This window comes from Tamandua tetradactyla, chromosome 2 (assembly GCF_023851605.1).
Source record: "Tamandua tetradactyla isolate mTamTet1 chromosome 2, mTamTet1.pri, whole genome shotgun sequence".
NCBI classification, from domain to species: domain Eukaryota; kingdom Metazoa; phylum Chordata; class Mammalia; order Pilosa; family Myrmecophagidae; genus Tamandua; species Tamandua tetradactyla.
The window spans coordinates 100104645-100312741 of record NC_135328.1 but is presented as its reverse complement, the minus strand read 5'-3'; the positions used below and the strand labels follow the sequence as shown (position 1 = coordinate 100312741).

At 39.6% G+C, this 208097-nt stretch overlaps 1 protein-coding gene across 2 annotated transcripts; it reads right to left on the bottom strand.

Annotated features, from left to right (window-relative positions):
- Positions 1-20867: 20867 nt before the first annotated feature.
- On the bottom strand, positions 20868-202130 carry MAMDC2 (MAM domain containing 2). Of its 2 annotated transcripts, XM_077148409.1 has the most exons (14): positions 201647-202127; positions 201204-201317; positions 115191-115462; positions 113626-113710; positions 111246-111383; positions 97683-97939; positions 93358-93451; positions 86114-86257; positions 84891-85156; positions 57666-57759; positions 55382-55534; positions 31804-32063; positions 26696-26780; positions 20868-26560 (listed from the first exon to the last, which is right to left on the bottom strand). In XM_077148409.1, the coding sequence occupies exons 1-14, from the start codon at positions 201678-201680 to the stop codon at positions 26496-26498; spliced, it is 2061 nt and encodes a 686-aa protein (XP_077004524.1). In that variant the 5' UTR covers positions 201681-202127; the 3' UTR covers positions 20868-26495. The 2 variants fall into 2 exon arrangements, with proteins under 2 accessions (XP_077004524.1, XP_077004525.1); XM_077148410.1 differs by lacking the exons at positions 20868-26560; positions 26696-26780 and having other exon boundaries at positions 31855-32063; positions 55386-55534; positions 201647-202130.
- Positions 202131-208097: the final 5967 nt, after the last annotated feature.

Here is a 208097-nt window from a genome sequence, read left to right as displayed (position 1 = left end):
TTTCAAAAATTAGTTTCAAACATCATACAAAAGCTTAAAACAATCGAAACATTTGCTTCTTCTTACTATAGTAGTAGTGAGATAGTACTGGGATTGGTTATATTAATAGCTATAATGTTAGTAGCCATTTTAATACTAAGCATTTACCGTACACCAGTTACAATTCTAAGCACTTTTCCATATTTCATTTTATATTCTGGATCACTGTCTCAATGGATTTGCCTGTCTTAAAAATTTCCATCTCTTGGATACAAAAACCAAATGAAAGACAAAAAAAAAAAAACCCCACCAACAAGTAATACAACTTAAAGTGTTCTTTGTTATGTGTCATGATGGAAAGCCTAGAGATAAACCAGCTTTCATCTCTTTCTAGGACATAAAGTGAGAAAGCAGTATTAAGTTGGTATTTCCCTTCCATTTCAGAAAGATCACAAACAAAGGTACCAGAATACTGTGTGAAATCTTCTCTGCAAGTCTTTGCAAATTGGACTGAAAATCTTGCTCACTCAGGCTTGGTCAGAAGCATAAGCTGAGGCCTGGGAGATCTAGGGTGAGAGTGTTTTCCCTCACATCCTGTTACTTCCCAGAGGAAAGAAAGTTGGTAATTGTCAGAACTGCAGTAAAACTGACCGTATAGGTCACATAAATTATAAAATAAATGAGCTCTTTGGCATCAGTCACCAAGAGTGACACTTTGTCTCAGCATCTCTAACAAACTAGGATGCTGTTGAGCCCCCTATAAACTCATTGGTTTCAAGTTCTCACTTGCGCAACTTCAGTTGGTAGCCATAAATTTTGTTTTATAATTAAAATTGCATTTGCATTTTTATTATTATTTTAGGAAATTTGAAGAGTACAAAAAAAAAAAAAGCAGAAACAAACAACTATTAGTCCATATTCCAACAGTCAAGAATTAATATTGTCCCCAATCTGGGACGATTTCTTCCAGTCTTTTTATCTATTAGCTACTTCTTAAAAAATTACACATGAAACTTATGGCTACATTCTCCTCTTTAAAAATAGAATATAAAAAAAATAGTGTCCATTTGACAATTTTTTCCTCAATCTTGTTCCTGTATCACATATCCCCCTTAGAGTTGATCACTCTTACACACTTGTTCAGTATGTAATGCAATGTCCTTTTACAGCATTTTAATATTTTTACATGTATTTCATTTACAGAATGTATGTAATGCTATTTTGAGTGTGACTATATTACATAAATATATGTATTATATTCATGCATATATAAGCATATTACATAAAAAAACTGTGGTAAGAAGAGATATGTAGCTTGGTTTTTCATTCAAAGATATATTTTTGAAATGTATTTATGTTGATATGTGTCAGTCTGGTTCCCCTTTAATTGCTTTAAAGCTTTTGTATAAATATATTGCACTTTATCCGTTATTCTATTGATGGACATATAGATTGTTTCTGATTTTTCATTTTTATAAACAAGGCTTCAGTGAACATCCTTGGGCATGTCTTTATGTATATGTGCAAGCATTTATCTAGGATAGATACCAAAAAAAAAAAAAGAATTGCTAAATCATAGACTGTTCTTCCATTTCTTGTTATTTTGGCTGTTGTTCACTGTGGCTAATTTCTTGGTAACTGTGATTATTTGAATATTATGTCAAACAAAATCTCTCTTTTCAGGACACGTTGGCTCAGCAGGCAAGGACGCTTGTCTGCCATGCCAGAGGACCCAGGTTCGATTCCCGGTGCCTGCCCATGTAAAAAAAAAAAAAAAATCTCTCTTTTCTTCTTTCTCTTTGGCATTTTTTCACAGACTGCTTCTTTCCCTCCCTCCGACCCACATGCACACATACTTGCATATGCACACACGCATATGCACAGAACATCCTTCTCCTCTACACGCATATGCACAGAACATCCTTCTCCTCTACATAGCGCCCTCCTATTTCACCACCAGATCCAAGTTCTGTGAGACCTGAAACTTTTGAAGTCCTTCTAAAAAATACAAAATTACAAACACAAAAGTAGGAAAATGAATATTTATTCAGAATGAGAAAGAAATCACAACCTTAGCACTATTGACATGTGAGTTTAGATAAAATTCTTTATTGGGGTGTGGGAGCGCAGACATCTTGTGCGTTTAGGATTATAAATATCCTAGCGCAGCATCTCTGGCCTACATGCCACTAGCATCCCTTACCCCCTCCACACACCCAGTTGTGACAACTAAAAATATCTACAGACATTGACCCCCTAAGGGTGGAAATTGCCCCTGGCAGAGAACCACCACCTATATCCTACTCACCGTTTCAGAAAAAGAAGAAACACTCTCCAGCTCCTCTTAGGAGTCTAATTTTGACTAAAATCAAAGACATTAACAGAAATGAAAATTTCTTATCTATCTCACTCAGAAACATATATTCAAATGTCTAAAAATGTTCAAAAAAGCAAATACATTATGATCAAGTAGGGTTTATTACAGGATTCAATTTTGATTAGGTATCAGTGGATCAAATCAGTGTGATTCTTCGTATTAAAAGATTAAAGGAGAAAGCTGGAAGCAGAAAAAATTTCAATAATTTTCAACACACACTCATGTTTAAAAATTTCCAGGAAGTTGGCAATGGTGCTCAGTGGCAGAGTTCTTGCATGCCATGCTGGAGACCTGGATTCATTCCCCAGTGCCTGCCTGTTCTAGTTTGCTGGCTGCCAGAATGCAATATACCAGAAACAGAATGGCTTTTAAAAGGGAGAATTTAATGAGTTGCAAGTTTACAGTTCTAAGGCCAAGAAAATGTCCCAATTACAACAAGTCTATAGAAATGTCCAGACACAGGCATCCAGGGAAAGATACCTTGGTTCAAGAAGGCCGATGAAGTTCAGGGTTTCTCTCTCAAGTGAGAAGGCACATGGCGAACACAGTCAGGCCTTCTCTCTCAGCTGGAAGGGCACATGGAGAATACGGCATCATCATCTGCTAGTTTTCTCTCCTGGCTTCTGGTTTCATGAAGCTCCCCAGGAGGCGTTTTCCTTCTTCATCTCCAAAGGTTGCTGGCTCGTGCACTCTCTGCATCTCATGGCTACATCGTTCTGCTCTCTCTGAATCTCCCTCTCCAAAATGTTCCCTCTTTTATAGGACTTCAGAAACTAATCAAGACCCACCCAAATTGGTGGAGACATGTCGTCCCTTAATCCAGTTTAACAACCATTCTTGACTAAATCACATCATCCAGGGAGATGATCTCATTACAGTTTCAAACATACAGTATTGAATAGAGATTATTCTACCTTTATGAAATGGGATTTATATTAAAACATGACTTTTCTTAGGGGACATACTTCCTTTCAAACCAGCACACTGCCCATGTAAAAAAAAAAAAAATTCCAGGAAGATATGAGTAGAAGAAAACTTCCTTTAACAAATAGGCAACTCCAGAAATTTTCAGCAAGCTCAAATTTAGTGGCAAATGTTTAAAAATATTCTCTTGAGTTCAGGAACAAGTCAAGGATGAAATTATCACTCCTATTAAGAATTGTATTGCACATCTTAGCCTGATCAAAAGATAAGGAAATAGAAGAGGTAGAAGGGTTGAGAAGGAAAAAACAAAAACTGACCCTACTAAGAAATCTGACCTAATAGCAAAAGAACATTGTGAATAATGACCCCTCTCCCAAGATGTTCACCTCCTAATTCCCAGAATTTGTGAATATGTCATCTCACATGGCAAAAGGGACTTTACGGATGTGTTTAAGTTGAGGATCTTGAGATGGGAGATTATCCTGGATCATCCATTTGGCACAATGCAATCACAGGGGGTTCAATAACAGGGACGCAGGTGGGTCAGAGTTAGAGAAGGAGATGTAATAAAGAAGCAGAGGTTGGAGTGATACTGCTCCTGACAGTGGGCCATGAGCCAAGGGATGTGGACAGCTTCTAGAGAATGGAAAAGCAAGGGATGGAGTGTCCCTTATATCCTCCAGAAGGAACACAGCCTTCCCAAAACCTTGATTTTAACCTCATGAGATATGTTTTCAGACTTCTGACCTCTAGAACTATAAGATAACAAATTTATGTTGTTTTACGCCACAAAATTTGTGATGATTTGTTACAGCAGTAATAAGAAACTAATACCAATCTAGCATCTGTTTCAAGAAGTGATAGGAGCTGAACAAATTTTCTGGCTAAGCATAATTCCAGATGATTTGAGGGCTTAAATTAACAGGCAAAGGTTAATATTTTTAGAAGAAACCATATAAGAATATCTTCAAAATGACGGGCTAGGGAAGAATTTCTTAAATAAGACCAAAAAAAAAAAACCCCCAAAAACCCAAAACAACATAAGCCATAAAGAAAAACAATTTATAAATTTATATACATTAAAAATGAAGACTCTTTCTCCGCCGGCCCGCCGCGCGGCGCCCACGCCCCGCAGCAGCCGAGCCGCCCGCCCTCCTCCTCCCCTCTCTTTCTCCGCCGGCCCGCCGCGCGGCGCCCACGCCCCGCAGCAGCCGAGCCGCCCGCCCTCCTCCTCCCCTCTCTTTCTCCGCCGGCCCGCCGCGCGGCGCCCACGCCCCGCAGCAGCCGAGCCGCCCGCCCTCCTCCTCCCCTCTCCTCCCCCTCCCGCTCTGGCTGCTCTCCAACCACCACGGTGCCCTCTTCCCCCGCCTTCACCGTGCTCCGCCGCCACCACCCTCGACAGCCTTGCCGCCCTCACCTTTCCTCCTCCAGAACAGCTACTGGGGGAGTGGAGAGAATACAGAGCAGCTCCTGGAACCACGAGGGAGATCAACGGGACAGCGTACCCCATCCTGGAACGGCTGACTATCTGGGAGAACCAGCTCCGGTGAGATCACCAAGGGGCACGGGCTTTCCTGGGTGGGACGGCAAGAGACCGGAGTCCCTCCCTTCCACCTTCCCGGGCCAGCTGGTAGAATTGGACAGGCGGTCCCCTTAGGCCGCGGCGGCTGGTGCCCCCACCACACGAGGCCCCCCGGAACAACTGAGATAGTTGGGTCGGAAATCCCCAGACTGCGGAGAACAGTGACCGGGGGATCCCTTCCAAACACGTGACTCCCCTGTCGGCTGGGAACAGTGTACTCTCCCGGGCTGCGACAGCTGGCGCCTTCCCGCCACGCTTGGTGCCCCGGGCTGACTGGCTAATTTGGCCGGACGCTCTCCTGTGCTGTGACGGCCGGCGACCCTCCCCGCGTTTGGAACCCCGGGCCGGCTGGCATTCTTCCAAGACGCTTCGGTTGCCGAACCTCCCCTACGGCGAGAGTTTTCCAGAGTTGAGGGACCCAAAGCAACTTTCGCTGGTGGAACCCACAGACAGGCGTGTGCCACGAGCGCCACCTACTGGGCAGGATAGGAAGAACAGAACCCAGAGATTGCGCAGAAAAATCTTTCAACCTGTGGGGTCGAACACCCGGGGAAATCTGACTAAATGCCCAGACGCCAGCAGAAGATAACGGATCACGCTCAGAAAATTGAACATATGGCCCAGTCAAACGAAGAAACCAATAGTTCAAATGAGATACAGGAGCTGAAACAACTAATGCTGAATATACGAACAGAAATGGAAAACCTCTTCAAAAACGAAATCGATAAATTGAGGGAGGACATGAAGAAGACATGGGCTGAACATAAAGAAGAAATAGAAAAACTGAAAAAACAAATCACAGAACTTATGGAAGTGAAAGATAAACTAGAAAAGATGGAAAAAACAATGGATACCTACAATGACAGATTTAAAGAAACAGAAGATAGAATTAGTGATTTGGAGGATGAAACATCTGAATTCCAAAAAGAAACAGAAACTATCCGGAAAAGAATGGAAAAATTTGAACAAGGTATCAGGGAACTCAAGGACAATGTGAACCGTACAAATATACGTGTAGTGGGTATCCCAGAAGGAGAAGAGAAGGGAAAAGGAGGAGAAAAACTAATGGAAGAAATTATCACTGAAAATTTCCCAACTCTTATGAAAGACCTAAAATTACAGATCCAAGAAGTGCAGCGCACCCCAAAGAGATTAGACACAAATAGGCGTTCCCCAAGACACTTACTAGTTAGAATGTCAGAGGTCAAAGAGAAAGAGAGGATCTTGAAGGCAGCGAGAGAAAAACAATCCGTCACATACAAGATAAACCCAATAAGACTATGTGTAGATTTCTCAGCAGAAACCATGGAAGCTAGAAGACAGTGGGATGATATATTTAAGTTACTAAAAGAGAAAAACTGCCAGCCAAGACTCCTATATCCAGCAAAATTGTCCTTCAAAAATGAGGGAGAAATTAAAACATTCTCAGACAAAAAGTCACTAAGAGAATTTGTGACCAAGAGACCAGCTCTGCAAGAAATACTAAAGGAAGCACTAGAGTCAGATACAAAAAGACAGAAGAGAGAGACATGGAGAAAAGTGTAGAAAGAAGGAAAGTCAGATATGATATATATAATACAAAAGGCAAAATGGTAGAGGAAAATATTATCCAAACAGTAATAACTCTAAATGTCAATGGACTGAATTCCCCAATTAAAAGACATAGACTGGCAGAATGGATTAAAAAACAGGATCCTTCTATATGCTGTCTACAGGAAACACATCTTAGACCCAAAGATAAATATAGGTTGAAAGTGAAAGGTTGGGAAAGATATTTCATGCAAACAACCAGAAAAGAGCAGGAGTGGCTATACTAATATCCAACAAATTAGACTTCAAATGTAAAACAGTTAAAAGAGACAAAGAAGGACACTATATACTATTAAAAGGAACAATTAAGCAAGAAGACATAACAATCATAAATATTTATGCACCGAACCAGAATGCCCCAAAATACGTGAGGAATACACTGCAAACACTGAAGAGGGAAATAGACACATATACCATAATAGTTGGAGACTTCAATTCACCACTCTCATCAATGGACAGAACATCTACACAGAGGATCAATAAAGAAATAGAGAACCTGAATATTACTATAAATGAACTTGACTTAACAGACATTTATAGGACATTACATCTCACAACAGCAGGATACACCTTTTTTTCAAGTGCTCATGGATCATTCTCAAAGATAGACCATATGCTGGGTCACAAAGCAAGTCTTAACAAATTTAAAAATATTGAAATCATACACAACACTTTCTCGGATCATAAAGGAATGAAGTTGGAAATCAGTAATAGGCGGAGGGCCAGAAAATTCATGAATACATGGAGGCTCAACAACACACTCTTAAACAACAAGTGGGTCAAAGAAGAAATTGCAAGAGAAATTAGTAAATACCTAGAGGCAAATGAAAATGAAGACACAACATATCAAAACTTATGGGACGCAGCAAAGGCAGTGCTAAGAGGGAAATTTATTGCCCTAAATGCCTTTATCAGAAAAGAAGAAAAGGCAAAAATGCAGGAATTAACTGTCCACTTGGAAGAACTGGAGAAAGAACAGCAAACTAATCCCAAAGCAAGCAAAAGGAAAGAAATAACAAAGATTAGAGCAGAAATAAATGAAATTGAAAACATGAAAACAATAGAGAAAATCAATAAGACCAGAAGTTGGTTCTATGAGAAAATCAACAAGATTGATGGGCCCTTAGCAAGATTGACAAAAAGAAGAAGAGAGAGGATGCAAATAAATAAGATTAGAAATGAAAGAGGAGACATAACTACTGACCTCACAGAAATAAAGGAGGTAATAACAGGATACTATGAACAACTTTACGCTAATAAATACAACAATTTAGAAGAAATGGACAGGTTCCTGGAAAGACATGAACAACCAACTTTGACTCAAGAAGAAATAGACGACCTCAACAAACCAATCACAAGTAAAGAGATTGAATTAGTCATTCAAAAGCTCCCTAAAAAGAAAAGTCCAGGACCAGACGGCTTCACATGTGAATTCTATCAAACATTCCAGAAAGAATTAGTACCTACTCTCCTCAAACTCTTCAACATAATCGAAGTGGAGGGAAAACTACCTAATTCATTCTATGAAGCCAACATCACCCTCATACCAAAACCAGGCAAAGATATTACAAAAAAAGAAAACTACAGACCAATCTCTCTAATGAATACAGATGCAAAAATCCTCCATAAAATTCTAGCAAATCGTATCCAACAACACATTAAAAGAATTATACATCCTGACCAAGTAGGATTCATCCCAGGTATGCAAGGATGGTTCAACATAAGAAAATCAATTAATGTAATACACCATATCAACAAATCAAAGCAGAAAAATCACATGATCATCTCAATTGATGCAGAGAAGGCATTTGACAAGATTCAACATCCTTTCCTGCTGAAAACACGTCAAAAGATAGGAATACAAGGGAACTTCCTTAAAATGATAGAGGGAATATATGAAAAACCCACAGCTAATATCATCCTCAATGGGGAAAAATTGAAAACTTTCCCCCTAAGATCAGGAACAAGACAAGGATGTCCACTATCACCTCTATTATTCAACATTGTGTTGGAAGTTCTAGCCAGAGCAATTAGGCAAGAAAAAGAAATAGAAGGCATCAAAATTGGAAAGGAAGAAGTAAAACTATCACTGTTTGCAGACGATATGATACTATATGTAGAAAACCCAGAAAAATCCACAACAAAATTACTAGAGCTAATAAATGAGTACAGCAAAGTAGCAGGCTACAAGATCAACATTCAAAAATCTGTAGCTTTTCTATACACTAGTAATGAACAAGCTGAGGCGGAAATCAAGAAACGAATCCCATTTACAATCGCAACTAAAAGAATAAAATACCTAGGAATAAATTTAACCAAAGAGACAAAAAACCTATATAAAGAAAACTACAAAAAACTGTAAAAAGAAATCACAGAAGACCTAAATAGATGGAAGGGCATACCGTGTTCATGGATTGGAAGACTAAATATAGTTAAGATGTCAATCCTACCTAAATTGATTTACAGATTCAATGCAATACCAATCAAAATCCCAACAACTTATTTTTCAGAAATAGAAAAACCAATAAGCAAATTTATCTGGAAGGGCAGGGTGCCCCGAATTGCTAAAAACATCTTGAGGAAAAAAAACGAAGCTGGAGGTCTCGCGCTGCCTGACTTTAAGGCATATTATGAAGCCACAGTGGTCAAAACAGCATGGTATTGGCATAAAGATAGATATATCGACCAATGGAATCGAATAGAGTGCTCAGATATAGACCCTCTCATCTATGGACATTTGATCTTTGATAAGGCAGTCAAGCCAACTCACCTGGGACAGAGCAGTCTCTTCAATAAATGGTGCCTAGAGAACTGGATATCCATATGCAAAAGAATGAAAAAAGACCCATCTCTCACACCCTATACAAAAGTTAACTCAAAATGGATCAAAGATCTAAACATTAGGTCTAAGACCATAAAACAGATAGAGGAAAATGTTGGGAGATATCTTATGGATCTTACAACTGGAGGTGGTTTTATGGACCTTAAACCTAAAGCAAGAACACTGAAGAAGGAAATAAATAAATGGGAGTTCCTCAAAATTAAACACTTTTGTGCATCAGAGAACTTCATCAAGAAAGTAGAAAGACAGCTTACACAATGGGAGACAATATTTGGAAACGACATATCAGATAAAGGTCTAGTATCCAAAATTTATAAAGAGATTATTCAACTCAACAACAAAAAGACAGCCAACCCAATTACAAAATGGGAAAAAGACTTAAACAGACACCTCTCAGAAGAAGAAATACGGATGGCCAAGAGGCACATGAAGAGATGCTCAATGTCCCTTGCCATTAGAGAAATGCAAATCAAAACCACAATGACATATCATCTCACACCCACCAGAATGGCCATTATCAACAAAACAGAAAATGACAAGTGCTGGAGAGGATGCGGAGAAAGAGGCACACTTATCCACTGTTGGTGGGAATGTCAAAGGGTGCAATCACTGTGGAAGGCAGTTTGGCGGTTCCTCAAAAAGCTGAATATAGAATTGCCATACGACCCAGCAATACCATTGCTAGGTATCTACTCAAAGGACTTAAGGGCAAAGACACAAACGGACATTTGCACACCAATGTTTATAGCAGCGTTATTTACAATTGCAAAGAGATGGAAACAGCCAAAATCTCCATCAACAGAAGAGTGGCTAAACAAACTGTGGTATATACATACGATGGAATATTATGCAGCTTTAAGACAAGATAAACTTATGAACCATGTAATAACATGGATGGACCTAGAGAATATTATGCTGAGTGAATCCAGCCAAAAACTAAAGGACAAATACTGTATGGTCCCACTGATGTGAACGGACATTCGAGAATAAACTTGAAATATGTCATTGGTAACAGAGTTCAGCAGGAGTTAGAAACAGGGTAAGACAATGGGTAATTGAAGCTGAAGGGATACAGACTGTGCAACAGGACTAGATACAAAAACTCAAAAATGGACAGCACAATAATACCTAATTGTAAAGTAATCATGTTAAAATACTGAATGAAGCTGCATCTGAGCTATAGGGTTTTTTTTTGTTTTTGTTTGCTTGTTGGTTTGTTTGTTGTTGTTGTTTTTTACTATTACTACTACTTTTATTTCTTTTCTTTATATTAACATTTTATATCTTTTTCTGTTGTGTTGCTAGTTCCTCTAAACTGATGCAAATGTACTAAGAAACAATGATCATGCATCTATGTGATGATGTTAAGAATTACTGAGTGCATATGTAGAATGGTATGATTTCTAAATGTTGTGTTAATTTCTTTTTTTTTTCTTTCCGTTAATAAAAAAAAAAAAAAAATGAAGACCTTTATTAATCAAATTCACTTTAATAGTGAAAAAAGCCATAAACTAAAGAAGGTATTTGCAATATTTAAAGCAAACAGAAACTTAGTAGCTAAAATATTAGAGAATTCCTGTGAATCTGTAAAAAAAAAAACAAATGACTTTCTGGGAGAAATAAACAGGCATTTTGCACAAGGTAAGGCATGAATGGTCATAAGACATACAAAAAGATGCTCGATTTTATTCATCATTAGAAAAATTCAACCTCAAGATAATTTCACAATTATCTGACCTGCAAAACTTAAAATGTCTGACACAAATTTGATCACTAATATATACTTGTAGGGGTAGTGTAGCTACATGTAGCCACTTTGAAAACCACTTTTCATCATTAGTGAAGTACAAATATCCTATAAACCAGCAATTCATATACAAAGTATATAACCAAAAGAATTATTTCACTTGGGTACATGGGTATCCATGTAAGAGTATTCTAGGAGCATTGTTTCCAATAGCAAAAAGCTAGAAACAACCTAAATATTCATCAACAATAGAATGGATTCATCAATTGTGGCATAACTATTTAATGGAATACCATAGTGAAAATAAATTAACTCTAGTTAGAAATTCAACATGGCTGAATCTTAAAAACATAATTTTGGACAAAAAAGGCAAGTTACAGAAGAATACATATAAAATGATTGCATCAGTATGATTTTTTAAAGTCAGCAAAACTAAACCATATATTATTAGGATGCATATATAGGTGTTATGATGACAAAAGAAAACATCAAGAAATGATGAACATCAATTTTGAGGAATGGCTCCTTCTCTGGGAGAGGGAAGGATATTTGATTGGAGTGGTGTACCCTGAGTACTACAAAGTCATTGATAATGTTCAATTTCTTATGCTGTATCAATGATATACGAGTGTTCATTTTATTATTATTCCTTAATATTTATACACTTGCTATCTGCACTCTTTTACATGTGTACATTTTGAATGTGAAACATGACATAAAAAGTAGACCATTTTTAAATGAAAAAAAAGAAAGAAAAAAGGAAATCTATACTGTATCGATATAATTCACCATGTTAGTGGATCAAAGGGAAAAATCATGCTATTATCCTAGCATATGCAAAGAAACAACTGAACATTTCAACATCTATTTGTAATAAACTCTTAGAAAACAAGGAATGGAACTGAAATTTCCTAACTTGTTAAATGCTATATGTCAAAAACCTAGTGCATACAGCATAATTTGGGAGAAACTTCCAATCCATTCTCATTAAGATTAAAAGAAAGATGCCACATCCTCACTCTTGAAGATCCTAGATAATGCTCTAAGATGAGAAAAAGCATTAAGAGATTTAAGGATTCTGACTAGTTTTTCTCAGCATGTACCTCTATATCTTATGTTGGGCTCTCTTCTCTCTGGTCTGTTTCCTGGGAGACTGATTTCTATGGCCTGCATCATCTAGGCTCACTTACCCTGTGACTTTTGATCAGGGTTCAGCCACAAAGGGGACAAGCAGAAGACTGGAGCATGGTCATGCTCCCGCAGCTATGATCCCAGCCTCCATCAGACAGTCCTTTTCCCATGCTGGGCTTGGTCTCAGCTCCCTTCAAGCCTAGAGCAGGAATGGCTTCCCACAGCAGCTAATTCCTGGGTGCCTCACCATCCTTTGTTGGTGCCCTTCAACTGCTCACATCTAAAGAAAAAGTCCATTTATTAAACTCTCTTCAATTACCCCTTTAAATGTTTTATCTGTTACCTGCTGAGACCAGTTACTGGTTGCAACTCCAGTGAAATAATTGGTACCAAATGGCCCAAGGAAAGCTGAAAACTCAAAACAGTTTTGGGGACTGGATTGTTCATTTATTTAATGTGTGCATGTGTAACTTCCATGCCTGAGGGTGAGAGTGGCAGATGGGTGGCATGGAACACTGGTAATTTAGTGCATGCAGTGATATTATGATGACTCAATTTGTCACTGGTGGTGGCATGGAATAGACCACTTGCAGAGGGCAAAATACTGAGAGATAAAAAGGGTGCTGCACTTAATTATTATGGCCAAATGGAGATTACAAATCTTGTTAGAGATACTGGCTACTTCTAACTCTCCTTAGAAAATATAAATAAACACAAGACAAAACAGTCTGGTATTCTTACCTCACATTAGAATCTGAGAACATTTGTGGAATGTTTTAAGCTATACAGTAAAGAATTAACCTTACTCAAAGGCCTTTTCCTTTAGCCCCAGGAAGATGATCATTAGGCCCTTGGAAAATCTGCCTAATGAGTGTCCTGGAGGCCTTGGACTACACCAGATAGGCTAACGTGTTATTTATAATGGGGGCTTTGGGCCATATGATATCGACTTGATCTCCTAAGTGGCCTAGACTGAAAATCGGACATGGACAGTAATCCATGTCTAGGTATTTGAACCTAAATTAAAAAACTGGACACCAAGGCTCAGATGAACTTCCCTGGTTGGCAATACTCCATGCATATCATCACATGTAGTTTTCTGGGAGAAGTTAAGCTAACCATGAATCCACTAGGAAAAGGCAACTGGAAGCTCTGTGTTTGGAAACCTCCTGGACTCTGCCCCCATATCTCTTCCATTGGTTAATTTTAATCTATGTCCTTTCATTTTAATAAACCATAACTGTGAATATTACAGCTTTCTGTGGGTCCTTCTAGTGAATTATTGAAACTCAGAGTAATCTCGGGGACCGGCAAACTCTGCGGTGGGCATCAGAAATGAGGACAATTTTCTACACTTTGCATCACAACACAGGCTCTCAGATTAGGGGCTCTCTTTTGCCCAGGTCAAAGGGTGGAACTATTGTTTGGTTGTAATTAGCTAGACTAATTCCTTGAGAGATTGCATATATTATTAATTTGTTCTCTATTAGATGCTTATTATTTTATTAATATAACTCTTAATAATTCTTTTCTTCTTACTTTCTGTTTTAGGATTCTAGGCTGCTTGAGGAAACACCATGAAATGGGTCTGGTTAAAAATGGTAATTTATAGGACTTCCAGGAAGATGGCCTGATAGAGTAGCTCAAGATTAGCCCTGCTCCACAGAAAAGTTAGAGAAGGGACAGGAAGGTGACTGAGGTGGCAAATTGGGAGTGCAGCTGACCTCGGAGAGATATCTGCACCACATACAGCAGCCCTGGTTGAAGAGGCCAAGGAACTGTGAGTCAGAAAGATGGAGCCTGGCTTGGAAGCACAGAGGTGTGGAGCCCTCAGGAGCACACAGACAGGAGACCAGGACTAGGAAGTAAGCCAGGCTGTGTTCCTTGGGTACACGACCCTTACAAGTGCAGCCCCATGATGGGCGATTCACCCCACACCCCACACACCAGAACTCTGTCACCCAGTCCCATTCCCCATGCTCCAGCACCCCCACCTCATCAGACCCCAGTGCACACCCTGCTCCACACCCCTACCCCAAATGCAGCCCAACCCACCTCTCTTGCACCCCTCCCAATCACTACCTCCCCCTCCTTGTTCCCTACAGGTTATTGCCAGCACATAAAGTCTGCAGGCACTTCTCCAATTCCCTGCCCATGGTGTTGCAGAGCCTTACTCCACCCCGCCTGAGCTCTGAGCATCAGTTTACAGCACTCCCAAGCCCATGCATGCACATGGACCACATTCAGCTCTGGGAACCACACTTTATTTTTTTTATTTTTATTTTTTTTTTAACATGGGCAGGCACCGGGAATCAAACCCGGGTCCTCTGGCATGGCAGGCAAGCATTCTTGCCGCTGAGCCACTGTGGCCCACCCTGGGAACCACACTTTATAGCAGTCCTAGAACCATGCATGCACACAGCCCTCAGCCATATCTTCCCAGCTCTGAGAAAGTGCTGACTGCACAGCCAGATCACATCTGCCCCCAATCCACAAAGGCTTAACACCAACCTGCTGCCACAGCTCTATGTGTGCACACAAACAGCCCTGTGCTTTAGACCAGTGCACACCAGGATTATGCCCCCCAGACCAGTGCACCGCACAGCTACATCCTCCCTGGCTACTACATGCCCACATTCACAAGCATCAGCGTAGCATTCCCATCCTGCACCTATACCTGCCCTATAAAAATCACCACACTGAGTGCCCTACCCCATGCCCTGCTCCATGCTGTAAAACCATACCACAAACACAAGGCCTTAGATTACTGAAAGAAATCAACCCACAAAGTAAACCAATCAAGATATTTACATGCAGAAGATCACTGAGCATATCACAATGCAGACAAATATAGCCCTGGCTAATGACTAAATTAAAACATCAGAGGAGACACAGATGCTGGAACAACTAATCAAAGATGTTCATACAACTCTACTTAATAAAATAAGTGGGATAGCAAATGACATAAAGGAGATCAAGATGACAGTAAAAGAGCATAAAGAGAAATTTGAAAGAATCAATAGAAAAATAGTGGATATCACAGAGATTAAAGATTTGACCAAATTAAAAACATACTACAGGCACACAACACCAGATTTGAAGAGACAGAAGAAAGAATAAGTGATATAGAGGGCAGGATAGATGACTTTGAAGACTCAAAACAGCAAATGGCAAAAAGGATGGAAAAAATTGAATGGGAACTCAGGGAAATGATAGACAAAACAAAGTGCACAAATATAAGAATCACCGGTATCCCAGAAGGAGAAGAGAGGAGCAAAAGGCTAGGAAAAATAGTCGAGGATATAATGGGGGAAAACTTCCAAATCCTCATAAAGGACATAAATATACAAGTCAAAGAAGCCCAAAGAACTCCAAACAGAATAAATTCAAATATGCCTTCCCCAAAGGACATACAAATCAGTCTGTCAAATGTTGAAGAGAAGCAGAAAATCCTGAAAGTGGCAAGACAAAAACAATCTACTGCATACAACAGAAATCAAATAACACTGAGATCAGACTATTCAACTAGCTCCCTGGAGGTGAGAAGGCACTGGTATGATATATTCAAGATCCTGAAAGAGGAAGACTTCCAACCAAGAATTCTGTACCCAGCCAAATTGTCCTTCAAAATGGAGGGAGAGATTAAGTTTTCACAGACAAAGAAGTCCTGAAAGAATTTGTCAACAAGAGACTGGCCCTACAAGAAATACTAAAAGGAGTTCTGCCAGCTGAAAAAAAAAAGACAGGAGAGGGAGGTCTGCAGGAGGGCACAGAATTGAAGAGTATCACTAAGGGTAATTTAAAGAATACAAAGAGAAAGAGGGAAAAGAATATATAGATTTGACAAATAAAATAAAACAGATAAGATGGTAGAATCAAGAAACGCATTTTCAGTAATAACTTTGAATGTTAATGGACTAAACTTACCAAGTAAAAGATACAGATTTGCAGAATGGATTGAGAAACATAATCCAGCTAAATGCTGCTTGCAAGAGACTCATCTTAGGCACAAGGATAAAAATAGATTGAAAGTGAAAGGATGGAAAAAGATTTTCCATGCACGTTGTAACCAAAAGAAAGCAGGAGTAGCTATACTAATACCAGACAAAATAGACTCTAAATGTAAAGACATCAAAGAGACAAAGAAGGACACTATGTACTAATTAAAGGGTCAATTCACCAAGAAGATATAACAATCATAAATGTTTATGCTCCCAATCAAAGAGCTCCAAAGTACATGAAACAGACGTTGGCAAAACTGAAGGAAGTGATAGATGTTTCAACAATAATAGTAGAAGACTTCAATACACCACTCTCCTTTATAGATAGAACCAGACAGAAGATCAACAATGAAATACAGAAGTAAAATAACTTGATAAATGAATTAGACCTAACAGACATATATAGGTCATTACACCCCAAAGCACAAGGTTATACATTTTTCTCTAGTGCTCATGGAACATTCTCCAGGATAGATCATATGCTGGGGCACAAAACAAGTTTTTAGAAATCTAAAAACATTGAAATTTTTCAAAGCAATTTCTCTGATCACAATGGGATGAAGCTGGATCTCAAAAACCACCAAAGAATGAGAACATTCACAAATATATGGAGATTAAATAACACACTCTTAAATAACCAGTGGGTCAAAGAAGAAATTGCTAGAGAAATCAGTACCTATCTGATTCATCTGGAGATGAATAAAAATGAGAATACAATTTATTAGAACTTATGGGATGCAGCAAAGGCTGTGCTGAGAGGAAAATTTATTGCCATAAATGCCTATATTACAAAACAAGAAAGAGCAAATTTCAAGGACTTAACACCTCACCTGGAGGAACTCGAGAAAGAACAGCAAACTAACCCCAAAACAAATAGAAGAAGAGAAATAATAAATATTAAAGCAGAGATAAATGAATGGGAGAACAAAAGAACAATAAAAAGAATTAAAAAACCCAAAAGTTTTTCATTCAGAAAACTAATAAAATTGATAAGCCACTAGCAAGACTGACAAAGAAAAAAAGAGAGAGGATGCAAATCAAATCAGAAACGAGAAGGGGTGTGTTACCACAGACCCTGAAGAAATAAAAGAAATCATAAGAGGATACTATGAACAGCTATATGCCAACAAACTAGACAACTTAGATGAAACGGACAAGTTCCTGGAGACACGCAAACAAGACTGACAAAGGAAGTAAAGAAGATCTCAACAATACAATCACAAGTAAAGAGATTCAATGAGTCATCAAAAATCTTCCTACAAAGAAAAGCCCAGATCCAGATGGCTTCACAGGGGAATTTTATCAAACATTCCATAAAGAACTAATACCAATCCTGTTCAAACCTTTCCAAAAAAAGAAAAAAAATGAGGAAAAAAGAACTCTACCTAACTTATTTTATGAAACTAATTTCATTTTAATACCAAAACCAGGTGCCAGGTAAAGATGCTATAAGAAAGGAAAACTACAGGCCAATCTCACTAATGAACATAGATGCAAAAATTCTCAATAAAATATTAGCAAATCAAATCCAACAGCACATCAAAAGAATTATACACCATGACCAAGTGGGGTTTATACCAGGAATGCAAGGATGGTTCAACACAAGAAAATCAATTAATGTAATACAACACATTAACAAATCGAAAGGGAAAAATCACATGATCATCTCAATTGATGCTGAAAAAGCATTTGACAAAATTCAGCATCCTTTTCTGATAAAAATACTCCAAAAGGTACGAATCAAAGGTAACTACCTCAATATGATAAAGGGAATATATGAAAAACCGATAGCCAGTATCATACTCAATAGAGAGAGACTGAAAGCTTTCCCTCTTGATAAATGATTAGGTGCAAGATAAGGATGCCCACTGTCACCACTATTATTCAACATTGTGCTAGAAATTCTAGCTATAGCAATCAGGCAGGACAAAGAAATAAAAGGCATTCAAATTGGGAAGGAAGAAGTAAAACTCTCATTATTTGCAGATGATATATTATACTTGGGAGATCCTGAGAAATGTACAGCAAAGTTACCTAAGCTAATAAACAAATTCAACAAGGTGGCAGGATATAAAATTAATGTGCAAAAATCAGTAATGTTTCTATACACAAGCAATGACCTAGCTGAGGAGTCAGTTAAGGAAAAAATTCCATCCAAAATAGCAACTAAAATAATCAAATACTTAGGAATGAACTTAACTAGGGATGTAAAGGATTTGTACACAGAAAACTACATAACATGGCTAAAAGAAATCAAAAGAGATCTAAATAGGTGGAAGGACATTTCCCGCTCATGGATAGGAAGGCTAAATATGGTTAAGATGTCAGTTCTCCCCAAATTGATGTACAGATTCAACACAATACCAATCAAAATTCCAAAAACCTACTTTGAAGATTTGGAAATGCTAACTACCAAATTCATCTGAAAGGGAAAGAGACCCGAATAGCTAAAAGCATCCTAAAAAAAATTAAGAAGGAAGTGGAAGGATTAACACTCCCTGACTTTAAAACCTATTATAAAGCCATGGTGGTCACAACAGCATAGTACTAGCACAAAGATAGAAGCATTGACCAATGGAATTGAACTGAGAGTGCAGAAATAGACCACAAAATCTATGGACAACTGATTTTTGACAAGGCCTCTAAATCCCCTGTACTGCAGCAAAATAGTCTTTTCAATAATTGGGTATGGAAGAACTGGATATCAATAGCCAAGAGAATGAAAGAGGACCCCTATCTTGCACCCTTTACAAAAATTAACTCAAAGTGGATCAAACACCTAAATATAAGAACTAGCACCATAAAGCTTCTAGAAGAAAATGTAGGGAAACATCTTCAATACTTAGTAATAGGAGGGAGCTTCCTAAACTTTACACCCAAAGCACAAGCAACAAAAGAAAAAAATTGATAAATGGAACTCCTCAAAATCAAATGCTTCTGCACCTTAGAAGACTTTTTCAAAAAGGTGAAGAGGCAGTCAACTCAATGGGAGAAAATATTTGGAAAGCACATATCAGACAAAGGTTTGATTTCTTGTATATATAAAGAAATCATATAACTCAACAACAAAAGAACAAACGATCCAATTACAAAATGGGCTAAAGATATGAACAGGCATTTTTTCTGAAGAGCAAATACAGATGGCTCAAAAGCACGTGAAGAGATGCTCATTTTCATTGGCTGTAAGGGAAATACAGATCAAGACTACAATGCAATACCACCTCAAACCTATAAGAATGGCTACTACTAAACAAACAAGAAACTATAAATGTTGGAGAGGATATGGAGAAACTGGGACACTTATCCACTGCTGGTGGGAATGTACAACGGTGCAGCCATTATGGAAGACTGTTTGGGGGTTCCTTAGGAAACTAAGTATCGAGTTGCCCTATGACCCAGCAATAGCACTACTTGGTATATACCCAGAAGAACTGAAAGCAACGACACAGACAGACATTTGCACACCGATGTTCTTAGCAGCATTATTCACAATCACCAAAAGATGGAAACAAACCAAATGCCCATCAACTGACGAGTGGATTAACAAAATGTGATATATATATATATACAATGGACTATTATGTAGCAGTAAGACAAAATGATGTCCTGAAGCACATGACAAGATGATGAGCCTTGAGGACATAATGCTGAGCAAAATTAGCCAGACACAAAAGGATAGATACTGTATCTATCATTCCACTTTTATGACCAGCATAAAGGTATAATTAGAGGCTTATAATATAGAATATATGGGACTTAGAGATACATAGAACCTAGAGATGGGTGAACTATTAGCTAATGAGGTTGAACTCCAATATAAAGGAGTAGATAGGAGTGAAGATGGTTCTCTACTGGATCTGTAAGTAATATTAGCATATTGAAGATGAACAAGAGTGAAAGGGGAAGTATAGACCTACATGTTCCACTGATCAACATGAGAAATATGAATTAGTTCTCTCAAAAATTACTTCAAAGATATGATTCTTATACAAACAGTGTTTAAATCCAGGGTACGGGGGAAAACTGCTATTGCAGACTATAAGCTATGTTCAAAAGGAAACCATCAGCACTACCACAGCAACAACAGAGGTAAGTAATGGGGGGAGGGACAAGAGTTAAGAGGAGGTTTAGATTTCCTATTTGGCGAGGTACGTTTATTGGTTTTCTTTCTCATGCAAACAATGAAATTATCTAAAATTGAGAATGTTGGATGGACTGTGGACTTTGGCCCTTCTATATGATCCCTGATAAATGCAGGTGGCTGAAGGATATACTGATGGAGAAATAGGTTGGCCAATGATGATGTATACTTATGAACAAAGTCTGTGCTGCTACAAAAAGGAACAAAGTCGTGAGGCATGCAATGATGTGAATGAACATGTGGGACATTAGGTAAGACAAAATAAGCCAGAAACAAAAGAACAAGAATGGTATGGTCACCTTTAGAAAATGCTTATAAGAAAACAGGGGTCTAGATTGTAAGCTTTTAGAGCAGACATATTAAGTCCAGAGTGGTGATTATTATTTCTGGATTTTGAGAGGCTGTTATATATATATATATGTATGTATGTATATATATATATATACATACATATATATACAAACTGATATTTAGAGATAAGAACAAATACATATATACACAAACTGATATTTAGAGATAAGAACAAATACATATATACACAAACTGATATTTAGAGATAAGAACAAAGCCAAACAGGTTAGGTTTAAAGTAATTCAGACCACAGGGGTAAGGGAGACAGTTTCTATATTTTAGAACCACACATACTCTTTGAGACCAATGGAAGAAAGGTTTATTTGATCTGGAACTGAAATTTTCTGTAGTGCATAATCTAATTCAGCCTATCTGTATAGCTCATTTGAATAACTAAAACACAGAGAGCACAGAATAAGAAAGGGGTCCTTTAATACTATATAGATTATTGTAATGCCTGGAAATATCCTAGACTATATTAAGCAGATAATCAAAAGTATTGGCAAAGTCCCCTGAGGGAGGGGAGAAAGAATATGGAACTATTAAACCTTACCATCAGGGAATCCCATGATACTGTGTCACACTTTGGGGACACCCAAATCAATAGGCCATGCCCTCAATCAGGAGGCTTACTCAGGTGAAGCTTATGTAGGTAGTGGAGAAGCTTAGGCTACCTATAGGCATGCCTAAGAGTTACTTCTGGATGACCTCTTTTGTTGCTCAGATGTGGACTCAGTCTCTCTAAGCCCAACTCTGCAAGTGAAATCATTGCCCTTCCTCATACATGGGACAAGACATCCAGGGGTGAAAGTCTGTCTCCCTGGCAACGTGGGAGATGACTCCCAGGGGTGAATCCAGACCTGGCACCGTGGGATCAACAATTCCATCCTTACCAAAAAGGGGAAAAGAAGTGTAATTAATAAAGCATCAGTGGAAGAGAGAGTTCAAATCGAGTCGAGAGGTTACTCTGGGGGTTGCTCTTACTTAATCTTCAGTTAGACCTTGCTACCTATCATACCTGCCAACCCACAACCAGAATCATTCCAGCCAATCCTAAAGAACACCTAGGGCAATATATAAGATTCCACAAGGGTTCCATGCACTAGAATAACTTTCCAGAAACCTACAACCGCCAGTTGGGTCCCTGGTTCAGATAAGCTCTGAAACCTAGCCCAGCCTCTCTAGAACATCTGATAGTTCCATTTTCCTACCCAATATTAGTGACAGACCCTTCCAATATAAAAAATTTAGAATTGCCATAGCCCAAACACCCCTAAAGAGAGGGATGGAAGAACCAAAGATAATGGTGGAGTTATACAGAGAAGGTCAGATTTAACAAATGAATATGAATGCTGAATCATTAAATTGATATCTCTTTTAGTCTCCAGTATTTTAGAGCAGCTAGAAGTAAAAACCTAAAATTGTGAAATTGTAACCTATATCAAAGTCTGAAATATATCTTACAACTAATTGTGGTGCTGTACTTTGAAATTTATAGCTTTTTTGTATATATGTTATTTTTCACAAAAAAAAGAAGGAAAAAAGTCAATTGTGATGATAAGAAAGTATTTAAGCCCTCTAGCCTCCTATATTCTGGAGCAGCTAGAAGGAAAAATATGAGAGGATCATATGGTAGCCCATGACAAACTCTGGGATCTGTCTTGTAGCCACTTGTTGAAGAGGGCTTTGAAAAATATTGCTTTTTTTAATTTCTTTGGTTTGTATATATGTTATACTATACAATTAAACAGTTAAAATTCTAAAAAAAAAAGTGGTAATTTATTCACTCACAGTTTGAAGCTGAGAAATCAAGTCCAAACCAAGGTGTCATCAAGATTCCGCTCTCATCCTGAAGACTAGGATTGGCTACTGGCAATTCTTGGTTCCTCTGTCACATGTCAAGGCACATGGCAGCATCTCCTGGTCTCCCCCTTCTCTTCCTGGTTCTGTGGCTATAGCTTCTTGAGATTTGCTTATTTAATCCAGAAATATTTGTTATGTATACTAGGCAGTGAGGGAACAAAACTGACCATTCTGAAGGGGATGGATATAGCACTTAGAATGATATAATTTTCTGGGGGTATGGATACAGAAAGGGAAGGCAGCACAGAAGAACTACTAATCATTGCTGGAGTGGAAAGAGACAAGCAGAAGGCATGGTCCAGGTGTGGTTAAAGTGTGCGTTATACTGCTTGTAATAAAGAAAAGAAGACGATAAAATGATGAGGTTATATGGCTGCTTTATCCTTAAGATGGCACTAGAAACTCACAATTCCTTTGTAAAGAAGAATACATAAAAATAATGGGAATTTATCAAGAGTTTTACTTAGCTCCTTAAATAAGCCTAAATGTTTTCTCTATTTGTCTGACCATGTTCTAAGTGCTTATAGGTTTTATTCTCATCTAATCTTTTTAACAATGTTATAAAGTAGGGACTAGTATTTGTCTCATTTTATAGGATGAGGAAAAGGAGTCAGAGAGGGTGTAACTTACCCTCAACACATAATGTCCAAGCCAGGATTTAAACTAAGACTTAAATTAAGCCTTAATCCAGAAACCGTGCACTTGATCAGTATACCGTGTACCTCCTTATAGCAATCCACATGTTAAAAACACAGCAGCATTAGAATTTTAAATTATAAAATCTCATTTATTTTCCAGTTCAGGTTAAGTCATATGAGAAAACACGTCATTTGCATGGGTATGGGAAGTCAAGAAGCCAGGTCTTAGCCGTCAGAGTGACAGGACATTGGGGGCATGCATTAACAGGTCTTGGTGGTTTCTGCCTCCGTGCTGCATCTAACTACTTTTCCTGAACTCTGGCCAGGATGCTACCTCTGCCGTCCCAGACTAGATGGCCCTTCTTGGCCCTCCTGTAGCTCCCTGGGCATGTGACCTTCCCATGTTTAGCACTCTGAATTGTGTTAACTGGTTAGTATTTCCCTGACTAATCTGTGAGCATCTTGTATCCTCCATGCCTGGTATAATGCCTCAAGAAATCTTTGCTGAATCTTTCTGCTTTGTTATTGAATCAGACCTCACATCAGAGCCATGACCCTGTCAGTAACCTCTCCACCCACTTCTATATATTAACAATCTCCACTTCACATTATAGGACAGGAGATAGTCTGCACGGGAAAGCAGTTGCTGTTTGAAGCATTTGTGTGTTTAAGTGCTACTGAGAATTAGAAAAAATGCAAATGCAGGGTTAAATTATTAAGCAATACTTAATTAGCTAGTATGTCTTTCCCTAGGGCATTTCTAAGCCTTAGAAAACTATACTGTGTTTACTGTTTCATCCAGGTGAAATATAGTTAAATGAATGCCAACGGCAACCTGGAAAGGGCAAAGAAGCATCAAAAAGGCAAATCCTGCAAAAGAAATATGAGAGAGGGAGAGTTCATCTATTCACCTTCTACCTCCCCTCTTCTCTTGTATGAGCTTCAGGGTTGTTTTGTTTCCTTTGGTGATTTTTTTGCAATAACTGGTAACAATTACTTCACCTTTTTTTCTACCTTAAGTCAATATTTAGTCCCCCTCCTCCAGCTTCCTTACTAAAGAATGGCTTCCCCAAGCCAGTGTCCCAAGTACTATTCCTGGTTTGTTAATTTGCTGGTCAATTTTGATAGTCAATATGTCCTTTTGAGATGGGGAAACTTGGAACCTCTACTTAGAGTTAAAATCTACATGGGCGATGGAGTGGATAGGAAGGCTGTTGCGTAGTTGTGTAGAGATTAAGAGCACAGGTTTAGGAGTGAAACAGACCCAGGTTCAAACCCAGGCTCTGCACTAGCTGCTGAACTTGGACAGATTTAGTTTGTCTGTTTATAAAATGGACTTATTTCTGGGATCTATTTTGTGGGTTGTTGTCAGGATTAAATAAAGGGAATTCATGTAAAGCTCTTTGAACAATGTCTGTAAATAGTAAGCATTAAGTAATGTTAGTTATGTTTGTTAGTATGGATTTATGTCATTCAAGGAAGCCAGTGAATGACTTCATTCATTCACCATATATCATACCCCTATACACTACACACTGTGTTAGGTATTGGTGATACCAATAAAGGAATGAATCTCACTCCTTTATTCAGCAAATATAATTGTAGCAAAAATAATTGCTGCAAATATAATTGACTGGAATGGTGCTTAGAAGAAATGATAATGCCTAATATACTGTTGAATTGGTCAACATCTTGAAATATTCCTCCCCAAAGTTTCAAATCTATTTAGGGATTGCTCCTCTATGGGCATTTAATCATCATGAATAGAAAGGATTTGATTTACAAATTTTTTTTATTATATAATTTTGCTTTATTGTCTCCATAAACCTCAGGATACTTATTTTGTATTGTTGAGTGTTTTTTTCCCATAAGTTATGTGGCATTTAGAGAGGTGTAATGATCTTTGAAGATTAATTTACAAGTTTTTGACACTCATGAGTGGGAAAACCTCACATTTCCATAAGAACAATAAATTTGACCATAAAAGCAATCTCAAAGTTGCCCCACTGAACAGGTGTGGAATCTGGAACAATTTCTTCACTCCTTTGACTTTTGATTTCCTTATCTAGGAAAAGGGATAATAATATCTCCATTTTAGAGAATGTTGTCAGGGTTACATTCATTCATTCAAGCGTTTATTTGTTGAGCATCTACTATATACCCAATATTCTTCTGGGGACCAAAAATTCAGAAGTGAATAAGACAGACAAGAATCCTTGTCCTCATGGAGTTTGCATTCTAATAAGATAAAGAAACATTTAATTATGGCAGAGGAGATATTCAAATTAGAATCTGCAATTATGTAATGATGATATTTTGATAAAGAAAAATAATGTAAGATTAGTTGATTGCTAGTAAAAAGATTTTCAACTTATCTTTTATTAGGTAATCCTGTAATTTCATAACAGCTATTTTGATATGCAAAAATGTATGTATAATTTTCTAAACATGTAAATAGAAAGCAGTAGTTTAGTATATCTGCTTGAATTCATATTGCCCAAAACTTTACCAAAACATATATTATAAAAATCAGTAAAATTGTTTAACATGTTTATAAAAATTGCTGGATGTGTGCACATAAACATTTTCAAGCTTGCTTTGCAAAAGAAGTGCAATTCCTATCCATGCATTCAAAGTGACTCTCAAAAGTAGTTCAAAGAGGAAAGAAGTAGATAGCATTGCCTTGTAATGCAGTATTAATCAATACTGACTTACCCTGTGACATTCATGAAAGATCCTTTATCACATATAGTAAAAATATTAACAATTAATATTCCATTTTTATAATAAAAAACACATAACCAACCTGTAAGACTATTTTTCTCAGACTACTTGTGACATGAAAAACTGCATTCAATCTGCAGATGTTATTGACACTGCACATTATTTACTTTACAAATAATTAAGACCATTGAAATTCAAAAGGAAACCCACAAGAACTATTCTCCTCCCAACACATTCACTGAATGCAGATTTAAGTGAGCACATCTCATTCTGATTGTGCCCTTTATTTGTGTACTTTAAAGTGACTACAATATACCACATTTGTATTTTTAATTGATATTAACGTTAAGATGAATAATCTATGCAAAACCCAAAACCAGCAGCCTGTACTTCTAGTAACAGTTGTCATATGCAAACAGGAAAAAAACAAAAAAAAGCCCTGAGTCGGTATTTCTTGCAAAAGTAATGAAAAAGGTTGCTCTGAAGTCCTTTCATAACTTATGAAATGGTTAAGACTGTCCAGTATTCATTTATTTTGTTTTCATTTTGATTGAAGAGAGGTATGTACAGCTTCTGTTTATTTAGTTAATCCAATTCAGATTGTCTTAATACTCAATTTCATTTAAGTCCTCAGAATATCCCGATGATTGTTGAGTTATAACTTCCATTTCTGTTAGGAAAGGCAAAGAGACAATAGTTTTCTCTACTTTTATTACAGAAATATACACAATTTGCATTGTTGTAGTTTGAGACTGTTTTGCAAAATTCATTTTCAACAAAGGTAAATAATAAGAAAAAATATTACCTTCACAGGGTCCAGCCTGAAATTTAACATCATCAATAGCAATATCACTTCTTATTGACATTCCCCGAACAGCTTCAAAAATTATCTGAAAAATAATTAAAAATATAATCATTTTAAAGTATACAAATAAAGGCACAATCAGAATGAGATGTGCTCACTTAAATCTGCATTCAGTGAATGTGTTGGGGGGAGAATAGTTCTTGTGGATTTCCTTTTGAATTTCAAGTGTCTAAATATTTGTAAAGTAAATAAAGTGAGATGTCAGTAATATTGGCAAACTGAATGCAATTTTTCATGGTCACAAGTAGTCTTTGAATTTAGAAATATAATCATCCTGACAAAATAATATCTATCGGGGGTATATGTAAGCTTTGTGGAATTGAAAGCTTAGATTGTTCTTGAGACTCCTTTTATGGAAAAGAATACAAAATTACAAACTCAGATTTAGGTACAAAAGTGACTCTTAATTCATAATTGAAAAATTAAATTTATAATGAATTATCGGAGCCTTGGAGATATGAATCCTTTTCTTCTGTGATCTCTTTAGGAAATTTCCCAGAAATCTTTACCATGAAATGTTTCCTGGAATTGACCAGATTTCCTCTCATCTAGGACAGTCTACTCCCAAAATCCGCAAGCTCTCACATGACCTGTGAAACCAAAGGGCTCTGAAGCTTAAAGTTCCTTAGGCTCCAGATAGCCCTACCTCTGATACTGGTACTAGGTGGAAAACTTTAATATGATTGCTCATACCTGTGTATGTATAGGAAAGCATAATAATTAAATTTACCAAGTATTGATTAATACATCATATTTAATACTATAATATCAAAGGTATAAGTCTTGGGAAAAGAGGGCATCATTTTAATGAGTTCAGGTTCTCAGAAGAAAATAACTGATCAAATATTCAGGTTCTAGAAAAATAGATTATTTGGCCAATTCTATGGCTGCATCAACAATGGTTAGTGAACCACTGAATACTTTACGAGGGCCTGAAGTAATGACAATCGTCCAGATGACACATTTGCCCCACTCATTTTATGTGCAAATGACTCCCCTTTGGATTAGCTGATAATTTTAATTAAATCAAATATTAAAAATTGGATAATTAGTAAGTTTATGTAACTATTTTGAAATTAATGACCAAAGGAAGCTTCAGTGACAGACTGGCAAAATATAAAAATTCTAAGAATACAACCCTAAACAAGAATCCAAATAAATGACAGAGGAGAAACTGTTCTAACATGCCTAGATAGGAGGGCAATGAGTAAAGTTACGTGTTTTGGCTCTCTAGACAACAATAAAATCTTTTGACCTCCAAGTACATAATAGAAAATGTAATAGATACATTACCTGATGGGATTATATTCTGATAGTCTGTATGAGAGCCATGCATTTGATTTCATATGACCTTCTCCTCTGAATTCCCTTAATGCTTTGATGATAACAATTTTATAGCACTATAATTTCTCCATTATATTATAGATACTGAGTAGTATCTCTTCTCCTGCTACATTGGCCATTGGATTCATCTGATTTACCTTTGCACACGAGGACTTACCAAATGTCTGATGCAGTAGCTGTTGAATATTTTTTTAAATTTCCAGAGTAAATATAATAAACATAAGATTAAATAATAAATGTCCTTTGTTCCTAAACTTGGGAGTGAACTCACAGGGGTGTTGCAGGATATTTTAAATATCAAGGGAAACAGTGATGCTCAATATCTAGCAGATGCCTTGTGAACCACCAGCTTGAGGTTATTCAAAGTTTCAACCTTAAATTGCCCCACATTCCTTTTGATGACATCATATCTTTAAAAGGTGGTTTTTCAGTAGTTGCTGTGATAAAAAGCAAGCACAAGTGAAAATCGGTGTTGGACATGAAACAAGAGTGGTAGTGTTTAATCTGATCCCAAGGTATGAGAAGCTGTGTAGTGTCCAACAGTTATACACATCCTCCTAATAAATCATTTCAGTTATTGAAGAATTTTTAAAAATATTATGTTTTCATTCAATTTAAGTGTATTATTTTTCCAAACGGCTTCTAAGTTTTTAGGATAAAAGTATTTATTAGATTAGTTAGTTCTAACTACTTAATAAATGAAACGATTAGGTATTTCTTTTGAACGAGGGTCACCAAGAAAAAATTTTGGAGACTAAGGATACCATAAACTGAAAATTTGGAAATCTGGATCTCTAAAGGTCTTAGGCAGGTACCTAGCACATAGTAATTTCTAATAAATGCTGCATGTTATTGTTAACAATGTGAATGACGTAAACATTCCACTTTCTTTCAAAGGCATCAAAACATCGGAAACCAAGGAGAAAAACACCCAAAAGTAGAAGAGAAAGGGTAAGTACAGAATCCAAAGGAAACAGAATGATCTTGTGTTTTTGATCATTAGTGATTTAGGGTCTGCTTGGCTCTTTAATCAGTCTGTTTGGAAGGAGCATGATTAAAATTTTGCCACCTGGTGCGTTTCCCCTATATGGGTAATCTGATGATTGACTTCAGGAGGCCATCCACAGGATCAGTCCCAAAGGGCAACCATACTACAGCACTTTGAAAGTCATCTCCACCCCCACCCAATGATGAGGTAGAAGTTAACTCTGGCGCCATTCTCTTCCCTGCAGTCCAGTCTCATATCCTACAGTTTACTTGAATCCCCGAATGTACATCAAAAACAACATGCCCAAAACACACATCTGTTAATTTCCCTGGTGCACACGCTGCCCTCACCCCTCCAGATCTGCTCCACCTCAAAGTTTCCTGATCTCAGTAAGTGGCAACTCCATTCTCCCTGTTGCTCAGGTCAAAAATTTTTAAGTCATTTGGACTCCTCTTTTACATAGTATACTTTACGTAAGGAAGACCTCTTGGCTTGACTTGAAATACATACAAAAGCTGGTAAGTACTTGTCACTTCTTACAGCATAGTCCAAGCTATTCCTCCTTTTCCTCCAGGACTATTACAGGAGCTTCCAGTGCCTCCTTGCCCCACTACAGTCTACTCTCCACAGAGCAGCTGGAGTAATCTTTTAAAAAACAGAAGTCAGATTATATTACCTTCAAGCCATCTACTGGCTTTTTGTTGCTTTTGAAATAAATTTCACTCTTGACCATGCCCTACAAAGCCCTTCCTGATTACTACCTGATACTTCTTTGACCTAATCAGCTTTATTCATTTTTCTTCATAGCACTTATGAAGAAAATATACATATTGATATTACATATTTTTGTATATATTTTTATTTACATTCCTTATCTGTCCCTTACTAAAAGGTTAACTCCAAAAGATTATGACCTTTATTTATTTGCTGTGTTCATCACAGTACCCCCAGCACCTAGAATAGAAAATGGACAACAAATATTTATTAAATGAGCTATTTTGGCTTCATACTATAGGAGCTCAGCCTGGATGCCTAAAGTAACTGTTGAGAATCCCACATCTTCCATGGTGACATGAAGTATAGAGACAAGAGAGATTAGGAAGGAATCTATTTTTAGATACATGATAATACTTTATAATTTGGTACTTTAAGGTTTCAAAAACACTTTCACATACATAATCTCATTTGATCCTCTCTCTAACCCTGGTAATGTCAGCAGGGCAGGAATTATTACCCCAATTGGTGAACATATAAGTAATCTCGGTGAAGATAAGATTTCTCTAAGATTACTCAGTGCTTTTGTGACTGCTACCCCCTCCCCCTGGGGAAATGAGGACAGTTTGGCACTTCTCAGGTGGGGAGGCAGTGTAGAATAGTGCATTAAGTATAGCCTTTGGGAGCAGGCAGACTTGGATTGGAATTCTCAGGGACATTTACTTTTCCCATCTGTAAATGGAGCGATAAGATTAATCAAATCAATTGAGAGAATTTATGCACAACTCTTGGTACTGTAAGTGCTTGGTATGTAGGAGATGGCCAATCTATGTGTATATGAGTATGTCTGTGTTTTACTAGAATTCTAGGATGTTCTGGAGCACGTAGTTCAGCACAGTCTCCCTGCAGTTTGGGATTCCTGAGGGAATTGCTGAGAAGTCCTCATGAGAGATTCACATTTGTTCCATTCTAAGACAAAGGGAAAGATCTAAAGTCTTCTTCCAAGATTGTGAGATTAAATCTCCAGGGCCATTCTGTATTCAATATGCCACCTCAGATACATCATACCCCTGAACCCAAAACAAACATTTCAAACGACCAGCCACCCAGCAAGCCTAGGTTGCAGAAGGGACTGCATCTGACACCAGGCTTACATGCTTGGAAGTTGTCTGTTCCACCAGTTCTCAGAGCACTTGAACATCAGCATCATTAGGAGTTTTAAAGAATATGAACACCCAGGTCCCACCACCAAAGAGTCAGATTCAATTGGTCTAAGGAGATTCTTCATCTTTAGTGTGACTCAGAATGACCTAGAGGGCTTTGTAAACACATTGCTGGGCCCCTTCTCCAGAAGTTCTGAGTTCAGGCCTGAAAATGAGCATTTCGGGTGAATCTGTCTTTCAGGTGACTGTATTTCAGGTGGTGCTGCTGCTGCTGGTCTGTGAGCCACACTTTGGGTACTACTTGAATTGGGTAGAAATAGGAGTGCCCTGCTAGGCTAACAAACTAAATCCATCATCTCTGAATGACGATCAGTTATATTGGTTAGTTCCTGAGTGACCCACTTTCTTTCTGTAAAGAGATATTAAATCACTGTCAAAATCACTCCCAGGCCTATATCAGTTATTCTTTCCCAAATCTCTGGACAGTTTTATCCACATTGAGATAATGGGTCCCTCCTGGATAACAGCATATTGTCCTGCTGCCATTTGTTCATTAAAAATGCAGCACCATGGTTAGCCCTGCAAGCTGGCCACCTGTGTGTCTGCCAATTCTTTCCTTTTAGGTCCATAGAATATTTTTTTCCTACTTCAATTGCCTACTCACTGCTCAGATTTAATTAATATATAGATGAGTTATGTTTACCCCTCAACTAATCCTGCATTTAGACCGTGACCCCAGAGAAGTACAAAATATCTCTTTGTTAGCAAGAAAAAGAAAGAACATTGAGAGATCAGGTGAGCGTTTTCCATCACTTGATTTTCGTCTGGTTTTGGCTTACCTGGTGTTGCCTTGCACAGCTGTATTCAATCGGTGCCCGAAGCCAGGAGATGCTCTGCTCACCCCTTCTTCTCCATAAGAGGTGCTCTTCACTCAAGTCTTCCATTTTCAAGTAAACGCTCAATAGGCCAGTCCCTGCTCCATACATGTGGTAGAAAAACGTCAAACAGTGTTTTCCGGCAACCCCTCGCAGAGGCATGGAAAAGAGCTGTGCTTTTTGTCCATAAACCATGTTGGAGGCTTCGATGTACATGTAATAGCCTTGAGAGGAATGTAAAAGCAGGGTTCGTTAGAAAGGACTCATATTCTCTTTTTTCACAGTGTCTATGGAAACAAATTAGGGCAAACGGATGACTAGACAATAGTACTGAAAGAGGGTTTTATAGTTTTGGAGAATATGTATAATTCATTATAAATAAATGCTACAAAAATTAGACCATCCAAATAATTCTTTCAATTTAATAATTTATAATTCAGTTTAATATACAAGAGGTGATTAATATACCAGTAGTATGCCATCGACGAGGTGATCAACACATCAAAATTTCTCCTACTAACTTCACGAATGATATTTTGTACCTTTCAGATCCTGGTTTAGGGGATTGACCATAGGTTTTGCAGTCAGGCAGATCTGAGTTCAAGCTTTGGCTCTAATATTTGCCATCTATGCAATCCTGGTTTAATTAATTATTCTCTCTGAACCGATATTCATCACTTTAAAATAAGGGCTACCAATACTTGTCCTACAGAGTTTTGAGAATTAATTAACATGCATAGCATGCCCACATGTGACACATTTCAAGATCAGTTTCCAGTCCTGCCTCTTGCCCTGACATTTTTTGTGTCATTCGTTTATTCTTGAAAATATATTTATATGACATTTAAAAATTGCCTTTCCCTTTCTGTTTTTTATTTTAAAGTTTTCTTCTCTTTCTTATTTTATTTTGCTATTTTCAGGTAAAACAGGATTAGCCTGCATGGAAATTAGGCAGCGTATTCCCAGGCCCCAAACCTGGGAGTTGTCTACCCTCCTCTCCTCTTCTCACTCTCCAATCCAGGTTGTCAGGAATTGCCATTGAATCTTCTTTCAAAATATCTCCAGAATCCAGTCACTTCTTTTCTCCCTATCTCCATTGCTTCTACCCTTGTCCACGTCACTGTCTTTTCTCACTTAGATTAATGCAGTAGCTTTCCAACTAGTGTTTCGGCTTCTACTCTACAACTAACCTTTGTACAACCACAGTGATCCTTCTAAAATGAAAGCTAATGTTTAGCACTCCTCTTTTCAAAACCTTTGACTGGTTTAGCATTTTTCTCAGTGTCAAAGCTGCAGTCCTTACAATTGCTTTAAGGCTCTATATAATCTCCCTCCCATTCTCTTACTTCTCTGACTTCTACTTCTTCCTTCTCCTATTACCTTTCTCTTTACTCATTCTATGCTAGTTCTGGAATATGGTAAGTATGCTGCCACCTCAAGGGCTTTGCACAGGCTGATCCTTCTTCCCCCCCACATTCTCAGGTCTCACTGTTTCACCTCCTTCAGGTCTTTGCTCATACGTCACCTTTTTTGTTATGTCTATACTATTTCACATTGTAATTCACCTCTTGGGCACCTTTGCCTTCCACATGCAATTTTATTATGTTGCCCATAATATTTAATTAGCTGTTAATATGCTATATAATTTTCTTATTTATTATGTGTGTGGTGGTTTAGAGCTGTGGATATCCCAGAAAAACATAATCTTAAATTTAATCTGTTCTTGTGGGTGTGAGCGCATTATAAGTAGTATCTTGTGATTAGACTACTTAGAATGAGGTGTGATGCACCTCATTCAGGATGGGTCCTAATCCTCTTACTGGAATCTTTTATAAATGGGATGAATACAGAGAGACAGAAAGTCATGAAAGTAAGAAGCTGAAATCAAGAAAACCCGAAGAGAAGGAAGAAGCCAGCAGACACCGCCATGTGCCTTTCCATGTGGCAGAGGAACCAAGGATTGCCAGCAGCTAGTCTTCAGGAAGAAAGCATCACCTTGATGATGCCTTGATTTGGACATTTTCAGAGCCTCAAACTGTAGACTAACAAATTCCCATTGTTGAAGCCAATACATTTCATGGTGTCTGCTTTCAGCAGCCTAGGAAACTAAAACATTGTGCTTCTCTCCTTTTCTCCTATAGAATGTTCAAGGGTGGAGATTTTTCCTTGTCTAGTTCACTGCTATTTTCCCAGTTCCTAGAACAGAGTACGGTACATAGTAGTTGGCCAATAAATATTTGTTGAATGCATGCAGGCATTCTCTTCCATACCTCCAAAGCACAAACCAGCTTGACCATTTCCAGAGCACATGGCTCCACCCAGGCCACTCCAATTCTGTGAGGTTCTTGGGCAATGAGATACACACTTGACTAGGAAGACCCAAGGCAAAACTAGAACAAACCCAGGTTTTGATAAAATTAAAATCTTATCAAAGCAAATAGTTCTCAAACTAGGTCCACATCATTCGATGTATTTTTTAAGTGGACTTTTTCATAAGATATTCCTTATACTTTGTTACCCTTCATGCTTTTACTGATAAGAAAACTGTTACACCAGAAACACTGGGGTTTCTGCACATTCGGCAATGAAAGGAACCCTTTATTGTACTTTCTTTTATTTAATATTATCCTATTTCTGAAATGACGATAATTGTGCATTCCAAGTGATAACCAGTATGAATCCTGGCCAGAATTAGTATGTGGCCCTGGAAGAAGAGAAAACCCTCAATCACCTCCAGGATAATTCAGCCTAATTTTTTCTCTTACTATGTGCTAGTTCATTTAGCCTAGAAAGGGTGAAGCATTGGTTGACAGGCTCTTCCTGATGGGGCGGTGCTCTGATTAAACTAGTGATGGCCTGCATGACCTCCTCCACCCCACCGCCTTGTTCTTTGGACCACACATCCCTCCCCGGATGTGACTCCTGAAGATTACTGTGCCTTCAGCTCATGCACCTTTGAGTTCCAGGATTCAGGTTGAAGCTATTACCTAAGGCTTCTAATTCCAGAGATGTTTGTGTTTAGCACTGTGAAATGTGGAAGAAAATCTCCTAAGCTATTTGACCTACATAACTGTAATGTTTTAGAAGAGAGGAATAACATCCTGGGGAAGGTGAGTACAATTGTGCTCACGAGTCTACTTTTCATGAATAATTTTGGCCTTTCCCAAAATCCTTCAGGATACGATCTTTAGTTTAAGCACAGACACACACACACACATTCCTAAGGCAATACGAATCTAGCCTTACATCTACAGATACCTAAAATCAATTTTAGTGACTTTGTCAAGGGATCAGAAATTGCCCTTCTGGTGTACAGACCAATTATTCCTCATTTCTAAATATGTTTTTTTTCCCCCTTGATTGGTATGTTACACTTACTTGCCCCAGAAAAAAATCAGAGCTTCATGGAGAGCTGGCTCTGCCTGACATGTATTTGGAAAGCAGAGAAAAGCCCCTTGTACTGTCAAGCTTTGCAACATTACAGCTCTGTCTATCTCAGCAAACAAAAGCTCTGGATTTGAGCCAGGAAGCCCCTGCAGTGAAACCCCAGACCCTCTCATGTGTTCCTGCACATGAAGGATTCCAGTCTGTGGAAAGGATTATGAACTGGAGAAAACAAATTACTTTCCCTCTGTGGGTCATTGTTTAACATTGAAGACGGGGGACAGGGCCCCATCTGTTCTTTGCACAGCAACTGTGATGTGTGGAGACCCACAGCATTTTCATGATTTTGAACTGTGGAGCAGCCGTCCCTCCTGCCTCATGATCCCCTTTCAACCAGGGCTGGGAAGTAGCTGACTGGCCTGGGCAGGGATTTGAGCTGTGTTCATTAAGCTAGAAGAGGGTCCTTTACAATCAGGGGAAACAAGATCAATGTTTTGGGAAGTATTACTAAATGGGTCTCTCTAAAAATGCTTTTTGCTTTCTTTTAAAATGACGTTATAAGGATGGATGCCTCCTCTGTGTAAGTAGAAGCTGACAGTATCAGAGACTTGGGTGAGAAGTCATGGAAAGATTTAAGGACTTTAGTGATTTTATCATCTAGAACTAATTCCTCAGATGGCTACAGTCTGGTTAGGTGGCATTGTTGCATGTCTGAATATCAGCTACCAAGTTTCTTGAAAGACAAGGACTTTAAAGTATAGACTGCTATTAAATTCCAGCTATGAAATAAACACATTAAACATATAGTTCTGATTTTATTTTGTCTAAGAGCAGTTTCATAAATAAATTTCATTATTTAGTATTTTAATATATTGTTGATATTTCTATCACACAAGAAGGAACAGTTCTTAGAAATGAAGAAGACTCAAGGCCCCCAAATCCACTGAATTAGGACAAAATAGTATTTTCAATAAATGGGCATGGGAGAACTGGATATCAATAGCCAAAAGAATGAAAGAGGACCTTTACCTTTCACCCTAAACAAAAATTAACTCAGGGGGTGCAAGGGTAGTTCAGTGGTAGAATTCTCACCTTCCATGTGGGAGACCCAGGTTCAATTCCCAGTCCATTCACTTCCCCCAAAATAAAGAAAAAACAAACAAAACAAATTCAACAAATGGTGCTGCAATAACGGGATACTCATGTGGAAAAATAATGAAATGTGACCCTGCCATACAGCATAGAAAAAAATAATTAACTCAAAGTGGATCAAACATCTGAATATAAGAACCAGTACCATAAAGCTTCTAGAAGAAAATGTAGGGAAACATCTTCAAGACCTAGTAACAGGAGTTACCTTTGCAAACCTTATGCCCAAAGCATAAGCAACAAAAGAAAAAAAATAGATAAATGGGAACTCCTCAAAATCAAATGCTTCTGTACCTCAAAAGACTGTCCAAAGGGTGAAGAAACAGCCAGCTCAGTGGGAGAAAATATTTGGAAATCACACATTGGATAAAGGTTTGGTATCCTGAATACATGGAGAAATCATACAACACAACAAAAGAGCAAACAACCCAGTTATAAAATGGGCTAAAGATATGAATAGGCATATTTCTGAAGAGAAATACAGATGGCTAAAAAACACATGAAGAGATGCCCATTTTCATTAGCTATAAGGGAAATGCAGATCAAGACTTTAATGAGATACCACTTCATACCTATAAGAATGGCTATTATTAAACAAACAGGAAACTACAAATATCAGAGAGGATGTGGATAAATTGGGACAGCTATGCACTGCTGGTGGGAATGTATAATGGTACAGCTGTGTGCTGGTTTGAATCTATGGTGGACCCCAGAAAAGCCATGTCCTTTAATTCTCATTCAATATTGCTGGGTGGGAGTTTTTTATTATCCATGGAGATGTGACTCATCCAATTGTGGGTGGTAACTTTTGATTAGATGATTTCCATGGAAGTGTGACTCTACCCATTCAAGGTGGGGTTGCTTACTGGAGCCTTTGGAAAGAACCACAGAGCCCACACAGCCAGAGACCTTTGGAGATGAAGAAGGAAAATGGCCCCAGAGGAGCTTCATGAAAAAAGAAGCCTGCAGAGAAAGCTAGCAGATGCCACCATATTCACCATGTGCCTTTCTAGGTGAGAATGAACATCATCGGTCTTCTTGATTCAAGGTATCTTTCCCTGGATACCTTAGATTGGACATTTCTATAGCCTTGCTTTGGTTGGGACAAAACTTAAGCCTTAGAACTGTGGAACTGCAACTTCATAAATTCTCCCATTTAAAAGGCATTCTGTTTCTGGTATATTGCATTCGGCAACTAGCAAACTAAAACAAGCCGCTACGGAAGAGAGTTTGGCAGTTCCTTGGGAAACTGAATATGGAGTTGCCCTATGAGCTGGCAATACCACTACTTTCCAGAACAGCTAAAAGTAGTGGCACAAACAGACGTTTGCACACTGATGTACATAGCAGCATTATTCACAATCGCCAAAAGATGAAAACAATCCAAGCACCTATCAACAGACAACTGGATAAACAAAATGTGGCATAAACATATGATGGAATATTATGCAGCAGTAAGATGAAATGATGTCCTGAAATACATGACAAGATGGATGAGCCTTGAGGACATAATGCTGAGTGAAATAAGCCAGACACAAAAGGACAGATACTGTATGATACCACTTTTATGACCATAGTAAAGGTAAAATCAGAGGCTTACAATACAGAATATAGACATACACTAAAGGTAGAGATGGGTGAATGGTTAGCTAATGAGGGTGAACTTAAATGTAAAGGAATAGATAGAAGTGAAGGTGATTCATTAGCGGATTTATAAGTAATATTACCATATTGAAGGTAATATTGATGAACATGATAGAAAGGGTGTTCTAGTTTGCTAGCTGCCAGAATGCAATATACCAGAAATGGAACTGCTTTTCAAAAGGGGACTTTAATAAGTTGCTAGTTTATAGTTGCTAGTTTACAGTTCCAAGGCCAAGAAAATGTCCCAATTAAAACAAGTCTACAGAAATGTCCAATTTAAGGCAAAAGATACCTTTCCCTGGAAAGGCCAACGACGTTCAACATTTCTCTCTCAGCTAGAAGGGCACGTGGTGAATATGGCAGCATCTGCTGGCTTTCTCGTGGCTCTACCAAAAAGGGACTCTCTCCAAAATGTTTCCTCTTTTAAAGGATTCCAGTAAGCAACTCCACCTTCAGTGGGTGGAGACACACCTCCATGGAAATCATCTAATCAAAAGTTACCACCCACAATTGGGTGGGTCACATCTTCATGGAAACAATCGAAATGCTCCCACCCAGCAATACTGAATGAGGATGAAAGGGCATGGCTTTTCTGGGGTCCACCACAGATTTAGACCGGCATAAAGGGGTTGCACAAACCCACATGTCCCACTGATTAACACCACAAACATAAATAAGTTCTTGCATGAACTACTGCAAAGGCATAAACCTTATACAAAGAGTATATAAGTTCAGAGGATAGGGAGAAAACTGCTAATGCATGCTATGGGCTATATTTAACAGGAAAACATCAACAGTACCACAGCAATACCAGGGGTAAATAATGAGGGGAGGGACAAAAGTCAAGGGGAGGTTTGGATTTTCTATTTGGTGAGGGGGTGTTTATTGGTTATCTTTCTCCTGGGAACAATGAAATTATTTAAAATTGAGAGTGTTGATAGACTGTGGACTTTGGGCATTATACATGATGCCCAATGAATGGAGGGAGCTAAAGGATGCACTGACTGACAGGTAGGTTGGCAAACAATGGTGTGGACATATGATCAAATATTGTGCTGATGCAAAAAGGAAAGAAGAGGTGAGGCACACAACATTGTGAATGAACCTGTGGGACACTTGGGAGGCAAAATAAGCCAGAAAAAAAGCACAAATAGGTATGGTCTTATTTAGAAAACATTTATAAGAAAACAGGGACCTTAAATTGTAAGCTTTTCTAGCAAACTAGAAAAGTCTCTAAGGCATTTTACAGTGAAAGGCAGCAGAAATTTAAATTTTAATAGTTTCTCATGACTACCCCCCACTGAAGAACAGAACACTATGCAATAACATAATCTCAAACACAGCAAGACCTTGTCTAGAACAGCCAGGGAATAGCAACAAAAGATCACAGTTGAAGGAGGCCTGAGACACAAAAATCTTATCCACAATTTTATGATTGGTTGGTCTGTAGTATGTAAGAACAAATGCCTTCAAATTTTGAGTACAATAATCATATTTTTAAATAAATGATACTAAAAAGTGAAATACTAGAGACCTCAACTTCTGACTATGTTGGAGTAACTTGCAGCAGACCTATATTGCTGTTGAAAAAACTGAGAAAGAATAGATTAATTTTTTTAAGACACCTGTTTTGAAGTTATTTGAGTGCTTTCTAAGCAGCAAGGTCTTGAAGGGTTAAGATTGCAGAGAAAAGGGAAATTCAACACTCTTCAATCTGCTTCCCCTTTGGGGCATTTGCCTATTCTGCTTAGAAGCTAAACAGAGAGCAGAGAAGCCATCAGATCTCACTGGGTCAGAGAGATAATAGCTGGGATTCAAGGCAGTCAAAGTAGCTAGGACCTGAGAACGAAGGCTGTGAGAAAGGAAGGTACAGAAAGTGAGTCCAACACTTGGCGATTTTCTCTTGAGTCATTTGCCAAATTCTTAAGCTGCAGAGGTCACGAGGCCAAGAAACTAAGTATAAGACAAACTGGAGTTTTCAGTGTCTCACCATAGCAATTTATGACATACCAAGAAGGAGGGCCCCTAATAAAGCACCTAGAATTTTCCCTAGGTGTAGGAGAGAGCCAGCAAAACAGAGACTGCAACACTGTCTCAAGTTAGCTCAGTTCTGACTGGACTAAGGTAATGTGCCTCACTCTAGTTGTCTATTTGAGAATAGGGTGAATCCTCTCTGGAGGAAAATATCATCACACAAAGGTTCTATAATTTTTCATTTACAATGTATAGCATTCAATCAAAATTATTATATCTATCAGGAAATAGGATTAAAGAGGGAGTAAAGCAGACAACAGAAAGAGAACCATAGGTGACTCAGTATGCAGTTATTACACAAGGTCCATAAAATATCTATGCTTAATAATTTAATCATATGAACATTAATATGAATTTGAACATTTAATATATGTGCAAGAATATTGATTATAAGATGAAAACTTTCACCAGATAAATCAAATCTATTTAAAAGCAAAAATTGGGGGATGGAGTAAGGACCTCTGAAAATCTGCTATTCCATAAAAGCAATGAGAACAGGAGCAAAAATTATCAAAATCAACTTTTTCAAAACTTGGGAAATTAATTAAAGACTTACAACAATCTGAGAATGCTTATTCAAGAAAAATAGTAAGCTCTGTGGCATTTAACTTGCTCTAATTCCATGCCCATCTCTCCTACTACAAAGTTGACTCAAAAACCAAGAGCCCCCCAACTAAGAGCTCTATGAAAACCAGTAACAAAGTATTCTCTGGAAGGGGAACAGGTTCAAAGCCCTCCAAAAGATCCATCCCCAGAGAACTATCATTATTTCACTTGTCATTCAGCTTACTGAAAAAGCTCCATTTTCAGGATTTGTCTTTATTTAACCTGACCAAGGTGAAACTGACTCTGTGTGAATAGTTCTATTCCTGAGTCAATTGTCTGTAACAATTAGTTGTAACTGTTTAACACTGGAATCATCTGAAGCGGCAATCACAGTTGAGACTAACTAAAGGCTGACCAAAAAACTTAAAAGCAAAATATTGGAGGGCAGTGCGACAGTGACTCAGCGGCAGAATTCTCACCTGCCATGCCAGAGACCTGGGTTCGATTCCCTGGGCTTGGCCATGTTAAAAAAAAAAATACACACACACACAGAATGGAATACTGTAGGGGCATTCAAAAGCTCCAACATATTCTTGGGAATCTGGAAAGGCTATGCATACGTACAGAGCTGTGTACATACTCAGGAAAGACTTGAGAAGATCCTAATCTCTCATCTCTGGCTGACTGTGAGTCTCTGCAGAGTAAGTAGTGAAGGCTAAGGCGGGGTTGTAAACTACCTGCCAGCAGCACATTGAAAACATGCCCCAAGTTTCATGGGCATGGACTGAGAGACATACTGGGCGAGGTATTTAAGGAAAATCTCTCTCCAATTATTAGTTGACTGTTAAGCACACTGAGAAGAGTCTTAAGTGATTGTGCAAGGCCGAGAATATTGACTTTACAGAACTAGTCCAGGAAAGTCACTAAATAAACAACAATGAGCAACAGCAACAAAATCTGTGGATGGGGGAAATCTGATTTCCAGAGCCACCACATTATATTATTTAAAATAAAAATTACAAGACACACAAAGGAAAAGGAAAGTAAAAAAATCAGTCAATAGAAATGGTCCTTGAAGAAATCCAGACATTGGACTTACTAGACAAAGACACTCAATCAACAATTATAAATATGTTCAAAGGACTAAAATAAATCATATCTAAAGAATTAAAGGAAAGTATAAGGATAATGCCTCATCAAATTGAGAATATCATTAAAAAGATAGAGTGTAAAAAAAAGAACAAGTTGAAAATTCTAGATTTAAAAAATACAAATGAAATAAAAAATTCACTAGAGGGCTCCAGCAGCACATTTGAGTTAGCAGAGAAAAGAATCATTAAACTTGAAGATAGGTCAATTGAGATTATTCAATCTAAAGAACAGAAAGAAAAAAGAAAGAAGGAAAATGAACAGAGCCTCAGAGACCCATGCAACACTATCAAGTGTATCAATATATGCATAATGGGAGTTTCATGAGGAGAGGAAAGAGATAAAGGTGCAGAAAGAATATTTGAAGAAATAATGGCCAAAACCTTTTCAAACTTGCTTAAAAACATTAATCTACACAACCAAGTAGCTAAATGAACTCTAAGTAGATCAACTCAAAGAGATTCACACTTAGAAACATCATTGTTAGCTGTTTGAAGACAAAGACAAATAACTAATCTTGAAAGCAGCAAGAAAAAAGAGACTCATCAAGTAAAAGTGATCCTCCACAAGATTGACAAAGGACTTCTAAAAATTTATAGAGGCCAGAAGGCAGTCAGATGACATATTCAAAGCACTGAAAGAAAACCAAGAATTCTATATTCAGCAAAATAATCTTTCAAAAATGAAGGAGAGTTGAAGACATTCCCAGACAAATAAAAACTGAAAGCATCACCATCAGACCCACCCATGAGGAATACTAAAGGGAATCCTCCAGGTTGAAATGAAAGGATACTAGTCAGTAACTCAAATACACATAAAGAAATAAAAAAACAACGGCAAAGATAGGAAAATACAAAAAACAGTATAAATGTATTTTTGTTTATAACTCTTTTCTCTTATTTTATTTAAAAGACAACTTCATAAAGCAATAATTATACAACTGTCTAGAGACATAATGCATCTGTATGACAATAATGGTACAAAGAAGAGAGAAGGGAACAAAGCAAAGTTTTTGTATATTATTGACATTAAGCTAGTTTTAATCTGAACTAGATTGTTTTAAATTCAGTAGTTAATTGCAACCCCCAAGGCAACCACTACAAGAAAAATATAATAAAATAAACAAGAGAATTAAAATGGTATAAGAGAAAATAATTATTGAACACAACAAAAGGCGGTAGGGGGAATAAAGGAACAAAAAACACACAAGACCTACAGAAAACAAATGGCAGACATATATTCTACCTTATCAGTATTAGCATTAAGTGCAAATGAACTAAACACTCCAACTGAAAAGCAGAAATTGGTAGAACAGATTTTAATAGTAAAATATGATCCAACTATATCTCCTCTAAGGCACTTTAGATTAAAAAACACAAATAGGTTGAAAGTTAAAGGTTGGAAAAAGATATACCATTCACACAGTACCCCAAATAGAACTCAAGCGATTATAAAAAAACTTACAAAATAGATAGACTTTAAACAATACAATATCACTTTACACACTCAAGGATGACTATAAATAAAAACACTGAAAATCACAGGTGTTGAAGAGGATATGGGTAAACTGGAACCCTCTTACACTGCTGGTGGGATTGTAAAATGGTGCATGTAATTTGGAAAACAGTTTGACAGTTCTTCAAATGGTTAAACCTAGAGTTACCCTATGAACCAAGATTTGTACTTCTAGGTACGTACCCAAGAAAAATGAAAACTTATGTCCACTCAAAATTTATATTTTGCATTATTCGGAATTGCACAAGTTAAAAAGCTCAAACGTCAGGCAACTGATGAATGAATGTGGTATATATATATATACCACATTTTATTTATATATATATATAATGAAATATAATTTTTTTTATTATTAAATAAATAAATATATATTTATATATATATAATGAAATATTATTCAGCCATAAAAAAGAAAGAAGTACTTATACATACTACAGCATGCGTAAACCTTGAAGACATTATGCCCAGAGAAAACAGGCAGATATAAAAGGCCACATATTGTATGATTCCTTTTATATGAAATATCCCAAATAGGCAAAATCACAGAGACAGAAAGTAGATACATGGCTGCCAGGGTCTGAGGAGAGGGGAGATTGGGGAGCCACTGCTAATGTTTGGGGTCATAAAAATTATCTGAAATTATATATGGTGATGGTTGCACAACTTACTTAAAAGCCACGGAATTGTACACTTTAGAAGGGAGAAGTGTATGGTATATTAATTGTATCTCAATAAAGCTATTTAAAAATAAACAAACAAAAATTCTAGAATTGAAAAACAGAATTTTTGAAATTAAGAACTCAATTGATAGGTTTAATAGCACATGACACAATTGTAAAGAGGATTAGTGAACTGAAAAAATTGGTCAAGAGAAAAGATCCGAACTGAAGAATAAAGAGCACAGAGAAAGGAAATACTTTTAAAGAGCATAAAGAATATATGATACATGATGAAAACTTTTAACATACATTAAATTGGGGTCCAGAAGAGAGAAAGAATGGGACAAGAGCAATATCTGACAAGACATAGGTCAAGGATTTTTTGAAAACTGATAAAAGACATCAACCCACAGATTGAAGAATTTTAGCAAACTCCAACCAGGATAACTACAAAGATTTTTTACACACATGCATATCATACTAAAACAGACAACAGTCAAACATGAAGAGAAAATATTAAAAGCATCCAGAGAAAAAAAGGCAGACTTTCAAAGGAACAACTATATGATTGACACCTGAATTCTCAATAGAAATGATGGAAGCAGATGATGACAGGATGACATATCTATATGGCTGATAAAAAATAATTCTCAAACTAGAATTCTATTTCCAGCAAAAAATCCTTCAAATTAAAGGTAAAATAAAGATATTCACAGACAAATAAAAACCCTCAAGAATTCAGGAGCAGCATACTTGCATCAAAAACAAAAGCAAACAGAAAACCAGATGCAGAATAAAAATACTGCAGAAGAAATTAACTCATGGGAGAAACAGACATTCAAAAAGAAATGAAGACATTTGGAACAGCTCATATGTGAATAAATATAAAATAATAACAACTCAGTAATGGCTTCTGGGCTTTAAAATATGAAAAAAACAAATGCTAGACAAACATTAGGATAACCATTAAAAGAATAAGAATATAAAGGAATGTAAATAATAAACAAGCTAATAGAGTGGAAACAAGAATAATAAAAAGTATATATAAATCCAAATATATCAGTAACTACATTAAATATTAATAATTCAAATACATCAGCTAAAAGATAATACTGTCAGACTGGATAAAATATAAAACCCAACTATTACTGCATACAAGAGACACACTTTAAATAAAAACACAGAAAGGCTGAAAGTAAAAGAATGGAGAAAGAAACTTCTCAAACACTAATCAACAGAACTGGTGATTTATATTAATAACAGACAAAGCAGACTTAGAGATAAGAAGCATTAAGAGAGGTGAAGGCGGACACTTTATAAGGATAGAATAAAAGGTTTATCCAGCAGGAATGGATAACATTTATAAATTTGTATATGACTAATAACATAAATTCAAAAAAAATACAAACAACTAACAGAATGTGCTAGTTTGAAAGGCTGTATGTACCCTAGAAAAGCCATGTTTTAATCTTAATCCCATTTTGTAAAGGCAGCCGTTTCTTCTAATCCCTATTCAGTACTGCATGTCTGAAACTATAATTAGGTCATCTCCCTGGGGATGAAATTCAGTCAAGAGTGATTATTAAACTGGATTAGGTGGAGACGTGTCTCCACCCATTTGGGTGGGTCTTGATTAGTTTACTGGAATCCTATAATAGAGGAAACATTTTGGACAATGAGGGAGGTTCTAAGAGAGCAGAACGACATAGCCATGAGAAGCAGAGAGTCCAAGATACTCTATTAGTTCTCTACTTTGTAAAACAAGCATACAATGGATTGGCTTCCCAAAAGGAATTTATTGGCTCACAGTTTTAGAGGCTAGAAGGCTTGCTTCCATCTGGGACCAGTATCTTCTGGCTGGCTACCAATCTTTGGGGTTTCTTGGCTTTTCTGTCACACGGCAGCATCTCTTCCTTTCTCTTTCAGATTCCATTCACTTCCAGTTTCCGGCTGCTTCCCACGGCTTCATTTTCTGTGTCCAATTTTCTTGACTTATAAGGACTTTGGCCATATTGGATTAAGGCCACTTTCAGTTTGGGCACACCTTAACTAATAACGTCTTCAAAGGTCCACTTTACAAATGGGTTCACACCCACAGGGCACAGGACCTGGGACCTGAACATGCCTTTGGTTGGACATTTAATCCAATTCTCAATACCCTTCTAGATCAGACAGCTCCCAATTTACCCAGTAGTTGACTTCAGATGCAGGAAGTGAGGCCAGGCAAGAAGAAAACTGCCTTTTCAAGCTGGAAAGCCAGACAGGATTTCCAGCTTGACGAATAGCTAAATAAATGGTTGTTATCTTGAGCCACTGAATTTTAGGGATGGTTTGTTATGTAGCAAAAGTTACCTGATACCTAAGTAATTCTCAAATCTTATAAAGGAGCTAGATGTGATGATAATCTCCTACATTTTAATGTTGTAGACATGTAAACTAAAAGATTTATAAAGCAGAGACTCTTCATTTCACATACTGCACAGCACTCAGCAATAATTATCCATGGTTTTAGTCTGTTTCTTGTCAAACGGATCTGAATATCAATGTACAGACCATACCTCACAAATCACCTCAACTGAAGGTGGAATTAGGAGATGTAGGTTTGAGCATTGGTTCTTTCCCCAAATTTGCTTCTGTCCACCTTGTCTTTTTCATGGAGAGACTAGAGAAAGGTTGTGAGACTTTTTCCGTAGAGAAATTGCTTTTCATTTTCTAGACCTTTGTGACCACTTAGGTGGATATCAAGTAGAGCATTTAAAGTAAAGCCCACATGCAGGATGACCAAGTAAATTATGACTGTTTTGTATCTAGCCTGGAAAATTATCAGGTAAAGTATACCATTTTGCTTTGGGATCACAGGTTTAAAGTCTTTCAGTGGATACTTATTCTGTTTAGGGTACAAGTCTAAACTCCTTAGCACAGTGAATGGAGCTCTCTGTTATCTAGTTCCCATATGACTGTCTGGTCTCATCTCCAACCACTTTTTTAGCTGGATCTACATCTACAAACTACCACAGATCTTCTCATCCTCATCTGTCTCTTATTCTAGTTGCTGCTACTACTACTACTAGTTGTACTCAGTCTTGTCCAGCTTTACTCCATGCAACCTAGTAGTACTGGGCCTCAGGACCACACCAAGTGCCTGTTCCTCTTGGTTTCTATGCTGAGGCTTCCAGGATTGGTTCTTCGCTGAATTACTGAGCACCTATGTAGATGTAACCCAGAAATGAAGGATGAATGGGTAGAAAATGTCCAATAGGCACATATCTTTGACCATTTGGGGATGAAAGCCTATGGATAAATGCTTCTCCTTATTAGACAATGGTCTTGAGACATATTTCCCAGGTCTTCTCAAGCACATGGATCAAGCAACCAGTAGAATCAAGTAACCACTTGGACACAGCAGTGGCCAAGTCAGAGATGCATTCTTGTATTGGTTCTCCCTTCCTCCCTGCTTTACCGACTTTGCTCCTGAGGACTGTATCCCAAAATATACTATCTTCATCCAAGCTTATATCTTGGACTCCATTTTCTTGGGAAACCAAGCCAAGATAGTATCCTGCATTCCAGACAAGTGAAATTACTTATAGTTCCCAGAAGTTACCATACTCCTTACTCCATACTTTGTACTTGCAAAGTTCCTTCCTCCTGAAATGCTGCCACACTCCCTGTAATTCTTTTCCATAATTCCCACTTGTCCTTTAAAACCCTTTCAAGCAGAGCTAGTAGCTCCCTTCTGTGTTGTTTCATGATCTCTAGAACGTAACCCTCACTCCTTCACTTACTATAATTTTGGTGGCAATTATTTGGTTCATAATTACATAGAGCATAGTGGATTCCCAGAAAATGAAATAAATCAAAATCTTAGGGATCCTGGGTTATATAACATTTATGATGGCTCCAAGTTCTAAGATATTTGAATCTTCTGACAATGATGGCTTTAACAAATAAATGAATGGTTTAAAGGGCCCTTTACTTGATCTTGCTTTAGTTTTCGAATTGCTACATTGTGATCTGAGAGTCATTACATCAGTCCACATATAACTCAAGCCATTCTAGGCTAGGAGAAGAGAAAGACACTCTTTGTGGAGTGTAGGATATACAATAGTTACATGGGCTGCAGTCCTCGAGTTAAACATATAATATTGGTTCACAGACTCTAGAATTAGCTCAGAAATAATTAAGATACTTTCTGTTGGGTGCATTTCTAGGGATATCTAAAAATGCCATTTATTTGTATATATCATTTCCAAGAGAAGTAACCTCTCTCTTGGACGTGAAGGGTGTAAAGTGTTAGATTATACTGCTTTGTGGGGAATTGTACTTTTCACTTGCAAGCTGTCATAGCTGTTCCAGGTTATATGGAGTCTCTCAGTATCCTGCAGGCTGGGAAACTCTGGTGAGGCAGTGTGGACAAAGTATGGCCGGCAGGGGCTGACAGACTTGCCACACACTTCCCCTCTACCAGTTATCACTGGTAGAGAGGAACTCAACCTCTCTCAGCTTTGGTTTCCTTATCTGAAAGATGGGAACTTTCACTTTCTTTTCAGGTTATGGTAAGGATATTAAGCCCCCAACATAGGGCCCATATGTAGTAAATGTTCAATACATGATCACTAGCTATTCTTATTTCTCAAGCAAAACAATTATTAAAGTAATTTAAAGACCAAAAACAAAGCAACTTCAACCCATTGTTATATCTAAGGTACCCTGAGCATAGCATTGCAAAATTTCCTTCCTTATTTGCATTGATGTGCATAGTAATAAAAATATACAACCTGTAAAAGATTTTATTTGGTATAGAAAACTGGAAAATGTCTTGAGAACCTTTAATAATTTGTACTGAAGGAAGTGAAATAAAGAATGGTGAGCAAGGCAGCCTGTGCAAGCAATTTCCTGGGAAAAAATCAGTATTCTCCATGTTGTGCACCTGAGAATTTCACTTGCTATATCAAGTATTCATTCAGGGTAAATATTGAGAACTTCAAGAAGTTTTGCATTACAAGTTTGGCTATGAAGTTTCACCTTAACCAGATGAAACTCCTTTCTACATTTTCAGAGACAAAGCAAATGCAATCAGATCATTTTCTTTAAGCAAGGCCACATGCAGTTATCTAACAAATGCCCCCCAGAACCCAGGAATAATGTACATAAAGGAGCAAAATTATGAGTAATTTAGTATCTACCTATGTCTTTTTGTTATATTTTCATAGATTTTGTGTATACGGGGAAAAGCTGGAACATGTTCTGCAAATCAAACAAGCTTAGACATTAAAGTTATTTCAGCATAAAGATGTAAGGAACAATAAGTGTTTACTCCACTCCTTCAATGTTCTGCAGGCTGCTCTAAATCCCGGGAGGAAGTCCAAAACCAACCTCTCAAGTTGTTTATAGTCCACTTGGGAAGATAAGATATAAACATGGGAAGGTTAAGTAACTATGACCAGACTTGCACAGGAGTGACAGAGACAGCAGAGTAGCCACTGCCACTAGTGATAAGAAAGCCAAGGAAGGGGAGGTCATGGAAATAAGGGAGTGAGGAGAAGGGAATATTTTTATTGAGCTTCTATTTCCTACAAGCACTGTAAGAGTGGCTTTTAAAATAATATCATTAGAATTACTGGCTACTCAAGCCATTGATCTTGAGGCTTACTCTCATGAAGCTTATGTAAGTAGCACAGGTAGCATACCTACCTATAGGTATGCCTAAGAGTTACTTCTGGAGGACCTCTTTTGTTGCTCAGATGTGGCCTCTCTCTCTCTAAGCCCAACTCTGCAAGTGAAATTATTGCCCTCCCCACTCCGTGGAACAGGACACCCAGGGGTGAAAATCTCCCTAGCGGTGTGGGAGATGACTCCCAGGGATGAGTACGGCCCTGACACCGAGGGATAAACAATTCCATCCTGACCAAAAGGGGGAAAAGAAGTGTAACTAGTCAAGTATCAGTGGTTGAGAGAGTTCAAATAGAGTTGAGAGGCTACTCTGGAGGTCACTCTTAGGCAAGCTTCAATTAGACATTGCTATCTATCATAACCTATGAACCCCCAATCAAAACTATTCCAGCCAATCCAAAAGAACACCTAGGGCAATATATAAGATTCTACAAAGGTTCCATGCACTTGGGTAACTCTCCAGAAATCTGCAACCTCAAGATGGGTCACTGGACTAGATAAGTATTGAAATCTAGAGGGTGCAGCCTCTCCAGAATATCAGCTAGTTCCATCTCCCTATTCCTCCATATTATTGACAGACTCTTTCAACATGAAAAAGTTAGAATGGCCATAGCCCAAATACCCCTAAAGAAAGGGATAGAAAGATCAAATACGATGGTGGAGTTATACAGAGAAGGTAGGATTTAACAAATGAATATGATTGCTGAATCATTAAATTGATGCTTCTTTTAGTCTATAGTATCTCAGAGCAGCTAGAAGTAAAAAACTAAAATTTGTGGAATTGTAACCAGTTCGAAACTCTGAAATCTATTCTACAACTAATTGTTGTGCTGTGGCTTTGAAATTTATTGCTTTTTTGTATATATGCTATTTTTCACAAAAAAGAAAAAAAGTGATTATAAAAAATATTTATTCCTTCTAACCTCCTATGTTCTGGAGCAGCTAGAAGGAAAAATCTGAGAGGGTGGTATGGTAGCCCATGACAAACTCTGGGATCTGTCCTGTAACTACTTGTTGAAGAGTGTTTTGAAAACTACTGGTTTTTTCTTTCTTTTCTTTGTATGTATGTTATATTATACACAAAAAAAGTTAAAAAGTAAAAGGAATTACTGGCTACTCTTCTCTGTCTTCTTTCCAAGTTTTTCCTCTTCTCTCTGACATCTTAATTTTGGGGTATCCCAAAGCCCAGTCCTTGTTCCACTTGGGGGTCTATAGGCACTCTTAGATCTCATTTACTCACATGATTTTAAATACCATCAGTATGCCAACAATTTCCATCCTTAGACATCTTTCCTCAACTCCAGCCTGCCTACTCAACATCTACACTTGGATGCCTAATAGATATCTCAACTATAATGTTCAAAACTGAGCTCCTGACCTTCCCAACAAACCTCTTCCACTCAAATAATCTTTGACTCTTCTCTTTCTCTCATACTCTACTCATATTTAATCCATTAATAAATTATTCTGCCACCTCCATTGCTACCACCTGGTCCAACCCACCATGATTGGTCAAGTCTACCATTCCGCTTTGTCTGAATTAGTTGCCTTATCCTTTCAGATTTCACCCTTGCTCCATCTCTGCCTCCAGTCTTTTCTTAACACAGTAGTCACAGTGATTCTTTTAAAACTGGGTCAGATCACTTCTCTTCTAAGCTCACCATTCACAAAGAATCATAAAAGTGTCCTCTTATTTCCGGTAAAGTAAAATATACCGTCCTTGGACTTAGTTCTGCCCTACCGTTATTTCTTTGCTCTCATCTTCCTTGTATTCTTTCTCTTCAGTGCTCTTCTGTATAGCTTAATCATCCCCCTTACTGTTCCTTACACACATTGAGCATGCTTCCACTTGAGGGCTTTGCATTGGCTTTTCCCTCTAACTGGAACACTTCTTCCCAGAAAAACACTTGACTACCTATCTCAACTCCTTTAAGGTTACCTTCTCAATAAGGTCTCAATAAGCAAACAAACGAAAAACCAAACAAAAGCAAAAATTCAACAAATGGTACTGCAATAAGGGGACGCTCACATGGAAAATGAAAGCAATGTGACCCTCACCATATAGCATACAAATTAAAAAATATATATATCTTTAGAATAAATGAATACATCCAGAAGCTTTCATGGACACACATAAGATTAACTAACCATTTATTTAGCAAAAACACTAGAGAAGGGGATAGTGGGAAGATATCTTTTTATTACAAGGATAGAGAAAGGTCAAAGTTAATTAGCTTTAACTGATCAAGAAGTAGTATGTATATGCACTTTTCTGGGAAGAAATGTCTTCCATTTCTCAAGGATACCCTAAAGGTTAGCAATAGCAGATCTGAAAAGAGATGGCTCAAAGAGGAGGGCCATGCTTTGGTGGAGAGGGAAATGTTCTCAGTAAAAATGGCCATTAAATGCCTTGGATGTGGAAGATGGGGCAAAGCAAAGATAATAAGTAGTGGAAGGGCAGGGATATAATAGACCCAGGACCTCTGGAGTCAGGGCACCCAGCATTTCCCTTTCCCGAGGTCTAAGATCTTCAGAGAGTTATTTAAAACCTCTGAGTCTCATTTTTGTAATCTAGAAAATGACAATTATAAATGATAATTATAGGTACTTACCTATCAACATTTCACAGGGTAGCTGAGTTTAAAAATGAGGGTTAGATGTTCTGGGTTCATATCTCAGCTCTGCCTTTGAACTTCTCAAAGCCTCCTTTTCTTTATCTATATCTTAGGAATAGTTAAGTTCTACCTCAAAAATTGCAGTGAAATTTAAATGAGACAATATATAAGACATGCTTGGAATAGGAACCGGCATATAATAATTACCCAATAAACGCGCTGCTATTTGTGTGTTCCTTCATCAACAAGGATATATTGAGTGCCTACTATGTGCCAGGAACTGTTATAGGTACTTGGAAAACACAAATGGACAGAGTAGATAAAAACAATCATCTGTCCTCTTGGAACTCATCTTCTAGTAGGAGAAGCCAGACAATAAACAACAAACTTAGTTATAAGTAAATTAGGAAGTATGTTAAAAAGTGATTATTGCTACAGAAGACATTAGAGTATGGAAGCACATGGGCCAGAAATTGAACCTGTTTCTCCTGCATGGTAGGTGAGAGCTACCATGAACTACCCTTGCACCCCCTCCAAAGATATTCTGAGTATCTGTTTTGTATAAGGCACAAATCTAAGCCCTATGGGGATCAAAATATGAGTTTGATGGTACCCTGTCCTCAAAACATTGCCATTCAGAGCCAATGAGACTCAATTTTGGTATTTTTGTTTTGAGTTGTCTCTTTCCACTGGATTCAAGGTTGAAAGGCTGTAAGTGTTGCAGCCGCCTTGCTACCATGAGAGAAGAGCCTGTTTGTGATTGGGATCAACACAGGGAAACCAGGACAAGGGTGGGAGTGGGGGGTTGAGAAAGAATAAATTGTGACATTGTTCTATCTTCTGCATTAGACTGTACCTGAAGTAAGTCTGACCCTGGCCTTTTTATGTTACAACGGGTGTGATGGTCAGGTTCTGGCATCAACTTGGTAAATTATTGTGCCCAGGTGTCTGGTCAGGCAAGCACTGGCCTGACCATGATTGCATGGATATTTCCTAGCTGGTTGATTAAATCATCAGTCAGCCAATTGCATCTGCAGCTGATTACATCAACTAAGGCGCGCCTCCCACAATGAGATAATCCAATCAGTTGAAGCCTTTTAAGGAAGAAGAGAGACTCTCACTGCTCCTTCAGCCACGAGTCTCTCCTGTGGCATTCGCCCAGACCCTTCATCAGAGCTGCCAGCTTCACAGTCTGCCCTACGGATTTTGGACTCTTCCATTCGCAAGGTGTGAGACACCTTCATAAATTTCATATTTACAGATCTCTTCTGTTAGTTCTGTTTCTCTAGAGAACTCTGACTAACATAATAGCCAATAAATTGTTATTTTACCCTTAAAGTCAGTTGGATTCTGTTATCTGTTATAAACAAAGTACTCTGAACACACACAGGTCTTTCTAGTTATCTTTTTAAATTTCTGATCTCCAGATACAGCCTCACAGACTCTTAGAGCTCCCTTAGAATCTTCCATGAAGTGCTAGACGTGGGAATCTGGTCTACTTTTGGACTAATGCTGAATCCTTCAACAGCATTTCTTATTGAAACGATACTGTGTCAGAATCTGCTGAAGTATCAGTAAAGAGAAAGACGTTACCAGTAAGGCCAAGCCACACATCTTCCTCCTGGTCTGGCAAGAGTGCATTAGTACCTGAGATCAAATGGACACTAATTTGGAAGGTGGTTGGAGGCCCTTGAAAGAACCCAAACCAGAACTTCCAAGAGGGATCCTAGCAAGAAGCTCTACCTGGGTTATATCCTTGAAGGGTAAGTGCTAAGGGGAGAGGATGTGGCTAAGGAAGATTAGTCAGAGTACCTTGCCAGAAACAGGGAATGGTGAGATGCAGAGGTTCCCCCAAAAGCTAGTATTTAGATTTCTGTCATAAGAAAAGGACAATTCAATAACCAAGAGAGAATTAAAAATAGTACCATCTATTTAAAATGGTCTTTCCTTTGAATGTCTCTTCTACCCACTCTGACTCTAAAGGACCATGGAGACAAGGCGCAGGGGAGGGGATGAAACAAAGAAAGTGAAAGAAGAGTGTTTCCTCCTTTATTATGCTCAAACTATAAGTCAGGCTTAAGGTGAAAGGATAAGAAGATTCAATTGGAGAAGAAACTTCAATTTTGAATTGGACTGGACTTTTAAAAATATCCGGAAATGTGACTATTCTAATACCTCAATATATTTGGGAAGCTATGGGATCTGCTAAGAATTGAAGAAGGGGGTTTCTACAGGACATTTGAAAGGACTGCTGGAAAGAAAAAATATGTAATTATTTATGATTGTACCCTACCAATTTAGCCCATTCAACGAACAGATAATACAGTATGCTGCTCTATGATAATGATTCCATAGCCTTATCTTGAGGTGGCCCTAAGAAATAGTGCTATGCAATTGCCCCTTTGTATTTGTGAAAACAATGGCTTCTCTATAAGAGTCCTTGAGGAAATATCTCTCTGAGCTTATCAGCAGGAATTCTGCTTCTCTGGACTGAGTGGTATGCTTTTATCCAGTGGAATGTGAAGTGAGATGGGGAATGTCAGTAAGGAAGTTCAAACCGTGGGGAGTATTTTATCACTGACAATGTTCAGAAGTACTGATGCATGGTGATAATTTTAAAAAAAAGTCCAATTTTTAGTCTTTTATTGTACTTTACAAATATTCTACAGAAAATGCACTCCTTTATTGTCTATATCATGGGTGGATCGCTCCCTCTACTTCTCCCTACTTGCTGCATGACTGTTTTATCCAAAGGACACCAAATCATGCTGCACAGATCAGGTTTCTATCTTTATTTCAACTGCTTGGTCTGTCCATGAATACATTTTGCACGTGAGGCCTCAGTCCTGGCTCTGAATTAGGTCACCATTTTTTTTTTCACCAGCCCACCTCTAAAACCGACTTCTAATTAAATTATCTTTGGGTGCATACCTGTATAAGCCCTCTTAGATTCTTTTTGCAGGCAAGATACATAAGCACTGCATTAAACAGGAAGAATGATTTTACATATACATACTGAATCACCCAATGTGTGCGTGTAATCATAGGTATTGTTCATTCTAAACAAAACCCAGAAATTTGCACACATTTCAAAAATGAAGTAAATGAGGCTGACCCCTAGAATGTTACTGTAGAAAGTTTCCTTAGAAGGTGGCACCATGTGGCATAACTCACCTACCCCAGTTGTGTGATCTCCCTTTGGCCCTGTGTAGGAGGTGGGAGTGCCTCCTCTCCTCCTGTGCCAGCTGCTACGGTTCCTTCTCTCCTGAGTAAATGCACATTCATCTTGTTCAAAAGTACACTCTCCAGGTGGAAGTGAAGGCCTTTCTGCAAGGAAACAGCAGGTGTCGTGATTGCACAGGAACTTCCGATGAATAAGTATGCATTCCATGGCTTGCTGGCAGCCCACTCTATGTATATGTGTGCTTTCTGGCCGTATGCCATGTATATGGAGAAGCAGACCCCCATTGGGTGGCCCACTTACACCAGGCTCCTGCCTCCATCTAGCTATAGTCTGGATTCCACCTGAAGAAATCCAAACCCAAAAACATAGAGACACCTTGAGAAAGAAACTTCCACTGACTTGTGAATTTATCTGTGTGGCTAGCTTACAAAACCCTGAAAAGTGAAGGTATATTACCTCTAAGGCCTGGCCCAGTAGCCTCTGGCTGGAAGGCCCCCACCTGAACTAAAACTAGTGGATATCCAGGCATACAGCTGTTCAAACTCAGTCAATCAGGACCTGGCCTGACAAACAAAGGACCCCCACTGCACACGGCCCGTAGCTATGCCCACTGCACACGGCCCATAGCTATGCCCACTGCACATGGCCCGTAGCTATGCCCCCGGCCCTAAAGCGGTGAAACTCCTCACCTACCACAGGAGGCCCCACAGGCATCGTCAGCACCCCCACTAGCTAGCCTATATCTGGCACCACCGCCCCCAGGGGGGCGCAACTTCCTCGGCCCACACCCTGAGCACCTGGACCCGGGAACCTTGCCCTGGGACAATAAACTTTTTTTAAACTCGGACTCAGTTCCTCTGATTTTTCAGTCAGCTACTGTTTAAAAACATAACATTACCTTTATGGAATATGCAAAATAATGAAATTGCATAATGTCAGAGCTTTCTTAAGAAATCCAGGATGAGTGAAGAGTATTCTTATTGGTTTGGAAGCAGGGGGGAGAAGGTGAGAGAATTAAATGTCCTTCTGGAAGAAATCACTTAATTTCTTTTGTCCCTCAGTATTCTTATCTGTAATGAGGGAGTATTGATAGTATCTGCCTCATGGGGTTGTGTGGATTAAATGAGAGGATGTATGTAAAGGATTTAGAATACGAAGTTCTCAATTAGTATAAAGACAGGAACTTGGTGTTTTGTCACCTGGAGATTTAGTCTCCATTTCCAAAGACAAAAAAATAAATAAACAAATGCATGTCTTTGGATGCTATCTCCAATAACTTTAATAATAATTATTATTAGAGTGGTGCCACCTCCCAGTATCACTGAGGACTTCTTCTTTGGCTGAATGTGGTTTTGCCTCCCTGCATCCAGATACATAGCAAATTTCTCCATAAGTTTTTTATTTCTTGCATGGTGACTGTTTTAATTTATTTTATTTTACACATAGTACAAGCTTATTTTCTCTTCTATGCTTTGAATTTAGAGGTTTTTTTTTTATCTTGTTCTTATTTATATTATCCTTGCAGTGCCTAATGAATCAAGAAAAAATAAATGGTCCTTTAATTAAATAAACATGCAGATTAATCCCCAGTGCCAGACTGAGAACACCATTTACCTGTGTGTTAAAGAAATGGATTCCCTGTGCTTTAGGATGCTATGGTAATTGGTATAGAGACCAATGATCCGGGCTGAGTGTGTGCCATTTTCTTGTTAGACATAATGTCTACTGCACAGCCAGCTACAACCATAACCATTATCATGTCTACCTGGTCCTTTGTCACACTGGCACTTAATTCACTCAGAAAATATTTATTTGATGATAACTTTACAACGATATGTTTAGCATAATTTTTGTGTAATAATGATTTCATCAATATTTTTGAACATTTGCAGTTATATAAGACAATAGCAATTATTATAATTGCACTTCTGGTATAATATTTGTGATATTTACTGTACTATTTGCTTTTAAAGCACCATTATGTGTCAGGCCCTATGCTAGGGAATTTATATATATTATCTCCTATATTCAGGTAATTTTACTACCTCCCTTACAGATGAGGATCCAGAGGTTAAGTCACATGTACAAAGTTACATGTTGCATTAGAGTTATCATTTCTAAATTCCAGATGTTATTACAAAGCTCTGCAGAGATGTATTTCTGGCAAGAAAAGCAAAGGATGGACTAGCACAGATTAAATGCATGTGGTATATGCATGTGAAAGCAGGACGTGGCATGCATAGGCTAGGGGAACAAAGGGAGCTGAAATCTTACCTGGAGACCAGCAGCTTCCCAATTGTATTGTAATGTCATCCAGGGCTACAAGACCACAGTCCCAAAAGCTTTTGCATAGGCTCATGAAAACCACCTGCAATTCATAAAAACAAAACTGTGAATTCTGTTAACTAAAAATTGGAAACTCTAACAACCTAGGATTTACTGGGCAGACCAGGTCTGCATAAACAAACTACAAACCCCTCTTCACTGTCCACAGAATAACAGGATGCAGTGGCATGAATAATGGGTACCATTTATATATAACCCTGAGTTACTCGTATTAATTTTTAAAGCAGAGTCATCCTCATAACGATATAATGTGTACACTAATGCTGAAATTAGTTTGCAATCTCCAAAGCATTAACAGCAGGAATCAGGAAAGAAAGAGGTTAATTGAGGGGCAGAGGAAAGCCTGTCAGATTTAAAATATTTTCCCCAGATAATCCACAAACTGCATCAAGAGTTGATTTCTGAGTAGTTTTACAAAACATTTCCAGTACAAATACTATTGATTTTTAAAAAATGACTTTCGGCAATATGATTCATTCATACTGTGAACAAAGTTCCAATGAGTGGCCATCTGGAAACTTATGCTCCATTTCCAAAGACAAAGATGTATGCCTTGAATGCAGTTTTTGTCATGAGGCCAACATTTTTACTGTTGCATATGGAGGAAAAGAGAATTATCCATACTACAAGTTATTAAACTCGTTGTGCTGGAGAGAGAGAGAAATGTCTTGGATTTTTTTCCTTTCAGCCAATTTCAAAACCTACGTTTCACAAATAGGACGAGGAAAGGACACGTTTCACAGTTTACAAAGCTGCTTTACATATACAACCTAATGTTTAATTAGGTCACAGTACATATGCAATCCTTCAAATATGTCTTAATTCAGACAAAGACAAAGGAATATAACAGAAGCTGAAACACAAAACACAATAATGAGAACATTTGCTTTGTTTAGGATCTAATATTCAAAATGCCATGTCTTAAATTTATCTGCATTATCAGAAGGGTTCTTCTGTTCTCTAGTGATCAGATCCACCAGAACAGAGTTTTTTTTTTTAATCAAAAAATCATGTGACAGCTTACTAGTATGTAAAGGGGAACTTGGACTGTATTTGTATTGCTTTGAATTATAAAAAGGATAATGTGGAGATGTTACAATAGATAACTATATACTTACAAAGAACAAAACAAAACAGGATCTTTTTCTTACATCTGTGAACTTTCTCATTATTAGATTAGTAAAATATTTTACGTGCAGGATTTATACCAGGAACTTATTCCTCATTTGCAAAGCAAAGAAGGTCTTTGTTGTCAGCCCTGACTGCATTTAATTTTTATTGGCAATATTTATTATTACAGAGGAAGGAATATTAATCCATCTCATAACTTAATTAATTGTGTTGCAAAGAGAAAAGTCTTACATTTCTTTCCTTTAGGCAGCTTTAAGGTCTGGTTTTCACATGTATAATGAAAAAGCACTTTTTCAGAATGAATATGTGGTAGTGAAACATGATTCACCAAGTAAGTCATTACCTGACTAAGACTCAAACATTGGGCAGGGTAATCTATTCTAAAGAAGAAAAATATTAACCTGCTTTATATGTTTTTATACATTATTTTGCGACCATAAATCCAAGCTAGCCAACAAGCAAACACAAACAAACAAATGAATGGAATAATCTAAATTTTTGACAATAGGATTGATTAAATAAATGAAACAATCTAAGAAAAAGATAACCATTAGGTCTGCATGTTTATATTTAGTATTACAGAAATATATTCCTCTTATAATATTAAGTAAGAAAAAAACCGCTTTAAAAAAAGCTATATATAACTCATCTACAACTACATAGGAAAAAAACTTGGAAATTTTACTAAAATCGTAACAGCTATGTTAGGTTCATGAAATTATGAACGTTAAACAGAATTTCTATTTTTGAAAAATTCTCTAATTTTGTTATACTTATAATTGAGATAAAAAGAGGAAAAAGAGTCAAGATATCTATAATCAAGACCCTGAATAATGAGTTAGTGTCTTCTAGATTGGTATTTCCTGATATGGCAGCCACTAGCCACATGTGGCTATTTAAATCAAAATTTAAAATTCATTCCTTCAGTCACACTAGCCACATTTGCAAGTGCTCAATAGCCAAACGTGGCTGGCGGCTACTGAAATGGAGAGAGAAGATATACTACATTTCCTTCGTCATGGAAAATTCTATCGGGTAGAACTTGACTCCTTTTTGGGCATCCCAATGAATATGTGAACTGATGAACTGAGTTGAGGGAAATGCTAAGTTGTCCTGGACAACAGCAGGCCACTAGATGGAAGTTCTCCTTTCCACACTTGAACACTAGCCACACCACAAGTTGTTCTGTCTGATAAAAGATGCACAAAAGCAGCCAGTCGCTGCCTGGAGGCCAGCCTCCAGTTTGCTTGGCAGTTGTCTATTGACGTTCCAACACGGACAAGATCTCTGTGCTTGGTCTAATGCAGTGAATTTTCCACTCTCCTATTAATAATGCTGATAATGTCTGCTCCTATTCTTGGGCTGCCATTTTACATTGTGAAGGTTACTTGAGGGGGGGAGGTTATTTTAGGGTAGTTGGTGACTGGGCCTGGTTGAGATGAGACAAAGGGAAAGTCAGACATCTCAGTCTGATTTTGAGAAATAAAGAATGTGGGTCTTCTTAAGAATGTGACAAGAAGGGAATCCACCAGCCTAAATTCTTGAGGGTATTAACCTCTTGCTTATTTTTAGGTCTTTTTAAAGAACAGTGTTTATTTCATTTTAGGAATTATTTCAAAACAGACTATCTCTAAAGGCAGGAAAAACATCTTGTACAGCTTCATTGCTTATTAATGTCTATTTGAAAGAGGAGAAAATGAGGGAAAAAGTAAAATGATATCCTTTGGGACCTTTTTGCAAATATTTTAGAAGTTAGGAACAAATTAAATTTGTATAAATCAATCCATTTCTGTGCACTCAAGTTTCCAGTCTTTAGATACTGGTCATCCTTTTAAAGTTTTGTTACAATGGAGAATATTCATTGCTGACAGAATCTACCCAGATTAACTGTGGAAACACAATTAGGCAGTGAAAGATGAGCTACACAAACACATTTGTAAACAAAAAAATTTAAATTTACTGATGTAAGAAACAACAATATTATTTAACTTACTCTTTATCTTACTAAAAATAGACATTGCACATGCTCATTCGTCTACAGCAGGATGTTTCAAGCTCAGTAATATTAATATTTTGGCCCAGACAATTCCTTATTGTGCAAGACATCTCTGTGCATTGCAGGATGTTTTAGTAGCAGCTCTGGCCTCTACCCACTCGATGCCAGTATCGTCCCCAAATCAGAACCAGTGGTCAAGGGTCACAGAAAACCATTGTTTTCTGTTTATAAAACTGCACTTACTAAATTCCTATTATGTACGGTCCCTGTGCTAGGCACTTTCAGATCTGTATCTCACTTTTTTGCTTCATTGCATATTTCAATGTATTAATTCTCCCCACTCAGAGCAGGATGGCTGTTTTTAAAGTTTTCAAAAAGTCTAATGCTTCAAAAACTGATGAGATTGAGTTGTCTCTTCCTTGGCATAGCACCAGGTGGTGGTTCTAAAAGTAATGAAATATTCTCACAACCTGGAAACAAATGGCGGAGGAGCAAAAAGGCAAGGGAGATGGACTACCACTCACACTGAATAATCATCCGCTGGATTATCAAGGCTTTACTGTTCCAATTTCCTGGCTTAGAAACCACAATCTAATTATGTCAATAGATTTCTTCTGTGTTTTCTTCTTTTCTCCCTTTCAAAAAGAATCATCTACTCTTTTGTAACAACATAATGAGAAGCAGCAGATTCTAAAAGGTAACTGGGAAAATTTTCTCATAGTATATAATTTTAGCTCTCTTCTAAAGACTTTTTGCAGGGTTGGGTGGGGAGAGGGTCTCTGTGGGGAAACCTAGCCACAAGGTTGTATTATCCAAAGGGACCAGACTGTCCTAGGCTTGTAAAGGTCCAGAAAAGTTTTTAAATATACCCAGCAAAGAAAAAGTAGAGATATAGATATGCTAGGAATTTCTTTTCCCAAACCATATCAGTTGGTTTTAAAAAGAATTGGGTTAACTGGTTTTAACTTTATGAAATGTCATAATTTAAGGTCTGTCCAGCACACTGAAATAGGATTTTACAGGAATGGAGGAAATCACGCTCTGCAGGAAGTTGAGGGATAGACAACCGTACACCTTTCCTGTGCAATTAAAAAGGATTATTTGTATTGAAGAGTAAACACTGGCTGAATTAACATGACCTGCTTGATAGACATAGTTTGCCAGGTTTTATAGTAATAGGATTTTACAGGGATGGAGGAAATCACGCTCTGCAGGAAGTTGAGGGATAGACAACCATACAACTTTCCTGTGCAATTAAAAAGGATTATTTGTATTAAAGAGTAAACACTGGTTGAATTAACATGACCTGCTTGATAGACATAGTTTGACAGGTTTTATGTTAATCTATGTTAATCTACCCCCTATTTTATTACAGTATAGTCACATGCAGACCTATAATCAGCATGTGAATGATAGTTTCCAGAAATGGACTTCCATCTTCAGACAGAAACATTTCAGTTCTATGCCAACAATACCACAAATTACCCATGCTCACAAAATGAACCTAGTTAAGTTCATTTTAAATGTGGCAGATCTAAACAATTTACCAAAGAGTTTGATTCTGGGTTAATCATAGCATTTCTGATGCGGTTAAAATCCTTTGAAATCATTTGCACAGAGAAAGTTGGATATGGCAACTACAGAGTTAGTGGAAAAATTATTCACAAAATTATTATAATGTAGTCAGTGAAATTCCAGAGCCCTTTATCAAGATGCTACTGATGCAATTGCAAGATATTCTGTATAACGCAATCGCATTTGTTGAACTGTTTGACAATTCATAGAATAAAAACTACAAAGATGTAAAACAAAACAAAATAAAAACACCAACGTTGACACTTGGCATGATGGTCTGAAGCTGTATGTACCCCAGAAAAGTATGTTCTTAAAGTTAATCCATTCCTGTGGGTGGGAACCCATTGTGAGTAGGATCTTGTGGGGAGCAGGATCTTCATTTAACATGTGACCCTCCTCTTTCAGAGAGAGACAGAAAGAAAGAATGACATTCAGACAAAGAGAGAGGAAGCCAAGGAGGCAAGAAGCTGGAAACAAAATGCAACCTAGAAGAGGAGGGAGAGTGCAGCAGATGCCACCAGGAGCCTTGCCATGTGGCAGAGAAGCCTAGGATTGCTGGCAGATGGTCTTCAGGAAGAAGGTACTGTCTTGATGATGCCTCGATTTGGACATTTGCAAAGCCTCAGAACTCTGTAAGCATGTAAGCTAATAAATTCCTATGGTAATTGTGTGATTCACGGTATCTGCTTTTAGCAGCTTAACAAACTAAAACACTTGGCTAAAGGGATGGAATATCCCCAAATCCCCAAAGACAGGCTGAGTAGAGATTTATCTAGAAAAGCGAGTGCGTGATTTTAGCATTCTTAGAACCCAGGCCATGTTTTGGGAAATAGCTGCTAAATTTTAACAGCATGCCTCCAGCAGATACTGTATTTGGTCTCCAGATTCCACAAAAGGCAGAATGATTATGTGTTTTTAAATAAGTTTTTAGCTAATCAACACTTTTTTTTTTTCTTTTAAGAACCATCTGTTTTCTTTTCAAATGACCCATTTGATTTAATACAACTTTTGGCTTTGATAAGCAACAAAGATTGACAAGCTTCCAGCGTTTCCCAGTGGGAAACTTTCTGTTCCTAAGACGCCTTCAGGTCTGGGTTAGAGGGGATGCAGTGATAAATTGCAGACCCCCAGCCAGATTTTTCCATGGCTATTTTGGTAGTAAATATCCAATTCTTTCAACTTATTGATTTCAGACATCTGCATTACTTTTAGTTCTTTGGGCTATGGTAAGGAGAGAAAAGGTTCCAGAAGAGATCTTAGAGTCAGCCACTTTTTAGAATGAGAACGACTCGGAGATCTTGTGATATAAGCTCCGGGTCACACCAGCAGTCTACAGACCCAGGACTGAAACATTGTACTCCTGATACCTGGTAGGGTATATTTCATCATCCCACCCTGTTTATTTTCTGCTTTAAGTGTTAAAAACTTTGATTCTGAAAGACATGATCTTGAAACACCCCAATTAATAGCAATATACTAAATATATTTTTGATGTGAACTTATAACCAGCTTCCTGACATTCTGGTTTTAATGTCAGTTTATAAAGAATTTTTGGTAACCCAGCCCCAGAATCTGAATCTTACAGAGATCATGGATGAATTTCAGAAATGGCTAATGTTGAACTAGTTGGTAACTGCTCATCTTGCACGCAGCAGCCATTCCCTCACCTCAGTGATGTCCTTCTCTCCCTTCGCTGATGGGCTCTCCCCCCACTCTACACTAAACATTTAGAACCGCAGGTAAGACTCCTCTCAACTCTCCACATCCACACCTATAAACTTATCTTCATTTGCTCCTGTTTTCTCTCTCTTTCCCTTGTTTTGGAGCAAGGTCTGTCTGACTCAAAAGTTCATGCTCTTTTCACTGTGGGACCCTGCTGACTAATCCCACATAATTATTACTGATGATCCAATTGGAAAATGTAAAGACTCTGAAAAATAGGAAAACCCTAGATAAAGATGTTATCATTTTTCATTGTTTAAGAATCTAACTCCACACCCTAAAAATGAGGACATTACCACACATAATTACCCCAGCAGCATTTCACTGTCACTGAAGCAGAATAGGCATGGATGCCTCGCTTTTTACATACACTCCTCATCCACAAGGGGTCCTTTGATGACTTCTCATCCTTCTCAAATGAAAAAACCCAGGGCTGGGATGGGCACACAATGTGGCTTATCTCTGGTCCATCTCCCTTGGGGAGACTCCCTGGCCACATATTTCCCTGACTGTTATGTCCAATTCAATCTTCATGACCGTGGAACATCACCATCTGGAGCTATGGCCCGGGCTCACTTGCATGGAAATATAAAAATGTCAGTCATACCAGAAGACCATGCAGAATACAATTGATAAAATCAAAACAAAAAGGTGGGGGAGGGGTAGAATTTAGATTTTGTCTTGACCCTCAAGGTTCATCCCTGCTCTTCTGTCGGGTCAGAAGGTGATGGACCCTTTTAGCAGCCCCTTCCAACACCCAAACAGGAACGATAACCACTCCAGTCATGTCTGAGACACAGAAAGAGACGACCATATTTTTCATGGAGTTACATGGAGTTTCAAGACAAAGTGTAAATCTTTGACTTGGTGAAGAGCTGGGTTTTAAGGCTTTCACAAATCTGACCCCTCTCTAGCTCTGCCACGCTTCATTTTTTTTTAATTGTGAAAGATAATAAACACACAAAAAAGCAATACATTTCAAAGTACACTTTAGCACTTAGTTATAGGACAGATTTCAAAGTTGGGTATATGGGTGACAGTTCCACAATTTCAGGTTTTTCCTTCTAGCTGCTCCAAGAAACTGGAGACTAAATGTCAATATACTGATTCAGCAGTCACACTCAGTTGTTAAATCTTCTCTGTGATAACTCCTCCTTCCTTTGATCCTTCTCCCAGGCTTTAGGGATATTTCAGTTATGCCCATTCTAACTTTTTTCATGCTAAAAAAGGGTATCAACAATATGGGATGGGGGATGGAACTAGTTGATGATCTTGGAGAGGCTGGCCCCTCTGGGTTTCAGGACTTATCTGTCTGTCATGCTTCTTTAACCAACTCCCTAGTGAAAGACAATGGGGGCAGTTTCCAATTTCTCAATATTATACACACTGTTGGGAGCAACATTGTTAGCTAAATCTGTGTGCATATCCATGATTGTGCCCTTGTGATAAATCACAAGAAAGAGAATTGCCATGTCAAAAAGTATGAATGTTTCAGGGCTTTCTTTTTGATATCTGTAATTGAATTGTCATCTAGAAATACTGAATCAATTTCCCTCACACCAGAACATATGAGAATCCTTATTTCCCTGCATCCTAACTTCTTCAGGGTAATGAAATATACATTTATTTTTCTATATCTGAATCTACAGCTATACCTTTATCTATCAACTTACATAATTGTTTTTTGGTCTAAAGTAAAGGAATTTTGATTGATATGTGGGACTATACAAATAGTATACAGTATGAACACAGCTATTAACACACAGCCAAGGTATTATTTTTAAAAAATATTATCAATTTGACAGATAAAAGTACTATTTTATAATTACTAAACTTTCTTTGATTATTAATGAGTACATTATTTGTACATTTATTTGTCAGCTGCATTTCTTCTTTTCTTCTGTCTTGTCGGTAAATATCCTCTGTCTAATTCCCTGCTGCCTAGTTACCTTTTACTTATTGACTTGCAAGAGTAAATTTATGTATTAAAAACATTAAAACTTTGGCACATATGTTGCAAAATGTTTTCCCTGGCTTGATATTTGCAGTTCAGATTTTTTCTTAGACAATCCTTACTTGGAGACTGAAAATAAGGGTGAGCCAAATGTATTGGATTGAAGACTGTGCCAGTTTGAAACAATTATGTACCCCCAGAAAAGCCATGTCCTTTAACCCTCATTCATTATTGCTGGGTGGGATCTTTTGGATTATTTCTATGGAGATATGACCCACCCAATTGTAGTTGGTAACTTTTGATTACATGGTTTCCATGGAGACGTGTCTCCACCCATACAAGGTAGGGCTGCTTACTGGAGCCCTTTAAGAGGGAAATATTTTAGAAAAAGCTCAGTGTCAACAGAGCCCACACAGCCAGAGATCTTTGGAGATGCAGAAGGAAGACATCCCTGGAGAAGCCTTATGAAATGAGGAGAGAGAGCCAACAGACATCACCGTGTGCCTTCCCAGCTGAGAGAGGTATCCAGAGCCCAAACATTCCAGCAGACACAAGCCACATGACTTCCCAAATGACAGAGGTGTTCCAGACAGCATCATCCTTTCTTGAGTGAAAGTAACCTCTTGCTGTGCCTTAATTTGGACATTTTTTATGGCCTTAGAACTGTAAGACTGTAACTTAATAAATTCCCTTTTCAAAAGCTATTCTATTTCTGGTATATTACTTTTCCCAGCTTACAAACTAAAACAAAGACTGAGATGGAATAGGAGGACCACCAATAGTGATGTCCTCAAGCATTGTACAGATACACACGTAACCTGACATGAAACAGAATAAAGATGCTCAGGGCCCATGAGTGGTGTGGTGGGAAGTGCCATGGGGAATGGGTTTGCAGACTAGCTGGACATTTTTACTAGAGATGGGTGTTGAAGAGAAAGAACAGAAAAAATCTGGAGGAAGATATCCAAAAGAGAGAAAGCTGGGACACCTATAGAAAAGGAAATAAGGTATCCTTCCCCTAGTAAAATTAGAGAGTCTTTATTAATGTATGAATCGTTAATTTCCAGTGATATGAATTGAGCTAATACCTAGAGAGGACAGCAAACACTTACCTAAATAGAAAACCAGAGGATCCCTGGAGATTCTCAATATGAACATCAGAAAATAATGTTGCATCATCCAGAAAATGTGATGAAAGTTTCCTTAAGAATGTAGTCATTTTATTGCTCTCAGACGCTCACAAGATTAGGAATTTGGATGTGTAAAGTGGAGGTAATGTTTTCAGGTTCATAAATAATCCTTGGAATAAATATTATTCACTCAGTTAAACTTATTAATTAAATTGTGGGGAAAGAATGTCTACTCTGTCTTTCAGATGTCTTCCACAATGCTGGTAGAATCAAATGTGCTAATGTCACAATATTCCATGAAATTAATTACTTGAGAAAGTCATGAAGGTATGCCCTGGCATGGGCACTACACTCAAGTAAGCTATGTGTAGCAACTCCATGCCAGTCAGCCTTTCTGGTCATCTCCCCATAAGTTGGCCTGAAATACAGATGCCTTCAACAAATACCTAAATGAAAGAAGGAAGGAAAAAAAGAAGAAGAAAAAATGAAAGTATCTCAACCTGGCTTCACTACTATTTAAAGCAATTTAGAATTCCTGAGATGACAATTTATGCTGAGTTTAGCTTGAAGAGCTCAAGAGCAGGCTCCTTTTCTTAGCCCGTCTATTCAATTTCACATTAAAATTTATTCCACTTGACAGTATAAGTTTCCTTGTTCTGTGTTCAGAATCACCCTAACCTGTTCTATAATGTGTTGATTATTTTGTCAGTACTTAGTGATCTTGCTATTTCTATTTTGCAGTCAGCTGCCCTGCTTTAATTATGTTGGTATATTAATATCCTGGAACAGTCATCATCTCATAGTATTACTGAACATCATGAAATGTGATAGGAAACTCATCACCTCACATGGGTCTTGACTACACATTGGTTTTCTGGTCTCCTAATCCTTCAAATAGCAGAATGCCTCATTATTGGATAGCTACCTGTTCATAGCTACCTGTTCATGAATCTTTCCAGAAAGTTTTTAGGTCTGCTGTTATGCTTAAGTAAATTTCTACTCTAAGTACAGCATTGAGAAATTTTAGAACCCTAGATTTTTTACATTTAATCACATTTATTAAAGGGCACAGTTAAAAGGACAATTTTAAAATTGGAAAGCTGAATCACAGATTTAAATTTCATTGTTTTTAATAAAGGGAAACTATTTTTTAGTAGAGGAAATAGAGAAAGTTGTCTACAAGAACTGTTTTAACATATTAAAATGCAGTTCCTGCCATTAAGATATTCTAAAAACAGAATAGGAGGTAGAAGAGACTTAGAGGTCATCTTAAAACACATCCTTATTTCATGGATGATGAAACAATGAGGTGACATGACATTCTGGTCTACATAGTTACTGCCAGAGTCAAGATTAGAAACCAGATCTTTATATTCATGATTGAGGGCCCTTTGATTATGCAAATCTCACTTCAACAAATTAAACTGAAGTCAGTGACATAAAAGATTCAAGAAGGAAGGGACACTTGAGATGGACTTTGAGGGATGGGTAGGATATTCTCAGGCGTGTTGATTCTAGCAGCAAGATCAATACCTGTTGTTGATAAATCCTTTGAGAGAACATTGGGAGAGGAAACCAGAAGAAGAGGTTTTAAGGAATGAGAAACTGTACTGGAGCATAGCTAGTAATTGAAGGTACATCTTTCAGGAAGGTTGAAAACTAAAGGAATGGGATAGGGTGGCAACCTAAGTAGGGTCTGAGGTGAAAGGAAGGTTCATTGTTTGTATTCAATGCAGGAGACCAACATATGTTGACAATATGCCAAGTACTAACAGCAATGGAAGATTTAAGAGAAAGGGGTCCCTTGAACTGGAGAAAAAATATGGAGCTATTAAACTTTCCTACCTGATATTCTCTCAAACACTAGGGACTCCCAAGTCAATAGGACAAGTCCTTGATCTTTAGGTTTGCTCTTATGAAACATTTCTGTGGTGGAAAAGCTAAGCCTACCTGTAATTATGCCTAAGGGTTACTCTGAGAGGACCTCTTTTGTTGCTCAGATGTGGCCTCTCTCTAAGCCCAACTCTGTAAATAAAATCATTACCCTCCTCCCCTAAGTGGGACAAGATGTCCAGGAGTGAAAGTCTCCCTGGCGACATGGGACATGACTTCCAGGGATGAGCCTGGCCCTGGCACCATGGGGTCAACAATGTCTTCCTGACCAAAAGGGGAAAAGAAATGTAACAAAATGTATCAGTGGCTAAGACAGCTCAAATGGAGTCAAGAGGCTATTCTGGAGGTTACTTTTATGCAAGCTTCAGCTCAAAATTGCTAATTGCCAACATTTGTCAATCCCCAACCAACATCATTCTTGTTAACCCTAAAAAAACACCCAAGGCTCGATCTGAGACCCCACAAAAGTTGCACATGCTGAGTTTTAAGACCTTCTCTTAGGCCAGAGAAGTTTTGAAATCCAGAGGTGTCAGTCTTTCCAAGAACATCAACCAGTACCATTTCCTTATCCCATATTGTCGATGCCCCTTTTCAATATGAAAAATGTTAGAAGGGGCATAACCAAAATATCCCTAAAGATTGGGAGAAGGATCAAAGGAGAAGGAAGAATTATCACCAACAAATGAGTCTGACTGCTGAATCATTATATTGATATTTCTTTTGTCTCCAGTGTCTTGGAGCAACTAGGAGGAAAAACTTGAAATTGTAGAACTGTAACCAAACCAAACTTTGAAGTCTGTTCTATAACTAATTGTTAAAATGTACTTTGAAATGCATTGCATTTTTGTATATATATTTCACAATAAAAAAGTGTTAAAAAAAAAAGGGGACAATTAACAAAACAAGTTCCCAGAGGAGGCAGGAGGGACAAGGTCAACTATATAGGAGGAGGGATTGGTTTTGACAGATAAATAGGACTCAACAGAGGATGAAGAGGGGCAGGTGAAAATTTAGAGAGGAATAGAATTAAAGGACCTTGTATTTTCTTCCTTCTACAAGATGAGTCTATGAGGTCACCTCCTAAGAATGAGGCAGAGCAGACAACTTGGAAATCTGTGAATGGAAATGGATATGAACATCTGTGGCATGGAATGTGAAAGGACGTCAACAAGAAATGAAGCAAATAAGAGGCTGAGCCGGCAACCCGGGAAGAGACAGGGGAGATTAGTCTTATTTTTTCCAGCTGTGCCAAGAAGCCTGAGAAAAAGAAGACAAAAGGAGCTATAGAGGGGTTCCCAGGGTTAGGAGGATCAAGCTGGGAAAAGCCAAGAGGACCTGGGGCTGGTAATGTGTAAGTGAGTGACAGCTCAGGAGAGAGGCTGGAAAAGAAAAGAATGGGAAGTGCTGGGAACACATGAGACAGGTCTTCGGGAATGGGCATCTCATGTCATATAAGATTGGGAAGTTGTTTCAGAGAGGAGAGTCATAATTTTTGGTCTAGTAATTCTCATCCTGGAAAGTCCCACACCAAACCTGGCACATGTGTGTTTATGTGTGCCCACAAGGATATTCCTGCCTTTAAATACTCATACCAATATTCCTGCCAGAACAAATTGCTCAGGTGCTGGGCTCTGGGATGATGAGTTATATGACCCAAAAGCAGTGGATGAAGAGGGGCAGGTGAGGAACAGAATTAACCTTCCTTCCTGCCTTTGATAGACTTATATTGCTCTTTCTTGTCATCAACACATATTCATTGACAGTTCTGTTCTCTTTCTTAACTATCTACTGAGCAGTCACTCTGTTTCAGAAGTTACACTGACACAAGCAATTAAAATTTAAAAAGTAACAAGTCTTATTTGAGAAGATAGGCAGGTTAGCAGATAATTTATAGAGAGTGTATTAAATGCTATGATAACAGCATGCTGCTATCAGGAGCTATACAAAGTCAAAGGTTTTAGGTCAAATACTTCAGGAAAACCGTCACCTTAAAAGCAAAGTCAAGTAGGATTCTTTAATGTAGAACTTACCAGAATTTCTGATATGTTACTGTGCATCATAAATCTTCACATATGTGTGTGTTGGAAGGAAGTGGAGATAGAGTATGCAAAACTTCCCATCCTCATTTGGCCACAGAACCCCTGGGATCTGTGCTCCATAGGATATACTCTGGGAAGGGCTGACGTGGGGTTCTTGCTCAGTGAAAAAAAATGTATTTATATTTTTTCATCCTGTCCAGATGGGTTTTTTTCTCCCAAATCCATACATGGCTTTTGAGGTGTATTTATATGTTTTTGAATCTTATAACAGAGGAAAGTGGTAGACTTAGAAGAGATTAGCATGAAGATTTTAACGACTGCTGAGCTGGTCATTAAGACAGATCCGGATGAAACACAATACCTGGTCATTCTCTAATTATGGGTCGTTTTAACAATCCATTCCAAAAGAGATATTGAATGAACACAATATTGATTTCCTCCCAGTGCTTTTATAACAAAACATTTGAAGCTCTTTGTTTAAAGGGAAAACTAGTTTTAGGTCAGAAGGTATTGTAGGATCTAATATATGTGCTACAGTGACTAAGAATAATGTTAAACTTAAAATTTGAATGCACACAGGTTAATGTTTGTACTCTGTTTCTGCGGAATTTCTGACGATCACTCTCTAGTCTCTCTTGACATTCTGGCTTTTCAGAAAAGCATGTGGAGTGAATTGTTTTCTCTCCTCATTATCCTCGCTCATGTACAAAACTCTCAAGATAACTCTTGATTACCTGCTCTCTCTCCAGTAAAGTGGAGGAGGAAAAACAGACCAAGAAAACCATTCCATGAATCACGCCCTTTCAAACTGTTTCTAAAACACCAAAAAAATTATTGTGGACTGTTCATGATCATGTTAAATCAGCCATTTCTTCAAGAAAGTCAAGTACTGTTAAAACATGGATTTAATTCTGTCCTGATTTTTAGCTTAAAGAATATTTTTACAGCAAAAACCAGGGTGAAGAATTATCCACTTACTAAAGAGATGCTGTAAACAACAATGTTGCCCTATGAAACCTTACAAGGATTGGGACCTAGAAAACACATTCTTTAGTCTTTCTCTTTTCAGCTAAATTTAATAAATGCTAACTATGTGCCTGGTCCTCTGCTAGGGGTTGACCTGATGCATCTCGTTGTATCTTCACAATAATACTGCGAAGTAGGTACTACTAGAATGTCCATTTTTCACCTGAGCAAGTGAGGCTCAGCACTGTTACATAACAGTTCACATTACATAAGCCATAAACAGCAGAGAACCCACAGCCAACACTTAAGCATTAAGCTATATTTTCCCTCTAACCCACGGCTCTCCTTTGTCTGCATTGAACCTATTTGGATTTTGACCACATGTAGGAGCTGAAGTTATTTCTAAAATTGAACAACTGAGGGTTAATAGTAAAGTTCTAGAAATTTTTTGAAACCTGAGTGTTAAGACCAGACTTAACTCATCCTACACTTTTCACATGAGTCACAAGAGGGCGCTGGGAGGCATTAAGGGGTAGTGTCAAAATTCTAGAGTCAGAAAGACCTGGTTTTAGCTCTCAGTTCTAAAACCTAGAACTAGTTTAGCTAGTTCACACTAGCTGTGTGGTGTTGGGCAATGTCCTTACTATTCTGCTTAAGTTTTCCTCATCTGTAAAATGGAGCTATAAAGCTTTCCTGCCTAGGGTGTCTTGATGGTCCCATGAAGCAAATGTATCTCAAGTGCTGTGCACGGTGCCTGGCCCATGGAAAGGGCTCAATAAAAGTTCCTGTTGTTGTCGGCAGCTGTGCTGACATTACACAGAATTGAGCAGCCACTCTGCCAAAACAGTCTAGGGGCCATTCTTACCATTGCCATTGTTTCTTAAATAGAGCTATGGATTACACTATCGAGGGGAGGGAGCAGGAAGTTTTTAATTTAATTGGCCCATTGTCCTTATTACAGTTTGGGTAAGTACTAATAGGGGAAAGAAAGATAAAGAAGCATCCAAAGCATAATGTCACCTGACTTGAGTACAGAGCAGACAGCATGAAGGTGCTGGGAGTGAGGGAGGAGAAACCAGGGGACAGAGGCTGAAAGGTGCATTTTGACTCCTGTACCTCTCTACTTAGGTGTCCCCTCCTTCAGCTCATCTCTGATCCCACCTGACAACACACTGAGTCTGGTCCTGCTTACTGAGAGGTAAAAATAATGTAAACAAAAGCAGGTTGTACTAAGAAGCAATGCAAATATATGGGAAGACAGTTGTTATTTTAAATATGTAGTATAGATACACAAACATATTCACCAACCATTTCCACCAGTGAAAATCAGCACTAGGATTAGGTCAGGTGTAGTCAAAACTCAACTATAAGGCTTCCAAGTTAGGGAACAAGTGTGAAAATGCTGCTCTTAGCTCTCTTTGAGTCCTGACAAGTCACACTGACTAGCTTTAGAATAGGTTGGCGGAGATGTGAAGCCTAGGCTGGATAGTTCTTTCTAACAATGACGTGTGTAATAGGCTCTGAGTTTAGGCATTTGGTTTTAGTAGAACAACTGGGTGACAGTGGGTTCCTCTAACTCTGCCTTCCAGGATGCTAAGGGCAATGGAAAGAGACATTTCACTGACTGTGGATGTTGTGAAAAGTAAATAAATAGTACTTAGACCCCAAAGGCAGGCTAGGGAACCTTACTGTTTCCAGCTGTACAAGAACAGGGCTTTCCCAGGAGTGGTTGGAGACTCTGAGCACCTAAAGATATCCTGTCCAAAGGGCAGGATCCAGTATTGGATAGACAGGGGTCTGAACTCCAGCTCTGTCACATCCCTACCTTAGAGAGTCCATCCATCCATTCATTCATTGACCATGTATGCACAAAACAAAATTTATTGAATAAAATATTATGGATGACCTACTTTGTACCAGGCACAGTGTTAGATGCCGTGGATACAGAACAAGATCGATAGAATCCCTGTCCTCATGAAGGTGATATTTTTATGGGAGAAGAGAGATGGACAATGAACATGAAAACAAAAAATCAAGACAATTTCAGATTGGGATAAGTGCTGAGCATAAAATAAACTAGGCAATTTGATGGGGAACAATTTAGGGGTGGGGAGAGGGGGTTATAGATTGGGTAGTCAGGGAGGGCCCTTTCTGTGATGAAGTCCTTGACCATGAGAATCAGCCTGGCATGGGAGTAGGAGAGAGGAGTGCACTATGCAGAGAGGGCTGCAAGTATAATGGCCCTGATGAAGATGAGCCTGGGAACCGAGAGGACAGGGGCACACCTGTATGTCTATGTGATTATGTGAACAGAGGGAGAGTGAGGGATCATGAGGTCCTCAATCCATGCAAAAGCCAGACCATGCAGGGTCTTCTACACATGATAAGAAGTGTTGCTTTCTAAAAGCCACTGGACAGTTTCAGGCAGGGGAAGGGCATGATCTCATTTCTGTTTTGAGAAGATGATTCTGGCTACTGTGTGAGGAGTCAAGGGAGAGCAAGGCAGAAGCAGAAAAGGAAGCAGTTAGGAAGACTGTGAAGTAGTTTGGGTGGCTTGGACCAGGGTGGAGGCTGGGGAGATGGACAAATGGACAAATATATGAGATGTATTTGAGAGTTATCACTGTTAGGGATTCGGTCTGGAAGTTGGGAGAGCAGCAAAAGAACGGGAAGAACCAAACCATTTTTACTTGTTGAAACTTCAGTTTCTTCTGTCAATTTGGAATGTGTTTTTGTATCATATTGTTCACTGATTAAATGAAAGAGCACATGCTGCTCAGCACACAGTAGGTACATGCTAAACCACAATGAATTCACATCTCGTCAGACTTAGGTAAAACTATGAAGTCTCCAGAAGTTCTACCAAGTTCATTTTAGTTTCTCAGGCACCATAAAATCCAACCATTATAAAATATATGGTTATGGTAAACTCAATGCACTCAGGTGAATCATTTAAACTGTCAGCAGCTTGAAACTGAGTTATCAGACCGTAGAGAACAGCTGATAGAAACCTACAGACAGATTGCAACAGCTGACAAATATTTACCATGTGCTTATTCTGCGGGTTCTGTCTTTAAAAAGCCCTTTTCTAAATGGCAAGAATATCTGGAGAAACATGTACAGTCTGTGAACAGAAACCACATATGGGAAAGATAATCATGCACTGGTGATGCCACATCTCTAGCAGACTCTTACATCTCCTAAACTTTGAAGGGGATTTCTCGCCCTAAGGGGAACACTAGAGTAGATCTGACTCTACCTTTCATACTGGGAAAGCTACCTATGGGCAAGAAGACGATTCATCCAACTCTGTCCCTCCAGCTGTGGTGGCCGCAGTACCATCTCTTGGCATTTTGGGCAGGTGACCTGGGCATAGATGTCACACAGACACGTACCTCCCCTGGCTGTTAGCCACCACGGGGCCTGCTGGTCCACCAGGCCTCATTTCAGCAGAGCTTAGCTGAATGTGATCCTGAAAAATACTGTCTTTTCTTTAGCTTTTTTCTTTTCTGCCATTATCATAGCTAGTTGCTTAGGATGATAATTCTCTGTGGTGTATGCTACAATCGCCTGGGGTGCTTTACAAAATACTGACTCCCAGACCCCTCCCCAAGAGATTCTGACCTACTTGGGTATAGGAGATGCTGTGATGTGCTGCTAAAATTCTCCCTGAGGTATGAAGGACTTATGCCCCTAGTTGCTGGAAGTGCTCTCTGCAGACAGTGTGTGAACCCTCTCCAGCAAGTGTCTCAGCTAAAGAGAGTTGTCTGCCCCAGCCAATACTCCCTTCCTGAGGTAGCCAGCAGCCAGTGACTAGTCATATGGGACTATAAAGTCAATGATGCCCTAATTCTGGATAACACTGAAAGCCCACACCAGCTTCTGAGCGCCCTTTAAGGCCCAATGCCTTCCTTGCCCAATCCTGTGTCCTTCCTTTCCTTTTATCAGCATTGATTCCAAGAGCACTCCAAACTTTCTGCATGCTCAGCTCCATCTTGGAGCCTGCTTTCCTGGGACTCCTACTTCTGACAGTTGGTCTGGAGTCAGTCTTGGGCATCAGCATTTTAAAAGCTCTCCAGGGGGTGTGAGGGTAGTTCAGTGGTAGAATTCTTGCCTGCCATGCGGGAGACCCTTCGATTCCCAGCCCATGGCACTTCCCAAAACAAACAAACAAAAAGAAACTAACAAAAACAAACAAACAAACAAAAAAATTCAACAGATGGTGCTGCAATAATGGGATACTCACATGGAAAGAGAATGAAATGTGACCCCGCCATGCAACATACAAAAAAAGAAAAGTAAGAGCAGGTGATTTTAATGAGGGTCGATAACTACTGCTCTAAATCAGAACCAGACAGTCAGTTGACAGACAGCTATTGAACATGTGTGCACCAAATACTCCGCTAGATTTTAGGTTTCAAATAAGAAAAGAAAGGAAGAAAAGGGATTAAGAAAATTGCCCAAGGCTGCCTAAGAAATAAATGGTAGAATTAGAATTTGAAACTAGACAGGCTCCCATGTCTGCGCTTCTACTCACTGGGTTATGTCGTCTCCAAGACAACGGAGGAGAAGTATAAGATTCCCAGGGAGTGGAATCTATGAAGGATTCTCAGAGGAGGGGAAGGTTTAAGCTGAACTCTAAATAAGAAATTTAAGCAGAGGAAACAGGATATGCAACAGCCCGAGGCAGGAGAGAGCAGTGTGCGCTCCAGGAAATGATCGTGAATTGCGATTGGACTGGGGAGAGCACTGGGGGAAGCTATCCAGGGGGCCGAGACAGAGCACAAAAAGCCTTTCCCCTTGGTGAACTAGGAAACCAAAAGGTTGCTGTAGGCAGTTACTGTCTCACCAGGATAATTCTGCAGCTAAGCGGGAAGACAGATGGGAGGGGAAGCAAGAGTGGATTACAGGTGGGGGTTGGATAAGAGTTCAAAATCCATCATAGTAAACCAGGCAAGAGATAATGACAGTCTAATGAGGAGAGTGGCAGAGAGGTGGGAGAAAAAGGGATGGCTATGGAAGATATTTAGGAGGTGAATTAAGAGATGTGGAAAAGTGTCCCTCCCCAGGTTTTTAGCTTGAACAACTGGGCAGAGGCTATTGCTGTTTAAACATTGAGATCATGAACGATGGAGAAGGAATAAGTTTGGGCATGTTTGTTTTTAATAGCCAGAGATTTCCATGTAGAGATGCACAGTAGGCAACTAGGATATTTGTTTGGAACCAGGAGAGCTCAGTGTTAGATCGAGGTGTTTAGGAAGTTTTGGTATTTGGAAGCCATGGAAATGGATGAGTTCGCCTGGGAACAGAAATAAGGATGAGAAGACAAGAGGAGCAAAGGAAAGAGACTCAGAAATCTTAAAGAGCTCAATTAAACCAGTTTCTCAGTGTTGGAGCTACTGACATTTCGGGCCAGGTAATTCTTTGGTGTGGAGGGCTGCCCTGTGCATTGTTCAAGGATTAGCAGGATTTTTGGTCACTACCCAGTAGATGCCAGGACCACCCCTCCCCCCATTCACAGTTGTGACAACGAAAACGTCTCCAGACATTGCCTAATGCCCCCCAAGAGGGCAAAGTTGCCTTCAATTGAGAATCAGTGATATTGACAGCTAAGAACTAGCAAAAAGACCTGAGATCATGGGAGGAACATATTTCAGGAGATGTTTGTGGTCCACTGTATCAAATGTTGCCAAGAGGACAGAAATAAGAAAAGGAAATATCAGAGGCAAAGACTTTATGTGTCCACCTGGTATCTCAGGAACAGTGATGATAAGAAGGATGGTATTCACAGGCTAATATCTGACAGCACCGTACAGTTAAATGCATTAATTCACCTCACAACCATCCTAGGGCAGTGTGCTGGTTTATGTACCCTAGAAAAGCCATGTTCCAATCCTGATCCAATCTTGTGGGTGCAGCCATTTCTTTTAATCTTGATTCAATTATCGCAGGATGGAAACCATTGATTAGACTATCTCTGCAGGAGCCGTGACATGCCCAATTGTGGGTGTGGTCTTTTGATTAGATGGAGATGTGACTCCACCCATTCAAAATGGGTCTTGATTAGTTTACTAGAATCCTTTAAAAGGGGAAACATTTTGAAGAAACATCGGATGCAGATGCTTGGAGAACAACTGCTTCAGAGCTCACAGAGTCACGGATATTTAGAGATGCTTGAAGTGCTGACAGAGAAGGCAGATGCTTAGACACAAGCAGAGCTCAGCAGACATTACCATGTGCCTTCCCGTGAGATGCTAAACAAACCAGACCCTCCAGAGTTGTGTTCTAGAGGAGCTAAGTGAAGGCCCACAGACACTTAGAAAGGAAACCACAGGAAACAGAGGTTGAAAGCAATAGAGCCCAGGAGCAAAGGAACAGCAGATGCCAGCAATGTACCTTCCCAGCTGACAGAGGTGTTCCAGCAGCATCAGTCTTTCTTGAGCGAAAGTTTCTTCTTGTTTGGTGCCATAATTTGGACATTTTCACAGCTTTAGAATTGTAACTTGCAACTTATTAAATACCCTTTTTAAAAACCATTCCATTTCTGTTATATTGCATTCCAGCAGCACTTGCAAATGAGTACAGGTGGTGTTATAACCTTCAATTTACCGGTGGAGAATTAAGGCTCCCAAAAGTTAACTGGGCTTGCTAAGGTCATATACCTGGCAAGCTGTAGAGTCTGACTAAAAAATCTGGGTTTGTTTCCACTCTTCTTTCCTATCTTCATTACCTGGGTCAGGAAGTTTGTTAATATACTTTAGGGGCAGAAATTACCTGAATCCTGAATCAGGAGAAAAGAAAAGCAATGGTAGCTACTGTGAGAAATTGCTGTCTTTCTTTTGTTGTATACTGCTGAGTCCAGCTTCTAATGTTTCACTCTATTATTGGAAAAAACTCAGGCTTTAGAATCAGACAGAGCTGAGTTTGATCCCCAGCTTAGCCACTTATGAGCTTTATGAACTTGGGAAAATTACTTACTAATGAGCCTCTGTTTCTTCATTTGTTAAATTCAAAATAACAAAGACATAGGGTGTCTTGCGGGGTTTTAAGTAAGATAGTGCACAGAAAATCTGACAGACTGAGCCCATTTCTTCTCTCACCCTCTTTTCCCTCTATAGCACCAAGTAAGTGCAAAAGGGGGAAAAAGTCATAAAAGCCATAAAAAAGAGGACAGGGATCTATATAATAGTAGAGATTCCCATCAAATCTGGCAGATGAAATGCTAATATATTTCTGTTGATGAAGAAGGAGCAATAGCTTGGCGCCTCCAGGTTATTATTTTCCGTGCTTAAGTAGGGACAGACCGTCATTTCCAGGGGGGGCTTCATAGGGTTTTTATGGCTCAGAATCAAAGAGAGGCAGAGAAGAATTTGGAAGAGGATTTGATTATTGTTTGAAGGCACAGATCCTTTGACTCTCCCTCTCATTCCTGCAAGCAAGCCATCTACTCATTTGCACCTACTACTTTGGAGAAGGAGGGGCTCTGGTGTCATTGTAAGCACCCCAAATAGCATTGGCTGGGAAGAGAGCAGCTTAGATGCCCTTTCTCTAATGAAACCTCCAAAATAAGAGCGTGCCAGCTGCTAGTTCTCAGCTTTCAGGTAACGCTTCCATCCAGGAGGGAGACCTGACTGGGAGGAAGATATACCACATGTCAGAGGAAAATCCCGTGGGCTACCTGCAATAAGTAGCCTAGTCCTGAATCAATGAATATGATCTGAAAACCAGGGGCCACCCAGGTATTTGAGGAAAACCGATAGCATTCAAGGGAAACTTCGAGTTGAATAAACAGAAAATCTGGCCCTAAAGACAGCAGAGTTAATTAGGGGAGGAGAAGAGTACTTATAAAGCATGCAAATATTTTACTTAAAACCTTCAGAGAAATGCTGAGAAGGCACTGTATCTATAAAACAAGAAAAGGCTTCTAAGAAAAAAGAACTGAATGGAAAGAATTCTTAGATATTAAAAATATGACTGTTGAAATTAAAATATTAAAAGATAGGCCAGAAGAAAAAGTAGAAATCTCCTAGAACATAGAATTCAAACAGAAAGAGACAGAATAAATGAGGAGAAAATAGTGGCATAGAGGTTCAGTGGGAAGAGTCAAGATAATTAAAAAAGAATTCCCAAGAAAACTGAGTACATAGAGCAATCAGAGAAGAATAATTTCTAGAACTGCAGAAAAAAAAAGAGACTTCAGATTGAATTACCTAGCAGTATGGGTATAAAAATTATCTGCATTGTTTTTACCTAGTCATGCTAGGGTGAAATTCCAGAACACCAAGGAAGAGAAAGACCCTAAAAGCACTCAAAGCATTCAAAGAGGAAAAATCAAGTCACATATAGGAAAAGCATCAGGCTTCTCTACAGCTACACTAGAAAGTAGAAGATGGTAGAATACTGCCTCCAAAGTTCTGAGGGTAAAATTTTTTTTAACTTGAAATTCCTTAGTCTGCCATAGTATTGGGTTAAATTCCATAACCAAATTTCCATAACTTCCCAAATGAAGCAACAACATACTGAGGCATGCAAGGTTTTCTATGTTCCTACGTAAGAATTCTTTCTAGTCCTTTAAAAAGATTCCTTAAGGACAGAACTGGTAAAATGAAAAAGGAATAGGAGAAAAGAGGAATAAGTGAGATTAAAAAAAAAACTGGAACTAATCCAGGAATGTAATGAAAAGAAATCCCATGAAGACTGCTGTGCAGCAGACTAGAAATTGTATGTACAATTGTATGCACAATTGGATAGCTAGTATAAGATATGATGAGGAAAGCACTTACTTCTGTGGTAGATTGAATTATGTACCCCAGTGTAATTCTAACTTTAATTTTAATCTGTATTCCTATGGGTGTGAACTTCCTATAAGTAAGACCTTTTGAAGATATTATTTTTAGTTAAGGCATGGTCCAACTGAGTGAGGTTAGTCTTAATGTGGATTACTGAAGACCTGATAAAGATAACAAGGAAGTCACAGAAGTTAGAAAGAAGAGGACATAGCCACATGATCGTAGATAGATACACAAACCAAGGGATCCAATGGGTTGCCAACAGCCAGCACCAGAACATACAGACTTGAGAAAGTCTTGCTGGTATCTTGATTTTGGAATCCTTCTAGCTTCAAAATTGTGAGCCAATAAATTGCTGTTGTTTAAGCCAATCCATGTTGTGATATTAATGATAGCAGCTATGGCAAACTAAGACAACTTCTTATAGCAACGATAATAAAAGAAAGGTTTGTTTGGAGCCAGCATGCTTAAAACCCTTGTTTTGAAATGCTTGTTTGAACCTGATGCTTAAAACATCTCTCAGCAGCACAGTCTATCTCTACTACTTGGTTCTTCAGGCACGAATACTTTAATAACTACAAAATTGTCAACACTGTTTCTTGGATTTTAAGTTCAATTTTTAGAATTAACTTATAGACCAGGGGTTCTCATCCAAGAATGAAATAACTGCAGACGTTAAAAATTCTGTAATGTGAGGGATGGTTCCATATAAAGGCAGAATTGTCCTTCCCCAAATGATGAGGGGTCCCCATTGGGAAATCGAGCCATAGGCAAGGCACAGGAGACAGGATTAAAGGGTTATGAAAGCTATAGGCTATGACAATGTAAAAATAATTGTATATCTGAGAGAGTCTGAGAAGTAAAATTGGGGAAGAGAGGGGAAGGGAAATGCAGGGGTGAGAATTTATTCATCTGACATAATGGAGTGTCAAGAGACCTTGTCTAAAGTTTATGGATCCTAATCCAGATGGCAATACATACTAAAATTATAAAGGGGACCAAGAGGCATAAAACTGTAACTAAAAATTATGAAGACGAGAGGGAAAGGGAGAGAGATTAAATAAGTAAGCTAAATTCTTTATCTTTCAGAGTAGGAGTTGGTAAATACTCTTAAGGTTAAAAAATGGAGAAATGGAGATGGAAATATAATATTTAGAACTACAAAAGAAACCATCAGAAATATTTTAAAAAAAAACCAAGTGGCTACCTCTGGGGAGAACTGGAGTTTGAGTTCAGGGGTAGGGAGTGGCAAGGGAAACTGACTTTTCACTTTTTCCCTTTTCTTATATACTTTGTGAATGCTTATTTCCATCTGTGACATAAGTAATGTTACATAAGTAAGAGATCTTTGGTTTCCTGTCTGACTTAATGCATGCCTCTATGGTGAATATCAATTTGTTCTCTCATTCTCCGAGGAGCGAATTCTGTTTAGCAGGGACCTACCAAAATTATGGGCCACCTTCAGACATGTATCTGGAGCTTTCTAGTGTTGAGTTGCAGCATCTCTTCATCCACACTGGGGCTGAATCCATGACTAATTCCTTCTACATTCCTGTCCCCATTGATTCTAGATCCATTTTTCCCTGAGTGGTTGGATAGGAGTGGTGCAGCTGCTGGGAGGGCTGGAACTCAACCACCAAAGAAGGAAAGGTAAATTCTCTGGGACCCCTTTACTTGTCAGAAGACAGGTAAGAGCAGGCACTCACTGGGAAGAAATGGGTGGGCCTTCCTTCAACTTGAGTCTCTTTGAGGAGAGAACATGGGGAGAAGGGGCGACAGTGTAAGTGAGAGTTAGAGTCCACCATGGCCTGAGTCTTAACCCTCCAAACACCAGCTCATTTGGGTCTCTATTTGTCCTTATTCTTTGTATATCCAATTGGTAGAACTGTTCCTTACTTTTCTACACTGTCCTTCTGTGGGATAGATATTGCACTACAATAAGTCAGTTGATTGTGTAACTATATCTTCTATTATCTTTCATCTCTCATGGGTAGGATCTAAGTCTCATTCATCTTTATATTCCCTGAACTGAGCAAATACCTACTAAATGTCAGTTGAATGAAGGAATAAATAAGTGGATGGGTGAATGAATGAATGAATAACCAAATAAATGAAGGTCAAAGGAGTGAATGAAATACTCATTATATCCCCCCTCCATTTTTTTTCTGAACATCAGAAAATAGGGTATGAGTAGAACAAATATTTAGTTACTTTCTGGAACATTCCTGATGGTGTGAATTTTGTGCACATCTGCTCCTTAATCATGCATATGTATTACCATAAATAAATAAATTTAGCTTGCACAAGTTAAATTGGTAATGGAAAAGCAAGTTAAGTCTTTGGGATTCCCAAGTGGTACAAAGCAACTTTGACATCTCTGGGACTTATGGATCAAAGAGAAAATTCAAGTATGCAGCAAAGGTCAGATGACGTTTATGGAAAGAAAGGCTGATTCAGAAAATGTTTGGAATTAGCTAGGCAGTAAGCTTGCGGGGACTGAGCCTAGGCTAGGATTAGGAATCTGGCAAAAGAAACATCAATTTGTTCCTTCTACTGGCCATAGAGAGGGCCAAGCTGAATAGTTCAGTTTAGTCAGGGACTCAAAGTACAAGGAAATTAAGAAGGAGAAACACACAATGTTGCCTATCTAATTGGCATAAAAATACAAACAAGCAGTACCTGTGAGATGGTGGTAAAACTTAAAGTTTACACTCTGCTATGAGTATTATAAATGATTCTAACCCTTTTAGAAATCAGTAAGTCAAGGAGGCTGCCATGTCATTATAATTATAATTTCTTCTCGGAAATGAAAAAGAACTTTGTAAAGATTTTTAAAGAACTTTGCTTAATCATTGTAAAGATTTACTCATGCTCTGGAGAATATTCCAATGGTGCAAAAGCAATCTTCTGATGGGGATGGTGTACAAAATTTCCTCAGTAGGAAATTATAGATGGGCATATAACTAAGATTGTGTTGAGATCATTATACCTGAGAGAAGTTCGGGTCATTAGTGTTTCTGCAGACAGTTATACTGCTCTCCTGGGCTTGTATCTTCCCCTTGGAAGCCTGGATTTGGGGTAATTCCTGGATAATGTACAGGATCAACTGATTCATCCATTCAGTCAACAATATTTATTGAGTTCCCACTGTGTAAGTAATCTGTTTGAAGGAAGGAACCTTTCTTTTCCTTCCTGACTCTTACTTGTATAAAGAGGTTACTTGAAAAATATTTGCTGATTAACTGAGCAGTGGACACAAAAAGGGTTTCCCCATACTAGTTTCATCTCTTCTTTAAGTCAACCAGAAATTATTCCATCGGTAAAACTTCTTTAAGTTTATGAGTTGTTCAGCTCTGGAGAGACAGCTTTCTTTTACATTCTCCTTGCAATAAGGTCTCTCTTTTTGCATTCCCATTGCTATCAAAATTAGTTTTCAATAGTTCCCTTATGTAAATTCTGTCTAGTTGGGCAGTGTTGGGTCCTCATTTTTTATTGACTTTCCCCATTCTGTTTAGCTCGAGCCTTAGGTAGTTGATCTTAAAGCTGCTCAGTGTAAACTCTATCTCATTGAGCTCATCCTTTTTTTACACCAGCATTCCCATGGGTATGCACACATGTGTGAATCATGACCCCAAACTGAAGTTTAGCTGTTGGCTTGTAAAAGTAACTTGTACTATTCATGTATTCCCTGTCTTTGGATCATTCTCAGGCAATCAAAGAAATAAGCAACTAGCAAACTCCCTTAGGTGGCCATGATTCAGAGACACAGAAAGCTGAAAAGAACTGGAGGAGTAATTTATGCACGGCTGGGGGTATGGTGCAGGGTGGAACTGTCAGCCCAAACAAGGAAAATAACATATCACCAGTTGAATGTAGCTAAGCAGAAGTATGCTCTCTTTTTTTAAAACCCAGTTCAGCAACTGAAAGTGAACAAAGTATTGTGCTGGTTCCACTGTACCTTGGTTGGCATGGGCTTCTTAAAGGTGATCTCCGCTTGCATCCAAACACCCCTTGGGGACTCCAATACAGACCAGATCTTCTCCTGAACCACGTGGTTCTCTTCAAAGATATAAACTGCTAGGGTGTCACTCATTTTTAAAAACCCATAGATGGCATAATAAAAACGCAGACAATACTGCAAGTTTCCTGGGAGGGAGGGACCATAGAGCCGTCCAATGTAGCCAGGCTGAGATGTGAACTTTGTATTGGCCAACAAGTAATACCCTGCAAAGAAGACAAAGCCTTCAGAATAGCAGCAAAGAAAAGGTTCAACAATCTAGCCCAGATTATCAGGTGGACACATTTGATTAAAGTAGTGGAATTTGCCAGCAGAGATGATTTCTACAGGCTGTAGATGACAGAAAACCTTTTCTAATGTTTGTGGCTTCCTTGGTAGAAAATATGTACATGGCTCTCTTGCAAATAAAAGCTCCTTCAATCCTAAATACAATTCATAAACCAGTATAGATTTCTAACTGCCTATTCCCAGAGTCCAGTCACCAATTAGGATTTATACTCTTCATAAACCAGAAAGGGGAGATCATGTTGGGGCTGCCAGCTGGGTTGACCTGACAGTACTAGCCCATAGCCAAATTTTCATTCTTATTTCTGCAGGGACCAGTGGGCATGGGGAGACCACGTTCTGTCTGGCAATCCTTGTGATAGGGATTTATGTGTCTGGACAGAGCTTACTACCTGCAGGTCATGTGTTAAACCTGCCCCTGAAGAGGTTTTGATCAGATAGGCTCTTCCAGCTACAGAAAATCTGCATTCTTCCCTTATTTCTTTTAAATAAAACAAACAAAAAGGAAATCAAGAGCCTTCCTTCTCCCACATCATCCTGATGGTAATCTTAAAACAGGTCTGTGTTTTCAGGAAAGTCTGTGCAGAAATTTTAAAACAATACTGTTTTTCTTTACCTTCTCTGCCTCACTCCCCAACTATCTCAATTTTTTTTGGGGCACCTCAGGCTTTGCTCTATGGTTTAGTTTCACCTGATTATTTAACTCAACTGAGAAAAGTTTCTTTGGTTCTTTCACACAGGGCCATACAACAGCCAGAACAATGTTTTTGAAACCTTAATTTAATCTGCTCCTTCTCTCATAGGCCTGGATTGGGAATGGTGAATAAAGGGTGACTACTATCCTTGCACCATCATCCCAAAATAGACTCTGGATTTACCTAATCCTGTAGTGTGGTCTCCTGTCCGATACATGTTTGGTTTTACTTTCACTCGGCTCCAGCCTGGGCCTTCTTTATCTTGATAAAAGTTACAAAGATCTTCCTCAAAATTGCAGTTTGCTTCCACAGCACTAAACGGAAGTTCTGAAGAATGAAGAAACAAAGTTAGAGAGAACCACACTCAGGATCTCAAAGGACCATGAGAACTGGTAGACATATATGCATATATTTGTGCCTTGGAGACTACAGAAGTAAAACGCAGCAAAAGATTTTTACCCAAATGGCACACTGAGAGATGAACAACAAATCAGTTTTTCAGCATGACAAGAACATGGTTCTTTTCCTCTCAAATGGAAGGAGGAAGAACAAGCCCTGTTCACATTTTCTATAAAAGTAAGGAAGTGTCAGGCTCAAAAGAAATTTTCTTTCATGAGGTAAAGACTGCCAGCATTTATTCGCATTCTTCATAATTCAAAATTCATTCATACATAAAAAAAAATTTTTTTGTAAAGTCCCCTTGAGAGACTGGGGAAAAAGGTGGAAATATTACCTTTCCCCACACAAGGAAGACCTGATATTCTCACAAGCACTGGGGACAACCAATTACTAGGCCAAGCCCTCAATCTTGGGGCTCACCCTTATGAAACTTATTCCTGCAAAGGAGAAGCTAAGCCTACTTATAATTATATCTAAAAGTCACCCCCAGAGAACCTCTTTTGTTGCTCAGATGTGGCCTCTCTTTCTAAGCCAAGTCAGCAGATGAACTCACTGCCCTTTTCCCCCACTCCTACCACGTGGGACATGACTCCCAGGGTGTGCATCGCCATAACCACATGGGTCCTGACTCCCAAGGATGAGCCTGGCTCTGACATCATGGGATTGAGAAAAGCTTCTTGACCAAAAGGGGGAAGAGATATGAAACAAAATAAAGGTTCAGTGACTGAGAGCTCTCAAATAGAGTTGAGAAATCATTCTGGAGGTTAGTCTTACGATTACATAGATCACCCTTTTCAGTTTTTGGTGTATTGGAGTAGCTAGAGGGAAATGCCTGAAACTGTTGGACTGTAATGCAGTAGCCTTGATTCTTAAAGATGATTGTGTAACTATATAGCTTTTATGGTGTAACCATGTGATTGTGAAAACTTTGTGACTGATGCCCTGTTTATCCAGTGTATGGACAGATGAGTAAGAAAATAAAGACAATAAATAAATAATAAGAGGGGTAGGGGGCATAGGATGTTTTGGGTGCTCTTTTTTACTTTTATTTTTATTCTTGATTTTAATTTTTTTTTGAGTACTGAAAATGTTAAAAAATCAATTGCAATGATGAATGATGATATTGTGAACCACTGATTTTATACTTCAGATGATTATTTGGTATGTGAATATATCTCAATAAAATTGCATTTAAAAGTCATTCATAGAAAATAAAAAAGCAAGAAAAAAATAGGTAAGGATTTTAGGGAACTCTTAATTTGCCTCAAAGATAAATATTTAACGAATAATTTTTTTTCCAGAAGTAATTTTCCTTTGTTAATCAAGTGCTGTGTCAGGAACACAGCTGCTGTCTATAATTGACATGAGTAGTAGGAGCTGATCTGCTCAAAGAAAATCATCCCTCACTAAATCATGCAGTTCAGAAATTCACACCAATTTTGTCAGTTGCTCTGCTATTGTTTTGGCCAAGCCAATTCTGGTAGCAGCCCAGGTTGCCTGGAGGGATGGAACATAAAAGCGGTCTGCTCTTTCGAGAATAACTTTTAGTTCTCTTAACAAGGGACTTGTAAACCACTTGTAAACCTCAGTGCTCTTGTCTCCCTCCCAGTCCGGCGGGGAAATGACTGCAGCAGTTTGGGGCACATTGAATGTGGCCAAACACGAGCCTTTTCCACATGCTGACACATACACACTGAGTCCATCCTTCCAGGGCCAGGGAGGGAGGGAGGGGGCTGTTTTGAATAACTGGAAAAGCGTCTCCAGAGAAACATTTGAGTTCTGGGAGCAGGGATCTGATGAAGCAGAGGGACGTTCAGGGACAGAGACTCGCTATGCTCACAATTCATCCATTTTTCAAAGCAAGGACATATTCAGGTGGCCTGAGAGACTGGTCCAGATTAAAAGAGACATGCCAGCTAAATGCTATGGGGGATCCAAAATTCAATCATGGTCCAGGAAAACAAACAGCTATAAAGGATATTATTGGAGCATTTGGTGAAATTGGTATAGGAACTGTAGGTTAGGTGATAATACTGTGTCAATGCTAAATTTCGTGAACGTTGTAATTATCCCGTGGTTATGTTGAAGAATTTGCTAGTTTGTAGAAAACAACACACTGAAGTATTTAGGAATAAAGGGTTTGGTACAAACATTAAGGGCTTGAAACGATACAAAAAATGAAGGGTTCCAAAACCAAAAAAAAAAAAAAAAAAAACCCAAAAAATGTAAATGACTAACACATCACAGAGAGAGAGAGGCAGGGAAAAGGATAGGAAGAAAATGTTCCTACGTAACAGGAATCTGATTGTACTTCAAATAATAGCCCCTAAAAATTACACAGGGAGCAGACACTGATGAGCCAGATAGGATAAAAGGTCAATAGGTCTGGGCTGGTGGATTAGCTCACACACCCTGCTCTGGCAGACTACATCAGTATCAGGGTGTATATCTTGAAGTCTTGAAAAATAAATATGATATCATCAAAGTTTCCTTTGATATCTCCCAAAGAAATTTGAAATGATAGCCATGATGTCTCCAGTATTAGTCCCTGCTCTGCTATCTTGCTGGAAGAAACAGATGAAAGAGCAAAGTCTACAGCTGGCCATCTACTCGGGAAATAATGTGATCCTCCCAAAAGCCATGCCCAAAGAGAACGACAGGTCGGTGAAATTACTCATCAAGATTGTATCTCAAAGCAGTCCCCTGGAGTGGTCACAAGAGAATTATAACTCATTTATCAGCTGCATAGGAGGGGCAAGAGGAGATATTAAAACTGGAAAGTAAGCAAGGATCAGTTCTTTGCATGGTGATAAACTGAGTCACATAGAAAAGAATTTTCTGACAATGTAATTAAATTCTTTGCTAAACACCTAATCTCTGAAATGGATTTTCTGGGTGTCTGGAGGAGGTTTGATAAAAAGAAAAGCAAAACTTCTAACTGGAAAGAATTTCTTTTATGCTGCGTGAGCTGCTGTGCAAGCTTTCTCCATCTTGAGGGAGCATCTGATTCCTGAAGATGGAGCTAGAGGGGCTACTTGAGAGCCACGATGAGCTCTAAGACTCCTCAGAGATCGGGGATGGATGGACAGACTGTGCTTAAGGCTTGTTTCAGAGGCATGGGTGAAATGGAGACCACAAACTAAGCGCCTGGGAGGGCTAATGACAAATCCGAGGGGTAGGAATGAATCAGAGACAGGGCAAGCCCCTGGGCATCAACTGATGCTCAGTATAAAAAAAAGTTAAATACCTTTTCAGCAAGGTACCAGAAAGCATCAGATAATGTACAGTTGAGTTAATTACTTGCCTTCTGACATCAGAAATGAGAGCTTTGAAGATGATCTCATTAGCCGGAGTGTGTTGCAGTTTGAGGAGGGTTTCTCTGCTCCGTGGAGCTCATGGAGATGAATTCAGCATGATTCCTATAGTCTAAAAGGCTCATGTCCCCTTTAGTGCTAAAGAGGCACTGGATACTGTGAATTCTTTAGGCTTCTAAATTTGCCCAATAGTTTTATTTTAGCAGAAGCCAGACCAAAAGTAGGCTGAGAGGGCTCAGAGCTGGCTGGAGAATGAGAGTGAGTGGGACCTGGCACCGCACTCTTGGATCTGCAATGGATCTGGGCACTGACAGACCACTGAACAGGCTGCAGAGGCCCCTGGGGGCTTGTGCTGGTTTGAACCTATTAAATACCCCAGAAAAGCCATGTTTTTTAATCCTCATTCAATATTGCTGGATGGGACACTTTTTATTATTTCCATGGAGCTGTGACCCACCCAATTGCAGGTGTTAACTTTTGATTAGATGGTTTCCATGCAGATGTGTCTCCACCCATACAAGGTGGAGTTACTTACTGGAGCCTTTTAAGAGGGAAGCAGTTTGGAAAAAGATCAGAGCCAACAGAACCAACAGAGCTCAGGTAGCCAGAGACCTTTGAGGCAGAAGGAAAATGTCCCCGGGGAAGCCTTATTAAATGGGCAAAGAAAGCTAGCAGACGTCACCATGTGCCCTCCCAGCTGAGGGAGAAACCTTGAACTTCATCAGCCTTCTTGAACCAAGGTGTCTTTCCCTGGATGCTTTAATTTGGATATTTTCATAGCCTTAGAACTGTTAACTTGAAACTTAATAAATTTCCCTTTTTAAATCTGTTTCATTTCAGTTATATCACATTCCGGCAGCTTGCAAACTAGCACAGGGCCTTTGAGCTAAGGCAGGCAGTTACAACTTCAGCTGTAACATAGGTAAGAGCTGTTTCAGGTTTGCAATGAGACAGGAGGCCTAGGTAATGTGTTGTTAACTACCAGTAGTCAACTGGCATTTAGATCCAGGTAGTCATCATCTGGGTATATACCCATGAGGGCAAGATCCTCAACACCACTGGCCTGGGGATAGGGTGGGCACATGCCCAGAGAAGATGTGGGCACTACATATGGCAGAGCAGTGGAGTGCTTACTTTGGAGTTGAAGCATTAAGGCAGGATCCTTAGAAGCGGATGGGCTCACCTGTTAGGCATTCAAGGAATTTATAGACCCAAAGGAAAGCTTATTCCTATGGTCTAGAATCTAGGCTAAACAGGGGGTACAGGGGTTGTGGGAGGGAGGTGTGGGAGGGAAATGCTGCAAATCAAGAGGGGAGAAGCCTTCACTGTCCTCTGGAAGTCATCCTTGGGAGCAATTAGAGAAGGGGCACAACACTGGCGTTTACCACCTATGACTAGGCTATGGGTCTCAGGTCTGGGAGACTAGATTAACTGTAAACCCAACCAGATGGTGGGAAGGAGATGGGTCATACGTGGAAATAGTTCCTGTCTCAGTCTACTAGGGAGAAAAGGGAAGATTCAGCTGGGAAAATCAGAAAAAAACCCTCCTGGGGCTAACCAAGATAAAGAAAAAAATGTAGGCACCTGTTCTGAAACAGAAAGATATAAACTACGTGTGAAATATAAGATGAAATATGAACACTACAGGGCTCAGCTTGTAAGACTCAGAATCTGGCCAGCAGCTGCTTAATGGATGGCATAAGGCAGACTCTCGCTAACACATTCATCAAGGCTGGTTCTCTTTAGTTCCAATCTGATCTGCTGTTCGCTGGTGAATGAATGGGCATATTCTGAAAATTAAGTAAATAATAAGCCTTATGACAAAGCATTTTGTACGTTTCATTTTCTATGATACAGCCTTCAAAGACATTAACTAACTCATTAATTTTCTCAACAACTCTATGAAGCAGATTTCTTCCATCCTTGTCCCAATAACGGGAAGAAGCATCTCAGTGAGGTTGAATTACATGCTCAGGTTCACACAGCTTGTAAGCAGCAGAGTACGGATGTGAATCCAAAGCCTGGCTATTGACCATGACCCTATGATCACACAATGAAACTCTTTTAAAGCCAAGTTCATATGGTGAAATTCTGAAGACCAACATGGTCCCTCAGGAAACCTAAGAATATAAAAATATATATCCATGGAAGTCCCTGCAGAGGAAGCAGGGTCTTTATGTGGACCAGGTTTTATGGACTGAGGAGCTACCAGCCCTCTTAACAAATGGCCCCTGTTTTGTTGGAACCTTTCCTTTCTTTTCACCAGCCAAAAGCACTGGTGCAGTAGGAAAGAGCTCACACGTGTTCTGAAGCTTTTTACAAGAGAGAGCATTTCTAACCATTATTTCTAGGCCGATTCAGTCAATTTTATTACCTCCCAGTTGCCTCTTCATCCCATCCTCTACCTGGCGCATATTGGATAAACACCTCTTTCCCCCCAAATGTTTAACTTGAAAATATAAAAGTTCAATATAGATGTCTAGTGACAGAGAAGAGGAACTTTCCAAAAACAGTGTTCAAGAGGTTGTGAGATTACTATTGACATAATTGAAATATTAACTGATGGAAACAGGGAGCAGTTAAATTTAGAGAAGTGAAATAATTTTTGTTTCTGTGTTTTGTCAAATTTAGAGTCTCTATCTTTGATTATTGCTTGGATTAAGTCGTTTTAGAAAGGAAGTAAATCCACTCTGGTTCTATCTGTTTCTCTGTTTTGTTTGTTTTGTTTTATTAGATTAGTGGGAAATATTATTTGGTTTCAGCAAATTAGCAGATTTCTCTCTAATTTGGGTTTAGCAGTTTAGCTCAAGTAGAAAGTATTATCTTTCTCAGTTCTCTTGCTTATAGAATATATCTGAAACCATATTTAAAATAGAACAAATTCTTTCTGAAGTGAAAGTCAAAGCACAAAGGTCAAGTTCAAATACTTATTTCCTGTGTTCTAAACTCCAGAATGAGGGCTAATTAATAAGATGGAATAAACGGAGTATGTCTCTGGGGACTCTCAAGGAAACAAGAAATAAGGTTAATTATATTTATCTGGGTTATTGTTAATATACTGTCACCCTTCTTATTTGGAAACATTTGTTTTCTAATTTACTTTGAGTCATTTTGCTTATCTATTTTCCAAGGAAGAAAACATTTCCTCTTTTTTCCGAACTCCAGTTTTATGCAAATCGAGAAATTGGTCATGATAAAATAATATAACTTGAGGGTTCGCTTAGAAAGAAAAAACTATTAAATTAAGAGCATATAATGCACATCAAATACTAAAATCTTTAAGCTGGAGGACATTTATAGGTCTTGGATACATAAAATTGGAAACAGTTCTTATAATTCTATTCAGTAGATTTTGAGAGTCTTTTCCACATACCCATCCACTCATCTATGAACCTAAGATATCCTTTAAAGGGAAGAACAGGGTGAGAAGGAGTTGATTTTATTTAATTTTTCTTTCCTACATGGCAGGGAAGATAAAAATCTTCTCAAGGCATGACATCTGCTCTGTGATGACAGAAAATTAGTTTCACTCTGTAATGGGAAGAAAAAGGGGAGTATTCCAGAAAAATGACTCTTCCGTTAAATAATCTTCTAAGGATGAAATATGGGAAAGGCAAGAAAATCGGAAAGAATTATAAAGTGAGAACTGACCACAGGCATCTATTAAGAAAGGGAAGTTCCAAACACAAGGAAGAAGAAAAAGAGAATGCTCACCTGTCTGATTTTGGCAGTGAACAGGAGAGAAAGAAATATCATCCAAGGCAACATACCCTCCTTTAGGACCATTGAAAGCAACTTCAAAAATAACCTGCAGAGGAAAATGTAATTTGTCACATGTTTACATATTTTCTGTTGGGCTTAAGTGCTCTTTACCATGTTTAAATAGGCATGTCAATCAGGCTAGATGATGCCAAGGTTTAAGCACTTACAGAAGTCTGTTTCTAAACACAAGAGTTCAGGCCGTGCCTTCTTCAACCCACAGCTTCTTTTAGAGGGAGTGAATGCTAAACCCTAAGTTGCATTTTATTAGTTGACATTTCCCTCTCCCCGAGCATTAGCTAAAGTACCTACTTCACTTTCTGATAGAACTATAGATTGACAATCAGCATTATGAACTTCAATTAAGAAAAGCAGGCTAGTGCAGAAAGCAGGCCAGGCTTTCCCGCCGGTGTGCATGAGAACGAAGCTCCTCTGAGGCTTTCTCCTGTTTTCATGCATGGAGTTTTATGTGAAGGTCCCTGACAAAGATGCAGCAGTCGAAGATGACAAACCCTCCAGCAAAGGCAGAATCAGGCACCGAAATTCTGAACACAGGATTTTAACCATGTCTAGGCAGTTTCGACTGCTTAGAAAGGGGATGGGGTTGATGGGTTCAACCCCTTAAGTTTTGCTTTCTTCCTGGCCACTGACTTCAATTCTGAGCACAATCAACCACCTCCTGCCTGCTGGCCAGTGTCAGGGGTCAGGGGTCAGGATTGGTGAGCACAGGGCTCACCTCTGCTGAGAAGCCCACCCCTGTCTGCAGCCACTCCATAAACTGATAACATAGGAAACATAGGAAACAGTGTGGAGCAGGGGTTGCAACCTCGAATGCCTACAAGGGCCAGGCAGGCACAGCAAGTGCAGGAAGCGGGTTTGGTCTGATGTAGCAGGAAGGGAGGTGGACATGGTAAAATGGAGAGGGTAAGCCCTGCCTTCAGGGACCAGCTGCTCCTCAGCTTCTGTCAAAGCCTGACCTGAGAATTCAGAGCTCATGTTTCCGGGTTTATTATGTTGTCAAGAGAATCTGGATGCCTAGAGTTTTATTTGAAGTCTTTGGATATTTCAACATGGTCAAGTAATTAAACAATTAAACAAACAAGCTCCACCCCCCCACCCCCCGAAAAGCCCCATCATGCCAGTCAGGCAAATCTCCGTGGTTTACATTTGACCCATCGGCAACCTCTTGTGAAGAGAATGGTGTTTGGAGGCCTAGAGTTCAGAACCCATTTCCATCACCTGGAATTCAAATCCCATTTCCCTCACTTCTATCTAGGGTGAATTGCTGAACCTCTTGGGGCTGTGCTTTCTTATTTGTAAAATAGGCATGAATGTACCTCCCTTGTAGGACTGTTGAGGAGACTGAGATAATGGATGTGAAGATCCCAGCATGGAGTTGGGTACATAATGAGCTCTGAATTTAGTGCCCCTTTCTCCACAATGAATCCTATAAAACTCATATGCATGATCCGGCCCAAAGTTAACAACTAATTAGTTTGAGCAGGTCCCTCGTCTCCTTTAGGCCTCAGTTTCTTCATTTTTGAAAAAGGGGTTTGGATAAGATGTTCCTTCAAGTTCCTTTTAGCATAACAACAATGGCCCTACCGAGACCTTCTGTAGACTCTCCAAACCTCTGAGGGGCTCTGGGAGTTTGCCTCTGGCAAAGGGGAAAAGGCTATAAATGAAGGGGACAGAGGTGGACATCTGAGAAAGGGGAAATTAAATTTACAAATTAACACAGGCCCATGCCATTCAGTTCTCAAGGTTCCAGCCAGTAAGAAAAGAAAATGATGGACTCAATGTTAGGCAGAAAAAGAATGGTTTCCTGGCTCTGAGTATGCCAATCATTGGCCATATGGCAACATGTCCTCTCTTGTCCAGAAAGAGTCTCATTTGTTTGCTTCTTAAAAATTCATTTGGGAATACGGTAACATTAAATTCCCTGATTTCTGCAGAACAAGATTATTTTCCTGGCAATTAGCAAGAGGAAGTAATGTCAGAGAAGGCATTCAGACTCCAAGAGCAAAATTGCACTTGTGAACCTATAGGACATATATTGTAAGTGTCCAGAATTGTAATTTTTCAAGTATCGATTTTTAAAAAAATTCTACAAAGTGTCACTCATACAATGTTATCCCAGAAGTTTTATGGTGGATGAAAGGAGTTCGCAAAGAAAATGCTGTCAGTCTATGTGTGTGACTCATTTGAATTTAATAGGAAACTTTTCTGAAGCAGTTTGTGCAGTTCTTTGCCTCCTTGTAAACCAAACTCACAGAAAAATTTCCACTGAGCTGCAACAGCAAAGTGAGGCCTGGTCAGAATTTGAGATAAGAAATAACACACATTCTGCAAAAGGCATTTTGCTCTTTCTGGGGCTCCAGGGGGCAGATACGAAGGGGAGGGGTGCGGCAGGCTCGCCATCAAGAGACAGACACGTCAGAAACCAAAACGCAACCCCACCATTCCCTGCAGCTCCACATTGGGCAAGCAGATGGCACCACCAGAGAGCATCTGGGGTAGTAATCTGCTTCTTTAGCATTTGAAGGGGACCTGGAGAAGTTGTTGCAGAAAGCCCACAGTGAAAAGTGGGGGATATTAAGAAATGGTGGTCTCTGAGATGCTGCCTATAATTCCAAATCTGCAACAATAATGTTGCAACCACTGATTTAAGAGGTCTAGGGGTGGGCAGGCCACGGTGGCTTAGCAGGCAAGAGTGCTTGCCTGCCATGCCAGAGGACCTGGGTTTGATTCTTGGTGCCTGCCCATGTAAAAAAAACAAATAAATAAATTTTTTAAAAAAGAAAGAGGTCTAGGGGGTTCTGTACACAGAGGACTCTCTTCCTGCAGCTTTAAGTCTGATTTTTGTTGGGGGACTTTTCTAAATCTTAGGTACTCACCAGCTGTGTGACTCAGGAAAAAAAAAAACCAAATTTCTCTGTTTTCTCTTTTTTACTTATAATGTGAGGATAATTTTATCTACTAGGTTTAACTGTTGGAAGTACTGCAACATATAAATATACATAGATTAAAATATGGGCTTAGACAAAAGGCTGCAAAGGGTAATAAGCATCAAAATGTTAACAGTCCTCACCTCTGTGTGGTCCGATCAGGGTATTTTAGTTTGTTTTGTTTCCCTGAATTTTCTAATTTTCTGTATTGGGCATTTGTTACCTGCATAACTTTAAAAAGTTTGAAACAAAGGTACCAAGCTTTGGTTCAAATTAGGCCTGTAGTAGTAATTTTATTTCTGATTTTATGACATAATTTATATCGTAAAGGAATGAAAAGGAAATAAGCAATATTTTTTCTAGAAAGACATTTCCTTCAAGTGAAGGAAAACTTCATTACTGCTGACAATGGGATGAGAGCTAAAAAATGAATTTCACGTAGAAGGCACTGGTGTCCTCTTCTGAACTCTCTGACCAAAGCGCAAAGTTCAGAGGGTGAGTGTGCCCTCAAATTTTAGTTGGCTGACTTATATTTACCCCTATTAAAAAATGCCCTCCTGCTAGAAAAATGAAGGTGATAAAGGAGGAAGGGAAAAGAGGGAAGCAGAGGGGGCCAAGAAGGGATAAAGAAGATTAAGACTGAGTCACACAAAATAAAGTGTCAGCAGCTGAGAGATTTCGAACAGAGTCGAGTTATCCTGGAGGTTATTCTTACGTATATATAGATGTCCCTTTTTAGTTCATGGTGTATTGGAGTGGCTGGAGGGAAGACTCTGAAACTGTTGAGCTGTGTTCCAGTAGCCTTGATTCTTGAAGACGATTGTATAATGAAACAGCTTTTACAAATGTGACCATGTGATTGTGAGAACTTTGTGTCTGATGATCCTTTCATCCAGCGTATGGACAGATGAGTAAAAAATATATATATAGATAAAAAAATAGATAGATAATAGGGGGATAAGAGGTAAAATAAATTGGGTAGATGGACATACTAGAGGTCAATGAGAGGGAGGGGTAAGGACTATGGGATGTATGAGTTTTTTCTTTTTATTTCTTTTTCTGGAGTGATGCAAATGTTCTAAAAATGATCATGGTGATGAATACACAACTATATGATGATACTGTGAGCCACTGACTGTGCACCATGTATGAACCGTACACCATGCATGGGCTGTATGTGTGTGAAGATTTGTCAATAATAACATTAAAAAAAAGACTAGTTGCAGCAGAAGAGAAAGAATGCAATGCTTGTGCAGAGTCTCTTTCTATCCAGGCAGGTGACATGCACCCTGCAGAGCTGCCAGGAACCCCGGGCCCACCTGGCCCACCTACCTCCATGGGGTATGGTGCGCTGAACTCGACCTCGGCGAGGTTCCAGGCAGCATTCCCTGGACTGTCCGTTTTCCAGATCTCCTCATAAAGACCAGCCACATCCCGAGTGTAAAGGGAGAAGATGTTGTCATTCCCCTGCTGGAGTTGGTAATAAAAAGACAGGCAGCCAGACATGGGGGCTGTGGTCATCGGAGAGATGAGCTGGGCCACCTCCTGGAAGTGCTTGACATAGACCGAGTCCACGTACATGTAGTGTCCTGAAAGTATCACACAGACAACATGCAGCGTAAGGCAGGCTGGGCTGTTTTCTGATGAAACAGTATGATTCTGGGATTTACTCCCAAATAATCCAGTGGGAGCAGTGGAGCAGAAGTGGGTACGTTATTGTGCTGGTTTGAAAGGAAGTATGCCCCCTAGAAAAACCATGTTTTAATCAAAATCCCATTTCATAAAGGTAGAATAATCCCTATTCAATACTGTATGTTTGAAACTGTAATCAGATCATCTCCCTGGATGATGTGATTTAGTCAAGATTAGTTGTTAAACTGGATTAGGTGACATGTCTCCACCCATTTGGGTGGGTCTTGATTGGTTCATTGGAGTCCTATAAAAGAGGAAACATTTTGGAGAAAGAGATTCAGAGAGAGCAGAGCAGAACGACATAACCACGAGAAGCAGAGTCCACCAGCCAGCGACCTTTGGAGATGAAGAAGGAAAATGTCTCCCAGGGAGCTTCATGAAACCAGAAGCCAGGAGAAGAAGCTAGCAGATGATGCTGTGTCCGCCATGTGCTCTTCCAGATGAGAGAGGAACCCTAACTGTCTTCACCATGCGCCTTTCTAGTTGAGAGAGAAACTCTGACAGTGTTTGCCACGTGCCTTCTCACTTGAGAGAGAAACATTGAACTTCATTGGCCTTCTTGAACCAAGATATCTTTCCCTGGATGCCTTAGATTGGATATTTCTACAGATTTGCTTTAATTGGGACATTTTCTCAGCCTTAGAACTGTAAACTAGCAACTTATTAAATTCCCCATTTGAAAAGCCATTCTGTTTCTGGTATATTGCATTCTGGCAGCTAGCAAACTAGAACAGTTATAGATGAAACAAGTTTGGACATGAGTCGATAAATGTCACAGCTGGGAGATGGGTACATACAGGTTCACTGCACTGTGCTAAAGACTGGATAAGAACCATTTTTTTTCTTCTTATTTTTGATTGAAGCAAAATATTCAAGCAGAAAGGTATGACCTGTATGCTGTGAATTTTCATAAACAACACAGCTGGGGAAAGCAGCACACCTGAGAATGAGTGCTCTGTGAATGAGAAGCCCTGTAGCGGCACATCATCTGTTCTTAAAAGGACTTGGAGGGACCCTCCTACACCTCTCTACAACTTACACTGTGTCTCCATGTACTTTTTGAGTGAAACTAAGATTTTGAGTTCAAACTAGGTAACAATTTGTACCTTGCTAAAGGAGCAACTTGGGCCAATCAACACTGGAGATAGGGTTAGGATTTTGGAAGACTGAACGTGTGACACTCCTTTTGGCAAGTCTTGATGGACTCTGGGCCTAGAGGTTGACCTCCGTGAAACAGAGAAACATGTCTTAGTGAAACAGAGAAAACTTGTGGCAAATTCAGGGGTGTGGGGGTGCAGAGGTAGGGCTTTCGAATCCTGTCCCACCTCTTACAGCCCTCTGACCTTGATTAAGTTACCAAATTTCTCTGGGCTCAATTTCCTGATCTCTAGAGTAAGAATCAATTTCTTCCCTCTTAGGGTAGATACAAATATTAAATGAAATTATACTTGTAAAGAGTTGCGCATATACATGCCAAGCATGTTGTAATTGCCCAAGATAATTATACAGATAACGAAATGAAGTAATGCCATGAATGACTCTAGCAGTATGCTTGCCCCATTGTCTGTTTTGTATAAATGGTAGCTATAATTATTAGCAATTTCTTACCAGTTTATTTAAGCTTCAATGGTAGAGAAATGCTATATATATATTGTAGCTTCAGTAGAATGCCTTTACTATTTACCGGCTCGGAAAAATTAGAGCTTAAGATCTTTGTTTTTATTAGGTAGTTCCAGGTTAATAATAATTTCTTTAAATTCCTTTTTAGCGCTTCGCAAAATGGCAGTAAAGACATTAGGAAGAATTTATCCATTCATCCACCAGTACACTCTCTGGTATGTGGGGGGCCCTCAGCAAAAGGTTACTCAAAACATGGATAGAGTCTCAGAAAGGCCCTCTCCTCAACTTGGCAGAGGGGAAAGATGAGCAGATCAATGCTCCCTTTCTCCTGGTAGCAAACTGTTCAACCCCCTGAGTACTCTGCCTGTTTAAACATCATTTCTCCTATGGTCTCACCAAGCCATGAGGCTGGGAATGGACAAAGACCACAAACTAAGGTGCTCAGAAGGGCCAGGAAGAAAACAGAGAGTGGGTCAAAAGTGCTGGGGACTGTGGGGAATTCCTTACCAGCGGTTGAAATTTTGTTTCCCCAACAATGAGAAGCAGAAATCAAGCTTCTCTTGAAAAATCAGAAAACCAATGGCGCTGGCTTGCACCCTCCCGCTGCAGCCATCCGCTGGGGTTAAGAAGCCACTGCCCCTGGGCTGAGCTTTTGTCCTCCAGCACTGATCGTGCAGCCTCTGCTCACAGCCCAGCATCCAGCCCAGTGCGGCTGGCGTTTCTCACCGGTGCTCAAAATGCAGAATTTTATGTCAGATCTTACCAAGTTTTAAAATGATGTGCCCCTCTAGCTCAAAATATTTAATTCTGCACCAAATAAAACATATCTGCAGGCTGGATATGGCGGATGGGCTCCTACTTTGAAAAACTCTGGAGGGCGGAGGGAGGGGAGGAGGGGGGGAGGGAGACGGGGAGGGAGATGGGGGGAGGGGGAGGTGGAGGGAGGCGAGGAGGTAGGGGGGCTGGCGGTATTTTAAAGGAAGGCTCAGAACGTTCGGCTGGACAGAAGCAAAGAAGCTCTGATATGAAGGAACGCCCCTCCCCTCCGGCCCGAGCTTGAAAGCCTCTGAAGCACCCCTACTCCCGGCCAGCCTTGACTGGTACGCTCTGGTAACCGACTGGTACGCTCTGGTAATCGGGAACTCCTCTATAACGTTCTGCTCCCTGACAACTCGGGTGCTTAACAAGGGCAGAGGCGAAGTCTTAAATGCCCTTGGGACTGTGTCTTACCCATGAATCAGAATCCAGGTTCAAGCTATTCCTTGGGGGGCACCGGATGGGGGAGAGCTCTAATACCTGGTTTTCCTGCTCTCTGGGGGTCTTGGAAGTTCGTAGCTCAGATCTTCCCAGACAACCTGCTGCAGCGAGCAGAGTTACCCGACAGCCTCCAGTTGCCCCACGACAGCGTTTGGATCCAGCATTCGGATCCTGCTTCATCCAGGCTGCGATTAAGCAGAACTGTTCTGCCTGGCACGGGCTCTTGGGCACCTCCCCATCGGCTGGCCGCCCTTCTGTCACAGGTGTCAAACCTGCATCCTGTGCTAAAGTCCCACCCTGCTTTCCAGGGCTGCAGGCCCCTTCTTGCATAAAAACAGATTAAGAAATATTTATATTGTATGACTGCATTGGTATAAAGGTGAATATCATCCAGGCTGGATTCATTATTCTATACTCATTTTTTTCTTCTGATTTTAAAATAAATGAAAATAAAACATTGTCATTGGGCCATAGCCCCAATACCCCTTAAGAGTGGGAGAAATATCAAAGGTGATGGTGGAGTTATACAGAGAAGGTTGGGTTTAACAAATGAGTATGAGTGCTGAATCAGTATATTGACATTTCTTTTACTCTCCAGTACCTCAGAACAGCTAGAAATAAAACCTAAAATTGTGGAATTGCAAACCAAACCAAACTCTCAAATCTGTTCTACATCTAATTGTTGCAATATACTTTGAAATCTATTGCTCTTCTGTATATATGTTATTTTTCACAACAAAGAAAGAAAAAGGAGGAGGAGTAAAATAGAGAAGACTATGACTGCTGAATCAATACATTGGTCTCCAGTGTCTTGGAGCAGCTAGAAGGAAAAATGAAAAATCGTGGAACTGTAACCCATACCAAAGTATAAAATCTGCTCTATAACTACTTGTTAAATCATACTTGGAAATTGATTGCTTTTTTGTGTATGTTATTTTCCACAATAAAAAAAGTAAAAGCAAAACAAAACAAAAAAACACGTTGTTGTGGAACCCTTGAAATGTGGCAGTTCCTAGACACTCTTCTACTGACCCTAATGGATAAGTCAGTTCCATCCCCATCGACCCCAGCTTTCTCCTCCTTTATCCTTCACAGCCATTTCTCCCAAGAAACCTCTTTCCCATCTTATCCCAGCTTAGTATCTGCCTCTTGGAGGACCTAAACTGACACAGCCATGAAGAGGAAAACCATTTTTCTGAAAGTGAGGAGCATCTCCAAAGCCCCTAGGAGAGGCTCAGTAAGTCAGGGCGACCCCACAAATCCACCTGGATCTATTCACTCTGCTTCCTGGGTACACGACATCTATACTGACCTAGAGAAGTTTCTCACATCCTGCCCCATTATAAATTCATTTTCCTTACAGCTAACAGATATCTGATACTCTTCTTTAAAGAACAGTTGCTCACCTGCTGGGCAGACAATATTTTGATCTCCGAATTTGTGGCTTAATAATAACTCATTAATAACTCAGGCACACAGCACAACAAGCCCACATGAGCCACAGTCACATTTTTGCTCCAAAAAAACATCCAGTAAACACAACGTGGTCTGCCCAAAGTGAGTCAGAGAGGCAGCTGGGAATAAGACCAGGACTGCTGACTCCAAGCAACAACTAGAGGAGACCACATTCTGTTGCCCCCCTTTCCTCTCAGTCATGCATTTGCTGCCAAAGCTGGGTACTGCCTATTGGCATGTGAGTCATGCTATGTTTCTTGCTGGGAAACAAAAGGTAGCTCGTCATAAGTTTTTCATCTTGGTTGAAGGGGGGGGGATGATTCAGAAATCACCACCCAGGTGTCTGCCGAGGCTGGAGGAAGGAAAGCAAGCCCAGGCTGAATGTACCACTGGGCACAAGCTGTTCTGAGAAAGTGGAGCCAGTGGCTGGGTGGGTACAGGTGACATTTTGTGCACATTTCCAAGGGGAACAATGAAAGTGGCTAGTGTCTAGTATTTTGAGAATTTCCCTATACCAATTAAAAAATGTCAACCCCCTCTCTGGCTCAAGGTTCTAGAGGCTCCTACACCTCTGGGAGAGGCAATCTTTGCTAGATATTTCAAATATAGGTAGAATGACTTTAGATATAGATGGACTTAAGGTGGACAGGACCCTATAATAAAATAAAGACCTGGGGATCCTGCAGGCCACAAGATTTAAAAGTAATAAATATTTAACTGAAAATGAAAGAGTCTATGATACGCACAATGGGTTCCCCATAAGATTAAAATTGAGCAGTATATTGCCGGTCTCCTAAAGACTGTGCTCTTTTATCATTATCAGACTGGAGCTATGATTCTGGGTTATGCATACATAGCTTGTGCAGTTTCCAGGAAACAAAAATTCTAATTTAATTGAAAGATCAAAATGCATGGTGGTGCTGGCCCAAGCTCAGGCCTCTTTAAGAGTAATGCCTGCAGTGATGACGCATGCATGCCTGCTTCTGCAGAGGACTTTCTCTCCTCTCCTATAGCAGCTCTGCCTTACTTAGACTTTTCATCTGGAACCAGTGGGCGCTGGTAGTCAGCCATTTTCCCTTGGATTACGAAAAGAACTTTGAGGGCAACTCCTGAACTTTTATTTTCAAACAGTCTGGCTAACCAGCACTCCCCCAAAGATTGCCCATGGTTTGGCCACTATGCCAAAGGCATCCTTGACTCAGCTGAGACTTTGCTCCACTGCCCATATTTGTATTCCAGGTGCACAGTCTGCACCAGTGTCACTTGTTGTCTGGGTAAGCTGTTGCCCCAGTGAGGGGAAAAGCTCAGCCTGAAGAAACATATGCCAGATGGAAGCATCTGCTGCCATGGTGAAGAGACAGTACCCAAGGCAGCAAGTTATCCAGCCTGATTTCCAAGTTCACAAACTTGGCAGTTACCTTCATGAATCATAAACTCTAAGGGCCTGGGTGGTTTTTACTGTAACAGAGTCTGACTCTTATCTTTTTTATACAGCTTTCAAGAACAACACAAAATGTAAATGAACATTAAGTGAGAACTCTAGTCTCTGCTGAGACCCCAGTGAGTAAGAAGTATCCCTATTTTAGGAGTGGTGTTAGACCGTCAATGTAGAATATGCTGAATGGTGGTCCTAAACCAGCTGTACCAATTTTAGCCCATCTCTCACCTCCGGCCTATATATATTGGAGAAGACTAGAGATGGATCAGAGAGACTGGAAATGATATTTCTTTGAAGAGAGTTGTCACAGCGCTGACCAGCCATGTGTTTCCTCTTGATTTCCCAAGGGAAGGGAAAGGGATGCTTCCCCTTTCTCACCTTGAGTCTAGGGAAGGGTCTTAAGGACACCCCTTGTGGAGGGAGTGGACGAGGGAAATTGCCATCTAACCTTATCTTCACCCCTGTTTGCAGAAACTCCTGGGCTCTGGAAAGGAGGGTGATCAGTGTTTTGGGGCTGTGTGTGTTGAAGGAGTGGGGAGGGTGAGGGGTGTCACAGAGTCAACCAGAACATGCCTCATTCCTGTATGGCAATAGCGAAGAGGGACTGATTCCCTACTGACCATGAGAAATGGGCAGCATTTGGCCATCTTCAGTATGAAGGGAAGCAACTTCAGATTAAACAGCACCAGTCACATGAGAACTTTTGTCCCCTTCCCTTTCCTTTCTCTTCCATCCCATATCATCCCTGCCCCAACCCTGGAGGAGCCATGGGCAGCGCAGTGAGTGGAGGAGGAGCAGAAGAGCAAAGTGGAGACATATGAAGAAACACAGCACAGACCCTTCTGCCTACTGCTGCCCTGTGGTCTTTTTTGGAACAGACCCAAATTGGGTCAGTCATTGGAGAGCTTTGACTTGACTGAACTTAATCCCTGAAAATGAAAGTGCCTGGAAAGCTCTGGTAAGTCATCCAATGGCAGGGAAATGAGCTGCAGCAGAGTTTTGCTCAAAGGCAATGGTAAGAAACATAATATAGTGCTTCTAGCTTGTACCCTACTAAGGGCTTATGCAGTGAACTAAATGGACCAATGCCTGGAGCAAATTATTAGGTGCCATTAAGATGACACCTCAGCTCAAATCAAACCAAAATGAGAAAAGAGTGTCATGAGTTATGAAAAGATGGTCCATCCATTTCCTGGTCTTTGGGGGAATAAAGTAATTCTGGACTTATTTTAGGCTTTGAAACCTTGTGCAGCTCCTAAGTGGCAGCATAAGCAGGTTTGATTTTTAAAATCTCAGCAAAGGAATGGATTACCCTCATTATTTTTCCATGTTCCTTTTGCTAAGGCATGGGGAAAACAGTAATGATCTCAGCTGTCAGTAGGTTACCTCCTGAAAGATTTTGTTTTACTTTGTAAAATATTAGCCCCCCCCCCAAAAAACCATACATGATAAATCAGAATTGAATTAAAAAAAAAAACAGGATAGAACCACACATGCTCCAGTATTCCAAAGATGTCCTACCACAATTCTTATATTTCCATCATTAGGCAAGAATTTGGGATCGTACTGCCCATTTAAAAATCTATGTCACTAAGGAAAACTTTCAAAAAAATTCTCCACCAAATGAAGGAAATGTGACCACATCGTATTTTTTCCAATATTACATTTACTGTTTTTTCTTTTCCTGTAACACAAAGGCCAGAGCCTTCCTCCTGGGAAAACTTCCCTCAAATCTCTTGGGAATTCTGAAGTTCCTCAGCAAGCACACACCTTCCCTTTCTCCTCCTGGGCTTTTCTCCAGTTCTGACCTGATAGCTGAGGCATCAGCTGCTTTGAGGGTATGAATGAACATGAGTTGGGTTTATAAAATGTGCTGCTGCGGGCAGACATCTGAACCATATAATCTTTACTTTGCCACCCAAACTGATAGAACACGTGAAAATCGATATACTCAGTAGAAGGCAAACCTGAATAAGAAAGGCAACTTCTTTCTTTTTTAAAGCATTCACTTTTTCTTTTTCAAGAACGGACCCAATCAAAACTGAGAGTTCTATAGGCATAGAGCTTTTCAAACAAAATATCTTAGAATCTTAGGAGTCGTCTTTTTAAGTCCTGCCCTATATGGGGAAAAGTTTTAAATGGGAGTCCTGATATGTGGAGTGTGAATGTGTGTGGGTAGATGTGCAGGGTAGGGATGAGAGGGCTGCTGGCTAATGAAGGGGCAAAACATTAGTTCTAAAGGTTGAAGAGAAATTAGAATGAAATAAAGAGAAGAGCTGGAAGAAGCCAGTGGAATATAGGTATCCAGGCTCTTGGCTACTCATATGCAAGAGCATAACCTAGGATGCAGGTGTTACTCCACCATCATCACTATGTTCTGTATTTTCAGTTCCTCCCCCAATATCATACCTCTATACCTTTGCTCATGCTGCAGTTATCTTCTCTCATCCATCTGGCCAAATCCTGCTCACTGCTCAAGTTCCAGACTCTCTTCTAGAGAGTCGTCCCTGAGCCCCCAAACCAAGGTAGTGTCTCACTTTTCTATGGTCCCATATCATTTATTTCACACCTCTTATCAGTCACACATCACCGTGCATATAACTATTCATTTACATAGTGTGCTGGTGTGAAAGGATGTATGTCCCCTAGAAAAGCCAAGTTTTAATCAAAATCCCTTTTCATAAAGGCAGAATAATCCCTATTCAATACTGTATGTTTGAAACTGTAATCTGATCATCTCCCTGGAGATGTGATTTAATCAAGAGTGGTTGTTAAACTGGATTAGGTGATGACATGTCTCCACCCATTTGGGTGGGGCTTGATAAGTTTCTGGAGTCCTATAAAAGAGGAAATATTTTGGAGAATGAAAGAGATTCTGAGAGAGCAGAACAATGCAGCCACAAGAAGCAGAGTTCACCAGCCAGCGACCTTTGCAGATGAAGAAGGAAAATACCTCCCAGGGAGCTTCATGAAACAGGAAGCCAGGAGAAAAAGCTAGCAGATGACACCGTGTTCACCATGTGCCCTTCCAGATGAGAGAGAAACTCTGACTGTGTTCGCCATGTGCCCTTCCATTTGAGAGAAATCCTGAACTTCATCGGCCTTCTTGAACCAAGGTGTCTTTCCCTGGGTGCCTTTGATTGGACATTTCTATAGACTTGTTGTAATTGGGACATTTTCTTGGCCTTAGAACTGTAAACTAGCAACTTATTAAATTCCCCTTTTAAAAAACCATTCCGTTTCTGGTATATTGCATTCTGGCAGCTAGTAAACTAGAACACATAGTATTTGGCATTCATGTAATTTGAGAAATGCCATAATATATATAGTAATACAGAACTATATGAAAGGTTCTGAGAAGTCCTGAAATGAAGAAATCTATTAGTTATCTTTAACTCAGGTTTCCCTGTGGTCAGATAAATAGGTTTTCCCCAGTTTATTACACCACAGACACCCCATAATCCTCTCTATAAATATACTAAAAAATGGTATTCTAGAAAATAGTATTTTAGAAAAGTTGGTTCTTGTGATCTCTTTTGAGGTTAGTGAATGTTTTGTATTATCAGGGTATGCAAGAATGTCTGACATATAGAGCATTTATTATGTGCTTGTTGAATGAATGGATGAGTGATCAATGAATGAGTAATCAATGAAGAGCCTTCACATTCCGGTGTTCAAATGCTGACTGGATTGGAAATGTAATCCTGTGGATTGCTGGAAAGGTGGAAATACTCCTGAGATTTCTTTCCTCTAGCCCTGGGATTGGCTACTTCTATAGCACTCAGTATCTACATGGGGGACTAACCTATGCTTGTTGACAAAGCTGCCTGCCCATGGAAGGTGTCTTAGAATCATTAAAGAAGAAGAAAAAGAGGAGGAAAATGGAGAGGAAGAGAAGGGATGGGGAAAGGGAGCCAGAGAGGAGGCGAGAGGTGAGTTCCTGTGGCAGGGGTGACAGCACCCTGCCAGCAAATCTTAATGCTCCCAGGGATGACCACAACACTGGGCAAATCTCTACTCTTCTCATCAAGGTATTAGAAAAACCAGGTCCTCTTTTACTCACTCCTTGGTCCCCTAAGTCCTTCTCTTTTTTTTCTCTAATGTCCAATGCAATGTGCTTGTAAGTACTCCAGAGGGATACACAATGATTTTGAAATAGGTCTCAAAAGGCAGTGAATTTGGAGATTTCGACATATAGCATTAGGCAAGGAGAAAAGAGGAAAATATTAGAGATCAAAGGCATCATAGAGATCACTGAATTCAAGTTCCTTATTTTGCAAACAGGTCAGTGGAGAACCTCAGAAGGTAAGGAATTGCCCAAGCTAATTCTGTACTCTGATAACTACACATGGAGCACAAACATTCTGACTCCTAGCTGGTACTCTCTCTCTACCCTTTATTGACATAAGCATGGTCACAGTGTTCTACTGTGGCCAGGGATGAGAGTGAGGCAGGACAAGGATGATGAGCTCGTCAAAGGATGGACTGCATTCAGCTAATGTAGTCAAATGGACCATGTCACAGTGGCCTACAGGTCTGTTGCCCTGTCTAAGAAATACGTGTTCTCCCCAGCCAGCTGGTCCTTGCCATCATGGAGGATGAAAATGGATATGCACTAAATATGTCATCAGTAGATCGTGATACTAGTTACTCAGAAGACTTGACTTTGGAAATGATTTTTAAATGATTTGGGAAAAGCGTTTTTCTACCTCCCCATACTTAAGCTTCTGCCTCTGTTTGACAATGATACTGACATCAAAGATTGCTGCAATTTTTAATGCTACAGCCTTTCAAGTTTCTTTCAACTCCTTGCACTAGATTCTTAAGCTATGACAGAAAAACAACCTCAAAATTAGCTGACTTCCATAATTTTTTAAAAAAACGTCATCTGGATTTTCTTTCTTGAAGGCCTGAGAGATTGATAGTTGCTTTATTCACCTAAACAAAGGGCTGAGGAGGTGCAGACCTTCTGTTGTATGAGCTGTCTTCTGAAATCACTATGCAGACTCCTGGACTACGCAATACGACGGATGGTCATCCACACACACGTGACACTCATTGCTAGTGTGGTCATTACAATGGCCATAAACAGAGATGGGCTGTGTGTCTCCAGGGCCAAAAGATGAGCTATACATATGGAAACCCCATCTTTTGTCATTTCCAAAAGAGCTAAACCTTATTTTTAGAAGAAAAAAGTGAAACTGTTTTGTCTTTTTCCCATCTCAGTTCCCTATATAAGTGACCCCAGATGTATCTAAAGAAATAGTTTCTGGGACATTCTTTTCTTCTCTTGTTCTACCCCCTGCCTTCTATCTGATGAGAACATCACCACCGGATTAATCCACTTAAATATATTACCACCATTGCATGTAGCCCCTCCTCAAATGCCTCCAGTGGCTTTCATTTTCAATAGATTAAAATTAAATGATCTTTCCTGGCATTAAGGCCTTTTAGAATCTGTCCCTTCCCTGCTTACTCATATTTCCCCCCATCTTCATCTTGTAATTGCCATCACTGGATATTGCTCTGCCCCCTCTTGTCTCTCCCTGTCCAAATCATAACCATCCTTCAAATGCAGTTTCTTTCTTTTACCAAATTTTCTAGGATCTCTGATTACTAAGTGATCTGTCTTAATTCTGAATACTCAGTGCCTTTTTTTTTGCAGGAGGGAAGGGGAGAGCACTCATATTCTTATAGCACTTGACACTTACTACCTTCTGTGATGTTTATTTGTGGTAAAAGTGTCTTTCCCTTTCTCAAATGTATGATCCTTGAAGCTGGGCAAGGGCCATAGAGCACCTTGTTATTTTAATTTTATTTTTTGTCGTGATATCTCACAGACGGTCAACTGAATGAAAATGCTAGATCGAATGTGGGAGTTGTCTTCAATAAGTAACCTTATGTGACTCCAATCTTTTTGTTTATGTTTACTATAAGTGTTTTGTTCTAAGAAGCCTGGACATGTTGAAAAAGAAAGCAAACAAGTAAAATAAAGATTACAAAGCAGAAGCTGGCCAACTGGGACTGATCTGCAGATGTGTTTTGTTAGCCCACAGTGTTTTCAGAAAATAGGCACCAAATTTAGTAGTCACCTATTATTTTTAGTCACCTATTAAACTGTCATTTAATAGTCACCCAATTTAAACAAATCTGGGAAATTTCATATAAAAACTCCAATTTCAAAACTATCTTGAAAAATTAAAAAATTTTAATTTTTTAAAAATTAAATTTTTAAAAATCTGGCACTCTGCATTGCATTCTTGCATGGCAACAATTAATTGGAGCTGAACAGTGGTGGCTGCACCCTTTGTCCTCTAGTTTGCCACAGTCCTCACCCAGCCCACATCCCTTGCTTATACTCTCTTTGTACCCCTATAGGGAGTTGAATCTGAGACTGGATGTAAAGGAGGAGACAAAAAAAGGAGCAAACAGAACAATATGGTCAGGATGAAGACCATCCAGAGAACAGATAAGCTGTAGGATGGGCAATTTTGAAAAAAAAGGAGACATGGTTAAAAATATTCAGATGAAAAGAAATTACAAGTGAGGAAAAAGGAACCATAAAAAGTTATCACGTAGGTGGGCCTGGGAACACACTGTCTCATCAGCAGTTTATTGGGACTGAGTGAATAACCATAATATACATATGGCAAAGGATCAAAAGAGAAAAAGTAACTGTGTGCAGTAGAACCAACAAAGTTATCCTTGTGCTTGATGGAAAGCCAACCATCAAAATCTTGCTACTTAAAAAAGACTTTGAAGTAGTTAGGAATTAGTCTTGCAATTGAGGGGAGACCTAAGCTATTACGAAGCCTATGAGAGGATCCAGATGAGAGCAGTTATAATCCATAAGTAAGTAAGCCCTGGCCCTTGTCTCCCTTTGGTGGAGCTTTCTCTCTGGTGGAGCTTTCTCTCGGAAGTCTACTTCTCACTGAGACTTAAAACCCTTCTCTGCCAAGAACCAGTCTAATTGGCCACTAGGGGGCGATGCCGCACACCACATTCAGAATTAATCATTATTATTGGGTCACGTGAATGCCACTTGGGAAATTCCTCAGGATTTGTTTCTATCATTTGGTTTAGCATTAATGAAAAGTAACCTGTGATTATTCCAGCCTTGTCTTTAGGAAGAAGAAATATTGAACAACAAATGTATAAGAAAGCAAAGCATAATATGGAAATGTAAAAACAGCACAACCCAGTCTCAGGTGGAGAACAGCCCTTAACTAGGTGATCCTTTCCTTAGTTGTGGACTCAGTTCTGCTCTGTACTTTGTCCCTCCTCTTCCTCCAGGGCTCCCAGTCTCTACTCAATACCCCCCTCTTCTCCCCTGTCTGTTGACAGACGTCAGAGTAGGGGAGAAAAAAAGGGTGGGAGGAGATGGCAGAGAAAAAGTCATCCTGGGAAAAGGACTCCATTTGTCCCCAGCTCACCCAGTTCATTCTTGTAGGTGTGATCGTGAGGAAGAATGGAGTGGGAGTTCCGAATGCTTCCTCCACCAACAAACCAGTTTACGTTGGGATTCCAGCGGTTCACAAAGCCACAGAGATGATTTTCTTCAAAGTCACATTCTGGAAGAAAAGAAATAAAAACACACCTTATGGAGACAAAGTCACACCTGGATAGTCTCCGACTCACTACAGAGTTTGCTCTTAGATATTCATTCATTTTTCTCTCTTCTTTTCCTAAGCCCCATCCTCTAGTCACCAGACAATACTAGCCAAAGAAGAGGACAAATGAGACATTCATGCCACCGTAATCTCTTCATGAACCCGACAGTCATAAAATGGTGTAGTTTCAAAGCACTATTCAGTTCTATGCTCTTAGTCCCAAAATTTTGTCTACTACTCTTTCTTGCACCTGGGAGCCCAGCCTTGCATTTTCTTCTCTCATGATTGTGAACAAGACACCTGGGGCTAAGAAGTATGCTTCCTAGATATTAAAATCCCCTGCTTTCTTATAAACAAGAACTCAGTCAGAATAGAGTAGAGAAGGCATATCCTGGGTTCTTGATTCTTTCTGCAACTACTGAGTGAAGAAGAGAGAGGAGAAAAAGAGTCCCCCCCGCCCCCCCCCCCATTCTTTGTGGCATTGACTAAATTGTTCCCAGTCAACAAATTCCGTGGGAATAAGAACTCACAAACTGTGCCTCCATTGAACCCCATAATAATGCAACTAAAAATATGAAACATGATTGTGCTAGTCATCTCCCATTGCCCCCCTCCCCCCCAAGACTCACTCCACCCTTCTGTACCCTGCTTTGTACTCCAGAGGCCAATCTGTATGAAGCCATGCCTTCTGGCTTCTTGTTGACTTCAGCCAGTAGAGGGCGGGGGATGTGAGACTGGGGTTGTTTATTCCCCTAGCTCTCTCTCCATCAGTTGCCATGGTTTGGCTGTGTCTGTCTAATGAGGGTACAGCTCTGTCAAGTAGACTTTACCATGCAGCTACTGTCTTCAGGTTTTGGCAACTCCTCCCTTGCTCCTTCAGACCTAAAGGTGCTGTGTGGTTCCATGCAGCCGCTATGTGGATGGGGTCTAGAAGGAAGTCTGAGGAAGACGGCTGGCTCTAAATCCTCTGTACCTTCAGACAATGGCCACTTTCTAAAACTGTTTTCTTTCACTTGGATTAACAACGTGATTGGAAAGTCAAAACAGAGAAGCAAGACTTAAGGAAACTGACCAAGACTCTTTTTTTCGCTCACAATCATCTTGGTCTCTCCTTTCTCTTCCCCTCCACATCCATTCAGCATCTAAGTACTGTCAGTGCTAAAAAATCTCTTAAACCTTTTGTCTAGTCCCTGCCAACACCCAATTTTAGGCCCCAAATTAGGCAGTGTCGTCTCTGTAAGGTCACAGCAGCTTCCTATGAGCTTTCCTACCTCTAAGTGTTTTCCTTGACTCCCATCTGTCTTCCACGTGGCAGGCCAAAATGCTGCTGCAGGCCTTTCCTCTTCTGCATAGTGCCCTCTGGCAACAAAATTCCTTAAGTCCAAGCTCCAAAGCCTGGATCCAGAACCTTATGTAACAAACTCCCTTAGCAGGTTTGCTTCTCACTTCAAACACCCTACTCCGGTACTTGCCTTTGTCAGAACATGCCCTGTACCTTCTCCTACAGGGCTTGCATCAGAGAACCCTGTTGTTCCTACAACTGTACCTCCACTTTACTAAATTCTACTCTTTCTCTTGAAACTCCAGCTCAAATGCATCCCCTCTATTCAGTCCTCCCTGGTTTCCCCTCCCCCTTGCTGAACCTCCAGTACAAGGCTTGTTCTTCTCTAGTAGTGTTTATCATGCATAGTAAAAGCTTCAGTGGTAGACAAAAAGATGGTGAGCCACTACACAGGGCAGGGACTCAGTCCTCTCAGAAATTGACACATAAGAAGTGACAATTGTGATTATAAAGAGAGGGACAGTAGTGTGCCAAGTGAGAAATGGAGCAAAGGAGAAAGGAGATAAAATGATGCTTGTTTTTGTGGCAAATGCCACAGAATGCTGTATTTAGTAGCAAACTGGATATTATATTTAGTAGAACATGTTGAGGTTAAGGCAGCAACTCTGCAGTTACAATTGCTGCATCCACTTCTCTGTCATTAATCCAGCCAATCCAGGCCAACTCTAATGAGCCTTCCTACTCTAAAGACAGAGAAACAATATATAGATTCAAGTGAATCTAGTAAGGAATTGAATCTTGTTTGCATTATGCAGTATACATTACAAAATACTTTGTCTCTAGGACTGGTTCAATTCCCTCAGATCACAGATTTTAGTAAAAGATCCATGTTCTCATGCAATAAAAATGAAATCCACTTACCAATACAGTAGCCAGTTGTCATCTTGATTTCAAAGAGTGCAATGCTGGCTGTGTTTCCATACCCTAGTATACCTTCTATTAAAATCTGCAAGACACATGGGGAAGGGGAGTTAGACTTGAAAACACCATGTTTCATTGGTTTAGTATTTCAGCTATTGAGAAGCTGTTCGGCAATTCAATACAAAACAAGACTGTTAATCTCAGCTAATTGCTTTTGGATACTAATGTGTATATGTGTGCATAAACAAATGCATATATACTCAGAACCTTGAGGTGAGCAAAGTATTCATTTATTAGAAGCTTAGAGTAAATTATCTTCAATTGTTAGTTCAACTACTACCTTCTTCAGTGCTCAAGGTAGTGCTGCCTGGCTGTAGATGGGGTGAAGAACTTGTGTCCCTGAGAAACCATCAGAGGATGGTCAGGAACTGAGGCAGAAGCCACAGCACAAAAAATTCCTTGGAGGAGAAGGTGAGAAGGACAACCTGAGATAGTGGTGGGAGATCTCCATATAAGATGGTAGAAGCTCATCAATCTACTTCTAGTTTCAGTATGTATGAAAATTTGCAAAATTTACATGAAGAACAGATAGAAAGAAGCATGACAATTTACAAGTAATGTAAGTTACTGATTACAAGTAATTTTATAGACCCTATTTGGTCCTGTTTCACAGAGTAACAGTGTTTTCTTTTGTGATTTTAGCCTGCTGTTCTGCAACTATGCTGGTAGATTAAGGGTGTGATATACTGTAGGGAAACATTGTGAAATAGTGGAATTCAATCTCCCAATGTGCCTTCTCTCAATCCATGCTGTTTGGAGAGGGAGGTACTCCAAACAGATGGGGAGTACAGTACAGTGCAGCATTTCAAAACTCTTCCAAGGAAAAGAAGACTGGAATAGGGAATTGAAAGGGGGTGTAGGCATGAGGAAAATTTTTACAAAGTCTCCATTTTGTCCTTAATAGCATATTCTCACTAAATACCACACCCTATAGCCGAGCGTGTCGGATCCTATCCTCTTTCCTCACCCAGATCCACAGCCAACCTTGTCTTATGTTCTCCATTCTCTACTTTCTTTTCCCAAACTTTTGAGGGATCAACTTCCATATTTGAAACTTTAAATACCTATCCTTCTTCAAGGCATTTATTTGCATTTTCCTTTTTTATATATTTAATGTTTTATTCAAAATTTATAGCAAGCAAACCATTGGAAAGATAACATAAACACACACCATACACAAATTATATGGATGAAACAGAATTATAAGAAACACAAGTGCTCCTGGAAGCCCAATAGGAAGTCAGTTCCCATTGAAGTGGTTGGTTTATGCCCCATTAAGATTTTTACAGAAGCCCTTTTAAATAGGTTGGAAAGAAATCCAGAAAGAGGCTCTTTTAAAGAATAAATAAACTATTAATTTACATTACTAATATTATTCTATTATATGCCTACCACATCCTAACACAGGAGATAACTAACCTCAATGGCAGAAGTTTTCAAAAGATTTCAGAATAGCACAAAGCACATATCATAAATCCCATACCTTCCTCTTAAATTCCACCTACCTTAAATTTCTTGGAAGTGTTCTGCAAATCCAGACTGGCTATGAGCCAGCTATCTGAGGGTTCCTTAGCTGACCAAAGCAAGCGATCAAAGCTTTCATCTTCAAATCTCACATAGAGGTTCAACCGGCTGGGATCTGATAGAGACCCTGAAGATGCGGTTATCTGGTAGACTAAGCGGAGGCAGCTCCATTCCTCAGCCTGTAAGTCAGAACTTAACAGCACAGCTTTCTCTCCCTGCTTGGCAAAGGAGGTGTCTACGTAAATGTAATGACCTGGAAAGAGGAAGGAGCACAGGGTAGAGATCAATCTTCTGTTTGCAGCTCAGGAATACCCACAACTGTGGCCCAGTAAATCTAAGGGTTGAGAAAGCCTACAGGTGCATTTTTTTAAAAGCAGTTTTTAAAAGATATAGACACATACCATACAACCCATCCAAAGTGTACAATCAATGGCTTTTAGCATAATCACAGAGTTGTGCAACCATCACCATAATTAATTTTAGGGCATTTTCATTACTCCCCAAAGAAAAACCCCACACCTCTTAGCAGTCACCTCTCAATCCCTCTGTCTTTCTCCAGCCCTATATAACCATTAATCTAATTATGTCTCTACAGATTTATTTAGATTTACATTTTATATAAATGGAATCATACAATACATAGCACTTTGAATCTGGTTTCTTTCGCTTAACATATTTTTAAATTATTATTTATTTAAATTTAGAGAAGTTGTAGGTTTACAGAAAAGTCATATAACAACATTCCCATATATCTCCCTTTTGTTGACACTTTGCATTAGTGTGGCACTTCCGTTATAATTGATGAAAGAATATTAAAATATTACTGTTAACTACAGTCCATAGTTTATAGTAGGTGTATTTTTCCTGTGTACCACCCTATTACTAACACCTTGTAATAGTGTACATTTTTATAATTCATGAAAGACCATTCCTATATTTGTACTATTAATCACAGTCCACTGCTGATAACAAAGTTCACTGTATTAGACAGCATGTTTTATCTTCTAACTTTCCTTCTAGTAACAACATGACCTAAAACTTTCCTTTTCAACACATTCACAAACATAATTTAGCACTGTCAATGGGACTCACAAAAAATGTGCCATCATCACTATCTAAACATTTACAATCAACCTAATTAAAAATTCTTCACAAATGAAGCATCAGCTCCCTCCTTCTCTACAACCATTCTATCCTTTGGTAATCTAGATTCCAACTCTATGAGTTTGCTTATTATAATCAGTGCATTATATATTGCTTATTATAATATATATTAGTATATATTGCTTATTATAATCAGGGAGAACATACATTATTGGTCCTTTGGTGTCACTCAACATAATGCCCTTGAAGTCCATCTGTGTACTGCATGCATCAGGATTTCCTTCCTTCTTGTAGCTGAATACATTCCATCATGTATCCATACACATTTTGTTCATCCATTTATCAGTTGATGGGCACTTAGGTTGCTTCCATCTTTTGGCAATTGTGAATAATGCCACTATGAACAATAGTGTACACATATCTGTTCGAACCCCCGCATTCAGTTCTCCTGGTGTGCTGGTCTGAAATGATTCTGTGCCCTAGAAGGGCATGTTTTAATCCTGATCTGTCTCATGGAGGCAGCCCTTTCTTTTAATCCCTAAGGATTAAAAGGGCACTGTAGGTTGGAAACTTGATTAGATTATCACCACAGAGATGTGGCATGTCCAGTTGTGGGTATTAACCTTTTTTTATTACGTGGGCAGGCACCGGGAATCAAACCCAGGTCCTCTGGCATAGCAAGCAAGCATTCTTGCCTGCTGAGCCACCGTGGCCCGCCCAATTGTGGGTATTAACCTTTGATCAGAGGGAGATGGGACTCCGCCATTCCAGGTGGGTCTTGATTAGTTTCCTGGAATCCTTTAAAAGAGGAAACATTTTGGAGAGAGTCACGAGAGAGCACGAGAAACATGCGTGCCCACACAGCCAGAGACCTTTGGAAATGAAGAAGGAAAACGCCCCTGGGGGAGCTTCATGAAACTAGAAGCCTAGAGAGAAAGCTAGCAGACATCACCATGTTCACCATGTACCTTTCCAATTGAGAGAGAAACTCTTAACTTCATCGGCCTTCCTTGAGTGCCTTAATTTGGATATTAACCTAGACTTGCTTTAATTGGGACATTTTCACAGCCTTAGAACTGTAAGCTTGCAACTTTCTAAATTTCCCTTTTGAAAAGCCACTCCATTTCTGGTATATCTCATTCCAGCAGCTAGCAAATTAGAACACCTGCGTACGTGCCTAGTGGCGGGATTGCCAGATCATATTGGAATTCTATACTTAGCTTCCTGAGGAACAACCAAACTGTCTGCCACAGCAACTGCACCATTTAACATTCTACAGCAGTGAATGAGTGTTCCTATTTTTCTACATCCTCTCCAATATTTGTAGTTTTCTGGATTTTTTTAAACAGTGGCTATTTTAGTAGGTGTGAAATGATATCTCACTGTTGTTTTGATTTGCATTTCCCTAATAGCCAGTGATGACCAACATCTTTTCATGTGCATTTTGTATATGTTTCCTTTTTGGAAAAATGTCTAATTAAGTCTTTTACCTATATTTTAGTTGTGTTTTTTTGTCAAGTGTAGGATTTCTTTATATATTCTGGATATTAAACCCTTATCAGATATCTAGTTTCAAATATTTTACCTCTTCACTTTCTTGAGAAAGTCCTTTGAAGGACAAGATTATTAAATTTTGAAGAAGTCCCATTTATCTATTTTTCTTTCATTGCTTGTGCTTTGGGTACAAAGTCTAAGAAACTGTGGCCTGATTACAAAATTTTGACGATGATTCCTTATATATTCTTCTAGGAGATTTGTGGTCCTGGCTCTTATATTTAGGTCTTTGATCTATTTTGTTGTTGTTGCTTCTTTTTTTTTTTTTTTTGAACACTTTTATTGTAAAATATAGCATACATACAAAAAAGCAATAAATTTCAAAGTACATTTTAACAAGTAGTTATAGAACAAAATTTCAAAATATGGTATGGGTTACAATTCCACAATTTCATGTATTTCCTTTTAGCTGCTCTAAGACACTGGAGACTAAAAAGAAATATCAATATAAGGATTTAGTCATCATAATCATCTCTGTTAAGTCCTGTCTGTTAAAATTCCTCCTTCTCCTAATCTTTATGGATATTTGGGCAACAACCATTTTAACTTCTTTATTTTGAAAAGGAGTATTGACATTATGGAAGCAGGAGGAGGCAACTGGTTGATGCTCTTGGAAAGACTGGTAACTCTGGGTTTCAGGGCTTATTGAGCCTAGAAACCATCTGGAGGTTTTAGGTTTCTGGAAAATAAACTTAGTGAGTGAAACTTTATTATAGAGCCTCAGACACAGCCCTGCATATTCTTCAGAGTTTACAGGAATATTGTTCGTTGGGCTTAGCATATTGTGGCAATTTGCAACGTCTTTGATCCACTTTTTAGTTAATTTTTACATAAGGTATGAGATAGGGGTCCTCTTTTATTCTTCTGCATATGGATATTCAGTTCTCCCAGCATCATATGTTGAAGAGATGATTCTGTCCCGGTTGAGTGGAGTTTGAAGACTTGTCAAATATCAATTAGCCATAGATGTAAGGATCTATTTCTGAACCAACAATTCAATTACATTGGTCTGTATGTCTATCCTTAGACTGTACCATGCTGTTTTGGTCACTATAGCTTTGACCATTGTGGCTTTGTAATATGTATAAAACCAGGAAGTATGAGTCCTCCAATTTTATTCTTCTTTTTTAAGATGTTTTTGACTATAGAGGGCTCGTTACCCTTCCAAATAAATTTGATAATTGGTTTTTCCATTTCTGCAAAGTAGGCTGTTTGACTTCTGAATGGGATTGTGTTGACTATTTCAATCAATTTGGGTAGAATTGACATGTTAACAGTATTTAGTCATCCAATCCATGAACATAGAATGTCTTTCCATTTATTTAGCAATGATTTGTAGTTTTCTGTCTATAAGTCATTTACATCCATGGTTAAATTCATTTCTAGATATTTGGTTCTTTTAGCTGCTATTGTGATGGGAGTTTTTTTTTTTTTTTAATGGTTTCCTATTCAGATTGCTCATTAATGGTATATAGAAACACTACTTATTTTTGCATGTTGTTCTTGTAACCTGTCATTTTGCTGAACTCATTTATTAGCTCTAATAGCTTTGTTGTAGATTTTATGGTACTTTCTAAATATAGGATCATGTCATGAAAGTTTTACTTCTTCCTTTCTAATTTAGATGCCTTCTATTTATTTTTCTTGCCTAACTACTCTAGCTAGAACAATGTTGAATAACAGTGGTGACAGGAGCCATTACTGTAGGCATCTTTGTCTTGCTCCAAATCTTAGAAGGAAAGCTTTCAGTCTCTCACCATTGAGTATGATGTTAGCTGTGGGATTTTCATATATGCCCTTTATCAGGTTGAGGAAGTTTCCTTCTATTCCTACTTTTCAAAGTGTTTTTATCAAGAAAGGATGCTGGATTTTGTCAAGTGTCTTTTCTGAATCCATTGAAATGATCATGTGATTTTTCTCTTTTGACTTGTTAATGTGGTATATTAACTATAGATATCTTTGTGTTGATCTACCCTTGTATATCTGAGATAAAGCCCACTTGATCATGGTGTATAATTCTTTTAATGTGCTATTGGATTCAATTTGCAAGAATTTTGTTGAGGATTTTTGCATCTATACTCATTACAGAAATTCCTTCATCTCTTTAACCATATTTTCCTTCATTTCCTTGAACTGATTTAGGAAATGTGTTTGACCATCCTTGCTTAGTTGTTCAAAATTCCGTGTCTCCCCCAAAGTTTAAATTTGTTCCTTTGGGCCATAACTTCCTATTTCTTAGTACGGCTTGTAATTTTTGGCTGAAGTCTAGGCATCTGGTTATCTTGATGAGTTTACTCTGAAGAGCAGTTTTTCACTCTTGTTTAGGGTTTTATTGTTGACTGGCTTTATGTTAAGGCTCTTCTTTAACACTTGGTTCAACTTATTCTAGACCTTTATTATAGCCCTTGTTTAACTGATCAGATTTTTCAGCTTTTCTTCATCTTATTCTTGGCCTGGATATGTGGTACAATTTTTAAGACTGCACTATTCTTAAAGGAAGAGAGAAAGCTTCCTTTCCTCTGTTTGTTCTCCTGAAATTTTGATCTGTTCTCTCGCTCTCTTTTTTTTTTTCCTCTATAGTTTTTATTATATTCCTTTTGTTACCTCTTGCTGCTTTTGCCTGAAGGCAAGTTATGGGAGGAGGGTCACCCTGGAGAGGTCTTTCCTAAGTCAATATTTCCCAGTCAAAATAGGGCCAGGGACCCACGACGGGGGAGCAGACCAGTTCCAAAGAGCCCAGGGGAGAGGGTTAGGAAAGACACCCAAAGCCTTTTTTAATACTCCTCAGAGCTGTCTTTCTTAACTTCCCCAGCAGATAGCACCCTTCAGCAAAGTGCTCCCCATAGCCCTAAGGAGGCTGTTTCTTTAATCTCGTTCACCTCTGCCCATCTTGAGGTGGGGTTAAAACAAAAGCAGTGGCCATCCCTGTCCAGAGCAAACTGAAACAGCAGCTCAGAGCTGGAGCTGAGTGATCTAAATTAGCCAATCAAAAGCTGAGATCAGTGCTTGGCCATGTATTTCCCTGCTCTTGGGTAAGAGGACTTCCCTGTCCCTCTCCATCTGCAGCAGCCAACAAGGAACCGTACCTTAAGGTGGCCCACCTTGAGACGGGGAATAGGTGCCAACAGTTGCTGCAGAGCGAGTTACTCCCAGTTCCTTACTGCAGTTTCTCAGCCTCTTCCTCCCACTCTTCCCTGGATATCGTACAATGCTTTCCTGACCCCTATGGCCCCAGAATAGTTGTTTCAGACAGTTCCTCTTTCCACTAGCTGTTTTGGAGGAGGAGGGAGTCCTAGAGGCCCCCACTCTGCTATCTTCCCCAGAAGTTATCTGCAGGTGCATTTTGTTCAGCCTACTGACTATTGCCTTAACGCTGAATCTCGGCCTCATAAAAATTAGAGGTCTGGCCACACTGAGGCCACTTCCTCCTAGGACAAAAGGCTGGAATTGAGTACCACTGCCTTTTAAGAGGGTGGAATGTGGACCCATTTTGCCACAATCCTCACCACTTCCTGCTATCCTATCTCTGAAGCCAAGTGTCTATCGTCATTTATTATCTTATACCAGGCTTAGTTAGCACATTGCATTCATCTTCTTGGCCCCATAGGCATATAAGGTTGAGAACCCAGGTTAAGCAAAGTTAGAATCTGGAGGAGTAGAATAATAGGTGAGACATCCAGGTCTAGAGTCAGAATACTTTGGAGGAGTTGACCTTTTCCTTCCAGAACAACCCTTATACCTAATGATTCAATCTACATATAATTTGCATCATTATATGAGCTTGAATTGATTGGATTACCTCAGCCTGGATCTTGGGACATAAGTAGAAAAAGTTCATTGTAACCTGTTTTTTTTATTAGGATTAATACTCCCCTTCCTTAGTTCTTCCATAACCAAATCTCAGTTCTGTAAACCAAATGAGATAACATATACAAAACAGGCACAACAAGGCTTGACATCTCCTTCTCCTCCCCCCACTTCCCCTTTCTCATCCCCTTCTTTTCCTTCTTTCTATTCCCCCCTCCTGTCTTCTCCTTCACTTTCTTCCCATCTTTCTCCTCCACTCTTTACTCTCCCTTCTCCCTCTGCATTCACTTTCCTACCCCACATCTTTTAAATATTTACAAGAGTTGTTCTATTGGCTGAACCAGGATGTGGAACATTTCTGTGAAAAAAGAGTTGAAGCCAAGAACCCTAACTTGAGCTTTCTGAACCCAACTATGGCTATCTGGCTTCCTGTGGCAGTGATTGGATGTGTTTAAGGGTCTCTGGGGGACCCACTACTTTTCTGGTCTGCAGACTCTTTCATGCTTGTTCAAATTTTCCCAAAACATTCATGCCCAGCGTTTAATCTGCTGTCTTCCATTGTGGGGTCTCCCTCCCTACCCCTTGTAGTTTGGGTTCCTCAACACTGAACTTTTGTTAGAAAAGCTCTGCAGTGCCTCTTTGCTTTCCTGGTGTTCTTCATCCACCCCTAACCCCACTGTTACCCCAAAGACCAACCCAGCGGTGATCCTTGTCTCTTTGGCGAGTACTGACAGGCCAGCAAGAGGTCAGCTGGTGACCATCCTCTGTTAGGACATTGTCTTCAGGGAGCCTTGATTGCCTGCAGAAGGACTTCAAGATCAAGATCTATTTCCACCCACATTCTTCTTAAGGTAGCAATGGCATGCTGGGTGTAAATAGTAACTACTTCTAGATGCCAACCCGGGCACCCTCTTGTGGCAAACGGGCCCTTGCTGCAATTGCTGCTACCACCAATTCCTCCCATGTACAATGATCACTCACTACGTGCCAGGTGCTATTCTAAGAGCATCAAATGCATTTACTAGGGGTGTGGCCTGTGGGGCTTTGAAGTATTCAGCTGGGGTTGTTGACATCAACCATTTTTTGAATAAAAGTGGTTTCATTGTGACCTGAGGGAATGTATAAGTGCCACACTCCTTTTTCTGCCATGCTACCACCACCAAACAGGGGACTCCAAACAGGTTGGTAGTGGGGTTGGGGGTTAAGAAAGATCCCCAGAACACTTCAAACCTTTTCTGAGGGACTAGAGAGTTGGAACATGGGGAATGAAAGAGGAAAGAACAAAGAAAGTCTCAATGTTCACATCAAATACCAACTTTTCTCACTCTTCCGTTCCTTTCCTTTTTCTCCCTCTTTCAGGGAAAAATTTGCAGCTGTGGCTCTGAAACGTAAACCCACAATCACCTGAGTCTGTTGAAACATGGATTGCTGGGCCCACCCTTAGAGTTCCTAGTTCAGTAGACCTGTCTGATACTGCATTTCTAAGAGTTTGCATTTCTAACAAGTTCTCAGGTGATGCTGATGCTTCAGGTCTTGGGAATACACTTTGAGAATCACTGACATAATATCTGACAGAGAAATGGGACTCATTCTCTAGGTACTGCTTATCTCTCAAAGAAACAGGAGGCTACTGTAGCATGTAAAGAAGGGAGGAGTTAATTCTACTTGTAGGTAAAACTCAAACCTAAAAAGTAAATATGGGTTATAGCAGGTTCATAGAATTCATGTATTGGTGATTATCTTTTCAGTGAGTAGTACTGAAAAAAACAATGCCTTTTGGCATTATTTCTCACTATGTCAGATTTTACTATAAGCATATGCAAATACTCTCGTGTTAAGAACCTTTGAGAGTATACACTATATAAAACGTATTATACTGTCTGATGGACGGTGCAATTTACTGAAAGATTTTGACATCTCACCCATAAACACTGGCTATTTCAAAAAGGTCAGATTTTGCATTTAAATTGCAGATTTCAGATAGGTTTTTAAGTTAGGTTGTATGAATTTGCCTATTAACTGCATTGTAATCTACCCAAAGATTTATCTACTCAATTGATTTTGCTTCCACTTAGCAGAACACCACATTTCTCTGGATCAAATAACTAACCCAAAAGATTTCCACTACCACTGCCAAGTTCAAGACAGATATTCTTAATTAAACACTTCACCTTTTCCTGTACAGCCTAGTAACAATCTCAGATTCCTTCCAAACACAGTGTTCCAGGAAGCTGTTACCAATCAATCAGAACTGGCACTGGAGTTGAACCTATTGCTACCCCTCCTTGTGGCTGCAGTGTCAGAGTATATTTTGTGGTCCTATTATGGCTAAATTGAACTAGAAGGGACATGATACATTTTGAAGAAGCTCTAGAAAACAGTATCAGGGATCGTGTCTTTCCCTGAATTGCCACTTATAAAATTTCAGAACAAATTGATGAATTATTTTGGCAACAGCTTCTTCTTACTTTATAAAAAGAGTCATTATATGTCTGAATATGTTGATAAGGCCTTTTATGTATGTGTATGTATGCAAAATATTACATTTAGTCTATCCTAATGAAAATGACAGCTGGAAGTCAATTTCTGAATTAATTCACATATCAAAATTCATAGCGTACAATTCAGTGGTTTTTCGTATCTCTACAAAGTTTCACAACCATCATGACTATTTAGCTCCAGAACATTTTTACCATCCCAAAATGTGTACCCATTAGCAGTCACTTCCCATTTATTTTCGTCTTGCCTCAGCCACCAGCAAATACGAATCTATTTTCTCTCTCTATGCATTTTCCTATTCTGAACCTTTCAGATAACTGGAATCACACAAAATGTGGCTCTTTGTGTCTGGCTCTATTCACTCAGCATAATGTTTTCATTAAATACTGACACATGTTGTAGCATATGGCAGTATTTCATTCTTTTTTAAAGCTGAATAATATGCCCTTGTATGGCTTTACCACATCTTATTACCCATTCAGTAGTTGATGGATATCTAGACTGTTTCCACTTTTGGGCTACTATGAATGCTACGATCATTTATGTACAATTTTTGCATGGACACAAATTTCAATTCTCTTGGGTATATACCCAGTAGTGAAATTGTTGGGTCATATGGTACCTCCATGTTTAAAAATATGTATAATATTTCTTTAAGGAACTGCCAAACTGTTTTCCAAAGTGCTGCACCATTTACACTCCCGCAAGTAATGCAAGAAGTTTTTTATTTCTTCACACCCTGACCAACACTGGTCATTGTCTGTCATTTTGATAATAGCCATCTTAGTGGGTATGAAGTAGTGTCTCATTGTGGTTTTGATTTGCATTTGTCTAATGACTTAATGTTTTTTATGTGTTATTGGTCATCTGTTCTTTGGAGAAATGCCTATTTAGATCTTTTACCCATTTTTCAATTGGGTCATTTGTCTTTTTATGGTTCAGTTGTAAGAACTTTGATCTATTATGAATCCTAGACCCTTATCAAATACATGATTTGAAGACATTTTTTCCATTCTGTGGTTGTTTTGTCAGTATCTTGATTGTATCCTTTGAAGTAAAAAAGTTCTAAATTTTGATGAAGCAGAATTTTCTGTTTTTTTTTTTTTTGCTGTTGTTGTTGTTTGTGCTTTAGGTGCCATATCTTAAAACCTTTGCCTAATCCAAAGTCATGAATGTTTATGTCTTTGTTTTCTTCTAAGAAGCTTTTGCTCTTACCTTTAGGTCTTGATCCATTTTGAATTAATATATGTGTGTGGTATGGAACGTGATGACAGCAGGAGAAGGAAGTATCTCTTCAAATTCTGCTGCTTAGGTCATTGAAACTGATTTATGAAACATTTTTTTTAGAAATGTTAAAATCTCTGGAAGCAGTGGAAAAAGGGACCGTAAACTTTGAAACATATTTTTTAAAAGTAAGCCAGCAAGCAAAGACAGTTAAACCGTCCTGCTAGAAAGGACAGGCTCCCATGCAGTCTGGGGTCTGAACGTGTCTCCTAGTTATATGCAAGCATCAGAAAACAACTACGGAAAAAAGCTCTTCTGTTTCAGTGAAGACAGACATAAAGAATTGAGTTTTGAAGTCACAAGCAACTGTTGGACACTTCTATACAGTTAGTGCTCCATGTATCGATGACTTCTAATAGCCAAGTGTGCTGGTTTGAAAGGATCTATGTCCCCTAGAAAAGTCATGTTTTCATAAAGGCAGAATAATCCCTATTCAATACTGTATGTTTGAAACTAATCAGATCATCTCCCTGGATGATGCGATTTAGTCAAGAGTGGTGATTGTTAAACTGGATTAGATGATGATATGTCTCCACCCATTTGGGTGGGTCTTGAGAAGTTTCTGGAATCCTATAAAAAAGGAAACACTTTGGAGAATAGGAGATTCAGAGAGAGCAGAGAATGCTGCTGCACCATGAAGCAGAGTCCATCGGCAAGCACTTTGGAGATGAAGAAGGAAAATACCTCCCAGGGAGTTTCATGAATCAGGAAGCCAGGAGAGAAAAATAGCAAATGACACCATGCTCGCCATGTGCCCTTCCAGCTGAGGGAGAAACCATGACTGTGTTTCCATGTGCCTTCTTGGATGAGAGAGAAACCCTGAACTTCATCAGCCTTCTTGAACCAAGGTATCTTTCCCTGGATGCCTTTGATTGGACATTTCTATAGCCTTGTTTTAATTGGGACATTTTCTCGGCCTTAGAACTGCAAACTAGCAATTTATTAAATTCCCCTTTTTAAAAGCCATTCTATTTCTGGTATATTGCATTCCGGCAGCTAGCAAACTAGAACACCAAGAGACAGCTTGGTCATCACTGTGGCAAAGTAGCCAGGGCATGGATCACGTGGGACTTCCTTTTCTTCTTGTGCATTGCTGGAATTCTATGAGCTAATGAATATGCTGCCCTTCTGGTGTGGTGATCATATTGGGTGACTGTAGTAGAGTGGATCCCACAAAGGATGGGGAAGTATGATATTAGTTTTAGCCTTTGTTATGCATATACTGAATGTGATCTTTATCTGAAAAATTGGGATGATAAAAGAGTGGAGTCCTATTACACATACATTCAATAGTTGGAAAATCACTCTATGCACTCAGAAAAAACAAACTGAAAATTACCTATCATGTGTGTAACACATATACATGTGAAATATATTTTTCACACAAATAACCACTAAATGAAAGCTATTTCATCTACTGCTCAAATTAAGAAGTGAATATTTCAACACAAAAAGGAAAATATGGTTGAGTGGGACTTAGAACTGGTATAACATATAGAACCCATGTACAGTGTATTTTATGTGTGACTTAAGAAACTCGAGGGCAATTGTGACTGTAGCCAAATTTCATCTTTTATGCTGATGTTAAAATACAAAGCTTGGGCGGGCCACGGTGTCTCAGCAGGCAGAGTTCTCACCTGCCACGCTTGACCTGGGTTCGATTCCCAGTGCCTGCCCATGTGAAAAACAAACAAACAAAAAAAACACATAAAGTTCAAGATACGACTTCATACCTACAGAATTATTGTAAGAACCTGATGAAATGGTGTACATAAAAATCCTTTGTAAATTGTAATGTAAATTGCTAATTATTTCTGTTATCACCAGTGGGAGAAGTCCTTTGGCTATTACATAGAAAGTAAGAAGTTCATACTGCCTTCTTACTTTTCCCCTGGTGTGTTTAGAGCAGATGTTTATTCAGGCAGCAGACTAGCAGCACATTTTCCATGCTGTTATGACAACAGTCTTCATTCATTTCACCTTACTTAACCCTTTAATGTTGACATCCATAACCCGCTTTAGTGTTAGACCCTGCCTGGCTTCCCATTTTCAGCAGTTCCCCTCTTCAAAGCTAAGCCCCCTGGCTCTCACCCATGATTAATCATCATCTAAAACAGAATCCAGCATATTTACTCCCGATGTGCTTTTGGCTGAAACCTAATGATCCAAGTCCCGTGTCTTTATTTTGTTTAGCTCTTGGTATCTTGTGTCTCTAAGATAAAGACACTGACCTTCTCAGGGCTAAAGTCCAGCCACTAAACCCAGACTGGGATCTTCCCACCAGATTTCCTGAATGCTTTTCTGTCTCCTTCCCTGGGTAATATCCTGCCTGTTGGAAGCAGTATGGTGGAGGGGTTAAGAATGTGCCTATCAAGCCAGCCAGACACTGGTTCAAATCCAGTCCACGATTTATAAACAACGTTATTTTGAGCAAGTTGCTTATATTACCTGAGAATTCAGTTTCCTTATTGGTAAAATGGGGATGCTAAAATAGCAACTTGTACAGGGTTTTAAAGAAGATTATATAAAATAACTTATATAAAGTACTTAATCCAGTGCCTGAAGGTACATGGCAAGCTTGTTAAAAGTGTTAGCATTTATTTATCCACATTCCCAGTTACCATGTCCTGTTCTTTCTGATGGTTTGCTTACGTCATTATCTCTTATTGGACCTCCTTGATACTAACTGCTATTTCTTCCACTTATGGCCCATTGCCCTATCTTTCTGAAATGAACGTCTTCAGAATATTCTGAAACCAACTTGTAAAGGAATAGCCTCGAACAGCTTCATCCAACCTCCCTCACCCTATGGCTGTGGGCACACAAGCCCTTTCCAGGCTGCCCCATCTCATTGCCCAACTGTGTTCTACGCTATAAAAATTATCTCTGGGACCTACCAGCTGATCAAAGCAGCCCAGACAATAATGCAGGCAAAGCATTTAGCAATCATTCATAAAGTTGATGCAAAGAGCCAGATTCCATTGTGAAGAGAGCTTGCCTTCATAGGACTGCATCCTCAATTATGTATAAGCCATCAGCTTACATTTTGAATGAATCCTGCTATCTTTGCATGATAAAGTCTTTCAAAAAATTTTAAAGTCAAATTTTTGCATATGCATAGAAAATGTAATGGGCTAGTGGTTCTTACAAAGTTGATTGGGTTTATTAGAGAATTAATATATTAGCATTCCTCAAATTAAAAATCTATATGAAATCTTTGGGATTGTTAATATCTGATCTTTTCTCAATGAGATCACAATCATCTATAAATCCACTAATTATTTCTGCCAGAGAATGCTGTGAAAATATTTAAGAAAAATCACAAATTTATATGACTTGCATAAAGTTTTCTCACCTTCTCTTTGAAGTTTCCAATTTTAAAATTGTCCTGGATCATTTATTAATAAAGCACTCATCACGTATGTTCAGGATTGAACCGTGTCCCCCTCCCCGAGCCCTTCAAAAGACATTCCTGTGGGTATGAACCTATCTGTAAATAGGACCTTTGAAAGATGTTAGTAGTTGAGGTATGGCCAAATTGAATCAGGGTGGGTGTTAATCCATATTACTGGAAGCTTTATAAAGAATGAACACTCAGACGCATTAAGTCAGAGAAACCCACAGGAAAAAGCCAGAAGTCAGCAGAAACCAGAAGCGCAGACACAGGCCGAGGGAGACGGCTATGTGATGGAGACTGCCATCACCAGAACACGGCGGACTTTGGAGAAAGCATGGCCTTGCTGACATCTTGCATGTCTGCTTCCAGTCTTTGAAGGAAGCTGTGTGACAGTAAATTCCTGTAAAGCCAACTGGTATGTGGTGTTAGTCATAGAAGCCCTGGAAAACTGAAACAACATACAGCTTTAACCATGTAGAAACTAACATAGCTTTCAAGAATCCATCTAGAACCATCTGTTAGTAAAGATTTAAAGACAATGAAATTTTGTTGCTCCAGACTCTAGATTCTTGAGATATGGCCTCTTTTAATTCTGTCATATGCTCCTACGAGGTGGGAATTATCACTTTAGAAATGAGGAAACAGAGGTACCGCATCATCTTATGCTGGTGGGACCTGCAGTCAGACAAGTGCCACATACTGGGCAGGGTAAGAAAAAGAGTCCAGAGACTTCACAGGAAAGTCTTTCAACCTGCTGTGTCTCACCCTCGGGGAAAACCGATGCAGGTGACTCTTTCCTCCTAATAGGAGGCCAGTTTGGTCTGGGAAAATCTGGCTGGGGTCTATAATATCTAAGTAGACCCTCCTAAGTGTGTGTGTGGGGGAAGGCACCACACAAGCAGGGCAAGAAACAAGAAAACAAGAACTGAAAAATTCTCCTCTGTTAAACAAAGCTTAAGCTAAAGGTCCAGATAAAGCTGAACTGAATGTCAAAGAACAGATAGACAACAAACTCATCCAGCAAGAAAACCCTAGTTAAAAGAAGTGAAAGCAATCTCCAGAATAAACTAATTAAGGTAATTAAACGCCTAGACACCAGCAAAAAATAACAAATCACACTAGGAAAATTGAAGATATGGCCCAGTCAAAGGAACAAACCAACAATTCAAAGGACATACAGGAGCTGAAACAATTTATTCAAAATGTATGAACAGACATAGAAAACCTCATTAAAAACCAAATCAATGATTTGAGGGAGGCTATAAAGAAGGCAAGGAAAGAACAAAAAGAAGAAATTGAAAGTCTGAAAAAAATCACAGAACTTATGGGAATGAAAGACACAGTAGAAGAGATGAAAAAAACAATGGAAACCTACAATGGTAGATTTTGAGAGACAGAACATAGGATTTCTAAACTGGAGGATGGAACATCTGAAATCCAACAAGAAATAGAAACTATAGGAAAAAAATGGAAAAATATGAGCAGGGACTCAGGGAATTGAAAGACAATATGAAGCGCATGAATATACGTGTTGTGGGTGTCCCAGAAGGAGAAAAGAAGGGAAAAGGAGGAGAAAAACTGATGGAGGAAATTATCACTGAAAATTTCCCAACTCTTATAAAAGACTTAAAATTACAGATCCAAGAAGTGCAGTGTACCCCAAAGAGAATAGATCCAAATAGACATACTCCAAAACATTTAATAATCAGAATGTCAGAGGTCAAAGAGAAAGAGAGGATCTTGAAAGCAGCAAGAGAAAATCAATCCATCACATACAAGGGAAGCCCAATAAGACTATGCACAGATCTCTCAGCAGAAACCATGGAGGCGAGAAGACAGTGCGATAATATATTTAAATTATTAAAAGAGAAGAACTGCCAGCCAAGAATTCTATATCCAGCAAAACTGTCCTTCAAAAATGAGGGAGAAATTAAAACATTTTCAGACAAAAAAATCACTCAGAGAATTTGTGACCAAGAGATCGGCTCTGCAAGAAATACTAAAGGGAACACTAGAGACAGATACGAAGACAGAAGAGAGAGGTGTGGAGAAGAGTGTAGAAAGGAAGACTATGAGTAAAGGTAAAAAGAAGGAAAATTAGATATGACATATAAAAGAAGGCAAGATAGTATAAGAAAGTACTACCCATGAAGTAATAACACTGAATGTTAACGGATTAAACTCTCCAATCAAAAGACATAGTCTGGCAGAATGGATTAAAAAACAGGATCCATCTATATGCTGTCTCTACTCAAAAGACACAAGGCCAAGGACACAAATGGACATTTACACACCAATGTTTATAGCAGCATTATTAACAATTACCAAGAGATGGAAACAGCCAAAATGTCCATCAACAGACAGTTGACTAAACAAACTGTGAGATCTACATAAGATGGAATATTATGCAGCTGTAAGACAGAATAAAGTTATGAAGTATGTAACAACATGAATGGACCTTAAGGACATTATGCTGAGTGTGATTAGCCAGAAACAAAAGGACAAATACTGTATGGTCTCACTGATATGAACTGACATTAGTGAATAAACTTGGACTATTTCCTTGGTAACAGAGACCATCAGGAGATAGAAATAGGGTGAGATATTGGGTAATTGGAGCTGAAGGGATACAGACCGTGCAACAGGACTGGATATAAAAACTCAGAAATGGACAGCACAATACTACCTAACTGTAATGTAATTATGTTAAAACACTGAATGAAGCTGCATGTGAGAATGATAGAGGGAGTAGGGCTGGGGACATAAATGAAATCAGAAAGAAAGATAGATGGTAAAGATTGAGATGGTATAATCTAGGAATGCCTAGAGTGTATAATAATAGTGAAATGTACAATGTACAAATTTTAAAAATGTTTTTGCATGAGGAAGAACAAAGGAATGTCATTACTGCAGGGTACTGAAAATAGATGATAATTAATACTTTAAAATGTCACCTTATGTGTGAGACTAAAGCAAAAAATGTTTACTTGTTACAAAATTTAGATTTTGACTAGAGCATTTCCTAATATAACTCATGTAGATAGTTTGATTGAACGTCATAAGTACTTGGAATCTCAAGTAGGACATGAGATTTTGTTGGTTTGTCCAGAGTGATGCCCTGATGAATCCCAGAGTGATTTGATCAGTGACTGGTAAAGTATTTGAAAGCCCCCTTCGGGGAATGGTGAGAGCGGGGAGAAATTCAACTTCCCCAAGTTGAATTCTTGATATTCTCACAAGCAGTGTGGACAACCAAAACTATAGGCTGAGCTCCCAGTCTTGGGGTTTGTTCATATGAAACTTAACCCCACAGAGGATAGGTCAAGTCTACATAAAATTTAGGCCTAAGAGTCACCCCCAAGAGAGCCTCTTTTGTTGCTCAGATGTGGCCTCTCTCTCCAGCCAACATGATGAGCAGTCTCACCACCCTCCCTCTCTCTGCGTGGGACATGAGTCCCAGGGGTGTGGACCTTCCTGGCAACATGGGACAGAGATCCTGGAATGAGCTGAAACTCAGCATCAAGGGACTGAGAAAAACACTAGAATGAGCTAAGAATTAACATCAAGGGATTGAGAGAACCTTCTCGACCAAAGGGGGAAGAGTGAAATGAGACTAAGTATCAATGGCTGAGAGATTCCAAAAAGAGTCGAGAGGTTATCCTGGAGGTTATTCTTATGCATTAAGTAGATATCACCTTGTTGTTCAAGATGTGGTGGAGAGGCTGGAGGGAACTGCCTGAAAATGTAGAGCTGTGTTCCACTAGCCATGTTTCTTGATGATGATTGAACAATGATATAGCTTTCACAATGAGACTCTGTGAATGTGAAAACCTTATGTCTGATGCTCCTTTTAGCTACTATATCAACAGAAGAGTAGAACATATGGAATGAAAATAAATAATAGGGGGAACAAATGTTAAAATAAATTTAGTTTGAAACGCTAGTGGTAAATGAAAGCGAGGGGTAAGGGGTATGGTATGTATAATCTTTTATTTTCTCTGTTATCGTTTTATTTCTTTTTCTGTTGTCTTTTTATTTCTTTTTCTAAATTGATGCAAATGTTCTAAGAAATGATGAATATGCAACTATGTGATGATATTAAGAATTACTGATTGTATATGTAGAATGGAATGATATCTTAATGTTCTGTTTGTTAATTTTTTTTAATTAATAAAAAAAGTTAAAAAAAAAATACCTCTGGTGACTTCCGAGTGGGGTATCGTGAAGATTAGGCTTAGGGGGAGCCTATCAGCATGAGGGAGATACTGACCACCCAGAAACCACTACCTGTCAGCCTCATGTACAAGGTACAGCCCAGAGTTGCTGCCCCAGTGTCCTAGTATTTACTAACTAACTTGCTTGGAATGGGAAAGCATTATGTGTGCATCTGATGGGTAATCCATTTCCATGATGGAACTGGACTCCTAGTTGCCAGACAACGGAGTGCTCAAAACTATCCAACGTAAACAAGTCTGCCAGGCTCCCAGGCTCCCTGCAAGATTAGAAAGATTTCTCCATGGAGCCGTGCAAGATGCAACTGTTTTGTTGGGAATAGTTTCTCTTCTTCCCTCTCCTTGCAATATGAGATTGCTAATAATGACACTGATTCAGATTCATCTAATAAAACTGCATGAAACCCCTGGCTTTTGCTCAGTTTCTGTGGATAAGAAGATGAATGAGATTTAAGAGGCACAAGCTTAAATCTAAATTCTCTCAGAAATCAATGTACTGAGGATGGTTGATTTGCAGTGCAATGTTACTGGCAGGTCCTGCTTGAAATGTGATTGGCAAAATGGTCTATAATCGAGAAGGACTGAATAGCAATTGCAGTCCTATTTTGGTCCCAAGTCATAAGAAACCTCTTCCAGAATGAAAGCTTCTCTAGTGCAGTCAAGATATTCTAGTGTTGGGGAACATTTCAAATATAGCTTTGGTTAGGACAAAGGATAACCTGCATTTAAAGAGCAGCATAAAATTAACAAGTACAAACTTCAGTTCCCTCCTAGCACACATGGCTATGGGCAGGATAAATTCTCCCTCCTTACGTGGAAATTGACTTTCCAGTGTTCCTAGTACTTCTGGTCAACGTCACTTGGCTCAGGACTAAAGCAGCAGCCATTATTATGCAATGCTTAGCTTCAAACTGAAAAAATAAAATTTCCTTCCATTCCGAAGTCATTTATAAGTGAGAATTTGCTCCTCTCATCAATGGATCCAGAACTTCGTCTATGACTACGTAATGTCTATAAAACCTTAAATTGTTAGGGCTGGAAGGGGCCCTAACCCTTTTTCCTCATGCCATTTATTATGAAAATTGAAGAGCATCATGAAGCACGGTTCAGACTCAATGAACAGAGTGTTACATGGTTAGCAATGTCTGCTGGTTTACAGAGGCCCCATGAGATCTTGTCCAACCTCTTCCTCTAATTGACTCTCAGCAACTTAAACCACATCTGCTGTGTCTGGCTTTTCAGGAGTGAAGAGGATCTCCATGGGATGGCTGTGGCACTTTTCTTGTCATATTTGTCCCTTCTTAATGGATCTGAAGTCACATGGGAGCAAATCAACCTCTCTGGCTACCCGTGATCTTAAAATGCTCTTTTCCTCTGGATTCTTTGATACCTTCTTCTGTTGGTTTTACTACTAGCTGCCACTTCTCAGTCTGCTCTGTGGCCTTAGCTCTCTTTGTCTCTTAAATGTGTGTATCTCACTGGATCTGGGTCTAGTTCCTCTATTCTGATGACTCTTCTTTCTGGGTGATATTCCTCACAGTAACAGTAATTGTTAATTGCCCACCCAATATCTATTCTCTCTATCCTTGATTCCTCATTAAAGAACCCTAGTTTGTCTGGGGCTGGCAATGTACTGCTATCCATCCCTTTGTATTATTGGTGACAAGTGACTAGGTTGTAGATATACGAAGATAGAAGAAAAACTTGTTGGAGGGGACGTCTAACAAAGCTCCTTAGATATGGAGCTTATTCAGCCGGCGTGTCCCTCTGCCTTTCTCCTTTTCTCCTTTTTCCTCTCTGAAATGTGGGTGCAATGATCTTGAGTTATCTTAAAACCAGCACACGTGGGTGACCAACTTATCCCAGTTTTCTCATAACTTTACTAGTTTTAAAAATAAAGGTGTTAGGGGTGCAAGGATAGTACAGTGATAGAATTCTCACTTGCCATGCAGGAGACCCAGGTTCAATTCCCGGTCCATGCACTTCCCCCCAAAAGAAACAAACAAGCAAAACAAACAAAATACAACAAACAAACAAAAATTCAACAAATGGTGCTGCCATGATGGGATACTCACATGGAAAAATAATGAAGTGTGACCTCGCCATATGGCATACAAAAAACAAAACAAAAACAAAACTAAAGGTGTCCTATCCTGGGAACCTCTATGATCCTGGGCCAAAACAGCTGGCCACCCTAGCTGGCCACTCTGAGGCCGGAGGCCATCATCATGAGCAAGGTAGAGACCTGAGGAGTTGGGTTCTTGATCAGAAGGTGGAGTCTTCTAACGAGTGTGGATTTCCTACATTTGCACTTTTTATTTTGAAAGAGAAAAATAAACCCCAGTTTAAACTGCTGTTATTTAGAGTTTTCTGTTGCAGGCATCTAGACTACCCGACTGACTCACCACTCCTATGACTTCCAGTCTCACTCATACAACGGCGATTTCCAAGTCTCTCTCTCCAGCCTGACCTCTTCTTCACTTCCAGACCCACATATCTAACGTCTCACTGGGCATCTCCACTTGGACATGCCTTAGACATTCAAATTCATTCCCCCCATCCCACGCCAAAATCCTGCTGCTCCTCCCATATTTTGTATCTGAGTGAATGGAGTCCCCAACTACTCAATGACCAATTGGGAAATCTCAGCATCTTCATAGATTTGCCCATCTCCTTCCATCTCCTAAATCCTATCAATCACGACTTAATTTTCTAAATTTCTCTCAAATCCATTCATTTCACCAAGTTTCCTCTATTGCTTCAGTTTAGAAGTTATCTTTTGCCTGAAGTATTGTAATGACCTCACAATAGGTCTTCCTGCTCCAGTTTTACCCCATTCCAATGTGATCTTCAAACTGTATCCGGCGTGTTATTCTACAAGCAAACATAACTGTATCTTCTGGGTTCAAAACACTTGAAGGGGTGTCCACTGTCCTCAATTTATAAGACCCTGGCATTCTGGCCCTTCCTACCTCTCTAGCCTCATGTATATATATATAAAGGATACATTAACATTCTTTTTTTATTATGGGGATCTCTTACTAGGTATGAATTTCATAACAATCATTCCATTTACTGCTATTTTAGGAAATATGGTATTTAATGAGGGCTGTAGCTTCAATGACAATTCATGCCACACTTGATATTTTCACATTCACTCCCACTGTTAATACTTTCTGAAACACAAATTCTCACTATGTCAAGATACAAAGGATTGTTAAAATGTACAATTCTTTGCCTTTCTGGAATGCAGAGCTTGTGGGTAGCATTCAGAAAATGTCTTTAGTGAGTGACATTTCTAGATTAAAGAGAGCTACAGTTTGATCAGCCACAAATAATTCCAAGGAGCTCCAAAGTTCAGAGACAACCAGCAAGAAACGACAAGGTGAGCCTTGCTTAGGCATCCCAAATGCCATTTGGGTTCTCCCTGACAACGAGGAAATTACTCTTATATCACAACTAACACTGCAAAAGTAATCTTAAAAGATTACAAAGCATTAAGCCTGGCAAAAGCAAAACAATGCCAAGAAGGAAATCTGCTGTGTAAACAATTTGCCAACATTTGAAACTACTACCACAGATGTTTGTTTCACCCTTTTTCATAGGGTTAGGGAAGGGCGTAGTTCTAAACCCCGCTGGCCCCTTGGCAGCTCTAGAAGAGAAGTTTACCTTAGCAACTGCCAACAGAAAACCAGGCGATGAACCCACAATGAAAGGTCATGGATATTGGAAAGGGAGCTTCACTTTATGCAGTATTTAACAAAGAAGTATGAAAATAGGAGATAAGATTGCATTATCTGATTGCATTTGTTCTCTCAAAGATCAGTTCTAGGAACACATTTTCCATTACATGACTTGCCGGGTAGGGAATATATTCCTTGGAAACTTGGAAACTTCAAAGTGTCTCTCTACTTAAGACAAAGGAAATTTGGAGGGTAATGACATCAGGGGACAAAGGGCACTGAATTCACTCTGCACTTTCACTAACTGTACCGGGGAGAAAAAAGTATTCTTTCATGGAATATGGTTCTTCCACAAGGAAATTTTTTTATGTTTTCTTACCAGGGACTTGAAGTCTCTTTCATACCAATTTTGTTATGAACACTGTTGAGAGCACAGCTGAATATTTTTGCTCATGTATTATGCAAGTTAATTTTGTTAAACAAAAGGAGTTATAAACATTTCAGCGTCATTCAAACCGGGATAAAATAGGGGTGCCTATGAAAAGCTCACCATGGTACAGGTAAAGCAGTAAATCTGAATAAAAAGTATATATATTTATTTTTACTTTCTTATTGCAAATTCTGCATTTTATGCCTATCACCAAGTATAAAAGCAAAGAGGAACAATAACATTTAATTTGAAAATAAATTTAGCAATATAAAACATAGCTTTTAAATATGAATAATTAACTTAAAAATAAAATCATATTCCACTTGTCACATTACAGAGAAGTTATGAATTATTATGCGTGACCATAAAAATAGAAAGTCAAAATAAACCTAAAAGATCTATAAAATGAGGGATCTGGTCTAGAGAAGGGTTTTAAAACCTTTTCAAACAGAATTGAAACAAAAGTCCATCTATTAATAGAAAAAGAAGAAACGCTGTGGTTGGCAGGAATTACAAACAATTTCCTATAGTCATATGCTGTCCAGGCCTTTTTGCCCACTAAACTATTCCCTCCCAATGAACTTTCTTACAGAGGCCACTGAAGCTTGTCCTCTGAACCTACGGAAGCATTGGAAATCCCTGCCTTGGACAGTCTGGGCTCCAATCAAATGTGGTAGCATAATATACTGCAAACCAGGACCATTCCACATCCCACCCACTCCAACCCTGACTCCTGTTCCTTTCTAAGTCCAAGTCACTCAGTCAGCTGGGTTTTGACCTATGTACATGAATTCACTCTATACATGTCTATATAAGGAAACACAATTGCATTGGCTGATGAGTCCTCACTAGCAAAATAGTCTTTGCTGCATTTAAGAGCCAATATGCAATATACTCCTAATGCACTGGTTATCGACTTTGGATGCACATTGGAATCACTTGGGGAGCCTTAAAATGATGAGACCTCAGTTGGTAGTAGGGTCTAGACCTCTGTCCATGTCCCAAGAAACCCTTCAGATGGTTGATCACCCCATTAACACCAGAATTTTAAAAATCTCCTCCAAGTGATACTAAAAGCAACCCAGGCTTGAGCTTTTAGCTATCTGCTTTCATGTTTTGGTTCTATCACAGGTGTGTCTCAGCCAACCCTACATTCCAGCACAACAGGCTCATGTCTATTTACTTGCCCCTTCATGGCCAGTGCCTGGTACACAAAAAGGTGTTCAACTAATATATGCTAAATGACTTAAGTGGTATTCTCTGCCACTCACCTAAGATAAAGATGGTTTAATAGAAAGGCAATTAACTTAAGTCCAAGAAAAATACACATTGAAAATGAAATCTCTGTTAATATTTTTAAAAAACCCTCTGTTCTAGTTTGCTAGCTGCTGGAATGCAACACACCCAGAGACGGATTGGCTTTTAATAAAAAGGGGATTTATTTTGTCAGTTCTTCAGAGGAAAGGCAGCTAACTTTCAACTGAGGTTCTTTCTTATGTAGGAAGGCACAAGATGGTCTCTGCTGGCCTTCTCTCCAGGCCTCTGGGTTCCAACAACTTTCCCTGGGGTGATTTCTTTCTGCATCTCCAAAGGCCTGGGCTGAGCTGCGAGTGCTGAGATGAGGTATGCTGAGCTGCTTGGGCTGTGCTACATTGTGCTCTCTCATTTAAGCACCAGACAATTAAGTCAAACATCATTCACTGCATCAGGCATACCTCCTGGCCGACTGCAGATGTAATCTGCAACAGATGAGGTTCACATGCCAAGGTGACAACTGACTCTAACTACCACATCCCTCTTAAAAATGAAAATAAGTCTATGATCATGTGCCTAAGACTTACAAGAAATCATGGCAAAGTTAGTAGCAAATAAGGCTGTGGGTTTCAATAAGTCGTTAGCCATGGAGACTACGGTTTTGATAACAGCTATGCTCAATCCTTACATTTTTAGAGCACTTAACTATTCACAAAATACTGGGGCATATTTAAGCCTCATAGCCACTGTTTGATATGTTGGGAAGTTAACTATACTTCATCTCACAGACAGGAAACTCAGGCTCAGAAACTACATGCTTCCTAAATATGCAACCAGTTCTGAATCCCAGTAGGGTTTCCATATTAAGCAAATAAAAATATAGGACACATGTTTAAATTTGAATTTCAGATAAACAAAGAGTAATTTTTGGTATATGCAATGTTTTGGGCATACGTATACTAAAAAATTTTCCATTGATCAGATAAACTATTCCCCATGATTGATAATCTTTCTCTTTCCTCTATGTAGTTATCATCACCTGTCACCTGCTGTCTATCCATCTCTCTAATCTATCACCAACCTAAAACTGCCTCATATTTTTTAACTGCTGCATAGCTTTCAATTGAACAGATGTGCCATAATTTAACTAATTGATGTTCTAGGGCTGTACATTTATAATCCATCCAATCTTTAGTGAATCAAAGCAATATGAAAATAAAATTCCTTCTATACATGACTAAATGCACATTTCTAAGTACATCCATGAGATAAAGCCCCAGAAAGAGAACTCCTCAGTCAAAGGGAATATGCATTTATATATTGGTTAAATATTGCCAAATTTTCCTTCTTGAAGTTAAACCAGTTTAAGCTTCCGCTAACAATGTGAAAGTATTTTCCCTATCCTCACCAATTCAGAGTGTGTTAATGAACTTTTTGATACGTGTCCACCTGATAAAAAATGTTATTGTAGTTGTAATTTGAATTTCTCTTATTATAAGTAAAGCTGAACATCTTTTTATCTGTTTACAAGCCATTAATTTTTCCTCTATGTGATGTCCTTTTCCCTTTTCTCTATTGAGTCTTTAGTCTTACATTAATGATTTACAGAAATTCTTTTCTTTTTTTTTGCGAAGTTAACATTTTTATTGACATGTAGAACAATAGGGGTCATGATGGCTGCTTAACTGATTTACAGAAATTCTTTATGTTAAGGAATTCAAGCCAATATTTGTCACACATGGTGTAATTCATTCCCCAGTTCATCACTTGTCCTTAGTGTTGTTTTTTTTTTTTAATGTAGAACTTAATGGGTTTTGAAAACTTCTTACATTTACATGAGTATAGCTACATCTGGGTTAGGAAAAGGATAATTTTCAAAAGCAAACATGATTATCTCCGTAACTATAATAAGTGTCATTTACGGAGGTCTTATTATGGGTCAAGTCTTGTGCTAAGCATTTAAATGGGTATCTCTTTAAGCCATCACAGCAGCCCCATGAGGAAGGCATAATTGAGCCATGGTATCAGTGGGTCCTAAGATTTATTTTGGACCTAGAGCTTGTCTCAAATAAAATGACAAAACCATGTGGAGTTTGTCTTTGGTGCCGTCCCAGCTTTTCGGTCAACCTCCTCTCCTCATCACTGCACATCTTTACTCTTTTCTCTTCTCTTCCTCCTACCACTGCCCTCACTCCCCTCCCCTCCCCACATATCATGCATACACTCTGAGGTGCAGCCTACCACCTATTTCCTGCCAGCTCTCAGCTAATTTCTAATAGAGTATAAATTGAAACGGCTTACTCAAACTTGCAGGGCACAAAGGGAATTTTTCAAGATTCCCCAATTTAAAATAGGTATAAAATTAGAGCTATAAGGATGCATTGATAGGATATGGGGCAGGGGGTACTCGTAGGGTCATAACAAACTGGAAGCTTCTTATTCTGCCTGTTCATGTATCTGGACCTGTCTAGAGAGTGAAAAGCATCAGAAGATCCCTCTAGAATTTGAAACATGGTGAATTTTAGAGAAAAGCCTCCCAGGTTTTAGGGTCAGAAGACAGGAGATCCTGTACTGGTTTTATCTGTCTGTCAGCCAAGAGCCCTGGGTAAAGAGTGTGGCTGGGTAGAAAGAGAAGGGGTTTTGGAATCAAGTAGGTCTGACTTGGAATAACAGCTCAGCTAACTGCTGCATGATTTCAGGCAAGTTAATTAACCTCCTCCAGGCTTCAATTCTTCCAGTGTATAAGGGGATAATAATGTGTAGCCCACAGAGATGTTTGTGAAAATTAAACAATACCAAACATGGAAAGTATCTAGTATAGCACCTGGTTTAGTGTAAAGTTCTCAATAAAGCATGGCCTCAGATTTCCTATCTGTCAAATCATGACAATACTACCATATTTACAAAGTTTTAAAAAATATTGAGGTAACATATATTAGCATTCTCTCAAATTCTGTCATTCACATACCACCTTTGGGGTTTTGCCCTGAGTAACAATACTAATAATATCACTTAATATTTTTCTGTAATTGAGCTCATTTTTGAAAAAAAAAATGGTAATATTTATTTTAGCTGGTTCTTTGAAAGTAATCATAAATTTGGGAGTTTCTGTTAATCTGGTACACATGAAAATACGTAAATAATTATTAAAGTTAGTCTGGGCATCACCTAAAATAACTGCATGAACCACTGGGCTTTGCATAACACACTCTGGCACACATTAATTTACATGAAAGTTAGTTTTTACATTTTTTCCTTTTTTTTTTTTTTTTCTTGGCATGGGCAGGCTCTGGGAATCGAACCCGGGTCTCTGGCATGGCAGGTGAGAATTCTGCCACTGAGTCACTGTGGCACCGCCCTGGTTTTACATTTGCAACCCTTTCATTTTTAAGGCTTAAAAAAATAAAGCCCAGGGAGAGAGTGATGAACTTGATCAAGGTCACCTGGACAGTCTATTTCAGAATTGATTAAAAAAACCGAAGTTACTGAACTTCCAGGTCCATGTTTCCATCATCCAGCCTCCTAAAATGTCTCTAGTTGAAACCTAAATTTGAATCCTGCTGCATAACTACAGGATTAACACTGTGATACCCTGAAGCAATCTTGTTCTTCTACCATTGCTGTTATTATTTATTCACCTAGGAAACCTGGGAGGCATGTTCCTCCCAGTACATGCCTGCAGAGCACACCTGGGTTGACCTAGCCATGAGACCTGTTTGATTTGACTATAGGAGCATATACTACCCTGGGACAGATAAAAGAATAATGTGCCTATAATTTTAAGATAGGAGGACAAAGCAATTTAGGGTTATCAGCACTGTATACTGTTTAGAGACATCCACAAATGGTATGACCTTATTTCATCCTTCCCCAAAAAAACACTCTCAAATGTGCCAAGCCTTCTAATGGATTGTCTGGACATTTTTACCAATCTCCTCCGAACAATTAGGATATGTTTAAATTCTATGTTTGTTTGTTTTTGTTTTAATCTCCTTACATGGGACAGAACTCCCAGGATGAGCAGGAACCCAGCATCATGGGAATGAGAAAGTCTTCTTGATCAAAAGGGGGAAGAGATGTTGTATTTTTTTTAAAAAATTAATAAATAAAAAAAGAAAAAAGAAAGAAAGATAAGGGGGAAGAGAGAAATGAGATAAAATAAAATTTCAGAGGCTGAGAGATTTCAAACAGAGTCAAGAGGTTATCCTGGAGGTTACTCTTACGCATTCTGTAGATATCCCTTTTTAGTTTATGGTGTACTGGAGTGGCTGGAGGGAAGTGCCTAAAACTACTGAGCTGTGTTCCAGTAGCCTTGATTCTTGAAGACGATTGTATAACAATATAGCTTTTAGAATGTGACTGTGTGATAGTGAAAACCTTTTGTCTGATGCTCCTCTTATCCAGGGTATAGACAGATGAGTAAAAAAATATATGGATAAAAAAGAAATAAATAATAGGGGTAAAGTAAATTGGGTAGATTGAAATACTAGTGGTCAATGAGAGGGAGGGGTAAGGGGTATGGGATGTATGAGTTTTTCTTTTTATTTCTTTTCCTGGAGTGATGCAAATGTTCTAAAAGAGATCATGGTGATGAATACACAACTATGTGATGATATTGTGAGCCACTGATTTACATCATGTATGGATTATATGTGTATGAAGATTTGTCAATATATATATATATAAAAGAAACCTCTTCCTGTTCTCTAATTGATCAATAACAAAATGAAAGCATCCATAGCAGAAGGAGTGTGGGGCCTGGAAGAAGTTGCAAAAATTTAGGCAGCTCTGTGGTAAGACCACTCACCTCTGTTTCTAAATATCAGCCTCTGAAACCAACTTAGAGTTGAGGATGTTGCAGTAGATGCATGCCATTTTTTCTTCCCAGCATCCACTCCCCACAATTTTGGTTAACAATACCCTAGTTTTCCTTTAGGGAACCCAGCCTTCCTCATTTTCAGTCCAAATGGTCTCAATGGGGCTGATGCCATTCTCCCTTTTCCTGGAGTGGCCATATGACCCGGTTTGACCAATCAGCTCATTCAAACCCTTTGTCCACAGTGACTGGGATTCAGGAATGAGCCCATGAACCAACTCAGGTTAAAGGAAGCTCAATTATGAGGATTTTGTTAGAGCTATTGGGAAAAAGAAACTTTCTTTCCAATGGATCTCTCAGCTATTAGAACATTGGATGCCTTGACTGCTGGGGACCATAAAGAAGTCCCCCTAAAAATGAACCCAGCACACAGAGGGCAGAGCCAAGAAACATGAAGAAAGAGATTGAACTGGATGACACTTCTTGAGCCCTTAACTGCAACTAAAGCCAGATGTCCCTGAATTTTTAATTTATTTCAGGAGTTGAAGTCCTTCATTAGTTCAAGCCAGTTTGAATTAGAATATATATTTTTTTTTACTTAGGAACAAAAATTCCTGTCAATACAAACATCAGAGTGAGTGCATAATATACTGGTTAAACCATGAAGGAAACAGGGAAAGGGAGAGGGAGAAGGTGAAGTTGTAAACCAGATAGTAGAAGACGGTCAGGAGACCCAATATCTTGTCTCATCTTTGCCCCTACTTAACTTTGCCCGTGAACAGGGAGTTAACCTCTCCAAGCCTCAGTTTCCTCATCTGTAGAATAAATGAACTGGACAACCAGCAGTTCTCAAACAAGCTCTGTGGAGCCCTGAAATGCCTCAGCAGATGGGAGAGCAATGGGGATCCAGGCTTCCAGACCTCCATTCTGTGGGACTAACTCTCTTTCCATCTAAATTATATACCAGTGCATCTTATAAGGCTTTGTTAGAAGAATGGGTTCCATGGTTAAAGTGGATTCGTTGATGACTCTATTTCTATTTGCATTGAGTAACGTCTCATCTGGGGCCTAGTAAGAATATGGTTCCTCCATGTTAGCAGTTGGTGAGAAGCCAAGGTCAAGAACTCAGTCCTCGGCGGATTCGTTTACTTTACACAGACATAAAAAAATTGTCAGTGGCTGTGAAACGCCTCCTAATCTTGAAACTGTCTCATTGGTTACACAAGGGAAAGTGAATGTGAATGATTCCACACAGGCATTAGCTCTGCCTTAAACACCAATACAAACACCACTTTTAATACTTCAGGCATAATACTCAAGGCAGTCAACCTCTTCATAGCCAGAGAACAGAGCGGGGTGTGTTGGAGATCTTTTTTTCACTCAAGACAGTGTGATCATTGTAGAAGAAGCTCTACAGAAAACAGAGAGCACTTGTTTTACAATCAACTGTAAACATCTGATGTATATCCACTGTCCTCTAGGTTAATATGGATTTGTTTTTACTTACAGAGACAACGTACACATTGCAGTAGAAATCAAATGAGACAATAATTTTTATGAAAGAATTAAAATCATTTTATGCAAATATAAATTATCATGATGATACTGAAAAACATATTACCTTCAAGGTAAGTTTTGACACTGTATGAAAATTTCAACTGCTAAAATCTTTTAAAAAATGTATCTTAAGGAAGAAATTTTAGCACCAATTGCCAGAGAGTGTGCCATCATCTACTGTAGCTAAAGCAATTTTCTTTGATTTATTTTGGACAAAACTGTGCATGGGACTAAAGGCTGTATAGTAATCTCTGTTCCAAGAATAATACTGATCATGTAAACAGTAGCTGAATATTTAATTTTAACTTAACAAATGTGCTGAAAGATAATAAACTAAAAATAAAAATTCTTTTTATATTAACCTTTCTCCTCTCTTACAACTAGAGGTTTTCTCATTAGTGAACTATTTTTTTCAGCAAGTATATAAATCACACCAATTAAATTAATACTAAATTACATATGTATATATATCTTGAGGTTTCATTTTTCTTGTTAACTTCTGATTTTTATCACTTTGCTGACATGTACACAAAACTCAGATGAGAGATAGGATAATCAGTCTTAGGAGAGGACAGCAGTGAAGTCAGGCCAGGAGGAGTCAAGACAAGAGGCAGGCAAAGGGTTAATTGAGGGCAAGCTATGAAAGTGCCAGGGCACATCTTAGGATTTGGAAGCGAGTAGTTGTATGGAAGGATCCAAACTGAGAGAGACAACTAGTTTCAGGATTAGTTGGTTAGGTCGGCTAGACTCAGGATAGGCAGAGATATATGTCAACACTGGGACAAAAGATTCAGATCTACTGGACATGGGGAGTTTCAGACAGCACCTTGGATAGCTCCCTGGGCAAGAGGTGCTCTGACAAAGCTAAAAAAAAACCCTAAGAAATGAAAGATCTCATCCTCTAGGCCCCAGAACTGTCCAGTTGGCATCAACCTTTTGATGGAATGAATTTTGTTCTTGGAGGGGAACCAGTTACAAAATCCCACTGGAGTATTTGATTTAAAAACCTAGAGAAAATATCCATGCCTCTAGGTGGAAGGCTCTTTCAGGGTGGCGGCAGTGGTGGCATAATTGTTCTTCCAGACTTCAAATAATTTATTTTCCAAAATCCTTATCCTATCTAATTTGGGAATAGATGTTTATCCCAGGACCAACACTGCTGTGAATGACAAGCGGCCCAGTGGTGCAGTTTTAATGTATTAATGTTCAACTTTAATTTCACATTGTCCCTTTTGGGTATCTATATTTGTAGATTAGATGAAGTGGACATAGTGAATGATGTATTCATTAGATATAATAAAGTCAATTATTAAAATAAGTTTAACTTTTTCCATGATCACAACTTCAGATACAGTAGAGTCATGTAAATAGAAATCCCAGGGGCATTGTTATGGCTTTCACATAGGCGTCTGTTGCCAGATTTTAATTCCCAGTGAAGTAAAGACTTGTTTCTAGTGGGGCACTATTAATAATGGAGACGCTGTGCTCAACTGGCCTCCCTATTTGGTAGAAACTAAAATCTCTTGGATTCTGAGACAGATAGCATAATCACTTATTTCTAAGTTCTTTGGCTGTGTTTACCTGATGGTGGCAGTGGATTATAACAATAATTGGAAAACCAAGCTCATCTAAAATGTCTTGCTCATTACATTTAAAATATGATATTTAGACTATTAATCAAATTAGTGGGAAATCTGTATAGAATTAACACAGGTAGGAATCAGGCTGAAGAAAGAAAAGAAATACATTGTAAGTGGAGCAAAGGTTCATGGGGAGGGGGGGCAGGGAAGAGTAGCACTGGGGACAGCTGTCAATGCATGATTGTGACCATATGAACTCAAGACATGGTGATGCAGTGCTAGCTCTGCGTTCATCATTCAACAATATTTATTGAGCATCTACTCTGTAATGGGCATCATTTAAGGCCCATTATGGGTACCATCCCATATCTAGGGATAGAGCAGTGAACCAAAAGTCCTTCATGGCATTACTCCTTTCTGGTGATTTTAAGTCAGAGCACCCTGAGTGAGAGCTGTCTGAATGTAACTCTTCAAAGACTATGGTCAAGCTACAACATTGAACCACCTACAAGGAAGGTGGTTCAATAGGAGGCGGGGATGTCCAACCTGGTAGTGGAGAATGCAGAAGACCTGGGTAAGAGATTTAGGATTGTGAGACCCCATCTCACAAAAACAGCTGCATGGTCTATGAGCTAATAGGGTGCCACGAAAAGGGAAGATGGCTCCAGCTGGTATTTCACAGTCAAGGAAGACTTGATATATTAGGGGAGACACAGGTAATACTAGGTGGGTTTCTTTGTATCTTAGCAGATTGATGGTTTCTTTGAGATCACAAAATACTAATACAGGAAAAAACATGAGAAGTCACTGAGTCCAAGCCCCTCTCAACTCTTCTTAGGTCTTTCCCTAATTAGGGGGAAAGCCAAAACACACTCTTCTTCATTGAAATGGAAGCAACATGTTGCTCGTGTGGCATGCATATTTTAACTGTGTCTGGCTAAAGAATCTGCTTGATAATATCAAATTGAATCTACATTAATAAAAATAAACTTGAGGGAACAGTAAGATAGCCATCTTAGTCTTGTCCTCAGGTATCCAACAGACTTGTGATGAGGGAGAGAGGAAAGGGGAAATACAGAGAGAGAGAAGAAAGTCAAGGGAATAGAATCCAAGATTCGACCTAGAGCTTGCTGGCTCCTTCTGGTGAGAAATACAATCTTCGTTTTCAGTTACAATTCTCTTCTGGTCTGGTGATTTGTATTTGCTCTCTAATAGGGTAAATCATCATAAGTTATCAGATAGGACTAGCTTTAGCTTAGAGATATGTTTCCAAGCAGGAAATTTTTGACTGAATTATGAAGCTCTTTATTGCTTCACTTACAGAATCAACAACATTTTTTAAAACCGTGAAACCTGAAATGTTTTCCAAAAATTAAAGTTCAAAACAAATATAACTTTGTAAAACTAAAATTAGAGAATCCCACTGAAATACACCTTAAAATGAAAATATAGGATTATATTCTTTACTGCTAAGTTATCATAGGTACAACATTTATGTAAAGGATGGGCGATAATGGACCAACCACTCATTTTCATCTGAAAATTGTTCCCATTCTTGGGAAAAGACAATAGTGACCACTGCTCAGTTCCACAGTTTTCAAAGGCTATTCTAGATTCTGACCTTACACCTAAGGTAAAATGCCTGATATTTCCTTTTTGTTAATTCAATCCTCAATAGGAGATGCTAGGAGATAAGACAAGCAGGTTTTGAAGTTTTACTGATGATGGTTAGAGTCTCCTAGAAAATTTCCATAGAAATTTATAGACAGGTAGACAGACAGACAGACAGACAGACAGACAGACAGACAGACAGACAGACAGACAGACAGATAGATAGATAGATAGATAGATAGATAGATAGATAGATAGATAGATGATAGATACTTTCAGTTTTCCTCCTGAGGGGACTGAGGGCATAAAACACGTATTAGAAACCATCTGCAGGTAACATTGTATTTAGTGCCAAGAGTGAACTAGGTAGAGGAAATTGCCTCTTAGACTTGCAGGTCTGAAAGAAAAGGGAATTGCCTCTCTTCAAAGAAAAGCAGCATCCATGATTTGCACTGTTCTCTGGCAAGCCATCTAACATTAAACATTCCAGAGACAGACTCAGACCTGGGCTAAGTCCCTTGTAGCAAGCTCTCTAGATGGAAGGCTACAAGAGCTCTTGGCTTTCCCTTCAGAAAAATAGAGGCCCAGGTACATCTTTGAGTCATTGCATTAAAAGACAGAGGATTTATATAAGAAAAAATATACCCCAATATTCTTGCCGAGGTTTAAAGACAGTAAAACTCCAAGCCTAAATAACTGAGGTAAAAGCATAAAAAACCAATGACAGTTTGAGGGACCCAGGAACACCTTCATGCTTTTCACTAAAATGTCAAACTTACTTTCCTAGAAAAATTACAGAAGACTGATGATGCAACTTTTAGACTTTCTCCAGTTTATATAATGCTACTACCCAACAGGCAAGATGGAAAGTCCTATAATCATTTGCTCCCTCTCTTTACCTTTTCCCTGCCTTTCAGTCCCAAGCCCCACCCATCTCAAAGACTCCACGTGGCCTCTCATGGAAGGTTATCTTTTGTCTTGACTGGTAAGTGAGATAATCACAGGCAAAACCATCTGGCACAGGATTAGTAGATGATGGGCAAGTATTAGATGAGTATGAATTTTAATAAGTTAGCCTCCTTGGGTGCTCCTCTAAGGAAGTATTGACCTTTAGGGGCCTCCAAAGTAAAAAAAAAAAAAAAAGCACTTTTTGAAGCTTCTTGTTCACAGTGGACTGGGCCTGGAGCTGACATGATGAAGAGGGGGCCTCCAATTTGCTGAATCTATCCACAAGATTCTATAGCCTTGAGCAGCCTGAAATCTTGAAGGCCAGCAAGAGACTCAGGAAGACTGAATGCTGCAGTTTCGCTGTTTTTGCAGGGTTTAAAAATTATCCCCAAATGACATTTTGTTGGTTGATTTGTGGAGATGTGCAGTGTTGATGTACACATACACACAAATCCCATACTGCCGACAAACTCAAAAAATAATGGAATTTTGTTTCTTTTTTGTCGAATATGCTTCGGTGCAGGGAAACTATACTATAACATAAGGTATAAGAAACTCATTCGAGGTGAAGGGCAGGAGTAGACAAACCCTCCCACGACATGAACCACAATGACAGCTTCTCTGCTCACTGATTTGGCCATTCCCTCCCCTCCAGAAAGGCTGCTGTGGCTTTCCATTGCTCTGAGGCCCAAGATAAACATCCTCAAGATGTGATTTAGCATTTATCACTAGACCAAACCACATTACCTCATTTTCCTGGTATCCTACTCCCAAATTAAACCTTAAGCCTGGCCTGCCCTTCCCTTACACTGTCTCACTAAGCCCTCTTAGCATCAAACACATTTCTGAGTCCCTTTACAGCGAGAATCTTAAACAAATTGGTGCGTCTCAGCTCTGTGTAGGTCTGTTTGCTCAAAAGACATTTATTGAGTATATACTTTATGCCAGGCACAATACAAAAATAGATAAAGAGGCCCACCTCAGGGAGCTGATGGTCTAGTGGAAGTGCCATGTTAAAAGAATGCCCAGATGCGGGTTAACCGATCAAACCAGAAACCCCAGATCTCTCTTCATTTAACAAGTAAAACATATTTTCATTCCTGTGTGAATGTAAACAGCTTAAGAGGATTTTAAAAGAAATTATGTATTTGTTTTCATGCTATTTTTTCTCAAAGTAGGAACTGGACCCATCTTTGAATTAAAACCTTCCTGGCCACTTGGAAACTTTGCAATATTTTCCATTCCTCGATGTTCAGTTTACACTTGGCCACAAGAGACGGTTTAGGAAGAGCTGTTGGCACAAATCACATAGATTGGCAAAGACACATGGAAACCTAGGAAACTGGCTGTATAAACAAACAATTCTCCCAAATACTCAAACAACAAACCGATGCCTCTACAAGCAAATGGCAACCACCATTGTAGAGCAAAGCATTTTCTTCTATCTTTTCTCCTCAATAAAAGGTAAAAATCATTATTTTATAAAATATCCTATGAAATGAAGAACAGAAAAACTAATCAACAGAAATGTAAAGGAAAGTGAAGGTCAGGATTTAAGCATACGAAAAAATTAAAAGCTAAGACAATAATCTTTGCTTTTACCCTTTACTCTTAAGAGCAGAGGAAAGAGGGAGGTGTGGGGGTAGTTCAGTGGTAGAATTCTTGCCTGCCATGTGAGAGACCTAGGTTTAATTCCTTGTCCATGCACTTCCCAAAAAACAAACAAGCAAAACAAACAAACAAAAATTCTACAAATGGTGCTGCAATAGCAGGATACTCACATGGAAAAAGAATGAAATGTGACCCTGCCACACAGCATACATAAGAAAATAAAAGAGCAGAGGAAAGAACCAGGATGTCAAACAATAGAGGAATTATCAAGTAGATTATGGCCCATATATAGACTGTTAGCCAACCATGAAAGAGAATAGGGGGCGGGCCACGGTGGCTCAGCAGGTAAGAATGCTTGCCTGCCATGCCCGAGGACCCGGGTTCGATTCCCGGTGCCTGCCCATGTTAAAAAAAAAAAAAAAAAATAAAGAGAACAGGGTAGCTCTGTGCTGACTTGCAAATATACCATATGTGTGTGTATGTGTATAAGCATGTGTGTGTGTAATTCTACAACATATAAAAAGCATACCCATACTTTTTCAAACTATGAAAATAAGAGTTTGAAAACATTACTATACACATAGAATTGTGGAAATGTGTATGCAGCTCACCACCTTCAGAGAATGAGCTAAGAGGATGAAGACTATTCATTAGTAATTTATATATGCCTGTATTAATTAAGTTGTCATAAAACCATGAATTCTTTGAATTAAAATAACCAATAGTGTATTAAATCAAAAACAAGAGACTGAGCATATGACAGTACTTTGGACAGAGAAAATACTCTTTGCCCCACAAAAATGAGCAATAGATTAAAAACATTTCAACATATACAAAGCAAATAGGATAATATTTAGCAACAGCACTTGTAATTACATAACATCTAACCACCAAGAAGCTCTGTTTGCTGCCAAACTTTCATGCAGTTTTAATCTATTGCAGCTGCACATGCTCCCTCTCAGCCTGAGAAAAGGCAGGTGTGCTTTGCTTATGTTGGGGGAAGGCCAAACCCACACCTGTTGAGCGACTTCCTCAAGGTCTCACAGTAAGCTGTGAATCAGATGGAGGGCCTCGAAATGGATGAGAATTTCCATTCAGGTGTCTATGCCTTGTCTTTGATTTGTAAAGGACAGAGTTATTAGGACCTCTGAAAAATAAACAAGTAGCCATTTGCCTGTCAAAAAACCCAGAAGTGGCCATTAAATGTGCAGTTTAGGGGCAATTAGTCAAGTGCTCACAAATAACATGTGTGTTGACCAGAGAGCAACGCCCCTTGGCTTTGATTCATAATCTCCAGTAGACCACCCACACTGGATGCTCAAGGACCATGTGCTCTCATCAACAAAACAATGAGTTCTGAAATTCTGGCACTGCTTATATTCATGGCGAGCTGCTGGGTGGCTGGCTCAGCAGGGGAGGAGAGCGGTTAATGTCATCCTTACAGCAGCATGAAATGTGTTACGAATTTGTTCCTTAAATAAGTACTTTGGAGCGCTTCTGTGTAACAATAGCACATCATCTTAGATCCATGTATTGTACATAACAGTCTGTGCCAAGGGAATTCACTCTTTCAGTGGTTCTGCTCACAATGGGAGTGAGTGGGCCAAAAGTCACCTGTCTACCACATGTTTTTCAGTCTTCACCTAGCGGTTAAGCAACACATGGTGTATGATACATGGCGTACACCTGAAGCCAAGAGCTGGTGACCCAGCTCTACGCCTTGACCACAAAGCATACCAGAGAGATAGAGGCTAGAGTGAAGACTAAGTCTGGAGAATAGCACCTTCTGTGCTAAACTTAGAGGTCTCAGGCTTCTCTTGGGAGTGAAGATCAACTGGAGCTGGTTATCTGAAGCAGGCTGGACTTACTTTGGGCCACCCAACCCCCCCAATTCCTAAGGGGGTAGTATTCCCAAAGAAAGGAGGGTTTGATCAAGATCTTTACAAGCAGACCTGCGATTGACCTAGGTGGTCCAACTCTAATCTGAGATCAAGGAACGCAGGATGCAGAGTTCAGGGGTGAAGATTTTTCATGATGGGAAACTCAACTACCCAGTGCTTCTTAATCAGCAGCATAAAAATCTATTACATAATGTGCTTTGAAACATACCACTGAAATGGGACTAAGGTAAAATGGGAACACCCTGAAGGGGATAAAAAGGACAAGAAAGAGTTATTTGACTTAGGGCTAGTAAGACACACAGCTTGAGTGGGGTTTGCTCTTACAAAGCCACCTCAGATATTTATACTGCACACAAGACTCTTTTGTTATAGTAAATTAGCAAATCAGTGCTCACTAGGGATATCACTTTAGAAGTATAACAATTACTTCTTTTCTAATTCTCTATTTAAAAATGACATGCAGAAATGGGTGGAGTTGGGTTTTTGTGAGTAAAGTCAAGTTCCGGAAATCAATGAATTGATTTTCCCATTTGTGACGCTCTCCTTCTTATGACTATCAGGTGCAGGCTCTAATATCACATATTTTTTTTGTTTGTTTGAGCAGGGCTTTCATAAGAGGCTGCTTCTCTCAGGGACCAAGTTCCTGGTTCTTCACAAATGGAATAACACAGTCAATGAACACCTCCACACTGGATATCTCTGCCTCATCTGAACCCAGCAATGAAGTCTGGGTGGTCCATATCTCTCAGAACATCCAAGGAGAGGCGAGGGTCAATTATAACTATTCTACAAGATGGATAGTTCATGCATAAATAGTACTAACACAACACTACAGTCATCTTGATTGGACACAAAGACAGGGTTCAGAAATCTTAATTTTTGACTACTAGTCCAAGCTTTGAGGACCTATACTGTATGAATGGTAACCACTGCTAATTAAATGTGGTGTGTAAATTTAAACTAATTAAACTAAATGAAGTGAAATAAATTAAATTTAAAATTTAATCAGTTTTACATTTTAAATACTCAATATCCACAATTGGCTTAGTGTCTACCTGTGATGGATTGAATTGGGTACCCCAGTTTAGACATGTTCTTGGTCTTAGTAAGCCTTCTGGTGGGTGTGGACCCTTGTAAATAAGACCTCCTTTAGGAGTTACTTCAATTAATGTGTGGCCCAACTGAATCAGGTTAGGCTTTAATCCAGACTATTGGAGTCCTTATGAGAAAAGGAATTTGGACTGGAAGGAGAAACCACTGAGAGCAGCCAGGATCTGTAAGTCAGTGGAACTTGGAAGAGAATGGAAGAAGATGCAGCCATGTACATTGCCATGTAATATAAAAGCCAAGGAACCCCAAAGATTGCCAGCCAGGTAGGAGATACAGACCCTCTGAGGAAGCAAGCCTTCTAGCCACTGAAATCATGAGCCAATAAATTCCTGTTATGAAGCCAACCCATTGTATAGTATTTTTTCTAGCAGTTAGGAAACTAAAATACTTTCCTGTTGAACCGAACAGGTACACATTCCTATCATCAAAGAAAGTTCTATTGGACATTGATGATACAGATTAACTTCAGATAAAACCTTGGGCCTTTATGATCACAATCCTCCACCATGTTAGAATAGTTAAACTGCCAAGGCAGGAATGGGGTAGGGGCAGAGGGAGAAGAAGGCTTTACTTCTACCTATCATTTTTTGACATGGTCAATTTATACCTTTTCTATCTCACATAAAGGGTCAAGTAAAGGCAGCCTCAACTCCTCCCCAACCCACATTCTGCAGCCACTGCTGATCAAGAGAGAAATCAGAAAAAATTAATCCAGGCCTCAAACACAGGAAGCAACAGAATTTTTATTGTGCTAACAGTACAACTGAATCTACTTCCTCATGCTGAAGTATGTTTTAATCCTTATTTTTTAAGTGAAAAGAAAAATTGACCTGACATTTGGGTTTCTCTCCTTTAACTCTTGAAGAACTCCAAGATTCTGCTTTCCTGGGGTTTCACAGCCATATATGACAGTCTCCAAGGGAATACTGTGCTGCTTTTACACTGACAACCTCTCTGCTAACTTAGCTTTGACACCTAGTTTAATAGGAAAGGATGTAGAGACTATTTTTAGAGAACAGTCTGTTACTGAAACTCCTTCATGTTTCCACTCAAGAGCCTAAACATTCTCTCAAGTACGAAAGAGCAATACAAATGCAAGAGGAGAGAGGTACCTTATAGAGCTGAAAAAAGACCACCGATCATATAAATTACTTCTTAAAATGTTTGTCTCTGTCCCCTGGTCTAACCATCACCAAGAGCGTAGGCCCTGCCCAAGGTCAAAAAGGGGTCCCAAGGTCCTGTCCTCAGTGCAGAGGCAGGTGCAACGTTTGTAAGCAAGGAATCCACGTAAGTTGCTTGAAAAGACTTACCTGTCCTTTGGGACTAGACTGTGATTATCCTAGAGGAAAAAAAGTCTAAGTACAATACCATCTGGGAACCCTGGGAATAAGGAAGCTAAGAGAGAATCTTGAATCTATATATATTACACCTTTATATTTTGTTCCCTTATCATTTCTCCTTTTGATCATTTTTAAAGCTTGTCTCATCTGTGATAAAGAGGAATAAGTAAAGCACATTTTTTTTATTATGAGAAATTCCAAACATACTGAAGCAGAATAATATACTTGACCCCCCCACACACATCACCCAGCTTTGACAACTGTTAATACATGGCCAAGCTTTTTTCACCTTTATCCAACTCACAACCTATTCCTTACTGGATTATTCTGAAGTAAAAGGAGAGGTACTTTGGTCCATCTTTAAGAAAAGTTTTTAAAGAGGAGGGCATGGCAACTTGGTAGTGGAACAGTGCTGCAGCTGAAATCCAAGATGGAGACAAATCCAGCAGTCCTCCCTATTTCAAGATTGATATTCCTTTTTGGTGCTAGAATTTACTTGGGAGGGCCTTGGTTTCCCTATCAACCAAACAAAGAATACAGACTAAATCACAGGCAGTGGTGTAACAGCGAAATGGGGCCCTGACTTCAAATCAAAAGAACTGACTTCAGGGTGCCAGCTCTACCTCTTGCAAATTATACAACTTGAAACAAGCCACTTAACTTTTCTGAGCCTCTGGACATCTATGAAATGGTACTTTGTGGAACTCTGACTGAATTAAGACAATATATTATATGAATTGCTATGAATTGAAAAGTGCCACATAAATGAGATATTATTGAGTTCTTCAACTAAGTAAAAAATGACTAAGACTTTGAGCTTCTAAATTAGGAAAATGCTATTGACAGAAAAGGGGAAGTTGACAGAGTTTAATCCACATGGAAGATTAAACAGAGAGATATGAGGGCTAAGCCTTACATCCAAATGCGTATTTTTAAGTACAGGAAAAAAACTGCAATGTCCTGACTTTCACTAAAATAAACTTTCAAAAAAAAAAAAAAGTTTGTCTCTAAAGCAATCCAGTCTATGAACATGGAGGCACCTTTCCAACTGGAGATGATGGAAAAGTTAATGCAATCTCAGAATCATTCTGCACTCCCAAACTAGGTGTACCATCTCCAAAGAGATGTAATAGGACATGGTCGGAGTCTTCTTTTGCCACAGAATTGGTGTCCAGGTCCCACAGCCAAGGGAACAGAGACCTTAAATTTCCCATTAATTCTAAAGACAGCTGTCAGGGAGACTTCAAGCTTATAAAGAGGGGCTAGAGCTGACTTTACTGCCCCTATCCACCATCCTAGCCCTAAGAGTCAGGCTTTGTAGAGAGGGAATTACTCAAAAACAAAAACAGACAAAAAAACAAAGAACAAAAATAACAATATTAAATAAATCTCACTTAAAAGAATTCCCACCCTTAGTAGACAGATACTGAGAACAGTTCTCAGACCTGGCAAATTAAAACAAAGGCTACTGAAAATTGAAAGGAACGTGCTTGAAAACTGCACAGAACTAAGGTTGGTAACTCATGAAAGCAAAACTTCTGGAAAGGTAAAAGTATTGACTTGGAAAGGGTATTCCCTTGGAAACTTGGTGGTAAAGGGAAAGAAGGAAACAAGAGGTAGAATCTTAGGATAGTGCATAAATAAAAGTGAATCACAAAATTCAAAGATATACCAATTCCCCCAACCTCAAAGGCACATTGAGTAACTGTATTTAACTATATTAAGAAAAGGGTACTCTTGTTCTAAGAAATCTAATAAGCTACCTACACTCTTGACCACCACCTGCATATAAATCTTATTGCTGTCCAGGAAAATAAAATACATCAGAATAAACAGAAAAAGCAGACACCATCCACACACAGCTTTATAAAAAGAAAACAAAAAATAACAAAAAAGACAGAGTTAATGTGTGTGGCAGGGAATACACTGCTTCCGGTGTGAGGTGATTTTCTTGCTGCTATACTATGTACACCGTTGTGCAACCTTGCTTGTTTCAGTTCCCCACCTGTCCTGGAGATTTCCCTGTATCAGTATTTAATGACCCTCCTCATTCTTTTGAATGACGGCATAACGTGGCCTCGTGTAAATGGACTCAGCTAGGTCTCTGCTGGATGCCTGAGTTGCTTCCAGTAGTTTGCAATATCAGTAATACCAACTTAAATAACCTTGTACATGTGTCATTTCAGACATGTGTAGGTTTATTTGTAGGACTGATTTCCAGAAGTGGGACTGGTGCATTATAAGTCCAATGCGTGTGTAATTTTGATAGATAATGCCAAATCCCCTTCAATGAGTTTTAACTGTTCCCTACACCAACATATTACTATCAGCATGTATTTTCTCATAATTTCCTACACAACACGCATCCCGGGAAGTTTATGGTTCCTTAAAACTTTGGAGCAACCTTTCTTAAAGTCTACTATTCATAACAATCCCCTGGGGAAATTTGTTTAAAATGAGGATCCTTGTGATCCACCCTTAGATATTCTAATTGACTAAGTCTTTCCTAGAGCCTATGAAGCTGCATTTAAAACCAATATTGTAGTGATTCTGGTACAGCGATCCAAGGACCTAATTTTGCTTTATGACACTTAGAAAACCAGAACATTCTTGTTCAGCCAGAGAAAGCATTTCTGTGCAGGCTGAGCTGCAAAGGGGGTACTATCCAGTGGTCAGGATTCTGGACTTGAGACCCAGACTGCCTAGGTTTGAATCTCGGCCTCACCACTGGGTAAATACATATTCTTGGGAAAATTGCTTAATCAATGTATGCTGCTATCTGGCATCTGTAATTATATATATATATATCTGTAAACGGAGGCTAATTGCACCATCCCCTTTAGGATTAAATCAGCTAAAAGTTAGTAAAGCATAACACATGCTTGGCCCCTGATAATTATTTTTAAAGTATGATTATTATATCTGTACATGAAACAAAATGCTGGCTATCTACCCCAAAATTCATTGTCTCTGTCATCCGTGTTAAGAGAACACCTGATTGTTTGGCTGGGCACATAGTATTTCTCAACTTCTCTTGCAGCTCCTTGTGGCTGGCCAGTGAAACAAATGGTGTGGGCCACATAATTTGTGGGTCTCAGTGCAAAATGAAAGTACAGTTCCTTGATTAAAAAGCAGGGGCGGACGGTGGGGGAGTGCTGTTAAAGGTAGTAAATATAAAGGCTTTTCTATTATCCCAAGGTCTTTCTCTTGACCTGTCATGGCTTTTAAAATTTGCTACTGAACGTTGCAGTCCCTCTGGCATGAAGATACCCGCGGGGCAATTGGAAGCCCTGCCAGGCTCTCGCGGGCCTGGCTTTGCGACTTGATGCGCCTGGTTTCTTCTACCGCCAACCGCCGAACCCATGCGCTCAGTGCCGGGCTGCCGGCAGGGATTTCAAGGCAGACACCTCTTTCCACCACCCCACCGCTCCAACCGCAGTGGAGGGCAACCCCTGAGGGCATTGCAACCTCTGCGCGCCGGCATGCGGGCACTGAGTATCCGCATGGGGTGAGCTAGTGTTTCACCCGCACCCGCACCGAGGTGCCCGCTGAACGCGCGGATGGGAATGATCCTAGCCATATCTTGCCCCAAAGGTGCCGCGGGACATACTCTCCTGACCCCGACCCTCCCTGTGCCCATGCCCAGGCCCCTGCCAGGAGCAGCCAAGTGGAGAAGGAAACTGGGAGGCTGGGGGAGGGCCGGGATGCGAGGGCGTGAGGGCCCCTGCAGCAGAAATCCCTTCCTGGAGGTAACAGGAGGGCGGGACAGCCCCTGAGCTGAGGCACCAAGGTCCAGGGACAGGTTCCATTGTCCCTTTAGACTTCACTTACAAAACACATATTCAAGCATAAAATTAAGAATTTCACGATAGCCACTGATAGGATTAACTCCAAGTGCATGGGCCTCTGTGACTGCTCTGGTCTCATGCGCAGGGAGCCAACCCTGAACATAAAAGCGTAAGTTTTATGTGCAAGTTCTAGGAAGGGCTCTTAAATATAATCTTTTCCTTCCTGAAATGCATTTATTATAGCTGGAACGTTGTTACTATCTGCGACGGTGAGAATAAGGACCAAACCTGGAGATGGCAAGGTATGAGCTAGAAGGAACGCGGATCCCAAAAAGCATCCTTTGATTTAAAGGCACCTAAGCCAGGGGGCTTGTTTTGAGATCTGGGGATTGGTTTTCCGGGCTCATGACATTGTAGACTAAACGTTTTGAGTCTGAGTATTTTTCTGGGGCGAGCATCCATGGTTTTCATCAGCTTGTGAGAAGAATCCATTACTCCAAAGATTAAGAAACAGGTCTGTGAGGACTGAGCTTTGGGCAGTTGTAGGCAGAGTTCTCTTCTGCTCTTCATGAGTTGAAGTTTAACATATCAAAGTAAGATGTAGAAGGGAGTCACTGTGGATGAGACCCACAGGACTGAAATAATGAAAAAAAGGGGATCAGGACAGGGTAAGGATAGAGATTCCAGCCCTTTCATTCCTAGCACTGTCTTAGTGAGAAGAGATTCATGGTTTATTCCAGAACCATAAATTACTGACACCTGCTCATTATCTGAAAGCTACTTGACCTTGTCTCTAATTTACTTCAGAGAAGAGTTCTTTCCAACTCATCTTTTTTATGTCTTTGGCCAAAGGCCAGAGTTAAAGAATCCATTCAGGAGCTTAAGGGGAGTGTACTGATATTTGAAGTGGCCAGCCTCGTGCCCGGAGCAGACAAAGACAGTCATCCACACCCGTGAGGATTTTCTGGTTCTTGGATGGGAGGACTTTCCTTAGGGATAAATCAGCCCTTACACCCACTCTTGGTTTTATTTTGGTTTTAAACCAACTGGGACACTTTATTACAAATATTCAGTGCTCCTCAGATACAAGAAGTACAAGTACCACAAATTAAAACAAACTTGGCTTGTCAGGAGCAAAAGCTTTCTCCCTTTTACCACGTATTTGCAGACACTTAAGCTTGGAAATGAGGGCATTATTCTTTTACGACCTATATTTCATTTCCTTACACAGATCTCTGTTGCATCCTAAATAGAAGTAGTAAAAACTTTTTTTCATTTTTCCTCTTAAAATGTGCCCCTCTAGACTTTAATTTTTGGCACACTCTTTTATCTCTTTTAATATGACAGAGATAGAGGTAAATTTGTAATAACCTGCCAATGATTCAAAAAGTTGGGAATGCAAGTATTTAGCTTAGAGAGACAATATAGTCTAGTGACTAAGAACCCAAACTGCCTAGAGTCGAGTCCAGCTCAACACAACCTGAAGAAAGGGGCCTCAGCTAGAACCTGGGTTCATTCCCTAGGTACTTGGGCTCCAGGTGTATACGTCACTAAAATAGTGGGGACAAATTCTTTGTGTTAACAGGAATATTTGATATTTAATATCTTGCTCTTTACAAGAGGATTATTAACAAGATAAACTATACAAGGGCCAGCATCATCTACCCTCCCCAAATTACCAGAACATTTATTCCTAAGAATAATAATTATTAAATTATTATTATCAGTCATAATATTGATGGCACTAACTCAATGGGCAGCCGATTTTTTAATTGCATGGGGTTTTCTTTAGTTGTGTGCAGTTCCTAAATCAGTTGAAATGAGGGCTATGTTAAACACTCCGTATTTATATCATTTAATCTACCCTTCCAAGAGCTAGAAACATTTTTATTCCATATATCTCCTTTATATTGTATAAGTTCACTTTGCAATGTGATCCCAGGAAGTTTTCTGGTAAATCAAAGAAAAATGATTTCATTTGGTTCCTTCCTTCAGCCTCGTTGTTCATTTATTCTTACCCAATCTTCTCCAAGCCCACATACTCCCCTCATGCCCACCAACTTATTAGTTTCTTTAGTAGCTTCACTTTTCTTTCTAGAATTGCTGATTCTTTCTGGATGCCCTCCTCCATCAGCAATTAACTCCCCAAATGAAAATGGCTTTCAACCAGTGCTGAAGCAAAAAATAACCCAAAGGCTGAATGCAGTATTTTCTTTGCATTTATCTTATTGATAAGTAGGAATAAAAATAACAAAACCTTATTTGTGCATAGGACATTAAGACTTACAAAATACTTTATATCTCCACTGGGAATGGATTTTCACAATAATATTCACAGTAACACTGGGAGCTAAGTAGGGCATCTGACACATAGTCAGCTCAGAGAAGTTCAACAGGCAGTTTTGTTTTTTTTTTTAATTAGAAGTTGTGTGTTTACAGAAAAAACATGCAGAAAATAGAGTAACCATATACCCCCGCTACTTACACATACAGTTTTCCTTACTAATAACACTTTACATGAGCACCTTTGTTATAATTGATGACATACTATTATTATACTATTAACTGTAATCCATGCCTACATTAGGGTTCACTGGGTTGTGCCATCCTATGGTTGTTTCTTTAAAATTTTTCGTTCTTGTAACATATTACAACCTAAACTTCCCCCTTTTAACTACATTCAAATACATAACTCAGAGGCATTAATTGCATTCACAATGTGGTGCTACTATTACACCTGTCATGGTCAGGTTCATGTGTCAACCTGGCCAAGTGGTGGTACCTGTTTGTCTGGTTGGGCAAGTGCTGGTCTGTCTGTTGTGATGAGGACATTTCATAGAATTAAATCATGATCACGTCAGCTACATCCACAAATCAGCCAAAGGGAAGTGTCTTCTGCAATGAGTGATGCTTAATCTGATCACTGGAAGCCTTTTAAGGAGGATTCAGAAGAGACAGGCTCTTCCTGCTTCAGCTGGCAAGCCTCTCCTGTGGAGTTCATCCAGACCCTCCATCAGAATCGTTGGCTTCACAACCTGCCCTGCGGATTTTGGACTCTGCGTTCCCGTGGTCACGTGAGACACTTTTATAAATTTTATATTTGCGAGTGTTCCCTGTTGATTCTGTTTCTCTAGAGAACCCTAACTAACACACCACCGTCCATTAGTAAAACTTTTTCATCACCCAAATTAGAAACTCTTGACCAATTAAGCATTAACTCCCCATTCCCTATCTCCACCCTGGCCCCTGATAACCTGTATTCGAGTTTCCAACTCTATGAATTGGCTTTTTCTAATTATTTTATATCAGCAAGATCATACAATATTTGTTCTTTTGTGTCTGTCTTATTTCACTCACAAGATGTCTTCGAGACTCATCCATATTGTCACATGTATTTCATTCCTTCATACAGCTGAATAATATTCCATTGAATGTATATATCACATTTTGTTTACCATTCATCTGTTGATGTTACTTGGTTTCTTCCGTCTTTTGGCAATTGTCAATAATGCTGCTATGAACATTGGTGTGTAAATATCTATTCAAAGCCCTGCTTTCAATTCTTTTGGGTATACACCTAGAAGTGGGAGTGCTGGTAATTCTATACATAACTTTCTAAAGAACCATCAGACTGTTTCCCACAGTGGTTGTACTATTTTACAATCCCACCACCAACAAATGAGTGTTCCTTTTTCTCCACATCCTAGCCAACAATTATTATTTTCCATTTTTTTAAAAAATAATAGCCATTCTAGTGGGTGTGAAGTGGTATCTTTTTTTTTTCCCAGTGTGGTTTTGATTTGCATTTCCCAAATGATAATGATGTTGGGCATCGTTTCATGTGCTTATTGATCATTTGTATGTTTTGGAGAAATGTCTATTCATGACTTTTGCCCATTTAAAAAATATTTTTATTATTTTTATTTATTTATTTATTTTATGTGGGACACAGGGAAACGAACCTGGGTCTCTGGCATGGCAGGCAAGAACTCTGCCACTGAGCCACCATGGCCTGCCCAACTTTCACCCATTTTTTAAAAAATTTATTTATTAATTAAAAAATTAAGAAACAAGATAAAACATCAACATACATAATCAGTAATTCACAATATCATCACTTAGTTGCATATTCATCATTTCTTAGAACATTTGCATTAATTCAGAAAAAGAAATAAAAAGACAATAGAAAAAGAAATAAAACGAACACAGGAAAGAAAAAGGAAAAAAAAAAAAAGATTATACCTACCATACCTCTTACCCCTTGCTTTCATTGATCACTAGCATTTCAAACTAAATTTATTTTAGCATTTGTTCCCCCTACTATTTATTTTTCTCTTCTTCCATATGTTCTACTCCTTTGTTGACAAGGTAGATAAAAGGAGCATCAGACACAAGGTTTTCACAATCACACAGTCACACTGTGACAGCTATATCATTATTCAATCATCCTCAAGAAACATGGCTACTGAAACATAGCTCTACATTTTCAGGCAGTTCCCTCCAGCCTCTCCATTGCATCTTGAATAACAAGATGATATCTACTCGATGCATAAAAATAACCTCCAGGATAACCTCTGGACTCTGTTTGGAATCTCTCAGCCATTGACACTTTGTCTCATTTTCCTCTTCCATTTCACCCATTTTTTAATTACAGTGTTTGTGTTTTTGTTGTTGTATTATAGTTCTTTATTTATTCTAGGTATTAAACCATGATTGGATGTGTGGTTTCCAAATATTTTCTCCCAGTCTGTAAGTTGTCTTTTTACTTTCATAATGAATTCTTTGATGCACAAAGTTTTAAATTTTGAAGTCTCATTTATCTGTTTTTTTCTTTGATTGCTTGTGCTTTTGGTAAAAAGTCTAAAAAACCATTGCATAACACATGGAACTGAAGAAGCATCCCTATGTTTTCTTCTAGGAGTTTTACAATTTTGATTCTTTTATTTAGGTCTTTGATCGATCTGAGTTCATTTTTGTATATGGTGTGAGGTAAGGGTCCACCTTTTTTTGCACACATATATGATGTTTCCCAGCACCATTTGTTGAAGAGACTATTCTTTCCCAAAGTGAGTACACTTGGCACCCTTGTCAAAAATCATTTGGCCATAGATATGACTTTTTTTCCTAAATTCTCAGTTAAATCCCATTTGTCCTTGTGCCAACACCATGCTGGTTTATTTATTTATTTATTTTGTTTGTTTGTTTTTACATGGGCCCTGGGGAGCAAACCAGGGTTGCCAGCACAACAGGTGACAATTCTGCCACTGAGCCACTGGTGCACCACACTTTTTTTTTCTTTCATGCTGTTTTAATTATTGTAACTTTGTAATAAGTTTTAAAATCAGGAAATATGAGTTTTCCAATTTTGTGCTTCTTTTTTCAAAATGGTATTGGCTATTTGGGACCCTTCACCTTTCTTTATAAATGTGATGACTGGTTTTTCCATTTCTACAAAGAAGGCTGTTGGAATTTTTATTGGATTTACATTGAATTTATAGATCACTTTGGGTAGAATTGACATCTTAACAATGTTTAGTCTTCTAATCCATGAACATAGAATATCCTTCCATTTATTTAGGTCTTCTTTGATTTTTTTTAGCAATGTTTTGTAGTTTTCCACATATAAGTACTTTACATTCTTGGTTAAGTTTATTCCGATATTTGATTCTTTTAGTTGCTAATGTAAATGGAACTGTTTTATTGATTTCCTCTTTGGATTAGTATATAGAAACACTACTGATATTTGCATGTTGATCTTGTACCCTACTACTGAATACCCTACTATTGCTGAATTTGTTTATTAGCTCTAGAGGCTGTTTTGGGGGATTTTCAGGATTTTCTATTTATAAGATCACATCATTTGCAAATAAGAAAATTTTTCCTTCTTCCTTCCTATTTGGATGTCTTTTTTCTTTTCCTTGCCTAATTGCTCTGGATAGAACTTCCTGTACAATGTTGAATTACAGTATGACAGTGGACATTTTACCTTGTTCCTTACCTTAGAGAAAAAGTTTTCTGTCTTTGATCATTGAATATGATGTTAGCTGTGGGATTTTCACATATGCCTTTTATCATGTTGAGGAAGTTTCTTTCTATTCCTTGTTTTCTAAATGTTTTTGCTGGATTTTGCAAAACGTCTTTCCTGTGTCAATTAATATGATCCTGTGGTTTTTTTTTTCCTTTGTTCTGTCAATGTGGTATATGACAATAATTTATTTTCTTATGTTCAAACTCCCTTGCATGCTAGGGATAAATCCCACTTGATCATGGTATATAATTATAATTCTAATATACTGTTCAATTCTGTTTGCTAGTATTTTGCTAAGAAGTCTTGCATCTATATTTATAAGGAATATTTGTCTGTGATTTTCTTTTCTTGTGATATCTTTATCTGGCCTTGGCATTAAAGTAATATTGGCCTCAGAAAATGAGGTAGGGAATGTTCCCTACTCTTCAATTTTGGGAAAATTTTTAGCAGGATTGGTATTAATTCTTCTAGGAATATTTGGTAAAATTCACCAGCAAAGCATTGTGCTCATGGGCTGTTCTCTGTTGAGAGGTTTTTAACTGTCAATTCAATTTCTTCACTTGTTATTTGTCTGTTGAGACATTCTATTTCTTCTTCTTCGTCTTTTTTTTTCAGCATGGGCAGGCACCGGGAATTGAACCTGGGTCTCCAGCATGGCAGGCAAGAACTCTGCCTGCTGAGCCACCGTGGCCCACCCTGTATTTCTTCTTGAATCAGGGTAAATGGTTTATGAATTTCTAGGAATTTGTCCATTTCATCTAGGGTATCTAATTTTTTTGGCATATAATTGTTCATAGTATCTTCTTATAAGCCTTTTTATTTCTTTGGGTTGTTAATAATATTCCTTCTTTCATTTCTCATTTTGATTATGTGTAGTCTCTTTTTTGTTAGTTTAGTCAAATATTTTCAATTTTATTGATATTTTTTAGAGAACCAACTTTTGGTTTCATTGATTCTGTTTTTGTTTTGTTTTTTAATTCTCTATTTCATTTATCTCTTCCAAAAATCTTTGTTAATCCTTCCTTTTGTTAACTTTGCATTTATTCTTTATCATTTTGGGTTAATCCTTTCTTGTGTTCTTCTTTTCTAGATCCTCTAGTTGTCAGGTTAGGTTTCTGATTTGAGATCTTTCTTCTTTTTTGATGTAAACATTTAGTGCTATAAATTTATCTTACTTATGGGATGCTGTTTCTGCATTCCATAAGTTTTGGCATGTTGTATTTCATTTTCATTCACTTCAAGATACTTCCTAATTTCCCTTATAATTTCTTCTTTCACCTATTGGTTGTTTAAGAGTGTTGTTTAATTTACACATATTGGTTAATTTTCCAGTTCTCCCTCTATTAGTGATATCTAACTTCATTCAAGTGTGGTCAAAGAAGAAATATTGTGTAATTTTAATATTTTTTAATTTATTGAGACTTTTTTGTAACCTAATATATGTCCTATCCTGGATAACTAGAGAATATAGAGTATACTAGAGAATAGGTATTCTGCTGCTGTTGGGTAAAGAGACATACAGATGTCTGTTAGGTCTAAAGTATATAGTATCATTCAAATCTTCTATTTCCTTATTGATTGTCTGTCTAGATATTCTATCCATTATTGAAAATGGTGTATTGAAATATTATTAATATAGAAACATTGATTTTCCCTTCAAATGTATCAATATTTGTTACATATTTTGGGGCTCTGCCATTAGGCACATACATAATTATGTCTTCTTGTTGAATTGACCCCTTTATCAATATAAAGTTACCTTCTTTGTCCCTCATAACAGTTACTGACTTAAAGTCTATTTTATCTGATATTAGTAAGCTACCCCAGTTTTCTTTTGGTTATTGTCTGGCGTGATATATTTTTTCCCCATCCTTTCACTTTCAACTGAAGATTTGTGTCTTTGAATTTAAGGTGAGTCTCTTGCAAACAGCACATAGCTGAGTCATGGTTCTTTTGCATTCTGCCAATTTCTGCCCTTTGACTAGAATGTTTAATTCATCAACACTTAAAGAAACTACTGATAATGCAGAACTTTCTGTTTTTTGGGTGGGGGGGTGGGTGGGGGTACATGGCCTGATAATCGAACCTGGGTCTCCCGCATGGAAGGTGAGCATTCTACTATTGAACCACCTGTGCATCCAGGACTCTCCTTTGTTATTTTGCTATTTGGTCTTTCTAAGTATAATAACTTTTTTGACCCTCGAAATCTTTCATCAATGCCTACTTTCGTATTTATTTGATTGTTTTGTAGTATGCCATTTTGAGTCCCTTCTCATTCCATTCTGTATGTATTTTTTAAATATATTTCTTTCTGGTTACCATGGGGACTTAAATTTAACATCTTAAATCTATAACAATCCCATTTGATTTTTTTTTTTTTATATGGGCAGGCACTGGGAATAGAACCCAGGTCCTCGGGCATGGCAGGCAAGCACTCCCACCTGCTGAGCCACCGTGGCCCCATTTGATTTTAAACCAACTTCAATAACATACACATCTCTATTCCTATACCCGTTCATTCCCCAACATCCTGTTGCACTTATTACAAATTATATTGTTACATATTGTATGTCCAAAGGCATAGATTTATGATTTTTTTAAATGCATTTTAGAACCTTTACCAGAGGATTTTATTTCTTTATGCTGCTTCTATCCACTTTCAGTCTGAAGAACTCCCTTTAGCATTGCTTGTAGGGCAAATCTATTAGTGATGAAGTCCCTTAGCTTTTTAAAATCTGGGGACATCTTAATCTCTCCTTCATTTTTGAAAGACAGTCTTGCCAGATATAAAATTCTTATCAATGATTATTTTCTTTTAGCACTTAAATATTTCATCCCACTGTCTTCTTGTTGCCATGGTTTCTGATAAGAAATCAGCACATAATCCTGTTGGGGCTCCTTTGGACAGAACACATTGCTTTTTCCTTGCAGCTTTCAGAACTCCTTGTCCTTGGCATTCCACAGTTTGACTACTATGTGTCTGGATGTGGTTCTCTTTGAATTTATCCTGTTTGGGGTTTATTGGGGCTCCTTGAATGTTCATATTCATACCTTTGTTAAGTCTGGGAAATTTTCTGCCATTATTTTATTGACTATTCCTTCTGACCCCTACTTGCTTCTTTCCCCTTCTGGGACTTCCACAATGCATATATTGGTATGCTTGATGATATCCCACAGGTCTCCTAGGCTCTGTTCTTTCATTCTATTTATCATTTTGAATCATTTTAATTACACTGTCTTCAAAATCACTGCTTCATTCTTTTACTAGTTCCAGTCTGTTGTTGAAATCTTCAGGGGATTTTTCATTTCAGTTATTGTGGTGTTGAATTCCAGTATTTCTATTCACTTTCCTTATTATAATTTCTATCTCTTTATTGAGATTCTCATATTTTTCCATTATTGTTTTCCTGATATCCTTTAGTTCTTTCTTGTGTTCTCCTTCATCTCCTTAAACATATTGAGGATCATTTTTAAAAAGTCTTTTGTTTCTCCAAAGTCTGGTCTTTTCTATTGATGATTTCTGGATTTTTATTTTGTTCCTTTGGATGGGCCGTCATTTCTATTTTATTTGTCTTGTAATCTTTTGTTGCATACTGTACATTTTAATATTTAAAGTGTTAGCTCTAGGATTTAGTTACTGAGCTGTCTGTTCCTTAAATTTGTACCCAGCTAGTAATATGACAATGATTTCCTTGATAGCTAGATCTAACAAAATTAACAAACCAAAGTAAGAACATCTTTCATAGTCTTTGCAAGATGGCTGTGCATTGGTTGGTGCTCTCCTTCAGAATTTAGCCCTCCTATCAAGTTAGTTGAATGCACAGTGCAGGATCTGCTCCATCTTTTCTGAATCTTTGTCTTGTCCTGGGCTTGTGCCTGCCTGTAACCTTAGGGATTCTTCCATTTCCAGGAACTTGAATGCTCCTCCTATTCTTTGTGAAATGGACTTTATCCCGCCTCCTGAGTGCTCCATTTATGAATTAAATCAGGTAACCCTTTGTCTTTCTTATACTGCTTTTCCTGTATGTGGCTACTTCTGCCTGCATGGCCAGTTCTGAGAGGGAGAGCCTGAGACAATTCTCCTGGTTCAGTCTTTCAGGCTTCTACCCAATTGACACCAAGATGCAGGCACTTCATTATGTATGTAGGGCTTACTCTACTTCCTTAAAAATCAGGCCAGGGAACCACAATGACTTCATATTGCACTAGGGAGGAGAGGAAGAAGGGTGCCACAAGCTTCTTCTACTGTTTCTTAAAATTGTGTTTTCAGATTCAGCACTCACTCAGTTAATATGATCCTTAAATGTTTGAGTTCTGAGGAAGATGGCTCTCCCAGTTTTTGCTGGTTGCTCAAAGATTCTGTGGGGATATAGCACCCTGCTTGGTTGACCAGCCAAGCAGGTATTTTTATCTTATGAAATTTGTGGATGATAAAAAGAAATATATTTTTCACCAAAATCCTAGATTTATGACTCATATTTGTTTTCTTAGTTATTTAATTCTACTTTAATGGAAAAAGGAATAGAATAATTTCTTAATTCTGGAACCCATGGCATATAGCATGGCTCCAATCAGGGAATTTTCTGGTTCATGAAAGGAAACTATGACATCTTAGCTAAATTGATTACTACTTTCATGTTTTCCTTCATCTAACATTTGCTCTCTTTTATAGGGAAGAGTTGATTAAAGCATATTGTATAACACACTGTTAACCCAACATAATCCCAGTTAACTCTATCAAAATCAGTGTCAATAAAGGCCTCCCATTCCAGAACAACAGTGACCTAATGACTTCTGAAAATTACTGTTTATTGAGGGGATTCTAATAAGTCCTTTTCAATTTCCTGCAGTTTAATAGAGCTACAAAATTTAGATATTTAGTGGTAAGAGGTTAATGGAAATTACCCTTGGTATTCAAGTATTTAACTGGTAATGATTTTTTGAAAACCTTGTAAATAGCAACACTATTTATTGAAATAATCTTTAAATTGACATATGTATTTAAACCTCAGAATATTTACCTAAAGGAGTGGGGAGAAAATTGAGTGTGGAAATAGCAGGAAGAATATATTCTTCTTCTGAAACAGGAAAATATCAAATGAGGTAACACAGTGAGTATATTAGCCAAGGATCTATAGTAAAGAAACGCCCAGAAAGAAGGCCAAGAATTGGTCTGAAATTTCAATATAATTCACTACTCAAGTTCTGGGCAACAAGACTACAACATAAATGAGCTATTTCATTACAGGAAGCTCAAGTCAATCAAACACTCAATAGTAGAAGGTTACTGAGCTTCTTCTATGTGATCAACCCTGTACTTTCAATGACTAAAGACTCTGGATGTTGCTCAGCACTTACAGATATTTATACCACATTAGTGATGTATGTTTTTTTAGAGCTGAAGGTTCAATCTACCTGTCCCTCTTCTAAGGTAAACTTTACTCTCCAAAGAAGAGAGCTACTCCTCAAATGAATGATACTGAATGGGCCGTATTTTCTAGTGGTAGAGCTTTTCAAAGTCCGTAAGTCCATATTGACTTAATCTTTCTTCTCTTTCTTCCATATGCCTAGAGTTGTGAGGTATAAGCACTCTTTTATAGAATGAGCCTAGACAATTCCTTTCTCTCCAGACAAGGAACAGCCAGGTAAATGTCTACTTTGCACATGTATTTTTCTCAGGAAGCTCAAGAAATTGAGAGGTTGCTGGCCAAGGAAGGATTTGGCTATTGGTGGATCTCCCAAATAGAACACCCATTTCTAATAATGTACAATAAAAGTATGATCCACCAGTCAGCCATCCCTACCCTAACACTCTTTCCAAAGTTCATCTTGTCCCTTTTGAAACCACCTCCCCCTGTGAAGGATAGCAGAGCAATCTTGGATGGGGTTGTGAAATGGCATATTAAGACTGTTATTCTAAGTTGAGGAAAATGTCAAGAAGGATAAATTCTTCTTCAGCCAAGTTCATGCTGACATGAAAATGATGTCCTAGGAAACGAAGGGAGAGCAACCAATACAGAAATGTTTCTGGCTGAAATTCTTTCCCCAACTTTTCCTGTAACTCCTCAGGAGCAAGAAGTTCCAGAAAGCAAAGCGGTTCCCTTCCAGGTGGTACATGATGGATTATGGCCAAAGCTAAATATTCAGGGATCATCTTGAAAGAGTTCTCCATCTCAGCAGTTGGAAACATTCACAATTTGTTGCTTGAAATGAAACTTTGAGCTTATTTTTAGCCGCTGCTAGCCACGAAGAAACAAAGACGCTTTCAATTTCAAACTTTTCAGGTATCCTATGCTAAACAAATCATTAAAAGGCAGTATAGATACATACTTTGCTTCTCACCCCATCATCTATGAAATGTTTACATGATAAGCCTTGGCTATTTGACCCACAAAAATATCCAGGAACCTACACAAACGTTAGGCAATAAAGCAGGCTGAGATAATAGCTGCCTAAGAAAGTTATGCTATGATTGGAAAAGTACATCATAAATGCCTGTGGCTGAAACAAATATAATTACTTTCAGTGATTATATGCCTCTTTAACTTGACCAGTAAAGTAACAACTATGATAACAGAAACAAAAAAAAAAATGGGAAAAACAAGAATAAAAATCCTTCTGGTATGAAAGGAAATGAAATGCCACACATGAAAAAGAACAGCTGTTATAAAAGAGGAGATAAAAACCAGCGGACTCATAACCAAAGGCTGAATCTAATGTTTGCTTCAGCTTGTTTCTCTCTCTCTCTCTCTCTCTCTCTCTCTCTCTCTCACTCTCTCTCGCGCACACACACACACACACACACACACACACACACACTCCTTCCACCATGCCCTGCCCTTTCCAAGCCATTACCAAACCCTATCCATTCTGTCTATAAATGTCCGAAAATGCATCTTCTGCATCCTAGTTCCACTGCCCCCTCCATGATTACTTCCTGAGTAGATTAGGTCTAGTGCCCCAGGGCTGGTCCTGGGCCTGTTTGTCTCAGATCTGCACCTACTCTCGCCTTCCCTTTGCTCTGTCTCGCAGGGTGCTGCGTGTCCTTGACAGAATTCAGCCAATGGGAAGCACTGGAGGAGTCAGGAAGGTTGGAAGGAGAGAGGAGCAAGGGTATTTCTCCCCATCCTCCTCTGCCTTGGGTGACATCACCTGCTTTGGCTACGTCTCCTTCTACAGCTCTGGCACCTTTCATATGTCCAGTATGGCTCCAGCTTTAGCCAATGACCCCGGCACCTGGACTCCAATGGAGGGATAACTTCCCATTACCCCTCCAGCCTAGGGGTGGGAACAACTTCCTGCTGTTCTCATCTGCAGGTGCCTCAATGTCAAGTTTGGTCCTCAGTTTCTCCATCACTAATGTAACCTGTGCCTTTTCTTCATTAAATTCCTGTTGTCAATACTTACAATGACTTCTGTTTTCTTGGTTGACCATTGACATGGAGCCCGCTAAAACTAGATTCTGCATAGGCCACTGTTTGACTTCTATCCTGAATGTTGATACAGTATTATTTTTCCTAAAGAACGTGTTCAAACATGCTCCTCCTTGTTCTAGCAACTTTCTTTTCTTTCCATTGCCTACCCAGTACTTCCCCCAGCTTGAGGCATTCAAAAGCCAACTTCGTGCTTTTTGACAAATCTTTATACAAACCGCACTATTATTTATTGAAGTTTTTCTTTAATTTGAGACTCTTTAAAAAAAGTCAGCAATCTAAGTAATACTTTCCATGAAATTGAGGATTTGATGCACTGAATATAGTTTTTAAAAACACATATTAAAATAAAAGTATAACTTCTAAAAACTGTTGGTCATTGTACAACCTGAAATATCTACTGTTCTGCCAGTAGCCCACGTGCCCATCTTGGGGAACATTAGTCTATTGAATTAAGACCACATTTATGTCTGTTCCTTAACACCTTCACGATAGGGTTGCACCAAATGAGCTTTTCAGTTTCATCTCAACTTTTCACTTGTTATACCTGTTATAGGAATGCAGCACAGCTCAATGGTTAAAAGACTGGGTCCTGGAATGACACTGTTTTGGGTTCAGTTCTTGCCTCAGCCACTTACTGGCTGTATGATCTTGGGTAATTTACTTAACCTCTCTGTGTGCCACTTTGCTCGACCATACAACATGGCCAATAATATTTACCTCATAGGGTCACTGTGATGATTACCTGAAGAAATACCCTAGCACTCTCAGAATAGAGCCTTGTATCTAGTAAGCACTAAGTAAGTGTTAGCTATGATAATTCTTCCACTTTGACATTTGCTTCAATCACACTGGAACACTTACTGGAATTTGAAACTTTGCTACCTAACTTTGTACCTTTTGCCTCACTTCCTTTACCAACTCCCCACCTTTCTGAATTCTACTCCCATCTAGCACATTGGAAATTCCACTAAGCACATTGTGAATCTTTAAGAAAACTTTTGTGCTGCCCTCCACCTCCTAGCAAAGTCCCTCTATTCTTTGGACCTCAAGAACCCCTTGTATCTCTCCTGTTGTACACTTCACATTCTGTCTTGGGATTCAGATATTTGCCTCTCATCCCCTATTGAATTTTTCTTTTCTTTATTAGGAAAGCTGTAGGTTTACAGAACAATCATGCATTTCCATATGCCACCCCACCACCAACACCTTGCATTGATGTGGAGCATTTATTGCTATTAATGATAGCACATTTTTATAATTGTACTAGTGATTAAAGTCCATGGTTAAACTTAGGCTTCACTGTTTGTGTCATGAGTTCCATAGACCCTGTTGGCTTTTAATCTTTTGAGGCAAGGGTCCCTATCTCTATTAACACTGAATCCTTCCCAGCACAATCCCCATCTCACCTCCAGGAGAAGGCTGCTCAATAAATGCTGCTTCATTTGGAGGGTGCCTGGATGCAAGGCTACTCCATATGCAAAGTCATCATCATGAATCTTTTAAGCAATAGTATGCGTGCCAGAATATTCATGAAACAGCCCTTTGCTTAATTCATGAGTCAACTAAAGTAAATATTTCCCTCCTTTTATAGTCTCTCATACTTTTAAGATGTCAAAGTTAAAACTGCCAAACTCAGCTCTGCATTCTCTTTGTAAGTGTTGTAACGGCCTCACAGTTGGAGCTGTGCACACTCTCAAATCGGTTTGTTTTGAGCCACACAGCATTCTTTACGATGTGCATGGTGTAGGGATTCTCCTCGTTTTATGGATGCTACAAATAACATCTGTAAACATCTTAGACAGAATAAATGTTTAAGACCACGTGGTTCGGCACAGTCAGAGCCCAGTGGAGACACACGCAGTGGGGCTGTGAGAGTTTTCTGTCCCGGCAACCCAGGGAAGAGCCGTCATCATGAGCACCACACCAGTGGACAGCACAGGCAGGCAGGACTATTACGTCCATAGAGAGAGAGCCTAGTAAGTGTTTTCCTCATAAGCCAAGTGATTTTCTTAAATTATCCAAGAGATTTGAGTCTCCCATTTCACTTTTCCTTAGATAATAAACTCTAATGACCATACCCAACAATGACTGGCCGCTAGGATCACCTGCACTCCTTGTCAGATCTCAGGACTCTTATAACTTCTTTTTCTCCATATAGTGTTTCTACCCTTGTGTACTCTAAGCTTGCTGAGGGTAGGGGTATGAGCAACTTATTTTTAAAACATATCAGGCAAATAGGTTTCATGGCATGGCTAATTGAAGCAATTGTTGGTAGCTGTCTGGAAATCTGTTGAAGGCCATATGTGGGCTAGCAGGAAGGGGTGCCATGGTGGATATGTGCACCATAGATGAGGGAGGTGGGGTGGAGTGAATGCCATGTGGATCCCCTTCAGTCCTACAGGACTGAGTCCCCCAGCTGCTGGGAGTGCTGCTGGAACTCTCTTTGGGGCTGGTTTGCAGCCATGCCCAAGATCACAATGCTTTCCTGGGATACCCTATTATCCAATGACTGTTGGCTGCAGAGATAAAAGACTTGGTGCACTTGCCCAACTTGGAGCAGCACAAAGGTCCATCTCAACTTCAGAGAGCCCGAGGAGTAGAGCATAGCAGCTCAATTTCTCCCACAGCCCAATCCTGCATCCTTCCCTTTCCTTCCTTGGGTGTTGCTCTCAAGAGCAGTCCCTAATAAACTTCCTGCATTGCTAATCTCCTTTTCAGGATCTGTTTCCAGGGAACCCTCATGCAACAGGCAGCACTGACAGAGGTGCCATATACTGAATAATTGAACTGATTAATTCACTGGTTGATTGAATCATTCATTTATTTTCTCCTTTATCAGCAAATCCAGTTAGCTTTATCTTTCAAATATATCCTTAATAGGCATCAATTATTCTTTTAAAAGGAAAATCAGACCATGTCTCTCCTCTGCTCAAAATCATCCACCCCCCAATCAATTCCAATATATCCTGTTAGGCCTATAACTCTAGTCCTCAACACTCATGTCACTTTCTACCCCTTTCCCCAGCTCTCCCTCACTCGGTTCAGGCCACAGTGACTTCTTGATGGTCCTTAAGTACAACAAGCACACGCCCTCCTGGGGTTCTTGCCCTTGCTTTGACCTCTGCCTAGAGCATCCTGAGCCTAGAGAGCTGCACAGCTGCCTTCCTCCCTTCACTTAGGCTGCTGCCCAGCTGCAGAGGCCCTCCCGGGCCCTCCTACCTAATCAGCGTCCTTTTAATTCCCATCCTCTTACCCTGCCTTGTGTTTTCATAAAACTTGATATATACTTTTTTTATGCGTTTCTCTTCTGTTTCCCTTTACTAGAATACAGGTTTCATGAGAGTAAGGACTTCGTCTATTTTATATAATATTATATCCAAGCCCTACATTGGTGCCTGAAATATAATGGGTATTCAATATGTTCTGCTGGAAAAAGACAAGCCCAAATAACCTCAACACACTTGGTCTAAAACAACATCCAGCCCTCACTAAAACTTCTACAAGCACAGAAGATACAGGAGGGTAAAAAAACAATGGAAAAATTCCCATTACAGCTATAATCCAAACCCCGGAGAGCTGTTCTCTGCAAACTCTTACAAAAACAACTAATGAGATTGTGAAATAATTTCGGTAGAAACATTGTGTTCTCCACGCAATACCAGCCCAGAAGTCAGGCTGGGGAGATTGAGTTAAGTATACATGTGTCTACCAGAATGTTTTTTTATAATTCTACCTATCTGCCTTTCTCTAACTTCCAGGGACCTCCATACAGGAAGGAGATTGGGCTCCTATTCCTGCTTAAATGTCTATATTCTTACATAAAATTCGCATCTTTTTTTCTATTAGGATTTTCAAAGTACTAGAACTGAAATGTATGTTTAGCGCTGTTGATCCCCTAAAGCAAAGCCATTTAAAATAGACCTAGCTCTACATTAAAGCACCCAAATATTTATATATGAGCAGAGTAGTGATCATCAGAAATCTGTATTTTCTGAACAGAAGATTCTTAAACTAACACACATCTGATTTTAATCCCTGACATTTCATGCAACACAAACTCCCATCAATCTGAGTAAACCTAATGCATTAGAATGTTCATCATAAAGCACCTTTTCAAAGATAAAAACGAATTTTCAGTAATAATATTTTATTTCAGATTTGCCTTCCAGATTTGGATAAGCTGATACCACGTCGTTTGTTTGTTCAGATTTGTAATCATTGTTATTTATTTCTTGAATAAGTTTCCTCCATGATTTTGACAGAGGGGGGGTTTATTGATTTATTCTTCTCCTTATATTTTATGAAATCAGGGGGAAATATGACTGTTTACCTAAATAGTAACTTAGGTGGCAGTTGTTTGTTAGAATGCTGTATTCACCTGAGCTGCAGTGGCTTGGTACTCTCCTGGCTTAGTTTGTTTTGGTTTTGCAGCAGGGGATTATACACACCCAACGCCGCATAGGGTCCTTACTGGCTGGGTGCTCGTCTCCCTCTGTGCTGAGTTACTCTAGCAAGTCATCTGACTATCCTGGACCTCCGCTTTCTCATTAGTCAATTGGAAGGATCTTTCCAGAAAGCCGCTGGGGTCTCTTCCAACATAAATATCCTACAGTTCTTAGACTTCAGTGTTTCATGCAATAAAATCTTCACTATTTAGGAAATCGAAGGCATCTGGCATAGATGGAAATTGGAAATAATTTAAAAGCTATTGCCCCAAAATGGGTTACACACACATGCACATAAACTTTCAACTTGCCTCTAAATGCAAATATGATTTCAGAAGTTGCACAAAAAAATTAGTTGTAGTGGTTGTTTATAGCGAGTTAGATTAGAGCTTGAGGGCAAAGGAAAGGAGTCTTTTAATTTTAATTTTATATACACTTATACTATTTTAAATGATATATATATGCATTATTTTTATAAATACAAGTTTTCAAACACCTATAGTGATGCAAGGAGCCCATTTGAGTTATACTAGATACATTTTTGTAGTGCTTAAAATTTTAAGGTAAAGGAAACTTATTCCTTAGTAATTCAGCAAAAAGCAATAAGGAACTTTTTCAGTTAAATCCTATTATTTCAGGTAGTCCCCTTTTAATCATTGGCACCTTGCAAAGAGCTCAGGCTTTGGAATAAAGTCAACATGGGCACAAATCCAAGATTTAATATTTGAAAGCAGGTACTTCAAGCAACGACTGGAGTCTCAATTTTCTTATCTGAAAACGGGAATGACAGTAATTCCTAATTACAGGTTTTTTTTCAATAAATAATAAAAGTGCCTAGCAAGTGTGACACAATCTAGTAATATTACTATTATTAGTTCTTGTTTTCTCTTTTAAGATTTAATTGTGACTGAAAATACTCTTCAGGTACAAGTTAAATTAAAATTATAAGCAACTGAACATCCAAATGGAAAGTGGCCTGACCAAATATAAAAATGGAACTCTGATCCACTATCTGCAGCAACCAGTCCGGGAAGCCAAACAACTCCTGTAACAACTGGCCCAAAACAGCCAGGTCTCGATCAACACCTGACAGCTTCCACCATACAGCATTCCCAGTGCTCTGCCTGCCTTTGAGTCTCTGCCAAATTCAATGATGGTAGCTGACTCCTTTGCTATAGCAAGCTCTGAATAAACAACCCTTCCTTTCTTTGCTTGGGAAGTCTTTATTTCCACAATTATTTCCAAAATATTTCTACCTAAATACCTATTCCTGAAATAGAGTAGTACAGAGCATTTTTTATATTTTTTCTTTTATTCACATATTCGATAAATGTTTTTCAAGCACCTACTACACCCAGTACTGAATGAAGCACTACAAAGATGAACAAGGGCATGGACTTTGTCTTTTGGGTGTTTCCAGTTTATGGGAGAAGAAGCAGGAAAGACGAATGATTCAATAGAAATGAGAATAAGGTAACTACCTGAAAAATAATCTCCCAATAGATCTATATCAAAATTCATTTGCATTGATATTTCAACAGCTTATAGGCTGAAATTTTTTACTAGATATCAAAATAGTGCTTTCTAGAGTTTGTTACCTATGCTAAAGAGGAAACAGATTAAAGAGTCAGGACCCATTTGTCAATCAATGAGGGTTCCTGACTGAGGGCAGGTCTTACCAAGAAAACCTAGAGCTGTGAGAACAAAAGTCTATCCCACCCTACCCCGATCAGTGCCTAGACCCTGTTGGAGGAATCTGATCCTGGAGGAGCTCTTAACTATTGCAAACTTTGAAGAAAGCATGGCCTTGCAGACATCTTGATTCTGACTTTTAGCCTTCAAAATCATGAGACAATAATGCTTGTCGTTTAAGTTAACATATTGTGTGTTATTTGTCATAGCAGCTCTGGCAAACTATGACAGTTACATTGACACAGTGCTCTACCTGGAAACACTCTCTTCTTTTAGTTTCCAAGGCATCCTTCTGCATTGACCTGCTTCTACTTACCTGGCCATTCCTTCTCAGTTCTTCTGGCTTGTACCTCCTCATCCCTACTTTAAATTTTGGAGTTCCCCAGGGCTTGGCCCACCATGGTCTTTTCTTCTCTATCAACACTATCTCCCTGGCTGGTCTCATCTGGTCCTCGGCACTGAATACTATTTACATTTCACTAAGCCCCTAATTTATATTCTCCCACCTCAAGATCTCTAAACTCCAGACTCCCCTATCAAACCACCTACAGAATATTTGCATTTAAATCTCTTACAAGTATATAAAATATGATATTTCCTGTTCAGAACTCTTGAGTACTCTTGTTCCCATATGGCCCCTTTCCATCTGCTCCTCCCCCATTCTTCTCCATCTCCATAAGTTCGGCTACCATCCACCCAGTTGCTCAAGCCAATTACCTAGAAATCATTCTCGGTTCTCCTTACTTCCCACATCCACTGAACCAACAAATCCAGTTGGCTTACCTCCAAAAACATACCCCATATCTATTCTTCAATTCCACAGCTTCTATCAGAATCTATACTGCTATCATCCCTTGCATGCACTACTGCAAAAGCCTGGGCTGCCTGCTTCCATCCTTCCTCCATATTTATCCTCTACAAAGCAGCCACCTCCTCAGAGAAGCTGTCCTAACCATTAACTACAGGAGGCAGGTTCATCCCTCCTGCTTTCCCAGTGCTCTCTTTTACTCAGAATGTACTACTATCCAAATGGAGTTTGTATCTTTGTGTGCCCATTGCCAAAATCCCCCACCAAATTGCAAGCTCATGAGGGCAGAGCTCTTCTGTATTTTCTTCATCACTGGCTTCCCAGGGCTAAAGCACTATCACTTCCCACCCCAAAGTCAGAATGATTTTTACAAAACAAAAGTCATATCAGGTCATTACTCACCTAAAACCCTCCAGAGGTTTTCCATCTCTCTCAGGCTTTCCATCATCCTTACCATGGCCTATACTAAACCAACATGACTTGGTCTCCAGCCATGTAGGTGACCTCATCTCTTCCCTCTTTTACTCAGCTGCAGCCGCACGGCCCTCTTGCTATTCCTTAGACTCAATATGTCCTACACTCCCTCCTACATTCACTCTGGTCTTTTGTCAAATGTCTCCCCCCTTTCTCAGATTCTTTCCTTGCCCACCTGAGCCAGCCCCAACCCCTGCCACTCCCTTCATTCCATCCCATTTCTCTTTATGATACTTATCCCACTCAGGATATCACACAGCTGTTCATTTAGTTGTTTATCTTCTGTCTCTTTACCACAATGCATGTTCCATGTGAGATTTTGTTTTATGTTATTTTTTTTTTCACTGTTGAATCCTAACACTTGGCCCATGGTAGGTCTTTAAACGATATCAAAAAATTATATAATCTGGTCTTAGCTGAAAACTGCTAAATCTTTCCAAATAGCCTTATAAAATACATAAGCAGGAGAAAGATTTATTCCAAAGAAAATTCCTCCTTTTTTATGAGAGTCAAGGCCCAAGACAGCAATATCTGCATTCCAGCTATGAAACTCGTGCCTGTAGGAAAGAAGAAAGATCCTGAGGGGGCCAGAACTTCCTTATTCCTGCCCAATCCCTGCTTGCTACAGCATCAAGGCCTCCTCCTTCCCCTTAAGTTTCAGTTTCCAGTCTGACTGCTTGCGGACTTGGAGCTTGTTTTCCACATCGTAATTCTTTTGACCTTGGGGAAACATCTCTTTGAAGAGAGTTTAACAGATCCCCAGAGAGTGGTGAGTTATTCTGTAACTGAGCTTGTTTGATGAGAAGAGAAGCTGCCCCATGTAAACTTGGACTATAGATCTTTAGTTTATTCATTGTTATAGTGAACAATGATGCTAAAGCACTACATTACATCTGCAGATTCCCTCACTTGACTAAGTCTTTAGTGTCCCAGATACAAATAATGAAAGCAGCATGAAAAAATGGGCTTACCATTAATGAAAGCAAATTAGACTTGCTGATCTTTTTTATTTGGTATAAAGCTTTGCCCAGTGGTGACTTTGGATGTAAATATAATATGCTGGAAATGAAACTCTTCTCTTTCTTACAGTCCATCTCCTATACTCCTTCAATTAGTAAGCTCATAACTATTTACTGAGCTTCCATTATCTATCTAGCACTGACAGAAGGGTGGGATAGGGGAGGAGACATGTATATGTATGCACACATATGTTAATATTCATATATACGATATATATATAGATATATATATATATACACATATATCATAATTACGTCCTTCTAAAACCTCTACTCTGACTTCTTGAAATAAAAGGATAAAGAAAGGGAAAAACAACAAAACTAAAAAGCAGCATATCAGATAACCAAGGGCACTCTTTTATTTAAAAGATATTTCTGTTAAAAACACTACCCCCACTGGGTAGTCTGTTGCTAAGTCTAGTAGGGAAGCTGGTCCCTGGCAGCTCTTCTAGGCTTGGGCTTGACTGTTACAGCTGAGTCAACATCTTCATGGACAGACTGACAGCAGGAAAGGCCAACAGCTTTAGCCCATCTAACTCATCCATGAGCTCTAATTGGTAACGTTTCACTGGATTGTTAATTGTCCATTTAGCTTATGTGAGCCAAACACCAAGTCTATACTCCATTCATTCAACATGGTTTAAGGGCTTCTTATAGGACTAGGATTAGTTTAAACAAGAGAAGCCACACACAGGGCCAGACCATGTCTTTATTTAATGTTTTGATATTTTGTTCATCATGGATTTTTCTGCATTAGTCTTGGCTTTTTAAAGTAATGCATTCAAATATTTATCTTGATGACTGAATTTTTAGGTGCCCTCTTAAATGTGGTCCCTGAGGTTGAGTGCCTCACCCACTTCACTCTGGCCGTGGTGCTGGCTTCTCATGTGCAAGTCATTTTGCTAAGGCATACATGCAATGATGAGATGGAAGAAACATGGATACTAACTTCTAGAATCAAAGCCTATTAAGAGGGAAAAGATACATTCTTAAATAAGGTCAATAAAAGAAAGAGTGGTAAATGTTGGAGAGAGGTCCAAACGTGATGGCAGTGACTTTGGGAATGATGAGACAGGACAGACATCATGACAAACCTTCACATCCCAGTTCTGTCACTTTTGGCTATATGATGTCAGACAGACCACTTAACCACTAGAGACTTTTGTTTCCTCACTTGCGAACGTGAGTAAATGTCGCCCACCTCAGAGGGTGACTGTGAGATGAAATGAGGTGTCATGTGTAAAGCACTTAGAGGTACACAATAAATGGGAGCAATTAGCAAGTGTGCTTCTATTTAAGTGTTCTATATAAGTGTTTGGGTCTGTGTTCCCCAGACCCAAAATCTGGATTTTGATATTGGTTATCCCATACCTCCATAGAGAGGAAGATGTAGAAATGTAACATGCTCTGTGAATTTTTACAATGATGCATGAGAAGTATGGCCAGACACTTTCATCTACTATTTGGCAATTTCTTTTTAAACTACTTCAAGTGTGCCAGACTGAGTTCTGTGTCATTGGGATCCTAAAAGGAAAATTTATGATGATAAGGAAGAGTTTTTTTCCACTTGATCTGGAGTTCGATAGTCTGCAGGCATCAATTTGCCTTTTCTTCGAGGAAAAAAAGAAAGTTAAGAAGAGTGTTTGAATAACTTCAGGATTAGGTACTGTCTTAGAATTTCATTTCCAACTGTTATATATTTCTTTTTCACTGTAAGAATTCCTTTCTATTTTAGCCAAAAAAGAAAATACTACCTTGTTTCTGGGTAATAAATCTCTGATCCCCCCAATGAAATGCTCGTTCAGACCACCAGACAAATGGAGACTTGATAGCACCACTGCAAGAGCAAAGCATAACTGAAAAGTTCAGCCTTTCTGTCCGATACTTCTGCCAGATGCATCCTAAAGAGAAACACATCATTAAAGCAAAATGCCTCTATGATGCTCAAGCTCATCTGTATTTCCTTCCATTTTACAAATCTCAACAAATGCTGGACTTTGTACAATCTTAAGGCTGTATTACCACAGGGATTAAGATTTATTCAACCACACATGAAACACTTATTGAGTGTCTCTCTGTTGCCGACCATATTCTGGGCATATAGAATCTGCAGTGATTGGTTCCTTGCTTCCACAAAGGTTACAGTTCAATAGGTTTGGTAGATGATAAACAAAGAATTTAATAAACCAGGAAAATGTCAGGGAGCTATAAAGAGATTCAAAATCCAATAATGTGGTAGTGATCACGAAGGAGACAAATTTTAGATAGGGTCGTCAGGGGAGGAGATAAAATCTCAGCTGGAGCCAGAATAAAGAGAAGGAGGCTACCACGTGGCAGTCTGGGAAAAAGGATTCTAGGCCTAGGAAGAAGCACCATTCTGCACCCTCACCTACTCCATTCACCAAGTGTGTGTTGAGCTGCAGTTTAATGGACCTCGTGAGTGGGAAATCTGGGTGTGGCAGTGCAGGCTCCTCAGGGACCTACCTTTGATCTTAGCCTCATTAGCACCCCTTCTAGCTCACAGATCCAAGAGTCATTACCATGTCCCCGAAAAAGGATGCTGTTCTTCAAGGATCAAGGCCACAAAGACCTGAATGTAGGTGGCAGCTTTCTCTCCTTTCCTACTTTATGGACGCTGGTTTTGGGAAGTGGGATGCAATGCTCATTTTGTGCCAATGGCGTTAGATTCCCTGAATGAATGAGGAGGGACCTTGTTCCATTCCTGAAGAGGAAATCAGAAAGAACCAAGAATGAGTGGGGAAAGAAAAGAAGGGAGGAGACTGTGCAGGGGCTAGCTTAACAGTGAGGGAGGGAGGCAGATGAGGTGAGTTCAGTTCAATAAGTCCTTATTAAATGTCTACCACCACAACGCCAGGTGCTGGGGACGCAAAGAAATCCCTGGCCTCAAGGAGTTTGGAAGAGGTGTTTATGATGCTTAATGGCAAATGGGAATAGATCCTGGCAGTGGCAAAATTGTTAAGAGGCTGGTTTGGGGCATTGGAATCCTATTCATCCCCAGAGGGTAGAAGGTAAGTCTTGCACTTCCTTAGAAGCCTCTTCAATATCAAATCTAGTGTTGGACGCCCAGTGGAAAGACATCAGAGCAGAAAGACCTGGAGTTCAATCCCTGCTCTGGCTGTATGGCCTGGGGGAAGTAAAATAACCTCACTGCATCTCAAGTACCTCATCTTTAAGGTGGAGATAACCTCATCGATCTGAAAAGGTTATAATAAGGTTTATAGATAATATGGGTATGGTATCTGCAACATAGTCACTGATGGCTCATGTCATGGCCAAAGTTCTGATTGACAAGTGATTTTCCATGCTCCTTTAGTACAGGTAGGCAGAAGTACCAGAATGTCAGGCCCTTCCATCTTAGGAGACAGATATAAAATCACTGATCACTTATTGCTATGCTTTCATTGCTGACTACTCATGATTTTATTTTGATTTAGTCAAGATTTGGGGAAGGAGAGGAATGCCTCTCTTTAGCTAGTGAAGAAAAATAAGTTTTAATAAAAGGGAAAGTTATTCCTTTAAGGGATAGATTGATGGTTTCAGAGATGATAATGTTAACCAGTGTCGTCCCCAACCTATAAGAAACTAATTGCAACCTTTCAATCCTCTCTGATCCTGGGAAATGTTAGTTTGGCAGCACAGATGGCTATGCAGTGTGGCAGCCCTAGAGGACAGCTCTCCTAGCACATCACAGCAGCAGCTGCAAAATGTAGGACCTCTCTGGTTATCACATGTATGGCTGTGGTCCAGGGTGAAGTGACCAATGGTACTGTCTCCATCATGCACCTAGTGAACCAGCCAAAAGAGATTCCATGCTCTTTCCAGACCAGGCCCTTGTTTTCTTACCCCCTCCTTGGTTCATACAGCTCCTGACACCTGACATGCCCTAAGAGCCATGCTTTCTTGTTTTCCTCCTACCAGTATTTTAGGGACAACCAAAAGGTTCCTCTTATCTGCTTGTCCCCCATCCTGGCCAGGCCTCATTAACCTGTCAACTCCCAGGACCTTTCACATTTTCCTTGCACAGCACTGATCTCAGTGAATTAAATGATAGTTACTGTTATATCTATTTTTTCTACTAGACTGGCAGCTCCTTGAGAACAAGTACTCTTATTACTCACCACTGTTACCCTCATTCCCTAGCACAAGTAGGCAAATGTTAAATGAATAAAATTAAGTTAAAGGTATTCATTCTGAATAATAGACCATAGACCCTTATTAGTCCACGGATTCTCAACACACATGTTCATATCCCATAGAAATGAACTTTGGAAATGTTAAAATAAACTCCGAACCCCAGTTTCTTCATCTGTAACAAGTACCTTCCTCATTGGGTCATGGTAAGAATTAGGTGAGATGATGCATGTCCCTATCCCATGGGTCAAAAAGACACTGCCCTCTGGAGAACGAAAAGACAGAAAGAGGAACTGATTTTGCACTCGCATTTATTCCAAGGTTGAAGGACTTTAGTTATCCTTCTGTTTGGATGGTGTCTTCTGCTTACACATCTACTGATTTGAGCTCCTAATGTCTTTTTGCATCAATCAAGCTGATACATTCATATTTGTGAAAAATATAATGCTTGACTCATTTTCAAAACAAGACCATCAAGATTGTCAGGGAACCCAAGTTAAACTGGAACTTGTCCAGGGAATGCAGGACACTTGTGGGGACCCTCTGAGCCTAATACTCTCTCAGGAGTTCCCAAGTGAACTCATTTAGAACTTGGAACCAAGCAGAGATTTCTTCTGTCGTCCCAGGCCTTGTGCCATTTTTAAAGACGAGATTGATTTAAAATTCCTTCAAATAAGAACTCATTTTGGGCAGGGCCTCCGAGCAGGGAAGAATCTAGATGAAGAAATGCCCTAACATGGTTCCCTCAGCCATTCACAAGAATTGAAGTAGAAAAGTTCCTTTCCTCAAAACGCAGTGGAAAAAAAAAAACCAATACCCCAATATTACAATGGCTATATTCTTCATAAAACAGACTATAGAGTTGGAAAGCCTGTTACAAAACAGGGCTCTGCTACTTAGAATCTCTGCCTGGGATTTGGGGAGAGCTAAATTAGTTAATAACATTTAACCCTTAGAATCATATATAGACACAAGAAATCACTCAACAAGGGTTAGCTATTATTATAGAGTGACTATTATTATTAATAGTAACAATTATTATTCAAGTGTTACTATTATTATTTCTATCACAAAGATCCTTTGAAATTTCCTGCCAAGGGACAGTGGGAACAGAGAGGCAAAAGGCATAGCACTAACAGTCTTAGGCTCTGGAGACAGGTTAAATCCAGGCTCCACCAATTACTTGTTCCATGACGCTGGGTGTGTTTAAACAACTCTCTAAACCCCAGTTTCTTCACCTGTAGAAAGTACCTCCCTTACTGGGTCATTGTAAGAATTAAATGAGATCATGCATATAAAACACCTAGCATGGTACTTGGCATACTATAATTGCCCACTGGATGTTAGATAAAATAATGGTTATTACTCATCTCTCTACTGGGTCTTCTGATTCAGTGCCAACATGCTCAACCCAGTGCTCAGTAAATATCTGCAAAAGCCACTTTGGTCTTTGACTTTGTTTTTGCAACTCTAAATGGGAGATATAAGGGAACAAACTGAAAATGATCAATGACTTATCCATTCCCCAAATATTTCAATAATATCTCAGGCCTCATCCTCAGCTCCCAGCCAAGGGTACTTTGATAGCAAGTCATTCTCTAAAGCTCCTGGTGCCTCGTGATTGAGACTAAAAAAAGTTTGAAACTTTGGGTCCCTGCAATTCACTCTTCAGACTTTTTCCTCTGCCCAGCATTTTCAAGGAAAAGTTCTTGAATCATTTGCATCTCAACCCAGCCCCTCTTCTGTGTGACCCTGATTCACCACACACATAGAATGATGGTGAATATTATGTATTTTTCCAAAACCCATTAATTTTCTAAGAACTCTTAGACTACTAGGCTAATACTATGTTCAATTAAGAGATCACCCATAAATGTGTCCAAACATATATTGTGACAGGAATAAATTAACAAAATTATGAATGCCTTCCTAATAACCAAATTAACCAAAGTTATTTAAAAATATAAGCCGTTTTACTCCCTTTTCATCTTTCAGCACTTTTTATTGTAAGTAGCTGAGCTTGTGGAGAGGCAAGAGGTTTGAGGGGTATTCTGAGGGTGAGGGAAACTTTCATAGCAAATGAGCTGCCCACTTTCAACTATATCACAAATAGGTCAACCTCAATTTCTCTCAAAAGTAGCTTAACCGCATATGCAACACACGAGGAGGCTGCCCAGATGAAACCCAAAACATGATGGAAATTAAGACTTCATTGGTAGTTATCAATATATTTTTTAAATAGAGAGTCTAAAATTCTGGATTTTATGCTCTGCAGCCAACAAAATTTGAATTCAACATTCTTTAAAATATATATGTTAAACAAGTAAGCCTTAGACCACTTAAATGAGTAATGAATAATGCTTCATGTCAATACTATGCATTTTTAGATGTGTCATCTAAAACATTACTTCCCTTGTATTATACACTATCCATGCAGAAATATGTGTATATTGTTAAACACTTTCTGTTGACAACAAAAAGGAGAATCTGCAGGGTCAATGAAGAAAAATAGAGGGCTCAGGATTTTCTGGCACTTTTTCAAAACAAAGCTAGAAAGACACCCAGGATATATCTGTTTTTATTTTTCAGTTTTTCTTATGTATCAAATGTGAATTCAGAAGGGTTCTGCTCTTTAGTGTTGATTCTTAAAAAACAAAAAGAAACTGCCTCATCAGAGTTTGTGAATAAAGAAAAAAAGTTTTCAGAAGCAACAATGTGATTTTAGATGCTTATTCCCAGTTTTCAGTATTTGTAATGGAAAGCCAAAGGGATTATAGCTTATACTTTAAAATTGGCTTGTGCACGGTTAAAAAATTCAAAAGAAAATTCTTCAATTGTCTATCCTAGTGTCAATTTTTTTATAAAGTCTCATAGAAATAGAAGAAATTCCTTGAAGCTTAACATAGAAAACTTCTTCAGTTGTAGTTTTAGACTAGATGGCCTTAGCTGTAAAATATTGGTTTAGCAAAGAAGTCAGCTTCTCAGTGATGTTAAAGCATATTAATATCATCTTCATTATAAGCATGGCCCCAAATAACACTTCAACTCTCCCTGGCAGCAAGGCAAAAGTTTTTCAAATAAGGAATGGAAATTTCTCTAAGCATCTAGCTGAGTTATAGAGCACATTGCTGTATAGCAACATTACCATTCCATTAAGGGTAACAGAAAGAATAAGAATCAAAATACTTCTCTAGTAAGGAAACCAGCTTGTAAAAACACATTTATCTGTGCACTCTTCTAATTCTCTCACAGTAGGAATAGATGGATTTGAAGCTTAGGAGTATTCCATCCAACTGCCAAAGTATTTTGGGTCAAGCTATAAATTTTCCCCAAAATTCTCTTCCAAGATTATGCTGAGGGCTAAGAAAAGAATAGTTCTATCTTTCAAATTGTTTCAAGAGTAAATTTTAGTCCATCCTGGAAAAAAATAAGTAAAGTCATATTTCCCTATCGCTGTTGATGCCGTCCAAGTGTTCACCATTGCACATCAGGCACTCTCGTTGGAGCCAGGGACTAAAATCCAGCAGAAGGAGTTGGAACGTAGGGACCTCAACAACATTTTGCAGAGGTTTCCCTCCAGCTCCACTCTCCATAGAGATGCATAACCTTACAGGTCTGTCTACCTTGGGGTTGACCTCTGGAAATGCAAAGTGTACTCTACTCATTCTGGTAGAAGGCAGCCTAAGGCCAAGTGAAGCTCACAGCCTTTGGAGCCAGGGCCCTGGGGTGGCTATTTTGACTCTCCCACTTTGTATTGCCTGGGGTGTGTTACCCTCTCTGGGTCCCAGGCTTCCTTATCTATAAAATGTTGATAATACCCACCTTCAAGATTGTCCTGAAGATACGTGAAGAGATGAAGACAGTAAATGTGCTTGGCAAGTACAATTAAATGCCACATGTAGATCACAGACCCTGCTGTGTAGGAAGTTCATTAAGCTTCACTTTTCATTGGGAATTACTTATAACTGAAATATGCTATGCCCTTAATGTTCCCTTCTCCCTAAAACACTCTCCTGGAGCTTACAAAGGATTTGTTTTTGTTTTTCATGAACATGTTCCAAGACACATCATAATCACCACAGATTCAGCCCAAACTTTCACACTGTCAGCATTTACAGTACAATAACATTTCACATATCTTGAGGTTGACTCTCAAGTGCCCTGACTCACTTAGAGGAGGGTTCTTGGGTTAGATGGACTACAGAAATTTCTATGTCTTTGAGGCTTCTGAATTGGCAAAGAAATTGGAGATCTGTCTAATTCAGAGCTCGTAAGGAAATCTCCCTCTTCTGAACCTACTTTCCTTATTGGTACCCACCCCTCACACCATAAACAAACTTGTGCTCCCCTTCTTAAAAAAAAAAAAAAAGGAGAAGGAGGAGAAAGAGAAGAAGGAAAAGAAAAAAGGAAAAGAAAAAACTTTCACCTCAAGTTTCTTTGTAGGTGTTTTAGTTTCCTAGGCTGTTCAAGCAAATACCATGAAATGGGTCCAGGTAAACAATGGGAATTTATTCACTGACAGTTTTGCACCTAAATGAAAGTCCAAATCAAGGCATCATGAAGGTGATGCTTTCTTCTCCAAGACTGGTGTTCCTGGGCTGAATGCCCCTGCCCTAATTCAGGGTCTCATCATTTCTCACCCTTGTAACGAAAAGTGAGGATGTAACAAATTGTTATGATTGCTGATTCATCATATAGATATTTATTTTTTACTTTTAGTATATTAGAACAGCCAGAGGGAAATACCTGAAATTACTGAACTGTAACCAAGCTGCCCAGATTTTTGATAATGATTGTATAACTATATAGCCTTTGTCTTGTGACTATAAAAACATTGTGACTGGCCCTCATTTTACCTCCTAATCCTGTTTCTCAACCCTGGAGCCTTATGACCACAGAAGAGAGCCCCTAATTAACGGAAGAACTGGAGTCAGCTCAGAACTAACTCATCCCAATTCCTAAACTATCCTTCTAAGCACGTAATGAATCCGTGCATGCTCAATAATTAAATCACCCCTAATCACATCATCTAGAGCTATTGTGCTCATTATCCTAAAACATGCTCATCTTTTTATTTATTTATTTTTTTAACATGGGCAGTGCGCTGGTTTGAAATGATGTAAGTACGCTAGAAAAGATATGTTTTAATCCAAATTTCATTTTGTAAAGACAATGATTTTTTCTAATCCCTATTCAGTATTGTATGTTTGAAACTGTAATTAGATCATCTCCCTGGAGATGTGATTTAATCAAGAGTAGTTGTGAAACTGGATTAGCTGGAGGTGTGTCTCCACCTATTCTGGTGGGTCTTGATTACTTTCTGGAGTCCAATAAAAGAGGAAACATTTGGAAAATGAGAGATTCAGAGAGAGCAGAATGACATAGCCACGAGAAGCAGAGTCTATCAGCCAGCGACCTTTGGAAATGAAGAAGGAAAACACCTCCTGGGAGCTTTGTGAAGGGAAGCCGGGAGAGAAAGCTAGCAGATGATGCTGTGCTTGCCATGTGCCCTTCCAGTCGAGGGAGATATCCCCTGTTCGCCATGCGCCTTCTCACTTGAGAGAGAAACCCTGAACTTCATCAGCCTTCTTGAACCAAGGTATCTTTCTCTGGATGCCTTTGACTGGACATTTCTATAGACTTGTTTTAATTGGGACATTTTCTCAGCCTTAGAACTGTAAACTAGCACCTTATTAAATTCCCCTATTTAAAAGCCATTCCATTTCTGTATGTTGCATTCCAGCAGCTAGCAAATTAGAACAGGCAGGCACCAGGAAATGAACCCAGGTCTCCCGGATGGTAGGCGAGAACTCTGCCACTGAGTCACCTTGGCCCGCCCATGCCCATCTTTTGTTACCATAAATGTGCTGGTTTGAAAGGATGTATGTCCCCTAGAAAAGCCATGTTTTAATCTAAATCCCATTTCATAAAGTCAGAATAATCCCTATTCAATACTGTATGTTTGAAACTGTAATCATATCATCTCCCTGGAGATGTGATTTAATCAAGAGTGGTTGTTAAACTGGATTAGGTGACAAGATGTCTCCACCCATTTGGGTGGGTAGTTTCTGAAGTCCTATAAAAGAGGGAATATTTCAAAGAATGAGTGATTCAGAGAGAGCAAAGCAGAACGACATAGCCACAAGAAGCAGAGTCCATCAGCCAGCGACCTTTGGAGACGAAGAAGGAAAATGCCTCCCAGGAGCTTCATGAAACCAGAAGCCAGGAGAGAACACTAGCAGATGATGCTGTTTGCCATGTGCGCTTCCAGATGAGAGAGAAACTCTGCCTGCGTTTGCCATGTGTCCTTCCACTTGAGAGAGAAACCCTGAACTTCATCGGGCTTCTTGAACAAGATATCTTTCTCTGAATGCCTTTGATTGGACATTTCTATAGACCTATTTTAATTGGGACATTTTCTCAGCCTTAGAACTGTAAACTAACAACTTATTAAATTCTCCCTTTTAAAAGCCATTCTGTTTCTGGTATATTACATTCCGGCAGCCAGCAAACTAGAACCTAGAACAATAAAACTATCAGAGTTATTGCAGTTCAGGGAGACAGATTTTTAGACTGATAGGCCATCTGATCTCCCTCTTTGTACTTAGCAATAAACTCTTTCTCTCTCTGAAACCCCAGTGTCTCAGGAATTGGTCATTTGAGTGCCTCAGCAGAGAACCCACCACTTTTGACTGGTATCACTGGTACCAAGGATCAGCCTCCTAGCCAGTCTCCCTACTGCCAGTCTTACCTCCTTTGAATTGGCCATCCCCACAGTAGGTCACAGCTCTACTCACTGTCTATAAGGTAAGGAAAAAACAGGGCCCAGCAGTGATTCACTATGCTGGGTTGAATGTGTTATGTATCCCAGAAAAGATTATGTTCTTCTAATCCATTCTTGTGCGGGCAGACCTATTGTAGGTGGTCTTTAGATTAGATTGTCTCCAAGGAGATATGGCCCATCCAGTTCAAGGTGGGTCTTAATCCTTTTACTAGAGTCCTCCATGAAGAGAATGAAGACAGAAATCACAGACATAGAGAGCCCAGAGAGATGAAACCAAGTGAAGGACAGAAATGCCCTGGAAGAAACAAGAAATGCCCCAGGAAAAAGAAGCAAGGCCCCATAGAAACCCAGAGACATTTTGGAGATAAGGACCAGCAGATGTCTCCAGGTGCCTTCCCATGTGACAGAGGAATCCCGGATACCATCGGCCTTTCTTCAGTGAAGGTATCCTCTTGCTGACACCTTAATATGGACAATTTCATGGCCTTAGAACTGTAACTTGTAACTTAATAAATCCCCTTTGTTAAAAGCCAACCCATTTTTGATATATTGCATTTTGGCAGCTTTAGCAAACCAAAACACTAACATTCTGTGATAAGTCACTAGAGGCAGCCTACTCAGATGGTTCCTCTAGAAAGATCTTGCCTAAACCTTGCATCTCTTCATTCTTGACCAAATATGGTTCTCTGGACTTCATATTGATTCTGAGAGCTGATACCCTTTCAATTAACCCCTTTTCTGTTCAATTACACAGAATTAACTTATGCTGTCTGCAATAAAGATCCTTGACCAGTACACAATTCCTTTTACTTGATCACAATTATAGATTTGTAATTCCTTCTATTGGTCTATGGGCAGGGACCATGACCAATTCATCTATGTAATCCAACTACAAATACAGCTCTGGATGAATAGTAGGCACTCAGATGATAGTTGATACAATGAATATTTGTTAGTAGCTTTTCCTGAAAAGCATGATTCATTCATTGATGTTATGAAGTTAAGGTATGACCCACTTTGTTTTATTATCTTATTCTTAGTCTCAGCATGTCTCAAAACACAAGTTTCTCACAAAGTAGAGAGAGCAAATATTCTCGAAGATCTTATTGGATTGCAAACTTGGTCTACTGCCTTTTCCATAAGTCACATCGGTATGCAAGGGCTTCTTCCTGGAGCAGGCAAAAATCCTTAACCTCTTTCTACCCATCAAGGTGGTGATCCTTGATGTATTATACCTGAATTTTTTAGAAACAGCAGCTCTCAATAGCCAGCTGAAAGTGATCACCATTTACCAAAAATATTTTTCAGATCAAGCAGTGCCACTCACAAGATTGTTTTGTTAGTTGTTGTGACGGCAGGGCCTCAAAGAACCCAGGGGTAAATAATCCAAGCAAGGTCTATTTGCCCTATTCACACATCAGCAATGAAACAGACCACTTACTGGTGAGGCAAAGCTGGAATACTGTGTCCCTGCTATATTTGGAAATTATAACACAGACCTCCAAAGTCTTTGAGGTCCTATGGTAGGAGGGATTATAAAACTCAATCTCTTTCACTACAGGGAAAAATATTAGGAGTTTTCTATTTTTTTTTCCTATCAATCCCAACAAAGGTTTCAGAGATTGATTGAATAGAAAAGTGTTTCCTGATCTCACATACTGTTTGTCAGGCGTTGTGGGGAGGATACAATAGTTGTCAAAACTATGACACTGATGAGATGAAGGGTGAAGACTTCTTATTAGGAATACTAACAAGATTTATAAACTAATTAGAAGATGATGAGAGCTTTGGGAGCTGAGGGAGGGGAGTTCATTTCATTTGAGAAAATCAGAGAATGTTTCAAGAAAGAGCTGGATCTCAAAGCATGGATAGGATTTAAATAGGCCAGGGTGGGACGGGAATAAAAAAGCAGGATAACATAGGTGTAGAGAACAGTGAAAACAGAGCAAGGAGGCAAGAGAGTAAAGGGCATTTTGAGTGAGTTAATGGGAGAAGAGATTAGAAATATAATTTGGAGCAAATCATGGAGGGCCGTTAAAGCCAAGCTGAGCACCTCACGCTTATCCTGTGAGCAACTGGCAATCATCAAAGAAATGAGAGTATTTCTTCCTTCTTATATCTGGGTGGGGAGGGATAATCCTATAACCTAAAATTCAGCCCTCACTCTTGGGGAGTTTGTTAGTTAGATTGTCTGTTGTTTTAATAGCACCAAGCCTGGGTTCCATTCCTGACAAATAAATCAGAATCTTCGGGGGTAGGGCCTAGACACGGCTATTTTTTAAAGACCTTTTTAGATTATATAAATGTCAGCTAGAGTTAAGCACCATTGCCCTAATGCTCAGGTGAAAGATGGGGACATTGTTCTTCTTTTTCTTTATTAGAGAAGTTATAGGTTTACAGAACAATCATGCAAAAATACAGGATTCAGGGTGGGCCACAGTGGCTCAGTGGCAAAGTTCTCACCTGTGATGCCAGAGACCCGGGTTCAATTCCTGGTGCCTGCCCACGCAAAAACAAACAAACAAAAAAAAAGGATTCCCATACACTGACCTACCACTAACACCTTACATTGTTGTGGGACATTCACTGCAATTGATGATAGCACTTTTTTTTTTTTTTTTTTTTTAAAGGAAAGACAGAGAGAAGGAAGGAAGGATAGAAGGAAGGAAGGAAGGAAGAAAGGGAAACATTTTTAAACATTTTCTTGTTTTATTGTATTCTGTTTCTCCGCCCCTGTTACATGGGCTGGGGCCGGGAATCGAACCGAGGTCCTCCGGCATAGCAGGCAAGCACTTTGCCCGCTGAGCCACCGCGGCCCGCCCAGATAGCACATTTTTATATTGTACTATTAATTAAAGTCCTTAGTTTAATTTAGGTTCACTGTCTGTATAGTGTAGTTCCATGGATTTTTAAAAAATTTATTCTGTTACCGTATATACAACTAACACTTCCCCCTTTAACTGCGTTCAGATATGTATCTCGGAGGCGTAAACTACATTCACAGTACTGTGCTGCCATCACCACCATCCATTATCAAAACACTTCCATCATTCCAAAAGGAACCCTGTACATTTTAAGCCTTAACTACAAGGGATCTTTCTCATGATAAAATTTCTGATATATTGTGAAAGTTTCTGCACTTAAATACGATTCCCCTGGGCGGGCCACTGTGGCTCAGCAGGCAGAGTTCTCGCCTGTCATGCCAGAGGACCTGGGTTCGATTTCCTGTGCCCGTCCATATAAAAAAAAAAAAAAGATACAATCCCCCAAGCCTGCCTGGAATTCCCCCATCACTGGTCATCCACTCTTCTGTTATACACAAACTTCCTCCTGGTATACTGGGCACACAAACACACACAATTTTAACACTCTTAGGTCCTGGACCTGAATGCATGAATACATTTATATGATCGAGTTGATTAAGAGAGGCATAAGAAAAATGGAAGGAGAATTGAAAGGTGTGAAAATCTGGGTCAACCAGCCAGAATGCCAAAAATAAGTTTAGCTACCTGCTGGCCCTGATTATTGAGACGCCTATCACTTCCGTTAACATAAATGGATTTCATTCAAATACTTAAAAACCAAATATTCTTTAAGAAGTGATAGAGGTAGGACTCCTGCTGGGATGACCTACCAATGAGGTTCCGTTCTTTGAAGAACCAGGACTATTTATGAATATCACATCCTGGGGTGCAAATCACAAAATAGGGTAATTGTAGGCTTAGAGATTTGAAGATGGCAACGGATGTGTAAATTCCAAAGGCAAGAATGCTTTTTGCCTTCCAACATAGTGTGACCATGCCTGACTTTTGCAATTATGAGAAGGGAAACATCCTAATAGTCCCCAAGCACCTTGTTGGGGAGCAGGCCAGGAATTGGGCAGCAACTTCCCACTCAGCAGCTCTCATTTGTGTAGGGAAGAAACCAGACTGGGTGTGGGCTTTGCTAGGAAGGAGACTGGTCAGATAGAGCCTCCATCCAGAGAAGTCATTTAAGGCAAGAAAGAGCAGGCAGATATTACCAGTCCAGGCAGGTTACGTTCCAAACGCAAGGAGGTCGGGCAAGGGTGCCTGGGATCCCAGGCTGACAGGGAGGCCAAAGGTCAGGGACCTGCCTGGTAAGGGGTCTTGTAGCAGGACCCAGCACCACCCATACAGGAGCTTGAGTGATGCTGAGGCACCAGCTCTGTGAAGCAGAGAAGTAGGGGACTCGAAGCTAGAAGCCAGAGTGGTGGGGTAGAGAGCAAAGCATTCCTGACAAGAAATAAGAATTTGCAGAGGAAAGACTATTCCATTGGGGAACTATAACCCGACTGTGAAAGTCGGTTTTATTACCTTTCATTTGTACCAGATTCAGCCACATGGAAATTAGATAACCTGATAGGTTTACAGATTTGGCTTAAGATAGAGCTGAATGATAAGAAAAAGAAAGTTCTTTCTTTGTTTAGAATGAAGAGCAAAAGTGTAAACAAAAGAAAATTACACTTGTCTTTAGCTCCCTCGAGGTTGTGTTAGAAAGCTGTCAGAATTTGAAGAAATAAAGTTTGATAAAATACAGGTCTGAGTAAGACTTAAAAAAAAAGAATAGTAACTTTTATATGTATAAAGTGGTCACTGTGTGAAATGTATTAATGTACTTGATCTTTATATAGGAGATAAGTATTTTATCTTCATTTTAAAGAAGAAGAAACTGAAACAAGATAAGTTAAATAACTTGCCCAAGGCCACACTGATTTAAAAAGTAGAGCCTGGATTTTAATCCAACCCATTCACCTCCAGAGTCCATCTTAACCATTAGGTTTAAGAGGTTTCTCACAATAAGGGACTACCTTTGGGGGCGGTCTATTTGCATACAGGAATATGCAAGAAAACATTTTCATAACCCACTACTGGGTTCATTCATCCAACAAACATTTATTGAGCACCTACTATGCACCAGGCCCTTTTCTATAGGCTGAAGATTGCTGGCAGGCAGGCCCCTCCACATCTAAGAGAGTGAACAAATGCTTCTCGGTATGGCATGAAATACAGTGTTTTATGGCTCTAGCAGGTTAAAAGCACTGCACCTCTGGAAACTACGGCCTTCCACAGGTCAGAAATGAAATGAGTTCTCTAAAGTTCTAGAGTCTAATTAACACACAGAGGGCTCCAGTGTCCAGAACACAGGGGGGACAGGGATGTAGCAGACAGGCAGCCATGCTGGAGGAAAGAACTGGGCAGGAAGCAGAGAAGATGAGGCCCTGCCCCAGTGCTGCCACCAAGTTGCCCCGTAGCCTGTCCAGGCCTTCATTTGCAGTGGTTGACCTAAAAGGCTCAGCTCTAGGGTCCGGGCTCCCAGGCAGAGTGGCAGAACCAAGGCCACCCCCAGGCCCAGCACACAACAGCTGTGCTCACCAGAACAGCAGCCTGTAGCCAAGGCAGCCCCAGGGAATGCAACACGATACTGCAGGAGTAACTTGGTCAAATTCCTGGGGTCGACCGTTACTCTGAGAGGCATCCAAGGGACACCCTAGTCTCAGGTTGGTTTCTAGCCTCCCCACATCACAGGGCTTGTGTTTCTGTTCAGAGAGCTCCAGACCAGTAAGCAGAAGTAACGCAAGTGCCAGCAGCCCCCTGTTGGGACAGGACTTGCCTTGTGAACTTTGTGATATGACGGTTTGATGCTGAGGCAGCCCTCCCTGTCCCCCGCCCCCCAGAGTCAGGAAAAGAGCTGAAATCCATCGAAAGGGGAAGACTGGCCTTCCCCACCCCAGGAAGGCCCCTGGGATCCCGCCCAGACTACTGGCTCCAGCTGGGCCCCAAGAAGTGCCAGGCGGGATTTATCACTGTTAATAATAACTGGCACATGACTGAGTGCAGAACCGAAACTCAGATGGCCAAGTTACCAGAGAGTTCCCTTAAAAGAGAAGGAACCAGTTTGGGTGAATGAAGAAAGGGGGTGTCAGAAAGAGACACAGACATGTACTTACAATGTGGTTTCAACATATTCAATACCCACCCCCACTCTTGGCTATGCCAAAACCTGTAGCCTGCCTTCCTGGGCTGCTTTTAGAGCTTCAGATGTTATCACTTGCTCAAAGGTACAAAAGCCATTCAAACTCTTCCTGTATTAGGCAAGTTCTCAAGGTGGTATAAAAAACTCCTTTCCTACAACAAAGCTTTGAATGCCCTTTTCACCTCATCTTAACCTGACACATCTTCTCTGTCCCTACCTCTCCCAGATATTCCAAACATCTAATTAAAGAGCATGCCTGAATTTTGTGTTAACCCCCTGCCTTTCCTCAGACCTTCAGCTCGCTTGCTCCCCAGAATTCAGTTAAGGGGGCTAAGCCACAACCCCCCCAAATTATAGTGAAGCCAAAATCCCCTGGATGACTCGTTTCAATTGTGACTGTCCCAATGCAAGGTCAACTTTATGACTTCCAAGAATCCTCGGCCAAAGGGCTTCTGTCCCCTCAGCTGGCCTGGGGGGAAATGGAACTAACCATCTCCATTTCAGCAGAGGACTATTGTTCAAAGGGGGTTCTAACAGGATTTGAATTCTGAATGAATAAAGAAGTTGAGGGTTTTTTTTTCTCTTTAAGAAAAAGGATAAAACAGACCTTTCCTTGCCAGAATTTAACTTCAACCGAAAGCTGAGCAGTGAGTTCAAATTTGAGACTGATGTAATCTCACTTACCCTCACAAAAATCAGGAAAAAATAAACATGTTTCTACAAGAATCATAGGGGTACACAAGGCAACAGGCAGCAAAACAGCAGCCCATCACCTGCTCTGGAAGCAACGACCTTTCCTGGGGGTATCCTCCATTGGGGAATACAACCCACTGATGCTCAAATTTACCTACTGTCCAGTGGAGATAAAGCATATATTTCAAGGTACTTACACTGTGGTCAGAGATACCTAGAGACCCACTATCCTAAATAAAACCAAAGCAGTGGATCTTAAATACAATTTCAGGCAGCTTGGAGATAATTTGAGAAAAGGGGACTTTCGCAACTGAGATTTGATTCTTTTGTCATGAAATTCTAATTTGCTGATCCATTTCCCTACTCAAAGCCCTTTTCTGGACTTCAGCATTGTTCTCTCCATGGTCAATTAGCCTACTGACTAAGAACATATAGAAATGCCACTCCTGTTTTAAACAATTACAGCCCAAAGTATCTGAAACACAAATTTCTATGATGGACTGAGCACAGAGGCAGATGGAATCAGTTTCAAAGGGTTTCTGTGGCAAAATGAAGTAAATTTGCAGAGAGGCTTGTAAACACTTTGCCAAATTTCAGCCTGGGACAATTTTATTGTCTTTAATTTACCAACCTACAAGTGGGTTTATAACGGAAATTTTTAGTGACCGCTTCTCAGCAGTCAACTGCAGAAGCTGGCACACACCTACCTCCACTGCCCCTCTAAAGCGGACAGTTACATATGTCCAAGTTCCAGCCCTTGAAAACTTAGATCTGTAACAACTGAAGCTTAACGGCCCTGCTCCACCCTGGAGTGCTCAGAAGAGAATGAATTAGCTTCTTCCAGCCAAGCTAGTAGTCCCAGGCCTGAGCCAGAAAGCAGTGGCTGTTGGAAGTTAGAAAGAAAGGAACAGTGCCTTCATTATACTATCAAACCATAATTGCCTTTTCCTATAAGCATCTTCCTGTTCCCCCTGCAGGGAGACGGTTTAACTGTCTCTCTGGTACGGAGGTGCCAGCTGAGCTGAGAGCACTGCCTGGAGGTCTGAGAAGTGGCTGTGCTTAGCTGGCTGTGGCATGCCCACGGACCCCGAGGCGGGCTGAGAGGGGACCCCCATCCTAAAAAAGGGACCAGGGCTCCCGGTTTAAGGAAGAATGTTATTTCTTTTTCTCAGGACCAGGACTAGGGTGAGGCAAGCGAGGCCAGACACACCCCTAAGAGGTTGCATTCACTATCAGGTTGTGCAGATGGCTCCTGCACCCTCTTCCTGGCCGTGCTCAGGGTCCGCAGCACTGATGGACATGGCAAGACACTAGGCCAATGGCTCTCCAAAGTGTGGCCCCTGAACCACAAGCACTAGTATCACTTGGGGGCTTGTTTGGAGAGAAAATGATCAGGTCCCACCGCGGACCCACTGAATCAGGAACTGAGAGTGGAGCCTAGCTAATCTGTTTGAATGCACCCACCAGGTGATTCCCCAGCAGCTCAAGTCTGTGCTAGAGAATAACGCTCTCAAAAGTCAGTCAAACAGCATCCATAAAGTTTCACACACGACTCGGATAAAGAAAAGGGTGGGGAGGTGAGATTAAACAACAGGGTAGAAATTCCTCTGATAATAAATCAGGTATTGCTGGTTCCCAAGCATCCCTAAGCAACCTTTAGTTATCAAGTCTTGACAGTTGTCAGAGATTAATAAAGATGAGCACTGAACTGGTTCCCTCCTGCCTCTTCCCATAACTAGACTGCCCAGGTTGGCCACTCATGGACACTAGGTGAGAGGGACCAGCTATTTGAGTATTCTAAGATCGAGAGTCTTCTTCTGTGAGGATCAGATAAGCTTATGTATGCAAAACCCCGGACAGAACCCTGGAGCCAAGTAAGAACTAGAAATTAGAAAGAAAGCAAAAAGGAAAGGAGCGGTGCTCTCAGGATGCTATTAAATCACAATCACCTTTTCCTATAAGCATCTTCTTGTTTTCTCTGACAGTTACTACAACCTAACCAGGGCTTCTGGACTCCTCCCTTCTCCAGGGATCCAGACTGGACAACTGGGGCCTGAGAACAACTGAGGGGGAACAGGAGTTAGCTGGTCTTGTTTGTAATGCAGTGTTTTTAAAGGAGGTTATTGCCCCATCCAAACTGTCTGGAGCATCAGACGTCTGAATGGTGTGATGCTGTGAGAGAGAAAGGAAAGGAGGAACACCCCTTGCTTGCTGTTGGGTACTGGAGGCCCCACTTTTTTCCTTTTCCTTTTTCTTTCTTTTCTTTTTTTTTTTTTTTTACTATATAAATGAAGAGTTAGAAGACACTCCTGAAGATGCTACATTTAAACCTTGTCACCTGAACCCAAACTGTCTGGGCCTGCTAAGACAGTGACTATCTGCCCTGCCCCACCCCCCACCCCCAGCTGAGTGTCCTGAGACACAAAGTCGTGGCCTGGGTTTTCCTCTCTTGCCAAGTGCTGGATTATAAACAATACAACAGAAGCTTAGGGTGAAATCATGGGGCGAAAACACTGTCAGGCATGACATGAATGTGAGGTCTTAGCACTGAGGTCCCATCACAGAGCTATGAAACCATTTCCGCAGGGCTGGAAGAGCCCTGTCCCCAACCGACTTCTGTTCACAAGTGTGTCTACCAGGGACCAGGGAGACTGATGACCTGCTGGGAGGAGGGGCACGTGGGGTGACAATCATTGTTAGCAGTTGCCACTTTCCCTCTTCCAGGAGGGTGCTGGGGCAGGGTGCAAAATGTCAGTGCACCCAAGGGCAGGCCAGGTAAACAAACAGTGGCCTCTCCAGCCTCTTCCTCGGCCATTCCTTGCAGCACAACCCAGGGTCGGAAGATCGGTGACTCACACTTTTCCTCCCGAGGGGATTTGACTAGGAGATAGCATTACCCATGTGGAAAAGCCAACCAGCAAGCAGGAAGTTCACCTCTGCCCCACTCCACTGAAAGGCCTTACCTTCCTCATTTAAAATCCACGGTAGAAACGCAAACACCGAGTCAAAGCCACAAGTATTCTCTTCAAAGGCGCAGGACCCAGCGGGTAGGTCCAGGGAACCAGCGAGCTGCAAGGCTGTAGGCACAGAGTGAGTTTCAGTTCAGATCCCCTCCCGGGAACGTTTGCACCAACTCGGGGCTCCTGGTGAAAGGGATGGGGGAGGGCTGCATCTCCCCCTCCGCACCCCCCGACCCCCCTCCCCCCTGGCGCTTCCATTGCAAGACTTCACAACCACCCTCACTCCAGGCTGGGTTTGGGGAGGGGCGTTAGAAGCTGCGGAGAGGCGCACTTGGGTCGCCCAGCCCAGAACACCAAGCCCGGCCACCCGGGGCAGCAGGAGCCAGAGCGAGTCGCAAGAGCGCCCGCCCCCTCTTCCCTCCGCGGGTCCCGGACCCAGGCCTTACCTTGCATCGCCAGGAGAACGCCCCTTAACAGCATGATCGCACTTTAGGACGGGCTGGAAAGGGATGCAAGCTGCCAGCTCGCTGGACTCGCTGCTCCTGGTGAAAGGGAGCGTGGGAGGCGGGGGCGCCGGGGACCCGCGGAATGAGAAGTTGAGAGGTAAAGCATGCACTTGTAGCTGTCTGACTTTGCAAAGCCGTTCCAGGAGCTGAGCGGAAAGCCGAAGGTGCCTGAACGGAGAGCGCCGCGGAAGGGGCAACTGCTGCAGCAGCGGGTCAGATGGCTTCCCAAGTCAGGCCGGCTCTGGAAGAGGATGGGGCTGGGAAAGGAGGAGACAACTGTACTGTTTTGAAAGGCCAATCCACAACCGGCTAGGAGAGGAGAGGTCGCGATGCAGAGCCTTTACTCAGTATTTTGAAGCTTGGGGCCAGACCCCTTGGAGACACTTGGAAGGAAGGGGCAGGCTTTCCAGGAGCCCCGTGGCAGAGTTGGGACTGGAGGCTCCTGGCCCCGCCCATCTGTGGTGGGAACCAGCTAATTTCTGGGGACAGCCTCCCCGCATCTGGCATCTGGGTCCCGCACGACTGGCCCTAATTTTAACTTTTTCGCCCCGGAATGGAAGAGGGTGGAATTCTCCTGAGGTCTAGAGGAAATTTTGGAAACAGGTGGAATAAGCTTTATATCTCAGAAGTTTGGTCCACTAATGCGAATCCTATAATAACACGAGCACCCACCACCACCCCTTTTTAGCCGGTGGAATGTCTGGCATGCCTGGAGCTCAGCATTCCCTCGGCCCAGTGAAATAGGGGCATTCCTTCTCAACAAAGAACCATGCTAAATCAGTAGACATGTTCTAAACTGGGAGATGAGGGAGAGGGTGGTGATATTGGGGAGAGGTTACTTCTGAGGTACTCTTTTGCTACAAATTTTCTTTGAGCACTAAAGGTCTTCAACAATATTCTCTTCTTGTAAAGAACTTGGTTAGTTTTATTTTTCTTAATTCTATACAGGCAATTTTATGCCTGAAGCTGTGGTTCTCAAACATTAGGGTACAGCAGAATCACCTGGAGGACTTAACTAGAATGTAAATTCCCCACCCTTCAGTTTTTGATTCACTGGTCTGGAGGCAGGGGTCCAGAATCTGAGCATTGCTAATAAGTTCCATTGATTCTGCTGGCCTGGGGACCACACTTTGAGGACCACTGACCTACAAACTCCTATTCAACCATCAAAGCCCTGCTCACATGCCTTCACTTGGCTTCTAGACTTCTGGTTTTGCTTGTCCTTCACTGGCAGCTCATTCTCAGTCTCCTTTGTTGGTTTCTTGTTATCTCCCTTAACATTGGAGCATCTACACATTCTGTCCTTGTGTTTCCTGTTTCTTTCTCTATTTGCTTCCTCAGTGATTTCATCCAGCCTCATAGTTTTAAATATCACCTATAGGCTGGTGACTCCTAAATGTATGTTTCTAGCCCAGACTGATCACTCCCCATATCTCACTGCCACATCGACATTTCAATTGAATGCCTACGAGCTACCTCACACTTAACAGGTCCCGGCAGGAGCACCTCATATCATTTCCCAAACCTGCCTCTCCCCTGAATCTTCTCCATCTCAATTAAAGCAACTCCTTCAGTTGCTCAGGCCAAAAACCTTGGCGTCATCCTCAGTTCCTCTCTTCTTCTCAAGACATTAGCAAATCCTGTCAGTTCAGCATTCAAAGCATAGCAGATGCTGACCACGCCCCACATTCACTGTGACCACCAGACCGGAGCTACAGATCTGAGAAACATAATTTCAATAAAATATATTGAAGAGATGGAACAAGGGCTGAAAACAAAAAGCACCAGGGACCAGGAAGGTAACCTAAATGAATGAAACAGGCTGCCTCCAAGCATACGAGAGAGCGGTGGGAACTGTGGTGAACTGGAGCAAGTGTGCCCACCTAAAATTTGGTGGCAGTTTGCAGCCACTAAGATAGCACCGTAGAGACAGAGAATGGGATGCCTGTCCCATCTCCTCCCCATCTCCCGCCCCACCCCCACCTCCAGAGGAGGTGGGCCAGGCACGCCTGACCAGTCCCATTTTATAGCAGAAAAAATGGAGGCAGACAAGAGTCTGACTTTTCACCAAGGACACACGCCTCTGTGTGGAAGGTACAGGATGAGAAGCCATTAGCTCACCTCCTACTTGCCCAGTAATTGGATATAAGGAAAAGACTTTTTATACTCAAGTTCCTATACAAATGTAAGGCCATCAATAATAACATCCTTTAGAGTAATTACACCTTAGTTGCATTCTGTTATGCATTATATAATCTAAAATACCTTCCATGGGGAGACCCAGGTTCCATTCCCGGACCACACACCGCCCCCACCAAAAAATAATAATATTGGAGCATATGTCTTTTCTCTGTCTTATTTCCTAGTCCTCTGATCTATCCCAAGGCCTTGTCTCTGCTCTGGATTTTAATCTTTGTCTCTGTGCATTTCTCTTTCACTGCCACTTTGTGCCTCTCTCTCGCTCTCTGTGATCTACTCTGTCTGGTGACTCACCTCTGCCCCTCACTCTACACTCAGTGTTTTACCTGCCTGGTCTCATGCTCCCTCTCTCTCTCTCTCTCTACAATACACCCCGACATGCTCCCACTCATAACACACTATCAGGTTGAAAATGAGTGGCTAAAATAAGTTCAGGCTCTGTGGCTTGTCCTGCCAGTGGCCTCTGCATTCCAGCAGGAGGTGTCTGCAGGCTCTGCCCTGAGGCTGGCGATGTTCCTTGGCTGCTGCCCAATTCCAAATGCATCTTACCCCCGAAGGACAGCCATCTGCCCACACTAGATCTGAGTCATCCCTGTGAGGGATGGGGGGCCGAGGGGAACCGACTTCAAAAATCTCCTTTTATTATAAAATATATTACCTGCTGTTAGATTGCCACATTTCGATGACCTTAACTAATAAAGTAGATACTTCTCTTAGGTTAGGCATTTAAAAGGAGATGGACACTTGCTTCAGTAGATGCTTTCTCACAACCTTTCATCTTCATCAGCTTCCTCTGAATCCTGGCTTGGAGTCAGGCAACCTTTACTGTACCTTGAATACCACCTTTGGTATATATTTTTAAATCCAAAGTTCTCCTGGGCTGACTCGGCACAATGATATTGTGATACTGTGGCGTGTTTGTAAGGTGCCAGGAGATTTCGTGGTCAGTTTACAAAGGAAGAAACTGATGCACAGAGAGTGTAAGTGTCTTGCCCAAGGGCACATAGTCAAGACGCAAACCCAACTTTGGCTAATACCAAAGCCCCTTGCCCTCTGTGCCATACTTCCAAAAGGGAAGGCTTGAGCAGACACTTTCAACGTTCTGTTCTCAGATCCCCCGCCTCCTTCCTTTACTTACAGGAAGTGCTGAGGCCAGGAAGGTGTTTGTCTCTGCCCCGTGAAGTATCTACACCCAGAGGGTTGTGTACATCTCCTCACTGCTCTACCACATCGCCCACCCACCCTCACACATCTCCCACCCCACGCCACTTGCCCTTTCCCCACTCTGTTCTTTTCTACTCCCCATGTATTTACATGTGCTTTTCCTTCTGTTTGGAATCAGAACACCTTCCTTCTCTTCTCTGGATGGTAAACTCCTAAATATTTGTGAAGGCCCAGTTCAAATGCCCCCACTCCCATGTCTGTGCTTCACTGCCTTCCTGTACCACAACCCACACTGTGCTGCGTTGCAATGAGTGTGTCTGTATTACTGCCATCTGCAATAGAGGCTGCGTTTCCAAGAGCAAAGATCAAGTCTACTTTATCCTCATATCTGCTCTTGCCCTAGTCCCTGTGCATAACTAATTGTAGGGACTCAATAAATGCTTGATGAAGGAAAGGCTAAGGAAAAGCATATTCTTGTCGGCACTGACAACACAGTCTCCCCGCACCCCACCCAGACTGCAGCCCTCTAGTTAGAAGAAAATGAACTAAATCTTAACAGTAGGCCCCAGGGAGATACTTATGGAAATGAGTGGACTACACAACATGCTTTGGGAGCCCAGGGCCGATCAGAAGTGGAGCAGGAGTATAAACAGGGAATCAGAGCAGGCTTTCTGGGGTTAGAGCAGCCCATCGGGAAAGGGGGGTAGTGGAGGTCTCAGGAGTCCACTTCATGATTGGCAGAGGAGGCAGCAGGGAGGAGGCACCAGGCCTTGGATGTCATAGGGAAATAGGGACTCTGAAACATCCAGGAACCTGCTGGCTGAGCCTGGCCCTGGCACCGGCCCAGTCCCCTGGACTCCTGTCTGGGTCCGGGGGAAAGGCTGTGCTGTTGGGAAAGCCAGAAAGATCCATTCTTCTAAAACTCTGCAAAATGCTGAGCTACAAACAGGTCTATGACTCTGGTGACAGGATTAAATAGAGAGTGGGAGGGTGACTTATGGCCTACTTTGCTGCAGACCCCCCACTTTGCTGGCATTTTTGGGGTCATTGCAGTGAGAATGTGTGTGACAGTGGCAGTGCCAGGGTACAGGCTGCTTCATGAGCACTAAGCTCACCCCTGGGACAAATCCCAAATCCTGGCACCTGGGACAAGGTTAAAGGGGAGATGGAATGTGACCTGTTACAGTTAGTGGTGGTCTAGAGACTGGTGAGGCTCGCCGACCACTTGGGCTAAAACAAGAGGCATGATTTCTCCTTGACAAGTTTTGCTTGAGTGCTTTGGCAAGGGAAAGAGAGGAATAAAGCATTCTATGACCTAAAGCATTCCCCAGAGGGCAGTGAAACCTGAGCTTAGCTTCTTCTTTGCAGCTTCTTTCATTGCTCATGTATTTGATTGGGGATCCACACATGCATGGTTTCACTTCACCACCAGTAAGCCTGGGCACTGAGACAGATTGGACAGCACCTGGGAGGGTGACAGACACTGAATACCAGGTCCGAGCAGGTGTAGAAGGTGTGTGCATGCATGCATGTGTGAGTGTGTCCTGTGCAAAGAAGCATGCTCAGTGAGAAGCCAAGCCACACTCTTACTACTTATCAGGAAACTTGACATGCAAGGGGCTAAAACACTGGGGATTTAAAGATGCTAACGACACAACATACACAAGGCCCACATAGTAGGTGATAATGAAGAAAGTTCCCCATCAGGCATTTCAAGATGCCTCCACAGCCTAATCTAATAAATCACAACTCCAGCTCTATATCACAACCACCTGGGGTATTGTCTTGTTGTTGTGATTAAAAGTTTGGGTCCTACCAGTCCAATTAAATCACAATTTTTGGAATAGGACTAAGGCATTGGTATTTCCTTACAGCTCTCCAGAGTGATTCTAATGAGCCAGGGTTAAGAATCTCTGGCTTCATCCTTTAATCATCAATAAAACTAAGTACTATCATTGTTAGCAGAAAAATAAAAAGCATTTAAAAAGAACAAGGATGCATGATGCCAAGAAAGGGATGATAATTTGGTTATGGAGAGCCTGGGCTCTGGAGCCAGACCACTTGGGTTCAACTCACAGCTCTTGCAGTTACCACCCGGGGACCCAAAGCATATTATCTGGACTCTCTGCCTGAGCTTCCTCATCAGCAAAATGGAAATAATAATAGTACCTATACTTCACAGGGTGATCGTGAGTAATAAATGAATTTATATCATTAGGGAAATCTGAAGAGTGCCTGGCATTCCATGAACACTGTGTAATTATCTACTATTTGTTTTTACCAACCCAAGTTTTTCACAGTTCCAGGCTTGTAGTTGAAAACGATGGAGGCTAGCCATCTAAATAGTGTTCTGTCTTTGGGGGTGGGGTACAGAAAATAGAAACAAAAACTGGACAATTGGTAAAGTGTAGCTTTGTTGTTCTATCAAAATAAAAGAAAAATCAAAACTATTGCATGGAGACCATTATAAGTCCCAACAACTGTGACATTAGAGATGGTGTTTTCAAAAGATTTGAAGTCTTTATTTGATGATAGTTGAGGTGGAGCATTTAAAATGGAATGGAAGATACAAAGATGTGTCTTACATGATTATATTTCTAGAGGCTAAAGGAAATTATCTTAGGTCCTGGTTATTGCCTTGAGGGGAGATTCTGTTTGTGTCCAATAAAACTGTCTACTGCAGGAGAGAAACAGGAGGCGGACCTTCAGAACTGCCAAAAGACCCATAACCCTCCCCAAACTGAAGTTTTGCTTTTCGTATTACCCGTTTCACAGCTTTATATACACATATATATTTTTTCCTTTTTAAGCATTTTTTTATTATGAAATATAACATTTTTCTTGAAAAAATGCAATAATTTTCAAAGTATACTTCAAAAGTAGTTACAGAACAGACTTTAGAATTTATAGTTTACCATCCCACTATTTCAGACTTTTCTTTCTGGCTGCTCCAAAATACTGGAAGCTAGATAAAATATCAATATAGTGATACAGCAGTCATACTCAGTTATTAAATCCTATTTTCTCT

Coding starts and splice junctions, on each gene's coding strand:
- MAMDC2 (XM_077148409.1), bottom strand. CDS start 201,680: ATGCTGTTAAGGGGCGTTCTCCTGGCGATGCAAG. Junction 97,940..111,245: donor CACCTACAAGAATGAACTGG/GTGAGCTGGGGA, acceptor TGATACTTTCAG/GACACTACATGTACGTGGAC. Junction 57,760..84,890: donor AGAAGCCCATGCCAACCAAG/GTACAGTGGAAC, acceptor TATGAATTGCAG/GTGGTTTTCATGAGCCTATG.